We start from the raw sequence: 282,942 nt of genomic DNA on the forward strand, positions 1-282,942 counted from the left end.
ATATTCAGTGTAATTATTGGTAGGTGTGAGTTTATTGCTGTCATTTGTAGTGCTTTTTTTTATGTGGTGCTAACATTTCCTTTGTTCCTCTTACTCTCCCTTGATGAGTTCCTTTTGTCTGTGGATTTCTTTTGTTTTTGTAGATTTTGTTTTTATTGAGACTTTATGTTTTTCTTCTTTATTTTGATGAGTAGGTTGGTTAACTTCCTTTGTGGCTACCTTGAATTTACCCTTATATTCCTAGGTTTGAACCAGTCTATTATTACTTGGTATCACCTTGCCTTCCTCTCCATTAGAAAGTTCTATACCTATACCATTTATTCCCTCTTTTATTGTTCTCACATTGTTGTCATTTACAGATTAACCTCTCTGGCTCCCTGTTGTAATTCTTTTGGTTTTGGATTGTCTTTGAGAGTTCATTTCCTAGGTTGGTATCTGGCTAGTACAATCTTGCCTCCTAGATTCATGCTGTAGTCTGATGTTGTTTGTTCTCAGACCGAAGGACTCCCTTTAATAATTCTTGTAAGTTTGTTGGGTTTTTATATATTCCCTTAATTTCTGTTTACCTGGAAATGTCCTAGTTTCACCATCATATCTGAACGAAAGTTTTGCAGGATATATTATTCTTGGTTGGCAATTTTTTTCTTTCAAGGTTTTATATGTCATCCCATTGCCTTCTTGCCTGCATGGTTTCTGCCGAATAATCAGAGTTTCGTCTTATTGTTTCTGTTCTGTATGTGGCTTTTTGTTTTTCTTGAGCTGCTCGCAGGATTTTTTTCTTTGTCTTTGGTTTTAGTGAGTGTGATTATGATATGCCTTGGTGATTTTCTTTTGGGGCCTATCCTATATGGGGTTCGTTGAACTTCTTGGTTGGTCAGCTTTTCATCATTCATGATTTTAGGGAAATTTTCTGTCAGCAATTCTTCAATGATCCTCTCTGCGTGTTCCATTTTCTCCCCCTTTCTGGAGCTCCAATCACTTGCAAAGTTTTACTTTTGATTGTATCCCACATAATTCTCAGGGTTTCTTCATTTTTCTTCCTTCTTTTTTCTGATTGTTCCTCAAACAGAGTTGTATCCAAGTATTAGTCTTCAATTTCCTGATCCTGTCTTCCATCATTTCTAACCTGCTCCTCAGCCCTTCTATGACACTGTCCATTTCTGAAATCTGGTCATTTATCTTTTGGATTTCTAAATTTTTGTGTGTGATTTCTAGTTGTGAATTTATTTTGGGACTTTTTTCCTGTATAATTTTCCTGAATTCTTCCATTTTTTTGTCTGTATTTTCCATGAATTTTTCTGCCTTTTCCATAAGCTTGTCTATTTTTCCTCATTTTTGTCTGCTTTTTGCTTCAATAGCTCTGAATATTAGAGATTTGAATTCCTTGTCAGGTAGTTCTAGTACATTTTCTTCTACTGGAAAGTCATCTAGTATTTTATTTTGGACACCTACTGGAACTATCCTCTCCTTTTTTTAAATATGTTTTGATATTGTATGCTGTCTCCAGGACATTCAGTAGTTATATTCTTTGTTTATTGACCGTAAATTTGTTTGTTTTGTCCTGCTTTTTTGTTTTATTTGGTTGTGTCTCAGTAGGCAGGCTGTGTGTTCTTTGTTGTTTCCTCATCTGTAGTCACGATAATTTTCACCTCCTTGTCCAAAGAGCAGGTCCCGTCACTCAGTTATGGTACAGCAGGGCAGGTCCAGCTGAACGGGAGGGGCTGGGATGTGTTGTTTGTGGCACGTACTAGGGCTGACAGGGCGAGCCAGGAATCAGTGCTGACATTTGCCCATTTTTTAGTTGGGTTGTTTTTTTTTGTTGTAGAGGGTTTGGATTTTTCCAATAGATTTTAAAGATTAAATCTTTGGCAGATATATTATAGCTAAAAAGTTTTTCCAGTCTGTAAGTTCTCTTTTTACTCTTTTCACTTTCTTAATAACATCCTCTGATGCACAAAATTTTTTTCATTATGATAAAGTCCAATTTATCTATTTTTCTCTTTTGTTGCTTGTGCTGTTGGTATCTTATCCGATAAATCATTGTAAAAAATCACATCTTGAAGATTTACCCTCATGTTTTCTTCTAAGAGGTGTGTGTGTGTGTGTTTTAGGTGAATATTTACACAGCAAATTATATTCCCTTTTAACAATTTTTATAATATTGTTCCGTGTCATTGGTTACAACTTTTACAATGTGTCAGCATTCTCATTAACTCCATTCTGTTTGTTCTGTTTCCATTGATCTAGCTTCCCTCCCTTTGGGTAAATGTTGACCATTTGGTCTTATAGTTAATGGTTTGAGGCAGCACATTACTCATGGATGATAAAGTTTATTTTATAAGCCAATCTATTATTTGGCTGAAAGGTGACCTGCAGAAATAGCTTCAATTCCAAGTTCAAAGGGTATCTTGGGGCGATACTCTCTGGTGTTCCTCCAGTCTCTATCAGTCCAGTAAATCTGGCCTTTTTTAAGAATTTGAATTTTGTTATACATTTTTCTCCCATCCTATCCAGAATCTTCTATTGTGCTCCTGCTAAGAACAGTTGGTAGTGGTAGCCAGGCACCATCCAGTTCTTCTGGTCTCAGGCTAGGTGAGGCTATGTTTCACGTAGGCCTTAGTCCTACGGACTAGTTTCTTATTTGAATTACTGGTTTCTTTCATTATGTTTTGCTCCAGATGCGTAGAAATCGACATTTGTATCTTAGATGGGTGCTTGCAGGCTTTTAAGACCGCAGATGCTACTTACCAAACTCAGACATAGAACATTATCTTTGCAAATTATGTTATGCCAATTGACTAAGTTGTCCCCCAAGACTATGTTCCCAAGAGTTTTAGCCCAGTAAACCAATCCTGCAAGTTGTTTGTCTATGTCTAAAAAGCCTCCATAACAGTGGCCTCTATGTGGTATCTACTTATGTAACCACATACACCTACTCTTCACTTATCAACTATCTCATTATCGGACATTTCGCATTTATGACAATTGTAGAAAATCTACTGTTCGGCTATTTTGCCCAGTAACAAATGCCAAGGTGTGAGGAGAGAGTAATGCTGGCTGTGATGGTTATGTGTCAACTTGGTCTGGCCATGATTCTCAGTGGTTTGGCAGATATATAATGATGTGATCTGGCAGTTATATAATGATGTAGTCATTCTCCATTTTTGCATAACTCTGATTTTCACTTAACAGCCTGGACTTTTGTACCTAACCATGTCAATAAGTGAGGAGAGGGTGTACATATTTTTTTTGTTTCTGTTGTTGCAAAATTTTATGTTATAGCATTTACCAAAATTGTCCCTTTTGCTCATGTAGTTCTTAGTGTCTTTATTTACTTTGGTCGAATTCTCCTGTTGCTGTTGTTAGGTGCCATCAAGTCAGTTCTGACTCATAGTGACCCTACGTAAAACAGAATGAAACACTGCCCAGCCCTGTGCCATCCTTACAATCCTTGTTATGCTTGAGTCCATTGTTGCAGCCACTGTGTCAATCCATCTTGTTGAGGTTTTCCCTCTTTTTCACTGGCATTGGGGTGGATTGAATTCTGTCCCCCCAAAATATGTATCAATGTGGTTAGGCCACAATTCCCAGTATTGTGTGATTGTCCAACATTTTGTGATTTTCTGTGATTTTCCTATGTGTTGTAAATCCTAATCTCTGCCTGTGGTTAATGGGGCAAGATTAGATTATGTTAAAGAGGATTAGGATGGGATATAACACCCTTGCTCAGGACACATCCCTGATCCAATGTAAATGGAGTTTTCCTGGGGTATGACCTGCACCACCTTTTATCTTACAAGAGATAAAAGGAAAGGGAAGTGAGCAGAGAGGGGGGACCTCGTACTATCAAGAAACCAGCAGTGAGAGCAGAGCTTATCCTTTGGACCTGAGATTCCTGTGCAGAGAAGCTCCTCAACCAGGGAAAGATTTGTGACAAGGACCTTTCTCCAGAGCCGACAGACAGAGAAAAGCTTCCCCTGGAGCTGACCCCCTGAATTCAGACTTCTAGCCTACTAGAATGTGAGAGAATAAACTTCTCTTTGTTAAAGCCATTCACTTGTGGTATTTCTGTTACAGCAGCACTAGATGACTAAGACACCATCCTTGCTTCTAGGGAGCATTCTGGTTGTGCTTCTTTCAAGACAGCTTTGTTTGTTCTCTTGGCAGTCCATGGTATATTCAATATCCTTTGCCAACACAATTCAAAGGCGTCAATTTTTCTTCAGCCTTCCTTATTCATCGTCCAGTTTTCCCATGCATATGAGGTGACTGAAAACAGCATTGCTTGGGTATGGCACACCTTAGTCTTCAAGGTGACATCTTTGCCTTTTAACGCTTTAAAGAGGTCTTTTGCAGCAGACTTGCCCAACGTAATGTGTCTTTTGATTTCTTGACTGCGGCTTCCATGGGTGTAGATTGCAGATTCAACTAAAATGAAATCCTTGAAAACTTCAATCTTTCCTCCATTTATCATGATTTTGCTTATTGGTCCAGTTGTGAGGATTTTTGTTTTCTTTATGTTGAGGTATAATCCATAGTGCAGGCTGTGGTCTTTGATCTTCATAAGTAAGTGCTTCAAGTCCTTTTCACTTTCAGCAAGCAAGGTTCTGTCATCTGCATAACGCAGGTTCTTAATGAGTCTTCCTCCAATCCCGATGCCCTGTTCTTTTTCAAATGGTCCAGCTTTTCGAATTATTTGTTCAGCATACAGATTGAATGGGTATGGTGAAAGGATACAAAGCTGATGCATACCTTACTGACTTTAAACCACACAGTATTCCCTCCCTTGTTCTATTTAAACGACTGCCTCTTGATCTATGTACAGGTTCCAAACAAGCACAATTAAGTGTTCTGGAATTCTCATTCTTCTCACTATTTTCCATGATGTGTTAGGATTCACACAGTCAAATGCCTTTGGACAGTCAGTAAAACACAAGTAAACATCTTTCCGGTATTCTCTGCTTTCAGCCAGGATTCATATGTCTTCAGCTATGATGTCTGTGGTTCTGTGTCCTCTTCTGCATCTGGCTTGAATTTCTGTCAGTTCCCTGTGGATATACTGCTGCAGCCACTTTTGAATGATCTTCAGCAAAATTCTACTTGAGTGTGATATTAATGATATTGTCCAATAATTTCTGCATTCTGTTGGATCTCCTTTCTTTGGAATGGATAGATTTTGAATCTCTTCCAGTTGGTTGGCCAGGTAGCTCTCTTGCAAATTTCTTGGCATAGATGAGTGAGCACTTCCAGTGCTGCATCTGTTTATTGAGACGTCTCAAGTGATATTCCATCAATTCCTGGAGCCTTCTTTTTCACCATTTCCTTCTGTGCAGTTTAGACTTCCTTCAGTACCATCGGTTCCTGATCACGTGTTACCGCCTGAAATGGATGAACATCAATCAATTCTTTTAGTTATAGTGAGTCTGTGTATTTCTTCCATCTTCTTTTGATGCCTCCTGCATTGTTTAATATTCCCTGTTGTGATGGTTAAGATTGTGTGTCAGCTTGGCTGGGCCATGATTCTCAGTGTTTATATGTGATCATTCCCATGATGGGATTTGCTGTGATTAGCCAATCACTTGAAAGGGAGTTTACTTGGGTGTGTAGCCTGCATCTGAATATAAGTAGATGTTCTGGCTTTTGCTCCTTCTGGATCCTGTAGCTGCCTCTTGTTCATCTGACCTCTGGTTCTTGGGCCTTGAGCTAGCAGTTCACCTGCCAATCTTGGGATTTGTCAATCCTCACAGCCTGTGAACAAGAGTCCTGCTCTCCAACCTGCTGATCTTGGGATTGCCAGCCCGTGGCTACGTGAATCAGTCCACGGGCTTGGGACATTCCAGCCTCTACAATCACGTGAGCGGTTTCCTTGACATAAATCCCTCTCTCTCTCTCTATATATATTTATATGCTTTGCTGGTTTTGCTTCTTTAGTGAAACCAGCCTAAAACACTTGTAGAATCCTTCAATATTTCAACTCGAGGCTTCAATTTTTTCTTCAGTTCTTTCAGCTTGAGAAATGCTGAGCATGTTCTTCTTTTCGGTTTTCTATCTCCAGATCTTTGCACATGTCATTATAATACTTTGCCGCCTCAAGCAACCCCTTGGAATCTTCTGTTCAGCTGTTTAACTTCATCGTTTCTTCCTTTTGCTTTAGCTACTCAATGTTCAAGAGCAATTTTCAGAGTCTCTTCTGACATCCATTTTGGTCTTTTCTTTCTCTCCTGTCTTTTTAATGACTTTTTGCTTCTTTCATGTATGATGTCCTTGATGTCATGCCTCAACTTGTCTGGTCTTTGGTCACTAGTGTTCAATATGTCAAATCTATTCTTGAGATGGTCTCTAAATTCAGGTTGGATATACTCAAGGTTGTACTTTGGCTCTCACGGGCTTGTTCTAATTCTCTTCAGTTTCACCTTGAACTTGCATATGAGCAATTGATGGTCTTTGCCACAGTCAGCCCCTGGCCTTGTTCTGACTGACAATATTGAGTCTTTCCAATGCCTCTTTCCACAGATGTAGTCGATTTGATTCCTGTGTATTCCATCTGGTGAGGTCCATGTGTATAGTCGCCATTTATGTTGCTGAAAAAAAGGTATTTGCAATGAAGAAGTTGTTAGCCTTGCAAAATTCTATCATATGATCCCCAGCATCATTTCTATCATCGAGGCCATGTTTTCCAACTACTAAGTTCTTCTTTGTTTCCAACTTTCCCATTCCAATCACCAATAATTATCAATGCACCTTCATTGCATGTTCCATCAATTTCAGACTGAAGAAGTTGGTAAAAATCTTCAATTTCTTCATCTTTGGCCTTAGTGGTTGATGCATAAATTTGAATAATAGTCATATTAACTGGTCTTTCTTGTAGGTGTATGAATATTATCCTATCACTGACAGCATTGTACTTCAGGATAGATCTTAAAATGTTCTTTTTGATGATGAATGCAATGCCATTCTTCTTCAAGTCATCATCCCCGGCATAGTAGACCATATGAATGTCTGATTCAAAATGGCCAATACCAGTCCATTTCAGCTCACTGATGTCTAGGATATCTATCTTTATGTGTTCCATTGCATTTTTTAAAAAATAATTTTTATTGTGCTTTAAGCAAAAGTTTACAAATCAAGTCAGCCTCTCACACAAAAACCCATATACTTGCTACACACTCCCAATTACTCTCCCCCTAATGAGACAGCTGGCTCTCTCCCTCCATTCTCTCTTTTCCTGTCCAATTTGCCAGCTTCTAACCCCCTCCACACTCTCATCTCCCCTCCAGGCAGGAGATGCCAACATAGTCTCAAGTGTCCACCCGATCCAAGAAGCTCACTCCTCACCAGCATCCCTCTCCAACCAACCCATTGTCCAGTCCAACCCATGTCTGAAGAGTTGGCTTTGGGAATGGTCCCTCTCCTGGGCCAACAGAAGGTCTGGGGGCCATGACCACCAGGGTCCTTCTAGTCTCAGTCGGACCATTAAGTCTGGTCTTATGAGAATTTGGGGTCTGCATCCCACTGCTCTCCTGCTCCCTCAGGGGTTCTCTGTTCTGTTCCCTCTCAAGGCAGTCATGGGTTGTAGCCCCCCGCCATCTAGTTCTTCTGGTTTCAGGATGATGTACTCTCTGGTTCATGTGGCTCTTTCTGTCTCTTGGGCTCGTAATCACCTTGTGTCCTTGGTGTTCTTCATTCTCCTTTGCTCCAGGTGGGTTGAGACCAAATTGATGCATCTTAGATGGCTGCTTGCTAGCGTTTAAGACCCCAGACGCCACTCTTCAAAGTGGGATGCAGAATGAATTCTTAATAGATTTTACTATGCCAATTGACTTAGATGTCCCCTGAAACCATGGTCCCCAGACACCTGCCCCGGCTTCACTGGCCTTTGAAGCATTCAGTTTATTCAGGAAACTTCTTTGCTTTTGGTTTAGTCCAATTGTGCTGACCTCCCCTGTATTGTGTGCTGTCTTTCCCTTTACCTAAAGTAGTTCTTATCTACTATCTAATTAGTGAATGCCCCCACCCACCCCCCCTCCCGCCCCTCCTCCGTCCCCCATCTCGTAACCACAAACGAATGTTTTCTTCTCAGTTTAAACTATTTCTCAAGTTCTTATAATAGTGGTCTTATACAATATTTGTCCTTTTGCAACTGACTAATTTCACTCAGCATAATGCCTTCCAGGTTCCTCCATGTTATGAAATGTTTCACAGATTCCTCACTGTTCTTTATCAGTGCGTAGTATTCCATTGTGTGAATATACCATAATTTATTTATCCATTCATGTGTTGATGGGCACCTTGGTTGTCTCCATGTTTTTTGCCATTGTAGACAGTGCCGCAATAAACATGGGTGTGCATATATCTGTTCGTGTAAAGGCTCTTATTTCTCTAGGATATACTCCAAGGAGTGGGATTGCAGGATTGTATGGTAGTTCTATTTCTCCATTGCATTTTTGATGATTTCTAATTTTCCTAGACTCATACTTCATATATTCCACGTTCCAGTTTTTAATGAATGCTTGCAGCTGTTTCTTCTTGTTTTGAGTTGTGCCACATCAGCAAATGAAGATCCTGAAATCTTGGCTCCATTCATGTCATGAAGCTCGGCTCTACTTTGAGGAGGCAGCCCTTCCCTGTTATATTTTGAATCCCTTCCAACCTGAGGGGCTCCTCTTTTGGCACTGTATCAATGTTCCGCTGCTACTCATAAGATTTTCACTGGCTAATTCTTTTCAGAACTAGACCGCCAGGTCTTTCTTCCTAGTCTGTCTTAGTGTGGAAGCTCAGCTGAAACCTGTCCACCACAGCTGACCATACTGGTATTTGAATAGCAGTGGCATCGATTCCAGCATCACAGCAACATGCAAGTCCCCACAGTATGACAAACTGACAGATTTGTGGGGGGAGTTCTGTTGACTTCACCTATTTTTCAGATCGCCTTTCCCATCACCAAAAGTAACAAGTGTTTACTATCTGGGAAGTGATTGCCCCTCCTTCACACTCCTACTCCAGGTAATCATCAAAGAACTTTTCTTCTAAGAGTTTTATGGTTTTAGTTCTTGTATTTAGATCATTGATCCATTTTGGGCTCTTTTTGCATGTGGATATCCAGTTTTTCCAGCAGCATTTATGAAGAGACTATTCTTTTCCCATTAAATCACTTGGTAGCTTTGTAAAAAATCAAAAATCAATTGATCAGTTCTATTCCATTGGTCTACATATCCAGTCTTATGCCGGCACCACACTGTTTGACCACTGCAGCTTTATTGTATATCTTAAAATCAGGAATTGTGAGCCCTCCTACTTCGCTCTTCTTTTTCAATATTGTTTTAGCTATTCCGGGCCCTTTGCCATTCCATATGAATTTGATGATCGATTTTTCCATTTCTGCAAAAAAAGCTGTTGGAATTTTGATAGAGATTGCTTTGAATCTGTAGATTGCTTTGAGTTGTATTGACATCTTAACAATATTAAGTTTTCTAATTCATGAACATGGATTTCTTTCAACAATGTTTTATAGTTTTCAGTGTACAAATCTTTTACTTCCCTAGTTAAACTTATTCCTAGGTATTTTATTGTTTTAGATGCTAATATAAATGTGGTTGTATTGATTTCCTTTTTAGATTGTTAGTTGCTGGTATACAGAAACACAACTGACTTTTGTGTATTGATCGTGTACACTGCCACTTTGCAGAACTCAGTTATTAGCTCTAGTAGCTTTCTTGTGTATTCTTTGTCTATACATAGGATCATGTCAACTACATATAGCAAATAGAGAGAGTTTTCCTTCTTCTTTTCTGATTTAGATACCTTTTACGTATTTTTCTTGCCTGACTGCTCTGGCTAGAACTTTCAGTACAATGTTGAATAACAGTGGTGAAAGCAGGCATCCTTGTCTTGCTAATGATCTTAGAGGGAAAGTTTTCAGTCTTTCACCACTGAGTACGATGTTAGCTGTCAATTGGTTTTCAACAAGAGTACTAAGACAATTCAATGGAGAAAAATAGTCTTTTCAATAAACAGTGCTGGGACAGCTGGATATCTACATGCAAAAGAATGAAATCCGGTCCCTAAATAATACCACAGACAAAATTAACTCAGAATGGGTCACAGATATAAATATAAGAGCTAAAGCCATAACACTTAAGAAAATAAAACATAGGTATAGATCTTTGTGACCTTGGATTAGGCGATGGTTTCTTAGATATGACACCAGAAGCACAAGCAACAAAAGAATAAATAGATAAGCTAGATTTCATCAAAATTAAAAAATTTTGTGTTACAAAGGAAACCATCAGGGAAGTGAAAACACAACCCTCAGAATGGGAGAAAATATTTGCAAATTAAAGAAAAACCTGTGAAAGCTAGAACCTGTGTAAGGCGGAAACCTGTCAAAGAAGAAAAACTCAAATATTTTCCAGTAAAACAAACGATAGTGAAGTGGTAAGACTGCACCCTGTCAAAGGAGGGAAACTTTCAAGACCTGGAAAAACAAGGCAGCCCCATCAAGTTCCAGCTCTCACAGGTTTCACTGTACATATCTGATAAGGGACCCGGTGGTGAAATGAATTCCTCTATGTGGCCTTTTTTGGAAACTCTGGTGGCGTACTGGTTAAGTGCTACGGCTGCTAACCAAGAGGTCGGCAGTTCAAATCTGCCAGGCGCTCCTTGGAAACTCTATGGGGCAGTTCTACTCTGTCCTATAGGGTCGCTGTGAGTCGGAATCGACTGGAAGGCAGTGGGTTGGAGTGGGTTTTGATGTGGCCTTTTGCCTTTGTTCTTTGAAGAAACGGCTAGAGAGATCTTTCCCCTAACCCCTGAGGAGTAAACTTTGCCCTAGTTTTCTACCCCAGAGAGTTTGTTACTTGTGTCCAGGTTGATTGACATTTCCTGCTTAAGCTGTAGATAACTTGAGGGTTGATACTTTTTGCCATTCCCTGGGCTGCAGACCACCTTGTGATTGGTGTGCACCTTGCAGGGACTGGTCAACGGACTATCCAAATGAGGTAAGTTGTAGCCTACTAAAGTGTCTGTAGCCTACTGAGAGGAGATTCATGAGTTCATGGGCCCCCCCCACTGGGAGGCGTCATGCCTTGAAATTAACAAGGAGTTGTGTGTATAAGCAGCCAACTTCTCAGGTGTTTTTCAGATAGAAGCAGAAAGAGAAGCAGCAGAAAGAAGCAGAAGGAAGAAAGACAAGAGAAGAAAGAAGAAGCAGAGTGAGAGGAAGCAAGGAAACTCCTAAAAGAGCTGTAACATAGATCAAGGGCTGTAACACTGAAGATGGCCACAGACCTGGAAGGGGCCCAGTGGCAGAGTCAGCAGCAACAGATAGCAGGGCCAAGGGAGCCTGTCCTGAGGGGGCCTAGAAAAGACATGTCCTCAGGTGACCAAAAGGAGGCCTCCAAGATCAAGAGGGGTGGAGCGAGCTGTCCTGCACTGAAGAAGGAAGACTTTGCCTACATGCTTCCTCATCCTGATCCTGAGTTGTAGCCTGTTGATCCTGATCCCAAGTTGCACCCTGTTCCTTAGTAAACCACTTAACTCTAAGTATGGTCTGTGAGTTCCGTGTGGCCATTGCAATGGATTATGGAACCCAGAAGAGAAGCAGAGAGTGCTGTGGGAGGGACAGTCGGTGTCAGAATTGGCAAAAAGGTTGGAGAGTGGAGATATGTCTGACATCTACCTCACAGGGATCAGCCTTGGGCTGATCTTTTTTTTTTTTAATTGTGGTTTAAGTGAAATTTTACAGCTCAAGTTAGTGTCCCATAGAAAAATTTATACACACCTTGTTGCGTGACCCTAGTTGCTCTCCCTGTAATGTGGCAGCACACTCCTCCTTTCCTCCCCAGATTTCCCATGTCCATTCAATCAACCTTTCTGCCTTCTCATCTCACCTCTGGACAGGAGCTACCCATTTATTCTCATGTATCTACTTGAACTAAGAAGCACACTCTTCACGAGCATCATTTCATGTTTTATAGTCCAGTCTAATCTTCGTCTGAAGAGTTGGCTTCAGGAATGTTTTTAGTTCTAGGTGAGTCTGGGGGCCATATCTCCCTGGGTTCCTCCAGTCTCAATCAGACCATTAAGTCTAGTCTTTTGACTAGAATTTGAGTTCTGTACCCCACTTTTCTTCTGCTCCATCAGGAACTCTCTATTGTGTTCCCTGTCAGGGCAGTCATTGGTGGTAGCTGGGCACCATCTAGTTCTGGTATCAGGCTGATGGAGTGTCTGGTTTATGTGGCCCTTTCTGTCTCCTGGGCTAATATTTTTCTTACGTCTTTGGTGTTCTTCATTATCCTTTGCTCCAGGTGGGCTGGGACCAACTGATGCGTCTTAGATGGCTCCATGTGTTAATACTATGATAGGAATAATAATAATAATAATAATTGCCCCGGTGGCACAATGGTTAAGAGGTATGGCTGATAACCAAAAAGTCGGCAGCTCAAATCCATGAGCTACTCCTTGGAAACCCTATGGGGCATTTCTACTCTGTCCTATAGGATCGCTATGAGTTGGAATCGACTCAGTGACAACAGGGTTTTTTTTTTACGGGCTTTTATTAGTAATCTAATACCCTTCCAATTATCATGGCAAACATTGATATATTGATAAATACACTGGGCAATGATCTAGTGTAATTAATATTCTCTAAATGCATCATTAGAAATAAAGGTACGACTTAGTTTTAAGTAATTAATAAGAATTAATATTCTCATATCCATTGCCATCGAGCCAATTTGGATTTATAGCAACCCTATAGATCAGAGTAGAACCGTCCCATAGGGTTTCCAAGGAGTGGCTGGTGGATTCGAACTACCAACTTGGAACAGCACTTTTATTTGAAAATAACCTTTTGTGTGTGTTTCACTAATTTTTAATCAGATTTTGTTTCAAATTTCAGTTTATTTTGAACTACTTTTAGAATTAGCAAAACAGAGAAAGATTATTTAAATATATCTTTCTATATCAGAGTCCTCGCGGTGCAAACAGTTAAGCTCTTGGCTACCAACCAAAAGGGTGACTGCTGGACTCTACCCAGAGGTGCCTCAGAAGAAAGTCCTGGCTATCTACTTCTGCAAGGTCACAGTCATTGAAAACACTTATGGTAAAAAGTTCTACTCTGACACACATGGGGGTCTCCATGCGTCAGAAATGATTTGATGTCAATTGGTATGTATGATATTAGAATATTAAATTGTTGCTAGTGGCTACCTCTGGGGATAGAAATCAAGATGTGTCTATGTGCATATGGTAAGATGCCTGTGGAGTGGAGGTGTCATAAAGGAGTGACTTTCAGATTTTTCTTTGTATATGTCTCTACTGTTTGAAATCTATACGTGAGAATATATCTATGTACTACCACTTTTTAAATAAAAAAGAACAATTTTGCATGTAACATCTCTCCAAATAAAGGATAGTTGTATAATCTCTTCATATATAACTCTTTCTTAGCCTTCAGTTGAGATTCAGATCCACATTCAAATAAAATTTATTGATCCTCTATTATATGCCAGACACATCATATAAACTACTGTAATTGAATTAAGCCGTTCCTTAACTTGAAGATAGAAATCCCGTTCAGCATAGGTCCTGCCATATGAAACAGTCCCTGCTGCAAGTTTCACCAATGAAGGGAACTTCTCGGACAGCGATTCACAAGTGACTCTCTGAAGTGAAGTCAGGAAGCGCCTGAACAGCTCACAGTGATTAGGCTAGAAGAACAAGGCAGCAACACACCTGGAATTTGACATTCTGAAACCCTCCTTCCACAGATTATTGTCCAACTTTACATCTTACCACACTGCATTTGTCTATGTCTGTGTCATGTTCTATAGCCACGTTCTGGAGTCCCTGCCAACACAGTGCTCATCACCCAACACAAAGGTTGGTGGTTCGAATCCACCCAGAGGAGTCTCGGAAGAAAGGCCTGACAATCTTCTTCCAAAATATCACAGCCACTGAAAACTCTGTGGTGTGCAGTTCTCCACTGAGATACATAGGGTTGCCATGAGTTGGAACCAACTCAATGGAAACTGTATTTTTTAAACTTTTGATATCCACATTCTATCATCCTAGGGTTGAAATCCAAATTACAATGAGCCCTTTGCACCAAGCCCTAGTTATTATAGAAAATGTAAAATCAATGAATAAAGTTTAATTTTGGAAAAAGAACTTGTTTTCTAATAGTCCTGTTGTAAATAGCCCCAGTTAACAGCTTGATGCGAAAGTCATTTTAGTTATTTGTTTTTTCCTTCATCAACTCATCAAATGTTGATTACTCAGTGACCACAGGGCAGCCATTGTCCTAAGCACTGGAGAATAGTCTGCAAAGAAGGCCCAGTCCCTGCCTCAAGGAGCTTATTGGTTAATTAGCGCAGAAGAGTTGCTGCGAGCATGACTCTTACTTGGATCCACCTGGTGGCACAGTGGTTAAGAGTTCAGCTTTTAACCAAAAGGTAAGCATTTCGAATCTACCAAGCTGCTCCTTGGAAATCCTGTGTGGCATTTCTAATCTGTCTTATAGGGTTGTTATGAGTCAGAATTGACTTAATGGCAATGGGTTTTTTTGTTGGATTTTTTCAGTTAATTGTAAAATCACAGGATAGCTGACAGAGACCAGGGAGGGAATAGAAAGAGTGGAGCTGGACACATGAGGACAATGCATGTTCCTGTCATAGAGCAAAAGTTCCTAAACCCAGCTGATGATTGCCACATGGAAGTGGGACAGTGTTATTAGATCTCTCCATTTTTAAAAAAAGAAGCCAGAAATCTGTGTGCTTAAATGAAATCCACCAACTTTTAATGTTGCCAGCAATATGGTTGCCAACAGAACATGTGGGACTGATCCACTCCAAGGGCTGCGAGGTTCCAAGGTTCGAGGCCCAGTGACCACCACGTATCACTTGACTTTAAGAAAGCACGTTACTTGAGTGGTCACCAAGCATCCCATGGTTCCGTTTCTTAGTCAGGAGGGCTGCACCTGCTCGCTGGCTCTGAAGAATGTTAGATGAATTAATGACCCTATGAAGGACTTAGACCTTCATGGATAAAGGAACTGGAGAAGTAAACACTGTGGTCACTAATAATACATTTCACTCTAAAGAGTCACACTAGTTGTCCCAAAACCATGGCAGTTCAGTTCTGCATGCTGCACATAGAGAAGGAGCAAGTACTTACAGCTGTTCAATACCAACTTATAAAATGTTTCCCTAAGTAACATGCCTACAGTGTACCTGTCTGTAAATATTCTAGAGCATTTTGAAAGACTTTCAAGTAAAACCCTAAATTTGCTTTTCAAAACAAATTTTATTTAAAAAAACAACAAACCCAAACCGATTGCCGTTGAGTTGATTCTGACTCACAGAGACCCTATAGGGTTTCTAAGGAACAGCTGGTGGATTTGAACTGCTGACCTTTTGGTTAGCAGCCAAGCTCTTAATCACTGTGCCACCAGGGTTCCTTAATTATTTCCAAGTTGCTGGTACTATTTTTCCCTGTGTCGATGAGACTGTGGGGAAGTTGAGAGACTGTTAAAATACGAAAAAAAGGAGATAGGCTGGTATCTGCACAGGTCTTTTATGGTACACAAACAGACCAAGATGGTGCTTTGTCGTCCCAGTGGAGAGATGACCGTGAATGATATTGCCACTGCTTACCAACCTCAAGAACAAGGAAGTGGACATAGCAAAACTGGCCCCCATAGCTTCACTTTCCCCCATAGGAATTCTGTTTTAATAATGTTGCTGATCAGGCAGAACCCATAGTTACCTGTGTGAGAAAGCGTCGCATGCTTTCTCTGATTTCCCTAGTTCTACTGGTGTTTTTACTGGTGTTTAGGAACCATAAGTCGACGTCGTGTGTTGATCAGGTTGGTAGGTTGGGATACGCTCAGCTTCACCGTCCTTGTGCTGCTTTGCATATTGCACGACTGCTTATGACAAAGACATATTCCAAAGAGATCCAGACAACCCAGTTTTGAACAGGAAAAATTAGCATATGTAGACTAAATAATGAAGTCCAATCACCCTCACCATTCAGTGAATTTTTTTCTAATGTTCTCAGAAAGATTACATATGGGGTAAGCAAATTAATCAAGGCTGCTTTTCCCTTGAGAAATGTTGATGGACAGGTTGGGGTTAAATCTGGTTCCAATAGATTGTTGGAAACTTCTCTCCCAGCTGGAAACATTTTGTCCATGCCTCGGGTTATATCATAGGAGTACATAGAAGATGTTGGCCTTTGAGTCAAACACAGGATTCTTAAGATTTTCAATCAAGAGCATTGTGTAATGTTGTCCCCTATACATATCAATTTGAGAAACAAAAGTTCTGTCCCAAGTGCAAGAAATTTGAAGTGCTTGGAAGAAATTTATCCTACAAGAACATGGATACTCTATGGCTATTTTACCTTGTGATAAGAGAGCAAAAATTTTAACCTTTTCTAGTGGGATTTGGAAACCCTGGTAGCGTAGTAGTTAAGTGCTACGGCTGCTAAGCAAAAGGTCAGCAGTTCAAATCCACCAGCCGCTCCTTGGAAACCTATGGCAGTTCTACTCTGACCTTAGGGTCACTACGAGTCAGAATCGACTTGACTGCAATGAATTTGGTTTGGGTTTTTTTTTTAGTGGGATTTATCATGTAGCTCAAGATATAAAACTGCTGTTGTTATTTGAGTTGGTTCTGACTCATGGTGACCCTATGTACAATAGAACAAAAAGTTGCCTGATTCTGTGCCATCTTCATGATTGTTGGTATGCTCAAGTCTACTGTTGCGGCCACTGTGTATTTTGAGTGACTTCCAACCTAGGGAGAACATCTTCCAGCACTGTATCAGACAATGTGCTATTACAATCCATAAGGTTTTTTGTTTTTTTTTTAATTTTGCTTTAAGTGAAAGTTTACAAATCGAATCAGTCTCTCATACAAAAATTTATATACACCTTGCTATATACTCCTAATTGCTCTCCCCCTAGTGAGACAGCACACTCCTTCCCTCTACTCTCTATTTTCGTGTTCATTTAGCCAACTTCTGACCCCCTCTGCCCTCTCATCTCCCCTCGAGACAGAAAATGCCAACATAGTCTCATTCATCTACTTGATCCAAGAACCTCACTCTTCACCAGTATCATTTTCTACCCCATAGTCCAGTCCAATCCTTGTCTGAAGAGTTGGCTTTGTGAATGGTCTCTGTCTTGAGCTAACAGAAGGTCTAGGGACCATGACCTCGGGGGTCCTTCTAGTCTCAGTCAGACCATTAAGTCTGGTCTTTTTACGAGAACTTGGGGTCTGCATCCCACTGCTCTCCTGCTCCCTCAGGGGTTCTCTGCTGTGTTCCCTGTCAGGGAAGTCATCGATTGTAGCCAGGCATCACCTTGTCTTCTCGTCTCAGGCTGATGTAGTCTCTGGTTTATGTAGTCCTTTCTATCTCTTGGGCTCATAATTACTTGTGTCTTTGGTATTCTTCATTCTCCTTTGCTCCAGGTGGGTTGAGATCCATTGATGCATCTTAGATGGCCACCTGCTAGCGTTTAAGACCCCAGATGCCACTCTCCAAAGTAGAATGCAGAATGTTTTCTTAGTAGATTTTATGATGCCCATTGACTTAGATGTCCCCTGAAACCATGGTCCCCAAACCCTGGCCTCTGCTACGCTGACCTTCGAAGTGTTCAGTTTATTCAGGAAATTTCTTTAATTTTAGTTTAGTCCAGTTGTGCTGACCTCGCCTGCATTGTGTTGTTTTTCCCTTCACCTAAAATAATTCTTTTTTTTTACTATCTAATTGGAAACCCTGGTGGTGTAGCGGTTAAGTACTATGGCTGCTAACCAAGAGGTCAGCAGTTTGAATCCACCAGGGGCTCCTTGGAAACTCTATGGGGCAGTCCTACTCTGTCCTACAGGGTCGCTATGAGTCAGAATCTATTCAATGGCAGTAGGTTTGGTTTTGGTTTTGACTATCTAATTACTGAAAACCCCTCTCTCTCCCTCTCTCCCTTCCCACTCATAGCCAAAGAATGTTTTCTTCTCTGTTTAACCTATTTCTCCAGTTATTATAATAGTGGTCTGATAAAATATTTTTCCTTTCACAACTGACTAATTTCACTCAGCATAATGCTTTCCAGATTCCTCCATGTTATGAAATGTTTCACGGATTCATCATTGTTTTTTATTGGTGCGTAGTATTCCATTGTGCGAATATACCATAATTTATTTATCCATTCATCCATTTCCATTCATCCGTTGATGGGCACCTTGGTTGCTTCCATCTTTTTGCTGTTGTAAACAGTGCTGCAATGAACATGGGTGTGCATATACCTGTTCATATAAAGGCTCTTATTTCTCTAGGGTATATTCTAACAAAAAAAAATTTTTTTTTTTTTTTTATATTCTAAGGAGTGGGATTGCTGGATCGTATGATAGTTCTATTTCTACCTTTTTAAGGAGGCACCAAAGTGGTTGTACCATTTTACATTCCCACCAGCATAGTTTAAGTGTTCCAGTCTCTCCACAACCTCTCCAATATTTATTATTTTGTCTCTTTTGGATTAATGCCAGCCTTGTTGGAGCGAGATGGAATCTCATTAGAGTTTTGAATTGCTTTTCTCTAATGGCTAATGATCGTGAGCATTTCCTGATGTATCTGTTAGCTACCTGAATGTCATCTTTAGTGAAGTGCCCATTCATACCCTTTGCCCATTTTTTAATTGAGTTGTCTTTTTGTAATTGAGTTTTTGCAGTATCATGTAGATTTTAGAGATCAGATGCTGATCAGAAATGTCATAGCTAAAAACTTTCTCCCAGTTTGTAGGTAATCTTTTTACTCTGTTGGTGAAGTCTTTGGATGAGCATAGATGTTTGATTTTTAGAAGCTCCCAGTTATCTAGTTTCTCTTCTGCTTCGTTAGTAATGTTATGTATACTATTTATGCCATGTATTAGGGCTCCTAATGTTGTCCCTATTTTTTCTCCCATAATCTTTATATTTTAGATTTTATATTTAGGTCTTTGATCCCTTTTGAGTTAGTTTTTGTGCATGGTGTAAGGTATGGGTCTTGTTTCATCATGTTTTGCAGATGGATATCCAGTTATGCCAGCACCATTTGTTAAACAGACTATCTTTTCCCCATTTCACTGACCTTGGGTTTTGTCAAATATCAGCTGCCCATACGTGGGTGAATTTATGTCTGGATTCTAAATTCTGTTCCATTGGTCTATGTATCTGTTGTTGTACCAGTACCAGGCTGTTTTGACTACTGTGGCGGTATGTTGTTGTTCTTGTTGTAAGGTGCCATCGAGCTGGTTCGAACTCACAGTGACCCTATACACAACAGAACAAAACACTGCCTGGTCCTGTGCCATCCTTACAATCTTTGTTATGCTTGAGCTCATTGTTGCAGCCACTGTGTCAATCCACCTTGTTGAGGGTCTTCCTCTTTTCCGCTGACCCTGTATTTTGCCAAGCATGATGTCTTTCTCCAGGGACTGATCCCTCCTGACAACATGTCCAAAGTATGTAAGACGCAGTATCACCATCCTTGCTTCTAAGCAGCATTCTGGTTGTACATCTTCTAAGACAGATTTGTTCATTCTTTTGGCAGTCCATGGTATATTCAATATTCTTCACCAACACCACAATTCGAAGGTGTCAATTCTTTTTTGGTCTTCCTCATTCATTGTCCAGCTTTCACATGCATATGATGCAATTGAAAACACCATGGCTTGGGTCAGCCACACCTTAGTCTTCAAGGTGACATCTTTGCTCTTCAACACTTCAAAGAGGTCCTTTGCAGCAGATTTACTCAATGCAATGCGTCTTTTGATTTCTTGACTGATGCTTCCATGGCTGTTGATAGCGCATCCAAGTAAAATGAGATCCTTGACCGCTTCAATCTTTTCTCCGTTTATCATGATGTTGCTCTTTGGTCCAGTTGTGAGGATTTTTGCTTTCTTTATGTTCAGGCGTAATCCATACTGAAGGCTGTGGTCTTTGATCTTCATTAGTAAGTGCTTCAAGTCCTTTTCACTTTCAGCAAGGAAGGTTGTGTCAACTGCATAACGCAGGTTGTTAATGAGTCTTCCTCCAATCCTGATGCCCTGTTCTTCTTCATATAGTCCAGCTTCTCATATTATTTGCTCAGCATACAGATTGCATAGGTATGGTGAAAGAATACAACCCTGACGCTACAACTTTCCTGACTTTAAACCAATCAGTATCCCCTTGTACTGTCCGGACAACAGCCGCTTGATCTATGCAAAGGTTTCTTATGAGCACAATTAAGTGTTCTGGAATTCCCATTCTTCTCAACGTTATCCATAATTTTTTATGACGCACACGGTCGAATGCCTTTGCATAGTCAATAAAACACAGGTAAGCATCCTTCTGGTATTCTCTGCTTTCAGCCAGGATCCATCTGACATCAGCAATGATATCCCTGGTTCCATGTCCTCTTATGAAACTGGCCTGAATTTCTAGCAGTTCCCTGTCAATATACTGCTGCAGCCGGTTTTGCTTGTGTGTGATATTAATGATATTGTTCTATTATTTCCACATTCAGTTGGATCACATTTCTTGGGAATAGGGATAAATATGGACCTCTTCCAGTCAGTTGGCCAAGAAGGTGTCTACCATATTTCTTGGCATAGATGAGTGAGCACCTCCAGTGCTGCATCTGTTTGTTGAAACATCTCAATTGCTTTCCATCAATTCCTGGAGCCTTGTTTTTTGCCAATGCCTTCAGAGCATCTTGGACTTCTTCCTTCAGTACCATTGGTACCTGATCATATGCTACCTCTTGAAATGGTTAAACATTGACATTCTTTTTGGCATAATGACTCTGTGTATTTCTTCCATTTTCTTTTGATGCTTCCTGAGTCATTTAATATTTTCCCCATAGAATCCTCCGCTATTGCAACTCAAGGCTTGAATTTTTTCTTCGGTCTTTTAGCTTGAGAAACACTGAGCGTGTTCTTCCCTTTTGGTTTTCCATCTCCACTTCTTTGCACATGTCATTATAATACTTTACTTTGTCTTCTCAAGAGGCCCTTTGAAATCTTCTGTTCAGTTCTTTTACTTTGTCATTCTTCCTTTTGCTTTAGCTGCTTGGCATTTGAGAGCAAGTTTCAGAGTCTCCTGTGACTTCCATCTTGGTCTTTTCTTTCTTTCCTTTCAATGATCTCTTGCTTTCTTCATGTCTGATGTCCTTAATGTCATTCCACAACTTGTCTTCGGTCACTAGTGTTCAATATGTCAAATCTATTCTTCAGATGGTCTCTAAATTCAGGTGGGATATACTCAAGGTCATATTTTGGCTCACATGGACTTGCTCTGATTTTCTTCAGTTTCAGCTTGAACTTGTGTAGGAGCAATTGATGGCCTGTTCCACACTTAGCCCCTGGCCTTGTTCTGACTGATGATATTGAGCTTTTCCATTGTCTCTTTCCACAGATGTAGTCGATTTGATTTCTGTGTGTTCCATCTGGCGAGGTCTATGTGTATAGTCGCTGTTTGTGTTGGTGAAAGAAGGTATTTGCAATGAAGAAGTTGTTGGTCTTGCAAAATTCTTTCATTCAATCTCTGGCATTGTTTCTATCACCAAGGCCATATTTTCCAACTACTGATCCTTCATGTTTCCAACTTTCACATTCTAATTGCCAGTAATTATCAATGCATCTTGATTGCATGTTCGATCAATTTCAGACTGCAGAAGCTGATAAAAATCTTCTATTTCTTCATCTTTGGCCCTAGTGGTTGGTGCGTAAATTTGAATAATAGTCGTATTAACTGGTCTTCCTTGTAGGCATATGGCTATTATCCTATCACTGACAGCGTTGTACTTCAGGATAGATCTTGAAATGTTCTTTTTGATGATGAATGCAACACCATTCCTCTTCAAGTTGTTATTCCCAGCATAGTAGACTATTTGATTGTCCAATTCAAAATGGCCAATACCAGTCCATTTCAGCTCACTAATGCCTAGGATATCTATGTTTATGCATTCCATTTCATTTTTGACAATTCCCAATTTTCCTAGACTCATACTTTTTACATCCCATGTTACAATTATTAATGGATGTTTGCAGCTGTTCTCATTTTGAGTCTTACCACATCAGCAAATGAAGGTCCCAAAAGTTTTACTCTATCCACATCATTAAGGTCGACTCTGCTTTGAGGAGGCAGCTCTTCCCCAGTCATCTTTTGAGTGCCTTCCAACCTGGGGGGCTCATCTTCCAGCACTATATCAGACAATGTTCTGCTGCTATTCCTAAGGTTTTCACCGGCTAATGTTTTTTAGAAGTAGACAGCCGGGTCCTTCATCCTAGTCTGTCAGTCTGGAAGCTCAGCTGAAACCTGTCCTCCATGGGTGACCCTGCTGATATCTGAATACCAGTGGCATAGCTTCCAGCATCATAGCAACATGCAAGCCCCCACAGTACGACAAACTGACTGACACATGGCAGCATAATAGGCTCTAAAATCAGGTAGAGTGAGGCCTCCTACTTTGTTCTTCTTTTTCAGTAATGCTTTACTTCTCCGGGGCCCCTTTCCCTTCCATATGAAGTTGCTGATTTGTTTCTCCATCTCATTAAAAAATGTCATGGGAATTTGGTTTGGAATTGCATTGTATCTATAGATCGCTTTTGGTAGAATGATATTTTTTACAATATTAAGTCCTCCTATCCATGAGCAAGGTATATTTTTCTGCTTATGTAGGTCCATTTTGGTTTCTTGCAGTAGTGTCTTGTAGTTTTCTTTGTATAGGTCTTTTACATCTCTGGTGAGATTTATTCTTAAACTATTTTATCTTCTTGGGGGCTACTGTAAATGATATTGATTCGATGATTTCCTCCCTGATGTTCTTTTTGTTGGTGTAGAGGAGTCCAACTGATTTTGGTATGTTTATCTTGTATCTCGATACTCTGCTAAACTCTTCTATCAGTTTCAGTAGTTTTCTTGGGGGATTCTTTAGGGTTTTCTGTGTATAAGATCATGTCATCTGCAAAAAGAGATACTTTGACTTCTTCCTTACCAACCCGGATGCCCTTTATTTCCTAATCTAGCCTAATTGCTCTGGCTAGAACCTGAAGCACAATGTTGAATAAGAGTGGTGATAAAGGGCAGCCTTGTCTGCTTCCTGATCCCAAGGGGAATGCTTTCAGACTCTCTCCATTTAGGATGATGTTGGCTGTTGGACTTTGTCAAATGCCTTTTCTGCATCAATTGATAAGATCAGGTGGTTCTTGTCTTTTGTTTTATTTATATGATGGGTTACATTAATTGTTTTTCTAATGTTGAACCATCCCTACATACCTGGTATGAATCCCACCCACTTGGTCATGGTGAATTATTTTTTTGATATGTTGTTGAATTCTATTGGCTAGAATTTTGTTGAGGATTTTTGCATCTAAGTTCATGAGGGATATAGGTCTGTAATTTTCTTTTTTTCTGGTGTCTTTACCTGGTTTTGGTATCAGAGATATGCTGGCGTCATAGAATGAGTTTGGGAGTGTTCTGTCCTTTTCTATGCTCTGAAATACCTTTAGTAGTAGTGGTGTTAACTCTTCTCTGAAAGTTTGGTAGAACTCTTCAGTGAAGCTGTCTGGGTCAGGGCTTTTTTTTTTGTTGGGAGTTTTTTGATTACCTTTTCCATCTCTTCTTTTGTTATGGGTCCATTTAGTTGTTCTACCTCTGTTTGTGTTAGTTTAGGTAGGTAGTGTGTTTCTAGGAATTCGTCCATTCTTCTACGTTTTCAAATTTGTTAGAGTATAATTTTTCATAGTAATCTGATATGATTCTTTTAATTTCAGTTGGGTCTGTTGTAATATCGCCCATGTCATTTCTTATTCAGGTTATTTGCTTCCTCTCCTGTTTTTCTTTTGTCAGTTTGGCCATTGGTTTCTCAAGTTTGTTAATTTTTTCAAAGAACCAGCTTTTGGTCTTGTTAGCTCTTGCAATTGTTTTTCTGTTTTATATTTCATTAATTCTGCTCTTATTTTTATTATTTGTTTTCTTCTAGTGCCTGAGGGTTTCTTTTGTTGCTTTCTTTCTATTTGTTCAAGTTGTAAGAAGTCTTTGATTTTGGCCCTTTCTTCTTTTTGGATGTGTGCGTTTATTGATATATAAATTGACTTCTGAGCACTGCTTTCTCTGTGTCCCAAAGGTTCTGATCAGAACTGTTTTCATTCTCATTGGATTCTATGAATTTCTTTATTCTATCCTTAATGTTTTCTATGACCTAGTTATTTTTGAGCAGGGTATTATTCAATTTCCAAATGTTTGGTTTCTTTTCCCTGCTTTTTCTGTTATTGATTTCCACTTTTATGGCCTTTTGGTCCTCGAAGATGCTTTGTAATATTTTGATCTTTTGGATTCTGCTAAGGCTTGCTTTATGACTTAACTTGTGGTCTATTCTAGAGAATGTTCCATGTGCACTAGAAAAGAAAGTATACCTGGCTGCTGTTGGGTGGAGTGTTCTGTATACGTCTGTGAGGTCAAGTTGGTTGATTGTGGCATTAAATCTTCCGTGTTTTTGCTGAGCTTCTTTCTGGATGCTCTGCCCTTCACTGAAAGTGGTGTGTTGCAGTCTCCTACTATTATTGTGGAGCTGTCTATCTCACTTTTCGATGCTGTCAGAGTTTGTTTTTTGTATCTTGCAGCCCTGTCATTAGGTGCATATATATTTAATATGGTTATATCCTCCTGATATACTGTCCCTTTAATCATTATATAGTGTCCTTCCTTGTCCTTTGTGGTGGATTTAACTTTAAAGTCTATTTTGTCAGAAATTAATTCGGCTACTCCTGCTCTTTTTTGATTATTTGCTTGATATATTTTTTTCCATCCTTTTAGTTTTAGTAAGCCTAAGGTGTGTCTCTTGTAGGCAGCATATAGACGGATCTTGTTTTTTAATCCATTCTGCCACTCTCTGTCTCTTTATTGGTTCATTTAGCCCATTTACATTCAGCGTAATTATAGACAGGTATGACTTCAGTGTTGTCATTTTGATGTCCTTTTTTGTGTGTTGTTCACAGTTTCTATTTCCCACTTAATTTTTTGTGCTGAATAGTTTATCCTTACATGTTGTTTTTTCCTCTTATTCATTGTTGTTGATTTTGTTTCTGCTGAGTCTCTATTTTTTTCTTGTATTTTATTTTGAGGAGTAAGGTAGTTAGTTTCCTTTATCATTACCTTAATATTTACCCCTGTTTTTCTAAGTTTAAACCTAACTTTTCTTTGTATCGCCTTTTCTTCCTCTCCATATGAAAGATCTATGACTACATTTCTTAGTCTCTTTATTGTTTTAATGTTATCTTCTTTTACATAATAACATCACTGTTTCCCTGGTGTGTGTGTGTGTGTGTGTGTGTGTTTTCTTGATTTATTTTTGTGATTTACCAGCCTCAGTTGGCATCTGATTGCTCTGTCCAGTGTTCTAGTCTTGGCTTGATACCTGATGTTATTGACCTTCTAACCAAAGAACTCCCTTTAGTATTTCTTGTAGTTTTGGTTTGGTTTTTACAAGTTCCCTAAACTTCTGTTTACCTGGAAATGTCCTAATTTCAACTTCATATGTGGAGACAGATTTGCTGGATATATGATTCTTGGCTGGCAATTTTTTTTCTTCAATTTTTTAAATAAGCCATCCTGTTGCCTTCTTGCCTGCATGGTTTCTGCCGAGTAGTCTGAGCTTATTCTTATTGGCTCTCCTTCATAGGTGGCTTTTCGTTTATCTCTAGCTGCTCTTAAAATTCTCTCTTTATCTTTGGTTTTGGCAAGTTTGATTATAATATATCTTGGTGACTTTCTTTTAGAATCTACCGTATGTGGAGTTCAATGAGAATCTTGGGTAGATATCTTCTCATCTTTCATGATATCAGGGAAGTTTTCTGCCAACAAATCTTTAACAATTATCTCTGTATTTTCTGTTATCCTTCCCTGTTCTGGTACTCCAATCACTCGTAGGTTATTTCTCTGGATAGAGTCCCACATGATTCTTAAGATTTCTTCACTTTTTAAAAATGCTTTTGTCTGATTTTTCTTCAAATATATGGGTGCCAAGTGCTTTATCTTCAAGCTCACCAATTCTGCATTCTGCTTGCTCAGTTCTGCTCCTCTGACGTTCTATTGAGTTGTCTAATTCTGCAATTTTATTGTTAATCTTCCAAATTTCTGATTGCTGTCTCTCTACGGACTCTTGTGACTTATTAAATTTTTCATTATGTTCTTGAATAATCTTTTTAATTTCTTCAACTACTTTATCTGTGTGTTCCTTGGATTGTTCTGCGTATTGCCTGATCTCCTTCCTAATTTCATTCCTGATGTCTTGAAGAGTTCTGTATATTAATCTTTTGAATTCTGCATCCAGTAATTCCAGGAAGGCACATTCATCCAGAAGACCCATTGATTCTTTGTTTTGAGAGTTATTGAGGTGAGCATGGTCTGTTTCTTTATGTGACTTGATATTGACTGTTGTCTCTGAGCCACCTATAAGTTATTGTATTAGTTTATTTTATGTTTGCTTACTGTATCCTAATTTCTTGCTTTGTTTTGTTCTGATATGCCCAAATGGGTTGTTTGAGTGAGCTTGATTATTTTCACCTTTGAAGCTCTGATGTCTTGTCACCAGATGGCTAGAACTGTTATCAGGTATATCAGTCTAGGAGTCCATTCACTTTTCTTGTACGATTTCAGCTCAAGTGTCCAGGTAGCTGATCATCAAGTGTGTTGTACAGGTTCTGTCCTATAGTCTTAGAGGCGCAGGCGTGATTGGTGTAGGTACCGGTATCTGGTTGCAGCAGGGGGTTATGCTCTGAACAATGCAGGGGGCTGAGAACCATCCCCCAAATGTCTGTGAGGAAAGCATGTCCCTGTTCCCTAGAGCATACAGGTGGGTAGGTTCTGCAGATGGACCATGGGCAACTAGTGCATTTGTTTGTAAGGACTGGGAGGTACCAGTTATCTTTGGACCCCTGTTGTGGGTGGCTTGGTGACCCGAGTGGAGCCGCCAGTCCTTATGCCCCTGATGTGGGTAGGTAAGGACCCTATTTAATAGGCAAAAAGGGGGGTCAAATATCAAACACCCACTTCTTCTCTGTTCCAGAGGTGTGAGTAGTCTGTGCCACTGGCTGCTTCTCCCCGAGGAAACAGCAGCTGGACACTACCAACATCCTGCCACAGCTGCTCCCAGAAATGGTGCCTGAGGGATCCCAGTGATTCAGGTCCGGTAGCTCCTCTCCACTTCTGTGCTATCTCTCCCTCCCCCCACCACTCAGTCCGCTTTCTAATTTTGCCTTTGATGTTCAGATCTCATAGCTTGTCATAAATATAATCATTTCACTTCTTTTTCCGGGTTGTTGTTGTAAGAGGGATCACCAGAAATGACTGGCTATTCTGCCATCTTGGCCCCAACTACTGTTATTATTAAATTGAAATTTTATTAAAGTGTATGACTCATTATTTGAGCTTATGTCTTCTCTTGAAAACTGTGCCTTGGGTACCACTTTGGCTTATATCCAATAATGTGTGTGCAGAACTCATTGGAGTCCTGGTGGCATAGTAGTTAAGAGCTTGGCTGCTAACCAAAAGGTCAGCAGTTCAAGTCTACCAGCCCTTCCTTGGAAATCTATGGGGCATTTCTACTCTGTCCTGTAGGGCTGCTATTAGTTGAAACCAACCCCACAGCACCTGACAACAACTGAACTCATCAGGTTTTGCTCCAGAAAAAAAAGCTGCTACCCACTGAAAAATTAGGGTGTCTTCTTGGAGCCCAAAGTCATTTCCTTGGAAAAGCTATTGTTATTGTTCCCAGTAATGTTCCCAAATGATACAAAATGAAAGTTGATGTGCCATGGTCTTTCTTCTGGCATTTGCACAAATGAACAGAGGGTGGGATATATGTGAGGCTCAGTAGCAAAAACATGTCTTGGGCATGGAGGGTCCACTACGGGGTGGGGCGAGAGGTGAGGGGATCATCACTAACAGAACTTATGATTGTTGAGACCTGTGATTTTCTAGATGCTTTACAAGGATGATACAATTAATCCTCATGATATGCCTTTGAGAGAGATAGTATTTCCACTTTTCAGCTGAAGTGGCCCGGAGAGGTGAAGAACAATGTGTGAAAGAGCTGGAACATCAGCTTGGATCTTTCTGCTTCCCAAGTCCATAATCTTTCCACTTTAGTATGTCAGCCCTGTTCATTGTAAAAAAGTAACCTGGTTGAAATGTTTTCGTAAAGGGATATAGAACATTCGATTCCTGCTGCCTTAGATAAAGAATGAAACAATTCAAAGTACTTTCAATAAGTATTTTTAAAAAACTCTAATGTATTGGAGTTTCAAATTCTGGTCAGGTTAGAGGAAAGGAAAAAAAAAAAAGGAAACCTGTTAAATAATAAAGAAAAAAAAAAAAAAAGAACCAGAGACAGAAATGGGGAAAAAACTGAGAGACTCTGAGAATAGAGATCACAAAGAGAGAGAGGATGTGAGATAGAGGTAGAGAGAAAAGAACAAGGAGGCATAACAGACCTGAAGAAAGAAGGTATGGAGTTCATTCAACACCTTTCAACACTATTCTTGCATTTTCTAGAGGCTGGAAAGTAAAAAACTGTATTTCTCACCCCACCTTTCAGTTTATTCTAGACATTATTTAGGTTCCAAAAATTAGATGCACTTAAATGAAACTCATTTTCCCCCAGTCACATAGGATGGGAATGGCATTTGTTGTGTGCATGGTGACTGAGGAAGTATGTTCCTGGAGCCAACAGCTGTGGTGGAAGCTTCTTGACTGGGAAAGAAGCTTTCCGATCTGGCAGGAAACTTCCAGATACTTCTACTTTCAGATCATGGGAATGGTAGCAGCTCTCTTAGCGACCCAGTTTGGCTTCGTGGTTTGGGGATTATTCCTGAAGGCTCAGGCCATAGTCTCTTTACTCTTCCCAACAGTTGTATGAACTATCTATCTATTCCTTAGAAAATGCTTCCCCGTGGACACTAACTAGAGTGGATTCATGGTTCTCAGTTAAGAATTCTGACTAATACAGGAGAAGAAAGCTGAATTGGGTGAAATTAAAAAGGAGAGATCCCTTAATTTTCAATGTTTGTGCTGTTCACTAGGGCTCTGACCTGTTTTTCCGTTCAGTTTTGGAATGGTGACTGGTTAGTGTCTATTCACAGGAATTGTTTAACCTTTAAACTATTATTGAGTTCATTCTGTATGTGATAATGCACGTATCTCACTAGACAAACTTATCAGGATCTGTCAGTGAGGTCCAAAGCACAGTCGCATAAATGCAGAAAACCAAATCCAGTGCCGTCGAGTCGATTCAGACTCATAGCAACCCTATAGGACAGAGTAGAACTGCCCCATAGAGTTTCCACTTAATTAAAAATGAAGCCAGTTTTCCAATGTTTGCTGATTCCTGGTTGAACCCTTTAACATTGGTAATAATTTGTTTTGATTTTGATTTTTAAAGACCACTGCAAAGTAACTGGTTGTTTTCACTGGGAATAAAACCACCAAAAAAAAAAAAAAAAAAAAAAACCCAAAACTATTGCCGTCGTGACAATTCCATCTCATAGAAACCCAGAAAAGAGCATGGCTAAAAATGGCATGTCAATTTGAATTCAGTCAGTTAAAATGTGTAGGGAAAAGCTAAGGCCAGTCAATGCCAAAACAATGAACTTATTCCAGACACATGAGGTCAAAGGCATAAAAATAACTTTTACTAATATGTCAAGAAATCCGCAAAAGGAAATAAGTCCACTAATAACTGGATAAAATGAATGCATCACATGCTATATACATCTTAAGGTGAACAGAGCAGTTGCCAAGGCGTCCCTTAAAAGAAAAATAAATACGCAAAGCTGAGAAATGAACTGAGGTTAATGACTGAGCAGAGCCAGTCTCTGAGCGAGCTCCAAAAGGAGGAGTCTGAGCAAAACCTTGTAACGCAAGTGTCTCAAGTTGAAGCCAGCTAGTAATTCTCTGAGGAATTGTGCTTTTAGGGGAAAAAAAAAAAAAAAAAAAAATTCAATGTGTGAAACCACAAATTTCTTAGGTGAAACTGCCACTTCCACTTCCAGAAAGAGAATCAAAATACATCTCAAATAGAAAAATCGAGAGCGTGGTAACGCCACCCGAACCCCTTTATGTTCTGTATCGGCAGAAATGGCTTCTGATGTGGGAAGGGGTTTACCTCTGGGAACTTTAAACAGTAACAAAGCAAAAAGCAAGATTCCACCCTTTGGCTAATACACCAGACTTCTTATAAAAGTTAATAGGCCTTGAAAGTAGGTGAATACGCAATTGGATTTGGCTTTACAGTTTTTTTGGCGTGTGAATACCTTTAATTGGAGAGAAAGGGGCAATGATGGGGAGGGTGAGCAATCGAAAAGAAACAGAATGTTTGCAAAGATGCCCACCTCTCGGTTTAGGATTCCTGTAACTGTTAGATACGACTTTTCTACGGCTGTTTTTCTAGGATGCAATATTAAATATCAGTGTTACCCTTGTTCAAGCCAAGCAATACTATACATGGTATGACTTAACACTCAAATTCAACCCACGTTTCCCAAGGAGATAATTAATAACATGATGTTTAAATTGTTATCACTTTGTGCACATGGGAAGACTTGCTGTACTTAGCTCTTCCCAGCATTTTTTTTAGTGGGTTAGCAGAAAGGAGACTTTTCCAAGCAAAGGGGCTTTAACTATCTCAGCCCCCTCTCCTCCACTTTTTTTTTTCCCCAACAGGGAACAGATGGCTATTGATTCCTGCGGAAAATGTTGAAACAGTAGCTCCAGTTGAGAATGTCAAAGAGCTACAGCATCCTTGGCCAAAGTGAGAGTTTTTCAGAGCTAGCAGAGGGGAGAATCATCTCCCATCTCTGTCTCCCAACTAATGAGATCTCAGCAAGTCACGTGCAAAAGCCAAGTCTAAAACTTAGCAATAGGAGTTCTGAAGATAGCAGTGGAAACCCCTGGCTTGTATGAAACAAAAACAGGAAAGGGATCAGCCTAGAGAAATTTTGCCCATTTACACCAGTTATGGATTCTTGCCAGTTTCTTAGGGAGGAGGGGCTAAAGAGCGATTCCATGTTTCTCTAGGTTTCCTTTATAAAGCTATATTCTATATAAATATCTACACTACAAACAGGTTATATTGCTTTGGAGCTGGCAGTCAGACTGAGGCTCTTTGACATTGCTGTCTTGAACTTTGCTCATATCTTCACTACATATACAGTCTTTGTGTGTTATTATTTGCTTTCTAGGAGAAAAAAAAAACCTTTGTTTTCCTGTAAAATACTGTAACATGGGCTAAGAATGCATAATTCTGTATCTCCATCACTGTACCCTGAACACTATGTCTCCATGTCTCATTAAGGAGCACTGCTGGCACAGTGGTTAAAACACTTGGCTGCTAACCAAAAAGTGGGTGATTCGAACCCATCAAGCCACTCTCCAAGAGAAAGATGTGGCAGTCTGCTTCTGTACAGATTACAGCCTTAGAAACCCCATGGGGCAGCTTTACTCTGTCCTTTAGGGTTGCTATGTACTGGAATTGACTCAATGACGGTGGGTTTGGTTTTTGTTTTGTTTTGTTTTAATATCTAACTAAACGTGATTTTTCAATTCTCTCCCTGTAATCCCCACTCTCGCTTGATTATAAGAATGATATTTATTTACCTTTATGAAGAATTGTAATTTTTAAAGCTTGGTTTCAGGAAAAAAAATATTTGTTCTTTGTTACTCAGCAACATTTTAATGTCATTTTAATATTTCTGCTATTACTACTATTCAGTGTCTACAGCTTCTATTTATTAAGAACTTATTATGTGCTAGGCACTAGATGCATTATTGTAATTGATCAACATATTTCCAGATGGAAAGTATTTTTAATATTAACTCCATCTTACATATGAAAAAACTGAAACATAACAAATTTAAGTAACTCATTTATAGCTATCCAGCTTATAAGTGGTGTACATGGACATGAAGTCAGGATACCACCCCTTTCTATTGCCTACTTTGCTCCTCCAAAGAAAGCAATAATTTAGAAGTTGTTCAGAAGCATTATTGTTTAATCAATGACTAATATCTTGAACACTTTTACAAATTATCAGATAAATAGAGATACATAGATGTCATTTCATAGAGATATATTTTAGGCTTTGAAAAAAATATGAATGCCCCATTTCATCTTTATATCGACTGAGGTGGGAATGATAGGTTTTACCATCTAAAATTTGTGAATCAAGAAATTGAAACACCAAGATATTATAAGATTTGCCTGCAGTTACATAGCTAAGGACTTGTAAAGCTTGTGTCTTCTAAATTAGGTCTCTTTTTTTGTCCAAGTTCACCCAAGAGGTAGCCTGCCAGTCTAACCCAAAGTGCTACCTGCCTGAGATATTTTTAAAACATGAAACATTTTAAAAATAATTAGCTAGTACTTATGAACCAGTGAGTACTAACCACCTGCTGGAAGGAATTTGAGACATTTGTTATAAACTCGGAAATGATCAGGTTATTTGCCATCAATGCAGCTCCTCTAATGAAAGGGGAATTTAAAGAACAGAATATTTCAGAAGTTTGCTCAAGTCGTACAGAAGATTGATCTGACATCATTCTGTTGCCTTTGTAGATCAGGATCATGCCCTGAACTCTGCAAATCAGGGTCATTGCTTGATGAAATGGAAAATGCAATCAATATGAAAAGCATTCTTCATGTTTGTGCCATCAAACACCAAAAATTCATGGTTTTGCTGCTCAAAATGAGCTTATACATATGACCAGAAGTACACAATGGTGAGCTGAGGTAAGGAGTAGAGGCAATGGGATATACATGTGCTGAAGAAATGACATGAAATAACTTCCTGAAGTGCCAGCTTTCTCAGAGATTTGGGAGAAATAAAGTTAGGTGACTTCATTAGTATCTTAGGCTGGGTTCTCTAGAGAAGCAAAAGCAGTAAACTGTATAAATATATTAAAAAAAAAAATAGAGAGAGAGATATATCAAGGAAATGGCTCACACAATTGTAGAGGCTGGAAGGTCCCAAGTCCATGGATCAGGATAGAGGGTTCTCTTGATTCATGTAGCTGGAAAGGCTGGCGAGCCCAAAAAAACAGAACGTCTGCTTATATTCAGACACAGGCCATACCTTCAAGGAAACTCCCTTTCAATTGATTGGCTACTCACAGCAGATTCAATCATAGGAGTGATCACATATAAACACTGAGAATCATGGCCCAGGCAAGCTGACACACAATCTTAACCATCACAGTCCACCCCTTGTCAACTTGGCACATGTAGACAAATACCTTAAATCTACATACTCTCTGAATAAAGACAATTATAAAGTCAAGCATGCACCTAACATGTACAACTAACAGGCATACAACTGAAAATGCACTAGCCCAGTTTACATCTTATATTTTGTAAGTGAACAAAACAAAAATATCTGATGTGCATATACAAAGTAGAAATACTCATAACAATTACAGTCCTCATTTCTACAACTGGTCACATGGCCGTAACTGGTATTTAGAACTACCTTCTTCCACCACTCATTCCGTATTCCCTTTGCCCTCAGCAAGCACCTCAGCTGGTCGTGGTTCTTTGCCTGGTGGGGTGACCCAAACCTTCATTCCTGAAGGGTCTGGGTCATTAGTAGTCATGCTGGAATTGGGTTGCTGTAGTTTTCCATTGTCTTTAGTCACAGGGCATGGTAGTACTAAGAGATGCCCTAAGGGATCGCCTGTATTCCAGACATACTCTTCTTTACCTCCATTATGTAATATCAATCTGATTTCCTCTTAATAATCAGGATCAATCACATCAGCCAGTATAGTAACTCTCTTCTTTGCCTGTTGATCCAGAGGCATTCTTGGCTTCCAGTTCAATGGAATCAGTAATGTGCCTCCATGTGGGAGGATTCCTCCCTTTGGAACTAAGACCTCTAGGCTTGCAGAGCATAAGGTCACGGGGATAAGAAGCAAAAATCTTGTGAGTGGGTCAGTAGCGGCAATAGTGAGTGGTGTCACTCCCATTTCCACCCCTTGATTCCTGAACCCATGAATGCTGGCTATGGGAGAAACCGCACCATGTATTGGACATTGGTTTCAAGCATAAACAGCCTCCTGGAGAACGTTGCCCCACCCCTGCAAGGTGTTGCCACCTAGCTGGCAACGTAATTGTGTCTTTAGAAAGCCATTCCATTGTTCTATCAAGCCAGCTGCTTCAGGATGGTGAGCAACATGGTAAGACCAGTGAATTCCACAAGCACAGGCCCACTGCCTCACTTCATTTGCTGTGAAGTGAGTCCCTTGATCTGAGGCAATTCTGTGTGGGACACCATGGAGGTAAATAAGGCATTCTGTAAGTCCACAGACGGTAGTTTTGGCCAAAGCATTGCATGCAGGGAAGGCAAATCCATATTCAGAGTAAGTGTCTATTCCAGCAAGGACAAAAAAAGGCCCTTTCCGTGATGGAAGTGATCCAAAGTAATCAACTTGTCACCAGGTTGCTGGCTGATCACCTCGAGTGATGGTGCCATACTGGGAACTCAGTGTTGGTCTCTGCTGTTGGCAGACTACGCACTCAGCAGCGGCTGTAGCCAAGTCAGCTTTGGTGAGTGGAGGTCCATGTTGCTGAGCCCATGCATAACCTCCATCCCTGCCACCATGGCCACTTTGTTCATGAGCCCATTGAGCAATGATGGGAGTAGCTAGGGAAAGAGAATGACTGGTTTCCACAGCATCTATCATCCTATCCACTTGATTGTTAAAATCCTTCTCTGCTGAGGTCACCCTTTGGTGAGCATTCACACGAGACACAAATATCTTCACTTCTTTGGCCCATTCAGAGAGGTCTATCCACATACCTCTTCCCCATAAATCCTTGTCTCCAATTTCCCAATCATGTTCCTTCCATGTCCCTGACCATCCAGCCAAACCATTGGCCACAGCCCATGAATAAGCATATAATTGCACATCTGGCCATTTCTACTTCCAAGCAAAGTGAACAACCAGGTGCACTCCTTGAAGTTCTGCCCATTGAGAGGATTTCCCTTCACCACTGTCCTTCAGGGAGGTCCCAGAAAGGGGCTGTAGTGCTGCCATTGTCCACTTTCAAGTGGTGCCTACACATCATGCAGAACCATCTGAAAATGAGGCACAAGTTTTCTCTTCTTCAGTAAACTGATCATAAGGAACTCCCCATGAGGCCATAGGTGCAGACTGGGAGATGGAAGGCAGTGTGACAGGAGTGGAGACCATTGACATTTGGGCCACTTCCTCATGCAGCTTACTTTTGCCTTCAGGTCCCTGCTTGGGCCAGATCTTGAATATAGCACTTCCATTTAATGATGGAGTGCTGCTGTGCATGTCCAATTTTATGACTCTGTGGGTCAGACGACACCCAGTTCATGATGAGCTGCTCAGGTTACATGGTGACTTGGTGTCCCATGCTGAAGTATTCAGTCTCTACTAAGGCCAGGTAACAAGCCAAAAGCTGTTTCTCAAAAGGAGAGTAGTTATCTGCAGAGGGTGGCAGGGCTTTGCTCCAAAATCCTAAAGGTCTGTGCTGTGATTCATGAATAGGGGCCTGCCAAAAAGTCCAAAGAGCATCTCTACCTGCCACTGACACTTCAAGCACCATCAGATCAGCTGGATCATAGGGCCCAAGTGGCAGAGCAGCTTTCACAGCAGCCTGAACCTATTACAGAGCCTTTTCTTGTTCTGGGCCCCAGTCAAAACTAGCAGCTTTTCGAGTCACTTGATAAATAGGCCAGAGTAGCACACTCAAATGAGGACTATGTTGCCTTCAAAATCCAAAGAGGCCCACTAGATATTATGCCTCATTTTTAGTTGTGAGAGTAGGCAGATGCAATAACTTATCCTTCACTTTAGAAGGAATATCTCAACATGCCCCACACCACTGGACCTCTAGAAATTTTACTGAGGTGGAAGGTGCCTGAATTTTTGTGGGATTAGTTTCCCATCCTCTAGCAAACAAATGTTTTACCTATAAGTCCAGAGTCATTGACACTTCTTCCTTACTAGGTCCAGTCAGCGTAATGCGATCAATGTAATGGACCAGTGTGTCATCTTGTGGAAGGGAAAAGAGATCAAGATCCCTTCAGACTAAATTATGACATACAGCAGGAAAGTTGATGTAGCCCTGAGGTAGGACACTGGAGGTATATTTCTGGCCTTGCTAGCTGAAGGCAAACTGCTTCTGATGGTCCTTCTAAACAGGCATGGAGAAAAAGGCATTAGTCAGATGAATAGCTGCATACCAGGTACGAGGACATGTATTAATTTGCTCAAGCAATGAAACTACATCTGGAACAGCAGCTGCAATTGGAGTCACCACATGGTTAAGTTTTCAATAATCTACTGTCATTCTCCAAGATCCATCTGTTTTTTGCACAGGCTAAATAGGTGAGTTGAACGGGGATGTGGCGGGAATCACCACCCCTGCATTCTTCAAGTCCTTGATGGTGGCAATAATCTCTGCAATCCCTCCAGGAATGTGGTATTGCTTTTGGTTTACTATTTTCCTAGGTAGGAGGAGTTCTAATGGCTTCCACTTGACTTTTCCTACCATAATAGCCCTTACTCTATTTGCCAGAGACCCAGTGTGGGGGTTCTGCCAGTTAATGAGTATATCTATTCCAATTATGCACTCTGGAACTGGGGAAATTACCACAGGATAGGTTCGGGGACACACTGGACCCACTGTGAGATGGACACAAGCTAAGACTCCATTAATAACCTGACCTCCATAGGCCCCCACTCTGACTAGTGGGCCACAGTGATGTTTTGAGTCTCCTGGAATTAGTGTCAGTTCAGAGCCAGTACCCAGTAATCCCTGAAAAGTCTGATTATTTCCTTTTCCCCAAGGAACAGTTGCTCTTGTAAAAGGCCATAGATCCCTTTGGGGAAGGCTGGGAGAAAGAGGAGCAATAAAAATTTGGGGCAGTATATTGCAGTCCTTCTTCAAGCAGACCTGGCCTCCCCTTCATTCAAAGGGTTGTAAGTCTTTGAACTTGCTCAAATCTGGGAATTGACTGAGGGACTGTGACTCTCTATTCTGGCGATTCGAGTTAGACTGCTATTCACCTGACCTAGAATTCATCTGTTTGTACAGACTAAGTAAATATTTAGTAGATTTCCTATCTATTTCACTCCTAGGGACACCATGACTAAGTAGCCAAAGCCATAAGTCCATACGAGTCAGACTATTCTGATTACTGCTTTGACTTCGCTGTCATTACTGCAACCATGTCCACCTTGTCTTTGTTGGTTGAGTGCAGCTACTTGGCCTCTGCTACCATGAGTCCAATGTAGTTAGGTGTCTTAATTCAGTTAGTTAGGGCAGTTCCCACTGTCAAATCTGATTTAGATGAAATACCAATCACAGCAGTCTTCAAGGATGTTAGAGCTCCCTTCGCATATTTGTTCCTTACAGTTGTGGTAAAAGGTCACTCCATGTGTGGGTCTGTGGGTCTAATCTGATAAATCCACTCTAACATGCCAATTTCCCTAAGCCTTTGGATACCTTTCTTCTACAGTATACCAGGCAGGTCTGGCACTTCAACTTGATTTAGTGTAGGCCACCTCGTAATCCATGCTTCCACAACCCAAACAAATAAACTATTAGATCCTTTCCTAACTTTTGAGCTGAAAAGCTGAATGAGAAATCTATGCTTAGTGGACCCATATCAATAAACTCAGATTAATCCATCTTTATGTTCCTTGCCCTTAATAGCCATTCCCACACATATTCCCCAGGTTTCTGTTTGTACATATGAGAAAATTCAAGCAGGTCTTTTGGGGTTTAGTGTACCTACTTCTGGGTCACATTTTGTACTTCACCTTTTGGGGCTCGCTGGGACTTAAGTCTAGTTATAGGTCTAGAAGCCAGAGTTGTAGTGTGGAATTGTTTCGAGAACATTCAGGATTGTCTTGTAAAGCATCTGCCTCAGACAATGACTTGGGCAAGGGCTCTTTAGAGGCAGCTGGGCTAGGGCTAATCTCTTTAGATGGGAGTGGAGGGGTTAATGGTTTTCTGGGCAGGTAGTTTAGCAGACAAATATGAAGTAATCTCTTTAGATGGGAGTGATTCTGCTGGCAGGTGTGATTCAATGGAATTTAGGGGCTCAGTGTCTCCAGCTTTCTGATTATCTGCCCATATGCCCCCATCCCAAGTTTCAGTATCCAATTTCTTCCCAATCAATGCCCTTACTTTAACTTCAGACACCTCTCTAGGTTGGCAGTTGAGCTGGCATTGTAATTCAGCTCGTCTTACAATAAGGCTCTGGGTTTGGTTTTTGGCAATTTCAGCTCTGTTACTGCAAGAAATAAGACTTTCAAAGCACAAGTAGAAGTTTAAGGTCATTCATGTGGCCCTTGAGCTTTGACTCTGGAGCCCTGAGTGCATCTCTTTCTCCCACCAGTTTGTCTAGTGAAAGTAGGACCAACCAACCAGCTTCCTTATACTTATCATTCTGACAAAATTGTAGAAAGATATCACACATGTGTTCACCCAGAGCCTTGCCTTTCACCAATACCTGATCTACTGGTGGTGATATTTTGCATAATTGTATCATCACCTCAGGCCATGGATTAGCAGTGACCTCTTTACTGCTGGAAGCAAAGTCTTCAGTATCTTTAAGACTAACCAGACTTGAGAACCAATTTAGAAAATTCATCCTTACAATTTTGTTTCTCTAGAAGAACTCTCGGTACCAAATGTCTTAGGCTAGGTTCTCTAGAGAAACAAAACCAGTAAAGCGTATAAATGTATATATCCCCAAAAATATAGAGAGATTTATATCAAGGAAATGGCTCACACAATTGTAGAGGCTGGAACATCCCAAGTCCACGGATCAGGATAGAGGCTTCTCTTGATTCATGTAGCTGGAGGGGCTGACGAACCCAAGATTCGCAGGTTGCGGAGCAGGGCTCCCGCTATCAGTCTGTGAAGATCGATGAATCCCAAGGTCTGTAGATAAGCTGGTAGCTCAAGTCCCAAGAGCCAGAGGCCAGATGAACAGGATGCAGCCACAAGATCCAGAGTGAGCAAAAAAGCCAGAATGTTTGCTTATATTCAGATGCAGGCCGCACCTCCAAGGAAACTCCCTTTCAACTGATTAGCTACTCACAGCAGAGTCAATCATGGGAGTGATTACAAACAAACACTGAGAATCATGGCCCAGCCAAGTTGACGCACAAACTTAACCATCACAACTAATGATTTAAATATCATTCAACATCTGGAAATAAATATATGACATGATAGAGAATGAAGAACATTGCATTCATTAAAACTAATCAAGACATTACATTTTTAAGAGATGTCATGACTGCAACTGAGAGTTTGCCTACGGATTCACCTTCAGTCTTCCATGGACCTCCTTTATTTTGTGGGGCAATCATTAGAGATCCTGAGAAGCACTGATTAAGGGAAAATGAAGTAGAGCATGGGGTTTCAGTTTCTGTCAATGCAGTCAGTGGACCAGGGCATGGAAATTGCTGGGGAGATTTAATGAGCAGCTCTCTCAGATCAGGTAGTGCTCTATGAAACCAAAATTTCCAGGGCTCCCAATGACTCCAAAATGTTTTACATTTTTTAACTAAGATTATAAGAACCTAGGCATTCTGGTTGTGTGTAAGATTGTTTCTTAGAAACAAGGATGGTGAGGTTTCAAATAGTTTATTTTGGCCACATCCATCAGCAAAGATCAATCACTATAAAAAGATATCAGGTCTAGTAAAATAAAGGGTCAACAAAAATGAGGGAGACCCTAGGGGGACAACTAGCTCAACTGGCATAACATAGTTTATAAATTGTTCTAGATTCTACTTTGGTGAGAGGCAAATGGGGTTTTTAAAGCTTGTGAGCAGCCATCTAAGATACTCCACTTGTCTCACCCCCTCGGGAGCAAGGGAGAATGAAGAAAACCAAAGACACAAGGGAAAGATTAGTCCAAATGACTGATGGATCACAAGCGCTACAGCCTTCATCAGACTGAGTCCAGCACAACTAGATGGTGCCAGGCTACCCCCACAACTGCTCTGACAGGGATCATAACAGAGGGTCCCAGACAGAACTGAAGTAAAATGCAGAACAAAACTCTAACTCACACACACGCACAAACCAGACTTACTGGTCTGACAGAGACTGGAGAGACCCCAAGAGTATGGCCCCCAGACACCCTTATAGCTCAGTAAGAAAGTCACTCCTGAGGTTTACTCTTCAGCCAAAGAATAGACAGGCCCCTCATACAAAACTACACTAAAGGAGCACACCAGCCCAGAGGCAAGGACTAGAAGGCAGGAAGGGACAGGAAAACTGGTAATAGGGAACCCAAGGTTGAGAAGGGGTTGGTAACTAATGTCACAAAAAAATATGTGTAGTAATTGTTTAATGAGAAGCTGGTTTGTTCTGTAAATCTTCAGAAAAGAAAGAAAGAAAATGAGGGAGATCCTGAATGAATGGAATTGACACAATAGCTGAAACAATGGACTCAAACATGCCAAGGATCATGAGGGTGGCATAGGACCAGGCAAGGTTTAGTTCTTTTGTTCTGTTATACGTAACATCGCCATAAGTCAGAGCTGACTCAATGGCAATCAACAAGAATCCGAAGACACAGAAGTTAAAACTAAAAAGAAAAAAAAAAAAGACGGCTCACTACTGATTTATTCATGAAGTTTAGATTTTCAGACCCAACTGGATAGAACAACTGGCAAATGGAGGTTTCACTCATTTCTCTCTGGTGAACTGCCAGAAGTGGAGTAGAGTAGTGGCTTTTGAGAAACTGCATGATTACTTTGTCGATCCAAAACCTCTGTTTCAGAAGATATTCACAGACTGTAATGCTTGCATAACTAAGAGTATGTCTGAATTATGAAGCATCTGTGAGAATTTCTAAAGAAACCCAAGCAGAAGGCAAATTTTGACCAACAAGAAGAAAAAGCACCCACCGAACACTTGAGATATGTAAATGAATGCAAAATTATCCTGAAACTTAAGGTAATGTCTTCACTTCTGGTAGCTGCATGAAAGCACATTGACTTTTATGAAACTATTGGTATAGAAAATGAAAATCTCTATCAGTGGTGTATCTCTCAGTCAGAGCTGACCTAGTCCTGGGCTTCATGCAACCCAAGGTGCTCAAGAATTGATTCCAGTAAATATTAGTAACCTCTGACTTGATCAATAATAAACAATGACTAGACTAGGCCTCTGTTTTTATATGAATGAAGGCTATATTTGTTTTGGGACATTCCATACTGTTAACCTGACTACACTAGCCCACAGTGGAGTCATTTATGCTAAGCCTCACTGCTGTAAACTGAAACCAAGCTAGTTTTTATTTCCTATAAATGCCTGGCCTTCCCAGGAGCTGAAACCAAAGCCAATCATTTGACTCCCAGGAATGGAAGCCTAAGCTAGCCAATGAGGACTTGCCTGCTTCATTTAGTCTAGTTCAAAATTCCCTCTTATCCCCATCAAGGAAAGGAAATGCCGTTGTTAGGTGCCGTTGTACTGTTTCCAACTCATAACTACCCTATGTACAACAGAACGAAACACTGCCTAGTCCTGCGCCATCCTCACAATCTTTGCTAGGTTAGAGCCATTGTTGCATCCACTGTGTCAATTCGTCAAACTGAGGGTCTTCCTCTTTTTTGCTGACCCTCGACCTTACCAGAAGCATAATGCCCTTCTCCAGGGACTGGCCCTTCCTGACAACATGTCCTAAGTACCTACACAAATTCTTGTCACCCTTGTTTCCAAGGAGCACTCTGGCTGTACTTCTTCCAAGACAGATTTGTTCATTCTTCTGGCAGTCAGTGGTGTATTCAATATAATTCATAATTCTCTGGTCTTCCTTATTCATTGTGCAGTTTTTGCATGTATATAAGAAAATGCCCACCAGCAAATCCAAAATTTTCACAGTCTACCTTATTCCTGTGTGTCTGTGCCTATAAAACCCTTCTGCTTTGTACTGATCTTTGAAGCTCTTGTCTGACTTCCAGGCCAAATATTTCCCAATTCAGGAATTTCAAATAAAGCTTGTGAGTTGTATACAAATTTAATGTTGTAGAAATTTTATTTTATTTTTATTGTGCTTTAGGTGAAAGTTCACGGCTGAAGTTAATTTCTCATACTAAAATTTATACACATATTGTTATGTGACACTAGTTACAATCCCTATAATGTGACAGCACACTCCCCCTTTCCACCCCTGGTGTTCCATGCCCATCCAACCAGCTCCTGTCCCTTCCTGCCTTCTCATCCTACCTCCAGACAGGAATGCCTGCTTGGTCTCGTGTATCTGCTTGAACTGAGAAGCACACTCTTCACCAGTATTATTTTATGTTTTATAGTCCAGTCAAATCTTCATATGAAGAGCAGGCTTTGGGAATGGCTTCAGTTCTGGGTTAACAGAAAGCCTGGGGGCCATGTCTTCTGGGGTTCCTCCAGTCTCAGACCATTAAGTCTGATCTTTTTACATGAATTTGAGTTCTACTTCACACTTTTCTCCTGCTCTGTCAGGAACTCTCTGTTGTGCTCCCTGTCAGGGTGGTCATTGGTGGTAGCAGGGCACTATCTAGTTCTTCTGGTCTCAGGCTGATGGAATCTCTGGTTTATGTGGCCCATTTGTCTCTTGGGCTAATATTTTCCTTATGTCTTTGGTGTTCTTCATTCTCCTTTGCTCCAAATGGGTTGGGATCAATTGATGTATCTTAGACGACTGCTCGCAAGCTTTTAAGACCCCTGATGCCACTCACCAAAGTGGGATATAGAACATTTTCTTAATAAACTTTGTGATACCAATTGACTTAGATGCCCCCTGAAACCATGGTCCCCAGCCCCCAGGCCCTGCAAAATGGAAATTTTATTTTTAACAATACTTAAAAAACAATAGCAAAAAAAAAAAAAAAAACCTCTAGTTGACCAAATAATAAGTTAGTCCCATGACATACACAAATAAGGTTTTCTGATCATGTGACCTACTGCTATCCTTAGATAGATGCATTTCACTCCTTACTATGAAGCTGTCACTGCCAAGAACGGAAGAACTAATTTGGAGCTGAGTTGAATCAACTCAACAACAGTGGGTTTGTTTTTTTTTGTTGTACACCAAATGCTTTTCGAACATTTCATTCATCCAATTATCCCAGCTATAAACCAAAACTGTTGCTGTCAAATTGCTTCCAACTCACAGGGACTCTATAGCACAAAGTAGAACTGCCCCATAGGTTTTCCAAGGAGTGACTGGTGGATTGGAACTGCTGACCTATTGGTTAGCAGCCGAGCTCTTAACCACTGTGCCACCAGGGCTCCATCACAGCTGTAGCACAATGTAAATAGTGTTTGTTGTTGTTGTAGTGGCTGCAGAGTCAGCTTTGACTCATGGTGACCCCATGTACAACAGAACGAAATGTTGCCTGGTCTTTAAGCTGTCCTCAGGATCATTGGTATGTTTGAGTGCAATGTTGCCATTGTGCAGTACCTTCCAACCCAAGGGGCTCATCTTCCAGCACTATATTGGATAATATTCTGTTGGAGCCCTGGTTGCACAGTGGTTAAGCATTCTGCTGCTAACCAAAAAGGTCAGCAGTTCAAATCCACCAGCTGCTCCTTGGAAACCCTATAGGGCGGTTCTACTCTGCCATATAGGGTCACTATGAGTTGGAATTGACTCAACGGCAATGGGTTTTTTGTTTTTTTTTTTCATTCTATTGTGATCCATTAGTAGATCACCAAGCCTTCCTTTCCAGTCTGTCTTAGGAAGCTTTGCTAAAACCTGTCCACCATGGGTGATCCTACTATTATATGAAACACTGGTGACATAGCTTCCAGCATGTAAGCCACCACAGTATGACAGGTGGTGGTATAAGCTTCACTGAAAAGCTGTGGGAATTAAGACTAAGGTTAAGTGGCCTGTCTAAGGTCCCACAAACCAGAAAGAGGTAATTTAAAATGGGGTCTTCTGATCCCATACTCAGTGGGTCATCTTTTTTGTGCCTCTTCATCTAAAATAAACTTCAAATCTATGGTACCCAAAGTACGAGTTCAGAGAAGTCTGTACCCATCATGTACAATCACTCAGCCTCACTTTATTCAGTCAAAACTGCACTTAGCAGTTGCATTGTACATAAAATTTTGTTACAGCACCAGGTTTATGAGTTCACCAGGTTTATGATGATGAAACTTTATCACGTGGCAGTATGAAATACACCGTCTGGGCATGTCTTTAGTTAGATTTTAGGGGTTGAATATGCTCACTTGCAAGTATTAGCAGCCACCTGTTAGTGCTTAAGAATTTGCTCAACAAAGGGGAAGGGGAAATGTTGCTGTGAAGGAAATTTTATAAACGACTGGAAGCTCTTTGAGAGGACTGATGTTTTCACTTGTGTTCCCTGTTAAGCTCAATTTATTGAAGCTCTCTTGACTTTTTTTTTTCTCTTGACTAGGAAAATAAATAATGAAATGAACTGTCTTAATAACGACCAAAAAAAAAAAAAAACTAGTGCTAATAACGACCAGTGATTCTAAAATGTTTGAGGGTACATTCTTAGCCTCATGTCTTTAATGTCTTTATTTAATACGTGCAAAAATGTGCCAAAGACTACACCTTTACCATTTATCTTGTTACACCTAATATAACTATAATAACAAAGTATAAGGGTAGGAGGGAGACATCTTTCAAGATCACATTACTAAACATGTGTTCAAAAACAGCTTCAAAGAAAGTGTTAAGATGGTGAAATTTTCATAATATGGTCTCCATGTCTACTACAATACCCTGCATTTTTTCCCCATAATTAATTAGTGATGTCTACTCTGTCCTACAGGGTCGCTATGAGTCGGAATCGACTCGACAGCACTGGGTTTCTGGCCCTGCTTAATTACTACACAAAGCTTTTCCTTAATGAAGGCACTTACTTTTAAGCCACATTAAGACAAATCTTCAAACTACGTTTTATTTTTATGTGTTAAGGAGCAAGTTATTAAAAACATATTTTATTATTCGCCCTAGTTTTTGTTCAGAATGACGATTCATTTTTCTAACCACAATCTATAAAGATGAATTTGGAGGAAAGAAAAACATAAAATAAAATTTAGATTTGAAGATTGTTATAAAAAATGAATGTACAGTTGGTTTAACTAAACAGAATCATCAACAAGGGAAAGATTAGTCCGAAGGACTAATGGACCACAATCTACCACGGTCTCCACCAGACTGGGCCCAGTACAGCTAGATGGTACCCAGCTACCACCACTGACTACTCTGAGAGGGATCACAATAGAGGGCCCCAGACAGAGCTGGAGAAAATGTATAACAAAATTCTAACTCAAAAAGAAAGACCAGACTTGCTGGTCTGATAGAGTCTGGAGAAACCCTGAGAGTATGGCCCCTGGACACCCTTTCAGCTCAGTAATGAAGTCACTCCTGAGGTTCGCCCTTCAGCCAAAGAGTGGACAGGCCCATAAAACAAAACAAGACTAAAAGGGCACATCAGGCCTGGGGCAAGGACTAGAAGGCAGGAAGGAACAGGAAAGCTGGTAACAGGGAACCCAAAGTTGAGAAGGGAGGGTGTTGACATGTCATGGGTTGTTAACCAGTGTCATAAAACAATACGTGTACTAACTGTTTAATGAGAAACTAGTTTGTTCTGTAAACCTTTATCTAAAGTACAATAAAAAAGGACAAAAATAAATAGAATCATCAAGTTTGTTATGGAATGTTATAATGTCAATAGGAGGTACCCACTGCTGTTGAGTCAATTCCAACTCATAGCAACCCTATCATGAGTAGGAATCAATTTCTGGACCAATTGCATCATGTTTGGGAAGTAGAGGGCCAGTGAGGGTGTGGGAGACACTAGGTGAGATGGATTGGCACAATAACTAGAAAAATGAACTCAAAGATGCCAGTGATTTTTAGGGTGATACAGGACAGGGCAAGATTTATTCTGTTGTACATAAGGTCACCGTGAATTGGAGTCAACTTGCCAGTAGCGATCTATGTGTATATGTATCTGTCTCCATACTTCTTCTAGTGACCCTAAATATATGTAAGTAACCCTATAGATATGGAATAGATAATATATGCCATCCATGGGGTCACTTTCCCATCCAACAACCTTAGAATTTACAGCTAATTGATTTTTCCATGGAGCTCAAATTTGACTTTAGAATCTTTTCTTAAAACAACACTCCACTTCGTGTTTTGAAATCTGTTTGTCATCACTGATCTAAACTGTACCAAGATAAGAAATCTGAGAACCACCATTCATGGTTACCTAGTTGGGTTAGTGCCCTAGTGTTACCTAAAGCAGGTCCTGCTCAGGTGAGGCTTCTCATCAATAAAGACGCACCAAGGTGAGGGGGGAGGAAGAGCATTTATTGCAAGCACCCCAAACATAGGGAGGCAGAGCGTTTTATATCGTCTCTCACAAGGAAGTACACACAAACATTATGGACTACACAGGTTATCATGGCACACAGGCACGGTAAGTCAGATTGCATTTTTTTCTTTGGCATGTAGGCTAGTAAACTGGGTTTGACTGGCTTGAGCCACACCTACCACTTTGAGGACAATGGACAGGAGGGGCAGGTTCAGCTTGATCTGAGCAGCTCCCAATTGAGTCACACCATTGCCATCACCTAAGATTTGTTAGTGGACAGGAAGAGCAGGTAAGAAGCTCCTGGATGCCTTGGCTGTCACTAAAAAAAAAAAAATTTTTTTTTTTTTTTATCACTAGGGCAGCTGTAATAAAAAAAAAATTAATAAGGTACTACAAATTGGGTGGCTTATAAGCCCTCAGCTGCTAACCGAAAGGTCAGCAGTTTGAACCTACCCAATGGGAAAAAGACCTAGAAACATAAAGATAACAGCCTAGAAAACCCTATGGTGTCACCTGGGGTCACTGTGAGTAGAAATCAACCAGACAGCACCTAACAACAGCAACAACATAAGAACATAAATTTGTTACCTAACAGTTCTGGAGGCCAGAAGTCTGAACTCAGTGTATCAGCCATGTTGATTCCTTCTGAGGTCTCTGAGGGAGAATCTGTTCCATGGATCTCCCTGGTGACAGCTGGTGGTCCTTGACATTCCTTGGTTTACAACTGCAATCTGCCTCCATAGTCACACAGTCATCTTTCCTCTATGTCTCCTTGTCTCTGTCTCTGGTATGACCCTGTGTTAACTTGACTAATTACATCTGCAACAGCCCTACTTCTGAACAAGTTTATGTTCACTGATATCAGAGGTAGAACTTCAACATACCATTTTGGAGGGAGAAAATTCAATCCATGACACTAGTCTAATAAAATAAGTTAGAGAAACTGTCCTCAAGCCAAGTTCAGTGCTAGGGAACACTTATGGCCTGTGAAGTGGTATTGGGTGGATACCAAATGGAAAAGTTATTGAGATATACTCAATAATTTCAGAGTTTGGCCCTGAGAAGAACATTGAGCTATATTTAATCAAGAAACCAATTTGATTATCATTCTAATAGTGCCATCTACATGATTCTTAACATCACCACCCCCGCAAGTCTGATTGTTAATTTCTTCTTGTCATAACCGTTGTTCTTTATTCAGTTTCCACTGTGTGGTGTTGGGGAAAAGTTATTAAAAACAAAACCTGCTCCCAACCCAGAAAACCTCTTCACAAAAATAGAAGAGAAAGGTTTTATTATCGAATAACCATTGTACCAGAACAGGATGCATCACAGGCAATCCACTAAAGGCATTGCCAAGGCAGAACGAAATCTTAACTTTACGTAGGTGTTGTAAGGAAAAAAACATCACCAAGCTTAGTAAAGCAAAAGAAAGTTTTATTCAGCATATATTTAAAAAGGCAAAAGTGGGAAGCAAACAAGCACGCTGCCACAGCCATGTCTGCCCAAGTCCAAGGAAAGTTACACAGTCATCGGTATGTATTAACATTACAAAATGAGCAAAACCATTGAAAGCTTCATCTTTTCACAGATTGGCTAGAAACTGTGATCCCACATTTTGAATTGTCTTCTTTTTAACAATCATTGGTACAAGCCTCAGTAAGGACAGTCAGGAAGGTCCTCGTGGGTCCAACACATTTTCTATTCACTGAAAGCTAATAGAAAAAGAGTGGAGGGTCTTCTGTGTTCTGGTAGATTGGCTTACCTGAAAGATTCCCTAAAAGACACTTTCCAAGATTATCTCAGCTACTGTCTTTATACCTCAGGGCCAGTTGATGTGTCCTTGTGAGTCCTTGTGGGTCCTTGTAAGTCCAGGGTCACATTATAGGACAAGAAATAACGTCTCCAATACTATGTAAGTAAGGGGATAAACATTATGTTTATATTTTAAAGATAATTGTTAATATTCTAAACCTTCTGGCTCAGTGCTAGGGCTGGACCACTGAGTTTATGCTAATCCCCTTCCAGGAAAAAACGGGAAGAAGGAGAATTACCTGAAGTAACATTTACATATTCTTAACACCCATAAGAAATAAAACAATGTTTTGCATTGGGTAAATCTGCTGCAAAAGACCTCCTTAAAATGTCACCAAGCTGTGGTATTTTTAATTGCTTCCTATGCATATGAAAGCTGGGCAATGAATAAGGAAGACCGAAGAGTTGATGCATTTAAATTATGGTGTAACCCAGTCCCGGTGCCGTCAAGTCGAATTATGGTGTAGGTGAAGAATACGGAATATACCATGGACTGCCAGAAAAATGAACAAATCTCTCTTGGAAGAAGTACAGCCAGAATGTTCCTTAGAAGCATGGATGGCATGATTTCATCTCAGTTACTTTGGACATTTTATCTGGAGAAGGATATCATGTTTAGTAAAGTAGAGAATCAGCAAAAGAGAGGAAGACCCTCAAGAAAATGGATTGACACACTGGCAGCAAAAATGGACTCTGACCTAGCAACAACTGTGAGGATGGTGCAGGACTGGGCAGTGTTTTGTTCTGTTGTACATACTGTTGCTATGGGTCAGAACTGACTTGAAGGCACCTAATAACTACTTTTACTTACTTTTTAGAAAGACAAAGAATTTACAATTACAAGTTATCTAAACTGAATTCTAAAGAAAACAGTAGAAGAGCGGAGCCCCTTCCCCTATTTTCACCACGAGAACTTACCCATTGATTTCTTGTTTGTACTTGTCCTGACAGTAGCAAGACCAAGACAAAACTGATCTTCTCAAAGCACAGATTGTTTGTGAGGTTAGTCACCTGACCCTGCTTAATCTGCTGTTTTTAAGCATATTAAAACCAAAAAAAGAAGGCAAGACCATTAATCCATTTTAATTAATAGTTGCTAAAAATAAATTAAGTTAGCAAAGTTACTCTTTTATCAGCTTGTTTCCAGAGCCCGTTATGTTAAACCACATCTTTAAAATGATAAATTACACTCCAAAGTCGTATAAGAATTAAAGTAGGGGGGAGGGGGCCAAGATGGCTGACTAGGTAGACACTACCTCGGATCGCTCTTGCAACAAAGACTCGGAAAAACAACTGAATCGATCACATACATGACAATCTATGAACCCTGACCAAGAAACACAGATTTAAAGAGTTGACCTGAGTGACAGAGACTGAGAACGAACAACTACGGGGAAGCAGCGACTGTTTTCGGAGCCTGGAGCCAGCGTCCCAGTCAGGTAACCTTGGCGCCAGGCTTAGGAATGGGCGAAAGGGAGCTGAACACAACATCCTGTGATGGCGCAAACACGGAGCACAGCCCTACCCCCCAGAACTGACCTCGGGAGGGGGCCCAGCCAGTCTGCGCGGGCGGCGCGGTGATGCAGCTGGTGGGAGGAGAAGTCGCTGGAAGGCAGCGACTGGTTTTGGAGCCGGGAGTGCAGCATCCCAGCCGGGGAACCTTGGCGCGGGGCTTTGGACTGGCAGCGGAGGAACTGACCTCGGCTTCTGCGGGCCTGACCCTCGGGGGCAATCTCTACCCAGCCAGCACACATAGGCGACACGCCCCTTGGGAATCTCAGATAAAATAGTCATCCCAAGCAAGATAAGTAACTTTTGTCTATATTCCGGGGTGCTACTCTCTCCTGTTTTTCTGAACCCTCCCCTCCCCTTCCCAGGTGGCTTCATTAACATTGGAATTTCCTGAGCCAGAGGGAGAACTGCTCCGCGGTTTTTCTTTTCCTTTTTTTTTGGTTTTTTCCTAACCCATTCTTCTGGCCTGAGAGAAGGAACCACAAAAAACCTAGGGACCAAAAATCCTTCCCTAATTGGACTAAAAACACAGAACCAGCTCCAGCCAAGCATATGTGATCCACAGTCTTCGGCTTTCATCCCTACAGGGAACAAGGTGGCTATTATAATGCAAAGGCATTTCTGATAGGGATCTGACTGCATTTTTTTTTTTAGCAGGTTTACTAGAAAGACAAGTTTCCCAGGTCTGATATCTCTGCTTATTCAACAGAGCCCATACTGACCCACAACAGGGAACTGAGGGCTGAAGCTCCCCCCAGACAACCTAGCCTCCTGCCTTAGGGGTCTAAAGAGGGTGACACCTACCGATCTGTAGAGGTACTTGCACTGGGGGCCTAAGGTACAGCTGCAGAGCCCACCCACCAAGGTGCTTTAGGAATAGAGACACACCTACCTCACTGACACTTGGGGGAAGCCTGTCAGCATCCTGCCCGCCCGGAGTGTGAACCCCAGCTGCTGCTAGAATCTGGTGCACACAACTATCACCACTACTTCTCAAGGTGGATAGGTGACAGGGTGCATCACACACTTGATGACCCAAAATCAGATTCTACTCAAGAATAGTGAATGGACTCAGGCATATATATCTGGTAACAGCCCAAACCAGCTGGTAATAGGTCATAAGTAAGTCAAGACAGCACAATCTAGTAGCCCATCCACGTATATTGAAAGAAAACAAAACAAGACTCAGTGAGCAAATATAGAATAAATCACTACAATATCTTAGTGATGGCTCGGAGACAGCAGTTGATATCAAACCACACAAAGAAGCAGACCATGACTGCTTCTACAACCCTCCAAACAAAAGAATCAAAATCTTTCCCAAATGAAGATACAATCCTGGAATTATCAGGTACAGAACATAAAAAACTAATTTACAGAATGCTTCAAGACATCAGGGATGACCTCAGAAATTAAATAAGGCAATCTGCAGGAAAAGCCAAGGAACACACTGATAAAACAGTTGAAGAACTCAAAAATATTATTCAAGAATATAGTGGAAAAATTAATAAGTTGCAAGAATCCATAGAGACAGCATGCAGAACTCCAAAAGATTAACAATAAAATTACAGAATTAGACAACGCAATAGGAAGTCAGAGGAGCAGACTCAAGCAATTAGAATGCAGACTGGGACATCTGGAGGACCAGGGAATTAACACCAACATAGCTGAAAAAAAATCAGATAAAAGAATTCAAAAAAATGAAGAAACCCTAAGAATCATGGGGGACTCTATCAAGAAAGATAACTTGTGTGTGATTGGAGTCCCAGAACAGGGAGGGATAACAGAAAACACAGAGAGAATAGTTGAAGAACTCCTGACAGAAAACTTCCCTGACAACATGAAAGATGAAAGATATCTATCCAAGATGCTCATCGAACCCCATTTAAGATTGATCCAAAAAGAAAAACACCAAGACATATTATCATCAAACTTGCCAAAACCAAAGATAAAGAGAAAATTTTAAATGCAGCCAGGGATAAAAGAAAGGTCTCCTACAAGGGAAAATCAATAAGAATAAGTTCAGACTACTCAGCAGAAACCACGCAGGCAAGAAGGCAATGGGACGACATATACAGAGCACTGAAGGAGAAAAACTGCCAGCCAAGGATCATATATCCAGCAAAACTCTCTCTGAAATATGAAGGCGAAATTAAGATATTTACAGATAAACACAAGTTTAGAGAATTTGCAGAAACGAAACCAAAGCTACAAGAAATACTAAAGGAAATTGTTTGGTCAGAAAACCAATAATATCAGATACCAGCACAACACAAGGTCACAGAACAGAACATCCTGATAGCAACTCAAACAGGGAAATCACAAAAACAAATTAAGATTAATTAAAAAAAAAAAAAAAGCTCAAAACAGGGAATCATGGAAGTCAATATGTAAAAGATCACAATAATCAAAAAGAGGGACTAAATACAGGTAGCATAGAACTGCCATATGGAGAGGGATACAAGGTGATATAGGACAATACAAGTTAGGTTTTTACTTAGAAAAATAGGGGTAAATATTAAGGTAACCACAAAGAGGTATAACAACTCCATAACTCAAAATAGAAACCAAGAGAAACTTAACGACTCAGCAAACATAAAGTCAAATACTATGAAAATGAGGAACACACAATTCACAAAGAAAAACATCTCGGCACAAAAAAGTAAGTGGAAAAATGAAATTGTCAACAACACACATAAAAAGGCATCAAAATGACAACACTAAACACATACTTATCTATAATTACGCTGGATGTAAATGGACTAAATGCACCAATAAAGAGACAGAGAGTCTCGGACTGGATAAAGAAACACGATCCGTCTATATGCTGCCTACAAGAGACACACCTTAGACTTAGAGACACAAACAAACTAAAACTCAAAGGATGGAAAAAAATATATCAAGCAAACAATAAGCAAAAAAGAAGAGGAGTAGCAATATTAATTTCTGACAAAATAGACTTTAAACTTAAATCCACCACAAAGGATAAAGAAGGACACTACATAATGATAAAAGGGACAATTGATCAGGAAGATAGAACCATATTAAATATTTATGCACCCAATGACAGGGCTGCAAGATACATAAACCAAATTTTTAAAGAACTGAAAAGTGAGATAGAAATCTCCACAATTACAGTAGGAGACTTTAACACACCACTTTCGGAGAAGGACAGGACATCCAGTAAGAAGCTCAACAGAGACACGGAAGACCTAATTAGAACAATCAACCAACTTCACCTCATTGACTTATACAGAACTCTCTACCCGACGACTGCAAAGTATACTTTTTTTTCTAGCGCACATGGAACATTCTCTAGAATAGACCACATATTAGGTCATAAAACAAACCTTTGCAGAATCCAAAACACTGAAATATTACAAAGCATCTTCTCAGACCACAAGGCCATAAAAGCGGAAATCAATAACAGAAAAACTAGGGAAAAGAAATCAAATACTTGGAAAATGAACAATACCCTGCTCAAAAAAGACTGGGTTATAGAAGACATTAAGGAGGGAATAAGGAAATTCATAGGATGCAACGAGAATGAAAATACTTCCTATCAAAACCTCTGGGAGACAGCAAAAGCAGTGCTCAGAGGCCAATTTATATCAATAAATGCACACATACAAAAAGAAGAGAGAGCCAAAATCAGAGAACTGTCCCTACAACTTGAACAAATAGAAAGTGAGCAACAAAAGAATCCATCAGGCACCAGAAGAAAACAAATAATAAAAATTAGAGCTGAACTAAATGAATTAGAGAACAGAAAAACAATTGAAAGAATTAACAAAGCCAAAAGCTGGTTCTTTGAAAAAATTAACAAAATTGATAAACCATTGGCCAGACTGACTAAAGAAATACAGGAAAGGAAACAAATAACCCGAATACGAAACGAGATAGGCCACATCACAACAGACCCAAGTGAAAAGAATAGTATCAGATTATTATGAAAAATTGTACTCTAACAAATTTGAAAACCTAGAAGAAATGGATGAATTCCTGGAAAAACACTACCTACATAAAATAACACAATCAAAAGTAGAGCAACTAAATAGACCCATTACAAAAAAAGAGATTGAAACGGTAATCAAAAAACTCCCAACAAAAAAAAGCCCTGGCCTGGATGGCTTTACTGCAGAGTTCTACCAAACTTTCAGAGAAGAGTTAACACCACTACTACTAAAAGTATTTCAAAGCATAGAAAATGACGGAATACTACCTAATTCATTCTCTGAAGCCACCATTTCCCTGATACCAAAACCAGGTAAAGACATCACAAAAAAAGAAAATTACAGACCTATATCCCTCATGAACATAGATGCAAAAATCCTCAACAAAATTCTAGCCAATAGAATTCAACAACATATCAAAAAAATGATCCACCATGACCAAGTTAGATTTATACCAGGTATGCAAGGCTGGTTTAATATTAGAAAAACCATTAATGTAATCCACCATATAAATAAAACAAAAGACAAAAACCACAGGATCTTATCCATTGATGCAGAAAAGGCATTTGACAAAGTCCAACACCCATTTATGATAAAAACTCTCACCAAAATAGGAATTGAAGGAAAATTCCTCAACATAATAAAGGGCATCTATAAAAAAAAAAAAAAAAAAAAAATTTTTTTTTTTTCATACAAAGCCAACAGCCAACATCACTCTAAATGGAGAGAGCCTGAAAGCATTTCCCTTAAGAACGGGAACCAGACAAGGATGCCTTTATCACTGCTCTTATTCAACATTGTGCTAGAGGTCCTAGCCAGAGCAATTAGGTTAGATAAAGAAATAAAGGGCATCCGGATTGGCAAGGAGGAAGTAAAATTATCTCTATTTGCAGATGACATGATCTTATACACAAAACCCTAAGGAATCCTCCAGAAAACTACTGAAACTAATAGAAGAGTTTGGCAGAGTCTCAGGTTATAAGATAAACATACAAAAATCACTTGGATTCCTCTACATCAACAAAAAGAACATCGAAGAGGAAATCACCAAATCAATACCATTCACAGTAGTCCCCAAGAAGATAAAATACTTAGGAATAAATCTTACCAAAGATGTAAAAGACCTATACAAAGAAAATTACAAAGTACTACTACAAGAAACTAAAAAGGACCTACTTAAGTGGAAAAACATACCTTGCTCATGGATAGGAAGACTTAACATAGTAAAAATGTCTATTCTACCAAAAGCCATCTATACATACAATGCACTTCCGATCCAAATTCCAATGTCACTTTTTAATGTGATGGAGAAACAAATTACCAGCTTCATATGGAAGGGAAAGAGGCCTCGGATAAGTTAAGCATTACTGAAAAAGAAGAAGAAAGTGGGAGGCCTCATTCTACCTGATTTCAGAACCTATTATACAGCCACAGTAGTCAAAACAGCCTGGTACTGGTACAACAACAGGCACATAGACCAATGGAACAGAATTGAGAAGCCAGATATAAATCCATCCACATATGAGCAGCTGATTTTTGAGAAAGGCCCAGTGTCAGTTAATTGGGGAAAAGATAGTCTTAACAAATGGTGCTGGCATAACTGGATATCCATTTGCAAAAAAATGGAACAGGACCCATACCTCACACCATGCACAGAAACTAACTCCAAGTGGATCAAAGACCTAAACATAAAGACTAAAACGATAAAGATCATCGAAGAAAAAATAGGGACAACCTGAGGAGCCCTAATACAAGGCATAAACGGAATACAAAACATTACCAAAAATGACGAAGAGAAACCCGATAACTGGGAGCTCCTAAAAATCAAACACCTATGCTCATCTACAAGACTTCTCCAAAAGAGTAAAAAGACCACCTACAGATTGGGAAAGAGTTTTCAGCTATGACATCTCCGACCAGCGCCTGATCTCTAAAATCTATATGATTCTGTTAAAACTCAACCACAAAAAGACAAACAACCCAATCAAGAAGTGAGCAAAGGATATGAACACACACTTCACTAAAGAAGATATTCGGGCAGCTAACAGATACATGAGAAAATACTCTGGATCATTAGCCATTAGAGAAATGCAAATTAAAACTATGATGAGATTCCATCTCACACCAACAAGGCTGGCATTAATCCAAAAAACACAAAATAATAAATGTTGGAGAGGCTGCAGAGAGATTGGAACTCTTATACACTGCTGGTGGGAATGTAAAATGGTACAACCACTTTGGAAATCTATCTGGCGTTATCTTGAACAGTTAGAAATAGAACTACCATACAACCCAGAAATCCCACTCCTCGGAATATACCCCAGGGAAATAAGAGCCTTTACATGAACAGATACATGCACACCCGTGTTTATTGCAGCTCTGCATACAATAGCAAAAAGCTGGAAGCAACCAAGGTGTCCATCAACGGATGAATGGATAAATAAATTGTGGTATATTCACACAATGGAATACTACGCATCGATAAAGAACAGTGACGAATCTGTGAAACATTTCATAACATGGAGGAACCTGGAAGGCATTATGCTGAGCGAAATTAGTCAGAGGCAAAAGGACAAATATTGTATAAGACCACTATTATAAGATCTTGAGAAATAGTATAAACTGAGAAGAACACATACTTTTGTGGTTATGAGGGGGGGAGGGAGGGAGGGTGGAAGAGGGTTTTTTTACCGATTAGTTAGTAGATAAGATCTGCTTTAGGTGAAGGGAAGGACAATACTCAATACATGGAAGGTCAGCTCAATTGGACTGGACCAAAAGCAAAGAAGTTTCCTGGATAAACTGAATGCTTCAAAGGTCAGTGGAGCAAGAGTGGGGGTTTGGGGACCATGGTTTAAGAGGACTTCTAAGTCAACTGGCAACATAATTCTATTATGAAAACATTCTGCATCCTACTTTGAAATGTGGCGTCTGGGGTCTTAAATGCTAACAAGCGGCCATCTATGAAGCATCAATTGGTCTCAACCCACCTGGATCAAGGGAGAATGAAGAACACCAAGGTCACATGATAACTATGAGCCCAAGAGACAGAAAGGGCCACATGAACCAGAGACTTACATCATCCTGAGACCAGAAGAACTAGTTGGTCCCCGGCCACAACCGATGACTGCCCTGACAGGGAGCACAACAGAGAACCCCTGAGGGAGCAGGAGATCAGTGGGATGCAGACCCCAAATTCTCATAAAAAGACCATACATAATGGTCTGACTGAGACTAGAGGAATCCCAGCGGTCATGGTCCCCAAACCTTCTGTTGGTCCAGGACAGGAACCATTCCCGAAGACAACCCATCAGACATGGAAGGGACTGGACAGTGGGTAGGAGAGAGATGCTGATGAAGAGTGAGCTATTGTATCAGGTGGACACTTGAGACTGTGTTGGCATCTCCTGTCTGGAGGGGGGATGGGAGGATAGAGAGAGTTGGAAGCTGGTAAAATTGTCACGAAAGGAAAGACTGGAAGGGCTGACTCAGTAGGGGGAGAGCACGTGGGAGTATGAAGTAAGGTGTATATAAACTTATATGTGACAGTCTGACTTGATTTGTAAACGTTTACTTGAAGCACAATAAAAGTTAAAAAAAAAAAAAGGGCTGATGAATTCTGGGAGAAAAAATGATTTGCTTTATAATCTATGAGTATCTGACTTAGTTTCTCTTGCTTCTTACCTACTTAAAAAAAAATCAGTTTTGCTCATAGCCCAAACTTTCCGTGTTGAAAGAAAGATATGTCTACATAAGTTTATGAGCAGGGGCACTTTGTTTTTCTACTGGTCAACAGTGAAGTCCCCCATAGGAGTCTCTTTTTAAGTCAGGTACTTAAGCATATCCTTGTAATTATACTTGTCAATTCACATCAACACAACATAGCTACCGGGAGTTTTCTTTGGTTTTAGAGCTTGGTGGAACGGGGTGATTCATGACCCACCAAGCCTGCTGAATGGCCTTTCACATTCTGACTCTAATTAATGTCAAACAACTTTCTGTGACCTGAAGTGTGAGTTTGGTGCATTGAATGAACCAACTTTGCTTATGGAAACAGATTAACTATTAAGGTCATGGAAAAATGACTCGCCCTTTGGGTCCTCTGAGTGGTTGTGTTTTCCCAAGTACGTTCATTTAACAAGAGGTCGAGATAATACCTGGAAACTGTGGAATAAACACAGATATAAGAAATTAGTGCCAGCTTTTATGATGATTATTTCAAATTTAATAAGAATCTCTTATGTGCCAGCCTGTATCATAACTGGGTGCCAACAGTACAAGGTGGCTTCAAAGAAGCACATGAGCTGCAACTTAGTGTCTCTGGTGAGACAGGAATTCTGTGAGATTATTGAATTTCCTTCTATCCCTTGGAGCCCTGGTGGTGCAGTGATTAAATACTATGACTGAGAACTAAAAGGTCAGCAGTTAGAATCCACCAGCCGCTCCTTGGAAACCCTGTGGGGCAGTTATGCTCTGTTCTATAGGGCTGTTATGAGTCGGAATTGAGACTCAATGGCAGTGGGTTTGGTTTGGTAATGTTGTAATGGGATGCTCTGGTTTAGACTGGATCCCAGGATTTCCTGACATTTTATTAGCTCATGATGGTAAATTGTCTTTTAAATTTGCAAGGGCAAGAGTTATGCTTTAAATATTTAAAACATTTTCCTGTAACTGGAGACTTGAATTTACTTTTGAGGTAGACTGTGCCTTTGTTTTGAAGGTGGCTGGAGGGTTGCAATAAAACTTTAATGGGAATTTAGGTTACAGGAAAGTAAAGCAAAGACTCTATTGTGAAATTCATATTCCAGAAACTGAGTGAAGTTGCTCAGCATAACTCAAAAACTTATTTGTGTGTGTGTGGGTTGGTCTTGTGTCTGCGCACTTTGTGTTTTCTCTTAGGAGAACTGTTTCTTTCATGCCTGTGGTGCTGAGACAAATTGGGGATTCATTTGGCATAGAAGAGGCCCACTCTATGGTGAGAGCAGAGCTGGCCATTGTAGCAGAGTTGTACTTGGAGTCCAAAGAGAGACAGCTGAGGGCAGACTCCCAGAGGGCAGAAAATATGGATTCTGGCACTTGTTTATTTTACTAATTTTTTTTTCCATTTTTTTTTTTTTTATAACTTTTATTAAGCTTCAAGTGAACGTTTACAAATCCAACCAGTCTGTCACATATAAGTTTACATACATCTCACTCCCTACTCCCACTTGCTCTCCCCCTCTTGAGTCAGCCCTTTCAGTCTCTCCTTTCTTGACAATTTTGCCGGCTTCCCTCTCTCTCTATCCTCCCATCCCCCCTCCAGAAAAGAGTTGCCAACACACTCTCAAGTGTCCACCTGATATAATTAGTTCACTCTTCATCAGCATCTCTCTCCCCCCCGCTGACCAGTCCCTTTCATGTCTGATGAGTTGTCTTCGGGGATGGTTCCTGTCCTGTGCCGACAGAAGGTCTGGGGACCATGGCCGCCGGGATTCCTCTAGTCTCAGTCAGACCATTAAGTTTGGTCTTTTTATGAGAATTTGGGGTCTGTATCCCACTGATCTCCTGCTCCCTCAGGGGTCCTCTGCTGTGGTCCCTGTCAGGGCAGTCATCGATTGTGGCCGGGCACCAACTAGTTCTTCTGGTCTCAGGATGATGTAGGTCTCTGGTTCATGTGGCCCTTTCTGTCTCTTGGGCTCTTAGTTGTCGTGTGGCCTTGGTGTTCTTCATTCTCCTTTGATCCAGGTGGGTTGAGAACAACTGAGGCATCTTAGATGGCCGCTTGTTAGCATTTAAGACCCCAGACGCCACATTTCAAAGTGGGATGCAGAATGATTTCATAATAGAATTATTTTGCCAATTGACTTAGAAGTCCCCACAAACCATGTTCCCCAGACCCCCGCGCTTGCTCCGCTGAGCTTTGAAGCATTCATTTTATCCCGGAAACTTCTTTGCTTTTGGTCCAGTCCAATTGAGCTGACCTTCCATGTATTGAGTGTTGTCTTTCCCTTCACCTAAAGCAGTTCTTATCTACTGATTAATCAATAAAAAACCCTCTCCCACCCTCCCTCCCTCCCCCCCTCGTAACCACAAAAGTATGTGTTCTTCTCAGGTTTACTATTTCTCAAGATCTTATAATAGTGGTCTTATACAATATTTGTCCTTTTGCCTCTGACTAATTTCGCTCAGCATAATGCCTTCCAGGTTCCTCCATGTTATGAAATGTTTCACAGATTCGTCACTGTTCTTTATCAATGTGTAGTATTCCATTGTGTGAATATACCACAATTTATTTACCCATTCATCCGTTGATGGACACCTTGGTTGCTTCCAACTTTTTGCTATTGTATACAGAGCTGCAATAAACATGGGTGTGCATATATCTGTTTGTATGAAGGCTCTTGTATCTCTAGGGTATATTCCCAGGAGTGGGATTTCTGAGTTGTATGGTAGTTCTAACTGTTTAAGATAACGCCAGATAGATTTCCAAAGTGGTTGTACCATTTTACATTCCCACCAGCAGTGTATGAGAGTTCCAATCTCTCTGCAGCCTCTCCAACATTTATTATTTTGTGTTTTTTGGATTAATGCCAGCCTTGCTGGTGTGAGATGGAATCTCATCGTAGTTTTAATTTGCATTTCTCTAATGGCTAATGATCGAGAGCATTTTCTCATGTATCTGTTGGCTGCCTGAATATCTTCCTTAGTGAAATGTGTGTTCATATCCTTTGCCCACTTCTTGATTGGGTTGTTTGTCTTTTTGTGGTTGAGTTTTGACAGAATCATGTAGATTTTAGAGATCAGGCGCTGGTCGGAGATGTCATAGCTGAAAATTCTTTCCCAATCTGTAGGTGGTCTTTTTACTCTTTTGGAGAAGTCTTTAGATGAGCATAGGTGTTTGATTTTTAGGAGCTCCCAGTTATCTGGTTTCTCTTCATCATTTTTGGTAATGTTTTGTGTTCTGTTTATGCCTTGTATTAGGGCTCCTAGGGTTCTCCCAATTTTTTCTTCCATGATCTTTATTGTTTTAGTCTTTATGTTTAGGTCTTTGATCCACTTGGAGTTAGTTTTGTGCATGGTGTGAGGTATGGGTCCTGTTCCATTTTTTTGCAAATGGATATCCAGTTATGCCAGCACCATTTGTTAAAAAGGCTTTCTTTTCCCCAATTAATTGACACTGGTCCTTTGTCAAATATCAGCTGCTCATATGTGGATGGATCTATGTCTGGGTTCTCAGTTCTGTTCCATTGGTCTATGTGCCTGTTGTTGTACCAGTACCAGGCTGTTTTGACTACTGTGGCTGTATAATAGGTTCTGAAGTCAGGTAAAGTGAGGCCTCCCACTTTCTTCTTCTTTTTCAGTAGTGCTTTGCTTATCCGGGGCTTCTTTCCCTTCCATATGAAATTGGTGATTTGTTTCTCTATCCCCTTAAAATATGACATTGGAATTTGGATCGGAAGTGCGTTAAATGTATAGATGGCTTTTGGTAGAATAGACATTTTTACTATGTTAAGTCTTCCTATCCATGAGCAAGGTATGTTTTTCCACTTAAGTATGTCCTTTTGAATTTCTTGTAGTAGAGCTTTGTAGTTTTCTTTGTATAGGTCTTTTACATCCTTGGTAAGATTTATTCCTAAGTATCTTATCTTCTTGGGGGCTACTGTGAATGGTATTGATTTGGTTATTTCCTCTTCGGTGTTCTTTTTGTTGATGTAGAGGAATCCAAGTGATTTTTGTATGTTTATTTTATAACCTGAGACTCTGCCAAACTCTTCTATTAGTTTCAGTAGTTTTCTGGAGGATTCCTTAGGGTTTTCTGTGTATATAATCATGTCATCTGCAAATAGTGATAACTTTACTTCCTCCTTGCCAATCCGGATACCTTTTATTTCTTTGTCTAGCCTAATTGCCCTGGCTAGGACTTCCAGCACGATGTTGAATAAGAGTGGTGATAAAGGGCATCCTTGTCTGGTTCCCATTCTCAAGGGAAATGCTTTCAGGTTCTCTCCATTTAGAGTGATATTGGCTGTTGGCTTTGCATAGATGCCCTTTATTATGTTGAGGAATTTTCCTTCAATTCCTATTTTGGTAAGAGTTTTTATCATAAATGGGTGTTGGACTTTGTCAAATGCCTTTTCTGCATCAATTGATAAGATCGTGTGGTTTTTGTCTTTTGTTTTATTTATGTGATGGATTACATTAATGGTTTTTCTGATATTAAACCAGCCTTGCATACCTGGTATAAATCCCACTTGATCAGGGTGAATTATTTTTTTGATGTGTTGTTGGATTCTATTGGCTAGAATTTTGTTGAGGATTTTTGCATCAATGTTCATGAGGGATATAGGTGTATAATTTTCTTTTTTTGTAATGTCTTTACCTGGTTTTGGTATCAGGGAGATGGTGGCTTCATAGAATGAGTTGGGTAGTATTCCGTCATTTTCTATGCTTTGGAATACCTTCAGAAGTAGTGGTGTTAACTCTTCTCTGAAAGTTTGGTAGAACTCTGCAGTGAAGCCGTCCGGGCCAGGGCTGTTTTTGTTGGGAGTTTTTTGATTACCGTTTCAATCTCTTTTTTTGTCATGGGTCTATTTAGTTGTTCTACTTCTGAATGTGTTAGTTTAGGTAGGTAGTGTTTTTCCAGGAATTCATCCATTTAGTCTAGGTTTTCAAATTTGTTAGAGTACAATTTTTCATAATAATCTGAAATGATTCTTTTAATTTCATTTGGTTCTGTTGTGATGTGGTCCTTCTCGTTTCTTATTCGGGTTATTTGTTTCCTTTCCTTTAGTCAGTCTAGCCAATGGTTTATCAATTTTGTTAATTTTTTCAAAGAACCAGCTTTTGGCTTTGTTAATTCTTTCAATTGTTTTTCTGTTCTCTAATTCATTTAGTTCAGCTCTAATTTTTATTATTTGTTTTCTTCTGGTGCCTGATGGATTCTTTTGTTGCTCACTTTCTATTTGTTCAAGTTGTAGGGACAGTTCTCTGATTTTGGCTCTCTCTTCTTTTTGTATGTGTGCATTTATTGATATAAATTGGCCTCTGAGCACTGCTTTTGCTGTCTCCCAGAGGTTTTGATAGGAAGTATTTTCATTCTCGTTGCTTTCTAAGAATTTCCTTATTCCCTCCTTGATGTCTTCTATAACCCAGTCTTTTTTCAGGAGGGTATTGTTCATTTTCCAAGTATTTGATTTCTTTTCCCTAGTTTTTCTGTTATTGATTTCCGCTTTTATGGCCTTGTGGTCTGAGAAGATGCTTTGTAATATTTCGATGTTTTGGACTCTGCAAAGGTTTGTTTTATGACCTAATATGTGGTCTATTCTAGAGAATGTTCCATGTGCGCTAGAAAAAAAAGTATATTTTGCAGCAGTTGGGTGGAGAGTTCTGTATAAGTCAATGAGCTCAAGTTGGTTGATTGTTGTAATTAGATCTTCTGTGTCTCTATTGAGCTTCTTACTGGATGTCCTGTCCTTCTCCGAAAGTGGTGTGTTGAAGTCTCCTACTATAATTGTGGAGGTATCTATCTCACTTTTCAATTCTGTTAAAATTTGATTTATGTATCTTGCAGCCCTGTCATTGGGTGCATAAATATTTAATATGTTTATGTCTTCCTGATCAATTGTCCCTTTTATCATTATATAGTGTCCTTCTTTATCCTTTGTGGTGGATTTAAGTCTAAAGTCTATTTTGTCAGAAATTAATATTGCTACTCCTCTTCTTTTTTGCTTATTGTTTGCTTGATATACTTTTTTCCATCCTTTGAGTTTTAGTTTGTTTGTGTCTCTAAGTCTAAGGTGTGTCTCTTGTAGGCAGCATATAGATGGATCGTGTTTCTTTATCCAGTCTGTGACTCTCTGTCTCTTTATTGGTGCATTTAGTCCATTTACATTCAGGGTAATTATAGAGAAATAAGTTTTTAGTGCTGTCATTTTGATGCCTTTTTATGTGTGTTGTTGACAATTTCATTTTTCCACATACTTTTTTGTGCTGAGGCGTTTTTCTTAGTAAATTGTGAGATCCTCATTTTCATAGTGTTTGACTTTATGCTAGTTGAGTCGTTATGTTTTTCTTGACTTTTATCTTGAGTTATAGAGTTGTTATACCTTTTTGTGGTTACCTTATTATTTACCCCTATTTTTCTAAGCAAAAACCTAACTTGTATTGTTCTATATCGCCTTGTATCACTCTCCATATGGCAGTTCAATGCCTCCTGTATTTAGTCCCTCGTTTTGATTATTGTGATCTTTTACCTATTGAGTTCCATGATTCCCTGTTATGTGTATTTTTTTTTTTTAATTAATCTTAATTTGTTTGTTTTTGTGATTTCCCTATTTGAGTTGATATCAGGACGTTCTGTTTTGTGACCTTGTGTTGTGTTGATATCTGATATTATTGGTTCTCTGACCAAACAATATCCTTCAGTATTTCTTGTAGCTTTGGTTTGGTTTTTGCAAATTCTCTAAACTTGTGTTTGTCTGTAAATATCTTAATTTCGCCCTCATATTTCAGAGAGAGTTTTGCTGGATATATGATCTTTGGTTGGCAGTTTTTCTCCTTCAGTGTTCTGTATATGTCGTCCCATTCCCTTCTTGCCTTCATGGTTTCTGCTGAGTAGTCTGAACTTATTCTTATTGATTCTCCCTTGAAGGAAACCTTTCTTTTCTCCCTGGCTGCTTTTAAAATTTTCTGTTTATCTTTGGTTTTGGTGAGTTTGATGATAATATGTCTTGGTGTTTTTCTTTTTGGATCAATCTTAAATGGGGTTCGATGAGCATCTTGGATAGATATCCTTTCGTCTTTCATGATGTCAGGGAAGTTTTCTGTCAGGAGTTCTTCAACTATTCTCTCTGTGTTTTCTGTTATCCCTCCCTGTTCTGGGACTCCAATCACCCGCAGGTTATCCTTCTTGATAGAGCCCCACATAATTCTTAGGGTTTCTTCATTTTTTTTAATTCTTTTATCTGATTTTTTTTCAGCTATGTTGGTATTGATTCCCTGGTCCTCCAGATGTCCCAGTCTGCATTCTAATTGCTCGAGTCTGCTCCTCTGACTTCCTATTGCGTTGTCTAATTCTGTAATTTTATTGTTAATCTTTTGGATTTCTACATGTTGTCTCTCTATGGATTCTTGCAACTTATTAATTTTTCCACTATGTTCTTGAATAATCTTTTTGAGTTCTTCAACAGTTTTACCGGTGTGTTCCTTGGCTTTTTCTGCAGTTATCCTAATTTCATTTGTGATATCTTTAAGCATTCTGTAAATTAGTTTTTTATATTCTGTATCTGATAATTCCAGGATTGTATCTTCATTTGGGAAAGATTTTGATTCTTTTGTTTGGGGGGTTGGAGAAGCTGTCATGGTCTGCCTCTTTAAGTGGTTTGATATGGATTGTTGTCTCCGAGCCATCACTGGGAAACTAGTTTTTCCAGAAAATCCGCTAAAAAAAAATGCAGTCAGATCCCTATCAGAGTTCTCCCTCTGGCTCAGGCTATTCGGATGTTAATGAAGCCGCCTGGGGAGGGTGGGGGAGGGAACAGAGAGATAGGAGAGTAGCACCTCAGAATATAGCCAGAGTTGCGTGTCTTGCTTGGAATGACTATTATATCTGAGATTCCCGCGGGCGCGTCGCCTATGTGTGCTGGCTGTGTGGAGATTGCCCCTGGGGGGTCTGGCCCGCTGGAGTCACGGTCAGATCCTCCGCTTCCAGCTGCACGCCCAGCGTCAAGGCTCCCCTACTGGGACGGTGCCCTCTCGACTCCAAAATCAGTCGCTGCCTCCCGGGGACTTCTCGTCCCTCCAGCCGCGTGGCCGTGCCGCTCCCGAGAACCAGTTGGGCCGCCTCCCGGGGTTAGTTCAGATGGGTGGAGCAGCTCCCCATACTTGTGCCGTGACCGAGTGTCCCGGCTGGGATGCTGATCTCCCCGCTCCAATACCAGTCACTGCCTCCCGGGGACTTCTCCTATCGGCTGCGTCCCACGCCGCCCGCGCGACCCGGCTGGGCCCCTTCCTGGGGTTAGTTCAGGGGGGTGGAGCAGTTCTCCGTGTTTATGCCGTACCTGCGTCCAGTCCAAATCCCAGCGGGACGGTTGCCCGGCTGGGACACTGCTCTTCCTGCTCCGAGACCAGTCACTGCCTCCCGGGGACTTCTCCTACCGGCTGCGTCCCACGCCGCCCGCAGAACCGGCTGGTCTCCGTCCCGGGGTTAGTTCATGGGGGTGGAGCAGCTCTCTGTGCTCGTGCCGTACCTGACTGGTGCACTGGCTCCAGGCTCTGGAAACGATCGCTGCTTCCCCGTATTAGTTCGTTCTCCGTCTCTAAATCTGTGTTCGTTGTTCAGGGTTCGCAGATTGTTATGTATGTGATCGATTCACTTGTTTTTCCGTGTCTTTGTTGTAAGAGGGATCCGAGGTAGCGTCTGCCTAGTCCGCCATCTTGGCTCCGCCCTCCTATTTTACTAATTTTTAATTCTGGAATGATAATCCAATGAAACTAGGCCCAAAATGGGCTTGGTTGTGCTTGACCGCATGTCAGCAAAACCAGAACCTAGGTTTCTATTTCATATAAATTCCTAAATTTCCCAGGAGCCCAAATCCAACCGCAACAATTGACTCTCCCTGGAAATGGAAACTGAAGATAACCAATCAGACCTTGACTGGTCAGTTTACTCTGATTCAACAATTTCCCCATGATCACTAATAAGGAGAGAAAATGTCACCAGCCAATCCGAAAATTGCCCAGTGTATAGTTTCCCTGTTTCCCTTTTGTCTGCTGTTACAAAACCCTGTCATCCTGTACAACGCTTCAGGACTCTTATCAGAGTCCCAGAGCTGTTACCTGGTTTATGAACTGAACAGTAAAGCTAACAAGTTCATACGCAAATATAATATTGTGAAAATTTGACTTTTAACAGATCCAATATCCCAACATACACATAAGCGTGCTTACCACGCGTATACCTTAATTGTTCAAATAAGGTACTGAAATACAACCTAGGTATCTCCTGTGCTGTGTCTGTACCTCGGGATGTGGAGGGAAAAGTACCATGAACCTGCTTCACTATGAAGGAAGTTGACTCAAGATTGTGATGGTGTCGTGAAGAAAAGCTGACCTCCACTCTGAAGCCAGACAGTGGGGAGGAGGATTTCATAAAGACCAGAATTTCTAGCATCCAGCAGAACCAACTCCCAGACAGTGCCCTCACTAGCGGGTGCGGGGTGGGGGGGGCAGGTGCAGACCACACTGGGTGACACTGCCAGAGGGGGTGACACCAAAATGACTGCCTACAAAATTTTTGTGCAGTGTTTCAGCAGAAATCTATTATTTTTTATAAAAATATCTCTGTACTTAGTTATAACAACAAAAACATTTTTTGTAAGCTCAGCTTACATGTATCAGTATACTTACAAGGCTAGAACTCTGTGCTAATTTACTTTTGAACCTTCTAAGGTGCTCCAGTCAGAGCTGTCATTATTACCCAAATACAATGATGCTTCAAATCATGTGGTTTAGTACACACAACCTACAAGCATGCCCTGTTGTTTCTGTTGCTGCCAGGGTTTTTTTTTTTTATTGCGCTTTAAATGAAAGTTTAAAATCAAGTCAGTCTCTCATACAAAAATTTATATATACCGTGCTATATCTTTTTATATACTCCTAGTTGCTCTCCCTCTAATGAGACAGCACACTCCTTCCCTCCACTCTGTTTTCATGTCCATTTGGCCAGCTTCTGACCCCCCCTACCCTCTCATCTCCTCTCCAGACAGTAGGTGCCTACAGAGTCTCATGCGTCTACTTGATCCAAGAAGCTCACTCTTCACCAGTATCATATTCTATCCCATAGTCCAGTCCAATCCCTGTCTGAAGAGTTGGATTTGGGAATGGTTCCTGTCCTGGGCCAGCGGAAGATCTGGGGACCATGACCTCCAGGGTCCTTCTAGTCTCAATCAGACCATTAAGTCTGCTCTTTTTTTTTACCAGAATTTGAAGTCTGCATCCCACTGCTTTCCTATTCCATCAGGGGTTCTCTGTTGTGTTACCTCTCATGGGGGACATTGGTTCTAGCTGGGCACCATCTAGTTCTTCTAGGCTCAGGCTGATATAGTCTTTGGTTTATGTGGCCCTTTCTGTCTCTTGGGCTCATAATTACCTTTTGTATTTGGAATTCTTCATTCTCCTTTGCTCCAGGTGGGTTGAGACCAATGGATTCATCTTAGAGGACTGCTTGCAAATGTTTAAGACCCCAGTTGCCACTCTCCAAAGTGGAATGCAGAATGTTTTCTTAATAGATTTTATTATACCAATTGACTTAGACGTCCCCTGAAGCCATGGTCCCCAAACCCCCGACCCTGCTACACTAGCCTTCGAAGCGTTCTGTTTATTCAGGAAACTTCTTTGCTTTTGGTTTAGTCCAGTTGTGCTGACCTCGCCTGTATTGCGTGTTGTCTTTCCCTTCACCTAAAATAGTTCTTATCTACTATCTAATTAGTGAAAACTCCTCTCCCTTCCTCCATCCCCCCCCCAGAACCATCAAAGAATATTTTCTTCTGTGTTTAAACCATTTTTCAAGTTCTTCTAATAAAAAAAAAATTTTTTTTTATAATAGTGGTCTCATACAATATTTGTCCTTATGCAACTGATTAATTTCATTCAGCACAATGCCTTCCAGATTCCTCCATGTTATGAAATGTTTCGCGGATTCATCATTGTTCTTTATCCATACATAGTATTCCATTGTGTGAATATATCATAATTTATTTATCCATTCATCCATTGGTTGCTTCCATCTTTTTGCTATTATAAACAGTGCTGCAATGAACATGGGTGTGCATATATCTGTTAATATAAAGGCTCTCATTTCTCTAGGATATATTCCAAGGAGTGGGATTGCTGGATCATATGGTAGTTCTATTTCTAGCTTTTTAAGGAAGTGCCAAATCGATTTCCAAAGTAGTTGTACCATTTTACATTCCCACCAGCAGTGTATAAGTGTTCCAATCTCTCCACAGCCTTTATTATTTTGTCTTTTTTGGATTAATGCCAGCCTTGTTGGGGTGAAATGGAATCTCATTGTAGTTTTGATTTGCATTTCTCTAAAGGCTAATGATTGTGAGCATTTCCTCATGTATCTGTTAGCTACCTGAATGTCTTCTGTAGTGAAGTTCCTGTTCATATCCTTTGACCATTTTTTAATTGGGTTATTTGTCTTTTTGTAGTTGAGTTTTTGCAGTATCACATAGATTTTAGAGATCAGATGCTGATCAGAAATGTCATAGTTAAAATCTTTTTCCCAGTCTGTAGGTAATCTTTTTACTCTTTTGGTGAAGTCTTTGGATGAGCATAGGTGTTTGGTTTTTAGGAGCTCCCAGTTATCTAGTTTTTCTTCTGCATTGTTAGTAATGTTTTGTATACTCTTTATGCCATGTATTAGGGCTCCTAACGTTGTCCCTATTTTTTCTTCCATGACCTTTATCATTTCAGATTTTTATATTTAGGTCTTTGATCCATTTTTGAGTTAGATTTTGTGCATGGTGTGAAGTATGGGTCTTGTTTCATTTTTTTGCAGATGGATATCCAGTTATGCCAGCACCATTTGTTAAAAAGACTGTGTTTTCTCCATATAACTGACTTTGGGCCTTTGTCAAATATCAGCTGCTCAGTGTGGATGGATTTATATCTGGATTCTCAGTTCTGTTCTGTTGCTCTATGTATCTGTTGTTGTACCAGAATCACGCTGTTTTGACTACTTTGACGGTATAATAGGTTCTAAAATCAGTTAGAGTGAGGCCTCTGACTTTATTTTTTTCAGCAATGCTTTACTTATCCAGAGCCTCTTTCCCTTCCATATGAAGTTGATGATTTGTTACTCCATCTCATTAAAAAATGTAATTGGAATTTGGATAGGAATTGCATTGTATCTATGGATCGCTCTTGGTAGGATAGACATTGTTACAACATTAAGTCTTCCTATCCATGAGCACTGGGCACTGGGATCCATGAGCAAGGTATGTTTTTCCACTTATGTAGGTCTCTTTTGGTTTCTTGCAGAAGTGTCTTGTAGTTTTCTTTGTATAGGTATTTTATGTCTCTGGTAAGATGTATTCCTAAGTATTTTATCTTCTTGGGGGCTACTGTAAATAGTATTGATTTGGTGATTTCCTTTTTGATGTTCTTTTTGTTGGTGTAGAGGAATCCAACCGATTTTGGTATGTTTATCTTGTATCCTGATACTCTGGTGAACTCTTTTATTAGTTCCAGTAGTTTTCTTGGGGATTCTTTAGGGTTTTCTGTGTATAAGATCATGTCATCTGCAAATAGAGATACTTTTACCTCTTCCTTGCCAATCTGGATGCCCTTTATTTCTTTATCTAGCCTAATTGCTCTGGCTAGGACTTTCAGCACAGTGTTGAATAAGAGCAGTGATAAAGGGCATCCTTGTCTAATTTCCCATCTTAAGGGGAATGTTTTCAGACTCTCTCCATTTAGGATGATGTTGGCTGTTGGCTTTGTGTAAATGCCCTTTATTATGTTGAGGAATTTTCCTTCTATTCCTATTTTGCTGAGAGTTTTTATCACGAATGGGTGTTGAACTTTGTCAAATGCCTTTTCTGCATTAATTGATAAGATCATGTGGTTCCTGTCGTTTGTTTTATTTATATGATGGATTACATTAATTGTTTTTCTAATGTTGACCCATCCCTGCATACCTGGTATGAATCCCACTTGGTCATGGTGAATTATCATTTTTTGATGTTTTGTTGAATTCTATTGGCTAGAATTTTGTTGAGGATTTTTGCATCTAAGTTCATGAGGGATATAGGTCTTTTTTTGTGGTGTCTTTACCTGGTTTTGGTATTAAGGATATACTGGCTTCACAGAATGACTTTGGGAGTATTCTATCCTTTTCTATGCTCTGAAATACCTTTAGTAGTAGTGGTGTTAACTCTTCTCTGAAAGCTTGGTAGAACTCTGCAGTGAAGCCATTCAGGCCAGGGCTTTTTTTTGTTGGGAGTTTTTTTTTTTAATATAAATTTTTATTGTGCTTTTAAGTGAAAGTTTACAAATCAAGTCAGTCTGTCACATAAAAACTTATTTACACCTACACCTTGCTACATACTCCCAATTACTCTCCCCCCAATGAGACAGCCTGTTCCCTCCTTCCACTCTCTCTTTTCGTGTCCATTTTGCCAGCTTCTAAGCTCCTCTGTTGGGAGTTTTTTTATTAAGTTTTCAATCTCTTCTTTTGTTATTGGTTTATTTAGTTGTTCTACCTCTGTTTGTGTTAGTTTAGGTAGGTAGTGTGTTTCTTGAAATTTGTCCATTTCCTCTAGGTTTTCAAATTTGTTAGAGTACAATTTTTTGTAGTAATCTGGTATGATTCTTTTAACTTCAGTTGGGTCTGTTGTAATATCACCCATCTCATTTCTTTTTTGGGTTATTTGCTTCCTCTCCTGTTTTTCTTTTGTCAGTTTGGCCAATGGTTTATCAATTTTGTTAATTTTTTCAGAGAACCAGCTTTTGGTTTTGTTAACTCTTTCAATTGTTTTTCTGTTTTCTATTTCATTTTTTTTTTTTTTTTAGCTCAGCTCTAATTTTTATTATTTGCTTTCTTCTGGTGCCTGAGGGTTTCTTTTGTTGCTCTCTATTTGTTCAAGCTGTAGGGATAATTCTTTGATTTTGGCCCTTTCTTCCTTTCGTATGTTTACATTTATTGAAGTGTTTTCATTCTCATTGGATTCTATGATTTCTCTGTCCAGCGTTCTAGTCTTATATCTGATATTGTTGATTTTCTAACCAGAGAATACCCTTTAGTATTTCTTGTAGTTTTGGTTTGGTTTTTATGAATTCCCTAACCTTCTGTTTATCTACAAATGTCCTAGTTTCGCCTTCATATTTGAGAGACAATTTTGCTGGATACATGATTCTTGGCTGGAAATTTTTTTTCCTTCAATTTTTTAAATAAGTCATCCCATTGCCTTTTTGCCTGCATGGTTTCTGCTGAGTAGTCTGAGCTTATTCTTATTGGTCTCTTTTGTAGGTGACTTTTCATTTATCCCTAGCTGCTCTTAAAATTCTCTATCTTTGGTTTTGGCAAGTTTGATTATAATATGTCTTAGTGACTTTTTTTTTTAAGATCTACGTTATGTGGAGTTTGATGAGCATCTTGGATGGAAATCTTCTCTTTCACAATATCAGGGAAATTTTCTGGCCAAAAAATCTTCAACAATTCTCTCTGTATTTTCTGTTATCCCTCCCTGTTCTGGTACTCCAATCCCACATAGGTTATTTCTCTTGGTACAGTCCCACATGATTCGTAGGGTTTCTTCATTTTTTTTTAATTCTTTTATCTGATTTTTCTTCAGTTATATTAGTGCCAAGTGCTTTATCTTCAGTCTCATCAATTCTGCCTTCCACCTACTCAACTCTGTTCCTCTTACTTTCTATGGAGTTGTCTAATTCTGTAATTTTATTGTTAATCTTCTGAATTTCTGATTGCTGTCTCTTTATGGATTCTTGCTGCTTATTAGATTTTTCATTATATTCTTGAATAGCCTTTTTAATTTCTTCAACTCTTTTATCTGTGCGTGCCTTGGCTTGTTCTGTGTATTTCCTGATCTCCCTCCTGATCTCGTTCCTGATGTCTTGAAGAGTTCTGCATATTAACCTTTTATATTCTGCATCTGGTAACTCCAGAAAGGCACCTTCACCCAGAAGATCCCTTGATTCTTTCAGAGCTTGTTGAAGTGATCATGATCTGTTTCTTTATGTGATTTGATATTGACTGTTGTCTCCAAGCCATCTATAAGTCATTATATTAGTTTATTTTGTGTTTGCTTACTGTATCCTAGCTTCTTGCTTTGTGTTGTTTTGATATGCCCAAATAGGTTGTTTGAGTGAGCTAGCTTGATTATTTTCACCTTTAAAGCTCTGACGTCCTGTCACCAGATGGCTAGAGCTGTTATCATGTATATCAGCCTGTGAGTCCATTCACTTTTCTTGTACGAATTCAGCTCAAGTGTCCAGGTAGCTGATCATCAAGTGTGTTGTACAGGTTCTGTCCTATAGTCTTAGGGGCACAGGGGTGATTGGTGTAGGTACCGGTATCTGGTTGCAGCAGGGGGTTATGCTCTGAACAATGCAGGGGGCTGAGAACCATCCCCCAAATGTCTGTGAGGAAAGCATGTCCCTGTTCCCTAGAGCATACAGGTGGGTAGGTTCTGCAGATGGCAACTAGTGCATTTGTTTGTAAGGACTGGGAGGTACCAGACTGAGTGCAGCACAACTAGATGGTGCCAGGCTACCACCACCAACTGCTCTGACAGGGATCATAACAGAGGGTCCCAGACAGAGCTGGAGAAGAACATGGAACACAATTCTAACTCAGAAAAACAACAAAAAAAGACCAGACCTACTGGTCTGACAGAGACTGGAGAAACCCTACAGTATGGCCCACGGAAACCCTTATAGCTTAGTAATGAAGTCACTCCTGAAGTTCACCCCTCAGCCAAAGATTAGACAGCCCCATAAAACAAAAACCAGACTAAATGGGCACATCAGCCCAGAGGCAAGGATGAGAAGGCAGGAGGGAACAGGAAAGCTGGTAATAAGAAGCCCAAGGTTGAGAATGGGGGAGTGTTGACTATTGTGCAGCTGACAACCAATGTCACAAAACAGTACGTGTAATAATTGTTTAGTGAGAAGCTAGTTTGTTCTGTAAACCTTCATCTAAACTACAATAAAAAAATCAACAAAACAAGCGTTATTCAAAATGATATGACTATTACGTAGATAATCCAAAGGATTCTAAACTATTAGGATTAATAAACAAACTTAGCAAGGCTACTTAATACAAAGTCATAGAATATAATGACTATAAAATAAACATGTTTTGTATATACTATACAAAAATATTAGAAAAGCTTTTATTTTTAAATACGTTGATTCAAAGACTCATCACTATTAAAATGCCAATTCTCCTCAAATTGATCTATAGACTCAACACTATCTCAACCAAAATCTCATCAGGGTATTTTTTAGAAATTGACAAGCTGATTCTAAAATTTGTATGGAAATACAATGGGCAAAAAATTGCTAACACAATGTGAAAAAGCACCCAGTCAGAGGACTTACAAAATGAGGTAGCAATGTTTTTATAGAACTATAGTAATTAGGGCAGTGTGGGTGTTGGTACAGGAGTAGACAGAGTAGATAAAGACAGAGTCCAGAAACAGGCCCACAAATATAGACATGTGATTTATGACCAAGGTTCCACGACAGAGTAATGAAGAATAGTCTTTGAGCAAATGGTTCTGGAACAATTGGCTATTCATAAGGCAAAAATTAGAACTTGACCCTCCCACTTTACACTATGCACAAAAACAAAGTCTACATGTACCCTAAATTGAAATGGAATAGGTAAAACACCGAAGCTCCTAGAAGATAAAATAGACACATACTTTCATGACTTAGGGATAGGCAACAATTTCTTAAATATTCACAAGCACAGATCATAAAGCAATAAAATGAAAAAGTGGACAACATTAAAATTAGGAACTCAAAAATACTACTAAATTGGTGAAAATTCAAAATCTTGGAGTGGGTCTTCTCTCCCATTCTGAGACTTGCATTTTCACTAATCTAATACACACACACACATACATGTATAGAGTGAGAGACAACACAACAAAAAATCAGCAAAAACTTGAGACATGTCACAAGAGTACATCCAAAACGGTCAACATAGGAAAAGGCACTCAACTTCATTAATGATCACAGAAATTCAATGTAAAACCCATTGATATACCCCTTCACACACACACACAGTAGGATGGCTAAAATTAAGATGGGATAAGAAGAGCAAGTATTGAAGATGAGGATGTAATGCAGACAGCTGGTGTTCTTTTATACTGTTGAGAGAGTATAATTGACAATATTTTGCAAAAGCTTACTGCAGTATCTCCTAAAGCTGAACTTTAACATGCTTGAAATCTCAGAAATTATACTCCTAAGTATATACCCCACAGAAATGTGAACACATGTGAACCTAAAAATATACACAATCATGTTCATAAACACTATTTGACATAGCTTAAAAAAAAAAAAGAAACCATCTAAATGCCTACCCTATGAGAATACATTAAAATTGGTATACATACAATGGCATACTAGTTAGTAATAAAAATGATCAAACTATGCCACATGCAACCAAATGCGTGAATTTCACTAACCCAATAAAACGTAGTCATCAATGCATGCATATGCTAATAAAGTTCAAAAATGGCAAAAGTAATCCATGACAAAAATCAGGGTGGCAGGAGGCAGAGTCAAGATGGCTGAATAGACAGACGTTTCTGGCGAGCCCTCTTTACAACAAAGACCTGAAAAAAACAAGTGAAACGAGTATATTTACAACAAGCTAGGAGCCCTGAGCATCAAAGGCAAGATTAGAAAACAAACAGAGGGGCAGAAGGAGGAAGAGACAGTTTAGAAGCAGAGAGGAGTTACTGGACCTGAATCGTGGGGAGCCCTCAGGCACCATTCCTGGAGCAGCGGCGGTGGCAGGCTGGTACTAGCGTTCGGCCACAGTTTCCTCACGGAGAAGCAGCCAGACTCATAGCCTAGTCACACCTCCGGAACCAGAGAAGAATGGCGCTCTCACCAAAAGCTAAGTACTTGCATATATGTTATCATTCCCCCCACCAAACCACCCCCAAGCCAGCTTCAGCACTGAATTCCCTAGGACTGAATTCCCTTGAGCCATCCTCCCGGCCTTGGAGTAGGGAAAAGTTTGCAATTGGGGGAAAAGATAATTTGCCAGCCCCACTAACCAGGGAAGCTCAGGACAGAACTGGCTCCGGAACCTGAGAACGGCACTCTCGGCAAAAGCTAAGTACTTGCGTATATTTTACTGCGCCCTCACCCACCCCCAACCCGGCTTCAGCGGCTGAATCCCTAGGCCTGAGATAGACACTGGTGAGCACCTGGAGCCGTCCTCCCAGCCTTGGGGAAGGAAAAAATTTCCAACTGGGGGGAAAAGATAATTTGCTAGCTCCATTAACTGGGGGAGCTCAGGACAGAAGCGGCTCCTGTCCAGGCAAAAACCGTCTGTGGACCTTGAGTACCTTTCCCTTCTGCATGGACCTGTGTGGGCCTATTTCGGGAGAATAGGCCCTTGTTGGCAAACTCCAACCATTTCAGCCATGCAGTGGAGAGGTGGGTGTTTGACATTTGACATTGCTTTGCCTATTAAACAAGGTCCTCACCAACCCACATCAGGGACCTAAGGATGGGTGGCTCCACATGGGTCGCCCAGCTACCCGCAACAGGGGTCCAGGGATAACTGGTACCTCCCAGTCCTTACAACAAAATCTTTGGGTGCCCATGGCCCCTCTGCAGAGCCCACCCACCAGCACGCCCTGGGGAACAGAGATGAGTTTTCCTCAGAGACACTTGGGGGTCGGTTCTCAGCCCCCTGCCTTGTTAAGAGAGTGACCCCCTGCTGCAATCAGATACAGGTATATGCGCCAATCATCCCACCCCTCTAAGACTGTAGGATAGAGCCTGTACCACACACTTGATATTAGCTACCTGGAAGCCTGAGCTGAATTCATACAAGAAAACTGAATGGACTCCTAGACTGATATACCTGATAACAGCTCTAGCCAGCTGGGGAAAGGACACCACAGCTCCAAAGGTAAAAATAATCAAGCTAGCTCACTCAAGCAACCCATAGGGGTATACCAAAACAAAACAAAGCAAGCAGCTATGACACAGTAAGCAAGCATAAAGTAATACAATAACTTATAGATGGCTTGGAGACAACAGTCAATATCAAGTCACATAAAGAAACGGCCATGATCACCTCAACAGGCTCTCAAAACAAAGAATCCAGGGATCTTTTAGATGAAAGTGCATTCCTGGAATTACCAGATGCAGAATACAAAACTTTAATATACAGAACCCTTTAAGACATCAGGAAGGAAATGAGGCAATACGTAGAACAAGCCAAGCAACACACAGATAAAGCAACTGAAGAAATCATAAAGATTATTCAGGAACATAATGAAAAGTTTAATAAGCTGGAAAAATCCACAGACAGACAGCAATCAGAAATTCAGAAGGTTAACAATAAAATTACAGAATTAGATAACTCAATAGAAAGTCAGAGAAGCAGAATTTCTGAACTTGAAGATAAATCACATGGCATTAATATATTTGAAGAAAAATCAGATAAAAGAATTAAAAAAAATGAAGAAACCTTAAGAATCATGTGGGACTCTATCAAGAGAAATAACCTACGAGTGATTGGAGTACCAGAACAAGGAGGGATAACAGAAAATACAGAGAAAATTGTTGAGGATTTGTTGGCAGAAGACTTCCCTGATATTGTGAAAGATGAGAAGATATCTACCCAAGATGCTCATCGAACTCCACACAAGGTAGATCTGAAAAGAAAGTCAAGACATATTATAATCAAGCTTGCCAAAACCAAAGATAAAAAGACAATTATAAGAGCAGCGAGGGATAAAAGAAAAGTCACCTACAAGGGACAGCCAATAAGAATAAGCTCGGACTACTCAGCAGAAACCATGCAGGCAAGAAGGCAATGGGATGACATATTTAAAAAATTGAAGGAAAAAAAATTGTCTGCCAAGAATCATATATCCATCAAAACTGTCCCTTAAATATGAAGGTGAAATTAAGACATTTCCAGATAAACACAAGTTGAGGGAATTCGTAAAAACCAAACCAAAACTACAAGAAATACCAAAGGGAGTTCTTTGGTTAGAAAATCAATAATATCAGGTATCGACCCAAGACTAGAACACTGAGCAGAGCAATCAGAAGTCAACCCAGACAGGGAAATCCAAAAAAAAAAAAAGCCCAACACAGGGTAACGGTGATGTTATTACATAAAGGAAGACCACATTAAAATAATAAAGAGAGACTAAGAAATGTAACCATACACCTTCCATATGGAGAGGAAGATACGATGATAAAAAGAAATAAAAGTTAGTTATGAATTTAGAAAAAAAGGGGTAAATAATAAGGTAACCACAAAGGAGACAAACTATCTTACTCATCAAAATAAAATACAAGGGAAAAATACAGACTCAGCAGAAACAAAATCGACAAGAAATGTGAGGTAAGGACAATATATAGAGAAAATCTACTCAGCACATAAAATCAAGTGGGAAAAAGAAGTTGTCAAGACACAAAAAAATGATAGCACTAAATTCATACCTATCCATAATTACCCTGAATGTAAATGGACTAAATGCAGCAATAAAGAGACAGAGAGTGGCAGAATGGATTAAATAAGAAGATCCGTTTATATGCTGCTTACAAGAGACACACCTTAGACTTAGAGACACAAACAAACAAAAACTCAAAGGATGGAAAAAAATATATCAAGCAAACAACAATCAAAAAAGAGCAGGAGTGGCAATATTAATTTCTGACAAAATAGACTTTAAAGTTAAATCCATCAGAAAGGATAAGGAAGGACACCATATAATGATTAAAGGGACAATACACCAAGAAGATATAACCATATTAAATATTTATGCACCCAATGACAGGGCTGCAAGATACATGAAACAAACTCTATCAGCATTGAAAAGTGAGATAGACAGCTTCACGATAATAGTAGGAGACTTCAACACACCGCTTTCGGTGAAGGGCAGGACATCCAGAAAGAAGCTCAATAAAGACACGGAAGATCTAAATGCCACAACCAACCAACGTGACCCTGTAGGCATATACAGAACACTCCACCCAACAGCAACCAACTAGACTTTCTTGTCTAGTGCACATGGAACAGTCTCTAGAATAGACCACATATTAGGTCATAAAGCAAGCCTTAGCAGAATCCAAAACATTGAAATATTACAAAGCATCTTCTCTGACCATAAGGTCATAAAAGTGGAAATCAAAAACAGGAAAAGCAGGGAAAAGAAATCAAACTTTTGGAAACTGAACAATACCCTGCTCAAAAAAGACTGGATTATAGAGGACGTTAAGGATGGAATAAAGAAATTCATAGAATCCAATGAGAATGAAAACACTTCCTATCAGAGCATTTGGGACACAGCAAAAGCGGTGCTCAGAGGCCAATTTATATCAATAAATGCAGACATCCAAAAAAAGAAAGGGCCAAAATCAAAGAACTATCCCTACAACTTGAACAAATAGAAAGAGAGCAACAAAAGAAACCCACAGGTACCAGAAGAAAACAAATAATAAAAATTAGAGCTGAGCTAAATGAAATAGAAAACAGAAAAACAATTGAAAGAATTAACAAGACCAAAAGCTGGGTTTTTGAAAAACTCAACAAAATTGATAAACCATTGGCCAAACTGACAAAAGAAAAGCAGGAGAGGAAGCAAATAACCTGAATAAGAAATGAGATGGGCGATATTACAACAGACCCAACTGAAATTAAAAAAATCATATCAGATTACTATGAAAAACCATACTCAAACAAATTTGAAAACCTAGAAGAAATGGATGAATTCCTAGAAACACACTACCTACCTAAACTAACACAAACAGAGGTAGAACAACTAAATCGACCCATAACAAAAGAAGAGATGGAAAAGGTAATCAAAACACTCCCAACAAAAAAAAGCCCTGGTCCGGACGGCTTCACTGCAGAGTTCTACCAAACTTTCAGAGAAGAGTTAACACCACTACTACTAAAGGTATTTCAGAGCATAGAAAAGGATGGAATACTACCAAACTCATCCTATGAAGCTACCATATCCCTGATACCAAAACCAGGTAAAGACACCACAAGAAAAGAAAATTATAGACCTATATCCCTCACGAATGTAGATGCAAAAATCCCCAACAAAATTCTAGCCAATAGAATTCAAAAATTTTTTTTTTTATATCAAAAAAATAATTCACCATGGCCAAGTGGGATTCATACCAGGTATGCAGGGATGGTTCAACACTAGAAAAACAATTAATGTAATCTACCCCATAAATAAAACAAAAGACAAAAAGACAAGAATCACATGTTTTTTTTTATTTTATTTTTATATCTTATATTTTATAAGTGAACAAAACAAAAATATTTAATGCACACATACAAGGAAGAAATACTCATAACAATTACAGTCTTCATTTCTACAACTGGTTACATGGTCATAGCTGGTATTTAGAACTATCTTCCACCACAACCCATTCCATATTCTCTTTACCTTCAACAAGCACCTCAGTTAGTCGTGGTTCTTTACCTGGTGGGGTGAGCCAAACCTTCATTCTTGAAGGGCCTGAGCCATTAGTAGTCATGTCAGAATTGGGTTACTGCAGTTTTCTATTGACTTTAAACACAAGGCATGGAAGTACCAAGAGACATGCTAAGGGATCTCCTGTATTCCAGACATACTTTTCTTTACCTCCATTATGTAATATCAATCCGATTTCCTCTTGATAATCAGGATCAATCATACCAACCAACACAGTAACTCCCTTGTTTGCTTGTGGATCCAGAGGCACGAGGAGCCCAAAGTGGCTGGGTGGCATTCTTAACTACCAGTTCAATGGAATCAGTGATGTGTCTCCTGGTAAGCACTCTACCCTTTGGAACTAAGACCTCTAGACCCTCAGATCATAGGGTCACAGAGACAGGAAGCAAAAGTTTTGCCAGTGGGTCACCAGGGGTAATGGTGAGTGGCGCCACTCAAATTTCCACCCCTTGATTCCTGGACCCATGAATCCCGATGTCTTACTTATCTAGTGCTACCATAACAGAAATACCACAAGTGGATGGCTTTAACGAAGATAAATTTATTTCCTCACAGTATAGTAGGATGAAAGTCCGAATTCAAGGCGTCAGCTCCAAGGGAAGGTTTTCTCTCTCTGTCAGCTCTGGAGGAATGTCCTTGTCCTCAATCTTCCCATGGTCAAGGAGCTTCTCAGGAACAGGGACCTCAGGTCCAAAGGATGCCCTCTGCTACTGGTGCTGCTTTCTTGGTGGTATGAGGTAAGAATCACATGATTTTATCAATTGATGCAGAAAAGGCATTTGACAAAGTTCAACACTCATTCATGATAAAAACTCTCAGCAAAATAGGAATAGAAGGAAAATTTCTCAACATAAAAAAGGGCATTTATACAAAGCCAACAGCCAACATCACCCTAAATGGAGAAAAAAAAAAATTTTTTTTTTTTTTTTTTTTAACGGAGAGCGCCTGAAAACATTCCCATTGAGATCGGGAACCAGACAAGGATGCCCTTTATCACCACTCTTATTCAACATTGTGCTGGAAGTCCTAGCCAGAGCAATTAGGCTAGATAAAGAAATAAAGGGCATCCAGATTGGCAAGGAAGAAGTAAAAGTATCTCTATTTGCAGATGACATGATCTTATACACAGAAAACCCTAACGAATCCTCCAGAAAACTACGGAAACTAATAGAAGAGTTCAGCAGAGTATCGGGATACAAGATAAACACACAAAAAGCAGTTGGATTCCTCTACACCAACAAAAAGAACATTGAAGAGGAAATCACCACATCAATGCCATTTACAGTAGCTCCCAAGAAGATAAAATACTTAGGAATAAATCTTACCAGAGATGTAAAAGACTTATACAAAGAAAACTACAGTACACTTCTGTAAGAAAACAAAGGAGACTTACATAAGTGGAAGAACATACCGTGCTCATGGATAGGAAGACTTAACATTATAAAAATGTCTATTCTACCAAAAGCGATCTATACATTTAATGCAATTCTGATCCAAATCCCAAGGACATTCTTTAATGAGATGGAGAAACAAATCACGAATTTCATATGGAAGGGAAAGAGGCCCCGGATAAGTAAGGCATTACTGAAAAAGAAGAACAAAGTAGGAGGCCTTACTTTACCTGATTTTAGAACCTATTATACCGCCACAGTAGTCAAAACAGCCTGGTTACTGGTAAAACAACAGATACATGGACCAATGGAACAGAATTGAGAATCCAGACATAAATCCTTCCACATATGAGCAGTTGATACTTGACAAAGGCCCCAAAACAGTTAAATGGGGAAAAGACAGTCTTTTTAACAAATGGTGCTGGCATAACTGGATATCCATCTGCAAAAAAATGAAACAAGACCCATACCTCACTCCATGCACAAAAACTAACCCAAAATGGATCAAAGACTTAAATATAAAATCTAAAATGATACAGATCATGGAAGAAAAGATAGGGACAACGTTAGGAGCCCTAATACATGGCATAAACAGTATACAAAACATTACAAAGAATGTAGAAGAAAAACCAGATAACTGGGAGCTCCTAAAAATCAAACACCTATGCTCATCCAAAGACTTCACCGAAAGAGTAAAAAGACTACCTACAGACTGGGAAAAAATTTTTAGCTATGACATTTCTGATCAGCGCCTGATCTCCAAAATCTACATGATACTGCAAAAACTCAACTGCAAAAAGACACATAACCCAATTAAAAAATGGGCAAAAGATATGAATAGAAACTTCACTAAAGAAGACATTCAGGTAGCTAACAGATATATGAGGAAATGTTCACGATCATTAGCTATTAGAGAAATGCAGATCAAAACTACAATGAGACTTCATCTCACTCCAACAAGGCTGGCATTAATCCGAAAAACACAAAATAATAAATGTTGGAGAGGCTGTGGAGAGATGGGAACACCTGTACGCTGCTGGTGGGAATGTCAAATGGTATGACCACTTTGGAAATCGATTTGGCGCTTCCTTAAAAAGTTAGAAATAGAACTACCACTACCATATGATCCAGCAATCCCATTCCTTGGAATATATCCTAGAGAAATAAGAGCCTTTACACGAACAGATATATGCACACCCATGTTTACTGCAGCACTGTTTACAATAGCAAAAACATGCAAGCAACCAAGGTGCCCATCAACGGATGAATGGATAAATACATTAGGGTATATTTGCACAATGGAATACTACGCATCGATAAAGAACAGTGAAGAATCTGTGAAACATTTCATAACATGGAGGAACCTGGAAAGCATTATGCTGAGTGAAATTAGTTGCAAAAGGACAAATATTGTCCTATTATAAGAACTTCAGAAATAGTTTAAACTGAGAAGAAAACATTCGTTCGTGGTTACGAGGGGGGGAGGGAGGGAGGGTGGGAGAGGGGTATTCACTAATTAGATAGTAGATAAGAACTACTTTAGGTGAAGGAAAAGACAGCACACAATACAGGGGAGGCCAGCACAATTGGACTAAACCAAAAGCAAAGAAGTTTCCTGAATAAACTGAATGCTTCAAACGCCAGTGAAGCAGGGGCAGAGGTCTGCGGACCGTGGTTTCAGGGGACATCTAAGTCAATTGGCATAAGAAAATCTATTAAGAAAACATTCTGCATCCCACTTTGAAAAGTGGCATCTGGGGTCTTAAACGCTAGCAAGCAGCCATCTAAGATGCATCAATTGGTCTCAACCCACCTGGATCAAAGGAGAATGAAGAACACCAAGGACACAAGGTGATTACGAGCCCAAGAGACAGAAAGGGCCACATGAACCAGCGACTACATCATCCTGAGACCAGAAGAACTAGATGGTGGCTGGCTACAACAGATGACTGCCCTGACAGGGAACAGAACAGAGAACCCCTGAGGGAGCAGGAGAGCAGTGGGATGCTGACCCCAAATTCTCATAAGACAAGTCTTAATGGTCTGACTGAGACTGGAAGGACCCCGGTGGTCATGGCCCCCAGACCTTCTGTTGCCCCAGGACAGGAACCATTCCCGAAGCCAACTCTTCAGACATGGGTTGGACTGGACAACGGGTTGGTTGGAGAGGGATGCTGGTGAGGAGTGAGCTTCTTAGATCAGGTGGACACTTGAGACTATGTTGGCATCTCCTGCCTGGAGGGGAGATGAGAGGGTGGAGGGGGTTAGAAGCTGGCGAAAAGGACACGAAAAGAGACGGTGGAAGGAAAGAGCAGGCTGTCTCATTAGGGGGAGAGTAATTGGGAGTGTGTGGCAGGGTGTATATATTTTTTCTGGGTAGCAGGGTGTATATGGGTTTTTGTGTGAGAGAGTGACTTGATTTGTAAACTTTTACTTAAATCACAATAAAAATTATTTTAAAAAACAAAATAAAAAGCTAGGCATGGAGGAACACCTGATTAGACAAAATGGGACATCTTTTTCAGAAAATCCAGAAAGATTCAGAGAAGAGTTTGTTAAGCTTAGTCTTAACTTTGCTCTTAGCTGGCAGGATGTGATAGTAATCTTAACCACCTGTTGCACTACTGTTAAGAAAAACAGAATACTTGCAAAGGCAAGAGAACAAGCTTTATTCTCACCAATCCTAGGCTCAATATTCTGAGATCAGGGGATGAGGCAGTTCCTGGGACAGACTGTAAGTGGGATTATCAGGACGGACTAGATTGGGCAAGAGTGAAACATTTTTTGACCTGTGTTGTTGAAGGAATGCAGAAGTGCATTCATAAGCCTATTAACTATTTAAAAATCAAAGAGGTAACTCAAGGAAAGGAGGAAAACCCGGCAGCTTCCTTGAGTAGGTTGACAGCGAATTTTAAGAAGTTTACTAACATAGACCCAGAGGCACCAGAGCCTGCCCCCTACTGGATATACATTTTGTAATTCAGAGTGCCCCAGACATTAGAAGGAAGCTCCAGAAGTTAGAGGCTGGACCCCAGACCCCATTGTCCAAACTGGTAGAAGTCTATAAGGTTTTCAACAACACAGATAAGGTGGGGGAAGAGAGGAAAGATAAAAAGAATAGAAAAGAAAGCCCAGTTGTTGGCTGCAGTTATTCAGGAGCCACCTCAAGGTAAACCCCAGGGTAAGCAGCAGACTGACCAGACCATGAAGCCCCCTACCAGGGTCACCAGCAAACCTGGGGCCCCAACAGTGTGCGTAGTGCAAAAAGGAGGGACACTGGAAAAGGGAGTGCCCGGACCATCCCCAGCCAGGGCAGCCAGGATGCTACCCTAGTCACAACCCTAAGTTGCAAATGCCATGAATTTCTGAGTGATGAGGCCCAGAGGACTGCCTGGCTCCGCCAGGACAACAACACAGGTCTCCACCACCCCTGTGGAACCTCAGGTTACCTTTGATGTGGTAGGTAGGAAAACTGAATTTTTACTTGATACAGGAGCAGCCTACTCTGTCTGGACCAAATACTATTGGTAAACTCTCCAGTCATGATTGTGTGACAGTCTCAGACCAAGAGGTTTACATTCCCCTTATCCTGTGATAAGGGGAATGTAACGTGTACTTTATCTCATTCTTTCCTATATGTACCTGAATGTCTAGTCCCTTTGCTCTGCAGGAACCTGTTAACTAATTAGGGGCTACTGTTTTCCTTTCCGGGTATCAGGTCACTGTGGAAATAGATAAAAGCCAAGGAGGGGGACTTCTAGCACTCCTTGAGACAGAGGGCTCTGCAAAAAAGATACCTAATATCCCTCAACATATCCTAGCAAAAGTGAACCCTCTAGTTTGGAATGTGAATCAGCTAGGAAAAACCAACAATGGCAATCCTGTCCAAGTTGAACTAAAATCAGGAGGTGCTCTCCCCTGGCAAATTCAATATGCTCTTAAGCCAGAGGTGAGAGCTGGGATTAAGCCAGTATTAGAAAGGCTCTTAGACAAGGATTCACTGAACCTTGCCAATACCCTTGTAGCACTCCTATTTTACTTTTTAAAAAATCTAATGGAGAATATTGCTTTGTGCAAGATTTAAGAGCAGTAAATGAGGCTGTAGTGAAGATCCACTGGTCCCCAACCCATACACCCTGCTTACTTAGGTACCTGCAGCCACCTCCTATTTTACTGTGCTAGATTTAAAAGATGCTTTCTTTTGTGTGCCCCTGCATTCTGACTCCCAGGAGTTATTTGCTTTTGAATGGGAAGACCCAGGCACCAGGGAAGGAACTCAGTTAGTGGACAGTTCTCCCTCAGGGTTTTAAAAACTCTCCCCACCTATTTGGTTTGACTTTAACTAAAGATCTCAGAGACTTAGAGCTAGAAAGAGGAATATTGCTCCAATATGTGGATGACTTACTGATAGGCAGTAAAGATAAAGACAGTTCAGACAAGAATACTATTAAGATCCTGACTCATTAGGGGGAGATCAATTGGGGGTACGTAGCAAGGTGTATATAAGTTCTTGTGTGAGAGACTGACTTGATTTGTAAACTTTCACTTAAAGCACAATAAAAATTAAAAAAAAAAAAAAAGTTCCTGAATCATTTGGCAAATCGGGGCTACAGGGTTCCCTCTGAGAAGGCTCAGGTTACTCAACAAGAAGTTAAATATTTGGGGTTTCAGCTCTCTCCAGGCACTTGACAATTGCTGCCTGAAAGAAAATTAGCCATAACTTCACTTCCAGCCCCTACCACACAAAAACAACTGTGTGGATTTCTGGGCATGTTTGGGTTCTGTAGGATCTGGATACCCAACTTTGGGCTGATAGCAAAAACCTTATGAGTCCCTAAAAGGAGAAGAGAGCCAATGCTTAGAATGGATTCAGGAGTGCCAAACAGCATTCAAAACCATCAAAATTAGAATTAGGTAGAGCCCTGTCTTTGGGTCTCCCAGATTTAACAAAACCTTTAAGGTTGTATACACATGACAGACAAGGTCAGGCCGTGGGAGTACTCACCCAAGAAATCAGCCCTCTCAGTAGACTGCTTGCTAATTTTTCTAAACAATTACACCCAGTGGCGCAGGGCTGGCCAGCCTGTTTGCCGGCAGTAGCTGCCACCACGATCCTGGTTAAAGAGGCATCTAAGCTTATCTTGGGACAACCTATGGAGGTGCTGACTCCACATCAGGTTCAAACTGTTTTAGAAGTTAAAGGAGGAAACTGGCTTATGGGAGGCAGAATAACCCAGTAACTCTAAAAGTTTGTCAAGTTTTAAATCCTGCCACACTCCTGCCTGCTGTAACCTTGGAAGATAATGAGCTAGCCCAACACTGCACTGAAACAACACACCAAGTCAGGCCCGACCTGAAAGAAAACAACACACCAAGTCAGGCCCGACCTGAAAGAAAACAACACACCAAGTCAGGCCCGACCTGAAAGACAGCTCCTTAGAAAATGCAGACGAAGATCGGTTCACTGATGGGAGTAATTTTATAGAACAAGGAATCCGCAGAACAGGCTATGCCATAGTAAGTTTACATGACATTACAGAGGCATAACCATTACCCCCTCAAACTTCTGCACAAAAAATGAGCTTATTGCCCTTACTCAAGTGCTGCAGTTGGCAAGAGATAAAAAATTAACATATATACAGATTCTAAATATTCCTTTCCTATTATACATGCTCATGGGGCTATTTGGAAAGAAAGAGGGCCTTTCAACTCAAAGAATTCACTCAAGTATGGTAACCTTATTTTAGAGCTTCTAGAGGCAGTACAAGAACTCACTGAAGTGGCTGTTATACATCGTAGAGGACATCAGAAAGAGAACATTCCAATTACTCGAGGCAACAATAAAGCCGATGCTGTCGCTACGAAAGCAGCCTGGGTACAGTCTCCAGCAACCCAGATGACCCTTGTTTCTGATAACAACCTTGCAACCACTGACCCTCAGTACAGTCCTGAAGATATTCAGGATGCAGAAATTCGGGGATTTGAGAAGCAGGCCAATGGTTCGTACCAAAACGAGAATAAAAGGGTTTACATCTCCAGCAGTCAACTCTGGAAGGTGGTTAAGGCGAGCCATGAGGTTGGTCATTATGGTCAGGAGTCACTGCACCTTCAGCTTAAAACCCTAATACAGGGAAGAAACTTAAAAAGGTGATACAGCAGGTTTCTAAAGGCTGCGAAATATGCTTAAGAAACACTCCAAATACACAGTACACAGTACCTCCTACCTTAATGAAACCTGTTCAGCATCAGGGAACATACTCAGGGGAAGATTGGCAAATAGATTTTACAATGATGCCCTCATGCCAAGGATTCAAATAGCTGTTAGTCTTTGTAGGTACCTTCACAGGATGGGTAGAAGCCTTTCCTGCTAAGACTGAGAAAGCTACCGAAGTATGTAAATGGCTTCTGAAAGAGATCATACCCAGGTTTGGCCTGTCTCTGTCCCTCCACAGTGACAATGGCCCGGCATTTACTGCTAAAATAACTCAGAATTTATCCCAATCCTTCGACGTTACGTATAAGCCCCACTCAGCATGGAGACCTCAGTCCTCAGGAAAGTTGAGTGGATGAGCCAGGCTCTAAAGATGACTCTTGCTAAACTATGTCAGGAAACCCAGGAGACATGGATCAATATGCTACCTATTGCCCTGATTAGAATATGGGCTGCCGCCAGAGAAACTCCAAAATTAAACCCATTTGAACTGACATATGGGAAGCCATTTCTCAAGGAAGATGATCTTTTAGATCAGGAGCCACTACAAACATTAAGATATACCATTAATCTGGAAGAAGTGCAGAAAGCACTCCAAGGATATGGCAACCAGATACTCCCTGAACCTTCAAAGGATGACTTGCTTAAGTTCCAACCAGGAGACTTGATGCTTCTGAAAACCTGGCAAGAGGGAAGCCCAGGAGACTAACTGGCTGAAAAATGGGTAGGCCCATATCAGGTGTTATTAACAACACCTTCTGCTCTCAGGTTAAAAGAAGTCACTCTGTGGGTCCATCGTTCTTGCCTCAAACCTTTTTCTCCACCTGAAAACCTTGGGGAATCTTCCATAAATCAAGAATCAACAGCTGTGAACTAGTTGAAGGACTTAAGTGGTTGTTCAAGAGACAAAACAACGACCAGTAGATAAGTATCATAAAAATAAGCATTGTAGAGATATTAAGAATTGTTTTTACTCTAACCTTTTTACTAAGTCTTAAATTAACCTTTGCTTGCATTATTCCTCTTTCTGGACAAGCTTATGTGCACTGATGTATGCCTTAGTGAATTAGTACCTTCAAGCTGAGTGTCCCGAAAATGTACAAACAGTGTCAGTAACCAGTTTCACTCTCATACTGCCTCTGACCTGACCAAACGAGATACCCGGTATATTCTGTCCTGCCTCTAACCTTTTTGGAGAGACTACGGTTTAGGTTTAATTGCACTGCAGTGATTAACTAAAGTACCCCAGCCCGCATACGCCTATGGCCATTTTTGAGGGGACTGCTAAATAAATCATAAAAAACGAAACCCAGCGCTGTCAGTCGATTCCAACTCATAGCGACCCTATAGGACAGAGGAGAACTGCCCCATAGAGTTCCCAAGGAGCGCCTGGCGGATTTGAACTGCCAACCCTTTGGTTAGCAGCCTTAGCACTTAACCACTACACCACCAGGATTTCCCCAAATAAATCATATGTCAATCAAAATAGCAAACAAGGCAAATCTTTCTCATTGGGTCAACCGGACAGATCCAAGCTGTGGTGTACAAGCCCATACTGCTAGCCAGACTGGACAAGGATGTCGTTTCTTTAATATAGCCGACTTCCGGGGTTGAGAGACAAATAGTTCCACAAGTTGGAAAAGCCTTTGGGGAGGCGCGGAGTGGTTTCTGAGATTTAACATGTCTACCAACAGCAGATTAGCAGCAAAGAGATGCCCTTCTCAGGGATGAAAACCTGCCTGCCAACTATATACACCCTCTTTTCCTTATCACCTTCTACAGTCGCCAGTATCAACTAAGGACTGGCTACAAGCCACCCCGTCTAACCTATCAGCTTTGGCCGTGTGCACCAAGAGGATATATTTGGGCTTATGGAACAAGTTTATCTACCTTTAATAGCCTCACCCTCAGGCTATCCCTACAACCCTCAAGGATATGCCCTAAAGTGTCTAGATCCCGTCATCCACGGTAGAGAGTGCAGCCTCGGATTTCTCACCCCTGCAAAACCAACTGTCAAGATATACACAACACAGGCTCACTCTCGGTTAAAGCGGGCTCTGGGACTTATAATTGCCAGGGTCGGTGCAGCTATTGGTATGTTAGCCCCTTGGGCCGGCTTTGCTTATCATGAAACAATACTCAAAAATCTAACCTAAACTATAGAAACCATTGCTTGGTTCACTGGGTGGGTGATTGATGCTCAACAAAAGGCGCTGAACTCTTTGGCCAGGGTGGTCCTAGACTACCGCATCGCCTTAGACTTCTTATTAGCAGAACAAGGTGGGGTATGCACTGTGGCAAATACATTGTGCTGCATATATATTAATACCTCTGGCCAGGTAGAGATAAATGTAAAAAAGATATATGACCAGGCTGAATAGCTCCATAAATTCAATCAGGAAACAGGCCCAAGATACACGGGAGGCAGTAAAAAATGTACTCTGTTCACTCACCTGGTTCTTGCCACCACTGGGACCCTGGATAGCCATAGCGTTGCTACTCCTCTTTGGGTCCTGTCTATTCAAATACCTTGTTAAAATTTGTTTCTTCTAAACAAACAAACAAACAAACAAAAAAAACAAATCCAGTGCAATCGAGTCAATTCCAACTCATAGAGACCAAATAGGACAGAGTAGAACTGCCCCATAGAGTTTCCAAGGAGCGCCTGGCAGACTCAAACTGCCAACCCTTTGGTTAGCAGCCGTAGCACTTAACCACTATGCCACCAGGGTTTCCTTGTTTCTTCTAGACTCCAGAAATTTCACCTCCAAATGATGGTTGGTTGCTCAGGGATTTCATCCCATTCCCCATCAAGAAGAAGGACAACAACCTGATTAAGGGCCTTCTGAGATAAAGAAAAAGTATCACAGTTTAGTTCAGGCAGCACAAGAATTCCACTCCTCTAACCTTTAGACCTCTGTGCCCTTTGTCAGCAGAAGTGGTTTCAGAACAAGAGATCTTTGGTCTTAAACCCCTCAAGAATGAGGACTGTGAATTTCTCAGGGTGGAGTGAGATAGGTCTGGGGTCCTGAGGTAAAATTAACCCTCTTGTGAACAGAGGCTGTAGAAAATCCCAAAGCAAACAAGATAGGGCGTAGGCTGAACACGAGGAAACCAATATCTTAACCTGTGACTATATTTTAAATGATAAGCAACAAGATTTCCCTTAAGTTACCTCTTAGGATTGTTTTTCAGGCAAACCAAGTAAAACCAGAATCCTGTGCAGGCGCAGAAACAATTTGGTTGACCACTGGATGTCCCCATCCCATAACGAGTCCTGCCTAGGAACCAAGAAACTCGTTTCAAGGAACGAAAAACGCTGGACATACGTCACCAGACAGTAGCCCGACCCAATTCAGAAACGAGAAGCCCAACACCCACTTCCATGCTAAGTCTCAGCCTAGCCTTTTTAAATATGCATGCTATTTCCCAGAAGTTTAACGAATATGTATAACTTCCCTTTTACTACATAGTAAAAAACTTCTCCCAGACCTTTGTTCTGAGACAATGCTTTGAGAGTGATCTCCTTGTCTCCTATTCGCTAAAAGTAAACTATGCCTGCTTTAAATCCACTTGACTCTTAGTTATTATTAACGAGAGTACAATTGGCGGACCCACTGCGTTCCGTTAAGTTTCACAACTGTGTTCACTTTTGGACGATTTATCAATCTGTACATTTTTTTCACCTTTCTCTCTGTATATAATATTTGAGTAAAGATATTTATTAAAATACATAAGGCTGCAATGTGGTCAGGGTTACAATTCTGCCCGAAAAGAAGACATTCCATATATGCTTGTCAAATGAACACCTGCCCAGGTGACATGGGAAAACTGAGGGATGTGTGATTAACTCGGAATAAGGGTGTCTGGGAGACACTAAGATCATGCCTGAGATAAGACTGTGGAGATGAGTAGGGATTTCCCAAGCATAAAGATGGAAGGTTTGGGTAGACTAAAAGAACAGCAGAGACTGAGAAGCTTTCCAAGACTAAAAACTATGGAAATATAGCATCTTCCAGCAAACAGGGAATTAATTGCTAAACTTGTGTCATTTGAAACCCTTTCCTCTATGTTACCAGACTATGAAAGAGAAATGCAGTGAAAGAGTATCTGCTTTTCATGGGGCTGATTATCCATTTCCTCCCTCCTGCTTCTTACCTACTAGACTTGTGGTTACTTATTAGCCCCAGAAGGAGGCCTGGAGGCAGCAAAGGGGAAAAGCCAAATTAGTTAATTAAGCAGCTGTGGCCAAAGGTTTGGCTGTGGGAGGAGGTTGAAACTAACAGCTAAAATGAGTCTGTTAGATGTAATGAAACTTTAGTCTTGGCTTCCCCATGACTACATGGAGAAATGAGAACTTACTTTGCTTTTTAATAGGGTTTCATCTGACACAAGCTGTTATACACTTAATTCAACAATTAAAAGTTTCAGTGTATAGAAGAGGCTAAGGAAAATGAAAAATAGCACCCATTTAATCTGCAGATATTCACTCCCTAAACAAATATAAAATATGAAAACAAAAACTCCAGTTGTGCCAGCACCATTTGTTAGACACTGTCCTTTCCCCAGTTAACGGATTTTGCGTCTTTGTCAAATATCAGCTGCTCATAGGTGGATGAATTCACATCTGGATTCTCAATTCTGTTCCATTGGTCTATGTATCTGTTGTACCAGTACCAGGCTGTTTTGACTACCATGGCGGTATAATAGGTTCTAAAAGAGGCCTCCCACTTTGTTTTTATTCTTCAGTAATGCTTTGCTTCTCCAAGGCCTCTTCCCTTTCTATATGAAGTTGGTGATTTGTTTCTCCATCACATTAAGAAATGCTGTTGGAATTTGGATCGGGACTGCATTGCATCTGTAGATCACTTTGGGTAGAATTGACATTTTCACAATGTTGAATCTTCCCATCCATGAGCAAGTTAGGTTTTTCCACTTATGTAGGTCTCTTTTGGTTTCTTGCAGTAGTGTCTTATAGTTTTCTTTGCATAGATCTTTTAGGTCTCTGGTTAGATTTATTCCTAAGTATTTTATCTTCTTGGGGGCTATTGTAAATGGTATTGATATGGTGATTTCCTCTTCAACATTCTCTTCATTGGTGTAGAGGAATTTTTTGTATGTTTATCTTGTACCCTGATACTTTGCTGAAATCTTCTATTAGTTCCAGTAGTTTTCTTGTGGATTACTTTGGGTTCATCTGCAAATAGAGATAGTTTTACTTCTTCCTTACCAATTTGGATGCCCTTTATTTCTTTTTCTAGCCTAACTGCTCTGGCTAGGACCTCCAGAACAATGCTGAATAAGAATAGTGATAAAGGGCATTCTTATCTGGTTCCCCTTCTCAAGGGGAATGCTTTCAGACTCTTTCCATTTAGGATGATGTTGGCTGTTGGCTTTGTATAAATGCCCTTTATTATGCTGAGGAATTTCCCTTCTACTTCTATTTTGCTGAGAGTTTTTATCATGAATGTGTGTTGCGCTTTGTCAAATGCCTTTTCTGCATCAATTGATAAGTTCATGTGGTTCTTGTCTTTTTTTTATATGATGGATTACATTGATCGTTTTTCTAATGTTGAACCATCGCTGCATACTTGGTATGAATCCCCACTTGGTCATGGTGAATGATTTTTTTGATATTTTGTTAAACTCTATTGGCTAGAATTTTGTTCAGGACTTTTGCATCTATCTTGATGAGGGATATTGGTCTGTAATTTTCTTTTTTTTTTTTGTGGTGTCTTTACCTGGTTTTGGTATCCGGGTTATGCTGGTGTCATGGATTGTGTCCCCCCAAATATCTATCTTAGCTGGACCATGAACCCCAGCATTGTGTGCTTGTTCACCATTTTATGTGATTTCCTTGTATGTTGTAAATCCTATCACTATGATGAAATAAGATGGATTAGTGGCAGTCATATCAATGAGATACACAAGATTAGATAGTGTCTTAAGCCAATCTCTTCGAGATATAAAAGAGACAAGTGAGCAGAGAGACAGGGGGACCTCATACCACCAAGAAAGCAGTGCCGGGAGCAGAGCGCGTCATTTGGACCCGAGGTTCCTGCGCTGAGATGCTCCCAGACCAAGGGAACACTGATGATGAGGATGTTCCTCCAGAGCCAACAGAGAGAGAAAGCCTTCCCCCGGAGCTGGTGCCCTGAATTTGGACTTCTAGCCTACTGGACTGTGAGAGAATAAACTTCTCTTTGTTAAAGCCATCCACTTGTGGTATTTGTTACAGCAGCACGAGACGACTAAGACAGCTGGCTTCATAGAATGAGCCTGGGAATATTCCATACTTTTCTATGCTCTGAAATACATTTAGTAGTAGTGGTGTTAACTCTCCTCTGAAAGTTTGGTAGAATTCTCCAGGGAAGCAGTCATCTAGTGCTGCTATAACAGAAATACCACAAGTGGATGGCTTGTAATCAGCCTTCCCTTGGTCTGGGAGCATCTCAGCACAGGAACCTCAGGTCCAAAGGATGCACTCTGCTCCCGGGGCTGCTTTCCTGGTGGTATGAGGTTCCCAGCTCTCTGCTTGCTTCCTTTTCCTTTTATCCCTTTACATTGGATCAGGGATGTGACCTGGTAAGGCTGTTACAATCCCACCCTAATCCTCTTTAACGTAAAATTACAGCCACAAAATGAAGGACAACCACAGAGTACTGGGAATCATGGCCTAACCAAGTTGATACACACATTTTTGGGGGGACATAATTCAATCCATGACACCTTTTCAATCTCTTCTTTTGTTACAGGTTTATTTAGTTGTTCTACCTCTAATTGTGGTAGTTTAGGTAGGTAGTGTGTTTCTAGGAATTCATCCATTTCTTCTAGGTTTTCAAATTTGTTTGAGTATAGTTTTTCGTAGTAATCTGATATGATTCTTTTAATTTCAGTTGGGTCTGTTGTAATATCACCCATCTCATTTCTTATTCAGGTTATTTGCTTCCTCTCCTGTTTTTCTTTTGTTTGGCCATTGGTTTATTGATTTTGTTGATCTTTTCAAAAAACCAGCTTTTGAGCTTCTTAACCCTTTCAATTGTTTTTCTATTCTCTATTTCATTTGATTCTCCAATTTTTATTGTTTTCTTCTGGTGCTTGAGGGCTTCTTTTGCTGCTATTCATTCAAGTTGTAGGGTTAATGTTTTGATTTTGGCCCTTTCTTCTTTTTGGATGAGTACATTTATTGATATAAATTGGCCACCAAGCACTGCTTTTGCTGTGTCCCAAAGGTTCTGGTATGATGTATTTCCATTCTCATTTGATTCTGTGAATTTCTTTATTCCATCCTTAGTTTTTTCTATAACCCAGTGGTTTTTGAGCAAGGTGTTGTTCAGTTTCCATGTGTTTGATTTTTTTTTTTTCCTTGCTTTTTCTGTTATCAATTTCTACTTTTAAGGCTTTATGTTCAGAAAAGATGCTTTGTAGTATTTCAATGCTTTGGATTCTGTTAAAGCATGGCTTATGGCCTAATATGTGGCCTATTCTGAAGAATGTTCCATGTGCGTTGGAAAAGAAAGTATACTTGGCTGCTGTTGCGTGCAGTGTTCTGTATGTATCTATGAGATCAAGTGGTTAATTGTGGCATTTAGATCTTCTGTGTCTTTATTAAGCTTTGCTCTGGATGTTTTGCCCTTCACCTAAAGTGGTGTGTTGAGGTCTCCTATTATTGTGGAGCTATTTCTCCTTCCAATGCAGTCAGAGTTTATGTATTTTGGAGCTCTGTCATTGGGTGCATAAATACTTATTATTATGTCCTCCTGGTTTATCGACCCTTTAATCATTATATAGTATCTTTTACCCTTTGTGGATTTAACTTTTAAGTCTATTTTGTCAGAGATTAATATTGCCACTCCTGCTCTTTTTTGACTGTTGTTTGCTTGTTATATATATATTTTTCCATCCTTTGAGTTTTACTTTGTTTGTGTCCTTAAGTCTAAGTGTCTCCTGTAAGCAGCATATAGACAGATCATTTTTTAAAATCCATTCTGCCACTCTGTCTCTTTATTGGTGCATTCAGTTCATTCACATTTGGCGTAATTATTGATAGATATGAGTTTAGTACTGTCATTTGATGTATTTTTTGTGTGTTGTTGACGGTTTCTTTGTTCCACTTAATTTTCTGTCCTGAGTTGTTTTTATGTATTCTCTTTTCATTATTTTCATTTGTTGATTTTATTATTTGCTGTCTTTGTTTTTTATTTTGATGTACACAATTGTTAGTTTCATTTGTGGTTACCTTAATTTTTACCTCTGTTTTTCTAAGTTTAAACCAATCTTTTATTTGTCACAACTTCCTCTCCATATGAAAAATCTATCACTACGTTGCTTAGTCCCTCCTTTTTGTTTTAATGTTGTCATCTTTTACAATTATTGACATCTGTTTCCCTATTCTCAGTGTTTTAGCTTTATTTGTGACTTCCCTATCTGGGTTGATATCTGGTTGTTCTGTCCTGTGTTCTAGTCTAGGGTTGCTATCTGATATTACTGATTTTCTAACTGGAGAATTCCCTTTAGTATTTCTTGTAATTTGGTTTGTTTTTTTACAAATTTCTTAAACTTGTTTATCTGGAAATGCCCTGATTTCACCATCATATGTGAGAGACAGTTTTGCTGGATATATAATTCTTGGCTGGCAATTTTTTTCCTTCATGGCTTTGTATATGTCATCCCATTGCCTTCTTGCCTGCATGGTTTCTGCTTAGTCCAAACCTAATCTTGTCAACTCTGTTTTGTAGATGTTTTTCTGTTTATCCCTAGCCACTCTTGCAATTCTCTCTTTTATCTTTCATTTTAGCAAGTTTGATTATGTCCTGGTGACTTTCTTTTGGTATCTACCTTGTGTCCGTTTCAATGAGCTTCTTGGATAGATAGCTTCTCATCTTTCATGATACCAGGGAAGTTTTCTGCCAACAAATCTTTAACAATTCTCTCTGTATTTTCTGTTACCCCCCGCAACACCCTGTTCTAGTACTCCAATCACTGGTAGGTTATTCCTCTCGATAGAGTTCCACATAATTCCTAGGGCTTATTCGTTTTTTACAATTCTTTTATCTGATTTTTCCTCAAATAAGTTGGTGTCAAGTGTTTTATCTTCAGTCTCACTAATTCTGATTTCCATTGCCTAAATTCTGCTCCTATTACTTTTTATTGAGTTGTCTAATTCTGAAATTTTATTAATTTTTTGGATTTCTGTTTGCCATCTCTCTGTGGGTTCTTGCAGCCTGTTACATTTGTGATTATGCTCTTGTATAACCTTCTTAAGCTCCTCTATTGCTTTGTCTGTGTGTTCCTTGGCTTGTTGTGCATTTTGCCTAATCTCCTCCCTCAACTCTTGAAGAGCTCTGTGTATTAATCTTTTGAATTCTACCTCTGGTAATTCCAAGAAGTTATCTTCCTCCAGAAGATTTCTTGATTATTTGTTTTGGGCACTTGCTGAAGCCATCATAGTCTGCCTCTTTATGTGATTTGATATAGACTGTTGTCTCTGAGCCATCAATAAGTTAATATATTTATGTTTGCTTACTGTGTCTATCTTCTTGTTTTGTTTTGGTTTAGATATGTCCAAATAGGCTGGTTGTGCAAGCTAGTTTGATTATTGGCATCTTTGAAGCTCTCACATCCTGTCACCAGGTGGTCAGACCTGTTACTAGGTATGTGAGCCCATGAGTCTGCTTAGTTTTCTTGTATGGATTCAGCTTAGGTGTCCAGGTAAGTCACCAAGTGTGTGGTACAGGCTCTCACCTACAGTCCTAAACAGGCAGGGACAGTTAGAGTAGGCACAGGTATCTGGCTGCAGGAGAGGGTCACACACTGAGCAAGGCAGGGGGTTGACAGCGCCCCAAGCGTCTAGGAGGAAAGTGCATCCCTGTTCCCTAGAATGCGTAGGTGGGAGGATTTTGCAGCCAAACTATGGGCACCCAATGCTGTTGGCTGTAAGAACTGGGAGGCACCACTTATTCTTGGACCCCTGTTGCAGGTGGCTAGGTGGCATGGGTGCAGCCACCGGTCCCCAGGCTCCAGATATAGGTAGATGAGGACTCTGCTTAATGGGCAAAGTGGTGTCAAATGTCTTGAATCTGCCACTCCATCCTATAGCTGATACAGCTGAAAATAGGCTTCAGGTATATACCCTGTTGTACTGTGCTAATAAGGGCGTACGCTCTTCAAATAAGCCCACACAGGTCTATGCAGTGGTGAAAGGCATTCAAAGTCCATGAACCTCTTAACCCTGTGTCTAGGCAAAGGGGCTGTGCCTGCCCTCAGTTCCTGGTTTACGGTAGCTGGCAGAGTATTTTTTCCTGTTTGTCAATTTGTTTCCTCTCCAAAGCCAGGAGAATGGCTCATGGCACACGCGGGTCCTACTTCCAGCCCAGGGGGCATGGCAATTGCTGAAGGCAGCCTGGGACCCAGTGCAGAGTGGAGAGTTGGCAGGTAAATGGGAGAGATTCTTCCCAAAGGGGGTGTTTTTTGATCTGCCTGGTAGGTTAGATGCATGTACTTACTGTTTGCCAATTGATTGCCACTTCTTGCTGACCCCGGAGGCTTGAGCAGACTTTCTGCCACTCGGTCTTTCCCAATGTGGAAAATGCGTCCCAAATGCCACTGCTTGCCTCACCACACGAGCCAGCTGATCCAGCCTGTAGGGTGCTAGTTCCCACCGGGTCAGGTCTGGCAACCCCTCACTGCTTCTGAACTGTCTCTTCCTCCCCCTGCCACTCAGTTTGATTCCTCAACTTTGCCTTTGATGTTCAGGGTTCCTAGATTGTCATATATAATCAATTCACTTGTTTTCTTGGGTCTTTGTTGTAAGAGGGACCACAGGAAGCATGTAACCATTCCGTCATCTTGATCTTGCCTCCTCAGGCTGATCTTGATTTGTATTATCTCCCCTGAAGTTGACAGGTTCTGACACTATTACTCCCACCATTTTACAGATCTGTATAAAGAATATATTAACTCTTATAACTCAATAATAAAAAGGCAAATAACTCAGTTAAAACATGGGTAAAGGGCCTGAATAGACAGTTCTTCAAAGAAGACCTGTATGACCCAGCAATTCCACTCATTGGTACATACCCAAGAAAAATAAAACATATATCCACAGAAAGGCTTGTACACAAATGTTCATAGCAGCATTATGCATAATAGCCAAGAAATGGAAAAAACCCAAATATCCATCAGTTGATAAATGGATAAATAAAAGGTGGTATCTCTATACAATGAAATGTTACTTGGCAATAAAAAGGAACATAGTACTGATACATGCTATAACATGGATGAAGCTTGAAAACATACTAAATGAAAGAAGCCAGTCACAAAGACCACATATTGTATGATTCCATTTACATGAAAAGTTCAGAACAGGTAACTGTATAGAGACAGAAACTAGATTAGTGGTTACCTAGGGCATAGGATGTGAGTTGTGGGAAATGGGGAGAAACTCGTAATGGGTATAGGAGTTTCTCTGTGGAGTGATGAAAATATTCTAAAATACACTGTGGTGATAGATGCACAACTTTGTAAATACACTAAAAACCATTGAATTGTACACTTTAAATGAGTAAATTGAATGTATGTTAATTATATCTCAATAACATTGTTTAAAAAACAAACGAAAAAAAGGCTGAATCAGGGATATAATTACTTCAAGGATTTTGATTCAATTGGATAATTAATCTGATAAATAGCCAATCTTGTCACACAGGTAATTTTGATTCTTATTTTCAATGACATTTTTGGAGATGTAACCCAAGTGTTCCGTCACCATTAAACATTAGGAAAGCAGACAAAAGCAATTGTTAGTATCTGTCTTTAATTTATCGTAGTACACATCTTATATTTTATGTCAGGAAATACTGTGAAAAAATATCAAATTTGTACTAAAGATAGCAATTTTTATTTCATATGCTCTGTATGTATGTCATTCGCCAGATTATTTTTAAAAAGATGGAGTAATAAGGCAGGACTTTCCTCACTTTGCCTTCAGATTCACTTTTTGAACTGTCACAGTTATTTCACATAGAAGATGCTCAAAAGACAGAGGGTTATTCATCTTTTTTTTTTTTTTTGTAATAAAAATTATAAAATTTAAAAAGCTGTGTGCAATGTCACTGAATGGGGAAAGAAACAATGAATAAAAAATAGAAAATTTTGAGGAGAAAATGTATAAAAATTCAGATTTTTCTCATCTCCAATTGTTATACACAATCAGAAAAGCTAACAGCAACAGATAGCCACTGATGCTCAAAAAATGGTTTCGCCACCTTCTTTTCTGCTTCGTCTAGACACCTTAAATTTTATCAAGATCAAAGTTATGGCTTTATAAGGATAATAAATGAAATCACCTCAAAGATTTCTCCTAGTCGCCTCTGGATCAGAGCAAAGTAGAGAAACCCTTCTGGTCTGATTTCTCATTTTTTAAACCAATAGGCTCCATATGGTTTACAACAAAGAAGAGATCAGTTTGGAAGTCAACATTCAATCTTGGTCTCAAGGCAGAGACTGGAAACAATGGCTAGGACTAATTACAGAGACAGCTGTTATAAGGAACACCCTTTCTTTCCAGAATTATACACCTTAGACACTTTAACAGCTTTTCCTAAATAATTGCTCAGGGTTGATTTTAAGTGCAGATTGAAATACTACTAATTGATTTCAGATTCTTATTACAGATTTTTCAAAGTCCGTCTGTGTGAAGAAGCAAAATTACAGATGGCGATTCGAAGAGTTGAGTTTCCCTCAGGAGTATCACAGGAACCAATCACTGATTGCAGTGCCTGAGTATACGCTGCAAAGAAATGTTTGCAGTGACAAATGAAGTCAACTTTCTAAACAATTCTCCCAGCCTCTTTCATCTTAATACTGCTTCTCTACCCAGAACCCCATAGGTAATAACTTTAACTATCCATTAAATAAATATTTATTGAGTACTTACTACATGCCAATCACTTTGTGAGGACAGAAAAGATAAAGGAGAAGATAGACACAAAAATAATTAAACTGCAGTGTTAATACTTTCAAACCAGAGGCATACATAAAGTGTCACCACAGAATGAAGTTGGGGATGAATGAATAACAACCTGGGAGAGGATGAAACAGGTTTCCAGTTATGGTAACATTTAAGATGGGTCTGGAAGAGGAGTAAAGGAAGAAGGGCATTCTAGACAGAGAAATGAGTGTGTGACACACACAATGTGTAAAAGAAGGTGATATATTCTTGGAATAGCAAGTTTGGTAAGTCTGGAGTGTGGCCTGGGGCCAGACCAAAAATACGCCCTTATAAGCATTTTGTACTTTAAGTAATGGAAAATCCTAGAGGTTTTAGAAGAGGGGAATGGCATTATCAGATCTGTTTTTAAAAATATAACTCACAGGACTGATAAGTAACTCATATCACACAAATGGGGCACTAGAAATACCAACACTGGCAATATTTTCTGTGGGTACGTAAGGCCTACATAATCTTTAGACTATGTAAATCAAGAGATCTAAAGGGACAGCGAAAACAAACATTAGTGGCAACAGCAAGGACTCCATTGTTTCCACTGGGACTCCAGATAAAGATGGAGTTTATAATCCCAATTTTCCCCAGTGTCCTCTGGCAGAATCAGCAGTCTAATGTTTCCTGGCCTGTGGAGCAAGACAGGCAAGAGGCTTGTTGGCGGAGTGGGGTGCCTTTGGGCACTTATCAGTGGAGCTGAAGAGCTGTGTAACACTTGCCTGAGCAGGGCAGAGGCCAGGCTGGCCCAAGAGGCCTCGGATTACAGATGGCCAAGGGCTAGGGAGAGGCCTGCCTGTGGGCATGGCTGAGAAGCTGTCCTAACTGAAGAACTGTACCCTGAGTTGTTACTGATCCTGAATTGTAACCTGTTATTTCCCTAATAAACCCCATAATCCTGAGTATTGTCTATGAGTTCTGTGTGGCCATTGCAATGAATTATTAAATCCAGCAGAAAAGTAGAGAGTGCTGGGGGAGGGATGGCTGGTATCAGAATTGGTAAAAAGGTTGGAGCTAGGAGGTGTGTCTGACCTCTGCCTCCAGGAATCAGCCTTGGGCTGTTGATCTTGATTCCTCCTCCTTGTGAAGTGAGACAAAGAAGTCAAACGATGACACCCCCACCATGCCATTTTTACAGTTGAGTTGATGTCAGAACCAGGACCCACTGCAATGGCTCCAGACTCATGGAAGAATGGGACTTTGTAAGAGAAAGAATGAAGGTGCATGGGAAGGGAAACTTTTGATTCTTGGATGATAATTGTGGTTGCTGTTGTCTGCAATGGCTGAAAGGGAAGAAAGAGATGCTATGCTGCAGGTGAGGGGAGAAAAGCCACGTGTGGAGTGGCTTAGGGCAAAAGCCAGGCCAGTTAAACAAGATGATTGACAGGGGGCCAGGGTCTCCTGGTTCCACCCAGCCAGAGGCTAAGGCCATATGCATATGAATGGGAAGATAGCCAAGGTGTGGAGAAGAGAAGATGAATGTTTTAAAAAGGGTTATGTGTTTATTTGAGTGTACTATGAATATTGAATGTTTCTCCTACCTGGTGTTGTAAGGCAGACCTAGATGTATGCTGGAAGTGAATATTGGGTGTTATAAATCACAGAGAGCGTGTACCTCTGCCTTCAGCCAATACTTGATCGGATATGCTAAAAGGGGAAGTAGGGTTTGCCTGAAAGAAACACAGGCTGTTCATTTCAACAGTGTGGACCTGAGTATGGAGATCTGGTCGAAAACCTGAAGCACACACAGAATTTTTCCAGTGCAGGAAATTTGCATCTGAAAAGACATGCAGAACTACCCAGAACTGCTGAGAGAACAAGAGATTTGCATTTGAAGGAAGGACCTGCAGATAAAAAATGACTGTTTTGCTTTTTGAATTTCTATCAAGTGGTTGGCCTTTGAGTACACTGAGACAGGAAAAGTCAGTGCCCATCAGAAGAATCACCTTCTAGGACTAGAAGTTAAAGGTAGCCAGCAAGTAGACAGCCTGGTATGCTCACTTGTGCTGACCATCTGGGTCCGCTCACTTGTGCTGACCATCTGGGTCCGCTCACTTGTGGTGACCATCTGGGTCCACTTGATGAGTGAAAGTGGGAGAGGTGCAGCAATGAAGAGATGGGCTGAGTTTGGACATGTTCCACTACCACCGGCTGACCTAGCCCATGGGGGCTAGGGACAATAGAGAGAGCAGAAGGGCTGGCTGGTCTGAAGTGCAGGGAGTTGTGTCGAATACTGAGGCTATGGCTGGTAGACATTGGCCTAGCCCATAGGAGCTAGGGATGAGCTGACCAGAACCCAGCAAATAAAGACAGAAAGATGTTTGACACCATGAGCTGGTATAAATTGATGCAATTTGAGGGCTTGCTCTGAGACTGGACTTGGCTTATGGATGTAGATGCTCAAAGTTCTAACCAGAACAGAAAATTTTTCAGACCAAGGAACATGCGTGTCTCCTCAGAGCGCTGGTTTGACAGGGATGAACAATTTAAACATTGGCTATCTAAAACTGGGGGAGATAATGGCATGAAGCAGCTGGCTTACAGGTTTTCGTGGGTGTGTTTACACTCATTGAGGAGAACCTCACTGCCACCAAGAAAGAACAGCTAGGAGTGGAGTGCATCCTTTGGAACTAGGATCTCCGGGCTGAGAACCTCCTAGACCCAAGAGACAGAGAGAGAGAACTCTAACACCAGAGATGGCAAGCACCAGAGAGAAGCAGTGGTTCAGAAATGGTGGCAGCAGAGGCAGCAGAACCAGGAGGCTGGCAGGAGACACACCGATGGGCTTCCTGGCCCATGGGGCAAGAAAACTGAGTACCTTCAGGCAGAAGGCTTGCTGGCTGCGTGGGGTGCCTCCAGGCACTTGCTGACTGAGCTAGGCATGCAGATCCACAGAGCTATAGAGTTAAGTGCCTTCGGGCTGATGATGCTTACTGGCAGAGTGGGATGCCTCTGGGCACTTATCAGTGGAGCTAAAGAGCTTTGCAACACTTGCCCAAGCAGGGCAGAGGCCAAGCCAGTCCAAGAGGCCCAAAGGGCTGAGGGCCAAGGGCCAGGGAGAGGCCTGTCTGTGGGCATGGCCAAGAAGTTGTCCTGACTGAAGAACTGAATCCTGAGTCATTCCTGATTCTGACTTATAACCTGTTACTTCCCTAATAAACCCTATAATCGAATTATCAAACTCAACAGAGAAGGAGAGAGTGCTGTGGCAGGGATGGCTGGTGTCAGAACTGGTAAAAAGGTTGGAGAGAGGACATATATCTGACTTCCGCCTCATAGGACTCAGCCATGGACTGTTGATCTTGTTTCCTCTCCCCTGCCTGTGAAGCTAGACAAAGAGGTCAGATGACTATGCCTCCACTACACCAGTTCTACAAACGTAAATATATATGATAATAAGTCTGTGTTAGATAACATTAACTGAAAGAGCCCTAACTTAGACAGCCGTAAGAGGCAAGCTCTATTTTTTTTAAAGGAGTACCTGGAACCCAAGTTCCCCTAGAGTGGAGTGAGCTTCGAATATTTTTCCAGCATAACTGCAGAAAAGAAAGTAACAGATTTCAAAGAGAAAGATAACTCAGTATAATTATTTTTATTCTCTCATAGAGTTTTTCTATAAAAAGGTAATAAAAGTTTCTCATATATGATAAGCACTCAATAAATGCTAAGTTACTACTACTGCTACTGCTGCTTTTGTTATTTTTTAAAGTTCCATCAAGCCTCGACTATTCTTTCCAAAAACTTACCTCTGTGGTTTTTGTAGAAAATACAATTGTTGGCACAGGTATCAGGATGAGCATCCCAAAAATCCGGACCACAACAGCATAGTGGAGGTAAAGTAATATTATGCCTCTGCATTTTCTCCTGGATCTGGGCTCTTAAAACTTCTACGTATCTATAGAAATACAGTATTTATCAGGCAAAGTTAGCTACTAGGAAGAGAGTGAGCATGAGGTCACTAAATGCCTAGTTCTGATTTTACTACCAGCTTTAACTGTTAGTATCTATATGCCTCGATCCTTCCTCTTTGCATTAGGGAAAAAACACTAGGAAAACTGCAGTACTATTCCCTAGGGGAGATTAGATCATCAAGAAATCTGGTGAAGTTCTGTACTCCTCACTGAAGAAAAGTGTGAGGAGATACAGCCAACTCTCTTTTAAGGAAGTTGTGAGAGAACTCTGACTTCCACAAAGTCGCCTCTAGAGCCAGAACTTCATGCAGAATTTTTCAAAGTACCTTAGAATTTCTTTTTCTCTCTGTTTCTGTTTTTCTTTTTCTCCTTTTGTTTCTTCAAGTTGTAGTTGGGCTAATATCTCACTCATATTTTCCCCTGAATATGGTTCTTCAGGACGGGTCACTCTTGGGATCCTCTGCTCTTCAGCATAACTTTCCTGCTCTTTCTTTTTCTTAATTCTGAAAATAAAATCATAACACGATTCAGAATTTCATAAAATCATTACTTAGAATGAGTTTTTAAGTCAAAAAAAAAAAAAAAAAAAACCAAACCTGTTGCCATTGAGTCAATTCCGACTCACAGTGACCCTATTGGACAGAGTAGAACTGCCCCACACAGTTTCCAAGGGGTGGCTGGTGGATTTGAACTGCTGATCTTCTGGTTAGCAGCTGAGCTCTAACCACTGCACCAACAGGGCTCCTCTGTAAAGATTACAGCCTGGGAAACCCTATGGAGCAATCTACTCTGTCCTATAGGGTTGTGTATGAGTTAGAACTGAATCAGCAGCAGACAACAACATTACAGTGTGAAATTTATATACATATATGGAGCCCTGGTGGTACAGTGGTTAAGAGCTACGGCTGCTAACCAAAAGGTCAGCAGTTCAAATCCACCAGTCGCTCCTTGGAAACCCTATGAGGCAGTTTTACTCTCTCCTATAGGGTCACTATGAGTCGGAATCGTCTTGATGGCAACAGGTATGTATGTATGTATCTATCTATCTATCTATCAATCATCTATCAATCTATCATCTATCTATCAATCTATCATCTATCAATCTATGCTCTATCTATCTATCTATCCATCTATCCATCGATCTATCTATCTAATCTCCGAAAGGGCTTCTAGAGCCAAATAGCTATTTCCAGATACAAGGGAGTCAACAAATCAGTAAATCACCCCAAGAATATCCTCAAAAATTTCTGCTGGCTGGTTTGAGTTTATCCTGTAATTCATCTATATATACAGGCTCTCAAAGGGAAATGACCAGTGGTTACTACTAAAGGAGTTTTTCTGTAAAAAATCTAGCACAAGAGCCTCCTCAGTTTAAGACTATAAGTAGAGAGAGCTTTTGCTTTTGGCTAAAATGAAATAACAGGAACCAGATTTGTCCTCCAGCTTTAAACAATTGAAAAAAGAAATAATGGTTTTCAAGACACTGGACATGAGGCAATGAAAAACAGTGATCCCTGAAAGACGCTATCTTAGTCATCCAGTGTTGCTATAACAGAAATACCACAAGCGAATGGCTTTAACAAAGAAAAGTTTATTTCCTCACCGTAAAGTAGGCTAAAAGTCCAAATTCAGGGCGTCAGCTCCAGGGGAAGGCTTTCTCTCTCAGTCAGCCTTCTTATCAATCTTCCCCCAGACTAGAAGCTTCTTTGCACAGAGACGGTGCTCTGCTCCTGGCACTGCTTTCTTGGTAGTATGAGGTACCCCACTCTTTGCTTGCTTCCTTTTCCTTTTTATCTCTTGAGAGATAAAAGGTGGTACAGGTCACACTCCAGGGAAACTCCCTTTATGTTGGCTCAGGGATGTGACCTTAGTGAGGGTGTTACAATCCCACCCTAATCCTCTTTAACATAAAATTACAATCACAAAATGGAGGACAACCACATAATGCTGGGAATCATGGCCTAGCCAAGTTGACACATATTTTGGGGGGACACAATTCAATCCATGATATTCCACTTTTTGGCCTCCAAAAAAATCACAGCCTTGCAACATGCAAAACATATTCACCCCATTATATCATAGCAAAAGTCTTGACTTCAAGTCCAAAATCCAAAAACTCCCCTTCATCTGTGATATCTAGAATACAAGTTAGCTGCTTCCAAAGGTACAATGGCAGAACAGGCACAAACTAGACATTGCCATTACAAATGGGAGAAAATGGAGACAAACAAGGCATACCAAGCAAGTCAGCAGAACACATTACATTAGCCCTCAAAGCTTTGAAAATAATCCTCTGTTCTCCGAGACCATTTACACAATGGCCCTGCCCTCCAGACTCTAGGTATGGTCTATACTCTGCACATTCTGAGTGGAGGTCCCTTGGCCCTGGGCTTCATCTCCACCTTCCAGGTCCACTGGGATGGCAACACTGCTCCCTCAGCTTTAGCCCCACCATTCTCCTAGTCCATCTGAGTGGCAATTCCACCCTGAGAAACACCAGAGGCCATGACGCCACCCTTTGAAACTCCTGAGGTCATGGCCATACCTTTTGAGACTGAGGCAGCTCAGCTTCTTGTGTTCTTTGTCTCTTCAGCTTCTGCTTCCTGGTTTCTTGGCCTCTCGGCATCTTCGGCCTCACTCCCGCAACTGCCCTGCTGGGGCAAGTATTCCCAAGCTCTGCAGCTCTACCAATAAGGGCCTGGAGGCACACCACTCTGCCAGGAAGCCTCCTGCACACAGGCACTCAGCTCTCTTGCTCCATGAGTCGGCTCCAATGTTGTCTGGCACCAGTTTCCTGGTTCTGCTGTTGTTGGTCCTCTGCTGCTGCCATTCCTCTATCCATTCACAGTTTCAAAACCACTTCTACGTTTTAGGTATCTGTTAGAGCAGTACCCCACTCTCTTGGTATCAAATTCTGTCTTAGTCATCTAGTGCTGCTGTAACAGAAATACCTCAAGTGGATGGCTTTAACAAAGAGAGGTTTATTTCCTCACAGTAAAAAAAGTAAAGTAGGCTAAAATTCCAAATTCAGGGCATCAGCTCCAGGGGAAGACTTTCTCTGTTGGCCTTCTCATCAATCTTCCCCCGGATTAGGAGCTTCTCCTCACAGAGAACCTGGGTCCAAAGAACATGCTCTGCTCCTGGCACTGCTTTCTTGGTAGTATGAGGTACCCCACTCTCTGCTTGCTTCTCTTCCTTTCTATCTCTTGAGAGATAAAAGGTGGTGCAGGCCACACCCCAGGGAACTCCCTTTATATTAGATCAGGGATGTGACCTGGGTAAGGGTGTTACAATCCTACCCTAATCCTCTTTAAGGTAAGATTACAATCACAAAATGGAGGACAATCACACAATACTGGGAATCATGGCCTAACCAAGCTGCCATATTTTGGGGGGACACAATTCAATCCATGACAGATGGGAAACAAACAAGGCGAGCCCCATAATAGCCCTAGCTTATTGCGTTGAAAGTTTCTAGTCAGGGGCATAGGGCGAGAGAACTGAGGTGAAGCCTAGTGGAATCCCTGAGTTGAGGAGATGGAGCTGCAAGTCCAGGGAGACAAAGGCAACTAGAGTTCATAGGACTAAAGACCAGAGAGGAGAGAGACACACAGAGAGAGAACCCCAGAGATCTAGAGGGTCTCCTTTGAGTACTTAGCAGGGTACACATCAGTGCATGTACGTGAGGAAATGATTTGAGGCCAGGAAAGAACCATCTGAAAGGACAAGAAGGAGCAGTGCCTAGTGCTCACACAGTGCTGGGAATAGTGCTTGTTCCTACCATCCAGACATGAAAAACTCACAATTCATGGAGCATTAAATAGATATTCTAGAAGACCTTGCCTCAGTAGTGTGGAATAATAATTTGTCCTAGACTGGGAACCGCTCTGGATCTGCCTAACAAAGTGTAAATCCAAGGTCCCAAAGGATCTGTTTCTAAGTAACTGTACCCCATAATCAAAGCTCAAGAAGATTTGAAGAAATACAAAAGCATCCAGCAACCAGCAAGGTAAAATTCACAATGTCTAGCATGAAATCAAAGACTGCCAGCCATGCGAAGAGGCAGGAAAACACAACTACAATGAGAATAAACAATCAATCAAAACCAATCTACAACTGACACAGAATTAGCAGAGACATTAGAAAGATTATAATTATATTCCATATGTTCAAAAAGCTAAGAATAGACACGAAAGATATAAAAAAGACTGAAATTGAACTTAAACCACTGCCATCGAGTCGATTCCAACTCATAGCGACCCTATATTGAACTTACAGAGATGAAAATTACAATCTCTGTGATGAAAAACACACTGGATGGGATTATTAGCAAATTAGATGCTGTAGAAGTAAATTTGAAAGCATACCAATTTAGAAACTATCCAAAATGAATCACAGACAAAAGAATCCAAAAAAATTAAAAAGAGCTTCAGTGAGCTGTAGGACAACGTCGATCAGCCTAACATACAAGTTACTGGAGTTCATGAAGGAGCAAAGCGAGGGACAGAAGAAACACATGAAGAAATAAATGGCTGAAAGCTTTAGAAATTTAACGAAAACAAAAAATTCACAGATCTAAGAAGCTCAACAAAACCCAAGTACAAAAAACATGAAAATCAAAACATGGCCCATCGTAACCAAATGGCTCAAAATTGGTGACAAAGAGAAAATCTTTAAAGCAGCCAGAGAACAAAGACATGTTACAGAGGACAAAAATAAGGATGATATCAGATTTCCTGTAAGAAACAATACGAGCAAGAAGATTGTACAGTAACATTTAAATTCTGGAAAAAAGAAAAACACTGTTGACCTGGAATTCTGTATCTGGCAAAAATCTCTTTCAAAAACAAAAATGCAAGAAAGATGTTTTCAGACATACAACAGCTGAAAGAGTGCATCATCACCGGCAGACCTGCAACTGCAAGAAATGTTAAAGAATGTCCTTCAGGCAGGGGGAAATGACACTGCGGGGAATTTGTATAAGATTTTTTTTATTATTTCAGTATCTTTAAATGGTAATTGACTATTTAAAATAATAATGTATTTTGGATTTATTACAAAGGAAAAGTAAAATGCATGAAAACAAAAGCATAAAGACAGAGAGGAGAAATGGAAGTACACTATTGTAAGATTCTTGTACTACATGTGAAGAGGTATGTCACTTGAAGGTAGACTGTGATAAATTAGAGATATCTATAAACCCTAGAACAACCAATAAAATAACAAGACAAAGAGTTACAGCTAATATGCCAAAAAAGGAGATCAAAGAATCATAAAAATATACAATTAATTCAAAAGAGGGAAAACGGGAACAAAGAACAGCTGGTACAAATAGCAAACAAATAGCAAGATGATATGCTCAAGCCTAACCCTATCAGTAATCACATTAAAGATAAATGGTCTAAGCACCCCAATTAAAGGCAGATATTATCAGCCTGGACAAAAAGTCAAGACACAACTACATGTTGCCAATAAGAAATGCCCTTTAAATATAAAGATACAAATAGGTTAAAAATAAAAGAATGAAAAAAGATACACCATGCAAACAATAGTAAAAAGGATGCTAGACTAGCTATATTAATATCTGACAAAGTTGATTTTGGAATAAAGAAGGTATCAGGGATAAAGATGACCACTTCATAAATATGAAGAAGTCAGTCAAGGAGACATAACAACCCCAAACATTTATGCACCTAATAACAGAGCTTCATAATACAGGAAGCAAAAACTGACAGAACCACAAGGAGATATAGACAAATCCACAATTACAGTCAGAGACTGCAATAGACTTCTCTCAGTCATAACCATATTTTTACGCAAATAATGTGCACCTATGTTAGTTTGCCAATCACACCCTCCCCACGGTGAGGAGTTTTTATAAGCACACTATGCTAATTTTTTACAGCAACATATGAAAAAAATTCGCATAGTGACACTTATGAAAATACCTCACGGGGGTTGGGCACGGTTGGCAAACAAATGCAGAAAGTGCGCATTATTTGCATAAAAATACAGTAATCAGATAAGCAGGCAGAAAACTGACAAGGATATAGTAGACCCGAAAATATCAGTAAACTTGACCTGATTGACATTTGTAGAATACTCCACAGACATTTATAGAATAGCAGAATATACATTTGTAGAATAATAGCGTACACATTCTTCTACTGTAAGGTTCTTGACTTTGGAACATTTACCAAGATAGATCATATTCATGACCATAAAACAAGTGTCAATAAATTCAGAAAGACTCAAGTCATAAATAGCATACTATTCTCTGACCATAATGAAATATAATTAGAAATGAATAACAGAAAGATTCTTGGAAAATTCCCAAATATTTAGAAACTAAACAACAAACTTCTAAACTCACGATCAAATAAGAAATAAAAAGAAAAATTGGAAGGTATTTTAAAATGAATGTATAAGATGATTTAGGAATACTTATTCAGTATTTAGGAGGAAATTTATAGCATTAAATGCCTATATGGAACAAGAAAAAAAGTCTCAAATCAATGACCTCAATTTCTACCTTAAGAAGCTAAAAAAAAAAAAAAAAAGAGGAAATTAAACCCAAAGTAGCAGAAGAAATAATAAAGATTGAAGCAGAAATCAAAGATATAGGAAACAGAAAAACAGGAAGAAAAAACAAAGAAACCAAAAGCTAGTTCTTTGGAAGCACCAATAAAATTGATAAATGTTGATGAGCTAGTCTGAACAAGAATCAAAAAAAAAAAAAGATGACACAAATTGCCAATACAAAAAATATGACAGGTGACACCACAACAGAGTCTACAGATATTAAAAGGATAAACAAGAATACTAAAAACAATTTTTATGCCAATACATGTGACAACTGAGAAGAAATGACACTTAAGAAGCAGATAGCCTAAATAGCCTTGTATTTACTAAAGACATTTAAAAACTTCAAAATCAGAGATCTTCACTGGTAAATTCTACTAAACATTTAAGAAGAAATACCAATTCTAGATAAACTCTTCCAAAATAATGAAGAGGAAAGAATACTCCATAAGGGCTGCATTACCCTGAAACCAAAACCATATGAAGAAATTACAAGAAAAGCATAAGTCAGTATCAGACAGAACATAGATATAAACAGTCAAAACAAAATTTTATCAAACCTAGCAAACAATATATTAAGAGGATAATACATCACGACCAATTGGGTGTACCCAGGAACAGAGCTGGTTTAACGTTTGAAAATCAATGTAATTCACTGTATTAACAAACTAAAAAAGAAAAGCCACATATGAACATCTCAAAAGAAGCAGAAAAAAACATTTAACAAAATCCAGCATCCATTTCTGATCAAAATTCTCAACAACTAGGTAAGAGAAGGGAAGTTTATCAGTCTGATAAAGGGAATCTATGGAAAACATGTAGCTAACCTCATACTTGGAGTCCCTGTGGTACAAGCGGTTAATGTGCTTGGCTGCTAACCTAAAAGCTGAAGATTCAAGCCTATCCAGAGATGCCTTGGAAGAAAGCCACTGAAAATCCCACACAGCAGTTTTATTCTGACACAATATGGAATTGCCATGAGTCAGAATCAACCCGACAGCAATTCTTTAATATCACACTTAATAAAGACTAAATGTTTTCTAAGATCAGAAATTTTCTATTCTTACCACCCCTATCCAACATTTTACTGGAGGTTATAATCAATGCAATAGGCCAAAAAAAAAAAAGACCAAACTTAAATGAAGACATAAACTGTATTTCAAATGGCATGATCACTATATAGAAAATTCAATGGAATTATTAAGTGAGTTTAGTAAGGTTGCAGAATACAAGCTCCAAATTAAAAAATCAACTTTTTTTTTTTTTTTAATTGTGCTTTAGGTAAAAGTTTGCAGAGCATATTAGTTCCTCATTCAACAATTAACACACAAATTGTTTTGTGACATTGGTTGCAAACCCCATGATGTGGGTTCCCCATGTCTATTTGTCCAGTTTCCTTATCCTTTCCTGCCTTCTCGTATTTGCTTTTAGGCAGGTACGGCCATTTAGTCTTGTATACATGACGGAACACAAAGCATGTTCCTCATGTGTGTTATTGTTTGTTTCATTTATAGACCTGTCTAATCTTTGGCTGAAGGGTGAACTTCAGGAGGGGTTCCAGTTGAATTAGCAGGGTGTCCGAGAGCCATAGTCTCAGGGGTTCCTCCAGTCTGTGTGGGACCAGTGAGTCTGGTCTTTTTTTGTGCATTTGGATTTTGTTTTACATTTTTCTCCCACTCCGTCTGGGACCCTTTTTGTGATCCCTGTCAGATCGGTCGGTGGTGGTAGCCAGGTACCATCCAGTGTTCTGGGCTCAGTCTGGTGGAAGCTGTGATACTTGTGGTCCATCAGTCCTTTGAACTACTATTTCCCTTGTGTCTTTCATTTTCTTCATTCTCCTTTGCTCTAGATGGGATGGGACCAATAGATGTATCTTAGATTGCCGCTCTTGGGCTTTTAAGATCTCAGACACACTACTCACTAAAGTCGGATGTGGGACATAATCTTTATAAACTTTGTTATGCCAGTTGACCTAGATGTCCCCAGAGACCATGGTCCCCAGCCCTTAGCCCAGTAACTTGAGCCGTCAAGGTGTTTGGATATGTCTATGAAGATTCTATGACTTTGCCTTGGTCAAGCTGTCCTGACTTCCCCTATATTGTGTACTGTCCTTCCCTTTACCAGTTACCAATTATCTACTATATAGTTAGTGACTGATCCCTTCCCACTCCCCCCTCCCTTGTAACCATCAAAGACTGTTTCTTTCTGTGTGTAAACCTTTTCTTGAGTTTTTATAATAGTGGTCGCATACAGTATTTGTCCTTTTGTGCTTGATTTATTTCACTCAGCATAATGCCCTCCAGATTCATCCATGTTGTGAGATGTTCCATGGTTTCATCATTGTTCTTTATTGTTGCACAGTATTCCATTGTGTGGATGTACCATAATTTGCTTATCCATTTACCTATTGATGGGCACTTAGGTTGTTTCCATCTTTTTCCACTGTGAATGATGCTACAATGAACATGGCTGTGAATATGTCTATCCCTGTGACGGCTCTTATTTTTAACTACGTTTCTATATACTAGCAATGAACAATCAAAAAATGAAATTTCAAAAACAATACCATTTACAATAGCATCAAAAATGTGAAATACTTCGAGATATATCTGACAAAAGATGTGAAGGGCCTACATAATGAAAACTACAAAATACTGTTGAGAGAAATTAAAAAGCAGTTACATAAATGGAGAGATATACCTTGTTCATGGGTTGGAAGGATAAATGTTGTTAAAATGCCAATTCTTCCCAAATTCTCTAAAGATTCAATGTAATCCCAATCAAAATCCCAGGAAGGTTTTTTTTTTTTTTTTTTTTTGTAGAAACTGACAAATTGATTCTAAAATTCATATGGAAATGCAAAGGGCCTAGAATAGCCAAGATAATGGTGAGGAAAAAGAACAAAATTGAAGGGCTAACAGTACCTGATCTCAAGAATTATTATAAAGCTACACTAATCAAAGCAGCATGGTATTAGCGTAAAGATAAACAAATAGATCATGGAACAGAAGAAAGAGTCCAAAAATAAACCCACACATATAAAGAACATTTTCATCACTCCAAAAGAAACTTTGTACTCATTAGTAGTCACTCCCCACTGCTCCCCACCCCCAGCCCTAGTCAACCACTAATCTACATTCTGACTCTATCAATTTGCCTATTATAGACATTTCATAATATTCCCTGAGTGTCACAAATGGTTAAGAGCTCGGCTAGTAGCCTGAAGGTTGGCAGTTCCAACCTACCCAGAGGCACCTTGGAAGACAGGCCTGGGGATGTTTCTGAAAGGCCAGTCTTGAAAACCCTAGGAAGCAGTTCTACCCTACACACATGGGGTTGCCATGAGTCAGAATCAACTTGACAGCAACTAACGACAACAACAAAATGATAAACCTTCTAGAAGAAAACAAAAAAGTCTTTGTGATCTCAGGTTAGTACAGCCAGAGTGCTCCTTAGAAGGAAGGATGGCAAGACTTCGTCTAACATATTTTGGACATGTTATCAGGAGGGATCAGTTCCTGGAGAAGGACATCCTGCTTGGTAAAATAGAGGGTTGGTGAAAAAGAGGAAGACCCTCAGCAAGATGGATTGACACAGTGGCTGCAACAATGGGCTCAAGCGTTAACAGCAATTGTGAGGATGGTGCAGGACCGGGCAGTGTTTCGTTCTGTTGTACATAAAGTCGCTGTGAGTGGGAACCAACTCAATAGCACCTAACAATATTTTTGTCAAGGAATCTGAGTGATTCAAGACTAGAACTCATAAGCACGTGCTGACAAGGCCACTGCTCAAAATGACTTTGAAACAAATGAGCTATTGTTTTCTGAACAGTAGTATGAGGTCAATTCACACTCATACCTCTTCAATAAAGCACGGACTGCTGAAAATTCTGGGCTTCTATCCATTTGTGGCAGGCTATTCACTCCAGGGGAATTATATTTTATTAGATTAACACAGGTATAAGCTAAGAACAAGGAAGCTGTCTTACAAAGGCACCGGAAAAATAGAAGAGATACGGTAGTTGTATTGTAGGTAAAACTAAATCCACCCAGGTTCTGACATCTAATTACTGGCCACATGTAGCAGAGTGACAAGGCCACATTAAAGAAGAGATTTTCTTCTACCTGCTCTCCCACATTTCCCAGTCTTTCCTAAGCTATAACTATAAATCTGAATTGAGTATTCCTCAAATAGCACACAGTTTTTATGATATCATGCAAACTCAAATGCAGTATAAAGTTGTAATAGGATAGAGGTAAGAAATCTCATTATTGCAATGGACAGAGGGATATCTTTTTATACCAGAGAAGATCAAGATTTAAAGGCATATAAGGCAGTGTTTTAGCCATCTAGTGCTGTTATAACAGAAATAATACAAGTGAATGGTCTTAACAAAGAGAAATTTATTCTCTTACAGTCTAAGAAGGCTAGAAGTCCAAATTCAGGGTGCCAACTCCAGGGGAAGGTATTCTCTTTCTGTCAGCTCTGGGGGAAGGTTCTTGTCATCAGTCTTACCTGGGTCTATAGGAGCTTTTCAGCACAGGGACCTCAGGTCCAAAGGATGAGAGCCCTGACTCTTTCTGCTTGGTGGTAATAAGGTCCCCTGTCTCTCTGCTCCCTTCTCTCTTTTACATCTCAAAAGAGATTGACTTAAAACACAACCTAATCTTGTAGATTGAGTCCTGCCTCATTAACATAACTGCCTATAATCCTGCCTCATTAACATTATAGAGGTAGGATTTACAACACACAGGAAAATGACATCAGATGACAAAATGGTGGGCAATCACACAATATTGGGAATCACAGCCTAGCTGAGTTGACACACATTTTGCGGGGACACAAGTCAATCCGTAACTGGCAGTATACTAGGCGTGTGAGAAATTAATGTGTTCCAGCACAACTAGATGGTGCCCAGCTATCACCACTGACTGCCCTGACAGGGATGACAATAAAGGGTTCCGGACAGACCTGGGGAAAAATGTAGAACAAAATTCTAACTCACAAAAAAAAACAAAAGGGACCAGACTTACTGGCCTGACAGAGGCTGGAGAAACCCCAAGAATATGGCCCCCAGACACCTTTTTAGTGGAGTTATGAAGTCACTCCTGAGGTTCACCCTTCAGCCAAAGATTAGACAGGCCCATAAATAAAACAAGACTACAGGGGCACACCAGCCCACGGACAAGGACGACAAGACAGGGGGAGACAGGAAAACTGGTAACGGAGAACCCAAGGTCAAGAAGGGGGGAGTGTTAACACATCCTGGGGTTGGCAACCAAAACCACAAAACAATGTGTATTGATTGCTTAATGAGAAACTTGTTCCCTCTGTAAACCTTCATCTAAAGTACAGTTAAAAAAAGGAAAAAAGGTAATGTGAAAAAAAGGCTGAAAAAGGACACAAACACATAGTACATAAACACATATAAGGCTGAAAAAGGGCATAAACACATATTACACCTTATTCTCTTATAATACAATGAAAATGCAAAGAAAAGATGAAAACAGTACAAAACTTAAAAGACGAGCCTAAGATCACACGTGCGCTTGCCTAGGGGTCTACATACATAGAGAGTTTATTCCAAAGAGAGCCAGTAGAGAAATCATCTGAGGACATTCATATTTGTTTAGTTGAATAGCTTCTCACCTTGTGAAAAAGACAAATGGGAAAAGATTTCTGTGCAGATAGTAAACCATACTGAGATTTTCAGGTATTCATTTTAAACAGAGCCAAGTGAATAACAGCAGAAAAGTTTATTTACTGGTATAATCCTCCATACGAATTATTGTCTATACCAGGAAACTAAAAGCCAAGGAAGTGAGTCAGCATTGTTTTTCAAGTGCTGACATCTGAGGTCTTGGTAAGAGACAGTTGCTAGAAATGGATTCACCTTCTCCCTCCTCTCCCCCAGCTACTCTTCCCCTCAGAGCCAAACATCTAGAGAGAGAGTTGTCTAGACCTTCTATCTCTATTTCCTTACCACCTTACCCACTTCAATATGGTTTTAAGTTCCACCACTCCACCAAAATAGCTCTCATTTAAGGTCATCGGTGGTCTCCAGGTCACTTAATCCACCTAGCACACACATTCTAAATGAGAGCAATATCACCATACGAGGACAAAATTGGTTTGAGGGGGCAAAAACTTTGGGGTCTATGGCCTTCCAAAGGGTCCCAGTACATAAAAATAAGATATATCGGTGTATTAAAATCTCATAGGCGATTCAATCAGTGCAACAGAATAGAGAGCCCAAAAATATACCTACACAAACATAGTCAACTATCTTTGACATAGGAACAAGGGCAATTCAATGGAGAAAGGACAGACTTTTCAACAAATGAGGCTGGAACAACTGTACATGTTAAAAATGTTGAAATGGCAAACGTTTTGCTATATAAATATATTTACCACAATAAAAAAAAAAAAAAGAAAAGAAATGAGCTATCAAACTACAAAAGAACATGGAGGAACCCTGAACGCATTATCGTAAGTGAAAGAAGCCAGTCTGAAAAAACTACGAACTGTATGATTTCAATTATATGACATTCTGAACATGTTAACACTATGGAGACAGTAAACAGATCAGTGGTTTCCAGGGGTTCAGGGCATAAAGGGTTGGGATGAAGAGGTAGGGCAGAAGGCATCTGTTAGGCAGTGAATCTACACTGCTATGGTACCCAGCCACAGTGCCGTCGAGTCGATTCCGACTCATAGTGTATGGTAGGGGCATGATAATATGTCAAAACCCATAGGACTACACAGAGTCCCTGGGTGGCGCAAATGGTTAATGCCCCTGGCTGCTAACTGAAAGGTTGGAGGTTTGAGTCCACCTAGAGGCAGCTCAGAAGACAGGCCTCGCTATCTGCTTCCAAAGAAAATCAGTCATTGAAAACTCTATGAAGTAGAGTTCACAAGGGTTCACTGTGAGTCAGAACGGACTCCACAGCAACTGGTTTGGTTTTATAGGGCTGTACAACTTAATGAGTGAACCCTTATGTAAACTATGAACTTTAGTTAATAATTACATACCAGTATAAATTCATCAACTATAACAATGTATCACAGGAATGCAAGATGTTAATACTGGGAGAAAGAGTATGCAGTGAGGAGAGGGGATATATGGGAACTCTGTACTTTCTGGAGCCCTGGTGGCACAGTGGTTAAGAGATCAGGCTGCTAACCAAAGGATCAGCAGTTTAAATCCACCAGCTGCTCCTTGGAAACCCTATGGGGCAGTTCCACTCTGTCCTATAGGGTCACTATATATAAGTCAGAATTGACTTGACGGCAATGGGTTTGGTTTTTTTGGTTAGGTACTTTCTACACGATTTTTCTGTAAACCTCAAACTGCTCTAAAAAAATAGTGTCTATTCAAAAAAAAATTCATAGGGGGCAATTAAGAAAAAGACATCTTCAAAACATCATTAGAAGAACGATAGAAAAAAAAAGGTTGAGAAACCCTGATCTAACATTTTTTAGTTCTCCTTTTACTTGCCCTATCAGAAATATTTAACATTGTTGATTATTCCTTCCCTCTTGAAACTTTTCTCTCAGCTTCTGTTACATAATATTCACCCTGAATTTTACCCTATACTCTGCACCATTCTTCTCTTGGTCCTCTGTAAGCCTATCTTCCCTACTATGGTGTTCCTTGAAATTCCATCCTAGGCACTTCCTCTTCACCTCTGTATCTTCTCTGCAGGTGACTTTACGTATGCTCTTTGCTTCAGTTAGAGCCCTGGTGGCACAGTAGTTAAGAGCTCGGCTGCTAACTAAAAGGTCGGCAGTTTGAATCTACCAGCCGCTCCTTGGAAACCCTATGTGGCATTTCTACTCTGCCCTGTGGAGTCACTATGAGTCGGAACCAACTTGACAGCAGTGGGTTTTCTGCTTCAGTTACCATCTACCACCACCTGTAACTCAAAGCTACAGCTCCATCATAGCCCATTCCCTTGAGATTCAAACCCATGCACCTACCTGATAATTTAAAAATAAAAAGCTTATCGTGCTCTAGGTGAAAGTTTACAGCACAAATCAGTTTCTCATTCAATAACTTATACACAAATTGTTTTGTGACAATGGTTGCAATCCCCACGTTGTGTCAGCATTCTCTCCCTTACCCTTTACATTCTAGGTTCCCCATATCCATTAGTCCAGTTTTCCTGTCCCTTTCTGATTTCTCATCTTTAATTCTGGGCAGGTGTTACCTATTTGGTCTCATATACTTGACTGAACTAATAAGCATGTTCCTTATGTTACTGTTTTATAGGCCTGTCTAACCTTTAGCTGAAAAGCGAACTTTGGGAGTTCTACCTGGTAATTTGACATTTCCACTTGAATGTCTCAAAAGATTTTTCTGGGAAAAGAATACACAACTTTGGTCAGATTCTCAGGTTAGGAACTAATGCCATACAGTACTTTCAGAAGAGATCATAAAATCAAACACGATAGAGCTAACTAAAAGAACTGATGTAAACAATTATTTTATAAACAGGCTTTTATTCTTCCACCCCACAGAGTTTCCAAGGGCGCCTGGTGGATTCAAACTGCCAACCTTTTGGCTAGCAGCCATAGCTCTTAACCACTATGCACCAGGGTTTCTGATGTCTTTAAGTACTTTTACGTAAATATATCTTCTAGCTGATACACAACAAAAACTAGACTATGTCAGAAATCAATCTGTTTTTTCCAGAGCACTAATGTGAATATAACCGTAGGAGTTCTCTGGTTACGACAAAAGGTATTCTGAAACCGGCATCAGACTTTCAATAAAAGAGAAACGAGAATATAAAAGATTGCAAAATGGCATATAAATCTGCTATGCTGGGTGTTTGAACAACTAAACAAGTAAAAAAAAAAAAAAAACAAGTAGATGTAAATATTTACGTTTTGAAGAGATTCCTGCCAATAAAGTGGTATCATGGCAAACTGCATCAAAAACATTCTTATAGTTACAGGACCAACTTACAAACTCTTGTCCACTCACCTTCCACACAACAAAACCACAACACCAATCCTTGCAAAAGTCAAACTAAAACAGAGACCTAGAACCAAAAGAGGGCTTTCTTTAGACTCTATAGATGCTTTATTTTCAACAATCACAGAAATGTGCCGACAGTAATACTTTCAAATAAAAGGAATTCTGCTTTTAAGGTTAAGAAACAGGCTAATTTCCGGAGTTAAAAAGGTGCCCTGTTAGGAAGGTAATTTCTCAAAGATGTGAAAGAAATCTGTCTCTCTAGCACAACAGGATTAAGGTCTAATCTAGCATGGTCTAAATCACTGCCGCTGATCCTGTTTTTCTGTTCAATTTTTCTCTTTCTTCCCCTTCCCTGATTCTGATAGTATTTTTCCTTAGTGACTTCAGAAATCCCTACCAAGAATAACTTAACATTTCCTACTGGATTCTTTACTTGGATTTTCTTCAGGCACCTCAAATCCAACATGTCCCAAACTGAATTTACCCTTTCCACCTCCACCTCCACCTCCTTCCTGGCAATCTGCTTTGTTGCACCCTGCTTACCCAGTGGCCCAAGCCATGAGCCTGGGACTTATCTTGAATTCTCCCTCTGACAAAATCGTATCAATTCTCTCTCAGCTGCTCTGAAAACTGCCTCCTCTTCTCTGCCTTCCTGGCCCTGGCTTATCTGAGAGGCTGTGTTACAGACTTCAAAGGTTAGATGATAGAGTCAAATCTGTGTTTGCATCTCAATTCTGCCTCTTGCTAACTGTGATCTTAGGGCTATTTCCTTAACTGTAAGTGAAAAGAAAATTATATCTACCTCATAAGAATATTGAAATGAGTAAAGGAGCTCATGTCTCTGAAGCACTCAGCACTATGCCTAAAAAAAAAAAAAAAAAAAAAAATTTTATGCCTAGCACACTGTAAATAATAAATGGTAGCTACTCCTACCTATAGAGCCCTGGTGGCACAGTGGTTAAGAGCTTGGCTCTATGATGCTGAACAGGTTTCAGCAGAGCTGTCAGACTAAAACAGACAGAAGAAAAGGCCTGGCAATCTGCTTCTGAAAATCAGCCAGTGAAAACCCTACAGATATAATGGTCCGATCCTGTTGTACATGGGGTCACCATGAGTCAAGGACCAACTTGATGGCAGCTAACAACATGTGCCAAGTGTTTTGCATAGATTATCATCTCATTTAATTGATACAACAATCCTGCTAGCTGGAAGTAAACAAAAAAAACCAAACCTGTTGCCATCAGGTCGATTCCAACTCACAGCAACCCTATAGGACAGAGTAGAACTGCCCGATAGCGTTTCCCGGTTCCAGAGAGCTGCTGATGGATTCATGGTGACTCCATCAACTTGGCTGGGCCATTATTCTCAGTGGTTTGACAGTCGTATGATGTTTGGATTACTTCCATGATGAGATCTGATATTTCGCGATCACCTCAGTGATGGGATCTGCTGTGAGTAGCCAATCAGTTGAAAGAGAGTTTCCTTGGGCGCGTGGTCTACATTGAATATAACTGGATATTCTAGCAAGGCTTGTGGGCCTTTGCTCGTTCTGGACCCTACAGCTGACTCCTGTTCATCTGATCTCTGGTTTTTGAAACTTGAGCTAGCAGCTTACTTGCGGTCTTGCCTGCCGATCTTGAGATTCATCGACCTTCACTGTCTGTGAGCAAAAGCCCTAATCGCCAACCTGCTGATCTTGGGTTCACCAGCCCCTGTGGCTAGGTGAATCAGAAGCCTCTATCCTGACCCATGGACTTGGGATGTTGCAGCCTCTACAACCGAATGAGATATAAATCTCTCTCTATAAATATTTATAAGTTTTACTGGTTTTGCTTCTCTATAGAACCCAGCCTAAGACAGTGAGTAAAAAGACCTTTTCTTTTTAATTAATACAGCTTCTCTTCCTTTCTCTGACTGTATTACTTCAACAATCTCCTAACATCTAGCCTTGCCCTATCTTACCTATTTCCACAATGTCTGGCTCAAAATTCCTCAAATTAGCTCCTGTTTTCAGGATAAAATCCAAATTCTTTTTTATGATCTTGCCTTTCCTTATCTCTCTCGCTCTCTTTTTTTCCAGTTTGAGATAAGGATTTTGGTACCCGAAGTGTCCAATGACCTCTGGCCATGGCACAGTCTCTAGTCCTTACAAAGTCTTCCCTGGTACATTGCAGCCCTGGGCCAGGGCATGGAGGCCTGTTAGTACTTGAGAGAGGAGCCATCGCAGCTGGGCCATCTGGCTTTTAGGAGAAACAGGGGCTCCTTCCACTCATCCACTCCTGCTGCTAATTCTGGCTCCTGATCACTCCAGGACATTTGGACTCTACATAATCATAGGACCGTCCCTCCCCTCGCCCCCCCCACCCCGCCCCTTAGTGCCAGCTTTCACTTACAGGGACCTTGATGCTGGGATGTTACCTCGAAGCCTCCCTTTACCTCTTCTGTCCCTGCTTCTCCCACATCACATTATGGGAAACCGATGGGCACTCAAAGCTTATGCCCAGCTTGGCAGCCACTCATATCCCAGAAGCAGAGTCTGGCACTGCCCCCTCTGGCCAAGGGTATCATCTCCTTGTTCTGGCTGATGTCTGCCCTTTCTGCCCAACACTGGGCTTGCAGGTTGCCCCCAAACACAGAAGCAACAGGGAACAGAAAGGGAGGGCAGAGCCCAGTCGGCCACATTGCTGATAGGCAGATCGGGATACGATACCCAGTGCGGCTTGTCCAACTCTATCTCATGAAAAGAGGCAGTCTCTCTGTATGAACATTCTCTTCTGGCCACAAGAATCCGTAACCAAGTGGAGGCAAAAGGGGGCAATCTCCACGGGCTCCAAATAAATGTCAGTGTTCTTGGAAGGTAAGGCCAGAAGGTTCAGTAACATCAAAAAGACTGACTGCAAGAAGCTTACATCCAGGCCACAGAAAAGGCTCCTGAAGCCCAAGTTCTTGGCCTTAAGGCCGCAGACAAAACCCTCTCAGTGTAAGAGAGCAAGGTATCAACCTCAGCCTAGGGTATATGTAGGTTGAGCAGGTGAAAGTCACAGGGCAATGAGAAAGCCGAGGATAAAATGATCACAAACCAGGGCCTAGGTATTCAGGTACGTGGAGATCAGGTGGCCGAGAAAGGATGGGAAGCTGGCAGAGCAGCCATCTTGCACCTCTCAGTTCCTACTCCCACTGTTATCAGAGATGAAGTCCCTAACATGGCTTATCCCTTAAGGCTCACCTCTTGACATTCCTTTAGCTTCAAAATTGCCATATTTTCTCGTGAATCACTGCCTTTGCAACGCTGTTTCTTTTACCTGGAATTCCCATCTACCCTTTCCTCAACCCAGATCCCCTTTTGTCTCATCGTACTCCTACTAAGGAGTCCCTGGGTGATGCAAATGGTTAACACTGCTAACCAAAAGGTTGGCGATTCAAGTCCACCCCAAGGCATCTTGGAAGAAAGGCCAGGGGATCTACTTCTGAAAATCAGCCACTGAAAACCCTATGGAGCACAGTTCTACTCTGACACACATGGGGTAGCCATGAGTCAGAATCAACTCAATGGCAACTGGTTTGGCTTACTTCTGCTAATTCTTCAAAATTCAGCTCAGGATCTCTTCCCTGTCCTTTTGCTACCTTGTATCACAATTTAGGGTTCAAAACATAGACTCAGTACTGCCATATCTTCTTGTACCTTTTTCTTTGTCTAAAGATAATAGCAGTCATTAGCATTTACTGAGCATTTTGGACACTCTGGTGGCGTAGTGGTTCAGTGCTATGGCTGCTATACAAAAGGTAGGCAGTTTGACTCCACCAGGTGCTCCTTGGAAACTCTATGGGGCAGTTCCACTGTGTCCCATAGGGTTGATATGAGTTGGGATCAACTCGATGGCAACGGGTTTGATGTGCCAGATTCTACATTAAGCACATTTTCATGTTACCTAATTTAATCCCTTATGAGATATAGATCATTATTATTCCTGTTTCATAGAGAGGAAACTGACGCTTAAAGGGGGCACTTTCCCAAGTCACATAGCTGATAGGTAGCAGAGCTGGGACTTGAACACCTGTCTGCCCATGTTCTTAAACACATGCTACATTATCTCATAACACTTAACATATGGTGTTATAATTATCTATTTATCTGCCTCCCCATTAGTCAGTCAAATCTATCTAGTAAGATCTTTCAAGAGTGGAATTATATTTTTCATCTTCTGAACCCCGTAAATCTAGCATCACGCCTACCAATCAAAAGATCCTCAATAAATAGCTGCTAAATGAATGAATAAAAACATATTATCTGATTCTCATAACAACTAGGTAGTTATTATCAATCACTATGTTTAAAAGCAGACATACGATTATTTTAGAATGCTGCTAAAGTGGTTTGTCTTCAAGTTAAATCATATATACTCTACGCAAAGAGGGCAAAAATGATTTAGTTTCTTCACCAAGGAAAAAGCAAAAAAGAATTTTTAATTATTTGCCAACTATCAACAATAGGGGTAAATTCTCTGATACCATCTGTAAGACAGTCAGAGGCCTACATACTTTTTCTGGGGTCAAGAATATAAATTGAAGAGGAAAAAATTATCCAGGGAGAAAATGGCAATAAAACAAAAGCCTTACACAGAAAGTTTTTCACAAAAATCAACAGTATTACTTGAAGACTACACTATATGATAGGCTTGCCATAATATTTAGGTTAGACACGAAATACCCACAAAAGGCAAGTGAACTGAATTAAATTTCCATTCTGTCTTTTCCTGATGAAAAATGCATATATATGGACACTGAAAGATTTTTTGATACAGAACAGATCACAAAGTTGACTAAATGATTATGTTGTAATAAGACAAACCAAAGGAGCCCTGGTGGCGCAAACAATTAAGTGTTTGGTTGTTAACTGGAAGGTTGGAAGATCAAACCCACCCAGGGATCCATGAGAGAAAAACCTGGCAATCTGCTTCTGTAAAAGCTATGGAGTGGTTCTACTCTGCCACATGGGGTCACTATGAATCGAAATTGACCCATCGGCATCCAACAGAAACATGACAAACCTGGCTTAGATAAAAGAATGAACTTCCTAAGAGCCAATGCCCTTAGATTCTGAAATTGTTACCCAGGGAGATTGTATAATTATAGCTCTGAAGAACATTAAGAATAGAAAAGGTCCTTGAAATAGTTCAATAAAATCCTGCCAAAACAAGGGCATGGAAGCTCCATAGACACATTCAAACTCCCTGAGGGACCAAATTACTGGGCTGAGGACTATGGGGACCATGGTCTTGAGCAACATCTAGCTCAATTGGCATAACACAGTTCATAAAGAAAATGTTCTACATTCCACTTTGGTGAGTAGCGTTTGGGGTCTTAAAAGCTTGGGAGTGGCTATCTAAGATACTCCACTGGTCTCACCCTGTTGGGAGCCAGGGATAGTGAAGAAAACCAGAGACACAAGGGTAAGATTAGTCCAAAGGACTAATGGACCATGACTACCACAGCCTCTACCAGACTGAGTCCAGCACAACTAGATGGTGCCCAGCTACCACCACTGACTACCCTGACAGGGAACACAATAAAGGGTTCTGGACAGAGCTGGAGAAAAATGTTCAACAAAATCCTAACTCACAAGAAAAGACCAGACTTGTGGGTCTGACAGAGACTGGAGAAACCCCAAGAGTATGGCCCTTGGACACCCTTTTAGCTCAGTAATGAAGCCACTCCTGAGGTTCACCCTTCAGCCAAAGATTAGACAGGCCCATAAAACAAAATGAGACTAAAGGGGCACACCAGCCCAGGGGCAAGAATGAGAAGGTAGGAGGAGATAAGAATGCTGGTAATAGGGGACCCAAGGCTGAAAAGGGACAATGTTGACATGTCGTGGCGTTGGCAACCAATGTCACAAAACAATATGTTACTAATTTGTTCTGTAAACCTTCATCTGAAGTATAATTAAAAAAAAATTCTGCCTAAAGCCTGCACTAAACAGCTTCATGAAGACTTTTCCAAAGCCTCCCCACCCTGGTACAATTTTTTTATTGCAGCAGTTTTAGTCAGATTGCTTTTAGGACAACAGTATTATAATATATCTCAAGGGGGAAAAAAAGCATGTGAGACTAAAACATACACAAAGGAACTATTAAACACCTCACAGGAAAGCCATTCTCACCAGTGGGCTGCCACATAAAGATTTCAAAAGTCCTCATACCCTCTCTTGCAAACTGAACAGGATCTTCCTTAGCCCCTTCCAATACAGAAAAATGCTTAGGCTTCTATGGTCAAACAAACTAAAGATACAAATTTAAAAGATTAACATAGAAAGACTAGAAAAAAGATTGATTTTCACCTCCTTTGCCATGAGACCAGAAAAATTAGATGGTGCCCCGCTACCATTACTGAATGCTTTGATCAGAGTCCATAAAAGAATCCCTATCAAAAGGGGGAAAATGTTGAACAGAGATTAAAATTCTCATGGAATCCAGAATTTACAGATCCATGAAGGCTGGATTAACCCCTAAAACTACTGCCCAGAAATAATCTATTAACCTTAAACCAAAAATATCCCTCCTGAAGTCTTCTTAAAAATCAAACAGTAGTTTACCTTATTAGGCTTTTGTTGTTAGGTACTGTCAAGTCAGCTCTGGCTCATAGTGACCCTATGTACAACAGAACAAAACACTGCCGGGTCCTGTGCCATCCTCACAATCCTTGTTATGCTTGAGCCCACTGTTGCGGCCACTGTGTTAATCCATCTAGGTGAGGGTCTTCGTCTTTCTTGCCGACCCTCTACTTTACCAAGCATGATGTCCTTCTCCAGGGACTGGTCCCTCCTGATAACATGTCCAAAGTATGTGAGATGAAGTCTCGCCATCCTCGCTTCCAAGGAGCACTCTGGCTCTATTTCTTCCAAGACAGACTTGTTTGTTCTTCCGGTAGCCCGTGGTATACTCAATATTCTTTGACAACACCATAATTCAAAGGCATCAATTCTTTGGTCTTTCTTATTCATTATCCTGCTTTCAAATGCATATGAGATGATTGAAAATATCATGGCTTGGGTCAGGCGTACCTTAGCCCTCAAAGTGACATCTTTGTTTTTTAATACTTTAATGAGGTCTTTTGCAACAGATTTGCCCAATGTAATACGTCGTTTGATTTCCTGACTGCTGCTTTCATGGTCATTGGTTGTGGATCTAAGTAAAATGAAATCCTTGACAATGTCAGTCTTTACTCCATTTATCATGATGTTGCTTATTGGTCCACTTGTGAGGATTAACTAGTAAAGTTTAGCTTAACTAAGAAAGAATGTCTGCCTTGAGCATTATGGTCTTTTAAGATCTATCTGTATGAGATCAAATTGACAAGAGCAATTCAAAAGATTAGACACGAAACTTAGGGAGCAATGAGTTTATATTAATAGGGGAGGAACAACTCAGAAAAGGAGGGTGAGAATGGTTGCACAACTCAAAGAATGTAATCAATGTCACTGAATTATTCGTGTAGAAACTGCTGAATTGGTGTGTTTTGCTGCGTATATTCTCAACAATAACAATAAATTATTTTTTTAAAAGAATGTAATCTATCATCAAATTGCACATGTAGAAATTGTTCAATTGGTACATGCTTTGCTGCACATATTTTCAACAACAAAAAAAAAAATTTTTTTTTTAAAGATTTATTTCCATCATTCAAAGACAATTCTTTAACATCTTAGGATGTTTTAGTTCTGTCGTTTTCTTCATTGTCATTGTTGTCAAAAGAAACTTTCTAGGAGAACAAAGGGAGGCCTCACTCTACTGGGTTTTAGAACCCATCATACCGCCACGGTAATCAAAACAGCCTGGTACTAGTACGACAACAGATACATAGACCAAAGGAACAGAATTGAGAACCCAAATATAAACTCATCCACCTATGAGCACCTGATATTTGACAAAGGCCCAAAGTCTGTGAATTGGGGAAAAGACAGTCTCTTTAACAAGTGGTGCTGGCATAACTGGATATCCATCTGCAAAAAAATGAAACAAGGGCCATGCCTCACACCATGTACAAAAACTAACTCAAAATGGATCAAAGACCTAAATAAAAAATCTAAAAGGATAAAGATCATGGAAGAAAAAATAGGGACAATGCTAGGAGCCCAAATACATGGCATAAACAGTATACAAAACTTTACTAACAATGCACAAACACAACAAGAGAAACTAGAAAACTGGGAGCTCCTAAAAATCAAACACCTATGCTCATCCAAATATTTCACCAAAAGAGTAAAAAAATTACCTACAGACTGGGAAAAAGTTTTTAGCTATGACATTTCCAATCAGCATCTGATCTCTAAAATCTACATGATACTGCAAAAACTCAACTACAAAAAGACAAATGACCCAATTAAAAAATGGGCAAAGGATATGAACGGACATTTCACTAAAGAAGATGTTCAGGTAGCTAACAGATGCATGAGGGAATGCTCACTATCATTAGCCATTAGAGAAATGCAAATCAAAACTACAATGAGATTCCATCTCACTCCAACAAGGCTGGCATTAATCCAAAAAACACAAAGTAACAAATGTTGGAAAGGTTGTGGAGAGATTGGAACACTTATACGCTGCTGGGGGGGATGTCAAATGGTACAACCACTTTGGAAATCGATTTGGTGCTTCCTTAAAAAGCTAGAAATAGAACTACCATACAATCCAGCAATCCCACTCCTTGGAATATATCCTAAAGAAATAAGAGCCTTTACATGAACAGATATATGCACAGCCACGTTCACTGCAGCACTGTTTACAATAGCAAAAAGATGGAAGCAACCAAGGTGCCCATCAACAGATGAATGGATAAATAAATTATCATATATTCACACAGTGGAATACTACTCATCGATAAAGAACAATGATGAATCCGTGAAAAAATTTCATAACATGGAGGAATCTGGAATGCATTACACTGAGTGAAACTGGTCAGTTGCAAAAGGACAAATATTATATGAGACCACTATTATAAGAACTCAAGAAATAGTTTAAACAGAGAAGAAAATATTCTTTGAAGGTTACAAGCGGGGGGAAGGGAGAAGGGGTTTCACTAATTAGATAGCAGATAAGAACTATTTTAGGTGAAGAGAAAGACAACATACAATACAGGAGAGGTCAGCACAAGTAGACTAAACTAAAAGCAAAGTCTCCTAAATAAAGTGTACTCTTCAAAGGCCAGCGTAGCAGGGGCTGGGGTTTGGGGACCATAGTTTCAGGGGACATCTAAGACAGTTGGCATCATAAAATCTATTAAGAAAACATTCAGCATCCCACTTTGGAGACTGGTGTCTGGGGTCTTAAACGCTAGCAAGCGGCCATCTAAGATGCATCAACTGTTCTCAACCCACCTGGATCAAAGGAGAATGAAGAACACCAAAGACACAAGTAATTATGAGCCCAAGGGACAGAAAGGGCCACATAAGCCAGAGACTACATCAGCCTGAGACCAGAAGAGCTAGATGGAGCCCAGCTACAACTGATGACTGCTCTGACAGGGAACACATCAGAGAACCCCTGAGGGAGCAGGGGAGCAGTGGGATACAGAACTCAAATTCTCATGAAAAGACCAGACTTAATGGTCTGACTGAGACTAGAAGGGCCCCAGAGGTCATGGTCCCCAGACCTTCTGTTAGCCCAAGACAGAAACCATTCCCAAAGCCAACTCTCCAGACAGGGATTGGACTGGACAATGGGATAGAAAATGATACTGGTTAAGAGTGAGCTTCTTGGATCAAGTAGACACACGAGACTATGTGGGCAGCTCCTGCCTGGAGGGGAGATGAGAGGGCAGAGGGAGTCAGAAGCTGGCCAGAGGGACACGAAAATAGAGGGTGAAGAGAAGGAGTGTGCTGTCTCATTAGGGGGAGAGCAACTAGGAGTATATAGCAAAAAAAATGAGAGACTGACTTGATTTGTAAACTTTCACTTAAAGCACAATAAAAAATTAAAAAAAAAGAAACTGTTTCCATTTGGTCCATAGCTTGAGAGAATTTCAGGGGTGGATAAGAAGCTGTGTTGGGACTAGAGGCAGAGGCTCAGACAGTAGCTCCAAAGGCAGAAAGCTGTGGCAGTGCCCCTCAAAGGCTACTGAGTAATATTTTATTAGGAATTTTGCATTTATAAGATAAATCAATCTATAATCATGCTTTCTTGTCCTACCCTTCTTAGGCTGGCCTCCTATAATTATTAGGGAAGCAGCCCCTGTTTTCTATTCTCTGGAAGTTGATGGAAAATTCCTGGTATTTTTTTCCTCTAAATATTTGGAAAGAATTCACCAGTGAAGACATCTGAGCGTGCACCCAAGCCTAGATTTTTCTTTTTGGGAAGTTGTTTTTTTTTTTTTTTTAATTGTTTTTCTTGTTATTGTTGTTGTTGAGACTATATACGCAGTAAAAGCACAAACCAACTCAAGTTTCTACATGCACATTTCAGTGACACTGATTACATACTTCCAGTTGTGCAACCACTCTCATCCTCTTTCTGAGTTGTTCCTCTCCCACTAACATAAACTGACTGCCCCCTAAGGTTCCTATCTAATCTTTCGAGTTACTGCTGTCGCTTTGATCCCAGATAGTTCTTAAAAGAGCATAATGCTCAAGGTGGACATTTTTCTTTAATTTCTTCTTGAAGCTTGAAAAAATATATTTTTTTATTGTACTTCAGATGAGAGTTTACAGAACAAATGTTTGCCATTAAATAGTATACATATTGTTTTGTGACACTGGTTAACAACCCCACGACATGTCAACACTCTTCCTTCTCGACCTTGGGTTCCCTAGTACCAGTTTTCCTGTTAACAACCCCACGACATGTCAACACTCTTCCTTCTCGACCTTGGGTTCCCTAGTACCAGTTTTCCTGTTCCCTCCTGCCTTCTAGTCCTTGCCCCCGGGCTGTTGCACCCCTTTAGTCTTGTTTTGTTTTATGAGCCTGTCTAATCTTTGGCTGAAGGGTGTACCTTGGTAGTGACATCATTACTGAGCTAAAAGGGTGTCCAGGGGCCATATTCTCGGAGTTTCTTCAGTCTCTGTGAGGCCAGTAAGTCTGGTCTTTTTTTGTGAGTTAGATCCTCTATTGTGATCTCTGTCAGAGCAGTCAGTGATGGTAGCCAGGCACCATCTAATTGTACTGGACTCAGTCCGGTGGAGGCCCTGGTAGATGTGGTCCGTTAGTCCCTTGGACTAATCTTTCCCTTGTATCTTTAGTTTTCTTCATTCTCCCTTGCTCCCAAAGGGGTGTGACCAGCAGAGTATCTTAGATGGCCACTCACAGGCTTTTAAGATCCCAGATGCCACTCACCAAAGTAGAATGTAGAACGCTTTCTTTATAAACTATGTTATGCCATTTGAGCTAGATGTTCCCCAAGACCATGGTCCCCACAGCCCTCCCCACAGCCCTCAGGCCAACAATTCAGTCCCTCAGGGAGTTTGGATGTGTCTATGGGGCTTCCATGACCTTGCCTTGTACAAGTTGTTCTGGCTTCCCCAGTATTGTGTACTGTCTTACCATTCACCAAAGTTAACACTTACCTATTGTCTATTTAGTATTTTTCCATCCCTGCCCCTTCCCTTCCTCCTAACCATAAAAGGTTGTTTTCTTTTTGTGTATAAGCCTTTTCATGAGTTTTTACAGTAGTGGTCTCATACACTATTTGTCCTTTTGTGATTGACTTATTTCACTCAGCATAATGTCATCCAGATTCATCCATATTATGAGATGTTTCACAGATTCATTGCTCTTCTTTATTGTTGCGTAGTACTCCATTGTATGTATGTACCATAGTTTGTTTATCCACTCCTCTGTTGATGGGAATCTAGGTTGTTTCCATCTTTTTGCTATTTTGAACAATGCTGCAATGAACGTGGGTGTACATATGTCTTATTCATGTGACAACTCTTATTTCTCTAGGATATATTCCTAGGAGTGGGACTGCCTTATCATATGGTATTTCTATTTCTAGCTTTCTAAGGGAAGTGCCATATTGTTTTCCAAAATAGTTGTATCATTTTGCATTCCCATCAGCAGTGCATAAGAGTTCCAATCTCCCTGAAGCCTCTCCAGCATTTGTTATTTCCTGTTTTTTTTTAATTACTGCCAGTAATGCTGGGGTGAGATGGTATCTCCTGGTGGTTCTGATTTGCATTTCTCTAACGGCTAGTGATTGCAAGCATTTCTTCACATGTCCGTTTGCTGCTTTAGTATCTTCTTTGGTGAAGTGTCTATTCATATTCTTTGCCCATTTTTTAATTGGATTATTTGCCTTTTTGTTGTAGAGGTATTGAATTTTCCTATAGATTTTCGAGATTAGACCATTGTCTGATTTGTTTTAGCCAACAATTTTTTCCCAGTCTGCTGGTTCTCTTTTTAATCTTTTGGTGAAGTCTTTTTTGATGTGCATAGGTGTTTAATTTTTAGAAAATCCCAATGCCTAGGTTATCTTCTGGAGTTTGGGTGTTATTGGTTATGGTTTGTATCCTGTTAATTCCGTATACTGGGGCCTCTAGTGTTGATCCTATTTTTTCTTCAAAGAACGTTAATATTTTTCGGCTTTATATTTAGGTCTTTGATCCATTCTGAATTAGTTTTTGTATCTGGTATGGGTCCTGTTTCATTTTTTTGCAGATGGACATCCGGTTTTCCAGTACCATTTGTTAAAAAAGACTGTCTTTTCCCCATTTGATGGACTTTGGGCCCTTGTCAAAGATCAGGTGACTGTAGGTGGATGGATTTATGTCTGGGTTCTCTATTCTGTTCTGTTGGTCAATGTATCTGCCGTTGTACCAGTACCAGGCTCTTCTGACTACGATAGCTGTAGAGGAGGTTCTGAGGTCAGGCAGTGCAAGTCCTCCTACGTTATTCTTCTTCAATAGTGCTTTACTTATCCGGGGCTTCTTCCCTTTCCACATAAAGTTAATGATTAGTTTTTCCATCTCTAAAGAATGTTGTTGGTATTTGGGCTGGTATTGCATTGTATTTGTAAATTGCTTTGAGTAGAGTTGTCATTTTCACAATGTTGAGTCTACCTATCCATGCGCACGGCATGTTTTCCCATTTATCTAGATCTCTTTTGGTTTTTTGCAGTACTGTTTTGTAGTTTTCTTTGTATAGGTCTTTTACATCCCATGTTAGATTTATTCCTAAGTATTTTATTTTTTTAGGGGCTATTAAAAATGGTATTGTTGTCCTGATTTCCTTTTCATCGTTCATTTTATTGATGTATAGGAATCCAACTGATTTTTGTATGTTTATCTTTATCCTGCTACTCTCAAGGCAGACATTTTTTACTAGTTAAGGTAAACTATTAATTTGTTTTAAGAAGACTTCAGGAGATATTTTTGGTTTAAGGTTTAAAGATTATCTCAAGGCAACGGTTTCAGTGGTTCATCCAGCCTCCATGCCTCCAGAAATTCTGGATGTTTTCTCTTTGGCGAAATGTCTATTCAAGTCCGTTGCCATTTTATGGTTGGGTTATTTGTCTTTTTGTTCAGTTGTCAAAGTTTCGTATATATTTTAGTTATTACATTCTTATCAGATACATGGTTTCCAAAGATATTCTCCCAGTGGGCAGCTTGTCTTTTCATTTTTTTGGTCAAGTCTTTTGATGGACAAAAGTTTTTAATCTTTATGAGGTCCTAGCTTATCCATTTTGTCTATGTTGCTGTAAAAAAAAAAAAAATTAGCATAGTATACTTACAAAAATACCTTGTGGGGGGGAGGGTGCGGCTGGCAACAAAACATATAATACATTATTTGCATAAAAATACGGTACTCATATTTTCTATTTCTTCTTCTATTTTAGCATTTTCTTTTTAAAAGAATTTGTCTATTTTATCAAAGGCCACTTTTAAAGTATTAAAAAGTAGAGATGTCACCTTGAAGACTAAGATGAGCCTGACCCAAGCCATGGTGTTTTCAATAGCCTCATAGGCATACAAAAGCTGGACAATGAATAAGGAAGACTGAAAAAGAATTGACAACTTTGAATTATGGTGTTGGCGAAGGGTACGGAACATACCATGGACTGCTGAAAGAATAAACAAATCTGTCTTGGAAGAAGTACAGCCAGAATGCTCCTTAGAAGCAAGGGTGGCGAGACTGCGTCTTATATACTTTGGACATGTCGTCAGGAGGGATCAGTCCCTGGAGAAGGACATCATGCTTGGCAAAGGGTCAGCGAAACAGAAGAAGACCCTCAATGAGATGGATTGACACAGGGGCTGCAGTGATGGGCTCAAGCTAACAGTGATTGTGGGGACGGTTTAAGACCAGGCAGCGTTTCATTCTCTCGTATACAGTGTTGCTACAAATCAGAACTGACTCAATGGCATCTAACAACAGCAACATTTTATCAAAATTTTCAGTTTTTTTAGTATAAGATTGTTCATAATGTCCTCTTTTCATTTTAATGCCTGAAGGCTCTGAGAATACCACAGAACACAGTTCTACTTTGAAACACGTGGGGCCACCATGAGTCGGAATTGATTCAACAGCAACAGTTTTTTTTGTTAAGGCTCTATAGTTATGCTTCCTTTTTCGTTACTAATATAGGTAAATTTTGTTTTCTCTTTTCTTTTTAGTAATTAATAAAAGTTATATGCTCCTGGTAAAACTAAGTTTTCAAAGAATCAACTTTTGGCTTTGTTGATTTTCTCAGCTGCATATTTGTTTTATATTCCACTGATTTTTACTCTTTATGACTTTCTTTATTTTGGTTTGATTTGCTGTTTTCTCCTAGCTTCTGAACATGGAAGGGTTACTAATTAAACATCTTATGACTCTTCATTGAGTTGCAACAGCATTGACAAGAAATTGGTAACTGAAGTAATTACTAATTAATTTGGTCGTCTGGTCCAATCTTGATACTCCTACAGGCTCCATGTGATGTTATCTATCACCAGAGATGTTCACCCTTTTCTCTGCTAGGCAGACAGAGTGCAGGGTCACCACCTTAATCCAATCAGAAGCACATCATAATCAAGGTTGTTTTGCATTTGAGTAAGGCTTATTTGCTATGAGTTGGAATTGACTCAGTGGCACAGGGTTTTTAAGGGTTATTCTATAGCTGGTTAGACCATCTTCTCAGCATGTACCTCTCCATGGCTTTCAACTGAAAGCCAGGTATGTTCATTGGGTCCTCACTCCCTTCCTCCACCGTAGTAAGGTTTGAAAACTACTCTGAATCTCCTCACTGCCCAAAGACTATAGAAAGTTTCCCTCTGCTCAGATGTGTTCAGTTTAGTTTTTTAGCATTCTTTCTTTCACAACTTTAGAATTTAGAGTGTACCTGGAGAGGAAAACTAATGGTGTGTTTGAGACCCCTAAAGTCTCTAATTTTGTTACTTCAGTCCTTCAATACCACCAAAAGTTCTGCTGGTTTTTACATCCCCCAGCAGTGGCCCTGTGCCTGGTACAAATCATGTTGAAATACACACTGTACTTAAAAGAACATGCTCATCTAGAACCTATGCTTGCCCTTCTAGACCTGCTTCAGATACTCAGGCTCTTAGGATTATCTACTTACTCCAGCTTTCCAAGGACATTTTCAGGGGATACACTGTCCTTTTTCCTAGGTTTGTCTTCCTGAGAGCAGAGTGCCCCTCTGACGTGTACCTAGGCTCAAAGGGTAAATATGGGATGGCTATTTGCAGGGCATCGTGTACAGCGCTTGGCTCTCTGAGCTGGGGTGAGCCCAAGCATGTATTCAGGATTCTTTATAATACAAAATGGAGATATGGGTAGGAGGAGAAGCGGGGTGGGCTGGGGACTCTCTCCCCGAGCTGCCATGTTCCAGCATGTAACTCAGAAAAAAACTCAGAGGAGCCTATGAATTCTAAATTGGAAACTGACCTTCTTGGTCATTATGAAATCCTGTTCATCAAAATAAAGAATATATTTTATTTAACAGTTTTTAACTTGGTTTATAGTGTTTAAATATTTAGATGTAAGGTACATAAGTACATAAGCCTGCATTTGTTAGAGGAAGGCTTGAATGAATGATTCCATGAATGAACTATAAATGAATGAAAATACAAGGCAAAGCACTTAACAGAGCTCAATAAATATTTCCTTTGCTATGGTTACTACACCAGGGGTACTTGCCTTTTAAAAGAACACCTTTTCTAAATAAAGAATACTTGTTATAAAAGTAATCACCCATTAAAATGAAAGAAGACTAAATAATGTTGAAGGAAAGTGTTACTAATAAAAATGGTTTATTTGCTTTCATTGAGTTGAAGGACCATTGAAAAGAAATTAGTAAACCTTTAGGTCCAAAGACTATCCACTAGGCTACGTGACCCTACTGTTAGCACATTACAATAACCCTGTAGCTATTTCTGTTATTGTATTATAATGCAACAAAAGAAACTGTCTAAATTCCTGTGGGATAAAAATCAGGATCAGCACAAAGCTGGTTCCTATGAGGCGGAAGTCAGACATATCTCCACTCTCCAACTTCTTCACCATTTCTGACACCAGTTGTTCCCTCCACAGCACTCTCTACTTCTTTGCTAAATTTGATAATTCATTGTAATGGCCACAGAGAACTCACAGACCATATTCACAGTTATGTAGTTTATTAGGGAAGTAACAGGCTACAATTTGGGATCAGGATCAACTTGGAAGTAACAGCCACAACTCACGATCAGGATCAGAGAACATACAGTCAAGGTCTGGAAGGGTCCCCTGAAGTGGAATGCACATCCATCCCTTCTTTAGCGCAGAGAAGATTCCGAGAAGGATAGCCCTCTCAGCTGCTCTCCACTGTCAGGCCTCTCCACCATCAGCCTATATGCCACTAACTGGCCCAACTCATAGCCAGTACAGTAGCTCACACAACTCTCTAAGCTGCTGCTCTCCTAGCAGTAGCTCTCTGCCATAAGGCTCTCCACTGCTAACTGGCCCAGCTCACGGCCAGTGTAGCAGCTTGTTTAGCTCTCTTAGCTGTTCTCTGCCATCGGCTCTCCACTGCTTACAGGCCCACCTCATAGCCAGTGTAGCAGCTTTGAGACCACTCAGCTCCCATGTCACTCTGCTGCTCTGCCAGCTAAGTTCTTAGCCAGCATCTCTCTCTCCAACATCTGCATTTCAGTTTCAGCCATTTATATATCCTGATTTTCATTAGTCACAAGGCAGGGCCTCCCTCACCAGACCAGAGTTTAATCAATCCTCAATTACCTATGAGGTATCAATCACCTCAAGTCTTGTTAATTACCAGACAAAAGTATTAAACATCTAGTTGTTTGTAGTCTACCCAGGAAATGTCAATCAACCTGGGAAAGCCCCTGGGCAAAAGTAACAAAGCCTCTGGGGAAGAAAACAACCTGGGAGCCCAGCCCCTACCCCAAGCTGCTTCTTCAAAGAACTAGGGCAAAGGTAACACCTCCTCAGGGCTTAGGGGGAAAATCTCCCAAGCTGTTTTTCCAAAGAGCCAAGGGAAAAGGCCAAACAAAATAACTTATCACCCCATGTATGATATATAATATTACAAAAGAAAAGTGTTATTGCCTTATCTTTTATAGCACTTCACAAATTTCAAAGTACTGTCACATTTAATTAGCACATTGTTTAGTGCCTTACACATAGTAGGTCAATAATATCTGATAAAATGAATCCTAATATTTGATCTATGAGATTTCATTATAATTGTTTAAGGATTCCTTAGAAGTCAAGGAGCAGTATGAAGCTTGATAAGACTACCGAGGTTGTTTCACCAAAGAAGACATTCGGGCAGCTAACAGACACACGAGGAAATGCTCACGATCCTTAGCCATTAAAGAAATGTGAATCAAAACTACATGTCAAAGGTCAGCGGCGCAAGGGCGGGGGTTTGGGGACTATGGCTTAAGGGGACTTCTAAGTCAATTGGCATAAAAAATTCTACTATGAAAACATTCTGCATCCCACTTTGAACTGTGGCATCTCGGGTCTTAAATGCTAACAAGTGGCCATCTAAGATGCATCAGTTGGTCTCATCCCAGCTGATCAAAGGAGAATGAAGAACACCAAGGTCACAAGATAACTATGACCCGAGACAGAAAGGGCCACGTGAACTAGAGACTTACATCATCCTGAGACCAGAACTAGATGGTGCCCGGCCACAACCGATGACTGCCCTGACAGGCAGCACAACAGAGAACCCCTGAGGGAGCAGGGAAGCAGTGGGATACAGAACTCAAATTCTCATAAAAAGACCAGACTTAATGGTCTGACTGAGACTAGAAGAATCCCGGCGGTCATGGTCCCCAAACCTTCTGTTGGCCCAGGACAGGAACCATTCCCGAAGACTACTCATCAGACATGGAAGCGACTGGACAATGGGTTGGAGAGAGATGCTCATGAAGAGTGAGCTACTTGGATCAGGTGGACACTTGAGACTGTACTGGCATCTCCTGTCTGGAGGGGAGATGGGAGGGTAGAGGGGGTTAGAAACTGGCAAAACAATCACGAAAGGAGAGACTGGAAGGAGGGAGTGGGCTGACTCATTGGGGGAGAGTAAATGGGAGTACGTAGTAAGGTGTATATAAGCTTATATGTGACAGGCTGACTTGATTTGTAAACTTTCACTTAAAGCACAATAAAAATTATTAAAAAAAACTACATTTCACTCAACATTACTGGCACTAATCAAAAACCAGAAAATAACAAATGTTGGAGATGTTGAGGGGAGATTGGAACCCTTTGGCACTGCTGGTGGGAATATAAAATGTTACAACCACTACGAAAAACAATATGGTACCTACTTAAAAAGATGCAAGTGGAAATACCATAAAATCCAGCAATCCCAATCCTAAGAATATATCTAAGCAAAATAAGAGCCATCATATGAATAGACAAGTGCACACCCCCATGTTCATTGCAGCTTTATTCATAATAGCAAAAAGGTGGAACAACCTCAGTACCCATTAACAGATGAACGAATAAACAAATTATGGTACATACACATGATGGAATACTCTGCAATGATAAAGAACAATGATAAATCCACAAAACATCTCACAACATAGATGAATCTGGAGGGCATTATGCTGAGTGAAATAAGTCAATCATAAAAGGACAAATTCTGATGAGACCACTATTATAAAAATCAAGAAAAGGCTTATATACAGAAAAAAACAATCTTTGATGGTTACGAGGTAGGGAGGAGAAATAACTTACTAGACAGCAGACAAGTATTAACTTTGTTGAAGGGAAAGAAAACAAACAATATAGGGGTAGTCAGCACAACTTGACCAAGACAAAGTCACAGAAGCTTCCTAGACACATCCAAACACTTTGAGGGGCCGAGTCCCTGGGGCTGAGTGCTGGGGACCATGGTCTTGGGGGACATCTAGGTCAACTGACATAACATAGTTCATAAAGAAAAGGTTCTACAACCTACTTTGGTAAATAGCATCTGGGGTCTTAAAATAACTTACGAGCAGCTCTAAAATACATCTATCAGTCCTATCATATTCAGAGCAAAGGAGAATGAAGAAAACCAAATACACAAGGAAAACAGTCCAAAGCACTAATGGACAACATGAACCACACCTTCCACCAGCCTGTGCCCAGAAGAACTAGATGGTACCCAGCTACCACCACTGACCACTCTAACAGGGATCACAATAGAGGATTCTGGGCAGAGCAGGAGAAAAATGTAGAATAAAATTCATGTTCACAAAAAAAGACTTACTGGTCTGACAGAGACTGGAGAAACCCCCAAGACTATGGCCCCCATATACCCTGCTAACTCAGAACTGAAGCTACTCCCAAAGTCCACCTTTCAGCCAAAGATTAGACAGCCCTCTGGAAACAAACAATGACACAAGTGAGAAATATGCTTTTTAGCTCAAACAAGTATACGAGACCAAATGGGCAACACCTGCCCAAAAGCAAAGATGAGAAGGTAGGAAGGGACAAGAAACCTGGACGAATGGACACGGGGAACCCAGGGTGGAAAAGGAAAGGGGAAGAGCGCTGCCATATTGTGGAGATTGCAGCCAAAGTTATAAAACAATTTGCATATAAATTTTTGCATGAGAAACTAATGTGCGCTGTAAATTTTCACCTAAAACACAATAAAATTAAAAAAGAAAGGAAAAAAAAGAGACTACTGAGGAATTTGGTGAAGACCTGTATATTAAAAAGCATAACTATTCGCCGTCTCTCAATACTCTTACCCAGACCAAAAGCAGTTCTTTCCCATTGTTTGTGTAATTAATGCCACTGGATTGTACACCTGAAGATGGCAAATTTTATGTTTTGTATATTTTACAATTAAAAAATAAGTTGTTTTCACTACAGATCAGAAGGCAAAACCACTGCCTGATTATTTTTAAACCTTAACTTCCTAAAACATCTTAACTAGTAATTCAAGGCTCACAATGAGGATCAAAGAGCTTACTTTTCAATTTTCTTCTTACGTTCTTTTTGCCTTTGTTGTTCCTTTACTTGTTCTCGCTCAATATCCATGAAAAGTCGTTTGTATCTCAGGTATTGCTTTTGACGCTAAAGGAAAGAAGTTATAATTGTTATGATTCTGCTCTCAAGAGGACTTTTCAAAGAAGGAATATACCCTTGTGCCACAGACAAGAAAACTATATGATAGAGAAGTCACGTGGGACTAAGTCCTTAATTCTGTTCTGTTTATAGGGACTCATGATAATATTATGTACAGCAAGAGTTTTATATAGATCAGGCACATAGCTATTAGGTGTTGTAGACAAACCAGAGAGAAAAATAAACTAGTATGCCCTTAGTACAGTCCCTTGTCAACAGCACTTGAGGAAATGAGCATATATTATATGATATATATTATATTTAAGTCCCATAAAAGCAGAGCCACAGAAAGAATGTGAGAGGTATTTTTACAAGAGAACACTAGTCACTCTAACTTTTCAAAATGAAAACCATGCCACAAAAGCATACTCTAAGCCTGGCCTACCACAGGGAAAAGGGGGATAGAAGGGCTGAGGTACATTAGAACATCAGATTCTTAAAGGGACCAAGGACAATAAAAGCAAGTGCTACTACCTTGTGTGTGATCTGTTCATACATCTGGATTTAAATATTCTCTTTCAAGGACTCAAGTTTCTCAAAAGGCAAAAACACATCTATGTGTATGTTAGGGCGGTGCAAAGATGCATCATAAAAATGCGGTATTTTTAAAAAACACAGGTGCTCCAAGTGCACCTTTTCAAGTATTAATTCAGTATATCTGGGTTGGACTTAGGCAACTGTATTTTGAAAAAGTGCCACATCTGATTCCGGTGCATGGCCAGGATGAAGAACTGCTGGTTTAAACTAACTTTAGATTGAAATGAAAAGAAGGGAGCCCTAAATTAAGCATTTAGCTGCTGACCAAAAGGTCAGCAATTCGAATCCACTAGTCACTCCTTGGAAACCCTATAGGGCAGTTCTACTCTGCCCTGTAGGGTTGCTATGAGTCACAGTCGACTCGACAGCAACGTGTTTTTAAATTAAAATGCTTCCCTTAAATACATTATTGTGGCAAACAGACACTTGCTGGAGAAATTCACTAGGATCACATCTCTGATTTCACATCAATGTACCCTAAATCCTAGGAGTTTAGAAAAATGACTCACATGATTACGCCCTCATCTGTGGACTTCATAATATTAGCTCTTAATGCGTTATAACACACAAATTCCTTCCAATTTCACGTATACTATTATGGCAGACAGAAACCCTGGTGAAGTAGTGGTTAAGAGCTCAGCTGCTAACCAAAAGGTAGGCAGTTTGAATCCACCAGGCGCCCCATGGAATCCCTATGGGGCAGTTCTATTCCATCCTATAGGGTCGCTATGAGTCAGAATTGACTCGACAGCAACGGGTTTGGTTTTTTTTTTTTTTTTTAATAGTAGAAATATTGGTGCCCACAAGCAATTCTATCATTACATACCACTTTCTTGTTTTCTTCTTGATCTAGTCCAGACTGAAGTGCCAGCAGAGCTTGGAAATCAGTGTTCAGTCCTGATTGATCTGTGTCATAAACCTGTTAGAAAGTCCAGGTGCACAAAGTGACAAAATTACCAAAAGCTGGTATTCCTTTGAAATTTTTGTCTATTGATATATATATAAAAGAATGAAGCAAAAAAGAATGAAAGGAAGCAGTTTCAGAAGGAATTAACCAAACAAAAATCAATAAAACAAAGAAAGGGACTCAGATCAAAGAGATGGATAAACAAGTAAGAAATCAATATGTCTGTAATAAAAGTTCTTCTAAGCGGTCACTTAAAATCACTCTTCCTGGATTGAACACAGGATATAAAGTCAGATCCCTTAAAATCTCAAATCTACACTCACTTTCCATTCATACAACTCTCTTAATGGAGGTAAGTCCAGAGAATAAGGGCCCGAAAATATAGCAATCAACTTACATAGCAAGGAGGAAACTGAGGCTAATCTGTCCCCTCCTTGCTCCAATCATTAGGAAAGGCTTACACATAACTTAGTATACCTACTTGAACATTACATGAGTCAAATTATGATCTCTAAAATTGTGTTTAGAAATAAAAGCTTAGAAATTACTTTTATCTTTTTATTTTTAAAGTTGCTTATTTTTCAGCAAAGTGGCATGATATTAGAACAAAACACAAAAATCAGTAGTATTTCGAGGCGGAGCCAAGATGGCGGAATAGACAGACGCTTCCAGCAAGCCCTCTTTACAACAAAGACCAAAAAAAACAAGTGAAATGAGCATATTCCTGTCAAGCTGGGAGCCCTAAGCATCAAAGGCAAGCTTAGACAACAAACTGAGGGGTAGGGGGAGGAAGAGACCGTTCAGAAGTGGAGAGGAGTTACCAGACCAGAATCGCAGGGAGACCTCAGGCACCATTCCCAGAGCGGCAGTGGCAGCGGGCTAGTACTAGTGTCCAGCCACAGTTTCCTCAGGGAGAAGCAGCCAGCCGCACAGCCTACTCACACCTCCGGAACCTGAGAAGAACAGTGCTCTCGGCAAATATACTTGCATATATTTTACCGCATTCCTCACCACCAAGCCAGCTTCAGCGGCTGAATCCCTGGGCCTGGGATAGACCCTGGTGAGCACCTAGAGCCATTCTCCCGGCCTTGTAGAAGGAAAAAATTTGCAAATGGGGGTAAAGATAATTTGCTAGCTCCTTTAACAGGGGGAGCTCAGGACAGAAGTGGCCCCTATCCAGGCATAAACTGTCCGTGGACCTTTAGCATCTTTCCCTTCTGCATGGACCTATGTGGGCCTATCTCAGGAGAATAGGCCCTTGTTGGCAAACTCCAACTATTTCAGCTGTGCGGTGGAGAGGTGGGTGTTTGACGTTTGACATTGCTTTGCCTATTAAATAAGATCCTCACCCACCCACATCAGGGACCTAAGGACTAGTAGCTCTATTCAGGTCACCCAGCCACCTGCGACAGAGGTCCAAAGATAACTGGTACCTCTCAGTCCTTACAACCAAAAACTTTGGGTGCCTATGGTCCATCTGCAGAACCCACCCACCAGCACGCTCTAGGGAACAGGGATGCGTTTTCCTCAGAGACACCCGGGGGTCGGTTCTCAGCCCCTTGCCTTGTTCAGAGCGTGACCCCCTACTGCAATCAGATATCGGTATATACGGCAATCACCCCTGCCCCTCTAAGACTGTAGGACAGAGACTGTAACACACACTTGATGATCGGCTACCTGGAAATCTGAGCTGAATTCATACAAGAAAACTGAATGGACTCCTAGACTGATATACCTGATAACAGCTCTAGCCAGCTGGGGAAAGGACACCACAGCTCCAAAGGTAAAAATAATCAAGCTAGCTCACTCAAGCAACCCATAGGGGTATACCAAAACAAAACAAAGCGAGCAGCTACGACGCAGTAAGAAAGCATAAACTACAACAATAACTTATAGATGGCTCAGAGACAACAGTCAATATCAAGTCACATAAAGAAACAGGCCACGATCACCTCAACAGGCTCTCAAAACAAAGCATCCAGGGATGTTTTAGATGAAAGTGCATTCCTTGAATTACCAGATGCAGAATACAAAAGTTTAATATACAGAACCCTTCAAGACACCATCGGAATCAACTTGACAACAATAGGTTTTTTAACAGGCCAAGACATCAGGAAAGAAATGAGGCAATATGCAGAATGAGCCAAGGAACACGCAGATAAAGCAACTGAAGAAATTAAAGAGATTATTCAGGAACATAATGAAAAGTTTAATAAGCTGGAAAAATCCACAGACAGGCAGCAATCAGAAATTCAGAAGATTAACAATAAAATTACAGAAGTAGACAACTCAGTAGAAAGTCAGAGGAGCAGAACTAAGCAAGTAGAAGCCAGAATTTCTGAACTCGAAGCTAAATCACTTGGCACAAACATATTTGAGGAAAAATCAGATAAAAGAATTAAAAAAAAATGAGGAAAACTTAAGAATCATGTGGGACTCTGTCAAGAGAAATAACCTACAAGTGATTGGAGTACCAGAACAGGGAGGGATAACAGAAAATACAGAGAGAATTGCTGGAGATTTATTGGCAGAAAACTTCCCTGATATTGTGAAAGATGAGAAGATCGCCATCAAACTCCACATAAGGTAGATCTGAAAGGAAATTCACCAAGACATATTATAATCAAACTTCCCAAAACCAAAGATAAAGAGAGAGTTTTAAGAGCAGCGAGGGATAAACGAAAAGTCACCTACAAAAAAAATCCAGAGAGCCAATAAGAATAAGCTCGGACTGCTTGGCAGAAACCATGCAGGCAAGAAGGCAATGGGATGACTTATTTAAAAAACTGAAGGAAAAATATTGCATGCTAAGAATCATATATCCAGCAAAACTGTCTCTTACACATGAAGGTGAAATTAAGACATTTCCAGATAAACACAAGTTTAGGGAATTTGTAAAAACCAAACCAAAACTACAAGAAATACTAAAGGGAGATCTTTGATTAGAAAATCCATAATATCAGGTATCAACCCAAGACTAGAACACTGGGCAGAACAACCAGAAGTCAACCCAGACAGGGAAATCAAAAAAAACAAAGCAAGAGTATTAAAAAAAAAAAAGCTCAAAACAGGGTAACAGTGCTGTTATATAAAGAAGACAACATTAAAATAATAAAGAGGGACTAAGGAATGAAATCATATACCTTACATACGGAGAGGAAGATACGATGATACAAAGAAATAAAAGTTAATTTTAAATTTAGAAAAATAGGGGTAAATAATAAGGTAACCACAAAGGAGACAAACTATCCCGCTCATCAAAATAAAATACAAGGGAAAAATACAGACTCAGCAGAAAAAAAATCAACAACAACAAATATGAGGAAAGGACAACATATAAAGACAATCAACTCAGCACATAAAATTAAGTGGGAAAAAGAAAAAGTCAACAACACACAAAAAAAGACATCAAAATGACAGCACTAAATTCATACCTATCCATAACTACCCTGAATGTAAATGGACTAAATGCACCAATAAAGAGACAGAGAATGGCAGAATAGATTAAAAAACAAGATCCATCTATATGCTGCCTACAAAAGACACACCTTAGACTTAGAGACACAAACTAAAACTCAGAGGATGGAAAAAAAATATATCAAGCAAACAACAAGCAAAAAAGAGCAGGAGTGGCAATATTAATTTCTGAGAAAATAGACTTTAAAGTTAAATCCATCAGAAAGGATAAGGAAGGACACTATATAATGATTAAAGGGACAATACACCAAGAAGATATAACCATATTAAATATTTATGCACCCAATGACACGGCTGCAAGACACATAAAACAAACTCTATGAACACTGAAAAGTGAGATAGACAGCTCTGCAATAATAGTAGGAGACTTCAACACACCACTTTCGGTAATGGACAGGACATCCAGAAAGAAGCTCAATAAAGACATGGAAAATCTAAATGCAACAATCAACCAACTTGACCTCGTAGACATATACAGAACACTCCACCCAACAGCAACCAACTAGACTTTCTTGTCTAGTGCACATGAAATATTCTCTAGAATAGACCACGTACTAGGTCACAAAGCAAGTTTTTTGGGTAGCAGAATCCAAAACATTGAAATATCACAAAGCATCTTCTCTGACCATAAGGCCATAAAAGTGGAAACCAATAACAGGAAAAGCAGGGAAAAGAAATCAAACACTAGGAAGCTGAATAATACCCTGCTCAAAAAAGGTTGGATTATGGAAGACATTAAGGATGGAATAAAGAAATTCATAGACTCCAATGAGAATGAAAACACTTCCTATCAGAACCTTTGGAACACAGCAAAAGCAATGGTCAGAGGCCGATTTATAGCAATAAATGTACAAGTCCAAAAAGAAGAAAGGGCCCAAATCAAAGAATTTTCCCTACACCTTGAACAAACAGAAAGAGAGCAACAAAAGAAACCCTCAGGCACTAGAAGAAAACAAATAATAAAAATTAGAGCGGAACTGAATGAAACAGAAAAACAAATGAAAGAATTAACAAGACCAAAAGCTGGTTTTTTGAAAAATCAACAAAATTGATAAACCACTGGCCAAACTGACAAAAGAAAAAAGGAGAGGAAGCAAATAACCTGAATAAGAAATGAGATGGGCAATATTACAACAGACCCAACTGAAATTAAAAGAATCATATCAGATTACTATGCAAAACTATACTCTAACAAATTTGAAAACCTAGAAAAAATGAAGTCCTAGAAACACACTACCTACCTAAATTAACACAAACAGAGGTAGAACAACTAAATAGACCCATGACAAAAGAAGAGACTGAAAAGGTAATCAAAAAACTCCCAACAAAAAAAAGCCCTGGTCCGGATGGCTTCACTGCACAGTTCTACTAAACTTTCAGAGAAGAGTTAACACCACTACTACCAAAGGTATTGCAGAGTATAGAAAATGACCGAATACTACCAAACTCATTCTATGAAGCCACCATATCCCTGATACCAAAACCAGGTAAAGACACCACCCAAATACACCACAAGAAAAGAAAATTATAGACCTATATTCCTCATGAATGTAGATGCAAAAATCCTCAACAAAATTCTAGCCAAGAGAATTCAACAACATATCAAAAAACTAATTCACCATGACCAAGTGGGATTCATACCAGGTATGCAGGGATGGTTCAACATTAGAAAAACAATTAATGTAATCCACCCCATAAATAAAACAAAAGACAAGAATCACATGATTTTATCAACTGATGCAGAAAAGGCATTTGACAAAGTTCAACACTCATTCATGATAAAAACTCTCAGCAAAATAGGAAGAGAAGGAAAATTTCCAACATAATAAAGGGCATTTATACAAAACCAAAAGCCAACATCACCCTAAATGGAGAGAGCCTGAAAACATTCCCATTGAGATCGGGAACCAGACAAGGACACCCTTCATCACCACTCTTATTCAACATTGTGCTGGAAGTCCTAGCCAGAGCAATTAGGCTAGATAAAGAAATAAAGGGCATCCAGATTGGCAAGGAAGAAGTAAAAGTACCTCTATTTGCAGATGACATGATCTTACACACAGAAAACCCTAAGGAATTCTCCAGAAAACTACGGAAACTAATAGAAGAGTTCAGCAGAGTATCGGGATACAAGATAAACATACCAGAATCAGTTGGATTCCTCTACACCAACAAAAAGAACATCGAAGAGGAAATCACCTAATCAATGCCATTTACAGTAGCTCCCAAGAAGATAAAATACTTAGGAATAAATCTTACCAGAGATGAAAAAGACTTATGCAAAGAAAACTACAGTACGATTCTGCAAGAAACCAAAAGAGACTTACATAAGTGGAAGAACATACCTTGCTCATGGATAGGAAGACTTAACATTATAAAAACGTCTATTCTACCAAAAGCAATCTATAGATTTAATGCAATTCCGATCCAAATCCCAAAGACATTCTTTAATGAGACAGAGAAACAGATCACCAACTTCATATGGAAGGGAATGAGGCCCCGGATAAATAAGGCATTATGGAAAAAGAAGAACAAAGTGGAAGGCCTTACTGATTTTAGAACATATTATACCGCCACAGTAGTCAAAACAGCCTGGTACTGGCACAACAACAAATACATGGAGCAATGGAACAGAATTGAGAATCCAAGCATAAATCCATCCACATATGAGCAGCTGATATCTGACAAAGGCCCCAAAACAGTTAAATGGGGAAAAGACAGTCTTTTTAACAAATGGTGCTGGCATAACTGGATAGCCATCTGCAAAAAAGATGAAACAAGACCCATACCTCACTCCATGCACAAAAACTAACTCAAAATGGATCAAAGACCTAAATATAAAATCTAAAACAATAAAGATCATGGAAGAAAAAATAGGGACAACGTTAGGAGCCCTAATACATGGCATAAACAATAGTAAGAATACAGCACAAAAACTAGATAACTGGGAGCTCCTAAAAATCAAACACCTAAGCTCATCCAAAGACTTCACCAAAAGAGTAAAAAGACTACCTACAGACTGGGAAAAAGTTTTTAGCAATGACATTTCTGATCAGCGCCTGATCTCTAAAATCTACATAATGCTGTAAAAACTCAACTGCAAAAAGACAAATAACCCAATTAAAAAATGGGCAAAAGATATGAATAGACACTTCACTAAAGAAGACATTCAGGTAGCTAACAGATACATGAGGAAATGTTCGCGATCATTAGCCATTAGAGAAATGCAAATCAAAGTACAATGAGATTTCATATCACTCCAAAAAGGCCAACATTAACCCATAAGACACAAAATAATAAATGTTGGAGAGGCTGTGGAGAGATTGGAACACTTATGCACTGCTGGTGGGAATGTCAAATGGTACAACCGCTTTGGAAATCGATTTGGTGCTTCCTTAAAAAGTTAGAAATAGAACTACCATACGATCCAGCAATCCCACTCCTCAGAATACATCCGAGAGAAATGAGAACCTTTACGCGAACAGATACACGCACACCCATGTTTATTGCAGCACTGTTTACAATAGTAAAAACATGGAAGCAACCAAGATGCCCATCAACAGATGAATAGATAAATAAATTATGGTATATTCACACAATGGAATATCACACACCAATAAAGAACAGTGAGAAATCTGTGAAACATTTTATAACATGGAGGAACCTGGAAGGCATTATGCTGAGTGAAATTAGTCAGTTGCAAAAGGACAAATATTGTATATGACCACTATTATAAGAACTTGAGAAGAAGTTTAAACTGAGAAGAAAACATTCTTTTGTGGTGACAAGAAGGGGGAGGGAGGGAGGGAGGGAGGGTAGGAGAGGGGCATTCACTAATTAGATAGTAGATAAGAACTACTTTAGGTGAAGGGAAAGACAGCACACAATACAGGGGAGGTCAGCACAATTGGACTAAACCAAAAGCAGTTTCCTAAATAAACTGAATGCTTTGAAGGCCAGCGTAGCAGGGTTTGGGGACCATGGTTTCAGGGGACATCTAAGTCAACTGGCATAATAAAATCTATTAAGAAAACATTCTGCATCCCACTTTGACGAGTGGTGTCTGGGGTCTTCAGCGCTAGCAAGCAGCCATCTAAGATGCATCAATTGGTCTCAACCCACCTGGATCAAAGGAGAATGAAAGAACACCAAGGACACAAGGCAAAAAGGGCCACATGAACCAGAGACTACATCATCTTGAGACCAGGGGAACTAGATGGTGCCCGGCTACAACCCTTGACTGCCCTGACAGGGAATACAACAGAGTACCCCTGAGGGAGCAGAAGAGCAGTGGGATGCAGACCCCAAATTCTCATAAGACCAGACTTAACGGTCTGACTGAGACTAGAAGGACCCTGATGGTCATGGCCCCCAGACCTTCTACTGGCCCTGGACAGGAACCATTCCTGAAGCCAACTCTTCAGACAGGGATTGGACTGGACAGTGGGTTGGAGAGGGATGCTGGTGTGGAGTGAGCTTCTTGGATCAGGTGGACACTTGAGACTATGTTGGTATCTCCTGCCTGGAGGGGAGATGAGAGGGTGGAGGGGGTTAGAAGCTGGCGAAATGGACATGAAAAGAGTAGAAGGTGAGAGCAGGCTGTCTCATCACGGGGAGAGTAATTGGGAGTGTGTAGCCAGGTGTATATGGGTTTTTGTGTGAGAGACTGACCTGATCTGTAAACTTTCACTTAAAGCACAATAAAAAATTATTTTTAAAAGAATCAGTGGTATTTCTATAAACTTACAATGAACTATCAGAAAATAAAATGAAGAAAAAACTTCCACTTACAATAGCATTGAAAAGCATCCTTAGGAATAAATTTAACAAAGGAAGGGTAAATTTCATGCTCTGAAAACTACAAAACAATGTTGAAAGAAATAAAAGACCTAAATGAATGGAAAGGCGTTCCCTGTTCAAGGATCAGAAGCCTTAATATTGTTAAGATGGCTGTACTACCCAAATTGATCTACAGATTCAATGCAATCTGTCAAAATTTCACATCAGACTATGTGGGCAACTCCTGTCTGGTGGCGAGATGAGAAGGAAGAGGGGAACAGGAGCTGGTTGAATGGACATGAGGAATACAGGGCGGAGAGGAGGAGTGTGCTGTCTTGTTAGGGCAAGAGCAATTAGGAGTGCGTAGCAAGGCGTGTATAACTTTTTGTATGACAGACTGATTTGATTTGTAAACTTTCACGTAAAGCACAATAAATAAAATTTTGGCTCGTTTCTTTGCAGAAATTGAAAAGGTGATCCTAAAACTCACCTGGAAATGCAAGGGACCTAGAATAGCCAAGACAATCTTAAAAAAGAAAAGCAAAGTTGGAGAACTCACTCTTCCCAGTTTCAAAACTTACTACAAAGCTACAGTAATCAAAACAGTGTGGTACTGGCATAAGGATAAACATATAAATCAAAGTAACAGAACTGAAAGTCCAGCAATAAGCTTTTATATGTATAAACCAAAACCCCTTGCTGTTGAGTCAATTCTGACTCATAGCGACCCTCTAGGACAGAGTAGAATTGCCCCAGAGGGTTTCCAAGGAGCACATCGTGGATTTGAACTGCCAACCTTTTGGTTAGCAGCCATACCACTTAACCACTATGCCACCAGGGTTTCCCTTATATTTATAGTCAACTGATTTTTTACAAGACTAAGTCAATTCAATGGGGAAAAAACAGTCTATTCAACAAAATGGTACTGGGACATCTAGATATCTGCATTCAAAAGAATGAAGGTGGGCACCTAACACCATTAACTCAAAGCAGACCAGAGACTTAAATGTAAGAGCTAAAACTATAAAACTCTTAGAAGAAAACAGAGACACAAATCTTCATGACTTTGAATTAAACAATGGTTAATTCGATATGACACCAAAGGCACACGCTATAATAGATAAATTGGAATTCATCAAAATGAAAAAGTTTTGTGGTGCATAGGGAAGCATCAAGCAGGTAAAAAGACACCCCCACAGAATGGAGAAAATATTCACGAGTCATATATCTGATAAGGGACCTGTATGTAGAATATATTAGCAACTCTTTTAATGCAACAATAAAAAGACAAATAACCCAATTAAGTAATGGGGAAAGGGACTGCTGAATAGACAGTTCTCCTAAGAAGACTTACAAGTGGCTGATACACACACAAACTGATGCTCTACCTAGCCATCAGTAAAATGCAAATCAAAATCGCAATGAGTTGCTGCTTCACGCCCACTAGGATGGCTATAATAAAAAAGACAGAAAATAACAAGTGTTGGAGGTGACGTGGAGAAAATAGAACTCTCATGCACTGCTGGTAGGAATGGAAAATGGTGCCATCACTTTGGAAAACAGGTTGTTAGTTCTTCGAAAGGTGAAACATAGTTACCATAATGCCTAGCAATCCCACTCCTAGGTACAAATCCAAGAGAAATGAAAACATATGTTCACAGAAAAGCGTGCACACAAATGTTCATAGCAGCATTATTTATAATACTCAAAAACAACTCAAAAGTCCATCAATTGATGAGTGGTTAAATAAAATGTGACAAACCCACACAATGGGATATTATTTGACAATGAAAAGGAATGAAATACTCAAAGATGCTACAATATGAATGAACTTTGAGAACATTATGCAAGTGAAAGAAACCACTCACAATTTATATAAAATGTCTACAACAGGTAAATCTATGGAGACAGAAGGTAGATTAGTGATTGATTAGGGCTGAGGGCCACCACTCAACTGTCAGTTTGCCCTAATGCGGTTGTTTGCCCGCTGCTGTGACACTGGAAGCTATGTCACCAGTATTTCAAATACCAGCAGGGTCACCCATGGTGGATAGGTGAAGCTTCCAGACTAAGACTAGGAAGAAAGGCCTGGCAATCTACTTCTGAAAATCAGCCTATGAAAACTTTATGGATCTCAATAGAACACTTTACGATAGAGTGCTGGAAGATGTAAACCCACCAACGATTATGAAGGTAGTGCAGGACCTGGCAACATTTCATTGTTATACTTAAGGTCACTATGAGTCAATGTTGACTCAATGTCAACTGAACAACGACAAGAAGGACTGGGAATTGAAGGGAAAGTGGGAGTTACTGCTAATAGGCATGGAGTTTCTTTTAGGGGTGACTAAAACGTTCTAAAATTGATTGTGGTGATGTGCATTAATACAATTTTTGGATTTCCCTTACTGCATACCCCATTTATTCATTCCTTTACCCTCAGCTATTATTCCTTCCTCTCTCCATTTATACCCAAACTTTTTCACCTTTGGAAGGGATGTTAGGTTCTCCCACCATTCTAGTCTAGATTGCCATTAGCAATACTAGTCTAGCAAGTGCCTTCCCCTCAGTCTCCTCATTCAGAGTGAGTTTCTTCCTTGCTTAGGAATCATCCCTGCTTCTACTGCACACAGTTGCAGTCCTGGAACCACTGCATCCGATAGGAAAAAAGAAAGCTGAGGTGATGTGAGGGAAAAAGAAAAAGAAGTTGAAGTGATACAGGGAAGAACTGAATACTCATACCAGCACCCTCCCTCACTCCCTCTTCCCCAAATCCACCAGAGAAGCAAAGGAATCTACCTAGTGGGGAGCCTCTCCTGCCCCTCCTCAGGTTGAGTGTGTGTTCATGTAAGCCAGCCCTTCATGCCTTTATCTTCCCCATTTCAAATAAAGTTTCAACTGCCCATTCCAATTCTCTTATCAAACCATTACTCTGAGGATAAAAGCAGGTTCCTTGGTCTCAAGAAATACAAGTCAGGAGTCCAAACTGGTGCAGAATTTTCTGTTCTGGTCTTTTTGTAGTACTCTGAGCATTTGCATCTACTCCTGGAAAAGTAGGGCCCAGTTCAGAGTAACTGTCCCTTCCTGTTTGTAGTCTCTCAGAATTAGCAGCATCAGTCCAGCTTGCAAGCCATGTGCAAGGCATTCCCACGAGGGAATCTTCCCCCAGCCATCTGCAGTCTCTCTCTCGTCAGCAGACAAAACAGTTTTTACTGGCATTGCGTGCCCCAGAGGGTACAAGAGTAACATGTCTAGATTCAGCCCATCTCTGCACTGCTGCATCACTCCCATTTCCATTCACCTCATGAATCCAGGTGGCCACCTAGGCGAGCACACCAGGATATCTACTCGCCTGCTCCAATTAACTTCCAGTCCTGGAAGGGGTTTTTTCTGATGGCCATTGACATGTTCTACTTTATTTCATCGCTCAAATTTCCACAAGGTCATGCCCCATACAGGTATCCCTTTAATAGGCCAATTTTCCACTGCCCTTTTACCTGATTCTACCGCCAGGTTATCAGTCACCACTCAGAGTTGTTAAAAACACAAATACAGGGGCAAACATCACGCAATTCAGTCTACTAAGCTGATCTGTTTTCACCTTCTTCAATCAGACTAGCTGATGCTGTGACGAAACGAGATGCTGTCTGTCCACTTTGAAACTGCCACCCATAAACAAGCAGCTCTTTGGTCAATCAAGAACTGTTTACAGGGTACCCCTTAAGTGACAGTAGGGTCTGGCAGCTTCTCAGGGGGTTCCAAAGCTGGCTCTGGGGGAAAAGAGGCTCCGTGATCCTGAATACTTCCTTGCATTTTCCCACTAGCATGTTTCCGTGTAAACCATTTCCATTTTATTACAGAATTCTTCTGGGAATTGCCTTCCCTATTACATTTCTCTGACATCACTCAAGCAAGATTATTTGACATCCTTTAGTCATAGTGGCAATTTCAAAATCCAATTAAAAAAAACTATTGCCACTGAGTTGATTCTGACTCATAGTGGCCCTATAGAACAAAGTAGAACTGCCTCCATAGGGTTTCCAAGGCTGTAAATCTTTACGGAAGCAGACTACCATATCTTTCTCTCACAGAGGGGCTGGTGCGTTCAAACTGCTGAATTTCTGGTGAGCAGCTGAGCACTTTAACCTCCAGGGCTCCTTCAAAGTTCAGTGGCCACCTGATAATTGCTTTCAAATGGAAATTTCCTGGCCCCAAATCCCAACGGTTGTGGTTGGGTGGTGCTCACAGGCTTTTACCATAAACTCCAATTATGCTACACACAGGGTTAATATACATAGAATTTGTCCATACCAGCACTCCAGCTTCAATTCTATATTGTTTAAAATTAATGACCTGTGTGGGCTCAGGAAATCTTACTTGTTCCTAATTACCATGTTGGACTAATATTGACTGAAGAGCTGATTTACATGCCTTCTATTTTACAATACAAGGTAGAGAAAACGGTCCCCAGTCAGACACAATATCCTTCCCCACTGTACCCTCAGGTAAACATTTAATCCGATCAACTGCTGGATTACCAATCTAATCGTAGCCATCATCAGGACTTCACCACCAGGTTTTGGTTTTACAATACTAGCTAGGGGAAGTACTCCCCAGTCAGACTTACTATCCATTCCTGTAAAACGTTCAGGTAAAAGAGACACAACCACTTCACATAAAGCGTGTTTCAACATTCCAATTTTCATCAAAACTTTCATCTTAATACCATCGACCCTTGCATTTCTGTATCCTCTCAATCTAATTGTAGCCCCTATTAGGGCTTCACTGATGAGTTTTGGAAGGAGCCCTGGTGGTGCAGTGGTTAAGCACTGGGCTGCTAACCAAAAGGTTGGCCATTTGAACCCACCAGGCGCTCTGAAGAAGAAAGATGTGGCAGGTTGCTCCCGTACATATTAAACCCATTGCCGTGTAGTCGATTCTTACTCATAGCAACCCTCTACAACACAGTAGAACTGCCCCAAAGGGTTTCGAGGAGCAGCTGGTGGATTCGAACTGCCAACTTTTTGGTCAGCAGTCATAGCTCTTAACCACTGCGCCATCAGGGCTCCCCGTAAAGACTACAGCCTTGGAAACCCCATGGGGCAGTTCTACTCTGTCCTAGAGGGTTGCTACGAATGAATATCAACTCAACAGCAATGGGTTTAGCTTTTGGTAACATATTTTGGTACCATAGTGTATGGACCTCCCACATCAAGGAGTCCAAGAAACTTCTCTTCTCCACCTCCTTGACCATTTTATCAATTCATGTCCATAAGGCCTTGAGTGGATGCGGGGGACCCAGACTCCCCTCAATCTTCGTCTTGACTAATCTGCTGGATCACTACCCCAGGTGATTTCAGGTTTCTCATTGTCATCTTTGCCTTCCAGCTTTTTAAATTCCTCTGCACTGGAGTGAATCGAGTGGGCTTGTTTATAGTCCTTTAATGCTGGGAAGAGTGCCGTAGCGGTTTGGTGGTGGAATTCTTCCTTTCCATGAAAAAGTTCCAGTTTCTATTCCTGACCAACCCAACTCAAATGCAGCTTATGTGGCAGCGGAAGCTTGCGTGTTGCTATGACGGCGAACAGGTTTCAACGTAGCTTCCAGACTAAGACAGACTTGGAAGAAAGGCCTGACCATGTACTTCTGAAAACCAGCCAATGAAAACCCTACGGATCAGATTAACAAAACAACTCCACTTACAATAACATCTCAGAGAATAAAACACCAAGGAATAAATTTACCCAGGGATGTGAAAGATTTATACAATGAAAATTATAAAACACTACTGAAAGAGGCTAAAAGAGACCTAAATAGATGGAAAGACATTCTGTACTCATGAACTGAAAGACTTAATATAGTCAAGATATCAATACTATCCAAAGCAATCTACAGATATGATACAATCCCAATCAAAATTCCAGCAGTTCCTTTTTTAAAAAATTTTTATTGTGCTTTAAGTGAAAGTTTAAAAATAAGTCAGTCTCTCATACAAAAATTTATATACACCTTCCTACATACTTCTAGTTGCTCTCCCCCTAATGAGTCAGCACACTCCTTCTCTCCATCCTGTATTCCCTGTGTCCATTCAGCCAGCTTCTATCCCCCTCTGCCTTCTCATTTTTCCTCCAGACAGGAGCTACCTACCTAGTCTCATGTATCTTCTTGAGCCAAGAAGCTCACTCTTCACCAGTATCATTTTCTATCTTACAGTCCAGTTCAATCCCTGTCTGAAGAGTTGGCTTTGGGAATGGTTCCTGTCTTGGGCTAACAGAAGGTCTGGGGACCATGACCTCTAGGGTCCTTCTAGTCTCAGTCAGACCGTTAAGTCTGGTCTTTTTACGAGAATTGGAGGTCTATGTCCCACTGCTCTCCTGCTCCATCAGGGATTCCCTGTTGTGTTCCCTGTCACGGCAGTCATCGATTATACCTGGGCACCATCTAGTTCTTCTGGTCTCAGGCTGATATGGTCTCTGGTTTACGTGACCCTTTCTGTCTCTTGGGGTCGTAATTACTTGTGTCTTTGGTGTTCTCCATTCTCCTTTGCTCCACGTGGGTTGAGACCAATTGATGCATCTTAGATGGCCGCTTGCTAGCATCTAAGATCCCAGATGCCACTCTCCAAAGTGGGATGCAGAATGTTTTCTTAATAGATTTTATGATGCTAATTGACCTAGATGTCCCCTGAAACTATGGTCCCCAAACCCCCGCCCCTGCTACACTGGTCTTTTAAGAGTACGGTTTATTCAGGAACTTCTTTGGTTTTGGTTTAGTTCACTTGTGCTGACCTCTCCTGTACTGCATGTTGTCTTTCCCTCCACCTAAAATAGTTCTTGTCTACTATTCAATTAGTGAATACCCCTCTGTCTCCCTCCCTCCCCATTCTCGTAGGCATCAAAGAATATTTTCTTCTCTGTTTAAACTATTTCTTGAGTTCTTATAATAGTGGTCTCATACAATATTTGTCCTTTTGCAACTAATCTCACTCAGCGTAATGCCTTCACGGATTCACCATTGTTTTTATCAATGTGTAATATTCCATTGAGGGAATATGCCATAATTTATTTATACATTCATCTGTTGATGGGCACCTTGGTTGCATCCATCTTTTTGCTATTGTAAACAGTTCCAGCAGCATTCTTCACCTAAATGGAAAAACAAATCCTTAGTTTTATATGGAAAGACAAGAGACTTTGAATACCCAAAGCAATTTTGAGGAAGAACAAAGTTGGAGACCTCACACTTCCTGGCTTCAAAACATATTCTACAGCTATAATAACAAAACAGCCTGGTACTGGTTTAGTGATATAAACACAAATGGGGCTGGCAAAACCAGATTTCCACATGCAGAAAAATGAAACAAGATCCATACCTCACACCATACACAAAAGTTAAATCAAAATGTTAAATCTAAAACCATAAAGTTCTTGGATGAAAATACAGGAGCAAGGCTTTTGGACTTAGCTTTTTTCAGTGATTATCAAATGCAACAATGAATGCAAGAGCAACAGAAAACAAAACAGACAACTGGGACCTCATAAAAGCTAAATACTTACGTTCATCAAAAATTTTATCAAAAGAGTAAAGAGACAACCTACAGACTGGGAAAAACTCTTTGGGAACAATATAACCAATAAGGGTCTAATATCTAATATATAGACAACTTCTACAACTTAACAACAAAAACAAAAATAACCCAATGAAAAACTGGGCAAAGAACATGAACAGACACTTCTCCAAAGAGATATTCAAATGGCCAAGAGATACATGAAAAGATGCTGAACGTCGTTAGCCATCAAAGAAATGCACATCAAAACCATAATGTGATACCATTTCAAAAGCAGCTGCAGCAATACATCAACAGAGAACTGCTAGAAATTCAAGCCGGATTCAGAAGTAGACATGGAATGAGGGATATCATTGCTGATATCAGATGGATCATGGCTGAAAGCAGAGAATAATAGAAAGATGTTTACCTGTGTTTTATTGACTATGCAAAAGCATTTAACTGTGTGGATCATAACAAATTATGGATAACATTGTGAAGAATGGGAATTCCAGAGCACTTAATTGTGCTCATAAGGAACCTGTACATAGATTAAGAGGCAGTCGTTGGAATAGAACAAGAGAATACTGTGTGGTTTAAAGCCAGGAAAGGTGTGCATCAGGGCTGTATCCTTTCGCCAAATGTATTCAATCTGTATGCTGAGCAAATAATCTGATAAACTGGACCATATGAAGAACTGGGCATCAGGATTGGAGGAAGACTCATTAACAACCTGCGTTATGCAGATGACACAACCTTGCTTGCTGAAAGTAAAGAGGACTTGAAGCACTTACTGATGAAGATCAAAGACCACAGCCTTCAGTATGGATTACACCTCAATGTAAAGAAAACAAAAATCCTCACAACTGGACCAATAAGGAACAGCATGAAAAATGGATAAAAGATTGAAGTTGTCAAGGATTTCATTTTACTTGGATCCACAATCAACAGCCATGAAATCAAAAGACCCGTTGCACTGGGAAAATCTGCTGCAAAAAATCTCTTTAAAGTGTTGAAAAGCAAAGATGTCATCTTGAGGACTAAGGTGCACCTGACCCAAAGCCATGGTGCTTTCAGTTGCCTCATACGCATGTGAAAGCTGGACGATGAATAAGGAAGACCAAAGAAGAATCGATGCCTTTGAATTGTGGTACTGGCAAAGAATACTGAATATACCATGGACTACCAAAAGAACAAACAAATCTGTCTTAGAAGAAGTACAACCAGAATGCTCCTTAGAAGCAAGGATGGCGAGGCTATGTCACATACTTTGGACAAGTTATCAGGAGGGATCAGTCCCTGGTGAAGGGCATCACGCTTGGCATCTTAGGCTGGACTCTCTAGAGAAGCAAAACCAGTGAAGTGTATAAATAGATATATAGAGAGATTTATATCAAGGAAATGGCTCATGTGAATGTACAGGCTAGAACGTCCCAAGTCCATGGATCAGGATAGAGGCTTCTCCTGATTCACGTAGCCGCAGGGGCTGGCGAACCCAAGATCAGCAGGTCGGAAAGCAGGTCTCTTGCTCACAGGCTATGAAGATCCACAAATCCCAAGATCGACAGGTAAGCTGATAGCTTAAGTCCCAAAAACCAGAGGTCAGACAAGCAGGAAGCAGCTGCAGGATCCAAAGTCAACAAAAAGCCAGAACGTATGCTTATATTCTGATGCAGGCCACAGACCCAAGGAAACTCCCTTTCAACTGACTGGCTACTCACAGCAGATCCTGTCATGGGAGTTATCACATATAAATACTGAGAATCATGGCCAGGCCAAGCTGACACACAATCTTAACCATCACACTTGGTAAAGTACAGGGTCGACAAAAAACAGGAAGACCCGCAACGAGATGGAGTGATACAGTGACTGCAATAATGGGCTCAAGCATAACAAGGATTATGAGGATGGTGCAGGACCAGGCAGTGTTTTGTTCTGTTGTACATAGGGTCATTATGAGTTGAAATTGAGTCAATGGCACCTAACAACAGGATAGCTAAAGTTAAAAAAAAAAAACAGAAAAATAAGAAGGTTTGGAGAGGATACGGAGAAACTGGAACACTCATCCATTGCTGGTGGGAATGCAAAATGGTACAGCCATTGAAGAAAACGGTCTGGTGGTTCCTCAAAAAACTAGAGGTAGAGATCCCATATGACCCAGCAATTCCACTCCTAGGTATATACACTAGAACACCTATGTTCATCCCAGCACTGTTAGCAAAAAGATGGAAATAACCTGAGTGCACATCAACAAATGAATGTTGCTAGGTATCAGTCAGCTCCAACTCATAGCGATGCTATGCACAACAGAATGAAACACTGCCCAGTCCTAAGCCATCCTCACAATCATTGCTAAATAGCTGAATGGATAAGTAAAGTGTGGTACATACGTACAATGGGATACTATTCACCGATAAAGAAAAATGAGTTCTGGAAACATCTTACAATGTAGATGAACCTGGTGGACAGTTAGGTCAGTGAAATAAGTCAATCCCAGAAAAAACAAAAATTTTATGTTCCAACTTTTATGAAGTGACATGAATAGGTAAATATACAGAAAGTTATGTTCATTAGTGGCTGCCAGGGATGGGTGGGGGTGAGGGGAAAAAGGGGATTCACTTCTAGATAGTTATTTTTGATGATGGGAAACGTACACCAAAAGGGTGAAGTGCGCATGGCCTGACCAAGGTAAACAATGTCACTAAGATGTACATAAGAAAAAAGAACCTTCTGGTAACTGTTATGGCATATATAATTTTTCAACAACAGCAGCAATAACCAAAAAGTCTATATGCAGGTATATATATATGTGTCCAGATATACCAGGTATGTATGTGTGTGCTTGCACACATATTCAGATATATAGTAAAACACGTAGGGACACAGTTATGGATACTTCTTAGACATAACCACATACCTCAGGGGATTGGTTTTCTGGATTTGAAGGCTTAGGACCAGAGTCTCATGGGACAACTCGGTCAATTGGCATAATATAGTTCATAAAGTTTATGTCCTAAATGCTAGTTTGGTAACTGTCTGGGATCTTAAAAGCTTGCAAGCAGCCATCTAAGATATAACTATTAGTCTCTACTCATCCAGAAGAGCAGAGAAAGAAGGAAACCAAAGACTCAGAGAAGAAACTAGTCTATAGGACTAATAGTCCACAGGAACTACAGCCTCCTCTACCATGAGATTAGATGGTGCCAGTCTACCACTACTGACAGTTCTGATCAGGGCCATAACAGATAGATCTTGATAGAATAAAATGTGGAACAGAACTCAAATTCTTAAAAAAAAAATCCAGACTCACTGGACTGGTTGAGACTAGAGGACTCCCTGAGACTGCTGCCCTGAGATACTCTAAATCTTGAACAAACCCCTGAGGTCACCTTTTAGCTTAATAACAGATTGGCTCATAAAATAAAGAATACAGGCATACCTTGGAGAAACTGTAGGTTCGGCTTCAAAACATTGCAATAATGCAAATATAGCAAAAAAGCAAGTCGCACGAATTTTTTTTGTTTCCTGGTGCATATAAAAGTTATGCTTACACTATACTGTAGTCTATTAAGTATGCAATAACATTATGTCTAAAAATACAATTTACTTACCTTAACTGAAAAATACTTTATTGCTAAAAAATGCTAACAATTATCTGAGCCTTTGGCAAGTCCTAATCTTTTTGCTGTGGAGGGTCTTGCCTTGATGTTGATGGCTGCTGACTGATCAGAGTGGTGGTTGCTGAAGGTTGGGGTGGCTATGACCATTTCTTAAAATAAGACAACGATGAATTGTGCTGTGTCAATTGACTGCATTTCATGAAAGATTTCTCTGTGGCATGCGATACTGTTTGATAGCATTTTACCCACAGTAGAACTTCTTTCAAAATTGGAGTCAATTCTCTCAAACCCTGCCGCTGCTTTATCAGCTAGGTTTATCTAATATTCTAAATCCTTTGCTGACATTTCAACAATGTTCACAGCATCTTCACCAGGAGTAGGTTCCATTTCAAGAAACCACTTTCTTGCTCATCCATAAGAAAACTCATCCACTAAAGTTTTATCATGAGATTGTAGCAATTCAGTCACATCTTCAGGCTCCACTTCTAATTCTAGTTCTCACGCAATTGTCAAGTCTGCTGTTACATCCTCCACTAAGTCTTGAACCCCTCAAAGTCATCCATGAGGGTTGGAATCAGTTTCTTCCAAACTCCTGTTAAAGTTGATATTTGACCTCCTCCCATGAATCACGAATGGCATCTCTAATGGTGAATCCTTTCCAGAAGGTTTTCGATTTACTTTGCCCAGATCCATCAGAGAAATCACTATCTATGGAATCCACAGCCTGACAAAATATATTTCCTAAATAACATTTGAAAGTCAAAATAACTCCTTGATCCATGGGCTGAAGAATGGATGTTGTGTTAGCAGGTATGAAAACAACATTAATCTCCCTGTACATCTCCATCAGACCTCTTGGGTCACCAGGTGCACTGTCAATGAGCAGTAATATTTTAAAAGGCATCTTTTTTTTCTAAGCAATAGGTCTCAACAGCAGGCTTAAAATATTCAGTAAACCATGCTGTAAACAGATGCGCTGTCATCCAGACTTTGTTGTTCCATTTATAGAGCACAGGAAGAGAAGATTTAGCATAATTCTTAAGAGCCCTAGGATTCTCAAAATGGTAAACGAGCATCGGCTTCAACTTGAAGTCACCAGCTGCATTAGCCCATAACAAGAGAGTCAGCCTGCCCTTTGAAGCTTTGAAGCCAGGCATTGACTCCTCCCCTCCAGCTAGGAAAGTCCTAGATGGCATCTTCTTCCAGTATAAGACTGTTTCCTACACGATGAAAACCTCTTTAGTACAGCCACCTCCACCACTTATCTCAGCTAGATTTTCTGGATAACTTGCTGCAGCTTCTACATTGGCACTTGCTGCTTCACCTTGCACTTTCATGTGACAGAGACAGGTTCGTTCTGTAAACCTCATGAACCAACCTCTGCTAGCTTCAAACTTTTCGTCTGCAGCTACCTCACCTCTCTCAGTCTTCAGAGAACTGAAGGGAGTTAGGACCTTGCGCTAGATTAGATCTTCTATCCAGACCACTAAAACTTTCTCCACATCAGCAATAAGGCTGCTTTGGTGTCTTATCATTCATGCATTCACTGGAGTAGCACTTTTAATTTCCTTCAAGAACTTTTCCTTCATATTCACAGGTTGGCCTACTGTTTGGAGCAAGTGGCTTAGCTTTCGTCCTACCTCAGCTTTCAACATGCCGTCCTCATTAAACGTAATCATTTCTAGCTTTTGATTTAAAGTGACAGACATGCAACTCTTCCTTTCACTTGAACACTTAGAGGCCATCGCAGGGAATGGCGAGGCCCAAGGAAAGGGAGAGACACGGGGGAACTGCCAGTTGGCGGAGCAATCAGAAGGCACAACATCTACCGATTAAGTTCACTGTCTTATGTGGGCACAGTTCGTGGTGATCCCAAACAATTACAATAGTAACATTAAAGATCACTGATCACAGATCACCATAACACATACAATAATAATGAAAACATTTGAAATATAGAGAGAATTACGAAAACGTGACACAGAGACAAGAAGTGAGCACATGCTGTTGGAAAAATGGTGATGATAGGCTTACTAGACGTAGGGTTGCCAGGAACCTTCAATTTGTAAAAAACGTGAACTGCAATGATGTGATGCACAATAAAACAAGGTATGCCTGTACCACCCATGACTACTTTGCTCCTTTGAAAAGTATATGAGACCAAATGGTCAACAATTAATGGAAATGGAACAATCAGAATGGAAATCATGAGAATATTCATGCACTGTGAAGAATGTAACCAATGCATCTGAACAATTTGTATAGAAATTGTTGAATAGGAAACTAAACTCTGTGCAAACCTCACTGAAAACACAATATCATCTAAAAAAAAAAAAAAAGAACCCTATAGATCATAACAGTCTAATCCTGTCAGGAGTCACACGGGTCCCCTCTGTTTTGACCTGCTGGCTTGCCACTGCTCCCTTGTTGTTGTTGTTGTTAGGTGCTGTCAAGTCAGTTCTGACTCATAGCAATCCTATGCACAACAGAACGAAACACTGCCCGGTCCTGCACCATCCTTAAAATCCTTGTTATGCTTGAGCCCATTGTTGTAGCCACTGTGTCAATCCACCTCATTGAGGGTCTTCCTCTTTCCCACTGACCCTGTACTTTACCAAGCACGATATCCTTCTCCAGGGACTGATCCCCCCTAACAACACATCCAAAGTATGTAAGATGCAGTATCGCCATCCTTGCTTCTAAGGAGCATTCTGGCTGTACTTCTCCCAAGACAGATTTGTTCATCCTTTTGGCAGTTCATGGTATGTTCAATATTCTTCACCAACACCACAATTCAAAGACGTCAACTCTTCTTCGGTCTTCCTTATTCATTGTCCAGCTTTCACATGCATATGATGTGATTGAAAATACCATGGCTTGGGTCAAGCACACCTTAGTCTTCAGGGTGACATCTTTGCTCTTCAGCTCTTTGAAGAGGTCCTTTGCAGCAAATTTGCCTGATGCAATGAGTCTTTTGATTTCTTGACTGCTGCTTCCATGGCTGTTGATTGGGGATCCAAGTAAAATGAAATCCTTCACAACTTCAATCTTTTCTCCGTTTATCATGATGTTGTTCACTGGTCCAGTTGTGAGGATTTTTGCTTTCTTTATGTTGAGGAGTAATCCATACTGAAGGCTGTGGTCTTTGATCTTCATCAGTAAGTGCTTCAAGTCCTTTTCACTTTCAACAAGCAAGATTGTGTCATCTGCATAACACAGGTTGTTAATGAGTCTTCCTCCAATCCCAATGCCCTGTTCTTCTTCATATAGTCCAGCTTCTAGGATTATTAGACAGCACTGGGTTTTTTGTTCTGGGTTCTAAGATTATTTGCTCAGCACTCAGACTAAATAGGTATGGTGAAAGGATACAACCCTCATACACACCCTTCCTGACTTAAAACCACTCAGTGTCCCCTTGTTCTGTCTGAACAACTGCCTCTTGATCTATGTAAAGTTTTATCATGAGCACAATTAAGTGCCCTGGAATTCCCATTCTTCATAATGTTATCCATAATTTGTCATGATCCACACAGCTGAATGCCTTTGCATGGTCAATAAAACACAGGTAAACATCTTTCTGGCATTTTCTGCTTTCAGTCAGGATCCACCTGACATCAGCAATGATATCCCTGGTTCCACGTCCTCTTCTGAATTTGGCCTGAATTTTTGGCAGTTCCCTGTCAATATACTGCTGCAGCTGCTTTTGAAAGATCTTCCATAAAATTTTACTTGTGTGTGATATTAACGATATTGTTCAATAATTTCCACATTCAGTTGGATCACCTCTCTTGGGAATAGGCATAAATACAGATCTCTTCCAGTTGGTTGGCCAGAAAGCTGTCTTCCATATTTCTTGGCATAGATGAGTAAGCACTTCCAGTGGCATGACTCAAAATGAGAATAAACAGCTGCAAACATCCATTAATAATCAGACCTTGGAATGTATGAAGTATGAATCTAGGAAAATTGGACATCATCAAAAATGAAATGGAAAGCATCAACATTGATATCCTAGGCATTAATGAGCTGAAATGGACTGGTACTGGCCATTTTGAATCAGACGATCATATAGTCTACTATGCCAGGAATGAAAACTTGAAGAGGAATAGTGTTGCATTCATCGTCAAAGAGAACACTTCAAGATCTATCTGGAAGTACAACACTGTCAGTGATAGGATAATATCCATAAGCCTACAAAGAAGACCAGTTAATACGACTATTATTCAAATTTACGTGCCAACAACTGTGGCGAAAGATGAAAAAATTGAAGATTTTTAACAGCTTCTGCAGTCTGAAATTGATCGAACATGCAATCAGGATGCATTGATAATTATTGGTGATTGGAATGTGAAAGCTGGAAACAAAGAAGAAGGATCAGTAGGTGGAAAATGTGGCCTAGGTGACAGAAATAATGCCAGAGATGGAATGATAGAATTTTGCCAGACCAATGACTTCTTCATTGCAATTACTTTTTTTCACCAACATAAACGGCGACTATACATGTGGATCTCACCACGTGGAACACACAGAAATCAAATCGACGGAAAGAGATGATGGAAAAGCTCCGTATCATCAGAATAAGGTTAGGGGCAGACTGGGGAACAGACCACCAGTTGCTCATATGCAAGTTCAAGCCGAAACTTAAGAAAATCAGAGCAAGTCCATGAGAGCCAAAATATGTCCTTGAGTATACCCTACCTGAATTTAGAGACCATCTGAAGAATAGATTTGACGTGTTGAACATTAATGACCGGAGACCAGATGAGCTGTGGAATGACATCAAGGACATCATACGTGAAGAAAGTAAGAGGTCAATGAGAAGACAGGGAAGGAAGAAAAGACCAAGATGGGTGTCAGAGGAGACTCTGAAACTTGCTCTTGATCATTGAGCAGCTAAAGCAAAAGGAAGAAATGAGGAAGTAAAAGAACTGAACAGAAGATTTCAAAGGGTGGCTCAAGAAGACAAAATAAAGTATTATAATGATATGTACAAAGAGCTGGAGATAGAAAACCAAAAGGGAAGAACATGCTTGGTGTTTCTCAAGCTGAAAGAACTGAAGAAAAAATTCAAGCCTCGAGTTGCAACAGTGAAGGATTCTATGGGGAAAATATTAAACGATGCAGGAAGCATCAAAAGAAGATGGAAGGAATATAGAGTCATTATACCAAAAAGAACTAGTCGACGTTCAACCACTTCAAGGGGTAGCATACAATCAGGAACCAATGGTACTGAAGGAAGAAGTTCAAGCTGCAGTGAAGGCTTTGGCAAAAAACAAGGCTCCAGGAATTGACTATTCCCTTGGGTTCAATAATTCACTATAACAACTCAAAGAACTCAGAAAAGTGCTATACTACAATTACAGTTTTATTATACCAAAAAGGATACAAATGAATAGACACATAGGGCAAGGTCTGTGAGGATTCACAACATGGAGAAAGAGACACACTACCCTATCATGTACATCAACGGCTACCACCAACGAGGAAGTCCATGGAGCTTCATTATGCAGGCAATATTCACTGAATCATCCTCCCCTAAGGTCGGCTGTATCACATGGCTGATATCACAGTTAATATCATGCGATATCATGCCTCCTTCTTTCTGGCCTGGCCAGCCCCTACCAAGAGTCACCTCATTAACATAACCTGTTAGGTAGGTGTGGTCTGCAGTCTTTATCAAAGACACTTCAATCACTGGAGAAATTTTAAGCTTTTAGAGGTTATCTCTCAGGAACCAAGGCAAAAATCAAATTATTTGGGTAAAGTTAAATCCTACACACTATATAATGAAAGAGGAATCTGCTTTTTGCACAGCCTTAACCCCTCCCAACTCAATAAAAGCCAAACCCATTGCTGTTGAGTCAATTCTGACTCATGATGACCACATGTGTTACAGAGTAGAACTGCTCTATAGGGTTTTCTTGGCCGTAATCTTTACAGAAACAGATCGCCAGACTTTTCTTCCACAGAGTCACTGTGTGGGTTCAAAATGCCAACCTTCAGGCTAGTACTCAAGCATAAATAATTTGTACCACCCAGGGACCTTCCCAATTCAATAAGCTCCCTATAACCCTGTCTAAACTCCACCAACCATATTCCATGGTCTGCTCTACCTGTCTTCTGCTAGAAGCCTCTTTGTGGTGCCTCGGTGGAAGATGATGATGGCCATCGAGAAGCAAATCTTCTTGCTCTCTTTCAGCTGTACCAAAAGATGACTGCTGCCTTAAGTATAAGTTCTAAAAGATAAAAAAAGTATTCACTATATTGTGTGAGCAGTGACATAATGGCAGTGATAATACTGTAGGCTTCAGTGATACCCCTGCAAGAATCTAAATAGGTCAGAATAATCTGATACATTATGGTATAAAAGTAGACATTATATTTCTCCTCAATATTACAGATTTTAACTCTTTACCTTCAAAACAATCTTAAGTTTCTTCATCTATAAAATAGGGATAATAATAGTATCTTAGGCTGAGATTCTCTAGAGAAGCAAAACCAGTAGAGCAATTAAATATAAATATAAAGAGAGATTTAAATCAAGGCAATGAATCACACGGTTGTAGAGGCTGGAACATCCCAAGTTCGTGGGTCAGGACAGAGGTTTCTCCTGACTCATGCAGCCACAGGGGCTCGCAAACCCAAGGTCGGTAGGTCAGACAGCAGGGTTCTTACTCATAGGCTTCGAAGATCGACGAATCCCAAGATTTGCAAGCAAGAAGGTAGGTAAGCTGCTAGCTCAAGTCCCAAAAACCGAAGGTCAGACGAACAGCAGTCCAGAGCGAGCAAAAGCCAATGAGTCTTGCCAGAGTCCATTTATATATTCGATGCAGGCCACAGCCCCAAGGAAACTCCCTTTCAACTGACTGGGTACTCACAGCAGATCCCCATCATGGAGATGATCGCATTATGTCAAATCTCAGTCGGAATCGAATCGATGGCAGTGGATTTTTTTTTTGGTCTCATCATGAAAGTGATCATATCCTCATACAACTGCCAAACAACAGCATAATTGCAGAATCATGGCCCAGCGAAGTTGACACATAAGGTTTACAATCACAGTCCACCCCGTGTCAACTTGCCACCTGTACACATCTCCTTAAACCATATGTAATCTCTGATTAAAGACAATTATAAAGTCATACTTGCGCCTAACATGATACAACGAACACACATACAACCAAATATGCAAAAGCCCTGTTTACATCTTATATTTTTAAGTGAAGAAAACAAAAATATTTGATGTACACATATATGGCAGAAACACTTATAATTATAGTCCTCATTTTTGCAACTGGTCATAACTGGTATTTAGAACTACCTTCTTCTACCACCCATTCTGTATTCCCTTTGCCCTCAGCAAGAACTTCAGCTGGTTGTGGTTCTTTGCCTGGTAGGGTGACCCAAACCTTCATTCCAGAACAGTCTTGGCCATTAGTAGCCATTTTGGAATTGGGTTGTTGTACTTTTCCATTAACTTTAATCACAGGGCACAGTGGTACTACGAGACGCCCTAAGGACTCACCTGCATTCTAGACATACTCTTCCTTATCTCCATTAAAACCAAAACCAAACCCACTGCCGTTGAGTATTTCTTCTTGGTAATCAGCATCAATCACACTAGCCAGTATGGTAACTCCCTTCTTTGCCTGTTGATCCAGAGGCATAAGGAGACCAAAGTGGCCAGGTGGCATTCTTAGCTTCTAGTTCAATATAACCAGTGGATGGGTCTCCAGGTGGGAGCATCTCTCCCTTTGCAACTAAGACCTCTAGACCCATAGAGCATAAGGTCACGGAGACACAAAGCAAAAATCTTGTGAGTGGGTCACTAGGGGTAATAATAGTGAATCATGCCCCTCCCATTTCTACCCCTTGATTCCCAGATCCATGAATCCTGGGCATGGGAGAAACAGCACCATATTGGACTCTGGCTTAGAGGACACACAGCCTCCTGGAGAACACTCCCAACCCTGCAAGGTATTGCCACCTACCTGGCACCATAATTGTGTCTTTAGGAGGTCATTTTATCATTCTATCAAACCAGCTGCTTCAGGATGATGGGGAACATGGTAAGACCAGTGAATTCCATGACGATGGGCCCACTGCTGCACTTTATTTGCTGTGAAGTGAGTCCCTTGATCTGAGGCAATGCTGTGTGGGATAGCATGATGATGTATAAGACACTCTGTAAGACCACGGATGGTATTTTGGCAAAAGCACTGCATGCAAGGAAGACAAATCCATACCCACAGTATCTATTCCAGTAAGAACAAAATACTGCCCTTTCCATGATGGAAGTGGTCCAATATAATCAACTTGCCACCACATTGCTGGCTGATCACCTCGAAGGATGGTGCCATATCGGGGACTCAGTGTTGATCTCTGCTGCTGGCAGATTGGGCACTTGGAAGTGGCCGTAGCCAAGTCAGGCTTGGTGAGTGGAAGTCCATGTTGCTGAGCCCATATATAACCTCCATCTCTGCCACCATGGCTACTTTGTTCATGAGCCCATAAAGCAATGACGGGAGTAGCTGGGGAAAGAGGATGACTGGTTTCCACAGAACGTGTCATCTTACCTACTTGTTAAAATTCTCCTATGCTGAGGTCAACCTTTGGTGAGCATTCACATGGGATACAAATATCTTCATCTCTTTCGCCCATTCAGAGAGGTCTATCCACAAACCTCCTCCCCAAACTTCCTTGTCTCCAATTTTCCAATCATGTTCGTTCCAAGTCCCTGATCATCCAGTCAAACCACTGGTCACAGCCCATGAATCAGTATACAATCACACATCTGGCCATTTCTCCTTCCAAGCCAAGTGAACAACTTGGCACTCTGATTGATGTTCTGCTCATTTAGAGGATTTCCCTTCAACACTGTCCTTCAGGGAGGTCCCAGAAAGGGGCTGTAGCACTGCTGCTGTCCACCTTCAAGTGGTGCATGCATATCTCGCACGTATTTTCCCTTCCTCAGTCAACTGATCATAAGGAACTCTCCATGAGGCCATAGGTCCAGACTGGGAGATGGAAGGTAATGTGACAGGAGTGATGACCATGGGCATTTGAGCCACTTTCTCATGCAACTTACTTGTGCCTTCAGGTTCTATTCAGGCCTGGTCTCGTGCATACCACTTACATTTAATGACGGAGTGCTGCCGTGTACACCGTGTACATCCAACTTTATTGCTCTGTGGGTCAGACAACGTCCAGTTCATGATGGGCAGCTCTGGTCACATGGTGACTTGCTGGCCCATGGTTAAGCATTCAGTCTCTACCAAGGCCCAGTAACAAGCCAAAAGCTGTTTCTCAAAAGGAGAGTAGTTATCTGCAGAGGATGGCAGGGCTTTGCTCCAAAATCCTAAGGGTCTGCACTGTGAATTCACCACTAGGAGCCTGCCAAAGACTCCAAACAGCATCCCTATCTGCCACTGACAATTCAAGCACGATTGGAACAGCCAGATCATATGGCCCAAGGGGGAGAGTGGCTTGCACAGCAGCTTGAACCCGTTGCAGAGCCTTCACTTGCCCTGGGCCCCACTCAAAACTAGCAACTTTTTGAGTCACTAGATAAATAGGCCAGAGTAGCACACCCAAATGAACATGTTGCCTTCAAAATCCAGAGGCCCGCTAAGCATTACGCCTCCTCTGTAGTTGTCGGAGGGGCCAGATGCAATAACTTATCCTTCCCTTTAGAATGAATATCTCGACATGTCCCACACCAGTGGACCCCTAGAAATTTCACCAAGGTGGAAGGCACCTGAATTTTTGTGGGATTGATTTCCCACATTCTATCACGTAAATGTTTTACCAATAAGTCCAGAGTCATTGACACTTCTTCATTACTAGGTCCAGTCAGCGTAATGTCATCAGTGTAATAGACCAGCGTGACATCTTGTGAAAGGGAAAAGCCATCAAGTTCCCTGCAGACTAAATTATGACACAGGACTGCAGAGTTGATGTAGCCCTGAAGTAGGCAAGTGAAGGTGTGTTGCTGGCCTTGCCAGCTGAAGGCAAACTGCTTCTGGTGGCCCTTCGAAACTGGTACACAGATAAAGGCATTAGCCCGATTAATAGCTATATACCAGGTACCAGGAGATATACCAATTTGCTCAAGCAATAAAGCTACATCTGGAACAGCAGCTGCACTTGGAGTCACCACTTCACCATCTGGTTAGGTCTTCAATAATCTACTGTCATTCTTCAAGATCCATCTGTTTTTTGCACAGGCCAAAAAAGCAAGTTGAGTGGGAATGTGGTGGGAACGCCCACCCCTGCATCCTTCAAGTCCTTGATGGTGGCAGTAACCTCTGCAATCCCTCCAGGAATGTGGTATTGCTTTTGGTTTACTATTTTCCTAGGTAGGGGTAGTTCTAATGGCTTCCTACCAGAATAGCCCTTATTCCATTTGTCAAGGATCCAATGTGCGGTTTCTCCCAGTTGCTGAGTATATCTATTCCAATTATGCATTCCTGAACTGAGGAAATCACCACAGGTTGGGTTCAGGGACCCACTGGACCTACTGTGAGACAGACATGAAGTAAGACTCCATGAATAACCTGACCTCCATATTCTCCTACTCTGACCGTTGGGCCTCAGTGACGTTTTGGGTCTCCTGTGATTATTGTCAGTTCAGAGCCAGTATCCAGTAATCCCTGAAAAATCTGATTATTTCCTTTTCCCCAGTGAACGGTCACTCTCATAAAAGGCCACAAATCCCTCTGGGGAAGGCTGGGAGAAAGATTAACAGCAAAGTTTGGGGCAGTATATTGCAGTCCTTTCTCAAAGGGACTCAGCCTCCCATCATTCAAGGGGTTGTTTGGTCTTTAAACCTGCCCAAGTCTGGGAATTGGTTGAGGGGCCATGACTCTATATTCTGGGGATTGGAGTTAGACTGCTGTTCACTTGACCTAGAATTCTTCCACTTGTACAGATCAAGTAAATATTTAGCAGATGTCCTATTTATTTCACTCCTGGGGACACCACACCTAATTAGTAAACGCCATAAAGTTCATACAAGTCAGACTATTCAAATCACTACTTTGACTCTACTGTCCATTACAGTAACCACGCCCACCTTGTTTTTGTCAATTGAGTGCTGTGCCGCCACTTGGCCCCTACCATTGCTAGGTCCAATCAGCCCCATCGTAGTTAGGTGTCTTAATTCAGTTAGGGCGGTTCCCACTGTCAAATCTGACTTACATAAAATAGCAATCATGGCAGTCTTCGAAGATGCTGGGATTTCTTTCACAGGCTTGTTTCTCACAGCTGTGGTAAAAGGTGTGTTCTTTGGGCCCTCCATGTGTGGGTCTGTGAGTCTAACCTGATAAATCCACTCTAGCATGCCAAATGTTCCTAAGCCTTTGGATACCTTCTTCTACAGTAAATCAAGGCAGGTCTGGTACTCCAACTTGATCTAGTATAGACCACCACAACCAATCGTTCAGCACCCCACCAAATAAACTATCAGACCCCTTCCTAACTTCTCCAGTTGAAACACTGAAGAATACGTGCTTAGTGGCCCATATCAATAAACTCAGATTGGTCCATCTTTAGGTTCCTTGCGCCATTATCCCACACCCTTAATGGCCATTCCCACACATATTCCCCAGGTTTCTGTCTGTACATATTAGAAAATTCAAGCAGTTTTTTCGGAGTGTAGCATACATCCTCCTTGGTCATACTTTGTACTTTACCTTCTGGGGCTCACTGGGACTTGAGTCTAGTTATAGGTCTAGAAGTCAAAATCAGTGGTAGGGGAGTGTTTTTAGAACATGATCAGCATTGTCTCCTAAAGCATCTGCCTCAGGTGATGCCCTAGGCAATGACTCAGACAAAGACTCTTCAGACACAGCTGGGTTAATCTCATTAGATGTGTGTGGAAGGGCTAATGGTTTTATTGGGGAGGGTGCTTTAGCAGACAAACATGGAGTAACCTCCTCAGATGGGTGACAGAGGTCTGGTTCTGTTTGCAGGAGTGAGTCAACAGAATTTAGGGACTCAGTGTCTCCAGCTTCCTGATTATCTACCCATATGTCCCCATCCCAAGTTTCAGGATCCATTTCTTCCCAACCAGTGCCTTCACTTTAATTTCAGACACCTCTCGAGGTTGGCAATTGAATTGGCATTGTAATTTAGCCACTCTTAAGATGATACTCTGGGTTTGGTTTTTGGCATTATCAGTTCTGTTACTATAAGAAATAAGGCTTCTTTCAAGGCACAAGTGGAAAATTTGAGGTCGTTTATGCAGCACTTGAGCTTTGACTCTAAAGCCCTGAGTTCATCTCTTTCTTTCACCAGTTTGTCTAGCGAAAGTAGGGCCAAACAACCAGCTTCCTTATACTTCTCATTATGGCAAAACTGTAGAAAGGTATCACACATACAATCACCCTATGCCTCACCTTTCACCAATACCTGATCTATTGGTGGTGATATTTTGCATATTTGTATTGCCACCTCACACCATGGATTAGCAGTGCCCTCTTTACTACTGGAAGCAGAGTCATCAACATCCTTAAGACTAACCAGACTTAAGAACCAATTTAGAAAATTCACCCTTACAATCTTGTTTCTCTAGAACCACTCTTGGTACCAAATGTCTTAGGCTGGGTTCTCTAGAGAAGCAAAACCAGTAAAGCGTATACATAGAGAGTGAGAAGAGATTTATATCAAGGAAACTGCTCGCACGGTTGTAGTGGCTGGAACATCCCAAGTATGTGGGTCAGGATAGAGGCTTCTCCTGATTCACGTGGTCACAGGGGTTGGTGAACCCAAGATCGGCGAATTAGATAGCAGGGCTCTTGGTCACAGACTGCGAAGATTGACAAATCCCAAGACCAGCAAGACGGCAGGTAAGCTGCTAGCTCAAGTCCCAAGAACCAGAGGTCAGACAGACAGGAGTCCAGAGCGAGCAAAAGCCCACGAGTCTTGCCAGAAAGTCCACTTATATATTTGATGCAGGCCACGCCCCCAAGGAAACTCTCTTCCAACTGACTGGCTACTCACAGCAGATCCCATCATGGAGATGATCGCATTATACCAAGTCTCATCATGGAAGTGATCACATTATCATATGACTGCCAAAGTACATCATAACTGCCAAACTGCTGAGAACCACGGCCCAGCCAAGTTGGCCCATAACCTTAATAATCACAAATAGTTATCTATTTCCCAGGATTACTGTGAGAATTACATGAGATAATATATATAAAGTTATACCGTTTTGGCTACAGTCAATAATACATGTAAGCTGTTAATAATAATATTCATACCACTATTGACAGTAACACTATCATCATCAATGTTAACAGCACAGCTCTGACCAGCCCAGCCCAAATTCTATGGAGTTTATTTTCTGCTGCTTATTCTCTACTATACTCTACTTTACCTGCTTTCTAGAAGAGCCTGGATCCTGAATCTCACGTAAAACATCCTCATGGTGCTCCAGAAACAACCCCTTTCTCAGTCTCTTCTCTGTCATATCACAGGAGTCCTGCCCATAGTTCCTGTGCTGAAAGAAGACATGAACATTGAACATAAATTGTCCACAAAGGAGCAATATGCCTGTGGCAACAGTAAAGCCTTCAGGGAAGAGGCCTGAAGTAGCTTTAAGAGGTCAGAATGATGTGACAGATCACAGAACAAGAAGACATTATACTCATTACCCACTATGATTAACCTTAACACTAAACCCCTGAAGGAGATGCTACATTGCTCTGTTAACCTTGAATTCAAATTGAAGCAGTTTGTTCTCTGATACTTACTCCTCACTATATTCTACCCTACTTATTTTCTGGGAGAAGCCAAGTCTTGAGTATTGGGTGAAACATACTCCACAAGTAACTCTTCTCACAACCTCCCATTTCTCAAAAGATGAGGGTTGCTTAGGATACTTGTTCTAACAAACTACAGAACTAATTGTCTAAGCAGAAATGATGGGCGAGTCACAATACTGCAGACTTCAGTCGAGATCTCAGAGTAATGATACTAAGTGAGGATACTACAACAGGAGTTACTGTGTATAAAATATACAACTTACCAAATATATATTAAAGTAGAGGAAAAAAAAAACTGCATAATGAATCCCAAGATTCCCACCACCCAGCTTCGACAATTAGGAACACTTCGCTTTTTTGTCTCTCTCTTCTCCTGCTTTGTTCCTGGAGTATTTTAAAACAAATCTCAGACCATTTTGGCACATTTTGAAATAACCAAAGACATTACACTCTTAGCTTAACTCTGGAGGCCTTAATTCTATGTATCCACATACAAACTAGCTCGACAAGCTCCAGCCCAAATTTTAAGTAATTTAGTCTCTGTCACTTCCTCCCACTGCGTTCTGATCTACCTGTTCTTTAAGGGAAGCTTGGTCCTGGATTTTAGGTGTAACATATTGATTCTCTTGAGGCAATTCTTGTCCCACTCTCTCCTCTCCCAGAAAAGATGAGGGCTGCTTGGGAAACACGTCCTAAAGAAAAAAACAGAAACACAAAACATTTTGATACAAATGAGGATGTCACACCCTTAAGCCGACTCTGTAGACCTTAATTCTTAATCCCAAACCACATACAAAATAGTCTGACAGACTCCCCAGATCTTAAGTAACTTAGTCTCTGTCACTTCCTCCCACTCCATTCTGCTCTACCTGCTCTCTAGAGGAGGTCTTGTCCTGGATTTTAGGTACAACACACTGATGATTTTCCTGAGGCAATTCCTGTCTCACTTTCTCCTCTCTCAGAAAAGATGAGGGCTGCTTGGGAAACACATTCTAAAGAAAAAGCAGAAACACAAAACATTTTGATATAAATGAGGATGTCACACCCTTAACCCAACTCTGTAGGCCTTAATTCTTAAGCCCAAACCACATACAGAACAGTCTGACAAACTCCCCAGATCTTAAGTAATTTAATCTCTGTCACTTCCTCCTACTCCACTCTGCTCTACCTGCTCTCTAGAGAAGGCCTGGTCCTGGATTTTAGGTTCAACACACTGATGGTTCTCCTGAGTCAATTCCTGGGCCACCCTCTCCTCTCTCAGAAAAGATGAGGGCTGCTTGAGAAACACGTTCTAAAGAAACAAACGCAACAAATGGTCTAACTGGGTAATACGCTAATCATAATACTACAGCCTTTAGTGAGAGCTCCAGGCAAGTGAAGATAGGAGAGTATATTTCAAAACATTTTGACATAAATGAGGATGTTACACCCTTAGCCCAACTCTGTAGGCCTTAATTCTTAATCTCAAATCAGGTACAGAATAGTCTGACAAACTCCCCTAAATCTTAAGTAATTTAGGATCTGCTGCTTCTTCCTACATTATACATGCGTGGACAGTATGCTAGCGGTAATATTATGTGCTTCAGCAAGCCAAACCAAAAACACCAAACCCAGTGCCATCAAGTCAATTCTGACTCATAGTGATCCTATAGGTCAGAGTAGAACTGCCCCATAGAGTTCTCCAAGGAGTGCCCGGCAGATTCGAACTGCCAACCCTCTGGTTAGCAGCCATAGCACTTAACCACTATGTCACCAGGGTTTCCACTTCAGCAAGAGGTGTGGAATAATCTTGGTAAATTAAAACTGTCTGATCTATTCTGGAACAAGACATAAAGGTGATGTATCAACCTTCTGAATGACAGAATTGATTTGACTGATACAGTTGAGACCCGGGCTTTTTATACCATTACGTGCAAGGCAGACCAAAAAAAGAGGAGATAGATCAGCAGGAAATGAGTTTTTTAAGGCTTAACATTCTATGCCCATCCTTCTTGAAGGTGGGCCTCTATTGTAAAAGGACCATCTGCTCATTTTAAGGAATAAAAAGATACTGCACTCTTAGGTTAACTTCAAAGGCCTCGGTTCTATACTTCAAATTACCAGTTGTATAGAATTTATTTCCTGCTTTTTTACCTTTTTGTTCTGCTCTACCTGATCTCTGATGAAGGTCTGGTCCTGGAGTTTAGGAGGCAGACACCGAGAGCCTGCCAGAGCAAAGTCTTCTCTCTCTCTCTCCTCTGTCGTATCAGAATATGGCTCCCTGAAGCGTACTTTCTTAAACAGAGAAAACACAAACTATAAATTGTCCAGTAAAAGTAATATGATAGCAATAATATGCCAAGTTTTACTGAGAGCCTTAGAGTGATTTTTTAACTCAGGATAATATCAAACATTATGAAATAAAACAGAAAACTATACTTTTTGTCAGTTCTGAAGTTTAGATGAGAGCAATCTTTGCAAGCTCCAAACTAAACCCTAAACAATTCAGTCCCTGCTGGTCTCTCTCCTTCTCTTTCTGTCCTACCTTGTACCTGATGGTGGCCTGATCTTGACACTTGTGTAGAAGATCCTGGTGGACATCCAGAGGAAATACCTCTCTCTCTCTCCTATCTAGTAAAATGAATGCTGGCTGCTTTAAATTTGCTTTCTAAAAAAGAACAAACACAAAATATCAATTGTTCAGTTAAGAATAATAGGTTACTTTGGTGAAAAGAAAGACAACACACAATATAGAAGAAGTCAGCACAATTTGACTAAGGCAAAGTCAAGACGCTTCCTAGACACATTCAAACACCTTGAGGGACTGAGTTACTGAGGCTGAGGGCTGGGGACCATGGTCTCAGGGGACATCTAGGTCAACTGGCATAACAAAGTTCACAAAGAAAATGTTCTACATCCTACTTTGCTGAGTAGCACCTGGGGTCACTTGGGAGTGGCCATCTACAATACATCTATTAGTCCCATCACATTCAGAGCAAAGGAGAATGCAAAAACCAAAGACACAAGGAAAATATCACTCCAAAGGAGTAATGGACCACATGAATCACACCCTCCACCAGCCTGAGCCCAGAAGAACTAGATGGTGCCCAGCTATCACCACTGACCACTCTGATAGGGATCACAATAGAGGGTCCTGGGCAAAGCAGGAGAAAAATGTAGAACAAAGTTCAAATTCACAAAAAAAGACCAGACTTACTGGTCTGACAGAGTCCTGAGACTATGGTCCCTGGACACCCTGCTAACTCAGAACTGAAGCCACTCCCAAAGTCCACCTTTCAGCCAAAGATTAGACAGGCCTCTAAAAAACAAATAACATATGTGAGCAAAGTGCTTCTTAGTTCAAACAAGTATACAAGAACAAATGGACAACACCTGCCAAAAGCAAAGACGAGAAGGCAGGAAGAGACAGGCAACCTGGACCAATGGACACAGGGAACCTGGGTTGTAAAGTGAGAGTGGGAGAGTGCTGACACATTGCAGGGAATACAACCAACATCACAAAACGATTTGTATGTAAGTTTTTGAATGAGAAACTAATTTGCACTGTAAACTTTCACCTAAAACCCAATAAAATTAAAAAAAAAAAAACAGGATAATAATACTTTAGGCTTCAGTGAAAATTGTGGAGTTAACTGAAATCTTGAGTATAACTGGACATCTTACGGATAAAACAAAAAAACTATATGACACATGTTCAATTACACTATAACCCTCTTACCCATTAAACCCAATGCTGTTGAGTCAATTCTGACTCATAGTGACCCTAAGGACAGAACAGAACTGCCCTATAGAGTTTCTCAGGGGCACCTGGTGGATTCAAATTGCCAACCTTTTGATAGCAGCCTGAGCTCTTAACTACTCCACCACCAGGGCTCTATAATCTGCTTAAGTCCAGTCAAACCATAAGTAATTTACTCCTTGTTCATCCCTTTCTTCTTCTTGGTCTAACTGATTTCTGGTGGAGGGCTGGCTAGGGAACATGGATAAAAGACACTGTTGGGCACTTGTGGGCCGTTCCTTTTTCCATCTTTCAGCTGTCAAAGCAGGTGATGGCTGCCTGAAGTATGTTTCCTAATGAAGAAGATAAAAAACAAAAGTGAATTGTCCAGATAGGGATAATACATTGCTGATAATACTTTAATACTTAGAACCGTGGAGTTTCACAAAATCAGTCAGGAAACGATTTTTGCAACTGTGGATCTCCAAATCAACTGCAATATACTCCTTGCAAATCCCACTCCAAACTTTAAGTAGCTTATTTCTTCTTGTTCCATCCCCTTTCCACTTTATTTTACCTGGTCTTTGGGTGGAAAGTCCTGGTCCTGACATTTGGGCAGAATATCCTGGTCTTTGGGGAGAATACTCTGGTTTTTGGGTAAAACATCTTGGTCTCTGAGTAGAGCATCTTGGTCTTTGGATAGAAAATTCTGGTCTTTGGGTAGAAAATCCTGGTTTTGGGGTAGAAAATCATGGGCTTCCAGCACAATACTCTCATTTTCTCGCTCAATACTCTGGGCTTTGAACATAACACCCTGAGTTTTTGTCTCACCAGCCTGGGCTTCAGTTTCGCTAGCCTGGGCTTCGGGCTCACCAGCCTGGGCTTCAGTCTCACCAGCCTGGCCTTTGGGCTCACCAGCCTGGGCTTCAGTCTCACCAGCCTGGGCTTCAGGCTCACAAGGCTGTGTTTCCAGCTCACCAGCCTGGGTTTCCAGCTCACCAGCCTGGGTTTCCAGCTCACCAGCCTGAAATTCCAAAGCAATAGCCTGAACATCTGGCTTAACATTCTGGATCCCTGGCAAATCACCCTGGGTTTCTGACAGATCACTTTGAGCTTCTGGAAGATAATCCTGGGCTTCTGGCAAAATATCCTGGAGATGTAACTCATTTAGCTCTTCCTCTTCCGCCACATCAAATAATGGATTTTTGAATTGTACTTTCTAAAAGTGAACATAAACACCAAATATAGAATGTTAGACCACAGCAACACTCTAGGCTTTCTGAGATTCATAAAATAATCTCGGAAAGATATGACAGTAAGACAAATTACTAGAATAAAATATGAAATTATAGTCTTTGCCCAACAGAACCTATTATCTATAACCCCAAACCAACACAACACTGACAATCCCTAGCCCAAATTGTAATCAGTTTACTTTCTATTACCCTATCTACTTTTCATTCTGCTTTACCTGAACTCTATTGAAAGGCTTGTCCTTGATTTCAGAAAGGTGATTCCCTCTCCATTTCTCAACTGTCACAATAGATGAAGATTCTCCAGAGTCAAGTTTCTAAAAAACACACAATTTTTTTTTTAAATGTAGATATTACAAGTAGAAACAACATGATTGCAATAATATCCTGGGCTTCACTGTATTAGAGCATAATTCTAGTAGGTCAGTATAGTCAAACATTGTAAAAACTGGACATTACAGAAGAAATGCAAGACTTGATGCTGAAAACTACAAAACACTGCTGAAGAAAATTAAAGAAGATCTAAACCAATGAGGGAGCCCTGGTGGTGCAATGGTTAAGTACCTGGCTGCTAACTAAAAGGTCTGTGGTTTGAACCCTCCAGCCACTCCATGGGAGAAAAGTCTGGCAACCTATTCCCATAACGAGTACAGCCTAGAAAACACTGCGGGACAGTCCTACTTTGTCATGTAGGGAACCTAAGAATCAGAATCAACTTGATGACACACAACAGCAACAATATGTGGATGGAAAGATACCCCGAGCAACCCCATCAAAAATGGACAAAGGACATGAACAGACTATTCACCAAAGAGGATGTTCAAATGACCAACAATCATGTGAAAAGACGTTCAACATCATTAGCCATTAAGGAGCTGCAAATGAAAACCACATATATCACCACACCCCCACTAGAATGCCAATGATCAAAAAAACAGAAAACAACAGGTATTGGCAAGGCTGTGGAGAAACTGGAACACTTACTCATTGCTGGTGGGAATGTAAAATGGTGCAGCCGCTACGGAACAGTTTGGTAATTCCTCAAAAAGTTGAACACAGAATTACCATATGACCCAGCAATCCCAGTCTCAGGTATAAATCCAGAAGAAGTGAAGGCAGGACCACAAACAGAAACCTGTACACCAAAGTTCACTGTAGCACTGTTCACAATAGCCAAATGGTAGAAACAACTGAAATGTCCATCAACAGATAAATGGATAAACAAAATACGGTATATACTGTATGTAGAATATTACTCAGCCGTAAAAAGAAATGAAACCCTGATGAAGGCCACAGCACAGATGAACCTTGAAAACATTATGTTGGGTGCAATATGCTGACAAAGGACAAAGACTGTATGATCTCACTTACATGAAATAAGCAAATATACAGAAACCGAAGATTACTAATGGTTACTGGGGCAGGAGGGAAGGAGAAAGGGGAAGTTTTGTTTGGAGGGCACTGAGTTTATGTTAATAGTAGTGGAACACTTTAGAAAAGTATAATGATAATAGTGGTACAACATGAAAAATATAATCAATGTAATTGAATTGTAAATGTGGAAGTTGTTGTATTGGTGAATGTTTTGGTGTACATATTTTCACCACAATAAAATTAAATAAATAAAAGTAAATGAGATGCCACTTTACACCCACCAGGATGGCTATAATCAAAAACACGTCCAATAACAAGTGTTGGCAAGGTATGGAGAAATCAGAACCCTCATACATGGCTGACGGAAAACAGTTTGGCAGTTTCTCAAAATGTTAAACACAGAGTTACCATATGACCTACCAATTCCACTCTTAAGTATCCGTTAAGGATTGAATCGTGTCCCTAAAAAATATGTGTTGTAATAGGGGTTACCCTACACCTAAACCATTTGGGAATGGATTTTCTGTTATGATAATTAGATCATTAATGTTATCATAGGATGTGTTTTAAGTCAATCTCTTGAGATATAAAAGAGCAGATTAGGCATAGAGAAGCATAAGGAGAGATGGGGGAAGACAGATGCCAAGCTACCTTAAGATCACTAAGAAACCAAGGAACAAGGACCTTCCTCCAGAGCCAACAGTGAGAGAAAGGCTTCCTATAAAGCTGAGCCCCTGAATTCAAACTTCTAGCCTAACTGTGAAAAAATAAATTTGTTAGTTAAAGCCACCCACTTGTGGTATTTCTGCTATAGCGGCACTAGATAACTAAAACAGTATCTACTAAAACGAAATGAAAACATATGTCCACACAAAAACCTGTATACAAATGTTCATAGCACAATTATTTATAATAGCCAAAAGTGAAACAACCCAACTATACATCAACCGGTGGCTGGACAAACGAAATGTGCTATATCCATACAATGGGATAGTATCTGGCAATAAAAAGGAATATATTGGAAGGCATTATGCCGAGTGAAATTAGTTGCAAAAGGACAAATATTGTATAAGACCACTATCATAAGAACTCAAGAAATAGTTTAAACAGAGAAGAAAATATTCTTTGATGGTTACCAGAGTGAGGAGGGAAGGAGGGAGATGGGTATTCACTAATTAGACAGTAGACTAGAACTATTTTAGGTGAAGGCGAAGACAAGACACAATACAGGAGAGGTCAGCACTACTGGACTAAACCAAAAGAAAAGAAGTTTCCTGAATAAACCAAACGCTTCAAAGGTCAGCGTAGCAGGGGCGGGGGTGTGGGGACCATGGTTTCAGGAGACATCTAGGTCAACTGGCATAATAAAATCTATTAAGAAAACATTCTGCATCCCACTTTGGAGAGCAGCATCTGGGGTCTTAAACGCTAGCAAGCAGCCATCTAAGATGCATCAATTGGTCTCAATCCACCTGGAGCAAAGGAGAATGAAGAACACCAAAGACACAAGTAATAATGAGCCCAAGGAACAGAAACGGCCACATAAACCAGAGACTACATCAGCTTGAGACCAGGAGAACTAGACGGTGCCTGGCTACAACCGATGACTGCCCTGACAGGGAACACAACAGAGAATCCCTGAGGGGGCGGGAGAGCACTGGGATGCAGACCTCAAATTCTCATAAAAAGACCAAACTTAATGGTCTGACTGAGACTAGAAGGACCCCGGAGGTCATGGTCCTCAGACCTTCTATTAGCCCAAGACAGGAACCATTCCCAAAGCCAACTCTTCAGACAGGTATTAGACTGGACTATAGGACAGAAAATGATACTGGTAAGGAGTGAGTTTCTTGGATCAAATAGACACATGAGACCATGTGGGCGGTTCCTGTCTGGAGCGGAGATGGGAGGGCAGAGGGGGACAAAAGCTGGCTGAATGGACATGAAAATAGATGGTGGAAAGAAGGAGTATGCTTTCTCATCAGGGGGAGGGCAACTAGGAGTATATAGCAAGGTGTATGTAAAATTTTTTATGAGAGACTGACTTGATTTGTAAATTTTCACTTAAAGCACAATAAAAATTAAAAAAATAAAAAAAGGATGTGGAAATTAATTTATGATATGTTAATTTTAACATAAAAGTTTTATAAACGGCAAAAAAAGGCTAGGGCATCCCCATTCTTGTTCTCATACGGGGGCTTCTTGGAGCATGTTGATGAAAAACAATAAAATAAAAAGAAATACAAATTACGAAATGGGTGAACTTTGAAAACATTATGCTAAGTGAAAGAAGCTAGTCACAAAAGACCACATTTTATATGATTCTATTTATATGAAATATCCAGAATGGGAAAATCCACAGAGAGAGAAAACAGATTAGTGACTGCTTAGGACTGGGGGTTGGGGCAGGGAGGGGAGGGGAAGTCTTAACTAGTAGGCATGAGGTTTCTTTTAGGGGTGATGAAAATGTACTAAAATTAGATTGTGGTAATGGTTGCACAACCCTGTGGACATACTAAAAAAACACTGAACGTACACTTCAAACGGGTAAACTGTATGGCATGTGGATTATATTTCAACAAAGCTGTGAAAAAATACTAGGCATAATCTTAACCCTTAATCCTATCTTTAATTAGCTGTGGATAGTTCTAACAAGTCATTATTTTTCCCTCTACTCTTTACATTTATTTCCCTACCTCATTTTGCATAAAGTTCTGATAATGCACAGAAGCTGAAAGACTTTGATGGGCCTTCGAAGGGAATTCATCTCTTTTTTCTATATTTATCCTGATGGATGCGGGCTTCCTAGATAGTCCTTTCTGGGGGAAAAAGATCAATGCAAATATAAATGGTTTAGAGAAAGCAGTATTTTCATGATACTAAGTTGAGTTTTTGCAAAAGATGTGGAGTGATCTTAGTAGGTTATGGTAGTTTAATGTAAAGGAAAAAAAACAGTAAGTTCTACTTCACACATTAACAAATCACTCACATGTCAAACACAAGAAGGGCAACAAGCTGGTAGGAGAATATATTACATTTATAAATGACAACTTGCCCTTATATTCCAGCCAGTAACAATTTCAGAAGACTCATGATTTTAGTCTTGGCGACCTGACAGAGGGCAAGCAAATACATGCTCTACTTGTATCTGAAAATGTGGAACAAAAATAACAGATAGACAGATTGTAATGTCACTAAAGATAAGTCTAACAAGGAAATGAAACCAGAATTCAACTGGGTTATAAATTGTTCTCCTTTTCGGATTGGCAGATTCCCACTTCACATCACTGAGAGGGTAGAAAACTGTTCAGATTTGCAGCGAGACTACATACTTGATGTAAGTGATAAGAAAAAAAAGTCATAATTTTCTTAGATCATTTCCAATTAAATCAAGTAAATTTGCTCCCGAAATTTCTATTTACCTGAAAAACACCTGCGTTCTTCAGCCAGCACGAGTTCATAACAATATTAACAACAACAACAATAATAAATTGCACTTAAGTGGAACCTTTGATGTATAAGGCTCATTTATATATAAGACTGGTTTATACAAGAATGTTATCTCAAACTTAATCCACTCTTCTACTGGATAATTGTTTCAGTTAAACCTGTAAACAGTATTCTTTCTAGAAAAACATCAATTGAAAGGTTTGAGCATGTTCCACACAATATAAAACACCAGTTTCCAGGACCAAATAACCTTCTCTTTCTTTTTTTTTTATTAGAAAGTATCCAATCACCTCATTCTAACAGTGCCCTATAAGTCATTCTACTGGCTGCAACTATAGTACTGCCAAATCCATAGTAAGTATGAAAATTGTCAAGAAATCAAGCTGCTGAGAAGAACTTAAGCACAAAAGAAACTCTATCTTGAGAGTCTTGACAAGACAATGCTAAAAAAGACAACCAAAGTGAACGTATCTAGGGTGGGCTGCCATATGTAGACGTACACCCATGCCCATTTGTTTTTTAAATTTAATTATAAATTTCTTAATTATCATTGGAGAGGGAAGCATTATAGTTTTGTATTCAGCAAACTGCAAACGTGTAAGAGACAAATGTTTTTGATGGTTGTGTTGAGCTATTTATGAGCTGTTCATGGGAAAAATTAAAAAATTATGTGTGTGTGTATATAAAAAATCCAGGAAAATGTGAAAGAATATAGCAATTTGTAAGTTAAACTGGAAAGAACTAAATAAAAGGCAGAGTTGATGACTGCATAAACAGATAAAGTAAAAAAGACTGATGGCCCATTTTACTAGGTGCTGCTTATTTAAAATTGAAAGTAATGTCAAAATTAAATAAACACAGGAAGGCACTCGAGTTTAGCACCCAAGTTTGTGAACTCTGCAATAAACAGGCACCAAACCAATGTCATTTTCTCAATATAGACTTAAATATTGGTAATTCCCATTTGGATTCTAATTATTCAGGCTAACCTTATGTTTTCAATCAAAATAATTTTTTTCTTTTTAAAAACCAAATTATTGATTTTTGTCCTGATTATAGCAACCCTACAGAACAGAGTAGAACTGTCCCATAGGGTTTCCAAGGAGCAGCTGGTGGATTCAAATAGCCATCCTTTTGGTTCGCAGCCTAAGCTCTTAACCACTGCAGAAGAAAACGTAAAAAGAAAAAAAACAAAAATCTCCTGTAATAACACTAACTCATTGCCGCTGAGTCCATTCCGACTCAAAGCGAGCCTACAGGACAGAGTAAAGCTGCCCCCTAGGGTTTCCAAGGAGCAGCTAGTGGATCTGAACTGCTGACCTTTTGGTTAGCAGACAAGCTCTTAACCACTGTTCCACCAGGGCTTCAATAGGTAATAACACTACCCAGGAACAATTAGTATTAACTTCTTGGTCCATTTCTTTTCAGACTTTTGTCTATGCACATAGCATTCTCTCTCCATCTCTTTATTGTGCTTTATTTTTCTTCACAGCACTTACAGCTTGAAATTATATTCTATATTTAATTGCTTGTCTGCTTCCCCACTAGCATGGAAGCTCCTTAAGGATCTTTGTCTATCTTTTCACTGTTAAGTCCTGCTTCTAAAACAATGATTGACCACTGTAGACATTCCATAAATATTTGTTGAGTGAATATCTATTTTTAACAAAATTGAGACCATACTGTATACAGTTTTATATCCTACTTTGTTCACTTAACTTTATATCACAGCCACTTTCCCTTGTCTTCAGATAGTCTTTGAAAACATATTTTTTAGAATGGCTACATATGGATGTATCAATTTATTTAACCATTCCCTATTGCATATTTCAGATTATTTCCAATTATTTTAATATTCTAAACGATGCTATGGTATAAATAAATCTTTGTGTACATTTTTTAAAAGAGTTTACTAAAAGCAAATTTACCCAACAGCAAAAACAACTAAAAAATATATGTGCGGATATATATGTATGTATGTAGGCATGTATGTGTACAGTTATATAAATATAGGTGTATGCATATGTATATGTATACGCATACTGTATGCACATATATTCATACATATAATAAAGCACATAGGGAACACAGTTACAGATGCTTCTTAGACGTAACCAAACACCTTGAGGGATTAGATTTTGGGGTTTGAAGGATTAGGACCATAGTCTAATGGGGCATCTTGGTCAATTGGCATAATACAGTTTATAAAGTTATGTTCCACATCCAAGTTTGGTGAGTAGTGTCTGAGGTCTTAAAAGCTTCCAAGAGGCCATCTAAGATACAAATGCTGGTCTCTACTCATCTGGAGTAAAATAGAAAGAAGGAAACCAAAGAATCAGAGAAGAAACTAGTCTACAGGACAAAGAATCTACAAATCACAGCCTCACCCACCTTGAGACCAGAAGAACTAGATGGTGCCTGGCTACCACTACCGGCCACTCTAATTAGGGCCACGAAAATGGACCGTGATAGAATAAGAGAAAAATGTGGTATGAAACTTCAAATTCCTAAAAAAAAAAAGACCTACTGGACTGATTGAGACTGGAGGACTCCCCAAGACTAGTGCCCTGAGATAATCTTCAAGCCTTGAACTGAAACTAACCCCTGAAGTCACCTTATAACTAAACAGCAAATTGGCTAAAAAAATAATGTGTATCACCCATAAGTGCTGTGCTCCTTTAAAAAATCACTCATACACTCATATGAGACCAAATGGTCAACACTACTTTAAAACAAAGATGAGAATGTAAGGGGGTAGGGAAGCTAGATTAACGGAGCTGGAATGACCAGAATGGAGATAAAGAGAGCGTTCATGCACTGTGAAGAATGTAATCAATGTCACTGAACAATTTGTATAGAAACTGTTGAACGGGAACCTAAACTGCTGTGTATACTTTCACCGAAAACACAATATTATTTAAAAGAAAAAAAAAATTTACCTCTTGGGTGGGAACACTTTTCCTTTCATCATCTGGAAACACTGATGCCTTTTTTTTCCCCATAGTTTTAAGGGATGCCAGCCGGTGACACACCTGTTTCATGGTTTGACTGAGCTGGCAAGAAAAAGAAAAAAAGCAAACAAATACAGGCTAAGGTCTTAATACCAAATACACTAAGTGTTCCAACAGGAAAACAGGCCCCTATTATTAAAAAATGCCAGACCTAAAACAAGAAGATTACTTGCAAAGAAGACTTTGATCTGCTGAAAGTGTTTTTTACAACATTGTTTTCATTATTCTAAGAGACTACATTTCATAACTTGATTTAAGAGACGTTGCTCAAATTGTTTTTTTGATAATGTATGCTTTATATTAACTATATACACAAAGACACCAGAACCTAAGAGTTTGAATTAACATATAGGCACAAGCTGCATAATGTCTGTTCGGGCAATGTCCAACTGTATATACTTCCATGGTCCCATAAGGTTACAAGAGAGTTCAGAAATCCCAACCAGAGGATAGGATGCACTTGACCATCATGACAATCCTCAAAAATAAAGAAAAAATTCTCCAAGCTGTTAAAGGATCAGCTCCACTGAAAGCTACAAGGCTAACAAAAACGTGTGAGAGGCCTATATCTGATATGGAGAAACTGCGAATGACGTGGATTGATATTAGCTGTGGAACACAAAAGTAATTCCCTCTCAGCACATTGACAATCATTGCTAAGACACGAAGCTTGTTCAAGATGCTTAAAGAGAAGGCAGAACCAGGCTACGATATTGAGTTTGGTGCTAGCTCTGGGTGTTTCAAGCTATTCAAATGTTTTTCACTGTATAATGTGAAAGTGAGTGGCTGAGTCTATGAGTGCTGACACGAAGGCAGCAGAAGAATTTGTTGAGATCTGTTTAGTCACAGGTACACTACAGTCCCCCATACAGCCTTGCTAACTATGTAATATGTTGTTTGCACAACGTTCAAATCATGTAACGTCATGTCTCACAGAATGCATTGTGGACATTAAGTGACACATGGCTGTACTTGGAAATTACTGAGCAGACATGTTCCTTACCTTCTACACATCTTTTCAGTAAGAAGTTATTTCAACTGGTCCTTGTATATCCAATCACTTTCATCACTCCTTGTGATCACTGGGACTCTACTCCTAGTGCCTCTAAAACTTTTTTTCTTATGTACATGAATTCCCCCTTCTTCCCCAATATTTGAAAACTACAGCTACATAAAGTCTTACTGAAATCTCCCTTCCTCCAGGAAGACTTCCTAAATTGACTTAAAACACAAACTCAAACATCTCAACAAAACCAATTTGTTTCAACTACTCTAAGTAACAGCTGATAAATGAGCATTAATATTAAATATGCTGACTTTGTGTTCATGCCTTGTCTCTACCTAGTAATTTCAGTATGCACCTATTTTTATTTCTTTTTCATAGAAACACCAAACCCACTGCATTCACGTTGACTCTGACTCATAGCGACCCTGCAGGAACAAAGGGAATGGCCCTGTAAGGTCTGCAAGGCTGTGAATCTTTAGGGTTGCGGGCTGCTACATCTTTCTCCCATGGAGCAGCTGGTAGGTTCAAACCACCAACCTTTCAGTTAGCATTCGAGCACTTAGCCACCAGGGATCCTCACAGAAACACAAACTATGTTATATCTCACAAATTTGCATATAATGTCCCTTTAGGGAAAAGAAAGAAATGAATTATGTACCATTTTTTAGGTTAAGCATTGCCTCATGTGGAGGAAACACACATCCCTGTACTACTCAGTGATATTACGGGAAAGCCAGGGCCAGTTCTGAGCCATCTGCTGAAAGTTTAATGATATCAATTCTCCCTTGAAGGGGAATCATGATTATGATTTCCAGATGTAAATAACAAATACTTCATGGTTTTTACTAATAACAGTGAGCTAGAAATAAAAAAACACTCTCTCTCACTACCAGCGTAGTTTTCTTACAACATCCCACTCCTGCTTTGTCCCAGCGTCTGTAAATCAGCTCACACTTGTTGCTCTTTGTTCTATCAAGAGGAACACCTCTAGACTTGGCTAGCTGTAGGGTGGTTAAAGGGATTAAGTGAGTTAGTCATAATATTCAAAATATGTGCAGTTGAGGTTATAAAAAAAAAAAAAATAGAGCTTTTATTCACTGCCAAGTATGGTAAGTGCTATTGCCCTGAGCCATATGACCAAAGGCTAAAACTCCATTGTAACAGATTTAAAATACGAGTACATAAGCTTCATTTAAGGAGTCCTGGTGGTACCGTGCTTAAGTGCTTGGCTGCAACCAAAAGGGTGACATTTCGAACCCACCAGTCACTCAGCAGGAGAAAAATGTGTCAGTCCGCCTCTGTAAAGATTTCAGCCTTGGAAACCCTATGAGGCACTACTATTCTGTCCTACAGGGTTGCTATGAGTCAGAATCAATTAGAAGGCAACGGTTTTTTAATCCTCATTTCCCATCAAGGCTAGGAGTAGATAATCTTCATTTCCCATCAAGTCTAAACCTCTATTAGAGTCATAGATTGGTTTCAGTCCCTTAAGCAGGGTATTTCAACTCGTCTGGCAGTTGGAATACACATTCTGTTTCTCAGCCGAGCATCACAGCCCTTCACCAACACAAAACCCAAGAGCCCTTTCAATGACCTAGTATGAGGGTTGTAATAAGCTAAATAACAGCCACCCAAACATATCAGGTCCTCAACCCTGGAACCTGTCAATGTTACCTTATAAGGACAAAGGGTCTCTACAGATGTGATTAAGAATGTGCAGATAAGGGGATGATCTGAGATTAGCTGGGTGGGCCCTAAATGCCATCCTAAGTGTCCTTATAAGACAGAAGTGCAGGGAGATTCAACACACAGAAGAGGAGATGGCAACATGAAGACAGAGGCAGAGACTGGAGTGATGTGGCCACAAGCAAAGGTATGCCAGCAGCCACCAAAACTCAAAGAAGCGAGAAAGAGATTCTTCCCTAGAGCTTCTGGAGGGAGTGTGGCCCTGGCAGCACTTTGATTTTATTACTATGAAACCAATTTCAGAACCTTCAGAGCTGTGAGAGAATAAATTTGTTGTTTTAAGTAACTTATTACAGCAGCCACAGAAAACTAATACGAGGACCAAAGTTAATGTAAAAAAGCATTAAACTAAAAGATTAGAAACGTGGGGATTATACCAATCAAAGTGACTAGGTATGTAACCACATTTCTCTTATTGCAAAACAATGGTGATCGCTACATATACATGAGTGTCTGGGGGTATGCATATATATACATGTATAAGTACGTATTTGTGTGTGTGAATACTCAAAACATAAAGTTTGACCAGAAGTATTTTCTATACTAGGACCTTAGACATACTATTCATTCTTCTGTAGCTGTTAACTATTATTAACAAAAACTGGCAGTGAATCTCTTGACTAGGACTTAAAGACTCCCTGGTGGTAATAAATTACTCATAATTGTATAGAAAACCTAAGAATGAAAAATCAATATAACTGTAACTCCAGATAAAACAAAAAGTAGTACATAAGAGGAAAAATAATCTTAGCTTATTATCTGGCTCAACTATGATTAGTGTTTGCATAGTCCTCACCACTACCACCAGTTGTCGTGAAGTTGACCCCGACTCATGGCGACCCCATGTGTGTCAGAGTAGAACTGTGCTCCAAAGGGTTTTCAATGGCTGATTTTTTGAAAGTGAATCACCAAGCCTTTCTTCTGAGGCACCTGTAGGCGGACCTGAACTGCTAACCTCTCAGTTAGCAACAAGTGTGTTAGCCATTTGCACCACCCAGGGACATTTGCAAAGTCATAACAATATAAATACTGAATATCTATCTAAGCAAAATTACAATTTAACTACAAAGAGAAGGTGAGGGGGTAAAAAGGGGGCTAAACCTTCACCCTCCACAGTAAGACATCAATAAAAAGGCCTAAATTAAAAAAAAAAAAATCCAGAAGGAACACTACAAGCATATTACTTAGAAATATGAATGTTAGCACCACAAGACTCAGTTAAAGGAATTTAAACAGTTGCTTCTGAGAAGAAGAAAGTGAAGGAATGGACAAAATACTTCTGTTTTCTTAATTACATACGTTGTACACAACTATTTATTTTACTTAACTATGTGCATTTTCTTGTTGTTGTTGTTAGACGCCTTCGAGTCAATTTTCAAATGACAGTGACCCCATGTGACAGAGGAAAACTGCCCTATAGGGTTTTCTAGGCTGTAAGCTTTACAGGAGCAGATCGCCAGGTCCTTCTCCCGCAGAGCTGCTGGATGGGTGCAAGCCGCCAACCTTTCAGTTAACAGCCAACCACCTAACGGTGTGCCATCAGGGGCTCTGATGTGTGTATATAATTTAAATGAAACTGAAAGTGTAAAAAGGAATAAGAAAAGATTCCTTGACCATTTCCCTCCAAAGCCTCCTCTCCAAGAATAGTACAAGCATGTATATACATTTTGGGTTCCCATAGTGTGTGTATACATACATACACATATATATGTCACCAAATATATATACATATTTATGTTTGTAGACCTCAGGAAAACCCTAGAGAGCACAGGTCTAGATTTTCTTCCAACCACTAGAAAAATCATTTCCAACAATACTGCCCCACTAACCCTTACAGACTATATCCCCAGCAATACAAGGTATGCAATCATGGTACCTTCCAAGGAAAACCCATCACGCCCACGGACCCTAACAAAGGAGCAGTCTTTGGCAGCCTCCTCTACTGCCTTAGGTGACTGGTTGTGTAGCAGGGGTTGTACGGCGGTAAAAAAAAAAAAAAAAAAAAAGGCCTCGATGCAAAGCCTTCTGCAGCATTCCAAATAAAGGCCTATTTTGCATAAAGACACATAACTTTATCAATAAATAAAGGAACTTCAGACTGATAAAAACAAAAATTGTATTATATAAATAAATTTTGAGGTTTATTTCTTAAAATTTAAAGCAAACCATGATTATATAATAAAACAAAATTTAAAAGTTCTAGCAACCTATAAGATAAAATTTGACAAATACAGGTATCTACAATGATATTCCTCATTCACTGTTCATATTTTCTTCGGTTCTATTTAATTTGCTCATGGAACTTTTTAGTCAATTAGGGATTAAAAAGATGGGACTTACATCTAACTGTATAACATACAGATCACAGGAAAAGAGTACAGATGAGACCTAATACTTAGAGAATTCCACCCACTCTATCGTCATGGTAGCCTACTACCAATTTAAAGTGTGTGTTCATGCCATAAAAAGCCTATCCAAAGTTGAATTCTATTTGCAAATGACAGCATACTAATTTTTAAATGTGTTAGAATTTTCAGTGGCTACAAAAATACTATACAATTAAAATTTCAACTCACATGAGCGCCTTATTATAGCCCAGGAGCCCCGGAGCAAAGCATCAATTTGAAAAGCTTTGTCTTACTACTCAGTAGACACATCAACCATGAGATAGGCTGGCTAGTAACCTAGGCCTAATGCAAAAAGGCAAGCTGGACCAATAAAGAGACAATGAACTAGGAAATACCAAGATAAAAAGTCAGAAGCCAAAAGGTCCTAACAAGAGTTAAAAGAGCCTCAAGTATGCCGAACTATGAAGCTATGATGACAAGAAAAGAGAGTATCAACCGGTAGTAGAAAAATAAGTAAATAAGAAAGAAGCACACACACAGAGACAGGATGACAAACTATCCTTGTTTGCCTGAATATGTCTCAGCTTCTGAGAAAATCCTCAATCTCAGCAAACCAGGAAGGCTGGTCATCCTGTGAGAGCAACTGAATCAATCAAGTTAATGATCAAATACTAGGGCGAAGATCAATGATCCCATTCTGTTGGAGTCACTGGAGCTACCTCAGATCCAAAAAAAACTCTCGCTGCAGACGCCTTAAGAAAATCTGGATTTGTGTGAGATTCTATCTTTCCTACTACCCCATGTGTATTCTTGAAATAAAAAGAGCCTAACTAAAACACTACTTTTCCACTGGATTTTCAATGGTAGATCACCATTACAGTTGTGTCAAATTACTTAAACCTTTACTTAACTAATACACCAAAATTGTTGCTATAGCAATTTCAAACCTTCTAAAAATAAATGAACAGTCTGAAAAATAGTGAGTTCCCAACAGTAGAAGTGTTCTAAAAGAAACTAGATGACCACACACAAGTTAGAGATGTTATAAAAAAAATTCCTTAGGACAGAAAGATTGGACTAGATCTTTTTTTTTTTTATTTTTCATTAAATAAATTCAAACATATGGAAAACTTTAAACATACACAGAAGTAAACAGTATACTAAACTGAACCCCTTCCGCCCTAAGTATGCATTACTCAGCTTTAACATTATCAACTCCTGGCCAATCTTCACACACACACACACACACACACACACACACACACAACCACACACCTTATATTATTTTGAAGTACCTCCCAGATGCCAAATTACTTCATCCTTAAATATCTTAGTATGTCAGATGATCTTTTGAAATTCTTTCAACTCCAAGATTCTGTTTCTACGGCTCTAAGACACAGGAAAATTAAAAAGCCCACTAGCATGCAGAAAGTGAATTACGTTCACTGTGTTCACCATTTACTCAACCAGTTCTAGATACTGTGTCATTGTCTATTTTTCAGTGACATCTAGTGGATACAAGCTGCAACAGAAACTGTTAAAAAAAAAAAAAAAAAAAAGCATCTATTGTCATGGAGTTGTATGGGTACAGTTTACAGGCCCAGAACAGTTTAAGTCACCAAACATTCTTTAGTAGTTCCTCTTCTTCCAAGAGATGAACACGAAGTTTATTAGCGATTACCAGGGGTGAGAGGGAGGGGGAAAGGAGCAGCCATCGTTGAGGAAGCACTGAGTTTCTATTTATAAAAAAAATGGCAATGGGAAATTTGGCAATGGATACTAGCAACAGTTGCACAACATGATTAATGTAACTGATGTCACTAAATTGTGCACATGAGAAACATTAAATTGGCAAATGTCCTATATATATATATATTTTTACAATTAAAGAAGAAAAGAACAGGGTACAAAGCTTTAAAATTTTTTCTAACAGTTAAGTTTTTCACAACTGATTTACTCCTACCTGAAAGAATTTTTTCTATTTTTTATCTAAACCTCATTTTGTTATTCTCCTCCATAAACTTACAATTAGAAAAGCCCCATCCATCACTTATTCCCAAATATACCAAGCTCACTGTAGATTCTAGACCTTTAACTGTTCTTCCCATCTCAAAAATTCTTATCTCCTCTCCTGCATATCCAAAACTTACCGATTCAAAATATATGGCTCAGTTCCACCTCCTCCATGAATTCTTCCCCAACTGCTTCCATGGAATTTTAAAATTTCTCAATTGCCACAGAACAGCTTCATCACCAAATACAGCAACTGTCTCTACACTATTAGCTAATAGACTAGGGCCTATTAGCTTCGTAGCTCTACTTAGAAATATACACCTCTGGACGGTTCTATTTCACACTTCGTTAGCATCCCTACAAAGTTTCACAAACACAGCATATTCAAATATCTGCTGCAAATGAGTTCTACTCATGAACTATATAAAGTAAAATCCTACATAACAGTGGGATTTATAGGTATAAGCTCCACGAAGGCAAGAACTGTGTCTGTCTTAGTCAAGTTTTATCCCTTGTATCTAATGCAGTACCTCAAGAAATAACTGCTATACAAAAGTTTGTAATCTTAAAAAAGACAACAAGGAATTATTATAAAAATGACTACTACAAACTGACCAACAATGAAAATTCACAGTTTTGGACAAAGAAAAAATATTTTTAATTATCTCAACATGACAATGTGCTTCTAAAGCTTTCCCTACTTACACTAACAGCGCAATCAGATTTGCTTCATTAGGCACTTGTAAAACTTTTATTTTCACATACTCATCATTTCCCACATTTTCTCTCTTCCTCTCACTATCCCTAGGAATACATTTTAAATAAGATGGACAATTCCCACAGCAGAGTTGAAGACTATGACCTAAACTGGACAAAAGCTCAGGTACACGAAGGAGCTGACTAGATGGAGTCAAGTGATTTGAGTGCATGAGTTGATATAAAAGGATCTGGTTTAGCACAGCAGATAAATTTTTTTTTATTATTATGGTAAATATGTTTGTAACAAAACATTTGCCATTTCAACATTCTTCAGTGACATTAACTGTATTCATCATGCTGTGTAGCGGTTACCATTATCCATTTTCAACTCTTTCCATCACCTTTAAGAGAAGCTCCTGGTCTCCTCAGCAGTAAGTCCCCTTGTCCCCCTCCCTCCCACCTGCACCCAGTAACCACAAAGTGATTAATTTTTATGGATTAGGTATAGGAGATAAGTCACCAAATAAAAGTTACCTTATTTCAAAAAATTCTGAATATGTTGAGAGTTTATTACTACCTGACCTATAACTATAGAGCCATTTATTGTGGTAATTAAATTAAATGACAGAAATAAGAAAAAAGAAACAAAGATAAATAATGAATGAAATGCCCACCAGATGTACTCAACCTCTTTACAACAGCAGTTAGGAATTGCTTCTGTCGTCAGATGTTAAAAACTGACTGTAACTAACTCCTAACATAATTTCAGTATAATAGGGAAAATGCATGTTCCTTGACCTAAAGTACTTTCTAATAAGTTTTAAACTCTAATACTTTGACATCTTTCTTTAGGAGATTCTAAAGTATCTTACCAAAGATAAATAAATTAGTATCATCTCACTAATCTATTCCCCACTTTAGAGAAGTAGAAAAGGAAGTGATAAAAACGAAGCTGAATGTCATGTCTTCTAATCCTAACTCCATATCCTAAATTAAATACATCATGTTTTTATTTAGGGGATGAAAAAAATCATAGGAATAAAATAAAATGAATATGTACTTACAGCCTGGGCTTGCTGTTGGAATAATTCATTCTGATTCTCTTCATCTTCTGGAGAAGGGGGTAACCAAGAGCTTCCAATAGCAGCATTCAAATTGTTTGGAAAAACACTTGTTCTCCTTTTACGAGTTAAGTGTGCAGGATCTGAAGACTGCATGGCTATAGAGCCTTCTTTTTCTGCCTACACGAAGGAAGGAAGGGGGACAGTGAGATTCCACCCCAATCCACTGCAATCAAATACAATCAAATACTGCCTATAAGCAGCCAGAAAGTCTTTCAATGGAGTGTGGGGGAACTTGGGCTGGTGAAGAAAGGAACATTTACTGGTTACCTATAATGTGTTAATAAATTACATATCTAATTCTTACAACAATCCTATGAGACAAGTATTATATCTCCATTTTACAGATGAAGAAATCACAGTCCCGAGAAGTTCAGTTATTAGTGCAATATCACGTTGCTAGTAAATAGTAAAGCCAGAATTCAAAGCAAGTCTGAATCTAAAACTCTGACATTGTTTTTAACTACTTGGTGAAACCAAAAAAGTGAGTCAGAACACAGGAATAAAACATGGCTTCTCTACATAAAAATCTACCGTTCTCACTAGTAAATCAGATATTACAAAGAATGGGTGATATAAAGCACAGAATTCTGTTACTGTTACCTCACGCATACACACACTTCCCATTCAGTCTGTACTAAGGCCCGCTTTTCAACTTACTGCTTCAAAAGACCTCTGAAGCTGTTGTTTTTTTTTCAGCCTAACATGTTGATTTACTCGGCGTTTGACTTGATTCTGAAAATGCTTCAAAGCTTCTTGTTTCTTTCTTAGCTGTTCCTTTAGTTCTTCTTCAATCACACATGCTGAAGTCTTTCAAGATAAAAGATAACTTAGATGTCAGAAGTTTTGCCCATTAGGGCTCTGTAGTAAATGCAAACCAATCCTGAAAAAATAATTTAGTTCTCTAACCCGAGATTCCTGTAAGAGTAAGAAAATCACAGACACTGAGATAATGATCTAGACACACTTAGGGAGCATCAAGAACTAACACCAAATCAAAAACTAAAAACTGGAATTTCTGAGTACTCAAATCAAATCTTGTTTTATCAAACTGAGAACTAAAGGTTTCTTCATTAATCCTTAACGAATTATTAATCCTTAATGAACCTACTAATTTCTAAAATTAGTAAACAATTCAGATTGCTTGCCAAATACACCCTATTGTAAAATGCCTTCACACTCGGAAGTTGGCCCATTTTCAACTTAGCATTCCCTTCTTCTCAACTCCATTTAGTAAAGGCCTACGCATTCTTCAATAATATCTAATAGCCACCTCCCAGAATCTTCCTTTCTTCCTCTGAGCTCTCTTACGCTATGGCATCTCTTGTTCTTATTACTTATTAAAGTTAATTGTGTACTATGCTTCTTGACTCTTGCACTATGAGGGCAGAAGATGTATTTAATTCTCCTTCGTTTCCCCTACAGCATACAGCACAGAGCCTTGAAGATAAAGGTACTCAATAAACATCTGTAATTACTCAATTCCAAAACATAGTCTAAACAATCTGGAATGTTTTATCTCATCTGAGACCCTGATCTGTATTCACCTCCTCGAAGTGCTCTGAATAATGGCTGTAATCATCATAATAGCAGTTACCATTATTAAGGATCGACTGTGAAGTGACTCAAAGGCAACGGGTTACGGGTATGGTAACACACACACAAACCCCCTGGTGGCACAGAGTTAAAAGCTTGGGTGCTAACCAAAAGGTCAGCAGTTCGAATCTACCAGCCGCTCCTTGGAAACCCTATGGGACAGTTATACTCTGACCTATAGCGTCACTATGAGTCAGAATCACTCAGTGGCAACGGGTTTGGTTTTTGTTATTATATGACATAGGATCCCTGGTAGAACAGTGGTTAAGCACTCGAAATGCCCAGCTACTCCAAGGGAGAAAGATGTGGCAGTCTGCTTCCATAAGGATTACAGCCTTAAAAACCCTAGGGGGCAGTTCTGCTCTGTCCTTTAGGGTTGCTACGAGTTGAAATCTACTTGATGGCAACTAATTCAAGCATTTTGACTACATCATATCATTGAATCCTCAAAACTACCTTCGAATTTTAAAGAAGTTGTGACAGACTGGATATTGGAAAGAGATTCACATGGAGATACACTGAAGGCATTCTAACTGTATGATGATGATGATTCAGGTAAAATAACCCACTGCCATCAAGTCGATTCTGACTCATAGTGACCCTATAGGACAGACTAGAACTGCTCCATAGGGTTGCCAAGGTGGATTCAAACTGCTGACCTTTTGGTTAGCAGCTGAACTCTTAACCACTAAACCACTAGGGTTTCCCCTCAGGAAAAATAAACTTGATGAATTTGTGACATGTTGCCTGAGAAATGGGTGAAAACATGAAGGATGTAGAACTTTGGGCAATGATAGAAGAATTTGATAAAGATGGTGATGGAGAAATAAATCAAGAGGAGTTCACTGCTATCATGACTGGTGATATTTAAAGAACTATAAGAATAATCGTTAAGAATGTTGCAGTTACCATCTTATATGCTATTTTTGTATCAAAAAAAGCCAACTTAGTTCTTTTTTCCAAAAGGACCAAAAATAAGCATCTTATCTATTTGTATTTTACTACTGTTAAGTTTCTTTGTATAAACAGTGTTATTAGTACTCAAATGGTTCAGCTTTGTTTTATTTATAGTGTAGCTTTTACATAATGCTTAAATAACTAAATCATGTGATACAGAAAAAAAAATAAATAAATAACTACCTTCAGTAGTAGGTATTCTTATACCTCAAGTTACAGAAGAAGAAACTTGGGCTCAGAAAGACTAAGTAATTTGCCCAAGACCCTACAGCTGCCAAATAACAGAACTAGAAGTTTCTCTGACTCCATGCTCTACTCTGTGGTGCTTTTGACTATGTGTTTCAAACTCCTAGAGTCAAATAAATTTGGGAATATACTGGGTTAAGGAAAGATAAATATTGTTTCAATTATACAATTAACTTCTCATAGCCTTTTTATACCCTATGGACTATCCAAGGGGACAATATAAAATGAGGTGTTTCTCACAACAATCAAAGAATATTTTCAGGAATTCACAGATGATAGAATTGATGCTTCAATGAACCAGGTGTTAGATTCTGAAGATAACACCCCACCACTACCAGGGATAAACTAAGCCTATTAATGTCCTCCCAAACTGAATCTGGTCTGGTTCTGTATATCCAATAGAATGAGGCAGAAGTGTTGGTTACGTGACTTCCCAAGGCAGGTCATAAAGCAACTTCTGCTTGGGGCTCTTGGAATGCCCACTCTGGGGTAAGCCAGCCACATGTAAGAATTCTGACTATGAGGAAGCCCAAACTAGCCATATAGAGAGACCATGTGGAATGAAGAAGGCATTCAACTAATTTCCAGCCATTCTAGTGATATGACCCAAAGTCATATCCTTCTCCTTTGATTAAGTACCGTATTCATATTTATCCTAACCCAGGTGCCATATATGTGAACGAGAAAGTCATCTTGGATATTACAGCCCAGCAGATGCCACATGGAGAACTAAGGAATCCAACCAACAGCCAGAATCCAGTAGAGCTGTCCCAGTCATCTCTAGCTATTTGAGCCACGCCAACTGAGTTTCGAGGCATCACAGAGCAGAGCCAAGCTATGTCCGTTGTACCCTGCTCAATTTCCTGACACATAGTATTATTTGCTTTGTGCCATTAAGCTCTGGAGTGGTTTGTTATACAACAATAGATAACCAGAACAAATTATAAAATAATGTAATGTCCATATACAATGGTAGAGCAGTGTAGTTTGATGCTAATTTAATTCTTTGGGGAGGAGGACTCATGTTGTTGCATTGCTGGGAATCCTGATGGCCCCTTGAAATTGGGGTGTGGCAGTAGAGGAATGAAACATAAAACCAGGATTAGGATGTTAAATAAAAGCAGGGATTAGGTTAAATAAAACCAGGGATTAGGAGTTTCCCTTTAGAAAAGACACGATGTTAGGGTAACCAAGATTTTGGCCATGGTCGTGGTGCACTGGTTAAGCATTTGGCTGCTAACCAAAAGGTCAGCAGCTGAAATCCACCAGCCACTCCTTGGAAACCCTATGAGGCAGTTCTACTCTGTCCTACAGGGTTGCTGTGAGTTGGAATCGACTTGATGGCAATGGGTTTGGTTTTTTAGCATTCAGTATATATTCTAAAATGACAGAGCTATAACTGTTAATGGGGGTACTCCCCAGACTATGCTAAAGCAATAAAGCATTCTATCAGTTGTTTGATCAAACTGTCTTTGACTAGAACTGATCAAATTTTAAAAATGAGGGAAAGGAGACATATTTGTACATGTCTTTCATACTTTGAGTTAATTCGTGGGGGCATTAGATGCAACCCTGTTTAAGACAGAATAAGTGAAACCTTGGTGGGTCAAATGTAGGTATTTTGATATTACTGACATTACAAAGATAACATAATTGGAGCAATTAAAAAAGAAGTACTAATAAATACCAAAATATCCTCGTACCAAATCCTATTGATTCTTCTAGGACGTTTCTTGAATTCACCTCTTTTCATTCCCACTTCAACTACACTTTTTCAAAGATTTTCCTTTCCACTCCTCACCGTTAAACAAATCTTGACACTATACTCCATGCCTAACCTCTGACAATTATATCCTAACTTGTCTCCTAGGATCCAATCTCACCCTCACTTTTAAAAACTGTGAGTAATTTATCTAACCAAAACATTGTTTGATGGAGCAATTAAATCAACAAATAGGAAACAATGAATCAATCTCTTATCAGAAATTTCCTGTGATTCCAAAAGGACAGATACATGAGACTACTACTATAAAAATTCAGGAAAAGATTTACACACAAAAAGAAACAATCTTTGATGGTTACAAGGGAGGGGAGGGATGGGGATAGAAAAATACTAAATAGGCAATAGATAAGTGGTAACTTTGGTGAAGGGTACGACAGTACACAATACTGGGGAAGCCAGCACAGCTTGTACAAGGCAAGGTCATGGAAGCTCCATAGATACATCCAAACTCCCTGAGAGACCAAATTACTGGGCTTAGGGCTGTAGGGACTATGGGCTCAGGAATACCTAGCTCAACTGGCATAATATAATTTATAAAGAAAATGTTCTAGATTCTACTTTGGTGAGGAGTGTCTGGGGTCTTATAAGATACTCCACTGGTCTCACCCCATCTGGAACAAGGGAGAATGAAGAAAACCAAAGACACAAGGGAAAGATTAGTCCAAAGGACTAATGGACCACAAATACCATAGCCTCTACCAGACTGAGTCAGTACCACTAGATGATGCCCAGCTACCACCACCGACTGCTCCGACAGAGACCACAATAGAGGACCCCAGACAGAGCTCGTAAAAAATGCAGAACAAAATTCTAACTCACACACACAAAAAACACCAGACTTACTGGTCTGACAGAGACTGGAGAAACCCTGAGAGTAAGGCCTCCAGATACCCTTACAGATCAGTAATGAGGTCACTCCTGAAGTTCACCCTTCAGCGAGAGATTAGACAGGCCCACAAAACAAAACAAGACTAAATGGGCACACCAGCCAAGGGGCAGGGACAAGAAGACAGGAGGGGACAGGAAAGCTGGTAATGGGGAATCCACGGTTAAGAAGGGGAGAGTGTTGACACTTCATGGGGTTGGCAACCAATGTCACAAAACAGTATGTGTATTAATTGTTTAATGAGGAACTACTTTGCTCTGTAAACCTTCATCTGAAGTACAATTAAAAAAACTTCCTGTGATGCTCTACCACCCTTGTTTTCCACAATGTTATTGATCACCATCCCCCTACTAAACCTTCCGTTCCAATCAATCCATCTTACTCATACTATCCTGAACACAATTTCTTATTTCCTACTATCCCCATGCTCCTTAGTTGGAGCATCATCCCCTTCTGTCCCGATTACCCAAATTCTTCATTAAACTTTCCTTGGTCACATTAACCCAAAGTCATATCTTTCTTCTTTGAGTACCGTATTCTTAGCACTTAAGCATGTATTCTTTCAGTTGTTGTTGGGTTGACCCTGACTCATGGCAGCCTCGTGTGTGTCAGTGTGGAACTGTGCTCCATAGGGTTGTCAATGGCTGATTTTTCAGAAGTAGATTATCAGGCCTTTTTCTTCCAAGGCACCTCTGGGTGGACTCCAACCTCCAACCTTTTGATTAGCAGCCAAGCGTGTTAATTGTTTGCACCACCAGGGGCTATATATTTATGCTGTTGTTAGTTGCCATTGATTCTGACTCATGGCAACCTCATGAGTGCAGAGTAGAACTGCTCCACAGAATTTCCAAGGCCGTGACCTTTCAGAAGCTGATCACCAGGCCTGTCTTTCAAGGTGCCTATACGTATGTTCAAACCTCCCACCTTTCGGTTAGTAGTCAAGTGCTTACAACTTAAAACTTTACCTGTCTCAGGAAATGGTAGATTATGATCAGTACAGTAATGAGTAAGAAATATTTCATTATGCCAAGTAAAGCTGAAGCAAGTTTTGGCAAATATGTCTCTTCTATAATCCTGATGCAAGAACATATATATGACAGACTAGAAACAGCACCCTAGTCTGTTCATCTTTATCCAAGCACCAGTGATGAGAGAAGGCTGACGAAAAGAAAGAAAAAAGCCCACCATATTTGGATCGAACTGACACTCACATAAGCTGGGATTTCCGAGCTATCTGGTGAGGCAGGTTCCACCCATGCCCCAATTGGTACTACAGCTTGGTTCCTCTCAGCCAGCACTGCCAACACGTCCTTGCTCTTCAGAGGGTTTAATGCCAGGGGCAGCCTTGGGGTATTTCGAGGCTTCTTGAGGGGAGCCATCCTTCCTGGCATCTGTGACTCCTGGTTAGGAGAAAGGAAAAGCAAACGACCGCTTTAAAAGGTCAACCTCCTAACACATGAACCACAGGGCTCAGAAAAGGAGAGAAGCCCTGTGGGAGGCAGAAGCCCGGCAGGGAGCAGAAGGACAAGGATTCTGGAGTAAAAGGAAGAAGGGAGTTTGTAATGGGAAGAAATAAAGAGGGAAGGAAAGGTTTAAAGATGGATTCCTGGAAGGAATGGGGATGAGAGAGAAAAAAGGATCTGGCTGAGAGAACGAACATTCAGACAGCGGTGGGCACAGCGAGGTGGGAAAGGGAGGGAAGCCAGTACCAGCTGGAGGGAAAGGTAAAAATGGGAACCTGGGTTGAAATAATCGGTAACCGGTTACTGCAGGAAATGCTGAACGGCGGGGAGTCCAGGGCCAGATAAAAACCTGCTTCTGAAGACCGGGGTCCCACTCCCTTGGAGACTAAGGAAACCGCCCCTAGCAAACCGCCACTTTTCGACTCCGCCGCAGAGCCCCGCCCCACTGAGGCCCTTGCCCGCCCCTTCCGGGCCAAGCTTCCCTTCCCGGGGCTGGGGAGGTGTGAGGGGCGGGGTCTCGGGCGCCGGCTGCACGTCGTCTCCGCTTCCTGTGTGGCTAACGGGGTGGGGCTTGGGAGGGCGCGGGTAGTGGGGCGGGAGCTCGTGCTGCCCGGGGGCCGCTGGGTAACGGGCGAGGGGAGGCGCGGTCGGCCGCAGTAGGGGGATGGTCCTGTCACTGAGAGGATCTTAGGACTCAGAGAATTTCAAATCATCCAGGAAAAGAGATGCTCTGGGCTGAAGATCTGACTCTGGGCGAACCAGGGATCCCACAGGGCTGTTAGGGCTTCCTTGAGGAACAAACTGAGCCAACAGTAAATCATACTGATCCTTTTCACAACTCAAATAACGTTTTCAGTGATGTTTCACGCATATTCTTATAGCTGAACATTACAGCCTGAAGAGTGGTCGGGCTCTCTCTCGGTTCCAAGTCTTGTAATCCTAGGACACCTCATTATCCATGTAGAATACCCATTTATTCATTTAGCGTACGTTATTGAAAGCTTTTTAAATACTGGTGAGTCCGCAACTGGGTAAAAAAGCAAAAAAACACTTTTAGACGCTGGAGATCTATAGCAGTAAACAAAACTAATATTCCTTGTTCGTGGAATTTACACTATAGTGAGGGGAAACAAAACCATCCAGTCAGTTCAGACTCACAGTGCCCTATAGAACAGAACTGCCACATAGGGTTTCCAAGGCTTTAATGTTTACATAAGCAGAGGGCCACATCTTTCTCCCACCGAGTGCTTAATTACTGTGCCACCAGGGCTCCTATATTGAGGAGAAGTTACCATATGAACACATGAATAAGTAAATAAGTGTGTCTGATGCTGATGAGTGCTGTGGAGAAAAAGCAGAGAAGGAAGACAGTGTGTTACGGGGCGGGGGGAGGCGGGGCGGGTAGAGGAGGCGGATGGCCAGAGAAGGCTTCGCTGAGGTAGTTTACAGCAAAGACTCAAATGAGATAATGGAACAATGCATGGTAACCCTCAAAGCAGGGTTTTATAAGTGTTCCAGGTAGAGGGAACAGCAAATACAAAGGCCTCAAGGTGGGAGCAAGCCTGGTGTTTGAGAAACAGCAATGAGGCTACCCTCATTGACTGGAGGGGGGGGTGGGTGTAGGTGTCGAGATAGGAGGTTAAAGGCTTGGGGAGGGTGATAATAATATAGAGCTTCGTAAGCCACTGTGAGGCGCTGAGATGAGGAGCCATTGAAGAGTTTTAAGTGAATGAATGCTATAATGTGACTTATTTTTTTTAAATCACTCTGGATGCTGTATTGAGAATAGACTGAAGGGGACAAGGGTAGAAGCAAGGAGATCAGTTAGGAGGCTATTGCAATAATGTAGGTAGGAGATTATGAAGTCTTGGATCAGGGAGGTAGTGGTGGAGCCGGTGAGAAATGGTTGGATTCTAGAGACATTTGGAAAGCAGAGCTTTCAGGATCTGTTGGAGGCTTGGCTACACATGTGTGAGAAAGGGAGGAATCAAGGAACACTCTAGGGGTTTTATCTTGAGCAACTGGCAGGATGGAGTTGCCGTTTACTGAGCTGGGGAAGGTGGTAAAAGAAGCAAGTTTGGAAAGAGGAAGATCAGGAGTTCAGTTTGGGACAGATTAGGTTTTATTTTTTAGACATGTGAGAAGTTGGTTTTATAAAAGAGTCTGGAGTTCAGAGGAAAGTTCCGGGCTAGAAATATAAATTTGGGAGTTATGAGCCTATAGATTTAAAGCCATGAGACTGGATGAAATTGTTAAGGACTGATATAGACACATAAGAAAGGAGGTCCAAGGACTGAGCCTTGGGGTATTTCAAGATTAAACAGGTTGAGAAGAGGAGGGGAATGCAAAGAGATTGGGGAAAAAATCAACCAGTAAGCTAAGGAAAAAAATTAGGAGTATGTGAAGAAAATGTTTCAATAAGAGGACAGATGATCTGGTCAAATGCCGCTAAAAGGTCAAATAAGATGAGGACTAAGAGGTGACTGTTGGATTTAGCAATGTGGAGATTACTGATGACTTTTAAAAGAGCAGTTTCTTTGGAGAAGTTGGAGAGCAAAATCTTGATAGGGCAGACAAGAAAGATGGGGAGGATGAATTAGAGACAGCAAGTTTGGACAACTTTTTCAATGAGTTTTGTCGTAAAAGGACACATAGAAATGGAATGGTGGCTGAAAGGAGAAGTGGATCACGGTAAGGTTCTTTTTTAAGATTGCAGTCCATATTTTTTTATCCACGGGAGATATCTAGCAGACAGGGAAAAACTGATGACACAGGAAAGCGATGGGAGAATTTTTGCATCTATGTTCTTGAATGGGAAAGAGGGAATAGAATCTAGGAAACAGGGAAGGGATTGATGGTATGAGGCCCCCAACTCTCTGCTTGCTTCCCTTTCCTTTTATCTCTTGTAAGATAAAAGGTAGTGCAAGCCACACCCCAGGGAAACTGCCTTTACTTTGAATCAGGGATGTGACCTTAGTAAGGGTGTTACAATCCCACCCTAATCCTCTTTAACATAAACTTACAATCACAAAATGGAGGACAACAACACAATACTGGGAATCATGGCCTAACCAAGTTGACACATATTTTGGGGGGACACAGTTCAATCCATGACAGAGTGCTCAGAAGGAAATCAACACAGCTGACACCCTGATCTCAGACTCCCAGTCTCCAGAACTGTGAGACAAATTTCTGCTTTTATGAGCCACCCAACCTGGGGTACTTTGTGAAAGTAGCCCTAGGAAACTAATAAGCCTTCATCAGGGTGCTCCCCACCTACAAGCAGGAGACAACATCCTGTTTACTACCATCAGCCCACCTGCTCTGCCCTGCCCTGCCCAGCCACACCCTGCTCTGCCCTATCTGAGGATGCTTTGCTCAAGGCTATGTCCAGCCTCCCTGGTCAGCAGAGACACACAAAACCTCTGGGCTCCTGTCTTCTGGTCCTGTGATTTCAGGGGTGCACGTGAGCCCCTTGACCATAAACAGAAGGACATAGGAGAGAGGCCCAAACTTCTGCAGTCCCACCCCCACCCTACCCTACCCCATGGGCCCATAAGTCAGCCCAGTAAGCATTTTAAATACATATTTTAAACTTTTCCAAACAATTCTCCCATTCCTTGACTTTTCTAGCAAGGCTTATCGTCTATATGGTCAAAGCTGGCTTCTCAGGCAGGAAGCAGCTTGCTCAGAATTGTCCATCTTCTCCAGAAACGTTCAAGAATGGGTGTTTCTAGCTCCAGAGTCTTGAGGCCCTGCCTCAGAGCACTCCTCATCAGAGATGAGGAGTTCCGTTTCTGTATCTGGGGATCCCTGGCCATCTCTGCACAAAACTCTGAGTCACTGGATCCTTGGCAGCAATCCCCTCACACAGAATGGACAGTTGACGATTACCAGGGGATGACTTGCTGTTCAATCACCACTACCCTGTTTGTGGCTAACTGCCCCACAACTTGGCCGCCTGCCTTAAGAAGACATCTATAGAGATGGGAAACCTGCCTGGCCCCACTCTCAGGAGGTCTGAATGTTGGGAACTTAGTCTCAGGCAGCTGAGTCTTAAATATTTTTACTCCTCTCCCCAAGTTTGAGCTAGATTTTTCTGTTCACAGCTGGACTAACCACTGTTCTGGTCTATTTTCCGAAAACAGACCATATCACTGTCCTCTGTTCTTCCTCCTCCTTACCCACCTCTCAAAATAACCTTGACAACTGGAAGAATTAGAGGGGGTCCTTCTGCTTGCCTATGCAATAGCGTTTCACTGTAAGTAGCACCAATAGTAGATTGCTCCAGGTGAGCCCAGTTTTCTCCATAGCATCTGTTGTACTGCTCTTTGCAAAAGTCCCTGATTTTATCATAGGTGCAGAAGTCTTCTCCTTCCTGTTGGTGTGCGATAAAAAATTGATATAGGAGTCTCAGCTTCTCTTCTCATTACCAAACATTCATCTGGTAAACACAGAGGTACACTGCTCAGATCCCCCTTCACAGAAGGACTTGTTGCCCCAGACTTTGCGAGTGTTACAATCTATTCAGCTGTCAGTTCCTTCACGGATCGTCCCAGCTTCAGAGAGCTGCCTCGTCCTCTCTTTGAAGAGCAGCGACATCCATTGGCTGATAGATATGGTGGTATAAAGGCCTGGCTGCTTTGGCCTGACTTGAAAGAACTCTCATGGACTATCATTTTAGCTCCAGAGCTCCCTATGGGGTTGGCTGAGGCTGTTTGAACCTACATAGCAGCTCAACCTCTGTGCCCACACCCGCTTCGGCTGCCTCCCTTCCACAGGTATCAATCATAAGAGCACTGCTTGGTAAGCATCCTGAACCCTAAACTCTTAGGATCTGCTTCCTGGAGCCACAATTACAACATCATCTGTCTTAGTCAAGGTTCTCTAGAGAAACAGAACTGGAGTAAGAGAGAGATTGATTTTAAGGAATTGGCTCATATGATTGCCAGGGACTGGCAAATCCAAAATCCACAGGTCAGGTGACAGGCTGGAAATTCCTATAGCCTGGCCTTCCAAAATCTGTAGGTCAGTCAATGGGAAGACTGAAGAGAGAAGGAGTTTCTGACAAAATGTCTGTTTATACTCTGAAGGTAGAACACACCCCAGAGAAACTCCTATTTTTCTCTTAAGGCCTTCAGTAGATTGATTGAGGCCCACCTACATTATAAAATGTTATCTGCTTTACTTAAGGCAAACTGATTTAATCACATGTAATTACTTTATAACAGCAACTAGACTAGTGTTTGACCAAACAACTGGGCATTGTAGCCTAGCCAAGATCGCACATAAAATTCACCATCACACCATCTGAGTGTTGTTAGGCCTCAGAGACTGAGGCACAGGCAGCTTTTAGGCCTTATAACTCCTAGTGTTGAAATCCATAGCCTCCTTGTCATTTATTCTTTTCCTTTCCTTCAAGGAGATCTGCAGCATTTCAAGGACATGGTCTAACCACAGTTTAAAGTCCTTCTTTCTGTTCCCTGTTGACACTGTTGAGCTTTTGGATTAAACCGACTCTCAGGGCCACCCTACCTCTAACCCGTTGCCGTCAAATCAATTCCAACTCATAGTGACCCTATTTAATCAGAGTAGAACTGCCCCATAGTGTTTCGAAGGAACTCCTGGTGGATTCAAACTGTCGACCTTTTGATTAGCAGCCGTAGCTCTCAACCACTATGCCACCAGGGTTTCCACCCCACCTCTAGACTTTTTAGATATGTGAGCAAATAAAGTTTTTTATTGTCCATAGCAATTTGCATCAGGTTTTCTATTGCTTGTGAAATAGAAAGCCCTGAGACTAGCAAAATAGAGGGAGTCAATTAGTCCGGAAAGAAGATTGGAGCAGACAAGCAGAAATCATGGAAACCTTGGAACACTGGTTCCAGAGGTTGCTTCAGTGTCTGAACTTTCCATTCCAGTTCCAGGTCTTCTGTATCCATGCAATGTGTCTCTTCTCTGCTGGTGACTTCACTGGTATATCTGTCCTTTGAAGCCCAAGAAGCTTGGCTAAGAGACTTTGCCTTTAATACAAACCTATTTTTGGCCAAAATAATTTTATTTATCCTTATTACCTATACGTCTTCTCCTCACTTGTCAACTGTCTTGTTATCCAACATTTCGCATTTATGGCAGTAGTAAAAGATCTACTATCTGACTATTTTGCACATTAACGTCTTACATCCGGCAGTAACAAATGCTGAGGTGCAAAGTGAGAGTAATGCTGGCTTTGATGTTTAAGGTTATGTGTCAACTTGGCTGGGCCATGATACTCAGTGGCTTGACAGCTATGTAATGATGTAATTTGGCAGTTATGTAATGATGTAGTCATCCTCAGTTTTGTGATCTGATGTGGTCATCCTTCATTTTCACATAACACCGATTTCACATAACAACTTGGTCTTTGAAACTTAATCGTGCCGATAAGTGAGGAGAGAGTGTATTAATTACCATATTTTTGACTTTTTAAAAAATGTATTCTTAAAGAATAAGAAGTTGCAAACATTAAAGATACTTTCAAAATACATTTCAGGCACTAAAAGCAATTTCAAAAGAGAAATTTCAAAAATGTTTTGTAGAATAAGTAGCAAGACACGCAAGATAACTATTTGGAGAAAACCAAGTCATTCATCTGTATGTGCTCTGCTCTGAATGTTAAGATTAAATTATCTACTGTTAATAGTCACATTTTCTATATCCCATCTCTAAGGACAGAATATTACAGTGAAGAGAACAAATTTTAGAAACAAACTTGGATTTATATTCTGGCTCTGCAACTTACTATCAGTGGTTAAGCCACATAACCTCTGTCTATTTCCTCATTTGTAGTATAAGGGGTTAATAATTGACCTTTCAGGATTTTTTTGTGAGAATTAAGGTAACATATGTAAAACTCACAGCATGTAATGCAAAGGAGAAGTCACCTCTTCCACTTTTAGAAGATTTTTATTTGTTTGCCCAACATCTCTTCCCCGGATTCCCTTTGGTAATAGATCACCAGAGCTCTGACCCTAGGTAGGGTTAGAGACATGGTCCAGCCTGCGATAGTGCTCTATTCTCCTGGCAACAGTGACTGATCCGGAGATGTGCATGTAACCTAAGCTAGGCCAACCAGAGTTCTTCATTAAGATCTTTTTTTTTTTTTTTAAACTAGCTTCATCTTTTGATGATAAGCTGACTTGTCCAATAGGTTAACCACTAGCTACATGTGGCTATTTGAATTTAAATTCAAACTTTATTTTCTCAAATCCACTAGCTACCTTTAAAATGCTCAAATGTGGCTAGAGGCTATCATACTTGACAGAACAGATACAGTATATTTCCATCATCATACAAAGTTATAACGGACAGCCCTGACACTCTAGAATTGGGCAACCATGACTCCCTTCAAAAAGTGTGAGAGTAAAGCAGACACTAAGAGAAAACCAAGAAATGAATGTTTCCAGCATCTCTGTTCCCTCCGAAAGTTTATTACATGGTGCAGGAAACTCCTCCCTTTTTGTTTCAAAAAGTTCAAGCTGAACTTCTGTCACAACCAAAGAATCATGACAAATCACATTCCTTAGCTTGCCGGGTATCAAACCAGACACACAGTCCTGGAGGTCTGATTTCTAGCAAGGGTCTGTAAGCTAGACAAAGCTGAGCTCTTTAAATAGTCTAACACTTGGTGTTAACATTGGACTTTCTCCAGGCCCCCTTCCTTATCAACTTAGTTGGGGCTTTCTTTTAAGGGACTTGTTTTTCCCTATATTGAATCCCATGTATCACAGTCCATCTTTGGACGCCACCACTGAGGGCCCAGTTGTTCTCTGGCTGATTGAGCTTTGTTTTTTATGGTTCTATTGCCTGTCTTATCCTTCTCCCTTTCACATCTTGCCTCAGAACCCTCCTGTTTTCTACCTACATTTTATTCCTGGGACTTGCTGAAGGCACCCTCTTTCAGGAGTATAGTATCGTGAACACTCAACTAAGAAACACAGGTGGAGTCTAGATTGTACCAATTTATAAAATGTGTTTTCACTTGCTAATTATTTTCAGAAAAAGACTGCCAGGTCCTTCTTCCTGAAAGTGTACACTCATCTATGCCAAGAAATTTGGAGGACAGCTACCTGGCCAACAAACTGGAAGAGATCCGTATCTATGCCTATTCCCAAGAAAGGTGGCCCAAATGAGTGTGGAAATTATCGAACAATATCATTAACATCACACACAAGTGAAATTTTGCTGAAGATCATTCAAAAGCTGCAGCAGTACATGGACAAGGAACTACGTAACATAATTGGCATAACACAGTTTATAAAGAAAATGTCCCCTATCCCACTTTCGTGAGTAGCATCTAGGGTCTTAAAAGCTTATGAATAGCCATCTAAGATACGTCTCTTGGTCCCATCCCACCTGGAGCAAAGGAGAATGAAGATAACCAAAGACATAAGGAAAATACTAGCCCAAAGGACTAAAGGACCACATGAACCAGAGACTCCACCAGCCTGAGGCCAGAAAAACTAGGTGGTGCCCAGCTACCACCAATGACTGCTCTAACAGGGAATACAACAGAGAGTCCCAGGCAGAGCAGGAAAAAAACGTAGAACAGAATTCAAATTCACGTAGAAAGACCAGACTCAATGGTCTGAAAGAGACTGGAGGAACTTATGAAACTATGGCCCCTGGACACCCTGCTAACCCAGAACTGAAATAATTCCTGAAGCCTACTTTTTGGAAAAGATTAGACAGGCCTATAAAACAAACAATAATTTACGTGAGGAATGTAATTCCTAGCTCAATCAAATATACGAGACCAAATGGGCAGCTATGGTCCAATAGCAGGAATGAGAAAGCAGGAAGAAGGGACAGAAACTAGACAAATGGACACCGGGAACCCAGGGTGGAAGGGGGACGTGTACCGTCACATTGTGGGGATTGCATCCAATGCCACAAAATAATAGTGTTTAAATCTTTGAGTGAGAAATTAACTTGAGCTGTAAACTTTCACCTAAAGCACAATTAAAAATAAAAAAACTGCATAATGCTCAAGGCAGATTTTTTTTTACTACTTAAACTAAACTATTGTCTGGTTTTAAGAAGATTTCAGAGAATATTTTTGGTTTAAGGTTTAAAGATTTTCTCAGGACAATAGTTTTAGGGGTTTACCCAGCCTCCATGGCTCCAAAGAAACCCTAGCGGCATACCAGTTAAGTGCTACAGCTGCTTAACCAAAAGGTCAGCAGTTGGAATCTGCCAGGCTGTCCTTGGAAACTCTACGGGGCAGTTCTGCTCTGTCCTGTACGGTTGCTATGAGTCAGAATTGACTCAATGGTAGTGGGTTTGGTTTTGGTTATGGTTCCAAAAAGTCTGGAGTCTCTGAAAACTTGAAATTCTGTTCTACATTTTTACCCTTTTGATCAAAGATTCTTTCACAGAATCTTTGATCAAAATGTAATGGTAGCTGGGCACCATCCAGTTCTGGTATCATGGCAAAGGAGGCAGTTGTTCCTGGAGGCAATTAGCCATACATTCCATTTCTCTTCCTATTCCTGACATCTTCTTCCCCTGTTTCTCCAGGCGAATAGAGACCGATTGTGCCTTGGATGGCCACTTGCAAGATTTTAAGACCCCAACGACTACACAACAAACTAAGAAGTAAAAGAGAATCACTAAAAATGTTATTAGGCCAAGTAACTGGGCTGTCCTATGAAACCATGACCCTAAACCTCCAAACCAAGGAACCAAATCCCATGAGATATTTGGTTGTACATAAGCAGCCTCAGCAGCTACTATTTTTTTGTCATTGTTGTAAATATATCTATCACACAACTTTTGCAAATTCAACTTTTTACAGTGGACAACTTACTGACAACAATTACAATAATTAGCTGTGCAACTCTACCCTTAATCAATGTGATATTTCCATCACCATTAATTCCCTCTTTCCCCCTCCCTCTGCTCCTGGAAACCACTGATAAATTTTGGTCTCTATACTTTTGTCTTTTTATGTAAGTGAGGTTATACAATGTTTGTCCTTTTGTGATTGACTTATTCCACTCTGCATAATGTCTTCTAGCTCTATCCATATTGTAGTATGTATGGAGACTTCATTTCTCCTACTGGCTTAGTAGTGTTCCATTGTTTATCCATTTATCTGTTGATGGGCATTTAGTTTGTTTCCACCTTTTGTCTATTGAGAATTGTGCTGCAGTGAAGATTGGTGTACAGGTCTCTGTTTGAGTCTCTGCTTTTAAGTCTTTTGAGTATATACCCAGGAGTGGAATTGCTGGATCACATGGTAGTTCTACCTCTAGTTTTTTGAGGAACTGCCACACTGTTTTCCACAATGGCTATACCATTTTGCATTCCCACCAGCAATGGATAAGGATTCAATTTTCCCACATCCTCACCAACATTTGTTATTTTGTTTGTTTGTTTTTAATCTTAGCCATCCTAGTGGGAAAAAAAAAAAAAAATGTGGGAGTGAAATAGTATCTCATTGTGGTTTTGATTTGCATCTCTCTGATGGCTAATGACATTGAGCATCTTTTCATGTGTTTGGTGGCCAATCGAATGTCTCTTTGGTGAAATGTGTATTGAAGTCCTTTGCCCATTTTATGATTGGGTTATTTGTCTTTTTGTTGTTAAGCTGTCAAACTTTTAAATATATTTTGGTTATCGGATTCTTATCAGATATTTGATTCCAAAGATATCCTCTTACTTTTGAATGTGCTCCCTTCCCCCTCCCTTACATCTCACCCCTCTTTTTAATGTCTGGAACATACAGTGCTAGCTGGCTAGCTGATTTCCCTTTGTGCCTCCCTCTTTGGGAGGAAGGCAGCAGTGGGGGATGGGAGCAAATCTTTCTCCGACACATGGTTGGTGGGTGGACTCCATCTGAGGATCTAGGGGAAGGGATAACAATGAAGCCTTTCACAAGTTGGGGGGTAATTTGTGGCTTTCCTCATGATTTTTCAACCTGTTTGTTTTTGAGCACTAAAGCTTTATGAAAACAGAACTTCAGAGGAGTTCTCTAGAATGTCCTCACTGCATCTTAAATAGGTCCGCAAAAGCTGGCTCTTTCCAATACTTTAATGCCAATTAATTTCTCCTCTTTTATCCTCTGGAGAGCTGCTGAACACAGCACGTTTTGCAACCATGGACACAAGCCTGAGTTCCTCTCAGTTTCTGAGGGGGTGGGAATTCTATTCAGAAATCAAATATTTACTCTCAGCATAAAAGGCTTTGATTTTTTCAGTTTTCCTGTGCTGAAATGGGAGTGCCTCCACTTTGCCTTCTCAAAACTTACCCAGGTCCATGCTGCCCCTTTCTTCCAGCACCTCCACACGTTTTGAAATACCATATCCCTGTGGAACCCTTTTCCTCTGAGATACTCCTCGCAGTAATAGAAATTGGCTGGCAGCAAAACCAATTTTCAGAATGAACTTTCTGGGAAGGAAAGAGAAGCCTTTTGGCTCCATCTCCACTTTCTATTTGATGTTTCTCTGAAGCAACCCAAAGTAAGGTCACCTAAAAGAACTTTAAAAAGAGAAAGGAGAGAAAAAATGTTCTTGGGGAGAGTCACTCCTCACCGTCCAGGCCCACAAAAGACTTGTTTTGTTCCGAAGGGAGCTAGCAAATCTGTCTCTTGTTCAGAGGATGCTGGAGCAGCTAGACCCTGCCTCCTCTCAGCACAAAGCCTCATACAAATTCCTTGTTTCCCAGGCAATGCTCTGCAGCTCTGCAAATTCTCTGGCTGGTGTTTGCCTCTCTCTTTTTTCTGGCAAATTGAACTTATAGTAGGGACATCTCCAGCACTATTCAAACATAGGTTTATGGAACAAAGAATCAAAACTACCAGCAGCACTAGTACAGGGCTCAAGGAGGGGGCAGAGAGGGCCATCTTACATCCCGGAGCTTAGTCAAAGAGTAGGTGCTGGGGATAAAAGATTAAACCAGGACAGGAAGTGGGCTTCCGACTGATAAGGAGGTGGTGAAACTTCCTACTAAAGAGTTGGGGAGGCAGTTAAAAGCCTAAGCTTTGTTGGTTATCAACCTAGATTTCTAATCCAAATCTGTCACTTAGTAGCTGTGTACTTTTACCAAGTTGCTAACCTCTTGAAATTTTAGGTTTTCTTTGTAAAATAGGCTTATAATTTCTACCTAATGGGTGCATTGGGAGAATTAAACGAACATATGTATATAAAATGCCTGACAGAGTAAGTAAGGAGTAATTTACACACACATACACACACACACACACACACACACACGGACAGCAGTCAGAGGAGTGAAGAAAATTTGGATGGGGTGCCTTCACGTGGGCAGGTCAGAAGTCTCTCTGACCTCTCCTTACTCTTTGTCAGTTTGTCATAGTTACCACTAATTTGTCAGTTTGTCATACTGTGGTTGCTTGTGTGTCACTGTGATGCTGGAAGCTACACCACCAGTATTTCAAATACCAGCAGGGTCATCCTTGGTGGAGAGCTTTCAGTGGAGCTTCCAGACTAAGACTAGGACTAAGGAACTGGCAGTCTATTTGTGAAAAATTGGCCAGTGAAAACCTTATGAATAGTGGCAGAACATTGTCTGATACAGTGGCAGAAGATGAGCCCCTCAGGTTGGAAGGCACTTGAAATATAACTGAGGAAGAACACCTCCCCTAAGAAGAGTCACCTTTAATGACGTGGATGGATTCAAGCTTTTGGGACCTTCACTTGCTGATGCGGCACATCTCAAAAACGAGAAGAAACAGCTGCAAACATCCATTAGTAATCAGAATGTAGAATGTATGAAGTATGAATCCAAGAAAATTGGAAGTTTGTCAAAAATGAAATGGAATGCATAAAGATTGATATCTATGATTTAGTTATCTAGGCATTAGTGAGCTGAAATGGACTGGTATTGACCATTTTGAATCAGACAATCCTATGCTGGGAATGACAAATTGAAGAGAAATGGCATCACATTCATTGTGAAAAAGAACATTTCAAGATCTATCCTGAAGTACAATGCTGTCAGTGATAGGATAATATCCATACACCTGCAAGGATGACCTGTTAATATGACTATTATTCAAATTTATGTACTAAGCACTAAGGCCAAAGATGAAGAAATTGAAGGTTTTTACCAACTTCTGCAGTCTGAAATTGATCAAACATGCAATCAAGATGTGCTGATAATTACTGGGGATTGAAATGAAAAGTTGGAAATAAAGAAGGGTCAATAGTTAGAAAATATGGTCTTGGTGATAGAAACAACACTGGAGATCACATGATAGAATTTTGCAACACCAATGACTTATTCATTGCAAATACTTTTTTTAGCAATGTGGTGACTATACATGTGGACCTCACTGGATGGAATACACAGGAATCAAATCAACTACATCTGTGGAAAGAGACGATAGAGAAGCTCAATATCATCAGTCAGAACAAGGCGAGGGGCCGACTGTCAAACAGACCATCAATTACTCATATGCGAGCTCAAGTCAAAGCAGAAGAAAATTAAAACAAATCCATGAAAGCCAAAATACAAACTTGAGTATATCCTACTTGAATTTAGGGACTATCTCAAGAATAGATTTGACACATTGAACACTATGGACCAAAGACCAGATGAGTTGTGGCATGACATCACAGATATCATACATGCAGAAAGCAAAAAAGTCATTAAAAAGGCAGGAAAGAAAGAAAAGACCAAAATGGAAGTCAGAAGAGAATCTGAAACTTCCTCTTGAACAAAGAGCAACTAAAGGAAATGAAAGAAATGATGAAGTAAAAGAGCTGAACAGAAGATTTCAAAGGGTGGCTCAAGAAGAAAAAGTAAAGTATTAAAATGAAACGTGCAAAGAATGGATTTAGAAAACCAAAAGGGAAATTACTTCTGGCATTTCTCAAGTTGAAAGAACTGAAGAAAAAATTCAAGCCTCCAGTTGTAATAATGAAGGATTCTATGGGCAAAATATTGAACCATGCAGGAAGCATCAAAAGAAGATAGAAGAAATACACAGAGTCACTGTATCAAAAAGAATTGGTTGACATTCAACCGTTTCAGAAGGTAGCATATAATCAAGAATCAGTGGTATTGAAGGAAGAAGTCGTAGCTGCACTGAAGGCATTGGAGAAAAACAAGCCTCCAGGAACTGACAGAATACCAACTGAGATGTTTCAACAAATGGATCCAGCGTTGGAGGTGCTCACTTGCCTATGCCAAGAAATTTGGAAGACAGCTAACTGGCCAACTGACTGGAAGAGATCCATATTTGTGGCCATTCCAAAGAAAGGTGATCCAATAGAATGAGGAAACTATTGAACAATATCATTATTATCACACTAAAATAAAATTTTGCAGAGTCACAGAGGGCTTCTCAAATAAGGAGTTGGCTGAAGCAGCTGTATATGGCAGAAAAGTGGAGAGAACTGGGTCCAGCTGTTCAGAAGAAGACACTGCCCTTGGATATGAATCTGTTGAAATGCTCAGAGGAAGAAGAGTCCACAGCCTTGGCTGAGCAAAGGCATTAGTGCAGCAGTCTCACCGTTGTTTCAGTCGGCGCCATTATTTCAGCAGGCACATTGTGCAGAGCTCAAAAGTGAGCCTTATGGGGAGACCCAGAAGAATGAAGACTTACAGTTCCTGCCCTGGAGAACTTCTCAGGCTAAAGAAGAGATGGCCACAGTCACCAAATTTTCTGATCCAAAAATCGAACATGTGGACTGACAAGTATAAATGTATTTTTGAAGTTAAAGAAGTGCAATGTTTACAATCAGAATATACCTTAAAAATCCAGTCTGCATCATCAACAATTAGATGGGACATACTCACTTGGAAAAATCCAAAGAACCCATGGGAGGCTAAAACAAGATAAGTTAGGGCAGCTGAAATAAGAGAATAAGTTGGCTATGACTGTTACCTTATGTCTCTGCAATCCAATTTATTGGATCATTGTCCCCCCTCCCCTAAAAGTTGCAATTCCCAGTATTTCTGAGAATTCCTGTAGGGATGTCTCATGTGTGTCCACAAATCATTCTGTCTCCTGAAGTCAATACTTGGAGCCCTCCTTGCTCTCCTGCCTTCGTCCCAGCTCCTCCTCACGCTTGTATTTTATTCTATCCAACTATGTGAGAAGCCACCTTGAAGGAACTTGGGCAAGTTCTCATCCCTTTAATACTGAGAAAATGTGTTGAGCACCTACTGTGTGCCAGGCCCTGTACTGGGCACTAGGGATACAGAGAAAAATAAGATATAGTCTTTAACATCAAAGAGCTCTCTGTTTAAACTGGAACCTTCCATTAGGGGTGGGAATGTAAAATGGTATAGCTACTATGGAAAACGGTTGGGCGATTCCTGAAAAAGCTGAACATAGAACTATCCTGTGGCCTAATCCTAGGTGTATACTCAGAAGAGTGAAAGCAGGAACACAAACAGAACCCTGTACACCGATATTCACTGCAACGCTTTTCACAATAGGCAAAATGTGGAAACAACTGATATATCCATAAACAGGTGAATGTATAGACAAAATGTGGTACATAACATACAATGTGTTACCCAGTTGGGGTCTGTGCCCTGGAACAGTTGAGCCAATGAAATGTACTCCAAGTCAGAAAGAGAGAGAAAGTTTATTAGGAGGTGACACCAATGGAGAGGTCCCAAAAGCAACTCAGGCTGTGCTTTATGGAGTTCCCCCAAAGGCCATTTTTACACCAGAGCTTATATATCATTTTGGCAAGGATTACCTAATGTTTTTAAGCATGTAGCCCACAGGTGGTCATGTAAATCACAAAACAACTATAAGAAACTCTTTATTAAACTGAAGATATGCATGGTGGACATCTGGACTCTAATCTGCATGTTTGTAACAGGCTGAAAAAAACTTACATAAGAATCTCTCAGCTAGTGGAACTGCCCTGCCAAGTCCACTCTTGAGATAAGGAGCAAGAAAGAAAGTTGCAGACCAAAAGCGTCAGGCAGCCTTCCTAGCTGCCATCTTGCAGGCTGAAGGCCATTTCTCAATAGAACAAAGAAGAGAAGAGAGATCAAGTTTGCAGGAGCCGAGAGAGCTCCGCATCCCTTTGGAAAAGGACCAGTGCAGCTGGTGCAATCAAAAAATTGTTATAGATTACTTAGAGTATCATTATGGCATTAGTTACGTGAAACTCTCAATCACCCATTTTGAAAAGGAGAAAGCATGTTGCAAGGCATTAGGGTCACAAATGGAATCTTACTAAACCATAAAAAGAAATGAAGTCCTGGTGCATGCCACAGCGTGGATGAACCTTGAAAACATTACACTGAGCAAAATAAGTCCGTCACAAAAGGACAAATACCATATGATCTCACTTATATGAAATAAGCAAATAAAAATAAACCAAATTATTAGTGGTTACCAGGCGTGGGGAGGGGAAAGAGGGAGTTTTTGCTTAGGGAACATTGAGTTTATGTTAATAGTGGTGAAATAATTTGGAAAAGTAGCCAAAATGGTTGCATAAATTTGAAGAATGTAATCAGTGTCACTGAATTATTCATGTAGAAATTGTTGAATTGGCCTATATTATTTAGTGTATATTTTCACCACAATTTATTAGGTGAGAAAGCCACATAAGCAGGCAGTTATAATCAATATCTTCTATAGATCTCCTCATCTCCAAAATACCTGAAGGAGGATTGCAAAACTGCTCCCTACACTCAGATGTACAAAGGAAGGGTAACTCCTTTATATCTTTTACTTGCTGTGACCTTACACATGAGCCTCTTAATATTCAGAGCAATCCAAGAGTTGTAGCAAAAAGCAGACAAAAATGAGGAAAAAATAGACAAATTCATGGAAAATACAGACAAAAAAAAAATGGAACAATTCAGGAAAGTAATCCAAAAAACGAAAAACCAAACCCATTGCTGTCGAGTCAATTCTGACTCATAGTGACCCTACAGGACAGAGTAGAACTGCCCCACAGGGTTTCCAAGGAGTGCCTGGTGGATTTGAACTGCCAGCCTTTTGGTTAGCAGCCATAGCACTTAAACACTACACCACCAGGGTTTCCAAAAACCTGTTGCAGTCAAGTCAATTCCAACTCATAGTGACCCTATAGGAGAGAGTAGAAATGCATCCCCCTTTGGAGAGTGGCATCTGGGGTATTAAAAGCTAGCAAGCAACCATCTAAAATGCTTCAATTGGTTTCAACCCACCTGGAACAAGGAAGTATGAAGAACACCAAAGATACAAGGTAATTATGAGGCCAAGAGACAAAAAGGACCACATAAACCAGAGGCTACATCAGCCTCAGACCAGAAGAACTAGGTGGCCTGGCCACAACAAATGACTGCCCTGACGGGGAACCCCTGAGGGAGCAGGAAAGCAGTGGGATGCAGATCCCAAATTCTCATAAAAAGACCAGACTCAATGGTCAGACTGAGACTAGAAGAACCCCAGAGGTCATGGTCCCCAGACCTTCTGTTAGCCCAAGACAGGAACCATTCCCAAAGCCAACCCTTCAGACAGGGATTGGGCTGGACTAAGGGATGGAAAATGATGCTGGTGAAGAACAAGCTTCTTGGATCAAGTAGACACATGAGACTATGTTGGCATCTCCTGTCTGGAGGGGAGATGAGAGGGCAGAGTTGGACAGAAGATGGCTGAATGGACACGAGGAGAAAGAGTGGAGGGAAGGAGTGTGCTGTCTCATTAGGGGGAGAGCAATGAGGAGCATATAGCAAGGTGTGTATAAATTTTTGCATGAGAGACTGACATGATTTGTAAACTTTCACTTAAAGCACAATAAAAATTAATTTAATAATTAAAAAAAAAAAAAAACTCCCAACCAAAAAAAGCCCTGGCCCAGATGGCTTCACTGGAGAATTCTACCAGATATTCAGAGAAGAGCTTATACCAGTACTGCTCAAACTATTTCAGAACATAGAAAAGGAAGTGATACTTTTGAATTCATTCTATGAAGCCAGCATAACCCTGATACCAAAATAAGGCAAAAACACCACACAAAAAAAAGAAAATTACAGACCTATATCTCTCATGAATACAAATGCAAAAATTCTCAACAAAATTCTAGCCAATAGAATCCAGCAGCATGTCAGAAAAATAATATACCATGACCAATTAGGAGTCATGCCAGGAATACAAGGGTGGTTCAACATTAGAAAATCAATCAATGTAATCCACGATGTAAATAAAAGGAAAGAATCACATGATCATCTCAATCTATGCAGAAAAGGTATTTGACAAAGTCTAACACCCATTCCTGATAAAAAGTCTCAATAATATAGGTATAGAAAAAAAAACATAATAAAGGGCATCCATGCAAAACCAACAGCCAACATCATTCTCAGTGGAGAGAGGCTGAAAACATTCCCCTTGAGAACAGGAACAAGACAAGGATGCCCTTTATCACCACTCCTATTTAGCATTGTGTTAGAAGTCTTAGCTAGAGCAATAAGGCAAGAAACAGAAATAAAGGGCACCCGAATTGGTAATGAGGAAGTTAAACTCCCCGTATTTGCGGGTGATATGATACCATACTTAGAATATCCAAAAGACTACACCAGAAAACTACTGGAACTGATAGAAAGAATTAGCAGAGTAGCAGGATACAAGACCAACATACAAAAATCAGTTGGATTCCTATATACCAATAAAGAGAACAATGAAAAAGAAATCAGGAAAACAATACCACTTATAATAGCCCCTAAAAAAATAAAATACTTGGGAATAAATCTAACCAGAGATGTAAAAGACCTATACAAAGAAAACTACAAAACACTACTGCAAGAAACCAAAAGAGATCTACATAAATGGGAAAACATACCATGCTCATGGACAGGTAGACTCAACATTGTGAACATGACAATTCTACTTGAAGTGATTTACAAATACAATGCAGTACCAATCCAAATACTAACAAGATTCTTTAAAGAGAAGGAAAAAATTATGATTAACTTTATATGGGAAGGGATGAGGCCCCAGATAAGTAAAGTGCTACTGAAGGAGAGGAATAAAATAGGAGGACTTGCACTACCTGACCTCAGAACCTACTATACAGCTACGGTAGTCCAAATAGACTGGCACCGGTACAACGACAGATACATTGACCAATGGAACAAAATCGAGAACCCAGATGTAAATCCACCCACCTATGGTCACCTGATCATCGACAAGGGCCCAAAGTCCATCAAATGGGGAAAAGAAAGTCTTTTAAACAAATGGTGCTGGCAAAATTGGATGTCCATCTGCAAAAAAATGAAACAGGACCCATATCTCACACCATATACAAAAACTAACTCAAAACGCATCAAAGACCTAAATATAAAGCCAAAAACTATGAAGTTCATAGAAGAAAAAATAGGATCAATACTAGAGGCCCTAATACATGGCATTAACAGGATACAAATCACAACCAACAACACACAAGCTCTAGAGGATAAGCTAGATAACTGGGATCTTCTGAAAATTAAACACTGCGCTCATCAAAAGACTTCACCAAAAGGGTAAAAAGAGAAACTACAGACTGGGAAAATTTTTTGGCGATTACAAATCAGACAAAGGTCTAATCTCTAAAATCTACAAGAAAATCCAACACTTCTACAACAAAAAGACAAATAATCCAATTAAAAAATGGGCAGAGGATATGAACAGACACTTCACAAAAGAAAACATTTGAGCAGCCAACAGACACACGAGGAAATGCTCAGGATCTCTAACCATCAGAGAAATGCAAACCAAAACCACAATGAGATACCATCTCACCCCAGCATTACTGGTACGAATCAATAAAACAGAAAATACCAAACATTGGAGAGGCTTCAGGGAGATTGGAACTGCTGGTGGGAATGCAAAATGGTATACCCATTTTGGAAAATGACATGGTGCATCCTTAGAAAGCTAGAAATAGATACACTATATGATCCAGCAATCCCACTCCTAGAAATATATTCTAGAGAAATAAGAGTCATTACATGAATAGATATATGTACACCCATGTTCGTTGCAGCATTGTTCACAATAGCAAAAGGATGGAAACAACCTAGATGCCCATCAACAGATGAATGGATAAACAAACTGTGGTACATACAAACAATGGAGTATCATGCAATGCTAAAGAACAATGAGGAATCTGTGAAGCATCACATAACATGGATGCATGTGGAGGACATTATGCTGAGTGAAATAGTTCAATCATAAAAGGACAAATATTGTATGAGACCACTACTGTAAAAATTCATGAAAAGGTTTACATACGAAAAGAAACAATCTTTGATGGTTACCAGGGTGGGGATGGAAAAACAATAGACAATAGATAAGTAACTTTGGTGAAGAATAAGACAGTACAAAATACTAGGGAAGCCAGCACAGTCTGTACAAGGCAGAGCCATGGTAGCTCCGTAGACACACCCAAACTCCCTGAGGGACCGAATTGCTGGGCTTAGGGCTGTGGGAACCAGGGTCTCAGGCAGCATCTAGCTCAATTGGTATAACACGGTTTATAAACAAAGTGTTCTACATTCTACTTTGATGAGTAGCATCTGGGGTCTTAAAAGCCTGTCAACGGCCATCTAGGACACTCCACTGGTCTCACCCCTTCAGGAGCAAGGAAGAATGAAGAAAACTAAAGACACAAGGGAAAGATTAGTCCAAAGGACCAACGAAGCACATCTACCACGGCCTCCACCAGAGTGAACCCAGAGATGGTGCCCGGCTACCACCACTAACTGCTCTGACAGGGATCACAGTAGGGGGTCCCGAACAGAGGTGGAGAAAAGTGTAGAAAAAAAATTCTAACTCAAAAAGAAAGACCAGACTTGCTGGCCTGACAGAGACTGGAGAAACTCTGAGAGTGTAGCCCCCAGACACCTTTCAGCTCAGTAATGAGGTCACTCCTGAGGTTCATCCTTCAGCCAAAGATTGAACAGGCCCATGGAACAAAACAAGGCTAAAGGGGCACACCAGGCCTGGGGCAGGGACTGAAAGGCAGGAGGGAACAGAAAAGCTGGTAAGAAGGAACCCAGGGTTGAGAAGGAGAGTTTTGACATGTCATGGAGCTGTTAACCAATGTCATACAACAATGTGTGTACTGTTTGATGAGAAACTAGTTTGTTCTGTAAACCTTCACCTAAAGTTCAATTAAAAAAAAAAAAGAAGAAGAAGAAGAAAAAGATGATTACTGCATTAACAAAATTAAACCAGGGTTAGAGATAGCCAAGAAGAGAGTTGTGAACTTTGGTCTCACCAAGATATAAAAGATCTTGCACAAATGCAAAACAAAACAAAAAAAGGTGATTAATAATGTAAAAAAGAATATGCTAGATACTCTATAGTATCAAATCTCCATCAATCCTCCCAAAAATCCCTACGAGAAGGCTATTGTTTCCCCCATCTTACAGATGTCAAATATGAGGCTCAAAGAGGTGTGAGACTGTCCCAAGATCCCACAGTCAACAAATTTACATTCTGCTGACAGCTCTTGTGAGAAGCTGTGGATTGGATGTATAGTGAGGGGTCAGGTAGGGCTAGGGTGTTTCTCACTATGGCCTCAAGAAAAGAGGAGACTTGAGCTGCTAACAGAGCCCCAGGATACTGGCTGTTAGGGCATTACCTTCATCTTTATTCTGACTTGTTCTAGAAAACTGCTGGAGTCAGGGGAATGAACAGAGTGATTTCTGGAAAGAGGTCCCAGCATCTGTGTGATTCTATGACAAGAGAACCCCAAGCAGGATAAGGACAGGTATGAAAATAATAAAATTCAAGCCCTTTTCCTATCTTCTTCCTTTGGGGTACAACAGGGGTTTCCACTTCTTCAGCAATTTTCTAGAGTCCCTCATTTCCCAGCTTTTTAAAACCTCCTCTTCCTCCTTTTTTAGAGCTTATTTGAGGTCTGTTCCTGAAATGTACCCTCCTTCTCAGGAACAAGAAAAGTGAGGGGGAAACAGGGAAGGCTGGGACGCAAGATTCAGTTTAGTCTGTATTCCAGCCCAGTTCCCCTACTTAGCCCAGATCCCCATCTTCCCTTGGTAGTGGGACTCAGAGCAGGCCAGCAAAGGTCTGCTGGGCCACTGGGACCCACCAGATTGGACCCTGTATTGAAGGTTATCTCCTCAGCAGATACCCCCTTCCAAACTGGGGATGCAGGGCTTTGAAACTAGAAAATGCCAGGTCTGAGGAAAGAGCAAGTCCAGCAATACACAGAGCTCTGTGTATTCAGAGAGAAGTTGGCAGGATTGTATTCAGGCAGAGGAACTCTGAGTGGTACAAAGGGACGTGCCCAGAGTGGAGAAATCATGCTAATTGTCTGCACCAGAGCTGGAGAACGCCACCCAAAATGAAGAGAGAAAGGGGAGCCCCGTCCAGAGCCTCCAGTGCCCTGTGCCTCACTCCTTTTGTCTACCTTCTTCTGATCCAGACAGGTAGGAGACCAGAAGGGTAGGAAAGGGTCTTTAGAAGGGACCCTGGACTTTGAAAGGAGAGGGAGGGGAGAGTTGAGGGCCTGAATGAATGCCTTTGGGGCGGGAGGAGGGGAGAGGGTTCAGCTGCCGTGGGAAGATCCTCGGTGAATTCAGGCATTACTGTTGAATGTATTTCTTCATTCTGTGTGCCTCCTGACCCAGGCCTCCCTCCCCACAAAAGGCTGCTCCCACCGCCTTCAGTACATTAGATGAATGGCGCTGAGCCACTTCTTATGGAATGACTTGTTGGCGTGGGCCAGTCCAGCATTCTTTCCAAGGGATTATGGTGGGGCTTTGGGGAGGTGGGGGAAATCTTAGTTTTGTGACTCCCAACCCCCCACTCTGGTTTCTCTGAGTGTAAAACAACAAGGAAGGTGAAAGACGTTTTAGAGATAATGACTCTCCTAACTCTGTCCTATAGGGTCGCTATGAGTCGGAATTGACTCGATGGCACTGGGTTTTTTTTCTATTTAGTTCTTGAACAGTAACACCACTCTATCCATAACTCACCCCACACCATAGATACCTACCTCGGATACTGCCCCCTACCAAGTCCTTGGAGAATTGATCTTATTTTAAATGTGCGTGTGTATGTACACACATACGTGCCCAGACACACAAGTATGCTCACACATACTATCACAAAGGGCCTAGGTATTCACAATTTTAGCAGGGCAAACAGATGCAGAGATTGTTTTAATACAGTGCAGAAGCTACTATGAGTCAGATACGCACAGAATGCACAGGAATCAGAGAAAGGTCACCGGCTCCAGCCTGGAAGCAGGTACTGGTGTTGCAGGATGAGAGGATACCAGGAGAGGTTTCCTGCCAGAGAGAATGTCTGAACTAAATTTTAAAGGATGAGGAAAATAGCCAGGAGAGGAAGTAGGCATGATAGTCTGGAAAATGAGTGAAGGTCAATAGCTTGAAATGGCATCATGTGTTTAAGTGGGCAAAGAATTCAACATTGGTGGAGAGGAAAGTGTGAACTGAGTTAGGAAGAGCCTTGTAAATCAAATTAAGAAGGCTGGACTATAAACTGGAAATGGTGGGTAGGAGAGGGGTGTTGAATGGTTTTTACCTTGAGGAGTGGTAGGGGCAGATGTACATTTCATACTTCTCAGTCTGCTGTGAGGCATTGGAGGAAGCAACTAAGATAATAAAAACAATGGATAAAATCACCTAGGAGGAAAAAAAATGGGCTGAAAATGGAATATTGGCCAACCCCAAGATTTGTAGAGCAAGACAGAGAAAGGAAAGCTCATGAGGAGATGAAAAAGGAACAATGAGACAGACAGAGGGAGAGCTAGAAGACTGGAAAGCCAAGGGATTTAAGAGTTTTCAGAAGTGAATCAACACTGTCAAATGTGTCAGAGAGGTCCAGTATAATAAGGACCTGAAAGAGTCCACTGGATTCAGCAATTAAGAAGTTACCGTGAGCCTTCGTGAGCACAGCCTCAGTGCATGTTACAGTGAGCTAAGGAAAAAATCAGACCTGAAGGTGTAGGGACAGTGATTTGGGAATAGGAAGCACACAATGAAACATGCAAATCAAAGATATCCCTAAACTCTTTCAGCCATCAAGTAATAAAGCAAAAAAAAATGTAAAAAGATCTTGTTAGTATAACTAGGCAAGTGCAAAAGGTGACAAAGGACCTGTTGTATGGGAAAATATAATCTGATAAATACAGAAAAAATCTTAAATATAAACTACAGAGTAGCCCCCCACCCCCTTAACCCCCCTTTATCCGTGGTTTTGCTTTCCTAGGTTTCAGTTGCCTGCGGTTAACCGAGGTCGGGAAATGTTAAATGAACAGTGTGATGAAATCTAGCACCCCACTCCTTTCCACCAGGGGACCACATTCACATAACTTTTATTACAGTATATTGTTATAATTGTTCTATTTTATTATCAATTATTGTTGTCAATCTCTCACTCATCTAATTTATAAATTAAACTTTACCATAGGCAAGTATGTATAGGACAAAACTTGGTAATGCTATGCGTGGTTTCAGGCATCCACGGGGATCTTAGAATGTATCCCCAGTAAATAAGGGGGAACTACTGTATGCTTTGGGGTTGGGACTGTATGCTTATTGGATATTCATTATGACCTATGACAGTTAAGAGATAAGTGCAGGTAAGGTCAGGCCACCATGCTGTTAGGGACTAAAGGGCCATAAAGAGTGGAAATCCTATAAGAAATTCCTACCAACCTCAATGTATTAGTTAGGAAATGCCAGCTTCTGCAACAAATAAACTCCAAATTTTAAGATCTTGGAACTGACCGTATAATAGTCTAATGCAGTCCCAGGCTGAGCCTGGGATGGAGAAGGACCATGCTCCATTAAATTTTTCATGGGTCAAGCTGATGGAGGCTCAATGATTTCAACTTTATTATGTGTTTCCAATGGTCACCCTGAGGTTTATCTCCATTTCTGCCAGGTAGAAAATTTAAAAACAACAAAACATGGAGGAACATGCAAGAGAGGTTTTTCTAGACCAGGCCTAGAAGTGGTACATTATCACTTCCACTGGTTCTGTTGGCTAGAACTCAGTCACACAGCCATAATAACTGCAAGGGAGCCTGGGAAATGTAATTTTTTTAAATTGGCACTAACTGCGGGACTAGACTGTGGTCCTGACTCCCAAAGATTCACCTTCTCTCTCGTTGTTAAGACAGCAACCACCAAGCTTATCTTAGACAAGTAACACTCAGCCTTTAATACTCTGGGCATAGGATGGACAAGTGAGCCTTTCCTAGGTTCATCACAGCTCAATTCATGGATCATTCAAATAAGGATTTTCTATAGGCTAAGAGTTAACTCTCAGACATAAACACAGCATGCCATAGATCTAGATGGTATGATTTGTGGAGTTTTACTCTCTGGGATCCTAGAAATATTCCATCCTCTGGAGCCCAGTAGGAAGATGTCATTTGCCTGGGTTCCATCCTTTTTAGCCCCACGTTCACATCCACATTGTAGGTGCTATCGTTTTTTTTTAATTACAGAAAATTAAATTTAAAATGACTTAAAGAAAAATGTGTTTAGAATCAGCATACAATTTGATGAATCTTTAAAAATTGAACAAACCCATATAATTAACCCTCAGATCAAGAAATAGAACACTTTAGCACCTCAGAAGCCACCCAGCCCCGTACCAGGGTTACCGCTATCCTAACTTCTAACACTGGTCAATTTTTCATGTCTTTGAACTTTATTTAAACGGAAATTGGACTCATATGTACACATTTCTTTGTATCTGGCTGCTTTCTGTGTTCACCAGGTTCGTAAGATTTATCCACGTTGTTGTTATAATTCATTTGGTTTCATTGCTGTATAGTATTCCATTGTATGAGTATAGCACAATTTATTTATCTATTCTACTTTAATAGACACTTTGGTTGTTCCCAGTTCGGGGATTTGTGAATAGAGTTTGTAAAAACATTCTTGTGCATGTCTTTTGGTGAGCATATGTACACATTTCTTTTGGGAATATACCTAGGAGAGGAATTGCTGAGCTATAGGGTATATGTAGAGCCCTTGTAGGGCAGTGGTTAAGAACTCAGGCTGCTAACCAAAAGGTCAGCAGTACAAATCCACCAGCTGCTCCTTGGAAACCCTCTGGGGTAGTTCTACTCTGTCCTATAGGGTTGCTATGAGTCGGAATTGACTCGACGGCAATGGGGACCAGGGGGAATATATGTGTGTTTAGCTTTAGTAGATGTAGCCAAATAGTTTTCAAAAGTAGCTGTCTCAATTTACGCTCCTACCAGCAGTGTATGAGACTTCTACAATTGTATTTTCTCTTCTACATTTTAGCTGTTCTAGCGGATGTGAAGTGGTATCAAATTATGCTTTAAATCTGCATTTCCATGGTAATTAATAAAGTTGAGCCTTTTAACCTTTTTGTGAAGTACCTGTTCCAAATCTTTTGCTCATTTTTCTATTGAATTGTCTGTTTTATTATTATTATTGATTTGTAGGAGTTTTAAAAATATATTTTGGATGTGAGTTCTTCATAAGATATATGTAGGGCAAATATCTCGCCCCACTCTATGCCTTGACTTTTCACTCTCTTGGTGTTATCTCTTGATGAACAGAAGCTCTGAATTTTAATGTCTCTAATGTACTGGGTTCTGGGTAATGTACCATTTTCTTCTTTTATGGCTACCACTTTTGTATCCAGTTTAAAAAATGTTTGCCTGCTCTCAAGTCATGAGGATATTCTTCTATGCTTTCTTCTTAAAACTTTATTATTTTACCTTTCACATTTAGAATCTACAATCCATCTCAAACTAATATTTGTATAAGGTATGCAGTAAGGGTCAAAATAACCCATTACTATTTTTTTTTTTGCTTTTATTTTTTTAATTTTTACTTTGTTGTTGTTGTTGAGTGTATACACGCAAAACTTACACCAATTCAACAGTTTCTACATGTACAATTCAGTGATATTGATTACACCCAATGCTAATTTTTAAAGGAAAAAAAAAATTTTTCCACTGTACTGTTTTAAATTGAGTAATTATATATGTCTACTTTGGGACTGTCCAGTTCCGTTGATCTATTTGTCTATCCTTTGTGCCAATATCACAACTTTTTAATTACTCTAGATTCATAACTATTGCTATCTGGTAGTATAAATCCTCCAATATTGTTCCTTTTCTTTAAGACTGCTTTAGTTATGCTCGGCTTCTTGTATTTCCACTTAAATTTTCAAATCAGTTTGTTGTTTTACACATACACATACAAAATTCACTAGGATTTTGATAATGTTATATAAAATTTTATGAATCAGTTTGGGAGAACTGACAGCTTAACAATAGTGAGTCTTCCAATCCACTCACATGGTAAATCTCTGTGCCGTCTTTAACACTTAACATGAATGAGCATCTGCACCACTATGAGTAGAGGTGACAAGCTGCCAAGCCCCCCTTCCCTCCTGGATCCCAAGAGCCTTCTTTATTGTTTTTGTTCCATGGTTTTCTCCCACTTCCCTGAATGATCGACATTTAAAATTATCTCTCAATTCTGGCAAGACCCCACCCCCTGCTCACAAGGTTCTGTACTTACCCTTGTAGGCCTCAATAGGATAACAGTAGGAGAATACAACACAATAACCCCAATGTTCCTATAATAAGTGATGCACCTATATAGTAAGGGTAGGTTGGGGGGCTGTTTTCTCAGACCATCATTTATTAGGATAGATATTGAAAGTCAAAAGGAGAAAACAATATTTTTCCCTTTTAGAAAACCGTGCTGTGTGCTCTCCTTGGATTATCGAAGCAGCACTGGCTACCACACCAAAAAGGAAATAATATAGTTAGGAAAGGGCCCAGAAAAGGCTCTCTGCAATGGTCAAAGGGGTCGAGAGACTTCTTTATGTAGACAAACCCAAACAAAAACAAAAGGCTTTTCAGATAAAAAGGGATATAACTGTAGCCCTTGGTGCTATGGAGTACAGACAAGGGGTATATAGAATACCTAGAATACACGTTTGGCACCATCCCATTGACACTTTCAAGGGATAAATTCAAGGCAAATGTTGGTGAAAGAAAATCTTTGTCTGTAAAAATGGATAGATGAAGGTGTATTTAAGGAAAGAGACTGTTAGTGGGTAGGTTCTTTTACTCTGAAGCTTGGCATTCCTTAGTGTCACCTGTAAAAACCCATTGTTGTTGAGCTCATCCGACTCATAGCAACACTATGTGACAGAGTGGAACTGCCCCATAGGGTTTCCAAGGCTGTAGTCTTTTTTTGTTCGTTTTGTTAATAGATTTTATTATGCCAATTGACTTAGATGTCCCCTGAAACCATGGTCCCCAGACCCCTATCCCTGCTTCACTGGCCTTCGAAGCATTCAGTTTATTCAGGAAACTTCTTTGCTTTTGGTTTAGTCCAATTGTGCTGACCTCCCCTGTATTGTGTGCTGTCTTTCCCTTCACTAAAGTAGTTCTTATCTACTGTCTAATTAGTGAATGCCCCTCTCCCACCCTCCCTCCACACCTCCCCAACCAGGAAAGAATGTTTTCTTCTCGGTTTAAACTATTTCTCAAGTTCTTATAATAGCGGTCTTAAACAATATTTGTCCTTTTGCAACTGACTAATTTCACTCAGCATAAGGCCTTCCGGGTTCCTCCATGTTACGAAATGTTTCACAGATTCCTCACTTTTCTTTATCAATGTGTAGTATTCCATTGTGTGAATATACCATAATTTATTTATCCATTCATCCATTGATGGGCACCTTGGTTGCTTCCATGTTTTTGCTATTGTAAACAGTGCTGCAATAAACATGGGTGTGCATATATATGTTCACGTAAAGTTCTATTTTTAGCTTTTTAAGGAATCACCAAGTCGTTTTCCAAAGTGGTTGTACCATTTGACATTCCCACCAACAGTGTAGAAGTGTTCCAATCTCCCCACAGCCTCTCTAAGATTTATTATTTTGTCTGTTTTGGAATACTGCCGGCCTTGTTTGAGTGAGATGAATTCTCATTGTAGCTTTGATCTGCATTTCTCTAATGGCTAACGATCGTGAACATTTCCTCATATATGTGTTAGCTACCTGAATGTCTTCTTTAGAGAAGTGTCTGTTCATATCTTTTGCCCATTTTTTAATGGCGTTGTCTTTTTGCAGTTGAGCTTTTGCAGTATCATGTAGATTTTAGAGATCAGGCACTGGTCAGAAACATCATAGCTAAAAACTTTTTCCCAGTCTGTAGGCAGTCTTTTTACTCTTTTGGTGAAGTCTTTGGAAGAGCATAGGAGTTTGATTTTTAGGAGCTCCCAGTTACCTGGTTTTTCTTCAACAATCTTTATAATGTTTTGTATACTGTTTATGCCATGTATTAGGGCTCCTAACATTGTCCCTATTTTTTCTTCCATGATCTGTATCATTTTAGATTTGATATTTAGGTCTTTGATCCATTTTGAGTTAGTTTTTGTGCATGGAGTGAGATATGGGCCTTGTTCCATTTTTTTGCAGATGGATATCCAGTTATGCCAGCGCCATTTGTTAAAAAGGCTGTCTTTTCCCCATTTAACTGTTTTGGGGCCTTTGTCAAGTATCAACTGCTCATATGTGGATGGATTTATGTCTGGATTCTCAATTCTATTCCACTGGTCCATGTATTTGTTGTTGTACCAGTATCAGGCTGTTTTGACTACAGTGGCACTATAATAGGTTCTAAAATCAGGTAAAGAAAAGCCTCCCACCTTGTTCTTCTTTTTTGGTAATGCCTTATTTATCCGGGGCCTCATTCCCTTCCATATAAAGTTGGTGATTTGTTTCTTCATCTCATTAAAGAATGTCATTGGGATTTGGATCGGAATTGCATTAAATGCATAGATCGCTTTTGGTAGAATAGACATTTTTATAATGTTAAGTCTTCCTATCCATGAGCAAGGTATGTTCTTCCACTTATGTAAGTCTCTTTTGGTTTCTTCCAGAAGCTTACTGTAGTTTTCGTTGTATAAGCCGTTTACGTCTCTGGTAAGATTTATTCCTAAGTATTTTATCTTCTTGGGGGCTACTGTAAATGGCATTGATTTGGTGATTTCCTCTTTGATGTTCTTTTTGTTGGTGTAGAGGAATCCAACTGCTTTTTGTATGTTTATCTTGTATCCCGATACTCTGCTGAACTCTTCTATTAGTTTCAGTAGTTTCCTGGAGGATTCCTTAGGGTTTTCTGTGTATAAGATCATGTCATCTGCAAATAGAAATACTTTTACTTCTTCCTTGCCAATCTGGATGCCCTTTATTTCTTTATCTAGCCTAATTGCTCTGGCTAGGACTTCCAGCACAATGTTGAATAAGAGTGGTGATAAAGGGCATCCTTGTCTGGTTCCCGATCTCAATGGGAATGCTTTCAGGCTCTCTCCATTTAGGGTGATGTTGGCTGTTGGCTTTGTATAAATGCCATTTATTATGTTAAGGAATTTTCCTTCTATTCCTATTTTGCTGAGAGTTTTTATCATGAATGAGTGTTGAACTTTGTTAAGTGCCTTTTCTGCATCAAATGATAAAATCATGTGATTCTTGTCTGTTGTTTTATTTGTGTGTGGATTACATTAATTGTTTTTCTAATGTTGAACCATCCCTGCATACCTGGTATGAATCCCACTTGGTCATGGTGAATTATTTTTTTGATATGTTGTTGAATTCTATTGGCTAGAATTTTGTTGAGGATTTTTACATCTACATTCATGAGGGATATAAGTCTATAATTTTCTTTTCTTGCAGTGTCTTTACCTGATTTTGGTATCAGGGATATGGTGGCTTCATAGAATGAGTTTGGTAGTATTCCATCCTTTCCTATGCTCTGAAATACCTTTAGTAGTAGTGGTGTTAACTCTTCTCTGAAAGTTTGGTAGAACCCTGCAGAGAAGCCATCCGGACCAGGACTTTTTTTTATTGGGAGTTTTCTGATTACCTTTTCCATCTCTTCTTTTGTTATGGGTCGATGTAGTTGTTCTACCTCTGTGCTAGTTTAGGTAGGTAGTGTGTTTCTAGGAATTCATCCATTTCTTCTAGGTTTTCAAATTTGTTTGAGTATACTTTTTCATAGCAATCTGATATGATTCTTTTAATTTCAGTTGGGTCTGTTGTAATATTGCCCATCTCATTTCTTATTCAGGTTATTTGCTTCCTCTCCTGCTTTTCTTTTGTCAGTTTGGCCAATGGTTTATCAATTTTGTTGATTTTTTTCAAAAAACCAGCTTCTGGTCTTGTTAATTCTTTCAATTGTTTTTCTGTTTTCTATTTCATTTCGTTCAGTTCTAATTTTTATTATTTGTTTTCTTCTGGTGCCTGTGGGTTTCTTTTGTTGCTCTCTTTCTATTTGTTCAAGTTATAACGATAATTCTTTGATTTTGGCCCTTTCTTCTTTTTGGATGTGTGCATTTATAGATATAAATTGGCCTCTGAGCACTGCTTTTGCTGTGTCCCGCAGGTTCTGATAGGAAGTGTTTTCATTCTCGTTGGATTCTCTGAATTTCTTTATTGCATCCTTAATGTCTTCTATAATCCAGTCTTTTTGGAGCCAGGTATTGTTCAGTTTCCAAGTGTTTGATTTCTTTTCCCTGCTTTTCCTGTTATTGATTTCCACTTTTATGACCTTATGGTCAGAGAAGATGCTTTGTAATATGTCAGTGTTTTGGATTCTGCTAAGGCTTGCTTTATGACCTAATACGTGGACTATTCTATAGAATGTTCCATGTGCACTAGACAAGAAAGAATAGTTGGTTGCTGTTGGGTGGAGTGTTCTGTATATGTCCATAAGGTCAAGTTGGTTGATTGTTGCATTTAGATCTTCCATGTCTTTATCGAGCTTCTTTCTGGATGTCCTGTCCTTTACCGAAAGTGGTGTGTTGAAGTCTCCTACTATTATTGCGGAGCTGTCTATCTCACTTTTCAATGCTGATAGAGTTTGTTTCATGTATCTTGCAGCCCTGTCATTGGGTGCATAGATATTTAATATGGTTATATCTTCTTGGTATATTGTCCCTTTAATCATTATATAGTGTCCTTCCTTATCCTTTTGATGGATTTAACTTTAAAGTCTATTTTGTCAGAAATTAATATTGCCACTCCTCCTCTTTTTTGATTGTTGTTTGCTTGATATCTTTTTTTTCCATCCTTTGAGTTTTAGTTTGTTTGTGTCTCTAAGTCTAAGGTGTGTCTCTTGTAGGCAGCATATAGACGGATCTTGTTTTTTAATCCATTCTGCCACTCTGTCTCTATTCGTTCATTTAGTCTGTTTACATTCAGGGTAATTATGGATAGGTATGAATTTAGTGCTATCTTTTTGATGTCTTTTTTTGTGTGTTGACAGTTTCTTTTTTCCACTTGATTTTATGTGCTGAGTAGGTTATCTTTATATATTGTCCTTTCCTCATATTTGTTGTTTTTGATTTTGTTTCTGCTGAGTCTGTATTTTTCCCTTGTATTTTATTTTGATGAGTAGGACAGTTTGTGTCCTTTGTGGTTACCTTATTATTTACCCCTATTTTTCTAAATTTAAAACTAACTTTTATTTCTTTGTATCGCCGTATCTTCCTCTCCATATGGAAGGTGTATGATTACATTTCTTAGTCCCTGTTTATTATTTTAATGTTGTCTTCTTTTATATAATAACATTGCTGTTACCCTGTTTTGAGCTTTTTATATATATATATAATCTTGCTTTGTTTTTTTGGATTTACCTGACTGGGTTGACTTCTGGTTGCTGTGCCCAGTGTTCTAGTCTTGGGCTGATACCTGATATTATTGGTTTTCTAACCAAAGAACTCCCTTTAGTATTTCTTGTAGTTTTGGTTTGGTTTTTATGAATTCCCTCAACTTGCGTTTATTTCTCCTTCATATTTAAGAGATAGTTTTGATGGATATATGATTCTTGGCAGGCAATTTTTTTCCTTCAATTTTTTTTAAATATGTCATTCCATTGCCTTCTTGCCTGCATGGTTTTTGCTGAGTAGTCTGAGCTTATTCTTACTGGCTCTCCTTTGTAGGTGACTTTTTGTTTATCCCTCACTGCTCTTATAATTCTCTCTTTATCTTTGGTTTTGGCAAGCGTGATTATAATATGTCTTGGTGACTTTCTTTTCAGAACTACCTTATGTGGAGTTCAATGAGCATCTTGAATAGATATCTTCTCATCTTTCACAATATCAGGGAAGTTTTCTGCCACCAAGTCTTCAACAATTTTCTCTGTATTTTCTGTTATCCCTCCCTGTTCTGGTACTCCAGTGACTTGTAGGTTATTTCTCTTGATAGAGTCCCTCATGATTCTTAAGGTTTCTTCATTTTTTTTTTAATGCTTTTATCTGATTTTTCTTCAAATATATTAGTGCCAAGTGATTTATCTTCAAGTTCAGAAATTCTAGCTTCTACTTGCTCAATTCTGCTCCTCTGACTTTCTATTGAGTTATCTACTTCTGTAATTTTATTGTTAATCTTCTGAATTTCTGACTGCTGTCTGCCTGTGGATTTTTCCAGCTTATTAAACTTTTCATTATGTTCCCGAATAATCTTTCTAATTTCTTCAGTTGCTTTACCTGTGTGTTCTGTGGCTTGTTCTGTGTATTGCCTCATTTCCTTCCTGATGCCCTGAAGGGTTCTGTATATTAAAGTTTTGTATTCTACATCTGGAAATTCCAGGAATGCACTTTCATCTAGAAGATCCCTGGATTCTTTGTTTTGAGAGTCTGTTGAGGTGATCATGGTCTGTTTCTTTATGTGACTTGATATTGACTGTTGTCTCTGAGGCATCTATAAGTTATTGTATTAGTTTAGCTTGCTTGCTGTGTTGTAGCTACTTGGTTTGTTTTGTTTTGGTATACCCCTATGGGTTGCTTGCGTGAGCTAGCTTGATTATTTTTGCCTTTGGAGCTCCGGTGTCGTGTCCCCAGCTGGCTAGAGATGTTATCAGGTGTATCAGTCTAGGAGTCTATTCAGTTTTCTTGTATGAATTCAGCTCAGGTTTCCAGGTAGCTGATATCAAGTGTGTGGTACAGGCTCTGTCCTACAGTCTTAGAGGGGCGGGGTGGTTGGCGTATATACTGGTATCTGATTGCAACAGGGGGTCACTCTCTGAACAAGGCAGGAGGCTGAGAGCCAACCCCCAAGTGTCTCTGAGGAAAATGTATCTCTGTTCCCTAGAGCATGCTGGTGGGTGGGTTCTGCAGCGGGACCATGGGCACCCAAAGTTTTTGGTTGTAAGGACTGGGAGGTACCAGTTATCTTTGGACCCCTGTCGCGGGTGGCTGGGTGACCTGAGTGGAGCTACTAGTCTGTAGGTCCCTGATGTGGGTAGGTGAGGACCTTGTTTAATAGGCAAAGCAATGTGAAGCGTCAAACACACCCACCTCTCCACCGCACAGCTGAAATGGTTGGAGTTTGCCAACAAGGGCCTATTCTCCCGAATTAGGCCCACACAGGTCCATGCAGAAGGGAAAAGTGCTCAAGGTCCATGGACGGTTTATGCCTGGACAGGAGCCACTTCTGTCCTGAGCTCCCCTGGTTAATGAAGCTAGCAAATTATCTTTTCCCCCAGTTGCAAATTTTTTCCTTCTCCAAGGCCAGGAGGATGGCTCTAAGTGCTCACCAGGGTCTATTTCAGGCCCAGGATTCAGCCGCTAAAGCCAGCTTGGGGGTGGGGATGGTGCAGTAAAATATATTTAAGTACTTAGCTTTTGCCGAGAGCGCCGTTCTCCTCAGGTTCTGGAGGCGTGAGTGGGCTGTGTGGCTGCTGCTTCTGCCTGAGGAAACTGCGGTCAAACACTAGGACCAGCCCGCCGCTGCTGCCACTCTGGGAATGGTGCCTGAGGGCTCCCCGCGATTCAGGTCCAATAACTCCTCTCCACTTCTAAACGGTCTCTTCTTGCCCCTGCCCCTCAGTTCATTGTCTAAGCTTGCCTTTGATGCTCAGGGCTCCCAGCTTGTCACAAATATATTCATTTCACTTGTGTTTTCGGGTCTTTGTTGTAACAAGGGCTCAACAGAAGCATCTCTCTATTCTGCCATCCTGGCTCTGCCTCTCAAGGCTGTAATCTTTATGGAAGCAGACTGTCACCTCTTTCTCCTGCAGAGTGGCTGGTGAGTTTGAATTGCCAACCTTACAGTTAGCAGCCGAGCACTTAACCATTGTGCCACCAGGGCTCCTTCTTAGTGTCACAGTAAGTCAAAATCCTACTTGAAGAGGGGCCTTAGACCTGACCCAAGATGGCATTCATTGTTTAGGTGGATAGATACTTCTTGCTGAGATGTTAATTTCCTTTTCTTCCACCTCCAGTGGGAACAGAGCCTTTCTATATAATGCTGCTTCAGAGACTTGAGGACAGTGATTAAGTTAATCACTTCTCAAGGTTGGATAGTCTTAGTCCTTTTTAATTTCCTCTCTGGACCATAGTTGTTAGCCATTTCCTCATTTTTGTGTCCTGCTTTGGTTCCTATCCCAGTTCTCAGTGTCCCTTTAAAGTTGTAGAATCCCAAACTTAACAGGACCCTGATTTTGGCTGGAGTTTTAGGAGACAGTGTTTGCTCAGCAAAAGGCTATCTTTGTCAGCTTCTGAGAAAGACCCTTGCATTCACTTATGATCGCATGTACACAGATCCCCACGACTCGGGCACGCGCAGTGTGCATGCCCATGTTCACAGCACACAGGACCTTCCCAAGAGAGGGTGAGACCTAGGGCAATCCATGAGCTGTAGCTTCTCCAATGTTTAATCCAGAAGAATTGAATTGGCCGAAGGAGCTGAGGGGAAAAGATATCACAAAACAGTTACTGGGACCTTGTATTGGATAGGAGAGAGTGGAGGCAGGCGAAGCTCAAGGGAGAGTCAGAGAAGCTAGAAGGGGGACAGAGAAATCCCTTCTACTTTTCCTTGGGGCCAGGACTGTTAGTGACCAGCCTCTTGGAAGAAGGAAATAGACAGTGGGTGCTGCTTGGGGCCATTACACAGATTTGCTAAACCCCAGGATGACTATGTATATATTACCTTCATGTGCATACCCCACTGCTTCATGGTGGATCCTGAGGAAGGGGGGATGTTGCTCAGCTATTTGATCATATCCATGGCCATTAGTGAAACTCACTGATTTTTTTTTTTCAGGAATGCCTTAAGTCACACATATCAAAGCCTATTTGCCTACTCAGGAAAAGTTGAAAGCTTGCTTTTCTAAACCAAGCCAAACATGGAATTGGTGGTTGCTAGGCAGAAAATCCTACCTGAATAATCACAGAAACTAAAAGTTGGAAAAACTTTAAGGATTATGTGGTCAAATCGTTTTCAGTCTGATCCACAGAGCCATAAGGTTTCCTGGTAAATCCCCAAGTTGTTGGAGGAGGAAGTGGGCAAGAAGATTGGGCTCTGGTCCTCACGACCTCACCTACCAAAGCAGTTGGGCTGGAAATAGATTTCATTTCTTTCCATTTTTATATAAGATTTTGTGGGAACAGAAAAAAATCTAATAAAAAATTTTTGAAAATACTTGATTTTCTCCATTTTATCTCCCCCAAATTAACATTCCCCTCAATAACAGAGACTATTTTTATTCATACATATGGCGGTTTTAATCATTAGAGTATTCTCTCCTACTCTTAAGGTTTTATGATTCTAACAGACCTGGCAGGTAATGAATCAGAGAATATTGGAGATGAGAGGCCCCCAGAGATCATCTGGCCCCTCCTGAGGAGGAAACTGAGGCCCAAGAAGGTGAAGGAATTGTCAATTGGTCATTATTTGTCCATTTCCAAAGATGAGGAGCTCACTATTTAACAGAGCACTTGTTCCAACAATGGATTGAATATGCTTAGTGAGTAAAAAGTGCTTTGACCTCTACAACGAACCTTTCAGTTTAATTGCCTCTTGCCTTGATCTAGGCTCTCCAGGCACAAGGAGAGGAATAAGAAATGGAAAGGTACAGCTCACCTTCCCTAACTCTAAACTACAGCAGTAGCAGAGTGGAAAATAGGTGTGAGAAAGCAAGAGGGGACTTCAGGGGCAACGACAGTGAAAGAAAGAAGCTGGGGAGCCAAGGGTCCAAGAACCTGATGTGTACGTGTCCATTCAGCTAACCTAGCCCTGCTGCCAACTGACATCCTGTCCAGGGGACATTCCTTAGGATGCTTGTATTTCTCTGCAAGGTCTCAAAGCACCTAAGAGTTCTCTGGAATGTGAGACGTGTCTCTAGATGGGCACAGTCATTGGACAAAATGGTAAAATCCTAGAATTACAGAGCTGGAATTAACCAATGAGATCATCTAGCCCTACCCCTCATTTTACTTATAGGGAGGGCATCTGGGCCCCAAATAGACAAGTTACTTGTTCCAGGTCATACAGCTAATAATAGAGCCTAGGTCCCTGACGCCCATTTGTCGTTTTCAGCACTGGGTTTTTTTCACTGGGTATACACACGATTACTGATGTGTGTATTGTGCTTAACAATCCTGAAGAGCTGGATAAGGTGGTTGCTGTTACTGTTATTGTTATTATCCCTATTTTATAAACAAGAAGAATGAGGCTTAAAAAGATTACTTTCCCAAATTCACACAGCCAGTAAGTGGTACACCCTAGACTCACAAGGCCTTCTGATTCCAAACTCTTTCTTCTACCCATCCCAAATCCCTACCCTACAGGGAATGGGAATAGGTGGAAGTTTGGGTAAATTCCCCGAACTACCTAACCAGGAGCAGGACTGTTCCGTACTGGGCAGGCCTGGTAAGATGCTACATGCTGCTGGGGTAAGGATAACAGAAGCTTTTAGTATGACTGAAAAGTAGTCAAGTTGTCTTCAGGTCCCTAAGCTTTCCTTTTATTGGCACTGTCTTGTGACACACTCCTTTCTTCAATAAGCTGTGTTCCAATGCTTTCTCCATCCCTCCACCCTCTCAATCACTTGTCAAGAATATCTGACAAGCTCACCCTGAGGTCTAATGACCTATTAGCTCATTGATTTGTCTATTTTTCTCAATGATATATCTATTTTTCTAGATATATTGATATATCTAGATATCTATTGATATATCTCAAGGACATAGAGCCATGCCTGGCACCCAGTAGGTGTTCCATAACCATTTCTATGAATGGGGCACATACAGTGTGGGTTGGCTGGAATCTTCTTCTAAGGGAAGGCAATAGGGAAAAGTGCAGAGAGGCGGAGGGCTAGATGGAAGGACTGAAGACAATGGGATGAAAGTGAGGGACATCAGAGGGACACAGAGCTACGGTGGGAGAGGAGGTAGAACCCAAGGATAAGAAGCAAGGGCTGCCCAGGAGAGAAGGCCCTAGAAGGATGAAGCAGTGAGAGGTCAGAGGCCTTAAAAGTGAGGGAAGGAGCCAAGGCCTGACATCACCCTCTTCCCCATGGGCCTCTGTTCGCAGACCCCCTGGAGGGAGTGAATATCACCAGCCCAGTGCGTCTGATCCATGGCACCGTGGGGAAGACAGCCCTGCTCTCCGTGCAGTACAGCAGCACCAGCAGTGACAGGCCCGTGGTAAAGTGGCAGCTGAAGCGGGACAAGCCAGTGACCGTCGTGCAGTCCATCGGCACAGAAGTCATTGGCACCCTTCGTCCTGACTATCGAGACCGAATTCGGCTCTTCGAAAACGGTTCCCTGCTTCTCAGTGACCTGCAGCTGGCCGATGAGGGCACCTACGAAGTCGAGATCTCCATCACAGATGACACCTTCACTGGGGAGAAGACCATCAACCTCACTGTAGATGGTAAAGTGCTCTGGCAGGGAAAAGGGCAGGGACTTGGGCAGCGTCTGTGGGTCAGCACTTAAAAAATAAACAAACCTGTTGCTGTCAAGTTGATCCCAACTCATTGGGACTCTACAGGACAGAGTAGAACTGCCCCATAGGATGGCGAAAGCTGTAAATCTTTACTCAAGCAAGTAGGCTCCTACATCTGTGGAGTGGCTGGTGGGTTGGAATCACTGACATTTTGGTTAGCAGCCAAGCGCTTAACCACTGCACAACCAGGGCTCCTACTGGGCCAGCCCACTAGACCCAGGGAAAGCCAACCCAAAAGCCACTTGGGAACTGAGAGTAAGCCAACTGGAAGTTTAACGTTTATAATAATCTGTTGCTGTTGTTGGGTGCTGTGGAGTTGATTTCAACTCATAAAGAGACCCCATGTGACAGAGTAGAACTGCCCCACAGGGTTGTTTTTCGTTTGTTTGTTTTTTGCTATAATCTTTACAGAAACAAATTGCCAGGTCTTTCTCCTGCAGTGTGGCTGGGTGGATTTGAACTGCCCACTGTTCTTTTTCGGTTAGGCGCCCAGGACTTAACTCTTGCACCTCCAGGGCTCCTTAATAATAATCTAGGGATAGATAATATCATCACCCCCTTTGCATATGAGGGAACCAAGGTACAGAGAGATTGAGTAACTTGTCCAAGGTCACACAGCTAGTAATGATAAAGCCAAGATTTGAACCCAGTTGGGCATAGTCCAACTAAAATCTTCCCAAACCGGGCCAGTTTCAGACATTAAAGCCCAGTAGTCTTGGAAAGGTATTTGGGAAGAAATAAGGTGCATGAGGCAGGGACCATTGGTGTCTTGTTCAGCATTGTGTACCTTGTGCCTGGTCTGTGCTCAATAAATAGCTGGGGAATGAATAAATGATGGGAAAGGAAGGGTCTTCTCAGCCTACAAAATTTGTTGTGGTGTGTTGGGAGGCAGGAAGTTGAGAAAGAGAAGGGAGAAGCTTTCTAACCTGTGACTCACAGGCTCCCTACTCCCGGGGCCCAGTGCCCATTTCAAGGCCGCAGGTGGTAGTAGCTTCCACCACCGTGCTGGAGCTGAGTGAGGCCTTCACCTTGAACTGCTCACATGAGAACGGCACCAAGCCCAGCTACACCTGGCTGAAGGATGGCAAGCCCCTCCTCAATGACTCGCGAATGCTGCTATCCCCCGACCAAAAGGTGCTCACCATCACCCGTGTGCTCATGGAGGATGACGACCTGTACAGCTGTGTGGTGGAGAACCCCATCAGCCAGGGCCGCAGCCTGCCCGTCAAGATCACCGTGTACAGTGAGTCTTCCTGCCTGCCCTCCCTTGAGACTCAAAATCCCTGGAGGCAGGTGCCCATGAGGGCTAAGGACATCCTAGACAGAGCACCTCTTGAGAGAGGGAGAAGCAGAGGTGGGCCAACTACCCACGGAGGTCAGCGACAGGGGGGAAGTGGCTTGGTGCAAGCTCTGACCTGGCTAGCCATGCTGCCTGGGGCCCCTTTTCTCTTCTTTGGCTCAAGGAAGCTCCCTTGCCACACCTCTTACCCACCCTCAAGTCTCCCCCTCTCTCTGCTTCTCTCTCTCCCTAGGAAGAAGCTCCCTCTACATCATCTTGTCTACAGGAGGCATCTTCCTCCTTGTGACCTTGGTGACAGTCTGTGCCTGCTGGAAACCCTCCAAGAAATCTGGGTAACTCTCCAGTTTAAAACCCTGAGCACCCTAAGCCTTCAATCCATTCTTTTCTTAGTTTCTTTCTTCCCAGGGCCCTGCACCACTTCTCAGGAGATTCATCTTACTATCGTGTATGGAGAGGCCCTCATGGCGCCGTAGTTAAGAGCTGGGCTGCTAACCAAAAGCTCGGCAGTTCAAATCCATTAATCGCTCCTCAGAAACTGCTCCTTGGGGCAGTTCTACTCTGTCCCATTGGGTAGCTATGAGTCAGAATTGACTCGATGGCAACGGGTTTGGTTTTTTGGATCATTGTGTAGAGAACTGTGTCCTGTCCTCACAACCCTTAACAACCAGAACATGAATAATAATGGTTTCACTTGCTGAGCATTTTCTTTGGACCAGGCACTGTGGTTGTGGTTACCATGCTATCTTTTAATCCTCAGAGCCTTGCAGGAAAGATGCCTGCAGTTTACAGATAATGACCCTGAGACTCAGACTGGTTAAATGACTTGCCCACAGTCACAATGCTAGTAAATGACAGACTCAGAATGCAAACCCCATCCAAAGCTCACAAACTACCCCCTACTCGCTCCCCACCCAGCCCCTCTTCCTGTCTCAAGGTCTCTTTTATGACCATAAGGTCCCTTCCGGTGCCCCCTCTTCCCCTCCCCCAGACTTCCTGTTCAGACTGAATTGGGGGCTGTATTGATTTGCAGGAAGAAGAGGAAGCTGGAGAAGCAGAACTCCCTGGAATACATGGACCAGAATGATGACCACTTGAAACCAGAAGGTGAGCTCTCACCCACCCATACACCCATCCCATCTGCACTCAGATCAGTGGGCTGCTGGGAAAAGGCAGAACTGGGCAACAAGGAAGCCAGCCCTGCAGGGTCCCTTCCTCCACCAACTGCACGAAGACTGCAGAGCAGGGAGAGGTGCAGCCAAGGTAGGAGCCTGGGTATTTGGGATCCTCAGGTGGAGGCTGTGGTGGGGCCCTGAATGGCCACTTGGGGAGCAAAAAGCATAGATGCTGACTGGCGGGAAGGGTTCTGTACCTGGGCCAGCCACCCCATTCTTTCCCCTGTATAGCAGACACCCTACCACGAAGTGGAGAGCAGGAGCGGAAGAACCCCATGGCTCTGTATGTCCTAAAGGACAAGGTGAGCAGCTCTGGGCTGGGAGCGCCAAAACACACAATAAGCACCTACAAGCATGCCTGGAATCACTACCCCATAATATCCCAAAGCCAAACCCACTGCCATTGAGTCAATACCGACTCATAGGGGCCCTATAACCGAGAAAGAAAAAAAACCCCATTGCCGTGGATTCTGACTCATAGTGACCCTACAGGTCAGGGTAGAACTATCCCATAGGGCTTCCAAGGAGAGGCTTGAGCTGCCAACGTTTTGGTTAGCAGCTGAGTTCTTCACCACTGCACCACCAGGAAAGCTCTATAGGACAATGTAGAACTGCCCCAAGGGGTTTCTAAGGCTGAAATCTTTACTGAAGCTGACTGCCACATCTTTCTCCCAAGGAGCAGCTAATGGGTTTAAACTGCTAACCTTTCAGTTATTAGCTGAGTGTTTAACTATGGTGACATCAAGGCTCCTAGCCCGATCATATAAAAAAAAATTTTTTTTGATCATATAGGTAACCTTTTATTGTACTCAAAATAACCCTGTGATATTTTTTGCGTTGGGCTGCTAACAAAGGTTGGCAGTTGGAACCCACCCACGGGCTCTGAAGAAGGGCCTGGCCAAGTCTTCCAGAAGATTACAGCCAAGAAAATCCTATGGAGCAGTTCTACTCTGTAACACATGGGGTGGCCATGAGTCTGGGCGGCTGAAAGGCAGCTAACAACAACCGTTTTAGAGATTAGAAAACCAGGGCTGGCTGAGAGAGGAGAAATGACTTGCCCAGGATCAAGCAAGTAAACCAGTGGCAGATCTAGGCCTCAAACCGAGGTCTTTGGACACCAACTCTGGTGATTTTCCCTCCATACCATGACTAACTCCTGTCCCAGGCTGTCCAAGAAAGAGGCGAACAAGCAGATAAAACACTCAATTTAACGCATCTCGACATTTATGGAGCACCTTTATTTATTACGTGCCAAGCACGCTGCTACTTGTGTCTTGCTGACCCCTGCCACCCATGTCCTTGCAGGACGCCCCGGAGCCTGAGGAGAACCCGACCCCGGAGCCTCGGAGCGCTACAGAGCCCGGCCCGCCCGGTTACTCGGTGTCGCCAGGCATACCCGGCCGCTCGCCGGGGCTACCCATCCGCTCCGCCCGCCGCTACCCGCGCTCGCCAGCGCGCTCCCCCGCCACCGGCCGGACGCACACGTCGCCGCCGCGGGCCCCCAGCTCTCCGGGCCGCTCGCGCAGCGCCTCGCGCACACTGCGGACTGCGGGCGTGCACCTAATCCGCGAACAAGACGAGGCTGGCCCGGTGGAGATCAGCGCCTGAGCCGCCTCGGGGCCCAGGCACGCCCGCTGCCCGGGGGCCGGACGGAGAGGGCTGGGTGGGGGCTCGGACTCGGGAGAGCTTGCGCAAATGGGGGCCGCGGCGGGTCGGCGGAGTCCAGCTGGTGGTCTGGCTGTGTGCCGTCTGCTCCTGGTTTACTAGTTGTGTTCTTACCCGTGGGTATGGATCGTGCCCTCTTAGGCCCATCAGATGATTAAATTTCCGGCCCAATCCCCACAGGATCTCTATGGAAACTAACATCAGTAACCCCGTGACTGTCCTGTGCTCTTCAGAGAGAGCTCTTATGCTTTCCACCCCTTCCCTCCCAAGGAACTCGGGATTCCTGGGGCGTATCGTTTTTTTGTCAAGCCCAGATTAGAGAGTCCGCTTTCCCCAAACGCACAACAGCCCTAAACTAAGGGGAAGCCAGATGTCGGTTACGGGTGCACTGGGGTTTTTCCGAGCACCAGGGGAATCGTGGTGAAGGCAGCTCCTGGGAGCACGCTTCTCTGGCCGCTTGCTTTCTGGGTACCCACAGGTTAGCGAGGGCGGAGCACAACCCTTTGTCCTTTGACGTCCAGGACTTGGCCTCCTCCCAGCCTTCCTCAGCAGCCTGCCCAGCATCCTTTCTGTCACTGTTCATGAATTCGAGATGAGTGGGCTTATTCCTATAGCGATGGGGATTCCTACTCACTCACCTGGCCCAGGAAACCAGATCAAAGGAGGAAGTGTTTTTAACTCCTCAAACCCATGCGATCTCCTTGCCTTCCTTACAAAACAAGCCTTTCAAACAATCATTATCCCTGGGAAGGGTGTTGAGTTTCCTCCAGCTGTAAGAGAATAAGGTTCTAATCTCCATAGGAATGGTGGGAGGAGGAGGAGGCTTAGTGCTCCCCAGGTTATCAGAGAGACATGATCCTCCTGCCACCCACCTGCCCTGTTCCCAGATGCTCGGGTCCCAGGGGGTGGGACAAGGACAGGCTCCTAATCACACTAACATCAGAATGCAAAGGGTCTGGGCTGGGCCTCTCTGCAGCCATGCCCATGCCACTGCTACTTGCACAGTTTATAGGAGACACAGTGATCTACTATGTAAGGAGAGAGGACAATTAAAAAGCTGAAAGAGAGGAAGGCCCTCTGTGTGTTCTGTCCTCTCCTCCCTGATGCTTCCTTGCACCCCTGGCCCCTCCCACCCCCCCCAAACTCCAGTTTTGACTCTCCTCCACCACCTCCCTGAGCAACTCCCAGGTCCCCTTATCCAATACCTCCACACCAGGGCAAGTTTTGTCCCAGGCTGGCCCCAGGGGCAGCAATGTTTCTACTTTGCCCCCTCCCTCCAGCAGCATGCCCTTCCCAGCTCCTATCCCCGTGTACTTGCTCAGGCTTATTTGAGCAGGTGTGCCTTTGTGGCAACCCATTAGCTGCAAAGGCACACGTGCTCAACTGATGAGCCAGAACCAATTCCCCAGCCTTCCCAGGTACCTCATCCATGAGATAATGCATGCAGGGAAAAGTTGCTCAGGCCGATGGGAGCTGCAGAAAATGGAACAAGGTACAAGCCTGTCAGCCCTGAGATGCAGAGGTGAAAGTTGTCCTGGTGCTGAATCCCTGCGGTGCCAGCTTCCCAAACTCAAGCCAAACCAGCCTTAAGTTGGGGGGGTGGGGAGAGGAGGGAATAAGGAAGTGTTTTCTTGTTTTGTTTTGTTTTGATCTTCATCTTTGTATTACTAGCATCTAGCAGAGTGCCTAGCACATCCTGGATGCTCAATAAACTTTTGATGAAATGAAATGGCAACTTTATTCCACATAAGCAAGGAGAACAAAACAAACAGTTGAAAAATATCAATCATTTTCCTTTTTTCTTCTCATCTTCTTTCACTAGCCATTCTCTTTCCAAAGCCCAAATCATCTGCCCCAAAATCATCACTCACTCATTCATTCAGTTAGTTGTTCCTTCATTTATTCAACAAACATTTGTTGATCTACTATGGCACTGTGTAACCTACAACATGGCTCCCTCCCAGAAGGCAGTCTTGTGGGCAAGACAGGTGAGGAAGCAGATTAACCAATACAGTGTAAAATGCAATGCAGAGGTAGGTACATGGTGCCCTGATTGCGTGTCGGAGGAGCGTCTAACCCAGATTGCCAACAAAGCTATCCTGAAGGAGATGCCTGAGTTAGTCTTGGAAAGATTAGTTAACCAGGTGGAAAAAAAGGAGAGAACACATATTGAAGGCAGACAGAGCAGCATGTGTAAAAGCTGGCAAGTGCAAAACACACTGGGAATTCAGGGCCCTGAGCCCTGGATGAGATTTGTTACAATGTACAGAGTGAAAAGTGAAGAAGGCTGAAGATAGATCCCTGAGGAAATCGATGCATAAAGGTAAGTTAAAAGGACCTCACCAAAAACCCTGGTGGCGTAGTGGTTAAGTGCTACGACTGCTAACTAAAAGGTTGGCAGTTTGAATCCACGAAGCGCTCCTTGGAAACCCTATGGGGCAGTTCTACGCTGTCCTATAGGGTCGCTATGAGTCGGAATTGACTTGACAGCAATGGGGTTTGTTCTGGTAAAGAGGCCAAAAGGTATAGCCAGTAAGGTAGGGGGAAATTCAGGAGATAATGGTGTCGTGGAATCAAAGGAAGAAAAGGGTTTCGAGAAAGAGGGAGCAGCCAGAACTGCAGAAAAGGACCATGTATGAAAAGGAATTGAAAGCATACATTAAATTTGGCAACGAGGAGATCATTGTTCAACCTGGCATAAGGAGTTTCAGTGGGGGTGGTGGGGCAAAGCCAGGTGCAATGGGTGGAAAGTGATGCAGAACTTGTGCTAGATACTTGAGACTAGAAATTTGAGAGGTCCTCCTGTTGCAAAGCAGCTAGGTCTTGCTTAAAACAGTTGCTTTGCATTGTTGATTTTCAGGAGATGGGGGACATTTCCAAGGGTCCAGAAACAAACCAAAGCAAAAAACACAAGATGAGCCCAGACTATTTAGCTCTCATAAAATGTGATATTAACCCAGGAGCAAATGTTTGTATATATTAGCACTGTAATGGGAGACTAGACTTTTGGGCCCATGACAAGGTGGGAGGAGCTGAATCTGGGAATCCTAGGTTAAGCTGGCATCCTAGAAGGGGCCCCTAGTTTGTATCATTCCAGGCTCCTAACAATAAAAATGCAAATCCTCTCTAGAGAAAAGCTTCCTTGCAAATTTTCAGTGATTAAGACCAACCAAATATGAGTTAACAAATGCAAAAAGAAAGATAAAGTAGAGAGGATCAACAAAACCAAAGATGAGTTATCTGAAAAGATTGTTTAAAAAGTAAATGTCTGGTGAGACTAAGGTAAAAGAGAGAAGACAGGCATAAATGATATTTTGAATAAAAAGGAGAAAATAATTACTGATCTAGTATAGATGAAAAAGCTAATAAGACAATAACATTAATAAAAATAATTTTAAAATTTAGGCAAAATGACAAATCCCTAGAAAGATTTATCTTAGGAAAACTGACTCAAAAGTAATTAGAAGGCTAAATAATCCTGTAACCAATTAAGAAACTGAATAAATTGTTTAAAGTGTTCCTACAAAGAAAACACCAGCTCAGATGGTTTTATAAGTGAGTTATGCCAGTCTTTCAGGAGCAGATAATTCCCATCATGTACAGGTTCTTTCAGTGAATAAGAAAAAACAGAATACTCATGAGACCAGTGAAACCCTGGTATCAAAATAACACAAGGACAACCTGAGGAAAAAAAAAAAAAGTACAGGTCAAACACAACACGGATGTAAAATATTCTAAACGAAGCATAAGCCAATTGAATTCAGGAATGTATAAAAACGGTATGTATCGTGACCAAACTGTATATATGCCAGGAATGCAAGAATACTATAACATTAGAAAATTTATAAATACCATTTGCCACGTTAACATATTAAAGGAGACAACTCATTGATGCTGAAAAAGCGTTTGTCAAATTTAATACTCGATCATGACTAAAAGTTCTTAACACGGAATAAAAGGAATCTTTTAAAATATGATAAATAATATCTACTGAAACAAACACTAAATATCATTCTTTCTTAAAATAATATTTTATTATGTCTTCTGTGAAAGTTTACATAGTAAATTAGGTTCCCATTCAAAGATTTCTACACAAATTGTTCCAGTGACATCGGTTACATCCTTCACAATGTGTCAACATTCTCTATTTTGTTTTAACTGTTCCATTTCCAGTAATCTAGTTTCTCTGCCCCTTTACCTTCACATCTTTCCTTTAAAGTAACTGCTGATTATTTGGTCTCATATAACCCAAACTTGTTGCTGTCAAGTCAATTTCGACTTCTAGCGACCTTATAGAACAGAGTAGAACTGCCTCGTAGAGTTTTCAGAGTGCCCTGTGGAGTCTAACTGCCGACCTTTTGGTTAGCAGCTGTGCACTTAACCACTATGCCACCAGGGTTTCCTTGATCTCACATAGGTGATTTTTTTTAAAGGAGAGCACTCTTTATTTTATGAGCTAATCTGTTATTTAGCTAACTGAAGATAGTTTCTGTTCAAGGTTTAAAGAGTCTGTCAGGGCCATAGTCTCAGGAAGTCCTCTAGTCTCAACCGGTCTAATAAGTCTGGACTCTTTAAGAATTTGAGTTCTGTTCCAAAGTTTTCTCCTGTTCTATCAAGATACATCTATTGTGGCCTTGATCAGAACAATTAGTAGTGGTAGCCAGGTACCATCTACTTCTTCTGGTCTCAGAGTAGCAGAGACTTTGGTTTGTATAGACAGTTAATCCTATAGCCTAGTGTTTTTTCAGAGTCTTGGGCTTCCTTCTTTCTCTTTTGCTTCAGATGAGTAGAGACCAATATTGTATCTTGGCCACTTTTAAGCTTTTAAGAACCCAGATGCTACTCACTAATCTAGAATGTAGAACATAAACTTTATGAGTTTTATTATGTCAGTTGACCAAGTTGTCCCACAAGACTATGGTCCTAATCCTTCAAACTCAGAAAACCAGTCCCATAAAGTGTTTGGTTGGATACTAAGAAGTATCTGTAACTATGACCCTATGTGATTTATTATATATATGAACATACGTGCATGCACACATATACATGCATATACATATACATGTACATACAGCCATACCTACACACATATATACACACATTTACATACCTGTACACATACATGCATTCATATATATATATATATATATCATTGCCATGGAGTCCATTTCAACTAGTAGTGGCCCTATAGGTCAGAGTAGAATTGCCCCACACAGTTTCCAAGGAGTGCCTGGTGGATTTGAACTGCCTACCTTTTGGTTAGCAGCCATAGCTCTTAACCCCTACACCACCATGTCACCAGGTTATGTCATAACCAAAAACCCGTTGCCATCGAGTCGATTCCAACTCATAGTGACCCTATAGGACAGAGTAGAACTGTCCCATAGAGTTTCCAAGGAGAGCCTGGTGGATTCAAACTGCCAACCTTTTGGTTTGCAGCCGTAGCACTTAACCACTACAACACCAGGGTTTCTGAGGTTAGGTCATAGCATTTACTAAAATGGCCTTTTTTCTTGTGTACATCTTAGTGACATCATTTACCTAGGTCAAGCTGTGCTCACTTTGCCCATATTCTGTGTTACCTTTCCCATCATCAAAAATAACAAGTGTTTACTATCTAGACAATGATTCCCCCTCTCCCATCCACCCCTATCCCTGGTAATCACCAATAAGCATTGGTCTCTGTATACATATCTATTTTGTTTTGTTTTTATAAAAGTGAGATTATACAGTACTTGTCCTTTTGTGATTGATTTATTTCACTTACTATAATGTCCTCCAGATTTATCCACATTTAAGATCCTTTGTGTACTCTTCATTTTTCTTTACGGTTGTGTAGTATTCCATTGTATGTGTGTTCCACAATTAGTTCATCCATTGATGGACACTAGGTTGTTTCCATCTCTTCTTTATTGTGAGTAGTGCTGCAATGAACATAGACGTGCATATATCTGTTCATGTCATTGCTATCAGATCTCTAGGGTGTTTACCTAGATGTGGAATTGCTGAATCATAAGGTAGTTCTGTTTCTTGAGGAAGCACCATAGTAATCGGTCCATTTTACAGTTCCACCGGCAGTGAATAAGGGTTCCAATCTCCATACATCCTTGCCAGCATTTACTGTTTTTTCTTTTTTTTTATCAGTGCCATTTTAACTGGCGTGAGATGGTATCTCACTGTAGTTTTGATTTGCATCTGTCTGGTGGCTAAAGATCTAATGGCATCTTTTCATGTGTTGCCTGCTTGGATGTCCTCTTTGATGAAGTGTCTGTTCATGTCCTTTGCCCATTTTTTAATTGGGTTGTCTTTTTAGTTGTTACTCGACAGCAGGGTTTAGTTGTGGAGTTGTTGATGTTTTCTATATATTTTAGAGATTAGACCCTTATCTGATGTGTCATTCCCAATGATTTTTTCTCAGACTGTAGGTTGTCTTTTTACTTTTTTGAGAGCATGATATTTAATGTTTATGAAGCTCCAGTTATCTAATTTGTCTTCTGCTATTTGTGCATTTATAGTTGTCTTTCATAATTTTTTTTTAGATTAGATCCCAAAGTTTCGTCTCTATATTTCCTTCCAAGAATTTTATAGTTTTGGCTTTAATGCGTAGATCTCTGTTCATTTTGAGTTAGTTTTTTTTTTGTTGTTGTTGTTACAAGTCTTTCATTTGTTTTATTGAATTTTACGCTTACTTCCCCAATTAGATGTTAAATTTTTTGTATTGTGCTTTAGGGGAAGGTTTACCGAGCAAATTATTTTCTCATTAAACAATTAATACACTGATTGTTTTGTGACATTGGTTGCCAACCCCACAATGTGTCAACACTCTCCCTTTTTCAGTCTTGGGCTCCCCATTATCCGCTTTCCTGTCCCCTCCCGCCTTCTCATCCTTGCCCCTGGGTTGGTGCGCCCATTTAGTCTCGTTTTGTTTTATGGGCCTGTCTAATCATTGGCTGAAGGGTGAATCTCAGGAGTGACTTCATTACTGAGCTAAAAGGTGTCTGGAGGCCATACTCTTGGGGTTTCTCCAGTCTTTGTCAGACCAGTAAGTCTGATCTTTTTTTGTGAAAAGGGATTTTGTTCTACATTTTTCTCCAGCTCTGTCCATGGCCCTGTATTGTGATCCCTGTCAGAGCAGTCGGTGGTGGTAGCTGGGCACCATCTAGTTTTGCTGGACTCAGTCTGATGGAGGCTGTGGTAATTGTGGTCTATTAGTCCTTTGGACTGATCTTTCCCTTGTGTTTTTGGTTTTCTTCATTCTCCCTTGCTCTATTGAGTTAGTTTTGTGTATGGTGTGACGTATGGGTCTTGTTTCATTTTTCTGTATGTGCTTATCCCTTTTTGCCAGCACCATTTGTTAAGGAGACTGTTTCTTCTCCGTGGAATGGATTTTGACCCCATGTTGAAAATCAGTTGTCCATTTATAGATGAGTTTATTTTGGGGTTTTCGATTCTATTCCACTGCTCTATTTGTCTATCATTGAACCAGTACCAAGCTGTTTTGATTACTGTAGCTATATAGTATGTTTCGAGATGGGGGACTGTGAGGCCTCCACTTTGTTCTTCTTCAGTATTGCTTTGTCTATTTGAGGCCTCTTTCCATTTCATATAAAGTTGGTGATTAGTTTTTTCCATTTCAGTAAAGAATGTTGTTGGGATTTGGATCAGGATTGCACTGTATCTGTAGATTGCTTTAGGTAGAATTGACATTTTCGCTATATTAAGTCTTCCATTCCATGAGCATGGAATGTCCTTCCATTTATGTAGGTATCTTTTAGTAGTGTTTTATAGTTGCTGAATTTTTTCTATTAGCTCCAGTACCTTTCCGTGAAATCTTTGGGATTTTGTATGTGTTAGATCATGTCATCTGTGAATAGTTTTACTTCTTCCTTTCTGATTTGGATACCCTTTTTTTTTTTCTCTTTCTTGCCTTACTGCTCTCGCTAGGCCTTCCAGGACAATACTGAATAAGACTGGTGATAATGGACATCCTTGTTCCATTCCTGTTCTCAAGGGGAAAGCTCTCAGTCTTTCTCCATTGAGAATAATGTTGGCTGTCAGTTTTGCCAACATATATGCCCTTAATTATGTTGAGGAACTTCCCTTTTATCCCTATTTTGCTGAGGGTTTTTATCATGAAACGGTGTTGGATTTTATCAAATGCAAATATCATTCTTAATGGTGAAACATTAGAAGTATTCCCTTTAAAATGAAGACATAAAGAAGGATGGCTACGATCACTCCTAGTCAACATCATACTGGTAAGGCAAACAAAGAAGTAAATGGTATAGAGATTGGAAATAAAGAAAAAATTTTTAATTGCCATTATATTTAGATGATATGATTTCCTACATAGAAAATGCAAAAGAATCTGTAGACCTACCCGTAGGCATAATATCAGGGTGTCTCAGTTATTTATGGATCCATAATGAATCACCCCTAAATTTAGTGACTTAAAACAATAACCATTTTATTTGCTCACACTTCTGTGTGTCAGTAAATTGGCCTGGGTTCAGCCATCAAGTAATTCATTTACTGGTGTTACCTTGGGTCACTTATGGGACCTTATCATCTGGCAGCTTGAACTGGGGCTGGATGCCTAAGATGCCCTCGCTTGCATGTCTAGTGATTAATGCTGGCTGTTGGCTATAGATTTAGGAGTCCTCAGCTAGGATAGCTCTTCTCTGCCCTATGTAGATAGACCGAGCTTCTTCACATGGTAGCCTCAGAGCAGTGTTTCAAGGAAGCAAGAGCAGAAGCTGCAAGACCTCTTGAGGCTTAGACTTGGAAGTCCCATACATGACTTCCATTGTATTGTATTGGTCAAGCCAATTCACAAGACCAGCCTAGATTCAAGGGTTTGGAAAAAAAAATTCCTCTTCTTAATGGGGGAGGTGACAAGCATTACAAAGAGACAAGCATACAGGATGAGAGGAATTATTGCAGCTATCTTTGCAAATAATCTACAACACAAGGTTTAAGAAATTAGCTAAGAATACAGTTAACAAAATATGTGTAAGTTTTCCTGACCACTCTAACAGAGATCACAACAGAGAGTCCCGAACAGAATGGGAGAAAAATGTACAGAAAAATATAGAACAGAATTCAAATTCACGAAAAAAGACGAGACTTACTGGTCTGACAGAGACTGGAGGAACTCCCAAGACTATGACCCCTGGACACTCTGTAACTCAGAACTAAAACCACTCCCAAAGCCCACTTTTCAGAAAAAGATTAGACAGACCTATAAAATAAACAGTAACACACTTGGGGAATGTATTTCTTAGTTCAATCAAATGCATGAGACCAAATGGGCAACTACTGCCCAAAAGCAAGAAGAGAAGGTAGGAAGGGACAGAAACTGGATGAATGGACACAGGAAACTTGGAGTGGAAAGGGGACGCATGCTGCCACCTTGTGAGGATTCCAACCAGCATCACAAAACAATATGTGTATAAATTTTTGAATGAGAAATTAACTTGAGCTGTAAATTTTCACCTAAAGCACAATAAAATTATGTGTGTGTATGTGTGTGTGTAAGATTTGTATAGAGCAAATCATAAAACTTTATTGAAAGACATTTAAAAAGGCTTAGAGAGGTACGCTTATCCATGAATAGGAAAACAATTTTATAAAATCTCAATTCTCCCTATATATTCAATCAGTTCCAATAAAAATTCCACAGACTTTCGAGGAGCTTGACAAGCTGAAGGCTCAATAATAGCCAAAGACACTCTTGAAAAAGAAAGGGAGAAAGGTTTTCTTTAAAAATACACAAAAATAAATATTAATAAATTTACCTACACTAAAATTAAGGACTCTGTTACATCATAAAGACAAAATATTTGCAACATTACTAGTCCACAGAGAATTATTATCCAGGATACATGAAGAGTTCCTGAAAGTTATTGAGAAAAAACAAAATGGGCAAAAGATAGAAATAGATATTTCCCAGAAAAGAAAACAAAAATGGTAAGTAAATACTTGAAAAATTGCTCGGCTCCATTATTTGATTCAGGCAAAAGCAAATTAAGGCAGCAATAAGATATCGTTTACATGCTTAAAATCAATTAGACCCATTGCAATTGAGTCGATTCATAGAGACCCTACAGGACAGAGTAGAACTGCCCCATATGTTTCCAAGCAATGGCTAGTGGATTCGAATTCCCAACCTTTTGGTTAGCAGCCCAGTGCTTAACTACTGTACCACCAGGGGTCCTTTACATACTTAGATTGACAAAAATTAAGAAATCCATCAACCATCGCTGAGAATGTGGTTCAAGGACACAGTTACAACTGGTTTGGCAAGCAATTTGGCATTATCATATAAAGTTAAACATTTGTATGCCCCAAGACCCAGAAATCCTACTTCTAGGTTTATTCCCTAGAGAAACTCTTAAACACTTGCAGGTATAACAGGAGACACAGAAAGAAAAAAAAAAAAAAAGAGGTTCAGGACATTGTTCAAAACAAGAAAAAGGAACCACGTGACACTCCACATAGCAAGGAAATTATTGGGCACTCTTCTGCAAAGAATCATAGATTTGTCCCTGATTCATGACAGAACCCAATCCAAAGTAAAGCCCTGCTTCCTCTGAAGGACATTCCTGAAGGACACCTAGTCACTCTCCTCTCTCCTTCCTCTTACAAGCAATGAAGAAGGAGCTACTTGCAAAAAACACAAAGCACAATAGAACCAAGGGGTGAAGGAAGATGCTAAGTGGCCACCGAGCCGCACAGCACCGTGGACCCAGGGCACAGCTTCCCTGAAACAACAGTTGGAGGTGCCTCCCATCAAATAACATCATCCCCATGACTCATGTAGTCGGCTCTTCCTTTGTTTGTGGAAGTGAGACAATCAGGATGCTGAGGGGCCAGGTTGCTGGAAATGAGCACTGTGGTCTCTGGGAGCCATCCAGACACACCTCACTGCTGGGAAGTCCCATCGGCCATCCTTCCGTGTATCCCTGATTTCCCTGGATTCTTGGATTGAGTGGGGAGATGTTCTAATGTCCCACAGGAACATCTCCCAGTAATTGACCCCTCCAACCCTAATGCCTTCTTAGAACTTGGCTCTCCAGACTCTGGAAGTGGAGAGGGTGGGGCCTGTGACTTTGGGACAGGTGCTATTGTAGACTCTGGGGCTCCACCCCTGCAGCATAGCCCTGGCCTCTCTCTTGGCTGTCTCACTTGTCCACTCTCACTCTCACTCTGCTGAGGACAGGGCTAGTCATGGATCTGAATTCCTGTGACAGTTATTCCCTGAAGGATCCTGACAGTAAAGAGGACAACAGGGCAAGATTGTGGAGATTTGAACAAAATCAAAAGTCATTAAAGCATTAAAAGACAACTTGGTTAGTCTCCAAGTCCAAAGTAAAAATTGTCGTTAGGTGCCGTTGAGTCAGTTCTGACTTGTAGTGACCCTATGTAGAAATAGAAGACACTAAGGAAGGCTGCTGACAAACAAGAGTTTTGGGGAGCAGGCAGTCTGGGTGTCAGACAGGCTTGGAAGTTCTCTAGGTGGTGAACCCCAAGATGTCTGTACGTCTCACCTGTCTTACCACACCATTCTGTCTTGTTCCTGGTTGACTTCTGTGTCCACATATTCAAACATCACTCCCCATCACCCCGGCCCCACAGTTCTTTGATTTCATCGGCTCCACTGCACTCCGCCCACCACAAACACCATGCTCATCCCCTGGAACTCATCACCATGCTTAGCTCCTCCACGTCTGAAACCCCAGACTCCATTCTCTGGTCCCAATTCCTAATCCTCTGGCTCTGTCTCTCTGTTACTTTCACTCAATCTATTCTTATCCTCGTGGAAATCCCCCTTTTGTAGAGACCGCAGTGTTCCCTGACTCTGGTTTAGTTTGAGGGGAAAGTGGAGAAGGAATTCAGGTGGGCTTCCCCCATAGGCTGTTAGGGCTGTGGCTGGGACTGAAGGGGCAGCACAGGCTGGAAGGGGGAGAGGGGATGGGTCAGCTGGGTGAGGCCCTCCATCCACCCCCTCATCTCCCTCCCCAGGAGCCAGCTAGGAACAATTAGAAACAAAGGCTTGACACTCTTCCGCTGAGCCCCCACGGCCTGGCCTTGGCCTTCCGGGAACAGCTCCAGGAAATGGCTGAGATTCCAGATTTGGAAGGAAGAGACCTGTAAACAGGAGCTGGGTCTGAGCAGGCGGGGTGGCCACTCTCTAAGGATCGGTGGAGAGTGGCAGGGTGAGCCCTGGCACGCAGGCTCAAAAGGCCTCTCTGTGGCAGACATGAGATTTCAGGGCCAGAAACACTCTTAAAAGTCATTTATTGCAACCACCTTTCCAAGGTCTGAAAATCATTCCTGCTAACGATGCTTGGAGAGTTTCAGTGTGGGATGTGCCTAAGAAATAACAAATGACAACATTGGCAAAACTTTACTAATCGTTTTTTATGTGTCAGGCACTGCACTACGTGGTTTTATGCTTTATCTCATTTCATTCTTACTCCAGCCCACAAGGTAGGAATTGTTGTTGGTGGTGTTGTTAGGTGCCATTGAGTTGGTTCTAACTCATAGCAACCCTGTGTACAACAGAACAAAACACTGCCCGGTCCTGCACCATCCTCACAATCATTGCTATGTTTGAGCCCATTGTTGCAGCCATTGTGTCAATCTATCTCATTCAGGGTCTTCCTCTTTTTTGGTGATGCTCTACCTTACCATGTATGATATCCTTCTCCCAGGACTGATCCCTCCTGATAACGTGTCCAAAGTACTTGAGATGCAGTCTCACCATCTTCATTGTTCCCATTTTATAGATAAGGAAACTGACTTGCAGAAGTTAAGTAACTTGCCCAAGGTCTCATATCTTATTTCATCTCTCCCTGAGCTGAATATGGACGGGGACTTTGTGGGAATCTCCCAGGTTGTTTCGGAAGCTCTGAATCCTTTCTGTCTTCCTTCCTGCCCCACCCCACCCTCATCTATCCCAGGGAAGTGGAGCTTGGAATGACAATACACTCCTGCTCCCCTCCACTTAGCTTCATCACTCCAAAGCCCCTTTTTCCTCTCTGTCCTCAGCTCCTTAACATTTTGCCTTGAGATCCCACCTCTGGGTGTCCATTCTGCTGTAGCAGGGGGTCACTTGGAAGCAAAGGAATAAGGATTAAGATTCAAGGATAAGGTCTAAGTAGAGGTTTAGGGCTAAAAGATTAAAGGATATAGTTGGAGTTATGGTTAGTGTGAGGATTACCATTAAGAAATCCCAGACTAGATCATAAAGTAAACCTCAGGGCTGGAGTCAGGATCAAGGGTTATAGCTAAAGAGTCAAGGTAAGAGAATTTCACTCCTCTGTTCTCCAAGGCACTGAGGGCCAGACAGGAAGCATCGGTTTCCTCAAAGCTGCTTCCCTCCTGGGCAGAGTCTCGGTCACAAACAACCACCACCACCGCCCCGCCCCTCCTTCCCCCTCCGCTGTTGAGTTCAGAGCAGCAGGACAAAGTGCTTGGGACAAGGACAGAGGCCTGCGAGCAGCCATGGGCTCTGCAGGAGCGAGCCTCCTCAGGGCTGGGTGGCCCCTGCCTTTCCTTCTGCTTTGCACAGGTGAGTGTGGCCCTCATTCTTCTTGCCCTCGGGCTCTGATACAAGGCCTGCCCAAAAGAAGAGGTTCCCTCGCTCCCTTGTTTCCCTGTTTTCAGTGGGGAGTGCAAAGGTGTGTGTGTGTGACAGAGAGAGAGAGAGATAGAACAAGTGACATGTGGGCCATGGATTTGGGGGCACTGTCAGTGGTCCCTGGTGGCATAGTAGTTAAGTGCCATGGCTGCTAACCAAAAGGCGGGCAGTTCGAATCCACCAGGCCCTCTTTGGAAACTCTATGGGGCAGTTCTACTCTGGCCTACAGGGTCACTATGAGTCGGAACCGACTCCACGGCAATGGGTTTTTTATGGGTCGATAGTCAGATTCGGTTCCACTGGCCTTTTCCTCCCAGGAGTCATGGCTCAGGACTCCCCACCCCAGATCCTAGTCCACCCCCAGGACCAGCTGCTCCAGGGCCCTGGCCCCGCCAAGATGAGCTGCAGAGCCTCAGGCCAGCCACCTCCCACCATCCGCTGGCTGCTGGATGGGCAGCCCCTGAGCATGACGTCCCTGGACCTACACCAGCTCCTTCCTGACGGGACCCTCCTGCTGATGCAACCCCCTGCCCAAGGACATGCCTACGATGGGCAGGTCCTACCCACAGACCTGGGTGTCTACACCTGTGAGGCTAGCAACCGGCTGGGCACAGCTGTCAGCCGAGGTGCTCGGCTATCTGTGGCTGGTGAGGGTCTGGAAGGGCAAGGTGGGGCAGACCTGGGATGGGATGCCTGAGGTGTGGAAAGCATGAGGGGGTGTCTGTGAGGGGAGGCTTGGGTGGGGTGTGGCTCTTTTGGGGACACCCAAGTTGTGTGGCTCTGAAAAGTGAACACAAGCAATCAAAAGTTAGGTAAAGTAGACTGGGACGAGTATGGTGAGAGGTAGCAGAGCACACCCCGTCACCTATCTTCCATCCACCCCACAGTCCTCCGGAAGGATTTCCAGGTCCAGCCTCAGGACATGGTGGCCATGGTGGGCGAGCAGATTGTTCTGGAGTGTGGACCACCCTGGGGCCTCCCAGAGCCCACAGTCTCATGGTGGAAGGATGGGAAACCCCTGGACCTACAGCCAGGTCAGCACACGGTGAGTGTAGCCCCTGCTCGAGACCTCATCCTTCCCTGGGCACAGCTGGGCACACCCTAAGGGACTGATCTGCCCCTCCAGGCCCACCTCCCTGGGCAGAATGGGAGAAGGGGTGGCAGTGAGCTCCTCCCTCATGGGAGACATCTCAATATTCCTGGCCCTGACAGATGTTCAGCGGTTCCCTGCTGGTGGCAAGAGCAGAGAAGAGCGACTCAGGGACCTATATGTGTGTGGCCGCCAACAATGTCGGGCAGCGGGAGAGCCGGGCAGCCAGGGTGTCTGTCCTGGGTAAGCATAGGGGTCATTAAAAGTAGAGGTCAAGGCAAGGGGCTCCAATTAGGGTGGTGTGGTCTGGTCTTGGCTGGGGTAAATGTATGCGGGGCTCAGTCTGGTCCCAAGTTGGGGGAAGGGCATTTAGTGGGAAGTTTCCCCATCTAAAAGTAAATATACAAGTACTCTAAAACCAAGCCAAGCCCACCATCTTTGAGTCAATTCCTACTCAAGGGAACCCCATAGCGCAGGGTAGAACTGCCCCAAAGGGTTTCCAAGGATGTAAGTCTTTACTGAAACAAACTGCTACATCTTTCTCCCACAGAGCAGCTGATGGGTTTGAATCACCACCAGCTTTTTGGTTAGCAACCAAGCTCTTAACTCCTGCACCACCAGGGCTCCTTAGGAGTGGTCTAGGCCTGGGAAGTCAGAAAATTACGGTTTCTCAGTGGTTGGGGGATGTCCCGCCCCTCAATTTCTTCACTCTGGCCTGTAAGCCCCATTTCCAACTCTATGCTCTTACAGATCCCCTGGACCACAAGAAGCCCCTAGAACTCCCGGCTATGCGCATTCAGCTGGAAAATGTGACCCTGCTGAACCGTGACCCTGTGAAAGGCCCCAAGCCTGGGCCTGCAGTGTGGCTCAGCTGGAAGGTGAGGCCCAGGACCTAAGGGTGGAAGACAGGCCCAAGCTCAAGAAGGAGCTGGCCATAAGCTCCCTGACCCCTCGACCTTCCTCCAAACCCCCCTCAGGCGAGCGGCCCTTCTGCACTTGCTCAGTCCTACACAGCCTTGTTCAGGGCCCAGCCTGCCCCGGGAGGCCAGGCAGCTCCATGGGCAGAGGTCCTGCTGGCGGGCCGGCAGAGCGCAGAGCTTGGGGGCCTCCACTGGGGCCAAGACTACGAGTTCAAAGTGAGACCATCCTCCGGCCAGGTTCAAGGCCCCGACAGCAACGTGTTACTTCTGAGGCTGCCAGAACAAGGTCAGGGACAGGCCCCACACAACCCAGCAGTATACCCTTTGTCCCCCTTTTCTGTCCTTCTCCAGTCTGGGGCCTGGTGGGTCCTACTTCTGGAAGCCCTTCTGCCTAGGCTGGGCAAGCAGAGGTGCAAGCAGCTCCTATTCCCGAAAGTGGAGGCTCAGATCCTTGGGACTCTGACTCTGTGTCCCCTGTTCCAGCTCTTTCCCTAGAGCCCCTCCCTTATCACACTTTATGTCTTCTTCTTCTCCTCTAGTGCCCAGTGCCCCTCCCCAGGAGGTGACCCTGAAATCCAGTAATGGCAGCGTCCTTGTGAACTGGGTCCCACCACCGGCAGAAAACCACAACGGCATCATCCGTGGCTACCAGGTATTCCCCCACAAGCTGACACGCTATGTCCTAAAGGAACCAGGACACCTCTCTCCTGGAGTCCTCCGTACTCTTGCCCTGGGCCCTGAGAAACATGACCACAGGACCTCTGCAGGGAAGCAAATGAAACACATTTATTGACCAAGAGCCTAATGCCTCAGACTCTGCCAAGCTCTTGACCTAGGTGATCTCAGCTCTTCTCCCAGCCCACCTGGGCTGTACTCCCAATTTACAGACATGGGAAGTGCTACTAAGGCCACAGGTTAAAAACAGGAACCCAGCACCCTCTAAGACAGTGATGCTCAAAGTGTTGTTTCTGAGCCAACAACACTGGTATCGCCTGGGAACTTGTTAGAAATGCCAGTTTTTGGTCCCTGCCCCCAGCCTGATGGGACATTGGTGGTTCAGGGGTAGAATTCTCTATCTTTATTTGGGAGACCCCAGTTCGATTCCCAGCCAGTGTACCTCATGCACAGTCTGTCAGTGGAGGCTTGTGTGTTGCTATGGTACGGAAGTAACAGGTTTCAGTGGAGCTTTCAGACAAGACGGACTAGGAAGAAAGGCCTGGTGATCTACTTCTGAAAATCAGCCAGTGAAAACCCTGTGGATCACCACTGTCTGATCCGGTTATGGGGATGGAGCAGGACTGGGCAGCAGAAGGAAAGTTCCATTGCACATGGAGTCTCCATGAGTCAAGAGCCAAGTCAATGGCAGCCAACACCACCACCACTTCAGGCCTATTGAATCAGAAACTCAGGCATAGGGTGTGGCAACCAATATTTTAACAAGCTTTCCAGGTGATTCTCAAGCACAGTAAAGTTCAAGAAGCTTGTTCCAAGGCAAACTTTGGCAGATTACCTTCTAGACCCTCTTCTGTCAGTGAGAGATGGAGTAGAACGGCCACAAAGAGTTTCCAAGGAGCAGCTGAGGGACTCAAACTGTCAAACTTTTGGTTAGCAGCCAAGTTGTTAGCCACTGCGCCCCCAGGGCTCCAGAGCTTTAGAGGGGGAGGGAAATAGGATGTGCAGGTGGGAGCACCCCCAAGTGGATGGCCGGGCAGACTAACCATGTGCCCAGAGTCTAATTTAGAGATGAAGGGCCCAGCAGCTGGGATGGTCCCAAGAAACAGCTGCCCACCTCTGCTTGTGTCCAGGTCTGGAGCTTGGGCAACACCTCACTGCCACCAGCCAACTGGACCGTGGCAGGCGAGCAGACCCAGCTAGAGATCATCACCCACATGTCAGGGTCCTACTGTGTACAAGTGGCTGCAGTCACTGGCGCTGGGGCCGGAGAGCCCAGTAGTCCTGTCTGCCTCCTTTTAGGTGAGGGCAGTGCCCATCAGCCCCTACCCTACCCCTCGACCCTCATTTCTACCTTCCTCCTTCCCTGCTTCCACCCTCACACGCCCAGCTCCTCCCCTTGTCTGCTCCATCCCTATTGCCTCACCCGCCTCTCCCCCTGAGCTCCAAATCCCATACAGAGCAGGCCATGGAGCGAGCTGCCAGAGAGCCCAGTGACCACGGTCCCTGGACCCTAGAGCAGCTGAGGGCCACTCTGAGGCGGCCAGAAGTCATCGCCAGTGCAGGGGTCATGCTCTGGTTGCTGCTGCTGGGCACTGCTGTGTGTGTTCACTACAGACGCCGAACTGGGATGCACCTGGGCCCAGGTAAGAAGGTGGGGACCCCCAGGGGGTCAGGCATCCCCTGGGTCCAGCCACAATGCTGCAGAGAGTTTAGATCTCTGCCCAGATGATGGAGACGTTGGATTTCAACTTACTCCTGCCCGCTCCCAGGTCTATACCGATACACCAGTGAGGATGCCATCCTAAAACACAGGTGAGAGACAAGAGGGGGTCCTAGGATAGAAGAGGGGCAGAGGGGACCAAGTGACAGTGGAGCTGGGACAGAGAATTGGATGGAGTGCCAGCCTCCCCTACTGCCACTCAATTTGGGATCCTAGCAGCTGAATCTCTCTTGAACCCCAAATGAGAAATGATTTCTCTTTCATTAACGTTCTTAACACACCGCTTGACAGGTGAGGAAGCTGAGACTTATACAACTCAAGCGGCTTTGCCTGAGGCTGCACAACTAGTAGCTGGCCTTCTGAAGTCCTAATTCATTGTTCTGTGGACAACCTCTTACTAACACATGCTGCATTCTCCTGCTGTGTCCTTCTGCTAGATGAAGGATGACTAGCATGAGAGGACCAGGTCTAATTTTGAATTTTCTCTGTACACCTAGTGTCTACCTTTGCATTCTGTAAATACTACCTATTGAGTGATCTTGCCTTCCTCATAACCTACCCACAGTGCCAGCAGAGGGCATTCTCGCCTACATCATAGATTCTTTGTCAATGTTCCCCGAAACAGGGTCTGCCTGTAGGTACTTCTGTTCCAAGTGTGTTGGCTGCCAGAACAAATCTGGGACTGTGAGCGAAGATCCTAAGAAAGAAAATATCCCCTTTTTCTCCCACTGGCTGAGTTTTACACTAAGTAGCCATTTGATCTGTCTGCCCCAACTGCTCCTGCTCTTAACCTTGCCAGATTTCCTCTGGGAGGCTTCACATCCCAGGTCTACGTCTTTTAGCAGATGTTTATTGAGGACCTACTACGTATCAGACACACATGGGCCTTGGGCTGTCATTTTACTGGAGTCAAATGCCAGTTTCTCAGCCCAGAGCAAGGTGCCAAGTGGACTGGTGCCATTTTCCTTGGCTTACTGGCCCTTCCCTTCCAGCCACCTTCTGGGCTTTATCAGCTCTTCTTGAACCTTCTCTGGCTGCCCTGGGACCTTGTCCCTTGTCCTTGAGGGAGATTGCCATCTGATTGTTTTGTTCATTCATTCCTGTAAAACAACCTCCATCTGCCAGGAGCTCTCAGTGTAGGCAGAGGCAGCCATGTTAGCATGAGTGCAGTCAGGTATTGGCAGCTCCATGACAATGTGTACAAGATACATGGAGGGGACTAGAGTGGAGAGACATAGGAGGAAGGAGATTCCACACTTACCCTGGCAGTAAGAAGGGGACAAGCAGAAGGAGCAGCAAGAAATACCCCGCTATGGCCAAAGGGGCAGGCAAGACATTTGACCTGGCTGGGGCATCACGTGTGAGATGGGTCAGAGCAAAAAATAAGGTTAGGGAGCTGGAAGCCCTGTCAGCAGGGGTCTGTCTTGGTAAATGCGGAGCCAGTGAAGGTTTTGGGGCAGAGAAGTACCTTCGTCAGATCCCTGTTTTGACGGATCTCTCAGGCATCCAGCATGGTACCTCGTTCAAAGGACACAAGACTAGAGGGGCCAACATTCATGCAGCAAGCTCCTGCTTTACCAGCTGGGTGACCTCTCATTTCCCCCACTCAACCTCACAGCATTAACCTTATATAGAAGGCACGGTTGCTCCCCTTTTACAGATGAGGAAACTAGGGCTTAGAGAGGCTAATAGACTTGCTTGCCCAGAGTTGCACAGCTAACTTGTGGCAGATGCAGCTTCCAACCTGGTGTGTCTGGCTTTGGATTTGTCGATCTCTCCTTCTTAGCACACATAGCCGTGTCTCATTAACGCCTCCTAGCTCTGGGCACTGGGACTTTCTCTGGTTCCAAGAAAGAAAGGGGTGTTGAGTTAGGGGCACCAAGTCAGAGGTCTTAGAGGACTGTGAAGGGCTCCTGGACCCCTCTGCTACCTCCTGAGCGAGAAGTCGTGGCTGAGTAGGTTCTTAACTTCACTCCTCTTTCTCCTTGTCCCGCCCCTACCCCACCACTGCCCCAGAATGGATCACAGTGACTCCCCCTGGCTGGCAGACACTTGGCGTTCCACCTCTGGCTCTCGGGACCTGAGCAGCAGCAGCAGCCTCAGCAGCCGTCTGGGAGTTGACCCCCGGGACCCCCTAGACTGCCGTTGCTCCTGTGAGCATACCCAGTAGGGCCAAGGGCCTAAGGGTGGCACAAGGATCCCAGGGATGGGGGGCACGTTGTGGGATGCGATGGGATCGCCATAATTTCTCTTGTCCTTTTCATCACAGTAATCTCCTGGGACCCCCGAAGCCCCGGAGTGCCCCTGCTTCCGGACACCAGCACTTTTTATGGCTCCCTCATTGCTGAGCTGCCCTCCAGTTCCCCAGCCCGGCCAAGTCCCAAGGTCCCAGCTGTCAGGTGCAGCCCGCCCCAGCTGGCCTGGCTCTCCAGCCACTGCCCCAGTTCAGACAGCCTCTGCAGCCGCAGGGGACTCTCTTCTCCTCGCTTGTCTTTGGCCCCTGCAGAGGTCTGGAAGGCCAAAAAGAAGCAGGGTAAGGATGGGGAGGAGAGGTGGAGCCTGAAGCTGCTGGTAGAGTGAAGAGGAGGGGAATGTGGTGGGAAGTGCTGCTGGCTGGCCTCAATGTGGGGAGTGGGCTGTACTCCACCCACGGCTTGTGTCTCCTTTCCTGGTGTTCACAGGCCTCTTCCGCCATCGCCAAAGCTCTCAGCTGGGAGTGTGCTTGTGCGACTTTTCTTTATGCCATGGTCTTCTTTCAGTTTGGCTACACTTATGGTGGGCCCTGTTTCTGCAGCCAGTAAACATTTAATAAGCACCATTTAATAAGCATTTGCCAGGCATGGGGTACACGAGAAAGAGCAGATACAGCCCTTGCCTGCTAAGGGCTCACGGTCTAATGACAGTGGCTGACTAGCATACAAGTAATTCTAGAGCCTGGCAGAACGTGGCCGATGCTAGAATGAAGGCCCCATGAACGCAGTTCCTTGGGCACTAGGTACGGACCTGCTCTGGCACCTGACTCTCAACTCACTTCCCAGAGTAGAATGAGTATTTCCTTTTTGGGCCAGATTCCTCTCCTGACTTCAGGCTGCTGGCTTGGGTTTTCCGGAGAGAAATGATTATAGTTTCCATTTATTTAGCATCATTTTTTTTTTTTTTTAATAAGCTAGGGAGATACCCTGGTGGCATAGTGGTTAAGACCTATGTCTGCTAACCAAAAGGCTGGCAGTTTGAATCTACCAGGCGCTCCTTGGAAACTCTGTGCAGCAGTTCTACTCTGCCCTATAGGGTTGCTATGAGTCTGAATCGACTCAACGGCAAAGGATTTGGTTTGGTTTGGTTTATAAGCTGGGGGGAGCTCTGGTGGTCCAGTGGTTAACAGCTTGGTTGATATCCATCAGCCGTTCAAATCCACCAGCTGCTCCTTGGAAACCCTATGGGGCAGTTCTACTCTGTGCTGTAGGGCTGCTATGAGTCGAAATGGGTTCAAGGGCAACAGGTTTTTTTTGTTTGGTTTGGTTTTTTGGGTTTTTTTGGTTTTATACACTAGGTGCATTACTTACATTTGTTGTTTCATTTAATCCTCACAATATCCCTAGGTATTATCTGCCTGATTTTACAGAAGGGTTAACAGGTTCAGAATGATTAACTTGTTCAAAACCCCACAAGTCAGTGAGCTGCAGAGCTCAAATTTGAAGCCTGTACGACCTGTTCCAAAGACTACTCTAACTCTGGGAGCGCCCTTGGGATATGCTATTCTTTCACTATTTCCTCCCATATCTGAAACCTGGCCCGCACCCTAACTGCTATCTCCATAAGTCTTCTGTACTGACTAGTAAGACTTGTTGTTGTTAGCTGCTGTCGAGCCGGCCCCCACATCATGGCGGCCCCATGCACAGTGAGATTGTGATTCACGGGGTTTTCACTGGCTGATTTTGGGGAAATAGATCCCCAGGCCTTTCTTCCTAGTCTGGAGGCTCTTCTAAAACCTGTTCAGCATCATAACAACATTCAAGCCTCTACTGACATATAGGTGGTAGCTGCGTGTGAGGTGCATCGGCCAGGAATCTCACTCTAGTATCCCTCACGGAAGATGAGAATTCTACCACAGAACAACACTGTCCCCAATAAGACTTAAAAGTGTGTGTAGCCAATTCTTAAGGAGGGTTCCAATTCTGAGATGAGGTTTCCTAACCTGCAGTTTCAGTTTTCGTTCACCCCGTTTCCCTTCACCCCAGCCCTACCCTACCACTGCACCAGGGTGGATCAACCACACTAACTCCCCTTAGCTAGTGGGCACTTGCTGTTCTACCTCTGGCTCCTGGGACGTCAGCAGCAACAAGATCGTGCTATGATCTTGTCCAGAGCACGGAGCCGGCCTCCACAGATTTTCCCTCAACTCTACTGCTGCCACCTAGCCCAAAAGCATGACCCTTCTTCCTCTTCTCAAACTGGCAGGCTTTCTCACCTGGTCCCCACCCCACCCCCTACTCCCACCCCTGATCTGTTGTTCCTTTTTCTTATTGGTTGACCTTAGTTGGGTTTTTCCCTCCAAGACTGGCATTCCTGCAACTGCAGTCTCCCTTGTCTTATCCATTATATCAAGTTCTTAGTCCCACTCACTTTGCCAAATACATGCAATGGGTATCTTCATTCCTTCACCAACTCCTTCAAAGCCCTATTTATTGCAATTTCAGGTACGCCCAATGAAATCCACCCTTTCACCTTGGTAACATTTTTACTGTATAGTTTATTCAAGTACATATTGAAACTAAAATCCAAGCAAGGTATGAGCAGGCCTATTGGGGAAACAAAATAGGCTGGGATAAATATGGACTTTCCCAGGCCTGACTCTTTCCCTTCCTTTTCCACTCAAACCATCCAACCAACGTGTGTGCCCACTTCTGGGCTTAGTCAAGAAGCCAGACATTAGACAAGACAAAGCTAATGATAAGAAAGTTAGAGAGCCAACGCTGAAATTGGCATCCAAGACTCCCTGGATCATACAACAACTAAGGGAAATGAATAAAAATCAAACTAGCCAAAGTACAAAGGGAACTTTTATGGAGGAAGTCTAGCAATTGTGTGGGTTTTCATCCCAGTGCATGAGAAGGTCTGGCCACTGGTGCATAGATTCCCAGAGCCCAGTGAGGATTTGGTCAATACCAAAGCCTGGGCTCTTTCCTGCTGTGAACCTACCCATGGTGAACCCCAGGTCTTCCCTCTGAGTTCAAACAGACTAGACAACTCTGCCCTCTAGGGTCCTGCTTGGTATCTGGTCCTACAAGGAGGAAAACCCTTTCCTAACTGGGGTTCCAATCACATGCCACTAATCTGAAGGCTGCTTCTTTTCTCTTTTGCTTAATGTTCTCCTGGTTCCTGGTCTTGGGAAAACCTCTTCCCTGTTCCTCTGTGGCTTAAACCTAGATCCACTTAGGTTCTGGTCTGACCAAAAGGTGTGCTCACAGGTCATTGCATACAGCTGGGTCTGATCTCTCAGTTACTTGATCTCCTCTATTGTCAGAGTTCACTCAGAGCTCTGTCTCTTAGGTGATCATATGTGCCAGATGATAACTGCCATCTTGTATCAGATTGTGTCACATTGTGTTCATATCCAGATCTTAAATACAATTCATTCATTCATTTATTCATTCAACAAATAGTACTGAATATCTATGAGCAGGGTGAGGCCAAGACATTTTCCTATTCTAAAGTTTCTCTTCTAGTCGGTTGACCCTCTCCTGTCACACCTGGCAGTGCCTAGGGCTTCCTGATTTTGTCTTACCCAGCTCAACTTGACAGTCCAACCTATCTCCCCATGTGAGAGACACTCAGATCTCCCAGGGCAGGGCTTTCTAGAACCATGTGAGAGATTTGCAATATGAAAAATGGAATAAACATTTCCTAGAAAAGGAGTACCTGTCTTCATAGAGCTGAAATTCATGAGAAAAGTAACAATGTGAGGGTGTAGAGATCAGGAAGACTAGAATGTATAGAGTAAGAAAAGAATATTGCTTTTTGAAGTATCTATTTTTTTTTATTAGGTACCAGAGGAGCCCTAGCAGCACAGTGGTTAAGCGTTCTGGTACTAACCAAAAGGTCGCAGTTCGAATCCACCAGTCGCTTCGTGGAAACCCTAGGGTGCAGTTCTACTCTGTCCCATACGGTCACTATGAGTCAGAATCAACTCAAGGGCAAGGGGTTTGGTTTGGTTTTGGTATTAGGTACCAGGACGTTTCCGATCTATTTTATTTAATGGTTAAAACCATTGTTTGAAGCCTTATTTACAAATGAAACTAAGGCTCAGAAATGTTAATGGATTTGTCTGGGGTCGCACAGCTTATACGTGGCTAAGCCAAGCTATGAATGAAGGTCTTTTGACTCCAAGTCAAACGCTCTTTCCACTCTATCACAGCTACCCGGCTGAAGGTGGAGAGGGGTGGAGAGGATGGACGGAGGTTCTTCTCTCTTGTCTCTGGGTTCAGGGTTCCATAGGTTAATTGAATAACAAAGCTAAAGACGGACCCTATGATTAGGGTCTGAAAGGCCCACCTGGCTTGTCCTCTAACCACCGACTCTTTCCTTTGCAGAGTTGCACCAGGCCAACAGCTCCCCACTGCTCCGGGCCAGCCGCCCCATGGAGCTCTGGACCTGGGAGTTGGGGGGTAGAGACTCCAAGAACATTTCCCAAAGCCCAGGTGAGAAGTAGGCCCTGAGAAGGAAGAAAGGGGGTGAAGCAGAGTGTAGGGGCCCACCAGCCCAAGCCCTGTACCTGGCTTCTCCTGTCCCTGAGGAGGTCCTGGCTGGGTGGGTCGTCTGGGGCGGCTGGGCCTCTGTCATCATCATGTCTAGGCGGTTGTTCCCCAGGAGCTGTGCCCCGAGCTCTGGTTGCCTGGCGAGCCCTGGGACCCCAGCTTCTCAACTCCTCAAATGAACTGGCTACTCGCCCTCTCCCCGCAAGACCACCCTCTCCTCATGGAACTCTCACTCAGAGTCAACAGACCCAGTAAGAAAGCATGGGGTCAGGAAGCAGTACTGGGGGGTTGGGGGGATGTTTGCTGGATTGCACAGGAGCTGGGAGAAGGGTGGACAGGGGACTCAAGAACTGTACTAACCATCCTGCCATCACTCTCTTACCCAACCAGGCAGTTGGTGGAATCCCAAGCTTCCTCCTCCCTCCCACTACCAGCAGCCCCCATCTCTACCCTTATCCCCTCCAGTCCCCCCAGCCCCTCCAGCCCCCGGGCGTCTTCAGTCTCTGGTCCCAGTCTGGCTTCCAGTCGATCATCCAGCTCTTCACTGTCATCCCTGGGGGAAGATCAGGACAGTGTGCTGACCCCTGAGGAGGTGGCCCTATGCCTGGAGCTGAGTGAAGGTGAAGAGACCCCCAGGTGAGTAGCCTGAGGGATATCCAAAGCACTGCAGATAGGCGTACTACAGGGGCATGCTTACTGGCCCCCTTCTCAGCCTTCCTCAGCTGGAGTGTTTCTGCTGCTATCCACCGTACGCAACCTTAACCATTTTTCTGTCTCCCATTTTGCCTCTTCCTAGGAACAGCATCTCTCCTGTGCCACGGGCTCCTTCACCCCCTGTCACCTATGGATACATCAGTGCCCCAACAGCCTCAGAGCTAGCAGACATGGGCAGGGCTGGAGGAGGGGTAGGGTCCAAGGTGGGTGGCCTGCTGTGCCCACCTCGGCCATGCCCCACCCCCACACCCAGCGAGGGCTCTTTGGCTAATGGCTGGGGCTCAGCCTCTGAAGACAATGCCCCCAGTGCCAGAGCCAGCCTCGTCAGCTCCTCCGATGGCTCCTTCCTCGCTGATGCTCACTTTGCCCATGCTCTGGCAATGGCTGTGGACAGCTTTGGCTTTGGTCTGGAGCCCAGGGAGGCAGATTGTGTCTTCACTGGTACGCAAAGTCACCCCTGTCTTACCCCTCACCTCCCACCCTTTAGAGTGGATGCAGGTCTGAGAAAACTGCCCCTTCTCCTCAACCAAGAGGCAAAGCTTCCTAATCACCATCATCATTGCCGTCTTCATAGATGATTATTATGTTCCAGGCACTGCGATAAGTGCCTTACATACATTTAATATTAACAACAACTCTATGAGGGATATTCTTTATCCCTCTTTTTCAAACGAGGAAACTGTAAGTCAGGTAGGGTTATTAATTTCCCAAGGTCACCCACAAGAACAAGGACAAATTGTTCCAAAGTCTCGAGGCAGCCAATTTTATGGTTCTCTCCCCTGCCTTACCCAGACTGTCCTCTTACCCAGAGCTGTGTCTCTTGGAAAGGCTGCTCCACAGACTCTTTCGTATTTACCCTAATCCAGTATTTCATATGCCTCCCCAATATTAGGAATTCCGTTTTCTCTCTGACCTCCTGCTGTGCTTTCAAACCCTCCCTCTTGCCCCACCAGTGGCTGAAGTGAGGAGCAGCTGGACTCACACCTTCACGTATCTAGCACAATGGGGACACTAACTCGGTGTCAGCAGAAGTTAGCTCAGGGCTCCCCATGTCTGTTCTGTGTCTCCTTCCCCATATACCCCATCAGATCCCCCATGCCCATCTCACTAACTTTAATTCTACACTTTGTCCCCAAGAAAAATAACGAGGCTTGTGATAACCTCCAGTGCAAGAATTATTAAAGACAAAATGGCCGATAATGGAGAGACAAGAAGGGTTCCCAGGGAGGAAGCCAGAGCTGGCTGAGAGGAAACAGTTCAAGCTATTCTCCCTAAAGAGACCAGTAGACCATCTTCCTTTTCCTGGGGGATTGGAACCCCTAGGGCTGTGGCTACCAGGATTGATGGCTGAGTTAGGGCTAGGTTAACTTTAGGACTGGATATCTACCATGAGCCAGCTGCCCTAAGTTGATCCCTCAGGGCTGAAGGCCAACCCCCGACAGACATCTCTACCTTCCCTGACAGATGCCTCATCACTGCCTTCCCCCTGGGATGATCTCTTCCTGACCTCAAGCCTATCGCTGCCCATGTGGGAGTGGAGGTCAGACTATTCGGAGGACATGGAGAACATGGGAAGGGGGCTTCCTCCATTGCCCACCAACCCCCAGGTCTCTTCCCAGAGAAGTCAGTTCGGCTATGCTATGCCCAAGGCCAGAGGTGAGTGTCGATCAGCCTGACTGATTTGGTGAGTTTGACTGGAGGGCTATAGATTACAGCCAAGAGGGAGCTTAGGGTCTGGCAGGGGAGCTAATGAGCCAGGGATAAGTCCACTGTCCTTCCACTTCTCCTGCAGATTCCTGCTGAACAGTGTCCTGAGACTGTCGAGCAGCACTTCAGAAACCACCCATCCTGTCAGCCCAGAAGGCCCAGGCTGTGGGGTTTGGGTCTTGGCCTGTGCTTCTCTCTGCAGCTGAGGTCTCCCTTCCCCCCACCTCCAGGAGAGCTCTCCTTCAGGGATTGTGAAAACCAAAGAGAGCAAAACAAAATAAGAGCAAAGCAGACCAGGAGTTCCTGGGGAGCAAAAAGTCATCTCCACACAATTCGTTTGCTTTTTTTCTCTGCTCCATCCAATTCTGCAACCAGGTCTTTTGGCCTAAGGTGTAGCCCTTTCCTCTAATCTCCCTACCTGCTTCGGAGTAGGGGGCCAGAGGTATCTTCCTGGAGTACAACAGTGGTTGTCAAGAAGGAGCCTATGCAGAAAGGAGCTTCTCAGAGCATCTCCCCCTCAGCCTTACCAGGATCATTCCCATAGAGGCAAGAACCAACACTCTCCCCAACCACACCATGTAAGTGAAACAAAGAGGAATGCTATGGAGGCAGCAAGGCCCTACCTCCCTGCCAAGACAAGGATTCAACACTGGTGCTGGGGAGAGAGCTGAAGAAGGGGTGGAGGCATGTGGATGTGGGACAAAAGCACCCTCCTCATACTGTTCTCACTATGATCTTAAGGAATTTGATAATGTGAAACCATAATGACTTGAGTTCTGTGAGATTATTCCATGGCGCACCATCTTTGGGATGACAACTCAGGACATAAGAAGAGGTATCTGAGTTAGAAAGGGATCCAGCATTCATTGACACTCAGGGAGAGTCACTCATTTCTGTTCTGCAATTGAGGAGAGAACTACGTGCACCCAACAGACTCTAGGAAAGGGAGGGGTGGAAGATTTTGAGGGTCTGCTTTCAGAGGTCCCAGCACCCACTTCCCCAGACACCACTCCCAGATGGTTCCTTAAAATAGACAAAGTAGCTACATCCCACAAAAGTTAGACCCACTTTTTTTTTTTTTTTTTTGGCTGGGCTTTAAGTGAAAGTTTATAGCTCAAGTTAGTTTCCCATGCCAAAATTTATACACACATTGTTACGTACCCCTAGTTGCTTCTTTATAATATGACAGCACACTCTTCCTTTCCACCTCAGATTTCCCATGTCCATTCAACCAGCTCCTGTCCCTTTCTGCCTTCTCATCTTGCCTCCAGACCGGGGCTGCCCATTTAGTCTCATATATCCGCTTGAACTAAGAGGCACACTCTTCACAAGTATTATTTTATGTCTTATAGTCCAGCCTATAAGACTTCGTCTGAAGTGTTGGCTTCAGGAATGATTTTAGTTCTGGGTTAACAGAGATTCCAGGGGCCATGTCATCTGGGGTTCTTCCAGTCTCAGTCAGACAGTTAAGTCTGGTCTTTTTACTAGAATTTGAGTTCTGCACCCCACTTTTCTTCTGCTCCATCAGGGACTCTCCGTTGTGTTCCCTGTAAGGGCAGTCGTTGGTGGTAGCTGGGCATCATCTAGTTCTTCTGGTCTCAGGTTGAAGGAGTCTCTGGTTTATGTGGCCCTTTCCGTCTTTTGGGCTAATATTTTCCTTTTCTCCTTTGGTGTTCTTCATTCCCCTTTGCTCCAGATGGGTTGGGACAAATTCATGCATCTTAGATGGCCGCTCATTAGCTTTTAAGACCCCAGACGCCACTCACCAAAGCGGAATGCAGAGCATTTTCTTAATAAACTGTGTTATGCCAATTGACCTAGGTGACCCCTGAAACTGTGGTCCCCAGACTCCCACCTCTGCTACTCTGTCCCTCGAAGTGTTTGATTGTATTCAGGAAACTTCCTAGCTTTTGCTTTAGTCCAATTGTGCTGAATTCCCTGTATTGTGTTGTCCTTCCCTTCACCTAAGATGATAATTGTCTACTATCTAGCTAGTGAATACCCCTCTTCCTTCCTCCCCACCCTTGTAATCATCAAAAAATGTTTTCTTCCGTGTTTAAACCTTTTCTTCAGTTCTTACAATAGTGATCTCTTGTACCATTTGTCCTCTTGTGACTGACTAATTTCACTCAGCATAATGCCTTGTAGATTCCTCCGTGTTATGAGATGTTCTGAGGATTCATTATTGTTCTTTATCGTTTCGTAGTATTCCATTGTGTGAATATACCATAATTTGTTTATCCATTCGTCTGTTAATGGGCACCTAGGTTGTTTCCATCTGTTTGCTATTGGGGGCAGTGCTGCAGTGAACATGGGTGTGCATATATCTATTTGTGTGATGGCTTTTACTACGTAGGATATATTCCAAGGAGCGGGTTTGCTGGGTCGTATGGTATTTCTATTTCTAGCTGTTTAAGGAAGTGCCAAATTGATTTCCATAGTGGTTGTACCATTTTACATTCCCACCAGCAGTGTATAAGTGTGCCAGTCTCTCCACAACCTCTCCAACACTTATTATTTTGTGTTTTTTGTATTAATGCTAGCCTTGTTGGGGTGAGATGGTACCTCATTGTAGTTTTGATTTACATTTCTCTAATAGCTAATGATCATGAGCATTTCCTCATGTATCTGTTAGCCACCTGAATGTCTTCTTTGGTGAAGTGCCTGTTCATACCCTTTGCCCACTTTTTAAATGGGTTATTTGTCTTTTTGTTATCGAGTTTTTGCAGTATCTTGTAGGTTTTAGGGATTACATCTTGATCAGATATGTCGTAGCCAAAAATTTTTTCCCAGTCTGTAGGTTGTCTTTTTATTCTTTGGATGAGCATAAGTGTTTGATTTTTAGGAGCTCCTTTCTCTTCTGGTGTTTGTGCATTGTTAGTTATGTTTTGTATTCTGTTTTATGCCATCTATTAGGGCTCCTAGCATTGTCCCGATTTTTTCGTCCATGATCTTTATCGTTTTAGATTTGATATTTAGGTCTTTGATCCATTTTGAGTTAGTTTTTGTGCATGGTGTGAGGTATCGGTCTTGTTTCATTTTTTTGCAGGTGGATATCCAGTTATGCCAGCACCACCTGTTAAAGAGACTGTCTTTTCCCCAATTCACAGCCTTTGTCAAATATCAGATGCTCATAGGTGGATGAATTTACATCTGGGTTCTCAATTCTGTTCCATTGGTCTATGTATCTGTTGTTGTACTAGTACCAGGCTAATTTGACTACAGTGGTGGTATAATAGGTTCTAAAATCAGGTAGTGTGAGGCCTCCCACTTTGTTCTTCTTTGTTAGTAATGCTTTACTTATCCGGGACCTCTTCCCTTTCCATATGAACTTGGTGGTTTGTTTCTCCATCTCATTAAAAAATGCCAATGGAATTTGGATCAGGATTGCATTGTATCTGTAGATTGCTTTAGGTAGAATAGAACTTTTCACAATGTTCAATCTTCCTATCCATGAGCAAGGAATGTTTTTCCACTTATGTAGGTCTCTTTTGGTTTCTTGTAGTACTGTCTTGTAGTTTTACGCCTCTGGTTAGATTTATTCCTAAGTATTTTATCTTCTTGGGGACTATTGTAAATAATATTGATTTGGTGATTTCCTCTTTGAAGTTGTCTTTGTTGGTATAGAGGAATCCAACCTGATTTTTGTATGTTTATCTTGTATCCTGATACTTTGCTGAAATCTTCTATTAGTTCGAACAGTTTTCTTGTGGATTCTTTTGAATTTTCTGTGTATAAGATCATATCATCTGCAAATTGGGATACTTTACTTTTTCCCTTTGGATGTCTTTTATTTCTTTAACTAGCCTAATTGTTCTGGCTAGGACCTCCAGCGCAATGTTAAATGAGTGTTGATAAAGGTCATCCTTGTCTGGTTCCCGTTCTCAAGGGGAATGCTTTCAGACTCTCTCCATTTGGGATGATGTTGGTTGTGGACTTTGTATAAATGCTTGTTATTATGTTGAGGAATTTCCCTTCTATTCCTATTTTGCTGAGAGTTTTTATCATGAATGGGTGGACTTTGTCAAATGCCTTTTCTGCATCAATTGATAAGACCATGTTGTTCTTATCTTTTTTAAGTTTATTTATTGTGGTTTAGGTGAAAGTTTACAAACCAAGTCAGTCTCTCATACAAAAAGTTATACACACCTTGCTGTGTACTCCTTGCTGCTCTCCTCTTAATGAGACAGCACATTCCTCCTCTCCATCCTATATTTCCTGTGTCTATTCAACCAGCTCCTGTCCCCCTCTTCCTTCTCATCTCACCACCAGAAAGGAGTTGCCCAAGTATTCTCAAGTGTCTCCTTGAGCCCCAAAGCTCTCTCCTCACCAGGATCATTGTCTATCTTATAGTCCAGGCCAATCCCTGTCTGTAGAGTTGGCTTTAGGAATGGTTCCAATCTTAGGCTATCAAAGGGTCTGGGGACCATGACTGTCAGAGTCCCTCCAGTCTCAGTCAGACCATTAAGCCTGGTCTTTTTACAAGAATTTGAGATCTGCATCCCGCTGTTCTCCTGTTCCATCAGGGATTCTCTGTTGTGTTCCCTGTCAGGGCAGTGATGCGTAGTAGCCGGGCGCCATCTAGTGCTTCTGGTCTCAGGCTGATGGAGTCTCCGGTTTATGTGGCCTTTTCTGTCTCTTGGGCTCATCTTTACCATATGTCTTTGGCGTTCTTCATTCTCCTTTGATCCAGGTGGGTTGAGACAATTGATGCATCTTAGATGGCCGCTTGCTAGCATTTAAGACTCCAGACACCTCTCACCAAAGTGAGATGCAGAGTGTTTTCTTAATACATTTTGTTATGCCAATAGACCTAGATATCCCCTGAAACCATGGTCCCCAGACCCCTGTCCCTGCTACTCTGGCCTTCAATGCACTTGGTTGTATTGAGGAAACTTCCTTGCTTTTGGTTTTGTCCAGTTGTACGACTATCCGTGTGTTGTGTGTTGCCCTTCCCTTCGCCTTATCCAGTTAGTGAATATCCCTCTCCCTCCCTCCCTCCCCACCCTCGTAACCATCAAAGAATATTTTCTTCTGTGTTTAAAGTTTATCTAGAGTTCTTATGATAGTGGTCTCATACAATATTTGTCCTTTTGCAATTAACTAATTTCTCTCAGCATAATGCCTTCCAGATTCTTTCATGTTATGAAATGTTTCACAAATTCTGCAATTAACTAATTTCTCTCAGCATAATGCCTTCCAGATTCTTTCATGTTATGAAATGTTTCACAAATTCATCATTGTTCTTAATCGTTGCGTAGTATTCCATTGTGTGAAAATACCATAATTTATTTATCCATTCATCCATTGTTAGGCACCTTGGTTGCTTCCATCTTTTTGCTATTGTTAATAGTGCTGCAATGAACATAGGTGTGCATATATCTGTTCATGTGAAGGCTCTTATTTCTTTAGGGTATATTCCAAGGAGTGGAATTGCTGGGTCATATGGTAGTTCTATTTCCAGTTTTTTAAGGAAGCACCAAATCGATTTCCAAGGTACCATTTTACATTCCCACCAGCAGTGTATAAATGTTCCAGTCTCTCCACAACCTCTCCAACGTTTATTATTTTGTGTTTTTTGTATTAATCCCAGCCTTGTTGGGGTGAGATGGAATCTCATTGTAGTTTTGATTTACATTTCTGTAATAGCTAATGATTTTGAGCATTTCCTCATGTGTCTGTTAGCAGCCCGAATGTCTTCTTTGGTTAAGTGCCTGTTCATAACCTTTGCCCATTTTTTAATTGCGTTGTCTTTTTGTTGTTGAGTTTTTGCAGTATTATGTAGATTTTAGAGATCAGACACTAATTGGAAACATCATAGCTAAAAACTTTTTCCCAATCTGTATGTAATCTTTTTACTCTTTTGGTAAAGTCTTTGGATGAGCAAACGTGTTTGACTTTTAGGAGCTCCCAGTTATCTAATTTCTCTCCTGGTGTTTGTACATTGTTAGTAATGTTTTGTACACTGTTTATGCCACATATTAGGGCTTCTAGAGTTGTCCCTATTTTTTCATCCATGATCTTTATTGTTTTAGATTTGATATTTAGGTCTTTGATCCATTTGAGTTGGTTTTTGTGTGTGGTGTGAGGTATGGGTCTTGTTTCACTTTTTTTTTTTTTTTTTTTGCAGATGGATATCCAGTTATGCCAGCACACTTTATTAAAGAGGTTGTCTTTTCCCCATCTAACTGACTTTGGGCCTTTGTCAAATATCAGCTGCTCATATGTGGATGGATTTATGTCTGGATTTTCAATTCTGTTCCATTGGTCTATGCATCTGTGGTTGTACCAGTACCAGTCTGTTTTGACTACTGTGGTGGTATAATATGTTCTAAAATCAAGTAGTGTGAGGCCTCCCTCTTTGTTCTTCTTTGTCAGTAATTCCTTACTTATCTGGGGCCTCTTTCCCTTCCGTATGAAGTTGGCAATTTGTTTCTCCATCTCATTAAAAAATGTCATTGGAATTTGGATCAGGATTGCACTGTACCTATAGATCGCTTTGGGTAGAATAGACGTTTTTACAATGTTGAGTCTTCCTATCTACAAGCAAGGTATGTTTTTCCACTTATGTAGTTCTCTTTTGGTTTCTTGTAGTAGTGCCTTATAGTTTTCTTTGTATAGGTCTTTTACATCTCTGGTTAGATTTATTCCTAAGTATTTTATCTTCTTAGGGATTATTGTAAATGGTATTGATTTGGTGATTTCCTCTTCGATGTTCTCTTTGTTGGTATAGAGGAATCCAACTGATTTTTTATGTTTATCTTGTATCCTGATATTCTGCTAAACTCTTCTATTAGTTTCAGTAGTTTTCTTGAGGATTCTTTAGGGTTTTTTTTGTGGGTTCTTGTCTTTTGTTTTATTTATGTGTTGGACTACACCGATTGTTTTTCTAATGTTGAACCATCCCTGCATACCTGGTATGAATCCTACTTGGTCATGTTTGTCTTAGTCATCTAGTGCTGCTATAACAGAAATACCACAAGTGGATGGTTTTAACAACAACAACAAAAAAAAAATTAGAAGTTCAAATTCAGGGTGTCAGCTCCAGGGAAAGCTTTTCTCTCTCTGTTGGCCTTCTCATCAATCTTCCGCTGGACTAGGAGCTTCTCTGCACAGGGACCTTGTGTTAAAAGGATGCACTCTGCTCCCAGCACTGCTTTCTTGGTGGTGTGAGGTCTCCACTCTCTGCTTGTTTCCTTTTCCTTTTATTTCTTGTAAGATAAAATGTGGTGCAGGCCAAACCCCTGGGAATCTCCCTTTACATTGGATCAGGGATGTGACCTTAGTAAGGGTGTTCAATCCCACCCTAATCCTCTTTAACATAAAATTACAATCACAAAACGGAGGACATCCACACAATACTGGGAATCATGGACCAGTGAAATTGATACACACATTTTGGGGACATAATTCAATCCATGACATCGATGAATTATTTTTTTTGATACATTGTTGAATTCTATTAGCTAGAATTTTGTTGAGGAATTTTATGTCTACGTTCGTGAGGGATATTGGTACCTTAATTTTCTTTTTTGTGGCGTCATTACCTGATTTTGGGATCAGGGTTATGCTGGCTTCATAGAATGAGTTTGGGAGTGTTCCATCTTTTTCTATGCTCTGAAATACCTTTAGTAGTGTTAACTGTTCTCTGAAAGTTTGGTAGAATTCTCCAGTGAAGCCATCAGGGCCAGGGCTTTTGTTGTTGTTGTGTTGGGAGTTTTTTAATTACTTTTCAATCTCTTCTTTTGTTATAGGTTTATTCAGTTGTTCTACCTCTGTTTGTGTTAGTTTAGGTAGCTAGTGTGTTTCTAGGAATTTGTCCATTTCCTCTAGGTTTTCAAAATTTGTTAGGCTACAGTTTTTCATAGTATTCTCTTATGATCCTCTTAATTTCAGTTGGGTCTGTTGTGATATCACCCATCTCATTTCTTATTTGGGTTATTTGCTTCCTCTCCGGTTTTTTCTTTTGTCAGTTTGGCCAATGGTTTATTGAGTTTGTTGATCTTTCCAAAGAACCAGCTTTTGGTCTTGTTAACTCGCAATTGTTTTTCTATTCTCTATTTCATTTAATTCTGCTCTAATTTTTAGTATTTGCTTTCTTCTGGTGCCTGAGGGCTTCTTTTGCTGCTATTTGTTTAAGTTGTAGGGTTAATTTTTTTATTTTGGCCCTTTCATCTTTTTGGATGTGTGCATTTATTGCTATAAATTGACCTCTGAGCACTGCTTTGGCTGTGTTCCAAAGGTTCTTGTACAATGTGTTTTCATTCTTATTTGATTCTGTGAATTTCTTTATTCCATCCTTAATTTCTTCTTTAGCCCAGTAGTTTTTGAGCAAGGTATTGTCGAGTTTCCACGTGTTTGATTTTTTTCCCCTGCTTTCTCTGTTATTGATTTCTACTTTTATGGCCTTATGGTCAGAGAAGATGCTTCGTAATACTTCGATGTTTCAGGTTCTGCTAAGGCTTGCTTTATGACCTAATATGTGGTCTATTCTAGAGAATGCGTCAAGTGCACTAGAAATGAAAGTATACTTGGCAGCTGTTGGGTGGAGTGCTCTGTATGTCTATGAGATCAAGTTGGTTGATTGTGGCATTTAGATCTTCTATGTCTTTGAGCTTCTTTCTGATGTGTGTTGAAGTCTCCATTATTGTGAAGCTATTTCTCTTTTCAATGCTGTTAGCGTTTGTTTTATGTATTTTGGAGCCCTGCCATTGGGTGCATAAATATTTATGATGATTATAACCTCCCGGTGTATTGACCCTTTAATCATTATATAGTGTCCTTCCTTATTCTTTGTGGTGGATTTTAAAGTCTATTTTGTCAGAGATTAATATTGCCACTCCTGCTCTTTTTTGATGGTTTGCTTGATACATTTTTTTCCATCCTTTTGATTTTAGTTTGTTTGTGTCTTTAAGCATTAGGCCCGCCTTTAATGGTTAGCTAGTCAACACCCTTT

The 282,942-nt window shown here is 41.2% G+C and overlaps 4 protein-coding genes across 17 annotated transcripts; 2 read left to right on the plus strand and 2 right to left on the minus strand.

The window, feature by feature from the left end:
- Nucleotides 1–79,716: 79,716 nt before the first annotated feature.
- CCDC15 (coiled-coil domain containing 15) lies at nt 79,717–204,339 on the minus strand. Of its 14 annotated transcripts, none has more exons than XM_064268901.1 (21): nt 204,162–204,339; nt 203,635–203,823; nt 197,616–197,765; nt 196,899–197,075; nt 187,951–188,064; nt 184,258–184,380; nt 180,406–180,504; nt 179,512–180,153; nt 179,132–179,287; nt 177,741–177,863; nt 177,350–177,490; nt 176,385–176,507; nt 176,086–176,208; nt 175,789–175,908; nt 174,829–174,951; nt 167,558–167,680; nt 141,944–142,036; nt 140,426–140,529; nt 104,778–104,954; nt 104,287–104,435; nt 79,717–80,661 (listed from the first exon to the last, which is right to left on the minus strand). In XM_064268901.1, the coding sequence occupies exons 2-21, from the start codon at nt 203,812–203,814 to the stop codon at nt 80,555–80,557; spliced, it is 3,147 nt and encodes a 1,048-aa protein (XP_064124971.1). In that variant the 5' UTR covers nt 203,815–203,823; nt 204,162–204,339; the 3' UTR covers nt 79,717–80,554. The 14 variants fall into 14 exon arrangements, with proteins under 14 accessions (XP_064124971.1, XP_064124978.1, XP_064124974.1 ...); XM_064268900.1 differs by lacking the exon at nt 79,717–80,661 and adding an exon at nt 94,024–100,330 and having other exon boundaries at nt 204,236–204,338; XM_064268902.1 differs by lacking the exon at nt 79,717–80,661 and adding an exon at nt 94,025–100,330 and having other exon boundaries at nt 177,368–177,490; nt 204,162–204,338.
- Nucleotides 204,340–225,801: 21,462 nt separating this feature from the next.
- On the plus strand, nt 225,802–246,703 carry HEPACAM (hepatic and glial cell adhesion molecule). The gene is made up of 7 exons (XM_003417429.3): nt 225,802–226,278; nt 242,210–242,551; nt 243,585–243,866; nt 244,156–244,255; nt 244,954–245,027; nt 245,327–245,397; nt 246,401–246,703. The coding sequence occupies exons 1-7, from the start codon at nt 226,194–226,196 to the stop codon at nt 246,701–246,703; spliced, it is 1,257 nt and encodes a 418-aa protein (XP_003417477.1). The 5' UTR covers nt 225,802–226,193.
- Nucleotides 246,704–247,688: 985 nt separating this feature from the next.
- On the minus strand, nt 247,689–259,535 carry HEPN1 (hepatocellular carcinoma, down-regulated 1). The gene is given in 3 exon segments (XM_064268315.1): nt 247,689–247,715; nt 247,718–247,953; nt 259,454–259,535. Coding segments are annotated over 3 exon segments (345 nt in total).
- Nucleotides 259,536–261,292: 1,757 nt separating this feature from the next.
- ROBO4 (roundabout guidance receptor 4) lies at nt 261,293–274,944 on the plus strand. The gene is made up of 16 exons (XM_064268911.1): nt 261,293–261,450; nt 261,618–261,738; nt 262,246–262,373; nt 262,473–262,701; nt 262,955–263,067; nt 264,221–264,389; nt 264,548–264,733; nt 264,860–264,902; nt 266,827–266,963; nt 267,080–267,343; nt 271,401–271,508; nt 271,678–271,816; nt 271,956–272,201; nt 272,362–272,720; nt 273,744–273,935; nt 274,072–274,944. The coding sequence occupies exons 1-16, from the start codon at nt 261,328–261,330 to the stop codon at nt 274,080–274,082; spliced, it is 2,568 nt and encodes an 855-aa protein (XP_064124981.1). The 5' UTR covers nt 261,293–261,327; the 3' UTR covers nt 274,083–274,944.
- The last annotated feature ends 7,998 nt before the right edge of the window (nt 274,945–282,942 follow it).

This window comes from Loxodonta africana, chromosome 15 (genome assembly GCF_030014295.1).
Source record: "Loxodonta africana isolate mLoxAfr1 chromosome 15, mLoxAfr1.hap2, whole genome shotgun sequence".
Lineage (NCBI taxonomy): Eukaryota > Metazoa > Chordata > Mammalia > Proboscidea > Elephantidae > Loxodonta > Loxodonta africana.

Coding starts and splice junctions, on each gene's coding strand:
- CCDC15 (XM_064268900.1), bottom strand. CDS start 203,814: ATGCCAGGAAGGATGGCTCCCCTCAAGAAGCCTCGAAATACCCCAAGG. Junction 176,209..176,384: donor AGGCCTTCTCTAGAGAGCAG/GTAGAGCAGAGT, acceptor CTTTTTCTTTAG/AATGTGTTTCCCAAGCAGCC. Junction 104,436..104,777: donor AGAGAAAAAGAAATTCTAAG/GTACTTTGAAAA, acceptor GTATTTCTATAG/ATACGTAGAAGTTTTAAGAG.
- ROBO4 (XM_064268911.1), top strand. CDS start 261,328: ATGGTGGCCATGGTGGGCGAGCAGATTGTTCTGGAGTGTGGACCACCC. Junction 264,390..264,547: donor TCCTGTCTGCCTCCTTTTAG/GTGAGGGCAGTG, acceptor AATCCCATACAG/AGCAGGCCATGGAGCGAGCT. Junction 272,721..273,743: donor GGCAGATTGTGTCTTCACTG/GTACGCAAAGTC, acceptor CTTCCCTGACAG/ATGCCTCATCACTGCCTTCC.
- HEPACAM (XM_003417429.3), top strand. CDS start 226,194: ATGAAGAGAGAAAGGGGAGCCCCGTCCAGAGCCTCCAGTGCCCTGTGC. Junction 244,256..244,953: donor AAACCCTCCAAGAAATCTGG/GTAACTCTCCAG, acceptor ATTGATTTGCAG/GAAGAAGAGGAAGCTGGAGA. Junction 245,028..245,326: donor TGACCACTTGAAACCAGAAG/GTGAGCTCTCAC, acceptor TCCCCTGTATAG/CAGACACCCTACCACGAAGT.